The sequence below is a fragment of the Rhinichthys klamathensis genome, unplaced genomic scaffold (genome assembly GCF_029890125.1).
Source record: "Rhinichthys klamathensis goyatoka isolate OS25496 unplaced genomic scaffold, OSU_Roscu_1.1 h1tg000069l_1, whole genome shotgun sequence".
In the NCBI taxonomy this organism is placed as follows: domain Eukaryota; kingdom Metazoa; phylum Chordata; class Actinopteri; order Cypriniformes; family Leuciscidae; genus Rhinichthys; species Rhinichthys klamathensis.
This window is the reverse complement of record NW_026606612.1, coordinates 674,873-963,230: the sequence shown is the minus strand read 5'-3', so window position 1 is coordinate 963,230 and position 288,358 is coordinate 674,873. Positions and strand designations below refer to the sequence as shown.

General features: G+C 38.2%; 8 protein-coding genes across 14 annotated transcripts; 3 read left to right on the top strand and 5 right to left on the bottom strand.

The window, feature by feature from the left end:
- Nucleotides 1-5,525: 5,525 nt before the first annotated feature.
- Nucleotides 5,526-15,007, bottom strand: ddx39aa (DEAD (Asp-Glu-Ala-Asp) box polypeptide 39Aa). Its single transcript, XM_056250491.1, has 9 exons — nt 14,768-15,007; nt 10,235-10,362; nt 9,583-9,859; nt 9,369-9,487; nt 9,104-9,235; nt 8,900-9,009; nt 8,669-8,813; nt 8,380-8,527; nt 5,526-5,789 (listed from the first exon to the last, which is right to left on the bottom strand). Exons 1-9 carry the CDS (start codon nt 14,973-14,975, stop codon nt 5,773-5,775), a joined length of 1,284 nt encoding a protein of 427 aa, XP_056106466.1. The 5' UTR covers nt 14,976-15,007; the 3' UTR covers nt 5,526-5,772.
- A 2,005-nt stretch (nt 15,008-17,012) lies between these two features.
- On the top strand, nt 17,013-81,148 carry evi5l (ecotropic viral integration site 5 like). Of its 2 annotated transcripts, XM_056250490.1 has the most exons (24): nt 17,013-17,260; nt 41,015-41,391; nt 49,763-49,952; nt 50,082-50,306; nt 50,807-50,881; nt 50,982-51,107; nt 51,892-52,035; nt 52,508-52,597; nt 52,687-52,784; nt 52,929-52,989; nt 53,420-53,473; nt 53,932-53,964; nt 54,551-54,691; nt 58,443-58,559; nt 58,795-58,935; nt 59,232-59,399; nt 60,407-60,553; nt 61,093-61,188; nt 61,532-61,627; nt 67,250-67,456; nt 79,216-79,377; nt 79,670-79,789; nt 80,566-80,731; nt 80,927-81,148. In XM_056250490.1, exons 2-24 carry the CDS (start codon nt 41,150-41,152, stop codon nt 81,022-81,024), a joined length of 2,997 nt encoding a protein of 998 aa, XP_056106465.1. In that variant the 5' UTR covers nt 17,013-17,260; nt 41,015-41,149; the 3' UTR covers nt 81,025-81,148. The 2 variants fall into 2 exon arrangements, with proteins under 2 accessions (XP_056106465.1, XP_056106464.1); XM_056250489.1 differs by lacking the exons at nt 53,932-53,964; nt 79,216-79,377; nt 79,670-79,789; nt 80,566-80,731; nt 80,927-81,148 and having other exon boundaries at nt 17,015-17,260; nt 67,250-67,902.
- A 430-nt stretch (nt 81,149-81,578) lies between these two features.
- On the bottom strand, nt 81,579-86,388 carry LOC130084940 (zona pellucida sperm-binding protein 4). Its single transcript, XM_056250488.1, has 11 exons — nt 86,295-86,388; nt 85,994-86,130; nt 85,831-85,921; nt 84,148-84,273; nt 83,430-83,602; nt 82,772-82,869; nt 82,565-82,692; nt 82,233-82,413; nt 81,991-82,132; nt 81,823-81,892; nt 81,579-81,626 (listed from the first exon to the last, which is right to left on the bottom strand). The coding sequence occupies exons 1-11, from the start codon at nt 86,341-86,343 to the stop codon at nt 81,604-81,606; spliced, it is 1,218 nt and encodes a 405-aa protein (XP_056106463.1). The 5' UTR covers nt 86,344-86,388; the 3' UTR covers nt 81,579-81,603.
- Nucleotides 86,389-103,637: 17,249 nt separating this feature from the next.
- emp1 (epithelial membrane protein 1) lies at nt 103,638-107,134 on the top strand. 3 transcript variants are annotated; one of them, XM_056250427.1, is made up of 5 exons: nt 103,638-103,775; nt 105,196-105,316; nt 105,480-105,588; nt 105,933-106,073; nt 106,942-107,134. In XM_056250427.1, exons 2-5 carry the CDS (start codon nt 105,239-105,241, stop codon nt 107,100-107,102), a joined length of 489 nt encoding a protein of 162 aa, XP_056106402.1. In that variant the 5' UTR covers nt 103,638-103,775; nt 105,196-105,238; the 3' UTR covers nt 107,103-107,134. The 3 variants fall into 3 exon arrangements, with proteins under 3 accessions (XP_056106402.1, XP_056106403.1, XP_056106401.1); XM_056250428.1 differs by lacking the exon at nt 103,638-103,775 and adding an exon at nt 104,000-104,034; XM_056250426.1 differs by lacking the exon at nt 103,638-103,775 and adding an exon at nt 104,158-104,195.
- Nucleotides 107,135-108,373: 1,239 nt separating this feature from the next.
- f8a (coagulation factor VIII associated) lies at nt 108,374-113,730 on the bottom strand. The gene is made up of 12 exons (XM_056250487.1): nt 113,626-113,730; nt 113,230-113,276; nt 113,077-113,149; nt 112,561-112,720; nt 111,379-111,447; nt 111,134-111,254; nt 110,939-111,031; nt 109,554-109,618; nt 109,339-109,420; nt 109,204-109,250; nt 108,702-108,757; nt 108,374-108,593 (listed from the first exon to the last, which is right to left on the bottom strand). Exons 1-12 carry the CDS (start codon nt 113,682-113,684, stop codon nt 108,512-108,514), a joined length of 954 nt encoding a protein of 317 aa, XP_056106462.1. The 5' UTR covers nt 113,685-113,730; the 3' UTR covers nt 108,374-108,511.
- Nucleotides 113,731-115,383: 1,653 nt separating this feature from the next.
- Nucleotides 115,384-117,716, bottom strand: si:ch211-243a20.4 (uncharacterized). 2 transcript variants are annotated; one of them, XM_056250424.1, is made up of 6 exons: nt 117,520-117,716; nt 117,053-117,346; nt 116,561-116,682; nt 116,155-116,262; nt 115,946-116,041; nt 115,384-115,492 (listed from the first exon to the last, which is right to left on the bottom strand). In XM_056250424.1, the coding sequence occupies exons 1-6, from the start codon at nt 117,605-117,607 to the stop codon at nt 115,442-115,444; spliced, it is 759 nt and encodes a 252-aa protein (XP_056106399.1). In that variant the 5' UTR covers nt 117,608-117,716; the 3' UTR covers nt 115,384-115,441. The 2 variants fall into 2 exon arrangements, with proteins under 2 accessions (XP_056106399.1, XP_056106400.1); XM_056250425.1 differs by lacking the exon at nt 117,053-117,346 and having other exon boundaries at nt 117,520-117,715.
- A 2,164-nt stretch (nt 117,717-119,880) lies between these two features.
- On the top strand, nt 119,881-126,148 carry si:ch211-243a20.3 (uncharacterized protein LOC100151507 homolog). The gene is made up of 4 exons (XM_056250486.1): nt 119,881-119,985; nt 121,510-121,643; nt 122,097-122,226; nt 125,322-126,148. The coding sequence occupies exons 2-4, from the start codon at nt 121,523-121,525 to the stop codon at nt 125,644-125,646; spliced, it is 576 nt and encodes a 191-aa protein (XP_056106461.1). The 5' UTR covers nt 119,881-119,985; nt 121,510-121,522; the 3' UTR covers nt 125,647-126,148.
- Nucleotides 126,149-138,602: 12,454 nt separating this feature from the next.
- On the bottom strand, nt 138,603-270,832 carry grin2bb (glutamate receptor, ionotropic, N-methyl D-aspartate 2B, genome duplicate b). 3 transcript variants are annotated; one of them, XM_056250484.1, is made up of 16 exons: nt 270,302-270,832; nt 252,084-252,686; nt 209,535-209,678; nt 200,350-200,620; nt 200,065-200,257; nt 166,387-166,501; nt 165,919-166,127; nt 164,817-164,988; nt 156,905-157,058; nt 156,672-156,797; nt 150,934-151,163; nt 149,746-149,906; nt 148,002-148,189; nt 145,766-146,004; nt 140,532-141,750; nt 138,603-139,682 (listed from the first exon to the last, which is right to left on the bottom strand). In XM_056250484.1, the coding sequence occupies exons 1-16, from the start codon at nt 270,326-270,328 to the stop codon at nt 139,261-139,263; spliced, it is 4,473 nt and encodes a 1,490-aa protein (XP_056106459.1). In that variant the 5' UTR covers nt 270,329-270,832; the 3' UTR covers nt 138,603-139,260. The 3 variants fall into 3 exon arrangements, with proteins under 3 accessions (XP_056106459.1, XP_056106460.1, XP_056106458.1); XM_056250485.1 differs by having other exon boundaries at nt 141,342-141,750; XM_056250483.1 differs by having other exon boundaries at nt 138,603-141,750.
- Nucleotides 270,833-288,358: the final 17,526 nt, after the last annotated feature.

Genomic DNA, 288,358 nt, shown 5'->3' with positions numbered 1-288,358 from the left:
AATTAATAAATTTCTGTCCAAATATCACTTCTGTCACAAAATATGGAACCTTGAGACCTTTCTGACAATATGTGTTTTGTCAAGATTAGAAAAGGTTTTGATCATAAGGTTTTGGGCAAAGAAAAGAAAAATCCTGTTGCTCTTTATACCACACTTGACGGCGTGTTTCTTGAAACATAAAAGCCTAAAATGCCATTATATCCTCCTGAGACCCAGAAAAAAAAAGTTTTTTGAATTTAGTTTTTTTCCATGTCATCACACTGTTTAGAGCACAATAAACAAATAGGGAAAAAAAACAAATATATAAAATAATATTTTATTCATACGTTATGCTATGTCCTCTGTAGTGGACGCCAGGACTAAGTTGTTTAAAAAATAAAATGACATGAAATTATATGTATAGGCAAAAACAATGGGATTTTTTTTTCAATCACCAATACATTTTGGGGTTTCAGGATTTTTTCAACCAAAATTTGTATAAAGATTAGTCTCAACTATGTTATGAAAGAAATAATGGAATGAATTGATACACCATTTTACTTTTTGCAATATGTGGGTAAAATGGCCATAAGTTAATATTCCCATTCAATGCAATGTATCTATACACTGTATCTACACTCTAAACAAAAATGGTGCTAAATAGCACTAAAAGTGGTTCATTGGCTTGTAATCATAGGGAACCACTTTAAGTGCCATATAGCACTTATCTTTGTCAAATGGTGCTATGTAGAACCTTGAGAGGTGCCATAGAGCACCTTAACCACCGCAAAGAACCCCTGAAGAACCGCTGAAGAACCATTGTTTTTTAGAGTGTAATTTGCACATTAATGTGTGCTGGGAGCAACATTTAATGAAAGAATAAAGGGTAATAATTGGAGTAATAATTGGCAACATTTTAATAATAATATCTAATATTTCATAGGAATATTGATGTATAATTTATTTCCATATTCACTTGTTGTGTCTCCCAGAATGCCTGATAAACATGATTTTAGTCCTGATGTCCTCTACAGTGGCCACGTTTGAAATCAATGCCCTGTTCTGTAACAGAAAGTTTGTTTGTTTTTTAAACCCCTTAACATTTTCCTGAGATGTTGTTTTATGAAATACAATTTGAAAAGTAGTCCAATTTATATTATAATTACACTATATTATCATATTTCCATAAGAATGCTACATTTGATCACTAAATTAATGTCAGACATTTTTAAAGACCAAGGAGAAGTTGTTTTCATGGTGAAACCTCCAAACATTTGGTATCTCTGAAAAGTCCTGAATGTGCTCTTTACAGGACACCCAGGTTGTGTCATGTGACATGTATGATGTCAGAGAAATTCACTAAAATATAATGTCCACTACAGTGGACAAAAGTCTATTCTTGGGTCCCAGGAGGATATTACTATCTTTTGCTCCTTTTTTTGTTTGTTTTTAAATGCAGAAAGAATGTAATGTCTTTGGTTTTGTTACTTTTAGTTATTTGTGTTATTTATTTTAGTTTATTGTTAAAAAACACAAAAGCATAATTTCCTGTGTTAAAATGAAAACCTGAAATATTTAATGACATAGGCCCTACTTCAATAAATAAAGAAGATGCAATATACAAAAATAGTTTATTTTGATTGTGTTTTTAAATAAATGAGTATTATAGGTCATATTTCCCGATTTTCATAGTATGTGTATGAATTCCGGTACTTTTTCTTTTTTACCTTTAAGTGACATATATCAACCATTTGGTAGAGGCCGAAATTAAAAACATTATGGGATGTGTTGAAAAAAAATACATTGAGTGTGGTTACTAGCGACATAAGGAGATAAGAAATGCTACAACTTTTTCTTGGTGGGGCAGTTAAAGGGATAGACAAACAATGCAAGGTATTTGAGACGCATTTTCAAAAACTGAACTTTGTTTAAAGGGGTCATGAACGGCATTGTTTTGCTGGGGTGCACTTATAATAGTATGTTAGTATGAGTTACATCAAAAATTTTCATAATTTAGAAATAAAAGCCTAGCCTGGGAAAACCCAGACAACTTCCGGCAAATTTAGATTTGCTCTGAAAGTTAGTCTGGCAAAGAGCTCATTCAAGCCGGGCGGGCTTTACACGATGACGACAGCGCTGGGATTTTGAAGCGGATTTTGTAGCCTACATTACAAAGATGGATGCCGCCGTCGAACATCACTCGTTCGAATCAGCTATCGCGTCTGTTTTAAGCGATTTGAACGTTTCCTTTTTGTTAAAAACCGAGCAAAGAACAACACTCGGAGATGTTTCTCTGCCGCTCTGCATACGTCATCTCCTTCATCGCTCTGATTGGGTTTAGGTCTATCCGCGACGTCCGTTGGTGACGCCCCTCTGGAAATGATTTGTCTATGACGCTTTGCCAGACCATAACTCGGTTACAACTGAGAATGGTCTGGTTTTAACCAGGCTAATAAAAGGCATATTTCCTTCCCTGATTTTAGCCCTCTGATGTGAACCATAGATTTGACGCTGTTTGAAGGGGCGTGTCTGCTGTCAGACTTCAGTGCAAACGCCCATTGCTCTGATTGGCTAATATATTTGCATATGAAATAGTTAAGTATTACACGTGGAACTCTCTCGAAAACTCTTAGCACGTTTTTACTATTACAGCTCTCAAGGTTAACTGAAAAGTATTGATTATAGTATTATATTTAGATCTATGTCCTTATATTTAGATTGTGGCATTCATGTTGCAGTGAAGAGCATGGTAGCCGACCACAGACACGTATGTTTAGGGTCATGAATGCAGTGATCTCATCATTGCAACATGATTTCTGCACACTCATGAATGCTTTCATCATAACTAACAGTGCAAACACAATGTAAATAAGAGATTCGTTGATTATAACAGGAGTTTTGGTGAGAGTCCAGAACTCAGTCACTGATAAACTTGCGCTGTTTGATTGACAGCTCCAGGGATTGTAAAGGGTGTGTTTTTTTATCGCTTTCTATATATCATCACAGTTTAAATAACAAATTATTTTCATCCTACTAAGAGAAACAATGTGAGGTTGAGCGTTTATTCACTGGTTTGATTTACTGACACATAGACAAAGAAAGAACTTCTGACTGTACATCAATCATTACATATCAGAAATCACTGGTCACAGATCAGGCATTAGAATTAACACAGTTACTTACATGTTGTTGCATTATACTGTCGAGTCCATATTGCAAAAATCTGTTTGCAATGCCTGCTCCGAAATAGCGACGGATTTACCAGAGAATTCAGTGAAATATACAGAATAAAAATAAATAATGCTCAACTGTTGGAAATAAATACACTCCTAGTAAAGTTATTTTAGTCCTGTGATCCTGTATTGCTCTTCTCTCCTCGTCATCTCACTAACACGCCAGTGGGCTTTGCAAAGTTGCAATGATGAAGTAAGCATTGATTTTCTTCTTCAGAGGCAGTCTTTCACCTATCTATGATGTCATAGGCACATTCCACAACAAGTTGTTCTCCAGGCTTGGTTACAATAAAAGCTGTTTTTGTACTGAGTACCACTTGGAAGTATTCAGGTCTGAAACTTACAGGATATTCTTATAGTATGATGACCTCTTATATGTCAAAAGCTCAATGAAATTTTGATTTCTCAGTTCATGAGCCCTTTAACTTGACACAGTGTTCGAATATCTAAAAATATGGTGTATGTGGCAATGGCAGTGCCATGTTTAGTAATGATTTATATATATATATATATATATATATATATATATATATAAGCTACTTAAATGGCCTAATTTAACTATTAGGCCTGCCTGTGAAACCAGGCCTTTGTGTTTTATTGATGTTAACATGATTACAATTTTGCTTATGCCACCAAATATTTTAGTTTAGAGCTTTAATCTCTTTAATGCAATTAGTTATGACTACAGGTGTGCTTCACTTAAATAGATGACAAACACACACACAAAAAAAAACAGGATTGGACACCATTCAGTTATGTTTGTTGCAAAGATGAATATCTTCAGGAACTAATGTAGATTTATAACGCTTTCCAAGGTTCTTACATCCCTCCACTTTGTTAACCTGAGTCCCATTAATCATCACAAGGTTGCAAGTGCTTTCTTACTGAATTTGACCACCATCTCCAGTCAGTGAAGGGGAAGGGGAATATCTTAACACTTAAGTCATACCAGAATATTAATATGCTAAAAAAAAAAAGGCAGAATTAATTAGTATGCCACTTTGCCAATTCATGTATCAATAACCTCATTAATCTACTATGTGATGCATCTCACATTATGACTAATGTGGAAGCAAAAGGGCCACAATGAACAAACATGGTGTGAGTCATCAGAAAGTTTAAATAAATTATGTTACATGGTATAAACATGTCATGCCACACATAAAAGCCTTGTACCCCTTTATCCTGACCTTGAAGCACAGGCACTATTTATCCTGCCTCACAGCAGGATACAGGAGAACATTTATTTTTGCTGATATATTTTTTCATTGCTGTATAATTTAGGAATATCAACAGGATATCTTAGAATAACACTTGATATAACCATTTTGTGTAGCATACTGAAAAGCATCAAGAATGTGGGAGGCTCTACACAGTACATGTCCATTTATTCATTGACACCATCAGGAACTGGCATTAAAAAAAAAACAGGACTTTAGTTTACAGAAATTAGGGATTTTTTATTTATTTATGACAATAAAGAATTTAATCATATGTTCAGTCCCATTTCCAAACACTCATAAGAGTGAACCTGACTATTACTGTATTTATTTTCAAGTCATTTTACTAGTTTTGGAGAAAAGTAAAGGCAAACTCACCTTAAACATCAAAATGCCTTCTAGCACTTACACCATGTCCCATGTTCAAACACTCATAAAAAGGGTTCCTTCAAAGGTTTGCTCATTATTTCAATATATTCCTGTTCAGAGTGACCGACTATTACTGTATTTATTTTCATGTCATATTACTGTATAGTCTTGGAGAAAATGAAAGGTAAACTCACCCCCAAAATCGATTCTATCACTTACACCATGTCAGATATTCAAACATTCATAAAAAGTGTTTCTTCATAGGTTTGCTCATTCTTTCAATTGATTCCTGTCCATTACAGTTTAATGAACAAACAGCTACAAGCTATTTTTCTGTTGTGCTTTTAAAAACATTGTTCTGTTTGTTGGAGTGATTTAGAACGTCAATTGGCTCCTCAACATCTTCAGTGATATTGGGGTTGAACTAACTGGAATAAGGGGTTAATCTTGAGGTGTAGTTCTTCACTATTGGTGTAGTTTTTCACTATTGCTAACGAAACCCCTTATTCCAGTTAGTTCAACCCCAATATCACCGAAGATGTTGAGGAGCCAGTTGACATTCTAGATCACTCCAACAAACAGAACAATGTGTTTAAAAAGCACAACAGAAAAATAGCTTACTTGTAGCTGTCTGTCCATTAAACTGTAATGGAAGAAAGCATTAACAATAAAAAAAATTTACACTTCATTTTAAAATAATTTCAAATACCACCACACAGACAAATTATGTAGTATAAAATGTTTTTAATTCTCAAACCATCAAACAACCACAATTAACAGAAGTAAAAAAGGACTCCCCACCAATCCACTGGAACAATAAAATAAAATACACAAATGGAAGAGAGGCTTTAAGGGCATGATCATAGGAAAATAAAATGGCCGGTTCTCTCTTCCGCTGTCATAGACACTACACTGAGACACAGATACGGAGAGCTGGACTACCACCACCATCACTCCAGCACACATCTAGCTCATCTGGACTGCTCAACTAGAGAGAGAGAAAAAAAAAGAAAGAGGCATTAGGAGTAGGGATGTCAATTCACATAAATTCCCATAATCAATCATGGTTTATTGAACGGCCTTTTTCCATCTTAGAAACATTGCTAAATTACGTAACATGCTATCTGTTTCCGATGCAGAAAAGTTAGTTCATGCATTCATGACCTCGAGACTAGATAACTGTAATGCTTTATTAGCCGGTTGTCCTGCATCCTCAATAAACAAGCTACAGTTAGTGCAAAATGCAGCCGCTAGAGTTCTTACTAGGTCAAGAAAATATGATCATATAACACCAATTTTATCATCTCTACACTGGTTACCTATCAAGTTCCGTATCAATTACAAAGTACTATTACTGACCTATAAAGCCCTAATTGGTTTAGCTCCTGTGTATTTAATGGACCTTCTATCGCCCTACAATCCATCGCGTTCTTTAAGATCACTAAATTCGAGGCTTCTAGTCATTCCTAGGATATCTAAGTCCACTAAAGGAGGGAGGGCGTTCTCACATTTAGCTCCTAAACTCTGGAATAGCCTTCCTGATATTGTTCGAGGCTCCCAGTTTAAAACTAGATTAAAGACGCATCTTTTTAGCCAAGCATTTACATAATGCTTACCTTTTATTATACTGCTGAATCAGATCAAATGCATTTAATACTATAAAACTTGAAGAGACTGTAGGTTATCTGTATAGGTTGCATAGTATTTGCAGTCATTACGTTCCTGTGTATATTGCGTGAATGACGGGTGGTTGGGCAGATATTGTGTTGCGGTAGGTAGTATGCCATACGGAACCGTTGTCCACTGAAACTGCCTATTCACGCACCAGTGGGGCTCGACAGCCTTAGTCAACGGGTTGGCGCGTATGGTTGGGTTGCGGAGAGATTGTGAGATTGTGGTTAGGTCTCAGCAGCAGGAGGGACGTAGAGGTCAGTAAGCTGGGCTGAGTTGAGTGGGGGACGGAGGGGGGTGATTTTGGGACGCAAGAGTCACTGTCTTCATGTTTTGTCTTTTACGCCTGTGTTATGGAAATCATCATTATGAACAGCAGCTACGCTAATTATTTTCCCTTTGCTTTTCTGCTGTTATCTCGGGACGCGAGTCCCGAGAAAATGGCGTTCGTCAGCTCCAGTTTGTATCCAGCCTCTCACGGAGACTTCAGATGCTCCAATCACAAAGCCTATGAAGTGACGACTCAACACGGGCGATATGGACTCTCTATGGTGGACGGCACTGATCCTCAACAACTCGTCTTAAGACCGGCGTGCATACTTGGACTTCCAAAAATACTCTAAATGTTCCGATCCTATCTGACTTGTAATGCTGCCCGAATCATGCACTGTTCCTTCGTTGGCCAGAGGAGAACTGGCCCCCCGACTGAGTCTGGTTTCTCCCAAGGTTTTTTTCTCCATTCTGTCACCTGATGGAGTTTTGGTTCCTTGCTACTGTTGCCTTGGCTTTTGGCTTGCTTAGTTGGGGACATTTAACATTTAATATTCAATAATATTATTGATCTGCCTTACTTAAGGTGGACGTTGACGCAATTTCTTTTAGAAACAAACTTTGTTATATTGTTTTTGTTATATTGTTTTCATGTTATCACTGTGAAGCGCTTTGATACAATCTGTATTGTAAAAAGCGCTATATAAATAAAGGTGACTTGACTTTATATTAACAATTATTTGTTAACCTCTTAAATCAAAAGTGGGTGCGCAACCAAGTTATCACGTAACTTGTTTAACCAACACAAAATAGGTGTCGTTTTAAAGCTTAGAAGCTTGGCTTTACAGTGAATATAGGGAATATGACCATGACTATCACTTAACAAGTGCTTTTAAAATTTGCTGACATTAGAAGTGCTCCATTTACATAGCATGAAAAATAAAAATAACTGCTTTACATGAAAATTTGATCCGTAAAATCTTAGTTCCTAACAGATAAACCTGTCATATATTGTAGAAAATATTGTCGGATTGAACACAATATCTCTTCTCTTTGTGCTCTTTTGCGCATCTGGGATGCGCAAAAGCACTCGAGTCACTATGCATTGGAGCCTTTTATATTATGATAGTTTTGCACAAAAACATACACCAAATAAATGTATTTGTTCTATCATATCTATCATGTTTGTAGGCCAATTACAGACCTGCCAACCTTGAAATTATTTTTTGAGTAGCATCAGCTTGGGGAGGAGGGGCTTCCTATTTTTGGCATTATTTTTTAAGAATGCAAGACACACAAACACATGCCTATCTTCATAATTCTAGTTTTGACTTATAAAGTTTTAGGTTAGGCTACTCTGGGTTCGGGCCACATTCCGAGCTCGGAATATTTACAACGTATATATATATATATATATAAAACATTTAGCCTATTTTTTCTCATGTTTTCTCCATTTATAAGGAAGCAGTGTGTAGTTCGCAAGTTAATGAGGTATAGATCTCGCTTAAAAAAAAAAAAACCTAGTTTTGGATTAGCAGATACTCGAGGTATTATCAGGCCATCTCCATCTTAAATGCACAAAAAGGATCAACATAACTAGAACATTTAAATGCACATTTCTTGTGCCGATTTCTTACTGTAGGTGGAGATGTCGATTTCCTCAGGCAACTCAGCTACGTTGACTTCAAAACGGTCCTGCACATCATTCAGGATCTTTGCATCAGTCTCATCTGATACAAAGGTGACAGCCAATCCTTTTGTGCCAAACCTACCAGCACGAGCAACCTAAAAGATAGAATAAGTTTAACACTCTTAAGTTGTGCATGTTTCCAAGCCCAGCCCTAGTTTTAATCTTGAGGTTGGGCAGTTATTACACTTCTAGTATTGGTGAAAAGTAGAATGCCACCGCGCATGATGCATAAATACCCTGTGTAGGTATGTGTCTGAGTCCTCAGGCATGTCATAGTTGAAAACTATATTAACACGCTCAATATCCATCCCACGGCCAAACAGATTCGTAGCCACCAGGATCCGCCGTTGAAAATCTTTAAACTGTTGATACCGAGACAATCTGCAGGGGAGAGAATGACAAATGATATCAGAATTTGCATTTCTCACCCAACCATTGCAATATCATGGGATCAACAAGTGTCTTACCTTTCTTCCTGAGCCATTCCCCTGTGGATCGCAATGGCTGGAAAATTCTGTTCCACCAGCAGCTGAGACAGAGCCACACAGCGTTGAACTGACTTGACAAATATCACCACCTATATTACATCCAAAAAAAAAAAAAACGTTTGAGTTGACAAGGGCCCACTTTCAAAGCCAATGACTGTGAAAACGAGATGAAATGACAGTCACCTGGTTGAACTCAAGAACGTCAAGAAGGTCAAACAGTTTGCGGTTCTTCTCGCTGTCTTTCAGTTTGGCATAGTATTGCTGAAGACCATGCAGCGTAAGCTTAGTCTCGTCATCAACAAAGACCTCCATTGGCTGTAAGAAGAGAAGAACCTTTACATTTCAGAACACCTTGGATCAAACGGTATCCGATTAGTTTGAGGACCTGCACAACCCTAATTAAAATTGCAAATTAAAACATTAATAAGGAAAAGAGAAATTGACTCACGTCTTGCATGAATTTGCGACAGACCGGTCTGATCTCTTTGCTTAATGTGGCACTGAACATCATGCACTGCTTCTCGTGAGGTGTCAGTCTGAAGATATCCTGGACATCCCGTCTCATATCTAATACACAATCACACACAGTTAGACCTCTAGTAAATGGGAAAACATCCACCTCCATATAGCAGCCCATGAAATAAAAAAATAATAAAACGCACCCAGCTGCTCCAGCATCTTGTCACATTCATCCAAAACAAAGTGTTTGACATTTTTGAGGTTCAAGGTCTTGTTGCGAATGAGGGCAAGGATCCTCCCTGGTGTTCCCACCACAATGTGAGGGCAGCTCTTTTTCAACACGTCCTCATCGTTTTTTATGGACAAGCCGCCGAAGAAGACGGCACACTTAACGTTGGACATGTACTTGGAGAAGCGCTCGTACTCTTTACTGATTTGGAAGGCCAGTTCACGTGTGTGGCACATAACCAACACAGAAACCTGCAGGGAAGACAATGACAAAATGGCAGAGGGCAAAAATTTTTTACTTGGCTTCGCTATCCATAACTTCCACAAGAGCTGATACTAGTTATCCAAGATAACAGTCTGCAACGGGGTTGAAAACCACTGCATAGACACAGAAGAAGATAAATTATAGTCTACTGCTGGTTTTTCTTGCAAGTGGGAAGACTTAATACTAACCCTAAACATTTTTTCTGAGATCAATTGAGAAATAAATAATTTATTGGAAAAATGTTAGTCCGGCCAATCTTACACTAAGGCAAAAAGTTTAGCTTATCTTATGACAATGAGCACCAACATTCCTAGATAATTTATCTGTTTTTGATTGTAAGATGTAGTGCAAACAACACACACCTGCCCATCCACTGGCTCGATCTGTTGGAGTGTGGCAAGCACAAATACAGCAGTTTTTCCCATACCAGACTTTGCCTGGCACAGGATGTCCATGCCCAGGATGGCTTGTGGAATGCACTCATGCTGGACTAAGGAAAGAAGAAAAAATAAAAATACATTAAGAAAGGAAAAATAAAAAGCACTTCAAAAATGTCTAACGAATGTTAACAAATAAATAAAAAAGCAGCTTTAACAAAGATTATAAAGTAGGAGTCAGTTTAATATTTTTGAGTGACCTGAACAAGAATATTCTAAAACCTTTTCTAATAAAAGTTAACTTTTACATGGATGAAAACTTAGGTATCCAAATGTTGTCCCAACTTCAAATTGAGTCATTTGAACAAACAATTTTACATTGCACAATGTTGTACCAGTTCCCAGCATGCATTGCAGCTTGAAAAAAATTAGGTACGCCTGCCGTGAGAGGCATGACATAAATGACATGCTTGCAGCAGTGCCGTCTGAATTTCTGTAATGCTGAAGGTGAGGTACAATTCTTACATCTTTATTAAATAACTTGACAAATCAGTAATTAAAAAAAAAAACGTTCTGTGAGACGTAACTTCATAAACAGCGCGAGTGAACAGCGCCCTTTCAAAATGCACAAATGGCTTCACATCACGTCTTCACTACATGCGAGCTGCACAATTGACAGAATTGACACTTGCACAGTCGCATCATCAATAAATCTTTTTAAATCTTGCCAATTTAAACATTCAAGCGTTCAGCACTCGCGCACTCTTTGAGAGACAGTGCGGTCATGCACACTCAAAACATGCACACAAATTGGCCTCAAAAATAGCTTGCAAGCAGGGGGGCCGCCGCTAGCAGTTTTGGGCCCTATGAAAGAATATGAGGTTGGGCCCCCTTCCACACCCATTCCATTAATAAAATCGATCTCGCCTTTTCTCGCAGCACCCTTGCTCGCAAGTACCAAATTTAGTTATTTGTGTTGCTAATTGCAAGGAGTGCTCACCCAAAAATGAAAATTCTGTCATCATTTACTCACCCTCAAGTACTTACAAATCTATATAAATGTCTTTCTTCTGCTGAATACAAAAGACGACATTGAGGAATATGAGTAACCAAACAGTTGATGGGCCCCATTGACTTCCATAGTATGGAGAGAAAAAAAATACTATGGAAGTTAATGGGGTTAAACTGTTTGGTAGAGAATTTTCATTTTTGGGTGAACTATCCCTTTAAATGGTTAAACACACAAATGCATGTACAAAATTACAGTTTTGGCGAATATTCACGTAAACAGTCAGTTCTCTTAAGTGAATGTAACAAAATAAAAAATGCCACCGCCCTAATCAGTGCCATTGTTTTGTCTCAAGATGTTTGAACGAAGGTCTAATCCTGGCTTAACCTAAGCCCAGTCTGTAAAATCAGTCCAGAGATGCACTGATGTATCAGCCGATAATTGATCAAATTAAAACCATCGGCATATCAGCTATAGCATGAAAAAGGCATGTTAAAACATGATCAAAACACTAATCCATTTTAATGACAAAAGTTTAAATAAGTAAGCAATTGACCGGTATCAATGTGGGCCAATAACTGTTTGTTAAAGGGATACTCCACCGTTTTTTCATATTAAACTATGTTATTCTCTTATCTAAGACGAGTTGATGCATACCTCTCTCGTCTCAGTGCGTGCACTGAATCGCTCTGTCGGGCGGAGAACTTTGAGAGCAGTTAGCTTAGCCCCATTCATTGAATATGGGCCAAACAGAGATGAAGTTAGAAGCGACCAAACACATCCACGTTTTCTCTATTTAAATATAGTTACACGAGTAGTTACACGACCAAGTATGGTGACACTAAATAAAATGTGGCGCTTTTTATAAGCGGGTAAAATGGATAACTATAATGTATGGCGGAATAGCACTTATTGGGAGCACTTCGACTCGGCGCTGTAATATCTTCACTCGTGAAAAGTCCTCTCCCCCTCTCTGTCATTACCGTCAATAGAACCAACGTGACCTGCACGCCTGCAGCAGTAGTTTTTTGTGCAGAGTTGACGGAGGGAGAGGGATAGGGGGGAGAGGACTTTTCACGAGTGAAGATATTACAGCGCCGAGTCGAAGTGCTCCCAATAAGTGCTATTCCGCCATACATTATAGTTATCCATTTTACCCGCTTATAAAAAGCGCCACATTTTATTTAGTGTCACCATAGTTGGTCGTGTAACTACTCGTGTAACTATATTTAAAAAGAGAAAACGTGGATGTGTTTGGTCGCTTCTAACTTCATCTCTGTTTGGCCCATATGCAGGGACGTGCACAGGAATTTTGTGGGGCAGTTGCTCTGACCTGAAAAAAGGGCACTACCCCCAAAACTCACGGGCTATATGAAGGAATATATTCAGTTGAATTTTGCCCATACAAATTGCCTTATCTGATCGTGTGTATGTCCAAACGCAATGCATCATATTATGGTCTTGTTATTATTTATAAAGATTGCAAACGTCAAAGATGAGGTTTATGATATACAACTTTGTAAACAGTATACAAAATGTATTAACAATATGTTAAATGTCACCAAAATACACATGAGAAAAAGAGTTCCTCATATTATTGTTTTTTGTTTTTTAATTATTATTATTATTTTTTTTAAATAAATAATCTGGATTGAATTGACAGATGGGAAAAAACTCGCTTCTAATAAAAATAAAAAAAACGCTTAGATTTCGGAAAAAATACACAAAAAAATTTAACCTTTTGGCTTCCCGTATATTCAATTGTGCTTTTTGCTCATCTGGGCAACTACGCATGAGTTGTAGTATGATTGCGTAAAGGGAACAGGAATTCCGCTAAGGAACAGAATCGACTGCTACACCCAGTGCCGATCCTGACCTCCCTGGGGCCCTAAGCACAATTCTGCTAAGGGGCCCTCTACCTGACCTGTGATGTCGTGAGCTATGTAAACCATTTGCCATTGCCACAGTCACACCTGACACTTCAGCGCTCCCATACAATCCTCCCTCCTTTAAACAAAACAGTCAAAGAATAAGTACAACAATATAGAACAGAATGAGGTTCAAACACACAATATTTATTGAATAGAGTAGGCTATTTTCTATAGAATGTTAAGATAATAAGTGAATATTATTAAGTAAGTGAATATTAACATAAACATAAATAAGAAGAAAATAATAAATTATAACCCTGAGCTTTGCCTTTTGGGATTAACTTTGGTTCTTTCTACAGCCTGGGCATTTTCGGCATCAGTATGATTTTTTAATTTTTTATTATGCATGTTGAAGCAATTCTTGATTTATGGTTATTATTTACTGAGGGATGTGCATCCATTTTGACCAGTATGTCCAGCTAATCAACATTTTTAATTCAATATAGCCTATAAATCAATAGTCAATCAATGTCAAATTGTCAATACATTGCTTTCTATCTTGCATAATTAGTGCAGTTGTTTAGAGTTTTTAACTACACTGAGACTAGATAATCAGTGTCTTGTTTTATAATGTGTACTTTGATTGGGAGTGCCATCATCCACGTGCATGTATTGTACCGTATGTCTGGTCTCCACATATTTCTGCTTGAAAAATGCGAGTTTCATTTCGGCAACGCGCATATGAACGCACGATAACACACGCGACGCGGTTATGTTTTCCGAGCTGCAGTAAACAAACACCGTTGCACTTTGTCGTTTATCAAAATCAAACGTAATAAATAATTGTATTTTACTCTCACTTTTGTCAGCCACAAAGTGATGCAAGAGATGCACTGCCTGCCCAGCTAGGTTAGCAAGACCGAAAAACATCAAACTTTGCTGACATCAAACTTAGAGAGGAGAGAACACAAGTTTACTTGATTGTTGTTCCCGCAATTCACTCTCATGGTTTTTTCTTCTTCCTCTTTTCGTGACCAGAAGGATAGTTTCGCTTCATTTTGTCGTAGATGTTGTAGCTACACAGCTGACGGCGCGATATGACTATGACACGAGATGGAGGCGTGGCCTTAAGTAATTTGCAGCGTTTGCCCTTCATACTGACTCACTTTCGGTGCCCGAATGGAAGTGAATGAGGCTTTGGGATTTTTTTTTTTATCTAGGCCTACGTGAAATTCTGCATCCATTGTACGATTAAATTTTTTTCTCGGAAGGGCAACTTGAGTGAGAAGGGCAACTTGAGTGAGAAGGGCATATGGGCAGTTGCCCGGGCAACCTGAGCAACCCCCCTGTGCATGTCCCTGCCCATATGCAATGAATGGGGCTAAGCTAACTGCTCTCAAAGTTCTCCGCCCGACAGAGCGATTAAGTGCACGCACTGAGATGAGAGAAGTATGTATCAACTCGTCTTAGATAAGAGAATAACATAGTTTAATATGAAAAAACGGTGGAGTATCCCTCTAAGATCGTATCGGGCAAAAAAAAAAATCCTATCGGTGCATCCCTAGTAATACTTGTGAACTTTATGCAGTTATATGGCAGTGTACTCTAAAACCATTAAACTTTTACACAAATCCTCACCCTCAGAAGGATGCTCAAAGCCACAGTCGACGATCGCTCGGAGCAACTCTGGTTTCAGCAGGAAATCGCGGAAGCCAGAGCTGTGAATGGAGACGTACGAGCCTTTCACCTCCTTCTTGCCGGCTGGGACGACACTGTCCACGGCGGTCTGCGGCTCCTCGTCTTCCTCGTAGTCCAACAGCTCATTATCAACATCGTTTTCGGCCATGGTAACTTTGGGAACAACGAGAGGGAACGTAGAGATGTAAATAACACGGTTATGCCAACTATACAGATCAACACTTGCTCGAAAAAATGCTGCTCACAGTTTTTAAGAAGCCTAACGTTAAGCTAATGAATGGATATATTATGGCATAATCCTGCTCATCGAAACTATCACTTATATTGTTCTTTTTTCATCAGTTGTACCTACACAAGGTTAAAGCTGAAACGGTTAATCGTGATACAAGTTGCTATACACGTTTAACCTGCTCCAATTTAAGTTAGCTAACGTTAGCCGATTTACTGCCTGTCGCTCAGCGTGTAACGTTAGACAATAGAGCCGCCATTCGCGGTCGCACCTAAACCGATCTTCTCATCTAAACCAGCGACACAATCCAAATTTTTCAAAAGTATGTAGAATATCCATGACTATAATTTTTTTGATACATGGAAAGCCATGAAATACGAAACGGTTTAGACGCAAAAGGGTTTCGTGTTCGCGTTTAGGCTTTGAGCCTTGCAGGCTGCACCGCTAGAGAAACGCGAGGTAACTTTATCTACAGCTGTCCGTTTAGATAACTTACTTAGATTTGCTTTAAAACTTCTCTGTAAATAAGGTTGAATCCGGAAGTAAATTAGCATGAATTATCCCGCGTTTAACATTAAGGTTAGTAAATGTAAAAGAAAAAAACATAAATTACCTTTCGACGTCGGCTCTCAGGAATGGTGTGGTTAGGCCTTAAGTTTATAGCGCTTCCCGGATATAGAAACCGAGCTCTCCCATTGGCTGTATTCTACGTCAATGATAGTTGAGAAGAAGCGCATACGTGCGATTGGGTAACACAAATATGCGTCGGTGTTGTGGGCGGGTTCAAAAACCAGTCGCCGACTCGCCAGCCGTCATACTCTAAAATGGCCACACGATGTCACTATATGTATTCTGATTTTTGGCCTTCAATGACAAACGTTTATGGTATATAAACAGTGCGAACTAAAACTCGAAGACCTCATTAAAAAATTTATGTTATACCCTTAAAACGGTTTTGGCATTTAAAAACCGAAAAAAGACAACTTTATAAAAATAAAATAAAAATAGTTTTGTTTATACAACACTAAAGCCAGAGTAAACAAAGCTTTGTTGTCATAAATGTCAGATTTTCAATAGTATCAAGGCATTAAAATAGACAATACAGAAAATAAATGGCTGCCTAATTTGGAAACAAATAAAACATAAAACAATATAGTTATGGAATTAATTTATACATAAATTATGGATTATATAAATAAAAAAATAATTATTCAAATATAAATGCCTACTATCCCCCATGTAAATATTGACACTGACTGAACTCAGGTTAAATTTCCTTTGAATTCTCTGTCTGTGACATTCTGAAATTCTGAAACATTTTTATTTTATTTTTTATGAAAATGCAAAACATAAACATTTTCGCGAGTGATTTCACAATAGTGTACAACCATGTAGAATTCTCTATAGAACTAGATCTGTTCACTTAACAAAGAGAAGAGCGGATCATTAATAAACCTTCAAATATTACATTTACTAAATTTTTGGAAGTAAAAAGAATAGGCCTCTAGATTTATTTATTTTTATGCTATTTTGTATATGATTTATGTGACATTATAGTAGTTATTATCGTACAAAAATAACGTGGCTCATCTTTAGAAGATAATAAACCGGACAAAACTGTCTGAACAGTTACACCAATCAACACCGCAACATCACCTGCCCGCTACCCACTGTGGCTGAGGTTAAGAACAATAAAGGATTGGTGGGATTTGCTGTCAATCATGGCTATTCCAGTTTAGTCTATCCTCCTATTGGTCAAACGTTTGTCAATCGCATGAGATCCGCTGACGTTAGAACATTGCACTATGGTTCTTTTTGAACGAGACTGTGAAATAAACGGAAAACAAATGCGCATTATGGATTGGTTCTCATCGAGTATTCATTGTAATAAGATAGATTATGATTCCCAGCATTTTTATTAAATCACGGCAGAGGTAGTAGGCGGGACCTGGGCGGGGTTTTCTCTTGTAGGCGTCGACCGCAGCTCTCCTTGAGGAAGCTCGCCCTGACGACTCATATTTTCCTCTAGATGAGCATCCACATCCAATAAATCCAATATGGTGCCCTATTCATTTCCTGCCTTGCCGTAGTGGTCCAACGGCTTCGTACAAGAAAGGATTGCCGATATCTGCCGGTTTTGTGACCGATCATCTTTAATATGGCAAGATCGCCGGAGCAGCTTCAGTAATGAGACCGAAATTCAGGTGGGCATTGCTCTATGCATTTTCCATCAATGACAGTGTGTGGTGGCTGGTTTATTATGTGTGCACTCATCCATTGGTATACGAGCTTTATTTCAAAAAGGTTAATCGGGGTGATATGACATAGAGAGGTAGTCTAGGGAAAAGCGGGGAAATTCCAGCGCATCACACTCGTGCTCCCATCTCTGGACCAGCAGCGCTGGTTTGCCTGCCTGCCCATCTGCTAGTTGCCATGGGGGGAAAAAATCTTCATCCACACCCCTTATTATCGTACACGGAAGCAAATGTGATTGTGACCTAATTTAATAGCTAGTCATAAAAATACACATTGCGTTTAAGTAGCCTATTGTGCTTTGAATTCAGTGCAGCTATTCTCCATTGCAAAGGCGCTTGCATTTAATGTCAATAACGCTGCACAATCAGAACGGTCATATCACCAAAAATCCCTTCGCAATTGCAAATATAATGTGTTACTAATCCATTGCACACCTATAGAACTGGCATCCCCCCTAGTGGTGCATTTGCATGCGGTTTTGCTGAGTCCGGTCTACAGGCTTATTGTAGTTGCCTGTAACAGTCGTTGACCAGATCGGCTATGGCTGTTTTAAGCCTATCTTCTTGAAAGACCTGAAGAGCTTGTTATATTTTATATATAGCGATGTGAAGCGTAAACATGCATCATGGCTGTCATGCACATTTCATTTTTGTCATTGACATTTAGACATTTTGGTCAAACCAAAGGAAAATATGCCTTGGTGAGCTGTTATGTTCTCTTATTTTGGTTTGTCAGAGTTTAAGAGATTAATTGTCTAGCTCTTCCTAATGATTAAGGGCAGTCTGATTACATGTTTTGGTAGGGAGGAGGAGAGTTTACTTGTTTGAGTCGGTATTTAATGAATAGACTGTGATTGTGCTACCAGCGAAGGGAAAAAAAGGTTTTGGGGATCTCATCTCATGTTGTTTTTGTAATTTTCTTTTTAATTCATGATTATATAATTGTGAAAAATGTCATTGCAAATGGTTAAATTTGATTGCTTAACAAGTATTGGGATCATGTGACATCATATCATGCTTTATTTGAGTCATTAACAACGTCACTAAAATCTGTGTGAGCAAAATTTCTTAACCATTGTAACCATTACATTTTTTCAAGACCCAGGCCTGATAAGATAATAGTAACCTCATCATCTCAGTCCTCTTCATCAAGGCCGTAACTATGTCTTGATTTTGTTTTGGGTTGTGGAAGGTATAGGTCATATAAAACAGTAAAGCAACTAGAATTTATTGTTAAGGATTTTAAACTATTTGCAAATAATATTCACATATTCACTCTTAAACTTGTGCCTAATGTGATGAAAATGTCTCTGTTTATGTTTCTGGTCTCATCACATTCAATTATGAATTACACGAATCCCATGAATAATAGCCTACTATATTTGATTTAAAGAAAATTGAGTAGGGCAACAGGGCTATTTACCCCGGTGCGCCTTTAGTCCCATTGTACCCTATTACTCTCAGTTGTTACTCAACATTTCTGTCATAAAACAGTTGTCAAATTAAATGTTTAGCTACTTACATCTTACCTTGCACTCTTTCGCCTTTAAAACTAAAGTGTTGTGCTGCGATTCATTCTCGGCTAATCTGTGTGAAAACTAAAGCCAGCCTTCTTTGTTTAACTTTTGATTGATCGCCTCAAGCATTTTGACATTGACAAGCAATTTTAGACTGCTAAGGCAGACCACCCTAAATTTTACTTTTGAAACTGTTGTCATCCTAACAACAAACAAGGCAGTGTGTATGAAGTCTAGAATATCAAGTATTGGAGGGGATACTTGATTTGGCCATATCTAATTATTGCTCAGTGTCTATGGTGGTTACGGCCTTGCTCTTCAATATGTGGTAATCTAGGCATCCGACAGATTGTGTGAACTCTAAAGACATTAGAGAAGATTATGATTTGCTTGGGGTTCCAGCTTAACTCAGTCATGCTGCATCAGTACTCATTTGGTGAAACAGTTACTAGGACTCAGGTTATTGTAGAGATGGTACAGTAAAAAACAAAAACAAATGACTGCACTGGAAATTCATATAATCTCTCCGAGGGTTGACGTATTGGCTGGTTAGCATGGTCCAGTTAGCCACTGTTGTTGGTTGTTGTCAAACTTGTCATTGCTGTGTATTCTGAGGGAATAGGTTTTTTAGCAAGTAACATATAGCTACATTAACCGTTCGTTTACCCAGTCTGCTGGTGTTCTTGTGATGCAGTCAGCAGCATTGTTATGACATTATTGCCTTGCAGCTCCAGAGTAATTAGTTCTATAGCATTTACAATTTGGATGATTGGCACACAAATGTTCTGAATTTAGTGCCCATGAGCAAAAGACTGCAGATTTCAAATCGCATACTTCAACTGGGTCCTGTGCTGGTTTGGAAATGTTAACAGATTTTTCCATGTAACTTAAAACTCTTTGGATCTACTAATGTAAATAAACGGTGGACACATTTTTGTTCTAATGGCTGCACTTGACTCTGTGTTTCTTTGAAATGACATCATGATTTACATACAGTGCTTGATTGGTCATGTGAACTGTGAATGGTAAACTGATATGGTTACTGTTGTGATTTCATCAGGACAAACAAGCCGTTATGTAGTACACATGCCCTAGAGAGCCTGAGAGAAAGGCATTATCCGCCCTCTGCGACCTCTTTTACTCGCCGTATCTCTCTTTTCCTTTCTGTATTTGTGTTGAAGTGTTCTGGCACTGTCACACTTTCTCTTGGTTTACAGCTGCTGGCTAACTTCACGTCATCATTTCAAACAGCACACGAATGTGAAGGCTGGGCTTACCCTGCATGTATTTTGAAGGTTTTGAGTGTGTCTCTGACAGGGAGATGATGACTTCGCTTGAGAGCAGCTGGGGCTCATTGACCATGACGATCATAACGGGCCTGTACCTACGTTTTCCTGTTTCCATCCGCTGCTGCTGTTTGTTGGGTTTTACTTAGTCATACTAATTTGAATTCACTGCAGCTGCACAGCAGATGTCTTATTCTTTTTCTGCCATCTAAATTGTTTATTAACCTCATTTTATTTTCTGTGTCATTCAAAAGTTTTTGTTGTTGTTATGACTGTAGTTGTTGTCATTGTTATGGTAGATTTTATTTTGCCTGATTTAATTTTAATCAAAACCACTTTGGCCCCTGTAGGGCTGATTGATTGTGACAAATATCATAGTCACAGGTAACCACGATTATTTAACATTTGGGGTGGGAGAAAAAAAAAACAATTCTTGATGCATCGCGATTCTCTCTTCAACAATTCGTAATCACACTCGTATTATATTTACATTCACATTTATACATTTTGCAGCTGTTCTGTTATTTCCAAGGCACAAATGAGGAACTTTTTATTGTATTATATTATAAGTTATTGCCCCATCATAACCATTTATTGTCCGGCAAACGCCATATTACTAATTTTTTTGCAATTTAGCTAATAAGGCGGTTGTCATGTGAATTATGAAGTGCTAAAAGAACTTGGTGACTGGGGAGGAAGTTTTAAGTACACTCTGAGTGATCGGCTGATAATCACATTCTATGACTAAATTTGGCCGATCTCACGAACCAATCGCAATTTGATGACGTAAAACCATAAAAATTTGCCTCTGATGCCCATGTAAGCATTATGCAGACGAGGCTTTTGTGCCCCGTTCTACTTTGTAACTTCACAAAACATTAGTGAACCGTAGTAAATCGGCCATCTTTATTTAGACCAGGTTATCTTGAGCCCCCAAACAGCATAACATGATGCGTCTATCGTGATAAAATCCTCACGGAGTGACATGACATGCTGCTTGGCTGAAGCTATAGGACTTCCGGGATCCGATTGGCGTCACGATCATGACGCAGTGTTTTCCAATGTCATTTGAAAGTTCAACCAATTGAAACTGGATCTCGGGAATGATGGAATGATGTATAGAGACTATTCAGACACCGTTTTAAAGCTGAAGTACGCTTGCATTGGATCAATCTTACAGATCGACAGGTCTTGATTTACCGTGTACCCTAGAATGGGATTGCTCAGCTGAAACAACGCTGGAAGATCATCACTCATCAACCAGGATCATATTACTTATATTCTATGTTATTATACACTCACCTAAAGGATTATTAGGAACACCTGTTCAATTTCTCATTAATGCAATTATCTAATCAACCAATCACATGGCAGTTGCTTTAATGCATTTAGGGGTGTGGTCCTGGTCAAGACAATCTCCTGAACTCCAAACTGAATGTCAGAATGGGAAAGAAAGGTGATTTAAGCTATTTTGAGCGTGGCATGGTTGTTGGTGCCAGACGGGCCGGTCTGAGTATTTCACAATCTGCTCAGTTACTGGGATTTTCACGCACAACCATTTCTAGGGTTTACAAAGAATGGTGTGAAAAGGGAAAAACATCCAGTATGCGGCAGTCCTGTGGGCGAAAATGCCTTGTTGATGCTAGAGGTCAGAGGAGAATGGGCCGACTGATTCAAGCTGATAGAAGAGCAACTTTGACTGAAATAACCACTCGTTACTACCGAGGTATGCAGCAAAGCCTTTGTGAAGCCACAACACGCACAACCTTGAGGCGGATGGGCTACAACAGCAGAAGACCCCACCGGGTACCACTCATCTCCACTACAAATAGGAAAAAGAGGCTACAATTTGCAAGAGCTCACCAAAATTGGACAGTTGAAGACTGGAAAAATGTTGCCTGGTCTGATGAGTCTCGATTTCTGTTGAGACATTCAGATGGTAGAGTCAGAATTTGGCGTAAACAGAATGAGAACATGGATCTATCATGCCTTGTTACCACTGTGCAGGCTGGTGGTGGTGGTGTAATGCTGTGGGGGATGTTTTCTTGGCACACTTTAGGCCCCTTAGTGCCAATTGGGCATCGTTTAAATGCCACGGCCTACCTGAGCATTGTTTCTGACCATGTTCATCCCTTTATGGCTACCATGTACTCATCCTCTGATGGCTACTTCCAGCAGGATAAGGCACCATGTCACAAAGCTCGAATTATTTCAAGTTGGTTTCTTGAACATGACAATGGGTCTCATTCATGAAACACGAGCAGAACGAATTTTTGTGTAAATCGTGTGTAAAGTGGTTCTGGCGTAAATTTTCGGATTCATTAAAATGTTCGTATTTTCCAAATGTTAGTTGGTACACAAGAAATCTACACCTGCTCCCAGCCACGCGTAAATAGTGCGCTTAACACCCGAACGTTTTGCTCATTAATAAGGCTGCATTTTAATTCACCTTAATCGGGTAGCTACATATTCAACAAATATGTAGCTAGTGTTGTCACGGTACCAAAATTTCAGTATTCGGTACCAATACCAGTGAAAATCCACGGTTCTCGGTACCAATTTCGGTACCAAAGCCTAATTTAGATAAAATTTACATATATTAAAGTGTATATCACAGTTACAAAGATGGAAACTGTAGTATTAAAAACACTTTACAATAAGATTCTATTTGTTAGATAACATTAGATAAAATGACCTAACAATAAACCATAGTTATATACTGTAGCAATTATTCTCCTTGGGGTTAATTTAAAAATATACTAATACATTTTTTAAATCAAAAGTTTTATCTGTTAACATTATTTAATGCACAATGAATGAAGTAAACAAACATGAACAATCAAGTGTTTGTAATAAATAACTTTCACAAACATTAATTAATGTTGTAAAAATATATTACTTAATATTTACTTAATGTTAATTACATTACTTAATGTGTTAACATCAACACATTGAGTGAACACAATGTGTTGATGTTAACACATTAAGTAATGTTAATGAATGGTATTTTATTGTAGTGTTACCAAACTATACAGGAGATAAAACATGTTTTATTTGACTAAACTGTAGCCTACTTTTATTTAATCCAAAACTGCCAAAAATGTCACTCTTGCCTGTCTTCAAAACTTGAGAACCCTGTAGCTGATTTCTAATGCAAGGGCTAGAAATCAATTAATTCTTTGCTGATACTTCCTCGTCATCACGGAGAGGGCAGTTTGCACCGCTTTCTCCTTCTCTCCACAAGCGCTCTCTCTCGCGTGTCTCCGCTATGCAACCATAAACAGTGACGCGCCTGGAAAAACAAGCTCGCACGTCGCTTCTATTATGAGCGCGCTTCCCGCGCGCCTACATTTGAAATTTGCACGCGCAAAAAACGTGCTATGTGAACGTGTGAACGGCCCTTTATGGCAACGTGACATTAGCCTAATTCAACATATTTCCATATGTGGCTCTTTCCTCCTTTCTTGTCAACAAGTGGATTCAGAGCCAGCGCATTAGCAGCGCCGCCGGTCGCCATGTCTCAGTGTTTTTATGAAGAGGACGCAACTCTGCACCTTTCAGACAGCGCGCATCAAGAACCGGATTAACCCGGTACTCGGTACCTAGAAAAGCTGGTACCGTAACCGTTCATTTTTTTTAGTACCGACTTGGTACCGAAGTACCGAGTTTTTTGACAACACTATATGTAGCTATTATTCAACAAATATGTAGCTAATATTTGAAAAAATATTATATAGTAATTACATACGGTTTTTCTTATCATGAGAGCCAGTAATAGCATCTGCGGTGGTGGTCCTTCTCCAGTTTGAATACTATTTTTCCGAAGTGAACTAATTCGTTTTTTTTGCTCTCAAGCTTAATGTCGAACCATTTTCTTCTCACTTCTGGGAATGTTCGATTAATAGATAACAGATGAAACTCCATATGCTGCCAAGCTTCCTTTTTTTAGGACCCGATACGCCACTATGTAGGCTACGCTTGAAAATAAAATGTGGCGTTTTGAATGAACTTCTGATAATAAAACTTCAATTTCTGCATCTGAGAATTATTTTTTCATTCGCATTCATGTCATAATATGATGCCCATATATAGTTGTCAGTCGGATTTAATGGGCGGGATTTATGGTAATTGAGAATGAACGTGCACGCGCATCCCATTTACGACTGATTGGAATTCATTAACACACACACACATTTCACTATCACATCCGACGTTTACGAAGTATTTGTGAATCAGGCCATGCTTAAAAATATTCTTGTTTGCCGTAACCCGACCGACCCTGTCAAATTAGGACCGACCCAATTATTTATTTTTTTCCCCTTTTAGTCCGACCGACTTGCCGGTTGTAAACTTGCATTAAGACCGACCGATTTTTTTTTTACTCTTCAAACAACTAATACAAATGCAATAAAATAATATACATTTATTATAGTAAGTATTGTGAATATAAATTGCGTAGGCTACGTTCTTTCTTTTAAATAAAAACCCGTGGCGTCATCTATTATGATTATGTTTACACCATTGGTTTACGCATGTCACACTATGGCCTGTGCGTTCGCTTCGTTTCATTCACTGTCAATGGTTCGCGCTCGGTGATGATGGCTGCGGCGCGGCTGCTTGTGAAATACGTCTGTATGAGCCTACATTTAGTCGCTCATTATTCGAAATTCTTAATGGTCAAATAGGGAATCGATGTTAACGGCCTTTTCTCGGAGCCCGTCATGACATGCCCACCGCGAACGCGCGTCACACAGCAACTGCAGGCTCTGACAAACAAACACACATAAGTGTGGGAAGCCAAACACACCGAAAGGGGGACGAAACGGCGCGGTGTGTTACAGAGTTCGCGCTGCGCTGACTTGTAATCTGCGTGGCTCAATGGACCGAGACGCGCGAGCGCGACAGACTCGACAGCGCAGGAGAAGTGTTTGCTTGCGCCAGCCAATGGTCAGAGCGGCGCGAATTAATCTCACCAGCGCCGCGCTGACCAATAAAACAGCACATCCCATACCGAAATGTACTAAATTGCACAAAAGAAAATCGACCATTCCATAATATGTCAGGACTACTTAATCGGCCTATAGTTTCCTACAATGCGCCTAGCTATTTGACCACACTGATTTCCGTTAATAATAGCAGATGTTTATGGGTCAAATCTCTCACTCTCTCCCTGCAACTTTTTGTTACCCTCCTTTCCTGCCCCTAGACCAGAAAGGGGGCTTGTAACAGTATGGGTCAAATGTAAACGAATGGTGCCAAACGCGCTGTTTTATTGGTCGGCGCGGCGCTGGTGAGATTAGTCATTTTAATTTATTTGTTTCCCTCTGAAAATCCACTTTCATTGAAATCTAGTGGCTCCTTTTTTTCTTTTGATTCTGCCTATTTTTTCCCAAATGAATGCAGCTGGAATTAATGCAATAAATATGTTTTTTTTTTTTACAAAGATTTCAAATTGTTTGTGGTCTATAACCTGTATCAGAATGAGGTTCGCAATGGTGCGCCCGAAGGCATGGGGGTTGAAGACCCAGTCAGTGACGTCACGATATGCAAATTTGTTTAAATTCATACCGACCTAATCACCATGACCAAAATTATCCTTTTTTTTTACATTGAATCTTGAAAAAAAAATATATAGACCTACCTACCGACCCTTTTTTTTTTTTTTTTTGCTGTTACTGCAAACCAAAATATTTTTAAGGATGGCCTCAGGAGAAGAGTTTTCGGGAAGGTCTCTTTACGCGCAAATCACTCGCATATTTACTCGTATATTTACGAATGTTTCATGAATGAGACCCAATGAGTTCACTGTACTAAAATGGCCCCTACAGTCACCAGATCTGAACCCAATAGAGCATCTTTGGGATGTGGTGGAACGGGAGCTTCGTGCCCTGGATGTGCATCCCACAAATCTCCATCAACTGCAAGATGCTATCCTATCAATATGGGCCAACATTTCTAAAGAATGCTTTCAGCACCTTGTTGAATCAATGCCACGTAGAATTAAGGCAGTTCTGAAGGTGAAAGGGGGTCAAACACAGTATTAGTATGGTGTTCCTAATAATCCTTTAGGTGAGTGTAAATGTATATATTTATGCTTTATTGTTCACGGCACAGCTCGGCTCGCTTTAATTGGCTCGGTTTGCTTTTCCACTGCAGTGAGTACCGCTTCAAAGTGGGTGGTATTATAGACTGATCGTTATAGTTGCGCCGCCTACTGCCGTGACATCATCCGCTCCTCGGCTTCCAACGAGATGAACGTCTGCACCTCGTCTACTGACCACGATTCAGCCATTTCCTTTTTCAAGTTGCGTGTGACAGTCGTTTAAAGCAAGTCGTTTAAAAAAGTTGTGGGAACAAATTATACTGCGGTGGCTGTTGCTGCTAGCGGGTTTGGTGTCTTGTTTCGCAAATCCTATGACGCTGGTAGTGACAATTCTCTCTGACCAATCGGTGATCTGCAGTGTTTACACGTCACATTTTAGTATCGGTACCGAGGTGGTACTATTTAAGCAAGCTGTACCATGCATTGGAAAAGCACCAAAAAGTGAGCCGTACGAAGCCGCACCGAACCGTACCATGCAGTGGAAAAGTGCCATAAAACCCTCAGATCACTTGTTTGAAGAGGTTTTGGGCTTTTGTTAAAAAGGCTATAATGGTCCCAAATGCCATAACTTTTGTTTGCTTTGAGACATCAACACACAATTTTGCAGTTGACACGATTGTGAACAGGCAGTTGACATGATTGACAGATGCAGTTGTTGACATGATTGTCAACAAGCCCAAACATGTTTTTAAGACCTGTCATATACTGTTTACTATCTAATAGTCATCATGTCAAGCACGAATATGAATAATAACGAAATAAATCAATAAATTGCATCTTTTTTCTGGGGTTTTCTTAGCAGTTGTAACACTTAGCAGTTGTAACACATCAAAATCTATTTTCTTCCAAATTTGAAAAGATTTCTATCAAATGAATACCAAGTACTTGATGATACCTTTTATTTTTTTGTAGAGTTATAAGCCATTACTTTTCAGTATGCCACTTGAAATCGCATGAAATCATTAAAAAAATGCCTTCAGGGTTTAAGGGGTTAACAGTGACCATCGACAGAGAGCTTACATGTCACTTATAATAAGCTGAATGGGATGATTGGGATTGGTATCGGCCGATCATGATGACAAGCAATCGGTAGTTGGTATCGGCTGCAAAATTCCTGATCGGATCATCCCTATTTAGAAGTTACAGCATTTTATAGTACATTCAAAGGGATTATGATGTTCCAAACTTGGTTAATCTTCGAAACACAAATTAATATATTTTTAATGAACCCTGAGACTGTATTGCCAGATCCCACAAAACAAGCGGCCAGTTCTGACCAAAATGATCTCAAAACGTCACTTTATAAGAATACATTTCCTCAGTTTTCTCCTCTTCTACCATTATATTTAGTGTCTCAACATAACCTGAACATTGTGCTTTCTGCTTTTTGTATGATTATAAACTGCAATTGAATTTAGGGATATTGTACACCTGGCCTGTTGCTGGAAATGATACTTAATCAGGACTCCCTGAATAAGAATATTCTTGTTTATGATCTCTACTTAGTCTCGTATAGCCAGACCTTCAGACTGACGGCAGAAGGTCTGGACTTTCATTGGCCAAGGACCGCCCAAAAGCCTTTTGACTGACATGTAAAGCAACCAATCACAGTTAATTTTGTTCCGCGTCATATTTAGGGGCGTGGAAATGTAACGTCAATGTCCCTACAATAACAGACCGGTATTTAAAACTCTTAGACGTATTTTAAAGAGTCTATGACGCGATCTTTACATACTTCTCATACTTCCAGCGTTTAGTTGATCCTGATAAGCACTCATTGTCACAGTTGTAAACAACACGACGGCGTTCTTCTTCCATGAGGGGGTTTGGCGACACTGCATCTTTGTTTGACCATTAAAGAACGCAACACACGTCTCCCGGACATCCCGTAGAGTTCAACCTATCAGATCACGACTTCGAAACGCTCAAAGTGTTTCCAGTTAAGTGTGGCATATGCATCAGACGTTCATCCAGCGGTCCGTGGGCGTGACGTCTGAGGCTGAGACTAATCTCTACTTGGCATTAAAGTTCAGCTGCATATGTTTTCTCATTTTGAGAACTGATGAGCCAAGTTATCCCTCATGATCTTGCCTGGTAAGCCATTGTGTTTATGCAGTATCGTCCCTCCTTGGTTGCGTAAACCAGTTGAAAGATTTGTGTAACAAGAGATCATACATGTAATGCAATTATTCCTCTTATAATTGCAATGATCAAACATTTTATGCCTAGATTAACTGATCATATTGAAGATCATATTTATTATACTTGATAGTCCACCCTAAAAGACTGTGTCAGCCCTTCAGTCATGTCATGTAGTCTGTGAGTGACTCATTAGATGCCTTTGTGAAGGGCAGTTAATGGTGGAGAGGGTGTGTTCTTGTGCGTCTCTATGAGCTCAATGATCGTGGAATGTCACACAGGGCAGAGGAGCTCCAGAATGAAGCTAAAGCTATTGTGGGATGTTTGAGTCACACAGTCCACCACGCCTATAAGCCATGACACGTTTTGTTCTGCCATGTCTTTCTTTAGAGCTTTGTGTGTTTAGGTGTGTGTGCGTTACTTTTGTGATCCTCTTAACTTCATAAAGATCCCAGAATATTGCACTTTATAAAGAGTTTTATACTTTTGGAAATGTAGCCCTTTTGACAAGCATTTTTAAAATGCTGTCCACTCACATGTGAGATTACATGGCCTATTATTATTGGCTGCCATGTTGAGATGACCTGACGAAATCTGCTCAGCTATCTCATTATCAGACATGTTTCAATGGTAAGTTAATAATATGTGACAAATCATGTATTTCTGCTTCGGCAATGGTTTAAAAAAAGTTGTCGTTTAATTTATGCTTTATCCACACTGACACTGAAATAAAGTCTTTCCCTAGTATATTTATAGCATTTCCTTCAAGAGCATTATATCTTAAATGTTGAGATTATTGTGAAATATTACATGTAGGGACCCTCATTATGCTACCGTGTTAGTGTGGAGCTATTTTGAGCCTTGTTAGTGCGGTATTAACTTTATTTTTACTTACTCTATGCCCTATATACTAGCATTATAAGCTAATCAGTGGTTCGAGCTAAAACTGGGTACATTCGATTATCATGAAAACACATCCCAGAGAACGGTCGACTCAGTACCCATGTGTTATTAACCCTTAGGTTCATTTTGTGCCGGAATTGTCCTTTAATATTTTTGTCAAAACCTTAATATATTTTTGCAAGATTCTTTGATGAATAGAAAGCTCAAAATATTCAGGATTTATTTGAAATGTAATTGAAAAACAATCCTTATAGCCACTTTTAATAAATTTAATGCAACCTTGCTGATTAAAAGTTTTTTTTTTTAATCCCAAAAATTCGTACTGACCGCAAACCTTTGAATGGTAGTATATAAAATAATGTAAATATGAATTTTTTTCAGGACAGTAGCCACTGGAATGGCAAAAATAAGTTTTAGACACTGTGTGACAGACAGGGTGTCGATGAAGAATGTAGGTGATTGTACCGACAGAGAGATTGAGGTTTGGAGGTTTGGTTTGATAGTGTGTTTGGGAGAGGGGTGTGTGTGATTGACACTGTGCTAAGAGCTACAATAACCACACTTACGCTGCTCATCAGGAGAAAGCGACAGATGCAGCAAACACACAGTGGTGTTATTGTATTCAGTGATTAAGAAACACACACACACACACACAGATTTAGTTTTTCTATGCCATTACCAAGGCGACTAGGCCTTTGCATCTCTCTCATTGTTTCCTGTGGCCATTCTTTTTTTAACTTTCTCAGTGTAAATTTGTATGGTTCAAATACATTTTGAAAGGTCAAAGGCTGAACTGGAGACAATCTTAAATGTTTCAATGAGAATGAATCAGTGATATTTTAATGCTGTTTTGACAGCTTTCTTTAATATCTGAGAAAGATTGTCGTGGTCATCCTGAAATCCGCTGAGGTCCTCATAGCATTGACTTTGAATATGAAAGATGTTGTTGTGGCTTGCTGTAGATCTGCAGTGTGGTTGTGCTACATAGATGTTGCATTTTTCTCTTTAGGGGCCAGCTGCTGGAATTTAAAGGTGAAGGGTACAATTTCAAAAAAGGAAATGCAATTTGTCAACATTTGTTATTTTATCATCCGAAAAATGACTCAGCTTTAAAATGGAATGAGGAGCAGATGCTGAATACAAAAAATCACAATGATGATGATGATGATGGCAATAAACTCTTCTAATCTTGATTTATTTATCTTATTATCTTAATCGTATCTATCTAATTTTCAAATCATATTTTTTGACTGCCTCTGCATTCCTGCTGCCTTACACAGATATACTACTAGATTCAGGACATTGCTGTTGTGTTTGGTTGTGACTGCACTGCGTCGACTGGCCGGAGATGAGTGTGTGTTTGTGTGTTTTCTTGGGGGGGGGGGGGGGGTTTGGATTCATGCGCTTGTTAATGGTTCTTTTGATTGGGTTGCTCCTCTGATGTGAATACTGCCATTGTCCACAGTGCGTGTGTTTAGTTTGTTTAAAAAGGTTTCATCTTGGACTTTATTTATAGCTGTGGGTTATCTTTCTGTTTTCTATTTCATTCTTCATTATGGTAGAATGAGCTGTTTTTATGTTTGCGTATGGTAGAAGAAAATGCCTATTGCATGTTTTGGGCATTTACATTTGACATTTTATGCAACTGCAACACTCCATAATGGGAGTAAATCACTCGCATATAAGACAAAATTTCACATAAGGTGGCTAAAAAAATTCTTTTGGCAGGCACTTTTGTCCAAATTCAAGGCATTTTTTTTTTATCAGGATGTTGGTTTTCTAGGTATCAAACTATTGGAATAGTAGTGTCAGCCCACAGACTGCCTTGACAGTCGTTTAACGACTGTCTGATGCGTATTATACTCAAAACGGAAAGTACTTTTTCAGTCTGGCATGCTGATTGGCTGACTTCAAGGACAGGGTGTTTTTGTTTTTTTTTTATCAGTCCAGAAACAAAGTTGTGTTTACAAGGTATTGGTTTGATATGGGCACTGTTGAGAATAAAACAATCACTGTATATTCAAATGTTTGGAAGCTTAGAAATATTTCTTGAACACCAAATCAGCATATTAGAATGATTTCAAAAGGAGGATGTAACACTGTAACAATGTACGCACTACGCATGTAACAATAATGATGCTGAAAATTTAGCTTTGATATCTGAGAAACACATTACATTTTTAAATATATTCAAATAGAAAACACTTGTTTTAAATTGTAATAGCATTTCACAATATTACTGTTTTTTCTGCATTTTTATCAAAGAAATCCAGCCTTGATGAGACTTTCAAAAATATAAAAAAAATCTTACCTACCCCAAACTTGAAGAAAGGAAAGAAACTTGAGGGGTTTTTTTTTTAAAGGGGTCATCGGATGCAAAATTCACCTTTATATGATGTTTGCATATAAATGTGTCTTTGCAGTGTGCGGACACAAAAATGAAAAAAATCCATTCACTCCATTCAAGCATAAACACTCTCAATAATCAAGCCGTTTGGATTTTCTGACCAATATGATGTCATATTGCTCATGCTCCGCCCACGACCACTGACAGACTTTTACCCGTATTAGCATATTTCACCCTCGGCCATTTGTATACTGTCCACCAAGACAGGTTGCCAAGGCAGCACTTTACATGTCTTGTGCAAGGGGCTAATCCACCAGCCGGAAACTGAAGCCTCCCTGGGGGCCGCCATTGGCTAGCAAGCCTTCACCTGCTGTTAGCATTCCATTGACTCGAGTAAAGCGAATAACTTTACATCTGAGGCATTTAAAGACTCCATTTGTCCATTTTTTATTTCTAAAAAAACACGACAATGTATAAAAGGCTCCATTACCTTGTATCTTATGTTATGGCCCCGTAGAAGCAGTTTTTGTAAAAATAGGCTAATGATAGCATCATAACCACCACGCGACTCTCTGTCGCACAGTAGAGAAATTACCGTATAGACAGGAGGAGAAGCTCGCGGGCAATCGGGGGGACGTGGAGGCATAAAGTCAAGGGAGAAGCCCATAGAGAGTCATAGGGCCCTATTTTAACGATCTAAAACGCAAGTGTCAAGCGCAAAGCGCAAGTAACTTTGTGGGCGGATCCCGGCACTGTTGCTATTTAACCGGCGGGATAAATGAATCTAAAAGGGGTTGGTCTGAAGTAGCTTCATTATTCATAGGTGTGGTTTGGGCGTAACAGGAAACAATCCAATAAGAGCGTCATATCACATTCCCTGTAAGAGCATGATGAACGAGGTGCGCTTGTTCCATGGCGCAATACTATTATAACGGCGCATTTACCAGGCGAGCTTCAGAATCGGTTCACAGCCGAGGAGATCGATGTTCTCGTCAGGGCCGTAAAAGAAAGAGAAGTGACATTTGGGATGGGACAAACCCACCCAAATTAGCTTCGGTTAAACATGCATATAATATGCCTATTTTTCCCATCGTCATGGACACAACAATGATTTCCCTCGTGTTTTAATATTTTTCCTTATAATAATGTATCATTTGCAAAAAAGTAAAATGCATCTGTGTAGATGAGAGAATCATCTACAGTGTATGTGCGTTGTTCACACTCTGTATTATGCCCAAGCATGCGCGCTTAAAATTGCATCTGAATGTACGCGCAACACGCCACTGACTTTAGACTAGGTTTTTTCTGGTCAGTGGCGCAATTGTTTTCTGGAACTGCAAAATAGCACCAGGGATTGTTTGCGCCGGAACACGGCTCCTTTTTTGCGCTGAACCGCCCAGGGAGCGCAAGTTCATTCCCTAGTTTGCCGGCGTGCGTCTGTGGAGGGAAAAGTCCGCTTTGCACGGGTGCAAAATACGAATGATACATGCGTCGGTGTACAAAGTCAATTGCGCTGGGTGCAAGATAGGGCCCATAAAGTTGCTCCTGCTGCTAGCTCAATGAAAGCTCCTACTCACGCTCTCCGTCTTTGGACGAGTCGGAAGGGAATGATTCAGATTCCTCTTGGCACAGCTACTAGAAGACTTACAACTGTCAGACAGGTCGCTCACGTCACATATATGTCGTCAAGCTCAGTTTGAGCCTGCGCAGTGCGCTCAGCCATCAGGAAGTGAGTGCTTCTAATTGACTTCACTTTTCTCTGTTGAAGTCTATGGGGTCGCTGTGTCCATTTATTTTACTGTCTATGGTCTTGTGTCGACTTGCCCCATGGAAGAGAGGGGTGGGGTGAGCAGTTGCTCATTATCATTTAAAGAGACATGCACCGAAACGGGTCGCTGTGAACAGAGCTGTTTTTTAGGAGGTAAAAAGGGCGTTGTTTTACACAGCCATTGAGGAATTTTAACCAAAGTATGTTACAAACTTTACATGAAGACCCTAAAGAATCATACCAACTTGTGGAAAATGGGCATCCGATGACCCCTTTAAAGGGGTGGTTGATTATGATTTCACTTTTCTAACTTTAGTTAGTGTGTAATGTTGCTGTCTGAGCATAAACAACATCAGCAAAGTTACAACGCTCAAAGTTCAAAGCAAAGGGAGATATTTGCTTTTAAAGAAATAGTTTTTTAAGGACTACAACAAACGGCTGGTAGGGACTACATGACATTCCTCCCTGGTTAGTGACATCACTAACCCTAAAATTTACATAAACTCCGCCCCCGGGAACACGCAGTCCATGTTGAGAAGAGGAAGATTTGTTGTAGTAGAGCACATTTGTGAGTCTGCTCAAGCTGTCGCATCCGTCTTTTCACATGCAAAACAGTATGCAACACAAATGCAATAGCATGTCACTCTGTAGGCATCTTACAACAGTTCCCACACAAGCGATTTTATAGATTATCATGACATAATATGCTAATCAATGACTGGAAGATAGTTAACTCCACATCAGCAACATAAATTCATCAACTAACCATTCAGAAACGTCCTGTTGCATTCTACATGTTGTCACTTCTTCTTGAGTCTCTCCATCATTGTCTGACTCCTGTTTAAACATAAAAGGCAGAACAGTTTCTGACATTTTAGTACTTGTCTGCATGAGGTAATCGGAGCTGCTAACACACACACACACACACACACACACACAAGCTCCTGAAGCTTCGCCCTCTGTGCCGGTAGAAGCAGCTCATTCGCATTTAAAGGGACACACACGAAATGACGCGTTTTTACTGACCCTCAAAAAGGGACAATTTTAACATTTACATTTACATTTATTCATTTAGCAGACGCTTTTATCCAAAGCGACTTACAAATGAGAACAATAGAAGCAGTTAGACTAACAGTAGGACAACAATACGTAAGTGCTATAACCCCTCTCAGTTTAATCTTAGTGCAGTTTTTTTTTTTTTTTATAGAATAGAAGAGAAGAGAAAGTGTTAATTCTACTGAATCAAGTGCTGCCGAAAAAGATATGTCTTCAGCAGTTTCTTGAAAGTGGCTACTGACTCAGAAGCTCTGGTTGAGTTAGGCAGATCATTCCACCAACAGGGAACAGCCATGGTAAAGGTCCGAGAAAGAGATTTTGTGCCTCTTTGAGATGGTACCACAAGACGACATTCGCTAGCAGAGCGCAGGTTTCTGGATGGCACATAAGTCTGAAGTAATGAGTTTAGGTAAGATGGAGCAGTGTCAGTGGTTGTTCTGTAGGCAAACGTCAGTGCCTTGAATTTAATGCGAGCGGCAACTGGCAACCAGTGCAATTGTGTAAGGAGAGGAGTGACGTGTGCTCTCTTCGGCTCATTGAAGACTACTCTGGCTGCAGCATTCTGAATCAATTGTAGAGGTTTGACAGAGCAAGCTGGAAGACCAGCCAGGAGAGCATTACAATAGTCCAGTCTGGATAAAACAAGTGCTTGGACGAGGAGTTGTGTGGCATGCTCTGTAAGGAAGGGCCTGATCCTCCTAATGTTGTGCAAGGCAAATCTGCACAACATTAACATGCTGTATTTTTAGCTAAAACTTCACATTCACACTCTGGGGACAACAGAGACTTATTTTACATATTGTAAAAAAGGGGCATTATACCAGCCCTTTAAGGCTCGAAGTAGTAGGTTAATTAGATAATCCACGATAATGTCCATGTCTATGAAATAATCAGTATTTATAAAGTATATACACATTTCTGCTCTTTTTTCCACTGGTTTCTGTATAACCATTCCATGGAGACTTTCACAGCATTATTTAATTTTTTTCCATATCAGTATTCTGTAGGGATGCACCGATATGAACATTTTGGCTGATACCGATAACCGATAATTCTTTATATTTGGAAGCCGATAACTGATATATTGGCCGATAAATTTAAATCCAAATTTTTATATAATTTTTGAAAGCCTGATTTCAAAAACAAAAGTCTCACGATTAAAGCCATGTCCAAATCACACAATTATAATGATGTTCTCATTATAATTTTATGTAGTCTATATGACCGACTGTATCCAACCATATTTCAAGGAATTCAAAAACATCATGGAGAACAGTGCACATCTGAAGTGTCTCAGCTGAAGGAATACATTATTTATTGACTGTAATATATAGGCCAAATGTTCTTATCGGGCCGATTACAATAACATTATAAATAAAAAATCGTCCGATAACGATATGGCACATACAAACAAAATGAGCTGTTGTTTATATCGGTCAGACAGTCTCTTCCTGTCTAGTGGGCGGTTCTTGTCCAGAATACGATGCAGTGTAGACCAAACCTGTTACCGTTTAGTCAGATGTCTGACTATGTGAGGCTACAGGAATAGGGCTTGTTTCTGTTCCTAGCCCAAAACAGGCTTACAATACTCATTTCATTGTTCCCATGAGAGAACACAACACACTGCATTTATCTGTCTTTGGTAATGTATTTATAAACGCATGTATGTATTTCATGTCTGTATCATCCATCCATTCCTATTTTTTTACAAACCGCATACATTCTATAATCCAACCTGCATCCCCCCTCTCTCTCTCTCTTTCTCTTTCTTATAAAGTTTTGGCTGTGGCTTAGATGCTCTGTTTGTGTGTGGTTTGTTATAGGACGCAGACGCACAGATAGCTTATTGTTGTAATGCTATACAAAACATTTACACTGTACACATACACTACAGTCCCTACCACCTGACAGAAATCAGAGAAATAGGTGTCATGTAACAACTTGACTAGTTTTTGAGAGCCGTGCCACCAGAGCCACTAAGTTCTACAGATTGGGGAAGGGTATTTAAAATATTAATAATATTACATGTTTTGTCTCTGGGAAATGCACATTTGACATCAGCTAGTTAACAGTAGCAGTATGCGGACATTTATTTTCACTAACAAATACTGTAAATCTGTAAAAATGGCAACCAAATTTTTATAGAGTAAAAGTTAAATGTTCTGACTGAGTTAAGGCTGTACTCCAATTAAACTTAGCCATTTGTATTCCATAGTATCATACATACAGTATGTAGATCGTGATAACCACAGGTTAAACCATGCATGGCACGTCACTACCATGGTAAAAAAAATAACCATATGGTTTCTGTGGTATTTGTTATGAAAAACAGTCGTCTATAAACATAATTAATATGAATACCAATGCTCAAAAACTGCTAAATTATTTTTAAAAATTATTTAAAAAAATTAATTAAACAAACATTATTTCACCTTTAATACATTTGATACATGAGTACATTAATGATTTAATAAAATTATATGAATATCATCCCATGAAGATCTGCCGCAATTATACTGTGGTTACCGTTTTACTACAGTAAACATTGGTTATTTGTGGATTGAAAATACTTCTGACTGGATCGTTGTGGAACAATGTTTCTCCTGTTTTCCACATCATTGCTGTTGAGAATGTCAGCACAGTTTCCTCTGGCTTTAAACTAGATTAAGTCTCCTAAACATTTGTGGTTTGTATTAGGGATGGGCATTTTTGACAATTTTTCATTGAGTTTAGGCCACATTCTCGGGAGGTTGCATTTGTCGGCCGCATACATCATTTTAATACAAGACTTTTATTTTGAAAGACATGCGTGAAAACTGTTTAGTATTCTGTCAGACGCAGTTTAAGTAAATTGTGTGTGTTGTCCTGATTCAGTATCTGCTGTCAGATGAGATGTTGACATCTATTCAGATGGCTATATGTCAGTGTCATTATTCTAAAGTTACTTTGACAACGAAATACGAAATAAAAAGTCTCACCTCAGAAAAACAAACTTTATTGTGTATTTGTGAGAACCAACGATCTAAAAGGAAAAGCTGCATGTGGTGAAGCTAAAGAGTGAATGAACACCAGTAAACTGAGCCAGTTCTATAAAACATCCTAAATGAGATTAATCAGATGTCCTGCATACACAACATAAATGTAACCTTACAACTTGTATCTGCACAAAAATCACGTGCTAGCTAGGGAGGGATGCACGATATATTAGCCATCATATCGGTATCGGCCAGTATATGTTCATTTTTAATGTTATCGTTATCGGCCAGATAAGACAATTTGGCCGATATATTAAAGCCGATAAATAATAGATTATTTCCTTCAGCTGAGACACTTCAGATGGTTCACCATTATGTTTTTGAATTGCTTGAACTTTTAATTATGTTTTTAAACCATTATGTTTTTGAATTGCTTGAACTTTTAATAAGGAAAATACAGTTAAGTGCAACATGTCTGTCATATAGGCTACATAAAATTATGAGAACATCATTATAATTGTGTGCTTGGGAAAATGGTGAGACTTTTGTTTTTGTAATCAAAATTACATAAAAAAATTGGATTTAGATTTATCTGCCAATATATCGGTTATCGGCTTTCAAATATAAAGGGCCCTATCATACACCCGGCGCAATGTAGCACCAGGCAAGTGTTTTTTGCTAGTTTCAGCCTGACGCAGTTATCATTTTCACGTCCTGCGCCACGTTGTTTAAATAGCTAATGCATTTGCCCCCATTTGTGCACCCAGGCGTGCTGGTCTGAAAACGAGGTGTGTTCAGGCACATTGTTGGCGCGTCGCTATTTTGAGGCTACTCAAATAGATTGCGTTCTGTTATTTAAAGAACTCGTTAGTAATTTGCGCCTATAGGCGGGTGCACAGCGCGTGTACACTTTGTCTCGTAGATGGTCTGCTCCCGCGCTTTAATCTTGCGCACGAGCAGATCCGTTTCCTCGCTAGAGAAGCATTCAGTTTTTCCGCTTGCAAATTCCTCCATGTAAATTGCGAATTCACCATGGCGCGAGCGCAACTGGCTTTTAAAGGGAATGGGAGAGGAGACTCTGATTGGTTTATTGCACGTTACGCCCAAAACACACCCATTACTCATTAAGAGAATAGGGACAACCCTTTTAGACCATGCGCCGGGCACGCCGACCATTTTACCCATCGTTAAACTAGCAAAATTGGATTCGGACACGCCCTAAGTGCACTTGCGGCGTGCGCTTTAGACCATGCGCTTATATCGTTAAAATAGGGCCCAAAGAATTATTGGTTATCGGTAACGGGCAAAATGTTCATATCGGTGCATCCATAGTGATAGCTAGAAAGTGTTACTCCCATTGTTGATGCGCTCTTCCCGCTTTTCTATGATAGTGTTCTCATTATAATGTTATGTATGACAGATTGGTGCTGCACAACTTGCACTGAACTGTATTTTCATGATCAAAGTGATTCCAGGCATTACTGCACACTTTCAAATCAATAGTTTCACTTTATTTTGCCAATCTGGAAGGCATGCTGTCCTAACAGTAACCAATCAGACCAAAAGGCCGCAATAACCAAGCAGAAAGAAAAAGAAATTCACGGCGATAATCATTTTCATGATTGATCATTGCTGTCACATTAGAGTACTCGAGTACATCCCTAGTTTGTATCAATTTTGTACTAGTTTGTATTTCGAACGCTTCTCAGTGGATGGTCGCATGAACGAGATCGGTCCGTGAGCACTGCGATGTCTTTTGGGCCAAGCTGATAAATGGTCTATGTGGTGCGGTTCAAACAAGAATTACTGTTTCGTTCTACTTTTGTCACGTTTGTCCTTTAATGCTTAATCCTCATATGCAACAGAAATGGTGTTGCTTATTGGTTGTGGAACCAGTGCGACCTCTAACAAAATATAGTCCCACCCAGGGCCGGCGCTAGCTATAGGCAGAGTAGGCGATTGCCTAGGGCCTCGGGCTTTGAGGAGGGGCCTCCATAACCGTAACATCCCTAGTCCACCAGACGGGCAGAAATACTAGCCTCATTGTTCATTGGATATTGTTGAATTGTCACTCATCTGCAGTTAAACCAATTAATGTTTCCGTTTCAAAGCGGGTGCAGGCTTCTGAAAGTGTGTGTAACGGACGCATCCATCATGTGCTGCGAAGCAAAAGCCTAAATAGGCACGCAAAGAAGCACAGCTCGTAATGCAGGTGTGTGAGTTGTCGTCATCTATTTTGGAGTGATTGCAATGTATTCTAAATATAAACTTGTACTGTAGATCAGCGGCATTTCTGGAAAAATCATTCACCGCTTTATTAGGAGTTTAAAAGAGTGCGAGCGTCATTAACGTGCCCAAGACGCGACGCTTTGAATTTGCACGTACAATAAATAACATCGCATTGGGAGGTGACTAAAAAAGCTACAAAAGTAAAAGACAAGACGTTTGTATTCAAAGTTAAAAAGCCAACACACTACAAACTTTTTAAATGTTTTAAATAAGGATCTCATATCTATGGGTCTATATTCTAAATTCTGCTGCTGATTAGATTATACCCTGACATCATAGCACGCCAATAATATCAGTTTAGATTTTTTTTTCTAATCAGTAGCGATCGTGTCTTTCTCTTCCACTTGTTTTGTGTTCATCTCCTGAAGTGGTATTCTGGAACTGTGAATAAATTTAATAAAACACCTAAATAACAACAATAAAAATAGCATCTTCATTAAACAAAAACTAGATTACCTTAGATAAAGTTTGATTAATATGTACATACATTAGCCTACTGGTAAAAAGTCTGGACCCATTACTATTTTAAAAGTTTTTGTAAGAAGTTTCTTATTATGCTCTACAAGCCTGCATTTATTTGATCAAAAATACAGAAAAAAAAACAGGAATATTCAGCAAGGATGTGTTAAATATAAAAAGTGATAGTGAAGACTTTTTGAAAACAACTTTTTAATAATAAAAAAATCCTGAAAAAAAGTATCACAGGTTAAAAAAAAAAAATATTAAGCACCATTTCTAACATTTGATAATAAATCAGAATATTATAAAGTTTTCTGAAGGATCAAGTGACACTAAATTCAGCTTTGCATCACAGAAATATATTTTAAAGTATAAAATAGGAAAATATATAAATATTTAATTATATATATATTTTTCTGTATTTTTGATCAAATAAATCCAGGCTTGGTGAGCATAAGAGACTTCTTTCAAAAACATTAAAAATAGTAATGTGTCCAAACTTATGTACTGTGTAAGTAAAAATATGCTACATTTAAAATGAAATGCTGTATAAATTAAAAGGTTAGGAATCATATTTGTTTCAAGAGTTTTGTATTGGGGGTGGGGGGCCTCCAACATGAATATTGCCTAGGGCCTCCTAATGTCTAGAACCGGCCCTGGTCCCACCGGCAGGAAAAATGTTCACAAATGCGAACATTTAGTCGCAGTCTGAAGCTCTGTAGACAATTCTAGAGAACCTCTCATCATAATCACAGAGTGATTAATTGGTTAATCACGGCAGCCATAATCAAAATCTCAATCATTTTTTCAATTAATTAAGCAGCACTACAATATATAATCTTACTTATCTCATTTCCACAGATTATCCCAGGCCTGATATACACGTCTTCAAGGAGGCCTGTCTACGTCCACAGCGCCAATCTTGTAAGACCCCTGCAGCATCCTTCCACGTCCCCACATCACTGCTTAGCTTTTCTTGTCCTGGACTCCTCCATCATGTCAAGCCCTAGCAGCAGCCCAGAGAGAGAGGGAGGGATGGCAGGTTCTGTTCAACTGGAGGACCTCAACTCGCCTCCCGGACTGGAAACTGACCCTCGTTTTGTTGGCAGCCCAGTTCTCAGTCCAGACTCAAGTTCCCATGATGCTGCGCTCTCCGGCCCGGCAGCCTCCCCTGCTGACTCAGAGAACCTCAGTCCAGATGAGCTCGAGCTTCTGGCTAAACTGGAGGAACAGAACAGGTAGAACAAGAGCACCATACACGCAAACAGTTTTTAAAGTGACATCATTATTTACTCCCCTTCAAACTTACATGATTTTCTTTCTGCCTTGGAATGCAAAAGCTGAATTTTAAGGTCAATATTATCCTGGCTGCGCTTTGAATGAGAACCAGGCTATGTGCCAAAATGACAAAAATGCACCTTAAAAATAGTCCATACAACATGCTAAATTAGTCTCCCGAAGCCATGTGATAGCTTTGAGGAAAAGTCTTATTGACTTTTGTGATGCATCTATGGTACTTTTTTGTAATTTCTCATTCATTGAATATTTTGTGCCCAGGATTTTCTTAAAAAAGAAAATCTGATTTTGAGTTTCATGGAAGAAAGAAAGTTTTGTTCCAAACCTGTATAGAAACGACATGAGTCACAGAGGTAATTGCAAAGAGCAAGTGTCTACAATGTCAATTGAGTCAAAGAGCAACACACTATGTGCGTGCGTGTGCACATACTTGAAAGACATCACTCTGAAGGTACCAGAGCCTCTACAAAGGGAATGCTGTGCGTGCTTGAGACAGAAAGCTATGTGTGTGGTTTATCATTTGACCTGCGAATAGCATAGTGTGAAACTCGTAGCAGTCAGGCTTCTCTTCCTGTAACAGCTGATATGTAACAACCTTTCGCTATTAATCAGTTGTGGTGGTTGCCTGGCAATGACAATAGCAACAGTTACCTTGCTGAATGTGGAACTTTAATGATCTTTAATGAACCTTTTAGAAGGCAGCAACCGTTGTAGAAATTAGTAGGGACTTTAAAGGGTTTGTTCACCCAAAAAGTCTGTCATTAATCATTAATAATTATCTTTTTGATGAAATCTGAGAGCTTTCTGTCCTTCCATAGACGCAACTACCACTTTGACACTTCAAAAAGTTCATAAAGACATCATAAAACGAATCCATATGAATCATCGGTTTAGTCCAAAATTTTCTAAAGAGACTCGATCTCTTTATGATGAACAGATTGAATTTAGGCTTTTATTCACATATAAACATTCATCAAGGTACACATCAGTCATGGTAAACGGAAGCGCAAGCATGTTCGCTTGACGTGCGAGAAGCAATGAGGTTCATTCTCATGTTACGCAACACGTTTGAGCTTCTGCAAGAACCAATGAGGTTCATTCTCGTGTTATGCAGCACGTTTGAGCTTCTGCAAGAACCAATGAGGTTCATTCTTGTGTTACGCAGCACGTTTGAGCTTCTGCAAGAACCAATGAGGTTCATTCTTGTGTTACGCAGCACGTTTGAGCTTCTGCAAGAACCAATGAGGTTCATTCTCGTGTTATGCAGAACGTTTGAGCTTCTGCAAGAACCAATGAGGTTCATTCTCGTGTTATGCAGAACGTTTGAGCTTCTGCAAGAACCAATGAGGTTCATTCTCGTGTTATGCAGCACGTTTGAGCTTCTGCAAGAACCAATGAGGTTCATTCTCGTGTTATGCAGAACGTTTGAGCTTCTGCAAGAACCAATGAGGTTCATTCTCTTGTTACGCAACACGTTTGAGCTTCTGCAAGAACCAATGAGGTTCATTCTCGTGTTATGCAGAACGTTTGAGCTTCTGCAAGAACCAATGGGATTCATTCTCGTGTTACGCAACACGTTTGAGCTTCTGCAAGAACCAATGAGGTTCATTCTCATGTTACGCAACACGTTTGAGCTTCTGCAAGAACCAATGAGGTTCATTCTCGTGTTACGCAGCACGTTTGAGCTTCTGCAAGAACCAATGGGATTCATTCTCTTGTTACGCAACACGTTTGAGCTTCTGCAAGAACCAATGAGGTTCATTCTCATGTTACGCAACACGTTTGAGCTTCTGCAAGAACCAATGAGGTTCATTCTCGTGTTACGCAGCACGTTTGAGCTTCTGCAAGAACCAATGAGGTTCATTCTCGTGTTACGCAGAACGTTTGAGCTTCTGCAAGAACCAATGGGATTCATTCTCGTGTTACGCAACACGTTTGAGCTTCTGCAAGAACCAATGAGGTTCATTCTCATGTTACGCAACACGTTTGAGCTTCTGCAAGAACCAATGAGGTTCATTCTCGTGTTATGCAGAACGTTTGAGCTTCTGCAAGAACCAATGGGATTCATTCTCTTGTTACGCAACACGTTTGAGCTTCTGCAAGAACCAATGAGGTTCATTCTCATGTTACGCAACACGTTTGAGCTTCTGCAAGAACCAATGAGGTTCATTCTCGTGTTACGCAGCACGTTTGAGCTTCTGCAAGAACCAATGAGGTTCATTCTCGTGTTATGCAGCACGTTTGAGCTTCAGCAAGAACCAATGAGGTTTATTCTCGTGTTACGCAGCACGTTTGAGCTTCAGCAAGAACCAATGAGGTTCATTCTCGTGTTTTTCGCAACACGTTTGAGCTTCTGCAAGAACCAATGAGGTTCATTCTCTTGTTACGCAACACGTTTGAGCTTCTGCAAGAACCAATGAGGTTCATTCTCTTGTTACGCAACACGTTTGAGCTTCTGCAAGAACCAATGAGGTTCATTCTCGTGTTACGCAGCACGTTTGAGCTTCTGCAAGAACCAATGAGGTTCATTCTCGTGTTATGCAGCACGTTTGAGCTTCTGCAAGAACCAATGAGGTTCATTCTTGTGTTACGCAGCACGTTTGAGCTTCTGCAAGAACCAATGAGGTTCATTCTCGTGTTACGCAGAACGTTTGAGCTTCTGCAAGAACCAATGAGGTTCATTCTCGTGTTATGCAGAACGTTTGAGCTTCTGCAAGAACCAATGAGGTTCATTCTCGTGTTATGCAGAACGTTTGAGCTTCTGCAAGAACCAATGAGGTTCATTCTCGTGTTATGCAGCACGTTTGAGCTTCTGCAAGAACCAATGAGGTTCACTCTCTTGTTACGCAACACGTTTGAGCTTCTGCAAGAACCAATGAGATTCATTCTCGTGTTACGCAGCACGTTTGAGCTTCTGCAAGAACCAATGAGGTTCATTCTCATGTTATGCAGCACGTTTGAGCTTCAGCAAGAACCAATGAGGTTTATTCTCGTGTTACGCAGCACGTTTGAGCTTCAGCAAGAACCAATGAGGTTCATTCTCGTGTTTTTCGCAACACGTTTGAGCTTCTGCAAGAACCAATGAGGTTCATTCTCTTGTTAGGCAACACGTTTGAGCTTCTGCAAGAACCAATGAGGTTCATTCTCTTGTTACGCAACACGTTTGAGCTTCTGCAAGAACCAATGAGGTTCATTCTCGTGTTATGCAGCACGTTTGAGCTTCAGCAAGAACCAATGAGGTTTATTCTCGTGTTACGCAGCACGTTTGAGCTTCAGCAAGAACCAATGAGGTTCATTCTCGTGTTTTTCGCAACACGTTTGAGCTTCTGCAAGAACCAATGAGGTTCATTCTCTTGTTACGCAACACGTTTGAGCTTCTGCAAGAACCAATGAGGTTCATTCTCTTGTTACGCAACACGTTTGAGCTTCTGCAAGAACCAATGAGGTTCATTCTCGTGTTACGCAGCACGTTTGAGCTTCTGCAAGAACCAATGAGGTTCATTCTCGTGTTATGCAGCACGTTTGAGCTTCTGCAAGAACCAATGAGGTTCATTCTTGTGTTACGCAGCACGTTTGAGCTTCTGCAAGAACCAATGAGGTTCATTCTCGTGTTACGCAGAACGTTTGAGCTTCTGCAAGAACCAATGAGGTTCATTCTCGTGTTATGCAGAACGTTTGAGCTTCTGCAAGAACCAATGAGGTTCATTCTCGTGTTATGCAGAACGTTTGAGCTTCTGCAAGAACCAATGAGGTTCATTCTCGTGTTATGCAGCACGTTTGAGCTTCTGCAAGAACCAATGAGGTTCACTCTCTTGTTACGCAACACGTTTGAGCTTCTGCAAGAACCAATGAGATTCATTCTCGTGTTACGCAGCACGTTTGAGCTTCTGCAAGAACCAATGAGGTTCATTCTCATGTTACGCAACACGTTTGAGCTTCTGCAAGAACCAATGAGGTTCATTCTCGTGTTATGCAGCACGTTTGAGCTTCAGCAAGAACCAATGAGGTTCATTCTCGTGTTATGCAGAACGTTTGAGCTTCAGCAAGAACCAATGAGGTTCATTCTCGTGTTACGCAGCACGTTTGAGCTTCTGCAAGAACCAATGAGGTTCATTCTCGTGTTACGCACCACGTTTGAGCTTCAGCAAGAACCAATGAGGTTCATTCTCGTGTTTTTCGCAACACGTTTGAGCTTCTGCAAGAACCAATGAGGTTCATTCTCTTGTTACGCAACACGTTTGAGCTTCTGCAAGAACCAATGAGGTTCATTCTCGTGTTTTTCGCAACACGTTTGAGCTTCTGCAAGAACCAATGAGGTTCATTCTCTTGTTACGCAAACCGTTTGAGCTTCTGCAAGAACCAATGAGGTTCATTCTCGTGTTATGCAGAACGTTTGAGCTTCTGCAAGAACCAATGAGGTTCATTCTCGTGTTACGCAACACGTTTGAGCTTCTGCAAGAACCAATGAGGTTCTTTCTCGTGTTACGCAACACGTTTGAGCTTCTGCAAGAACCAATGAGGTTCATTCTCGTGTTACGCAACACGTTTGAGCTTCTGCAATAACCAATGAGGTTCATTCTCGTGTTACGCAGCACGTTTGAGCTTCAGCAAGAACCAATGAGGTTCATTCTCGTGTTACGCAGCACGTTTGAGCTTCTGCAAGAACCAATGAGGTTCATTCTCTTGTTACGCAACACGTTTGAGCTTCTGCAAGAACCAATGAGGTTCATTCTCTTGTTACGCAACACGTTTGAGCTTCTGCAAGAACCAATGAGGTTCATTCTCGTGTTACGCAACACGTTTGAGCTTCTGCAAGAACCAATGAGGTTCATTCTCGTGTTACGCAACACGTTTGAGCTTCTGCAAGAACCAATGAGGTTCATTCTCGTGTTACGCAACACGTTTGAGCTTCTGCAAGAACCAATGAGGTTCATTCTCGTGTTACGCAGCACGTTTGAGCTTCAGCAAGAACCAATTTGGTTCATTCTTGTGTTACGCAGCACGTTTGAGCTTCTGCAAGAACCAATTTGGTTCATTCTTGTGTTACGCAGCACGTTTGAGCTTCTGCAAGAACCAATGAGGTTCATTCTTGTGTTACGCAGCACGTTTGAGCTTCTGCAAGAACCAATTTGGTTCATTCTTGTGTTACGCAGCACGTTTGAGCTTCTGCAAGAACCAATTTGGTTCATTCTTGTGTTACGCAGCACGTTTGAGCTTCTGCAAGAACCAATTTGGTTCATTCTCGTGTTATGCAGCACGTTTGAGCTTCTGCAAGAACCAATGAGGTTCATTCTCGTCTTACGCAGCACGTTTTAGCTTCTGCAAGAACCAATTTGGTTCATTCTCGTGTTATGCAGCACGTTTGAGCTTCTGCAAGAACCAATGAGGTTCATTCTCGTGTTACGCAGCACGTTTGAGCTTCAGCAAGAACCAATTTGGTTCATTCTTGTGTTACGCAGCACGTTTGAGCTTCTGCAAGAACCAATGAGGTTCATTCTCGTGTTACGCAGCACGTTTGAGCTTCTGCAAGAACCAATTTGGTTCATTCTTGTGTTACGCAGCACGTTTGAGCTTCTGCAAGAACCAATTTGGTTCATTCTTGTGTTACGCAGCACGTTTGAGCTTCTGCAAGAACCAATGAGGTTCATTCTCGTGTTACGCAGCACGTTTGAGCTTCTGCAAGAACCAATTTGGTTCATTCTTGTGTTACGCAGCACGTTTGAGCTTCTGCAAGAACCAATGAGGTTCATTCTCGTGTTACGCAGCACGTTTGAGCTTCTGCAAGAACCAATTTGGTTCATTCTTGTGTTACGCAGCACGTTTGAGCTTCTGCAAGAACCAATTTGGTTCACTCTTGTGTTACGCAGCACGTTTGAGCTTCTGCAAGAACCAATTTGGTTCATTCTTGTGTTACGCAGCACGTTTGAGCTTCTGCAAGAACCAATTTGGTTCATTCTCGTGTTACGCAGCACGTTTGAGCTTCTGCAAGAACCAATGAGGTTCATTCTTGTGTTACGCAGCACGTTTGAGCTTCTGCAAGAACCAATTTGGTTCATTCTTGTGTTACGCAGCACGTTTGAGCTTCTGCAAGAACCAATTTGGTTCATTCTTGTGTTACGCAGCACGTTTGAGCTTCTGCAAGAACCAATTTGGTTCATTCTTGTGTTACGCAGCACGTTTGAGCTTCTGCAAGAACCAATTTGGTTCATTCTCGTGTTATGCAGCACGTTTGAGCTTCTGCAAGAACCAATGAGGTTCATTCTTGTGTTACGCAGCACGTTTGAGCTTCTGCAAGAACCAATTTGGTTCATTCTTGTGTTACGCAGCACGTTTGAGCTTCTGCAAGAACCAATTTGGTTCATTCTTGTGTTACGCAGCACGTTTGAGCTTCTGCAAGAACCAATGAGGTTCATTCTTGTGTTACGCAGCACGTTTGAGCTTCTGCAAGAACCAATTTGGTTCATTCTCGTGTTATGCAGCACGTTTGAGCTTCTGCAAGAACCAATGAGGTTCATTCTCGTGTTACGCAGCACGTTTGAGCTTTTGCAAGAACCAATGAGGTTCATTCTTGTGTTACGCAGCACGTTTGAGCTTCTGCAAGAACCAATTTGGTTCATTCTCGTGTTATGCAGCACGTTTGAGCTTCTGCAAGAACCAATTTGGTTCATTCTCGTGTTATGCAGCACGTTTGAGCTTCTGCAAGAACCAATGAGGTTCATTCTTGTGTTACGCAGCACGTTTGAGCTTTTGCAAGAACCAATGAGGTTCATTCTTGTGTTACGCAGCACGTTTGAGCTTCTGCAAGAACCAATTTGGTTCATTCTCGTGTTATGCAGCACGTTTGAGCTTCTGCAAGAACCAATGAGGTTCATTCTCGTGTTACGCAGCACGTTTGAGCTTCAGCAAGAACCAATGATCTTCATTCTCATGTTACGCAACACATTTGAGCTTCTGCAAGAACCAATGAGGTTCATTCTTGTGTTACGCAACACATTTGAGCTTTTGCAAGAACCAATGAGGTTCATTCTTGTGTTACGCAGCACGTTTGAGCTTCAGCATGAACCAATGATCTTCATTCTCATGTTACGCAGCACGTTTGAGCTTCAGCATGAACCAATGATCTTCATTCTCATGTTACGCAGCACGTTTGAGCTTCTGCAAGAACCAATGAGGTTCACTCTCGTGTTACGCAGCACGTTTGAGCTTCTGCAAGAACCAATGAGGTTCACTCTCGTGTTACGCAGCACGTTTGAGCTTCTGCAAGAACCAATGAGGTTCACTCTCGTGTTACGCAGCACGTTTGAGCTTTTGCAAGAACCAATGAGGTTCATTCTTGTGTTACGCAGCACGTTTAAGCTTCTGCAAGAACCAATTTGGTTCATTCTCGTGTTATGCAGCACGTATGAGCTTCTGCAAGAACCAATTTGGTTCATTCTCGTGTTATGCAGCACGTTTGAGCTTCTGCAAGAACCAATGAGGTTCATTCTTGTGTTATGCAGCACGTTTGAGCTTCTGCAAGAACCAATTTGGTTCATTCTCGTGTTATGCAGCACGTTTGAGCTTCTGCAAGAACCAATGAGGTTCATTCTCGTGTTACGCAGCACGTTTGAGCTTCAGCAAGAACCAATGATCTTCATTCTCATGTTACGCAACACATTTGAGCTTCTGCAAGAACCAATGAGGTTCATTCTTGTGTTACGCAACACATTTGAGCTTTTGCAAGAACCAATGAGGTTCATTCTTGTGTAACGCAGCACGTTTGAGCTTCAGCATGAACCAATGATCTTCATTCTCATGTTACGCAGCACGTTTGAGCTTCAGCATGAACCAATGATCTTCATTCTCATGTTACGCAGTGCGATTGAGCTTCTGCAAGAACCAATGAGGTTCACTCTCGTGTTACGCAGCACGTTTGAGCTTCTGTAAGAACCAATGAGGTTCACTCTCGTGTTACGCAGCACGTTTGAGCTTCTGCAAGAACCAATGAGGTTTGTTCTTGTGTTGCGCAACACGTTTGAGCTTCTGCATGAACCAATGAGGTTCACTCTCGTGTTACGCAGCACGTTTGAGCTTCTGCAAGAACCAATGAGGTTTGTTCTCGCACGTCAAGCAGGTTTGATTGAGCTTCTGTTTATGTTTTCTGATCAATGTTTATATGTGAATAAAAGCCTAAATTCAATCTGTTCATCATATAAAGCAATCGAGTCTCTTCAGAAAATGTGGACTTGCACATTAGTAGCATCCCAGATCTTTAACCCCTTGGCTGCACTACCATTTGTAGACCTTAATATCAGTGTATTGTACTGAATTCAGGTTGCTAGAAGCAGATTCCAAATCCATGCGCTCAATGAGTGGATCTCGGAGGAATAGTGGCTCCTCTCTGGTGTCAAGCTCATCTGCGTCCTCTAACCTGTCCCATCTGGAAGAAGACACTTGGATCCTGTGGGGACGCATCGTCAACGAGTGGGATGAGTGGAGACGAAAGAAGGACAAACTTCTGAAGGTGATTGATTAGTCCTTCTTTCATTAAGAATGTGAATGACCCACGTCATAGACGCTAGTTTCTGAGACTAAAGAATCTGAAACTTGTACATTGATCTCTTTTTCTGCCTCAACCTCCCTCTCTCTACAGGAGCTTATAAGGAAAGGCATTCCTCATCATTTCCGAGCAATCGTTTGGCAGTTGTTATGTAATGCCACTGACATGCCAGTGAAGAATCAGTATTCTGAACTCCTGAAGATGTCCTCGCCCTGTGAAAAACTCATACGCAGAGATATTGCCCGCACATATCCCGAACACGACTTCTTCAAAGGCCAGGACAGCTTGGGACAGGAAGTTCTCTTTAATGTTATGAAGGTGAGAAAGATGGAAAGGGTGATGAAAGAAGGAGAGAGCAGATCAGATGGAAGTGGAGACGTTGTAGAGCAAGGAAAAAGAGCAAGAGGTGGTTTATTAAACAAAATTTAAAATGAACAAAAAGTAATTTTCACACTGATTACAACAACAACAAAAAAAGTTAAAGGGGTAGTTCACCCAAAAATTTAAAGTGTCATAATTCACTGTCATTCCAAACCTGCACGACTTTCTTTCTTCTGTAGATACAAAAATAAGAAATTTAGCAGAATGTTGACGCTGTTCTTTTCAATACAGTAAAAATCCGTGGTGACCAGGGAATGTTAGGCTTCAAAAATTACAGAGCGCCACAAACAGATTTTGTATGGCTTCACATTCACTTTTGTTAAGATACGATTTTCATGAAGATTTTGAGATATGTGGAATAAAGAAAATCATACGGGTTTTTCATTAGGTTTTTTTTTTTTCAAACTATCACTTGTGTGTGTGTTTCTGTCTCACAGGCATATTCTCTGGTGGATCGTGAGGTTGGTTATTGTCAGGGCAGTGCCTTCATCGTAGGGTTGCTTCTTATGCAGGTTTGCTTCTGTGTTTTGCATATCATAATGAAGTCAAATAATGTAAAGAAATGTCTGTGAGCCAAACTTTGCATAGATCAAATTCATTGTGTGTTTGTAGATGCCGGAGGAGGAGGCTTTCTGTGTGTTTGTCAGACTAATGCAGGAGTACAGGCTCAGAGAGTTGTTTAAACCCAGCATGGCTGAGCTGGGTCTGTGCATCTACCAGTTTGAACACTTGCTACAGGTAAGGAAGAACACTTTCCAGATTTCAGGCTAATATATACATATAATATTGTGGGAGCATTATAGGAAAAAGACGTATCAGACAAAAATGAACTGTTGTATTAGAGGGGTCACGGGACTTCTACAACAGGTACACTACGGTTCAAAAGTTTGGGGTCAAAAATGTTTTTCAAAGAAGTCACTTATGCTCACCTGAGCTGCATTTATTTGATTAAACATACTGCAAAAACAGTAATATTGTGAAATATTATTGGAATTTGAAATAAGTGTTTTATATGTGAATATATTTTAAAATGTAATTTATTCATGTGATGGGAAATCTGAATTTTCAGTTGATCCAGTCTTCAGTATGATTCGATATGATATATTCTAATATGCTGATGCGACCCATCAATGTTCAAAACAGTTCATTAATGTTTTTGTGGAAACCGTGATACATTTTTTCAGCTTTACTTGGTAACTCTTGTAAGATTATAAATGTCTTGATTGTCACCAATATATGGGCCAATATATGATTGGCTTAAAAGGGGAACGTGGTTTAAATCTTATTTATAGTTGCAATTTTTCCAGTGAGGTGATTTCAAATCTCTCTTATTATATAGTATACTGCATGCCAAGATGTCTGGAGTAATGCCATGTTTGTCCACAAGGAGGCAACAGATATAGTACATAAACAGAGTCGAGACTAAGAATCAATTCAATTTCTTCTCATAAGTACGTTTGTCTAGTATCATTCACCAGACTTTTTTCTTGTATCTCTTCCATGTTTTCATCTCTGTGATCAGGAGCAGTTGCCAGAGCTGAACGTTCATTTCCGTTCTCAGAGTTTCCATACATCTATGTACGCCTCGTCCTGGTTCCTCACTCTCTTCCTCACCTTCCTGCCCCTGCCAATAGCTACACGTATCTTTGACATCTTTATGTATGAGGTATGGACACAAGACACTATGTGTGTGTGTGTGTGTGTGTGTGTGTGTGTGTGTGTGTGTGTGTGTGTGTGTGTGTGTGTGTGTCCATGCATGTTACTGACTTGGCTGTGTGCTTTATGAACACAATGTTCCTGGAAGTTAACAAAATCTGAAAAACTTACGTCTAGGGACCTTCTCAAAAGGAAAAATGGTTGTTGTAGGATTGCATTGTGTCTTAATCAGACTAAACGTGCAAAGAAAATGCTTTAGTATAACATAGTATTGTTAAAGTCAATAATATGGCAAGAGTAAAGTCAGTGATAGAACAGCAATATCATGTGCATGATATGTGTGCATGTTTTCAGGCTTTTTAAAGGAGTGAATGCATCTGGGGGGTTGTAAAAACCTATTCGAGACATGAAAATATCAGATATCGATATTTGTTACAGTTTTTAGTCTGTGATTGTATGAATACTGTGTGATGTTTTTTCAGGGTTTGGAGATCATATTCCGAGTTGGAATAGCGATATTGCAGTACAACCAGACAGACCTCATACAGCTAGACATGGAAGGAATGTCACAGGTTAGGAGAAGATCATCTCTGTTATGTACATCAATATGTTATACTTGGACAATACTTTAACTGATGTTCGTTTAATATTCTCACCACAGCACTTTCAGAAGGTGATTCCACATCAGTTTGATAGCTGCCCGGATAAACTTGTACTACGGGCCTATCAGGTCAAATACAATCCCAAAAGAATGAAAAAGTGAGTGATTTGAGAGTAAAAAGTAAATTGAGCTTCCACATTAAGTATGATTATTATATAGTCCATGATACTGAGATATTATTATGATGATAAAAACAAAGATTTGGTTCTTCTCTAGATTCGATTGTTGATTTTCATTCACAGATTAGAAAAAGAATACACCACCATTAAGAACAAAGAGATGGAAGAACAGATTGAAATTAAGGTTTGTAAACCTGAATTTGGTGCAAGTTTTTGAATAACATGTAGATTGCATTTGTATGCGCATGTTTTACCCAGTGATATTTTACTAACTTAATTAAGAATTACATTTTATTATACAATGAATGTATGACTTTACTTTTGTTTAGTTCCCCATCTGGGTTTGAATTATAAATAAAATATCCATAAAGAGTTCTCCATCATTTACTCATAAAATAAGTGCTCCACTGTGCTCAAATGTGATAATGCTGTTACACATATTTAATTAATAGCATGTGTTAACTACAATGTTGTTATTGTTAAATAAAACTATTCAACATATTTTTGGTAAAATAAAATATTAGGTAAAATGTTAACTATTTTTATATCATTTTATTTTATGTATTTGCTTTTTGAATAAAATACATTTTTAAAAATCCCTTTCATTTTAACAGAGACTACGCACAGAAAATAGACTACTGAAGCAGAGAATAGAGACACTGGAGAAAGTGAGATGGTTTCTATCTTCTAACTGATATGCATGAACCTAAAATAGCCCTGATTAGTTTGTGTTTGAGTAAACAGTGTATATATCTTTATTATGTGAGAGGCTCAGCTGTATTGTCTCCTTTTTGATGGTACATTTTTAAAGTCTTATCTCTCTTATTTTTCTCTGCTTTCCTCTGTTGAAATTTCTTCCCCACTATTTTCACCATAAACAAACTCATTTCGTTGTACTCACTTGTATACTTTTACGAACTTTCTCTACTTGTTTTTTCCTACGTAACTTTTTTTAAATGTTCCCTTTTCTTCTCTTCATGTGTGTCTGTCTATATCTAACGTCTTTTTTCTCATCCTCTGTTTCCTTCCGTTTTTCCTGTTCTTTCTCTCCCTATTTCCAACCTTATCTTTCCTCCCTCTGTATCCTTTCTTTCTTTTTTCTTCCTCCTCTCTTGTGGTGTTGTAGGAGAGTGCTGCATTAGCAGACAGGTTGATTCAGGTACAGTACTGTCAAGCCAGCTGCACACTAATCTCTCCTTCCTTTCCTCCTCTCATTGCTCAATCACATGCTTCTTCTCTTCAACCTTCCACGGTTCCTACTATAATGCACTCCTTTTCCTGCCCCTGCACTGTCACATCCACACTATTCTGAGAATGGGCCTGTTGCATGAAAAATGGTTATTTGTTTTTCTGTGTTTCCCATCACTGCCTTGACAGCACATTTGTCTGTATGACTGGAATAATGTCCCAGAAGTGCTCCAAGTGAAGGTTAACCCTGACACTCTATATCGGCAGTGTAGCCGTGCATGTGGGATGTGGAAGCATAGGTGTGCATCAGGGCTCCGTATTAGGTCTGGTGGCATTTTTCATATTTTATCATGTGATTCATTACATTTCAAAATTCAGTGGGATTCTTTTGATTCTTGAATTGATCCGATTTCTTCTTTGGTTTTATGACACAGAGGTATCATTGCATGTAGCCCCTCTCATTACCTTGACTGGAATGCCATACTTATCTTCCCTTAACCCTGAAGTATAGAGACACATCTCCAAAGAAGAGACTTACTCCATTTCTCTTCTCTCAGGGTCAGGTGACACGAGCCCAGGAGGCAGAGGAGAACTACGTTATCAAGCGTGAACTGGCTGTGGTTCGGCAGCAGTGTTATACAGCCAGTGAGAGTCTGGAAAAAGCTCAGGACACCATACGTGAACTTCAGCAACACAAGGTAACAGCAGATGCCTAGCTACAAGTTCAGTTACGGTTCTGAGCCTATTTTTGCTGCACTCAGCTGACCTCAGCAAGAAATATAGATAAAAATGCTACAAAAAACTTTTTATTCAAAGTCTTTTTAAAAATAGGCGTTTATGAAGCTACATAAAATGACTGGAGTGAATTGATCACCCATCATTTAAAAAAAAAAGATGTCTGCCACTGCTTGTGGAACTTGCACAAAACATGACAGACACACCAAGAGCACTTTCTATTCAGAAATTCTAATTGAATATAGATGATTTAGGCAGATTACATAAGTTTGCATTAACCATTTTAAAATGTATGTCCATTAATTAGGGGGGAAAAAGCAATGGAGTTACCCAATGTATAGCAACACAGCTCTGAAATGCTGTCTGTGTGAAAGCACTGCAACGCAGGCTTGTCAATCCAGTTATTCTTTCTCACTGCTTACACTTGCAGTGTGAAACAGACTTAATCACATCCATTGCCCGAAAACAACAAAAAGGTCTATTACTAAGTTTAGCTTCAGCCTTTTGAAGGTACCTACTATTGAATTAGAAAGATTCTCTCTTTTATACAGTGGCAGTGTGAGATCATGCTGTTTACCGGAAAACTGAACAAAGTCCCATGCCATATGAACAGGCTTTTAATATTTTTAAACCATCATTATGTTCGCTGTACACAAGGCTGCAGGCTATTCTTAGTCAAAAGATCTGCTTTCGCACAGCAGAATTACCCTGAACTGGGACACTGATAGTTCAGAGATTATATCCTGGTACGATTTATGAAAATGACTTCTTATTACTAAGTTGACTGTTTGAACCCATCATTACATTTTAAAAACTGTCGTCATCCTCACAAATTAGAAGAATGGATGCTAAAGCATCGCTTTCTAACGGGGAATTTCTGAAGTGTTTTTTTTTTTCATTTAAGTGTGAGTGAAAGGCATGTGTGAGAAGATGTCGGGGTGTGGTGTGTGTCATGTTGAGTGTGAGCCTGACATGTTTCACACTCAGAGCAACACTCTCTGGTCATATGTATTTTCCTGTGTTACACTCAGAATTGACCACCATCCCATAGCGGTGCTGATCTCAACAGAACTAGTGTACCATGTGCACCTACCAGCTAATCTTGTTGTTAACTTGTTGTTTATGAAATTAGCCAGTCTCTGGCTCTCTAGAACTCATACAAATGATGAATATTCATATTTATCACCAACAAGGAGTTCTGGAAGGGAAAAAAACTTCGACATCTTGGATTACCTTCTGATGGTCTCTTAAATCTTCTTCTAAAAATTCTTACATTTCACTGTAAACCATGTAATGTTGCAGTTGATAAAAGTTGCCGCCCAGTCGTTTTATTTACTTAAAGACATTTTTTCTTTAATTTGGCAAAAAAAAATCTGCATGCACTCACCCTCAAAATTCTCACACATTTCTTATTTTAGACCAGTTATTGAAATTTTTTTACAGAGATCTAAATTTCTTAATAGCTATAATAAAGAAAACACTACAGTTTAGATCTGACAGGGATTTAGTATGTTTAAGGGTGAGTTTTTAATGTTGCTTTTCGACCTAAATCTGATGAATCTGGTTTCATTACCTGGGGCTCGCTGTGGTTGACATGAAATGTTATTTGTGGTCTATGTTTCTCATCCTCTTTTAACACACACACACATATTCACCTATATCATTTCATTTTTAAATTCCAAGTATCAGCGTTCGGTGAAATGTCATTAGTGGATTCTGGATTTCTGGCAGCATTAGTATTCTCTTGTGAAAGGTTCATTTCTGCTGCGCTTTGCTGTCTGGAAAGGAAAACATTTGGTTTTTAGCTAAAAGTCCAGTCCTTCTACTAGTGCTTTATAAGTAAACCGAGGTAGAATGAGCGAGAGTTTATGCGATTGACACATCTGAGTAATACGGGTATGATGAAGTGACTGGAAGCCTGGAGGGAGGTAAGAAAAACAGAAGTAAAAGTCCGTGGGAACTAGTGTTCACACAAGTCTCCAGGGCAGGCCACAGCCCCCTCTGGTAGGCCACAGTATATGCACACAGGACAAGGCAGAAGCACACTCACATCAACACTGCCGCTACAGTGATCGATAATGCTACAAATTATCAAAAATTTCCAGAAGCATATCTGTTGCTCTGAGTAGACATTTACAGAATGACTGTTTGTTTTTCATACATAACCTTAAATTTCTTTTGAAATGCAAAAGAGGCTGAAATTGTTATTTTATGACATAATGGTCTAGAGGCCATGTGTTACAGTAAATGTAGGCACTAACACTTAGCCTCGATGTCTTATCACTTTAATAGAATGGTAACAACAGTTATATTAGTAAAATATAACACCAGTGTTTTTTGTTTTATTATTATTATATCAATTAGAATCTAAATTCTTCCACCGAGTATATAGTTCACTTTTTCAGTATCCTTGGATTCAAAAGAATTTTTCTCCATAGGGATTTAAAAAACTTTCTTCAATAAAAAGTTGATCCATAAATCAAACATCTGTGCACTGAAATCTGTGAACATTACAAAAGACTTTATACTTAATGTCTTACTGTATATGAGATAATGAACTATGTATCCCAAGATGTAACTGAATCAAAAAACGACTGCACGCTATTGACTTTGACGTAGGAGTGAACAAACACAACACATTACAAACAATAGGACGCACGATATAATAAGCAATCCTACATTTTTAAAGTACTGTACTATTTAAAAGTAGCATGCAAGTAAGAAATACCACAAAAAAAATAATAATAGATTTTAAAAGAAAAGAAAACACAACATTGTCATCACCGCAGGAAATATACTCTGATTCTTATTAAAGCTACAAAAGTTATTCAGTCAAGAGCAGTGAGTGATTTTCTGTCTTTTGTGGTTTAATGAAAAGGACGGCAGCACAGTTATAATAGGCCGCTGTCACTTTAAGCCCTAATGCACGGATCAAATGTATTTGACAAACGAGACAGGCATTTTGACATAATTGTGTGTGTATTTGGCCGTTCAAAAATTCATCGTCAAAGAGAACTGAACTGACATGCTGTGTGAGAAGCAGCTTTCTGTGGGAGCGCTTAAGACGCGAGTACCACATTGAGTTAATTTTTCGGGGCTTATTGTGCTTCATTTAACATCAAGCACATCCTGTGCTTTTTTATTCCTGCACGTTTCTTAGTCGCTCTAATGCGTCTATAAATTTAAGCAGGCTTGCGCAAATATATTTACATATACACGATTTAGCAAAAGCTTTACACGGTATTGCCACGATATCATCATATTGCCTAGCCCGATAAACTGCATTATATAAAAGTTTATCGCAAAATATTAAAATATATACAAATAAACATCATTTGTTATGCTACATGGGAGCAGGAGGGCACTGCTCAGCTCTTTTTGCGTGGTTCTTGTTTCTATGTTAACACTTTCTTCTGATTGATGGATCCAAGGAATATCTGTTTTCGGGAACTCTCCCAATGATGATCTCTCCTTTTTTTTTTATGTCAGAGCTGTCTTAAAAGGTTTATCGTTTTTTCTGTGCATAAAATGATTGGGATTTTTACTTCCTGAACCCTACTGTTGTGCTGTATAAAGAAATGCCCTTTTTGTACAGTTAACCCATTTTGTTGTGTTCAAAATCCTTATATCTGATATACTCTGATGTAATGGCAGCCATTATAACCTTCTCTGCACTCACCAGTGTTTCAATCCATTTTGTCTTTCTGTCTGTAGTATACAGAGGAGTTTGTGAGTGGGCTGCGAACTCAGTTGGAACAGTCTCGTCTACAGGAAGCAGAACTGCTCGGGGCTCTGAAAGAAATGCAGGACAAAGTGCTCGATCTGGAGAAGGTGTGTGCATGTGTGTTTGACTTTTTAGTCAGAATTTTCAAGTATGAATTGGAAAGATGCTTCTGCACCAGTGGTGATGATTAGATCATCAGTGGCGATGATACGGCTGATATGGCTGATGCACGCACAAATGATAAGTGAAATTATTTTGAATTGCATGAACAAATATACTGCTTTTTAGTACTAAATGGTGCTGATGTATAATACTTAATGGAATATTGTCTGCATATTGTAGAGGAACAACTCTCTGCCTGATGAGATTAATGTAGCTCAGCTGCAGGAGGAGCTGAAGCTGGTGAAACTGAGAGAGCAGGAGACCCTACGTTCCTTCAGAGAGATGCAAGAGGCCGTTACTGATCTCAACCACTGCTGGCAGGTGCAGAATCTACACAACCCTACTGAACTCTACACAACTTTACTGATCTTTACACAATTAAACTCTGTCCAAATCCTCTGAACTCTACAGAATTCAGATTTGTTTTTGTTTTGCACTGCATTGTCATTTTCATTTGTTGATTGTTTTGACATTCATAAAAAAGTATGAATTTCTGTTAATCAAGAATGAACTAATACAATTCTTTCCCGTTCTCCCCCATTTCCATTACTTGATTGGTTCTTCTACAGGTCCTCAAATCTAATTCTTTGCAAACCTTTTTTAAATTTTTATGACAGAATCATACGTCCCGTGGAGGAGGAGGAGGAGGCCATTGGAAAGAGTCTCCTAAGAAGAATGCGTTGAATGAGCTGCAGGATAAACTGATGAGTTTGAGACTGCGAGAGGCTCAGGGTCAGGCTGAACTCAAAGAGGTCAAACTTAAAAACCTGCAGCTGGAGAGCCAGGTTAGAACTACAATGCATTTCCATATCAGTGTTATTTTAGTATAATTTTAGTGTAAAAGTAATGTATTTTTATATTTGTTGTTAATATTTTGAATTATATAAATATACACACACACACACACACACACACATATATAAATATATATATATATATATATACAGTATATACACACACACACACACACATATACACACATATATATATATATATATATATATATATATATATATATATATATATATATATATATACACTACCGTTCAAAAGTTTGGGATCAGTGAGAATTTTATTTTTATTTTTTGGAGGAAAGAAATCAATACTTTTATTTATCAAGGACAGTAAAGACATTTATAATGTTACAAAAGATTCTATTTCAAACAAATGCTGTTCTTTTGAACTTCCTATTCATCAAAGAATCCTAAAAAAAATTAAAAAAAACTGTACAACTGACAGACCAACAACTGTTTCAACATTGATAATAATAATAAATGTTTCTTGAGCATCAAATCCTCATATTATACTGATTTGTGAAGGATCATTTGACACTGACACTGGTAATGCTGAAAATTCAGCTTTGATCACAGGAATAAATTACACTTTACTATATATTCACACAGAAAACAGCTGATTTACACTGGAATAATATTTAATACTATAACTGATTTTTGTTGTATTTTTAATCAAATAAGCGCAGCCATGGTTAGCAGAAGAGAATTCTTTTAAAAGTATTTAAAATCGTACCGACCCCAAACTTTTGAACGGTAGTGTATATATGGCAACCCAACCCACATAGGTCTGTGGACTACAGGACCAGCTCTATCTTCATACACAACTACCACTTACATACACAGTTAGTGAATTTATACATTGGTGGCCGGCACCAATTAGCACATACACACACATAATGGCCATTACACAAAATAAACAAATATGAAATCATCCAATATACCCATAGAAAAAAAAACCTCTTCAAACAACACCTTGCCTTTTCTCCTGGTCTCCATAGAACCAAATCAACTGTAAACTAGTTGGCAGACATGAGCAAGAGAGCGCCAGCCTGCAGGAGAGACTGCAGAATGCTCTTTCTCACAACAAAACACTACAAAGCCAGCTCAACGAAATGAAGAGAAAGCAGGCCGAGTTTGACTGCAAGGTACAATGCATTCACAGTCATACAATTCAGGAAGGACAGATTCAATGAGATGAACAGTAAATGGGATGCACAATAAATCAGTGCCATATCGGTTAATGCATAGCATGAGACATTTTTTTTTATTTCCTGTATTTTTATATTTAGATTACCTTCATCATCTAACGCTCACTTAAAGTACATTTTTAAAAACACTCTTAAGTGTCAAAATAAAATAAAAATCTCATGCTGTACTTTATCTTGCTGCAATGACTATATATTCACTAGCATTTACAATGATTAATCTTAGTTTTTAATGTTTTATTATTTATTTGTTTAGACAATAGTATATCATTTTAATACATGCCATGTATCCGTCATCAGCCATAACATAAAACAATTATGCCCTTATCAGTATTAGCCAGAATTTTAATATCAGTGCATCCCTAGCAAATAGACATAGCTAGACTACAACCAAAATTACATTTATAGATTAATGCATTTATTAGAATGTAGAATTTTATGTGTATAATGTAGAAATAATTTCGCTGTCTTCCCTTTAGAGCAAAGAAGAGGTGATGGCAGTGCGACTAAGAGAAGCTGACAGCATGGCCGCCATGGCTGAACTCCGGCAAAAGATAGCCGACCTAGAAATACAGGTGAGAAATACAGGCCTACATGTGTGCAATAACTGTCTACTTGACTTTTTAACAGAAGTTGTATTTCTCTTCTGTAAAACAGCTATGCTAGTTGGTATAATGCACAATTTGTTGTTGAATTTTGAGGAAATATTATTATTAACATCTCATTAAATAGTTTAATGCAAATATCAGGATTACATTGGCTATTGGTCTGTAGATAAAGCTCTCTCGATATTGATAAATATCGGTTGACCACTAAGTGTGTGTGTGTGTGTGTTACATATTGGTCTGTTTTCTGTGTATATATTGGTATATACAGAGTGTAATCAAGTGTAAATGTGTGTGTATGTATTGCCTACAGAAAGAGGAAGGACTGATCCAAGGTCAGCTGAATCACTCGGACTCCAAACAGTATATAACTCAACTGAGGCAGGAGATCGCTGAACTCAAGAACGAGGTGAGGTTTTCACAAACAAACACACCCATACATGCACTAGTATGCAAGTTAGGCTGATATCTGTAACAGTCTTTGCACTTGCGTCGTATTCTGTGATCAGAAAAAATGTCCGTAACATTTACAACCCACATTATTGTAGCTAAAAAGCACTTACTGTACCATGATCCCTACTACACAAACCTGGTTTCTCAAATTTTTATTTATTCCTATTAGTATGGCTCTTTTATATGGTTTAAAGTCACTTTGCCACCATTTTTCTTCTATAAGCGGTTACCTTTCTACCTCATTTTAGAGTGGTATTGTAGTGCTTTTCTTGGCACTTGGGACCTTCCCTAACCACAATAAAAACCACTCGAAAATCTTTTTCCCCATTCCCCCATATGGCCTCACACACACTTTGATGGTTTGATACTGTGGTGCTTTACCCACGCACCCAGTCACAACCCGGTCTCACGCACTTCATATGATGATCTTGCTCATTTGTAGAAAAACCTTTCGTGACAGGGGGGTGTGAGAGTGTGTTGACATTCTCTTTCTCTTGAATGTGTTTCCCTCCCTTTAACCTCTCTGTTCACGTATCACTCCGTCTTTCATCTCTCGTTTTCATCCCTCTTTTCGTTTTTGATTTCGTCATCGCCACTCACGTTTCCTCTCGCTCGATAGCTTTGCTTGTGTCAGTGTTTACATACAAATTTGAAGTGATTATGCTTCAGTTTCATGGTTACTGTAATCAATGAGTTGAGATGCATTGTGGGCGCTTTCAAAGGACGGATTTACATCAGCGTTTTACATGTGCTCATATTCAGCCATGAAATCAGGTCACCATATGGTCTGTTGTGCCAAAGATTTAGAATCATTTTTGATCAAAACAAATCAACCTGAAGAAACCCTGCAGTCTTATATAACACAATATAATTGCGAATTTTAGAGCGACTTTTTTTTCTTTTTTTTTACTAGTATAAAATAACTGGTAAATATTATAATCGGGGGTTTCGATACTGTCAAATGAATCTGTACTAACTAGCTCATTTATCCTTTGCCATAAAAAACTTTTCTGTGATATATTGTGTATTTATTAGGGCTGATTCAAATTTTACATGAAATGCCAAAGAATTAAAGGGTCATGAAACCCTAAACCAAATTTTCTGAGATTTTAACAGAGGTATGTGTGTTGAACAACATTGAAGACAATGTTAGCATCTGTTAGATTTAATAGTAGGGCGAAAATGGTTAAATTTTAGTTTTTTCTAGCTATTTTCGTCTTCCGGGTTTAAAATCTTCATCGCAGGCTGTGACGTGGCAGTGCACAGTGTAGTGCGTTGATGACTCATCGGTCTCTCATAATTATTAATGAGACTGAGTTTTTATATCCTATGAGAAGACACGCTCTCTTAATTATTCATGACACCACGTGGATCTTTCCACAGACATGTCAAACTGTGATATCCATAGACAGTAAAAGGGGTGATATCGCGTAGTAAAGGAGAGAGACCATCATGGGACGCAAGTGCCGCAAACATTTTACCCGAGAGAGCTTCGAGAATTGGACTTCGGCCTTGTCGATGACCAATGCAAGTTACGTCTTGCGAGTGATGCGGTACCAAATCCTGAGGACTTTTCTATCCCTTCAGAGTGTGTGTCTAAAATGTAACCCTGGTCATTTTACTTGCCTTTTGTTAAATAAGCGGTCGTTATGAACATTTTAGATATTTCGATAATATATCAATTGTATGCTTAATGCGGGAGACTTGTGAATGTGTAGTGTTGACGTACGGGCCGGGCGACACCGTGTGTGTGTGTGTACGTGCAGGCAGGCGAGCCTGCAAAATGATTCAGGGTCAGAGAGAGAAGCGGTAGGATGTGTGTTTGGACGAACGACTGAAAACTCTGAGATTATTGTTCATTATTGATCGTACATTGTACAGAGGTCAAAATTATTGTACAAATACGATAATTATCGTACATCTGGCAACACTGCTGGCTGATGACAGTTCCCCCTCTCCCCTGCCGTGCCACACCCACTCCCTCCCTTCTTCTCACAGCCATCCACGCCCATTTAAGTTGCATTTTTCAAAAAGATTATGAGCTAGACTTGAGCTGATAGAGGGGGGTTTCATGACCCTTTTATCACATTATTTGCAATTAATCGCACATCACTATTTAGACAGACAATTTAAATCATTCAAAAACATTCATTTATCTCATTTATGGTGGCTGACAAATGCATTGAATAGACATCGCAAAAGGTGGCAATATATATCATTGAATTGTTTTATTTACATGTCATTGAACATAAACCAGTCACTAGCCTGCAGTTCACAACCATCTATTTCTATTAAATTTGTCTGGTGTCAAGGTTGTCTATATTATATTTATTTTATTTGATTTTTTTAGCCTTTCAGCACTGAATGTGCTTTTCATTATCATTTACTTTTAAAAAAAAATCTCGGTGATGTCCTAATTCGGAAGTGCTGTGCACTGACTTTTGCTCTGTGGTTTTGGCTGAAACGAGATCAACCAGACAGAGGAAGTGAGAGGTGGGGCTTGTGTAGATGATTGTCTCAGGAAGCTTTTCCATTGGTTAACCACAGCCCCTCCCACTCCCACACTCACAAATTGCTAAAGAACTTATTGGGAAACCCATGACGTTTCAGATCTGAGATTTTAGCAGAATACCTGTTTAAGTCTCTCACGAATGTTAGGACAGACACACATACACACGCAATCACACTCACTTAGGCTCACTGACTCAGAAGGGAAGATCTGAAATGAGAGCGAAAAATTGTGGTCCATTTCTGTCACGCAAGAAAATCCACTCACTACGTGATTCACACACATCTATAGTCGCATATTCACCAAGGGCACATGTAGATTTAAGCAAACAAATGGTACCACTAAAGGTACATATCAAAACAAACATGCAAAAAGTCTTGAAGATCGATATGGAGGCAAATTAAAATAAATAAATAGATTTAAAAAAATACATTTAGATATATTTAAATATATAGGTAAATGGATAAAACCCCTAAATTAAAATTAAAATTAAACACATACATCTTGTAGTGCTTCTTTTCGTGCAAAACTGTATTATATCATTTGTTAATTGTGTTAAACATTTCAGTAAAAAGCCTCTTAATCAATTTGGTACACTTTATTTTAAGGCGAGTTACAGGTTACATGTACTTGCTATAGTAACAGTGAATTATGCATAATTACAAGTAACTAACCTTAACCCTTTAGTAAGTACATGTAATTAATTAATATTACTCAGTACTTATTTGTGTAAGTACACATTAACAACATCTCCAAATAAATCGTGACCATCAATTAAAAGCACACCACAGGGTGCTTTACAGAGAAATAACAGTGACGAACTGATCTTAATCACGTTGCATGTGTATACTTTGCTCTAACACCTCTCTGATAAGCAGAACTTAAATTCTCCATCAGCACACATTGAAGACTACTACTTGTTGCTATGGAAACATACCAACCTGTTGAAAAAAAATGCGGTAAATGTGGTGTTGTGTGCCTTTTAATGTCAATGTTTTTATTTTACAGATAAAGTTCTTTTTGATTCTCAAGAAAATAAACCACAAACTCATGTTATGAACATTTTTAGATTCAACCCTTTTTTAACAGGTCAAATGTGAGTCAGTGATTTATTTTACTGTGTCTATTTTAGCTAATGTTGTTCTTTTTTATGGTTATGAATCAATTGCATCACTTTCATAGTGTATGTTGTTTTTTGGATGCTTACCAGGCCTTTTAATTAGATATGTCAGCTATACTTCCTTGGTCAACCACCTTCACTACGTTCTCCATATGCTGGCACTGCTTCATTCCGATACTATTACAGTTTTTATTAATATTTTGAACGCGTTTTTTTATATATATTTTCCATTTTCATCAGTTTATTTATTTTGTTATGCACTTTTTGTAATTTTGTAAAAAAAAAAAAATATATATATATAATATATATATGTCTATGGTTTTATGAATGTTTGTTTTAGTTTTAGATATTTTAGCACATCGTGATGAAAATGAGAAATGTGAAATAAAATAAGTTTTTTATATATTTTATTTCAGTTAAATGGTTAAATTCTGTCATTAATTACTCACCCTCATGTCGTTCCAAATCCGTAAGACCTTCGTTCATCTTCGGAACACAAATGAAGATATTTTTGATGAAATCCGAGAGGTTTCACCAGAGTTTCTGAACCACCCAATATGCAGCAACATCATTTCAACTTTTAAGGCCCAGAAAGGTTATAAAGACATCGTTAAAATAGTCCATGTGACTACAGTGGTTCAACCTTAAAGACCCACTCCGATGAAAATAATGTTTTTCTAGGTGTTAACATGTTCTTGTGGCATTTTTCTGATGTTAGAGGACATATCTTGAGAAAAATAAGCTCAAAGTTGTATTTCTGAGTATTTCTACATTCAAATGGCTGTGAATCAGTAGCAGACGCTAAAATGCCGGCTAAAATAGACTGGAGTTGTGACGTAGTAACTCCACTGGGCGTCTCCACACGCGACGTCTTGGAGTGAAATAATGATCGGTGATCGGTGATAACTTTGATTAACTTCGGATAATAATAATTAACGTGTATATAATACTGTTGCCCCACCGGTATTGGGGGTGTAAGCTAGCGGGAGAGACAGAGCTCTCAGCAACGGGCAGGGGGAGGGGCGTCTCCGTGCCAACGGCTCCGCCCACAACGCAGAGGCGAATTGCTAATGAGCTACTGCCGCTCTGCTGAAGCGAAGTCCCAGAAAACGGCACAGGTTTTGTGATTTTGGCTAAAAATGGCATAATCATAATTTAAAGACCACTGGGAATGTTTAAAAATAGCTCAAAATATGATCGGAGTGGGACTTTAATGTTATGAAGTGACAAGAATACTTTTTGTGCGCAAAAAAACAAACAAAAATATCTATTCAACAATCTCTTCTCTTCCACATCATTCTCCTACGCTGTTGATGTAGTGTAAACAGTGCAGCGCTTCTGGGTTCTACGCCAGAACGCCGCCTTACTATTGGCCAGCTCCTGCGTCAGCATCACACGCATGTGTCATAGTGCTCACATGACCAGCGTCGGCCAATAGTAGAACCCGGAAGCGCTGCACTGTTTACACTACATCAACAGCGTAGGAGAATGATTTGGAAGAGAAGAGATTGTTGAATAAAGTTATTTTGGGGGGGGTTTGCGCACAAAACGTATTCTCAATGCTTTATAACTTTACATTTGAAACACTGTAGTCACATGGACTATTTTAACAATGTCTTTACTACCTTTCTGGGCCTTGAAAGTTGCGATGACGTTGCTACATATGGGTGGTTCAGAAACCTCTCGGATTTCATAAAAAAATATCTTAATTTGTGTTCTAAAGATAAACAAAGTTCTTACGGGTTTGGAACAACATGAGGGTGAGTAGTTAATGACAGAATTTTCATACGGTTTTAGTTTGTTTTACTCAACTATAATAACCCTGGCTAGACGGGCACCAATACAGCATAAACTACCTTGAAAACAGGTCTTTTCTGCAGGGCTGTGCATTTGTAAGAATATTTGCTGGAATATAGAACTTGTCAACCTCCTTCTCTTGAACATTTTAGATCAGGCAGCTGCGTGGACAGCGCTCCAAGTTCCAGAATACCAGTGGTGGCGCTTATCAGGACCTATGTTTGGAAAGCCCAGCATCTGCAGAAGGCGATTACCTCAGTTCAGACGAGGACCTTCTTCAGAGCCACCTGCCTGTGACCGCCCTGTATCCGCATCACTCGTCACCTCGTCTGGACAGTCAAGGCAGCACGGACAGCGATGGAGAGGAAAGGAACCCCATTCAAACCCCCTGCCAAGACCCTCTGCCTAACCAGCAGCAGCTTTACCCGGGCATGGTGTGTGCCGAAGGACTCGAGAACTGAGATTCCTTGAAATTGTGGGACAAGGAGAATTGAAAACTTTAGAAAAAGACATGATTAGACTGCACAAAATGCACACACATATAGCGTGAGAGAGAGATTATGTACATTCACCCAAAAGCTGTCAGAGGTAGGGCAGGAAACTGATGCATAGCGCAACACTCTCATAGTATATGTTTTCCTCACTCTAGCTGTGTCCGAAATCTGAAAAAACGCCGCCTTTACTGGCGGTATACAAAAGGAAGATGGCACCAAGGCATATCCCGATCCAATTGTTTGCCTTCCATCTGTTCGACTTGTTCGAATGTTGGCACAATCCTGTGCGTTCAGTTTGGCGGTTCGTGCTAAAATGACATCTGATAAAGCGATTTAGAAATACAAGATTTCATGTTTTGCATTGTACACAAAAATTGCATTGTATTCACACAAGTATTTCTTTGGTTTATGTCTAAACTTCACTTGAATTTGTTCTAGATCATTAGACGTGACGTTTGGTGTCTTGGAAGCTGGCCTGAAACTAGTTTCCTAAGGCGGTACGTTTATACAAATACATGGCAGCTGCCTTCGGTTTCGGACACAGCCTCTGTGTCTCTCTCTCTTATTCTTTCTCTTTGCCTTACTCTCTCTTTTACTGTCTTTTTGTCAGTGTGTCTGTTGCGCTACATGTAATTCTTAAACTTATTGGTAACGCTTCCTTTTACAGCCCTGTTACCCATGTACTTACTATGTACTTATTATAGTAACTATAATTACTGGGTAATAACTAGGTACTAACCCTGAACCTACCCCTAACCCATGTACTTACCTTATATTAGCCAGTACTTTCTAGGTAAGTACACTGTAAGTACACGTAAGTACTGTACTGTAAAAGGAAGCGTTACCAACTTATTGTATTCAAAGGACTGAATTTGGAGTTCTGTGTACCATATACCAACATATATACATGCGTATTCTCCTCTCAGAGTGCCAGAAAGTTCAGTCATTTTCGCCATTTTCTCCTATCAAAGAAAACAGTGTGGCTTTGAAACTACCTCTAAGGGTGCTTTCACGATGGCCTGGTCCGAACCCGAGTTTGATTGCTCCCCCCTCGTCACAACGCAGGAGAAGGCGGTAAAACACATAGCGTTGCTCACCTCACTTTTAGATTCTGGTTTTTGAACCTTTGGTTTTGTTTTCCAAGCGTCAGCACATAACAGCACTTGCGTCTATCTGCAGTGTATGTACTGCAAATGTTCTTAAGAGCACGGGAGTCCATTTCTGCTGAAGGCAAGCAGAAATGAGATATACATTCTCTCTGCTTGCAGTGCATCAGTCACACTTGTCAGGAAATTGAGTGAGAACACACACAAACACAAAAGGTGCATCACAATTCGCATACTTGTGCATTATTCTTTGCGTTTTGTAGTATTAAAAGTGCAAGTAGTGTGTTCACACTGAAAATTCCTAAAAGAAAAAGTACACTTTAAATACTCTGATGTGTGGAATGTTGGACACTTCATCCACTCATCTTTCACAGTTTTAATTAAATAGCGGAGGGGGAGGGGCTTTCAGACCGATGTTGAATGACAAAATAACCTTATAAAATTCTTGAGTTCATAGTACATAAGTACATAGTGTTTAAGTGCATAGTGTAGGGTTGGGTATCTTGAATTTGAACGATTCCGATTCTGTTTATTCATTCTGATTCTTATCGATTCCTAATTTCGATTCCAATAAGGTAAAAAACTTGGAAATCATTCACATTTATTTTAAGTCTTAATGCAAAACAATTAATTGTAGCTGAATACCATCAACAAAAATCATCCAGCTAAAGAACACTTACATAAGGAACTTTTGCCTAACTAATATACATTTCAACTAATATAAATTTCTCAGACAAATAAACACTCAGTAATTAATAAGGGTGTCGACCGACATTAAGTCACAATTTCGAACTTCGAATTAAAAAATGGAATCGTCGATGCTGCTGCCGATGCCTCCCCTGATTTGTACGTTCATGGGCGTTCCTCAAGTTTACCGCTATGGGCGTGGTTTTTGTAGTAGGACTTCTAGAACAAATGGGAACTGTGAGAGACTTCCCCCAGTCTCCATGTGCTCTACTTCTATTAGATAGTCGCGTCGCGTTCAACGGATTAATTTGCATAAAGATGGGCATCGCCAACTTTTTGACGCTCAGCATTTTTTCAAATGCAGCGCCACCTTCCCGGGATGCTTTGTGGGCGTGTTAAAGTCACTTGACGTCACCCATAGGAATAAAGTGGAGTGCGGCGTGACAGAAGTGTCGCACGGACAAGTGGATCCGCACCGTTAGCTACAGCCAGTCAAAAGATAGCATGGCAACTGCAGATGCAGGAGAACCATCGACAGAACTTGAACCCCCTCCTCTTTCATTTAAGTTGCCGGTGTGGAAGTATTTTGAATTGATCTTTATGTTTGAGATAAGTTGACAACGTTCGCGCTTCAAAAAAGCCACAGTTTGCAAGCTCTGCTATGTACCATATTCTTCCACTGGCAGCACGACTAACATGGCAGGGCATCTCCGCAGGCAAAACAAATTACATAGATTTATCTGTTAAACCAACAACTGTTTGTTTTGTTGTGAACTTGAATGTCATCTTCTGTGAAGAAGACTGCAGTTACAAAAGAGAAACTAGATGGCAGGTTATTTTGCTTAAGTTTCCAATTGACTGAAGATATAAGTTATTGTTACATTATGTTGTTAATAAATGTGTTAAATTTGACAATGTAGTGTGGTACATTGCGAACAAAGGTCAGATATTATATTGCATAAAAGTCGAGTCTAAAAAATGACACAGCAACCTGTGCTTTAAAAATAAAAAATCGAAACGAACCGTGACCTTAGAATCGAAAATTTCATTGAATCGAGGATTTGGAGAATCGTGACACCCCTAGTAATTAAAAAAGAACAAATAAACAAATTACATTACAAATATAGTTACAAAAGTTATTCAGTCAAGAACAGCAATTGAATTTTTATCTTTGTCTTTTGTTGTTTGATTAACGTTATTATGGAGATAAGCAGCAGGAATATTAGGCTGCTGTCACTTTAAAAGCCCCACGGATCCTATATAATGTTATACGTTTACTTTGTCAACTGTTTACGTTCAATTAAGACATAACCGACTGTGTTTATCCAAATATTTTGACATATTTTATATTATTCATATTGACATATGTGTGCGCAGCACATAAAAAAGTTCATGAATCTTCTTGCGCTTGAATGGTTTAAAATCACATTAAAATCACTCAATTTTATAACAAGTATTACTTAAGTATTTAGTTAGGATTAAGTAAGTACCTTAAGTAAGGATTTTTGATTCCCAACCTTAGCATTGTGTATAGTGCATCATTTGGGACGCAACTACAGGTTTATAGAATCAAATGTCAGCAGTGAACCGTATCCCAGACCTCCCTGTTTTAGGGGGACTTGGGTACGGTTCGCGGATGCTCACCCGAGTTCAGAAAACAACGTTCACATCATCCAGACAAACCAAACTCTTACGTCAATCGAACCCGGGTGCGCACAAAAAGTGCTAGTGTGAAAGCACCCTAATATAACCAGACGTTCCCTTTGAGCATACCAAATTCACCAATACAACAGCAATCTGGCTTGAAATGAGGTGGCAGAGAGAAAAATTAAGCAGGAACACACACCTTCCAGTACACTGAAAGTTTGGATTAGCAACATCCTATCAAATCTTTGGCTTTGGAAATCATAGGATTGTCACGCTCAGTCGGTGCCTAACGTAGGGACCATCTCTCTCTTTGTCTACTGTTTCTTTAGAGGCTTGCAGCAGAAATGGTGCTGGACATTCTTCATTTTTCTGTATTGTTCTTCTGAAGAGGATGTGCACCTCTTATGTTTTTCTCAAAACGCAACAGACACTACAATCACTTTAATGAGAGGTAAAGGCTGAAGGAGAATAAGAATGAACAAAGTCGTATTATATAATGTAATAGGGATGTTAATAGTTACATACATAGATGAATATTACCGTAGCTCATCCATGTATTTGTGTGTGTTTTATACAAAAACAAAGAACGGTGATCAAAATTTTGGATGGAAAAAAAATCCATTGCAAAAGAAAACTATTGTGTGTCAACATTGCCAAATGTTTATTTTGTATGTTATTTATGTTTATTTCTTGTTTTTTTTTTTTATATAATGTACATGTACTTCATGCATACAGAGGCCAAAATATTTAATTCATACTATTCTTCTGTGCCAATCCTGAAAAACAGCTTGAGGCTGAAACTACAGGGTCTCCAGAAAAGAGATTAGTTAAAAAAAAAGGGTAAAGAAAAGAAAAACAACTGCTGCTATGACATTTCTAGTTATTTTATTATTATTTTTAAATATGTTCACAAGGATAACCCCTCTCCCATGTAGAGTAGATCTATATGTCCAAGATATACTGTGAACTTATTATTGACTTGATGCTCATCCGCAATGAGTTGCCTAGACTTGTATTCGAAACTTGATTTGCATTTCACAAATCTGCGTTTAACCACCAGTTATGGTCAGTTACTGATCCTGACTTTTACCAGTTAACATGAGATTCTGTGCTGATTCTAAAGCAACTTCCTGAAGCGTTTGTGATGACTTGCTCATTGAAGAGTCTTTTTGACTTGTAGAGCTACTGCTTGCTTGCATTTGATTGAACTACAGAAGGTTTACAAACAAACGTAACTACTAAACTAAATGACAGTTGATACGAAATAATGTGAGATTTTGTATATATGCGTATATTGATAACACTTTTCTTCCTTTTAAGCGAGTTTGGTCTCTTTAATTCTACTACCCACTCTTTCGTAACCTGTCTAAGACTTCCATCTGTCTCAGTACTGTCTACGATGTCGTGTTTGTCTGACCACACTTGGTGCATCAGTGTCATTGCCTTTCCCCACTACTGCCTCATTCTGCTAAAGCTCACTGATCATTGCATTAATCAGACATTTTAGGTGTTTACATGACTTTCTGAGAGCAAAACACTTCCGTCCCTCTGCTCAGACGAGACATTTGCACCCTTTATTGACAAAAAACAGTGAGAAGCTGCTCTCAGTCATATCTCTGACATTGATGCATTACAAGGCATTTTTACAGTATGTGCTGAATCTGAATGGGAGGCCGTTTAAGTGTTCATAAAGCATATCTACTTTTGAGTGGTCAGCTCTCAAGAGAATCTGGGGTTGCTGTTTTAACTTCTCAGTGTTGTATTGACTGACACTTGTCTTTTGTTTTCTGCCAAATTGTTTATGAATTGAATTGATAGTGTGGAGTGGCTGTTTTTCCTTTCATCAAACCTGTCGTAACCCTTTTACTTTATGTTCTTGCTGAAAGACAAAAGAAAATAGACTGAGAAATAACAGTGCAAATTAGGCCAGTCATAAAATAAAAGTCTGTATGCATAAAATATTGTTTCATTTTGCAGGACAAATTAAAACTAAACTTAACACCTCTAGCATCAACTCCTACTAGGTTTTTACTCTGATTTAGCACATCCTTCCTGTTCCGCAATGACTTCTGTAAGATTTAAAACCATCCACAAAACTGGTTTCAGAACTGTGTAACGCTTATAAACCGGTGTTCTTTACAAGAAAAGCAGCAAGTAAAGGAAGTTGCCGTGCGCCTTTCGTTCGCTGGTCTTCAAAGCGAAACCTCAGAGGGTCCCAGTAGACGAAGAACTTATTCAAGCAGTCATTTTACAAACATTTGTTCTGCTTTGGGACTGTTGGATTTCAAACAGTCGAAGGAAACTGTCCTCACAACTTGATTTCAACACGCAACGGTTTTGTGGTGTGCGTTTTAGCTTCTGAAAATTTGCTAATAGGAAATCAGAAATGTCTGTTTTGAAATTAACTTGAGAGAATTTGGTAACCATTGTTGTTGTTAATCGAGTCGATTTAGTTTTAAAGTCATTTTTACAGTAAAGTCATATATACAGTATGGTCAAACACATTTCTGTGGCTAAATTATTTTGTCATCGGAATGAAAAATGTTATGGTGATGATAATGATGTGGTATCATAAGTCAGTTTTCCTTGCATAAGGTCCTTCACATATCTCAGAAACACTGTATCACTGTTCCAGTTGAAGCTGAATACCTTTATATACTGTTATTTGCAGCATCTTTCATGAGTTTTATCTCTCACCATTTTTGTTTTTTGCTTGTTTTTAAGGTTGTCATGTCAACAATGTTCATAATGAAACTCGGATTTGTTTCCTAACTACAACAACACTGCATAAATGCGCCCTTTTATGCATGCAAACCGCTGTTCAAAACAACACTTTTCATGTATTGTTTAATGCCTTCTATATCAGGATATGTTTTAAATGGTAGTATACTAAATCATTCCAACGAGACCTGTTTCTTTTTGTCCTCCTCTTTTTAAGATGAGAAGAAAGTGTGGTGTACACTGCCTTATTTATTTTTATTTATTTGATTTATTTTTGTATATAGGTCATGTAATGTCATCAGTGTTACAAGCATACAAAAAATACGCATACTGTGCATTGTATGTTTTCAAATGTAGTATGACTGTGCTATTTCAAACACAGTGTGCATTAAAACAGCAACCCTAAAAGCAGAGGTCAAAACATCATCCTCATCACATTATGCCACATTAAATACATGGCCAGCGAGGGCATGAAGTCATAAAGCAGAGGCTGATCTGACAACATCTCCTTTATAGTGCTCCAATAGCTGCCTTACCTCCTTTCACCAGTCTGTAAATGTCCAATTGTCTCCCTGTTACATCCATCAATTTACATCCTCTCTCTCCTACAATTTTACTGATGTGTTATTAAGAATGACAGTACTAAAGATTATAATAAATGGCAATGTTATCAAATGATGATCCAGTGTTCTGTATTTGATGATAAATAAAATGTATTTAAAAAAAAAAAAAGAATAAACATTTACATTCGCAAAGTTCACATTTTGGTATTGTGTAGGTATTATTTTGCATTAATGATGTTAAAACAATTTCATTATTTACTCCCCATTGTAATCATTGGTGGTCAAAACTGCTGAAGACAATATGCAAAACTTCTTTTAATGTAGGCTACTATATTTTGTTTCAATAATAGTCTTTATTTTTTTGTGTTTTGAGGGGATTTCATGATACTAGACAATATTCACCTCTGAATTATGCAACATTTATGTCTATAAAAAATAATAAAAATATTAGAAAAAAAAAATCCATCTAAAATGACTGATCAACACAATCTCATGGCAATTCGTAACTATTTTACGTTTTGGCGAATTGGTGGCTCATTCAAATGTTTTCATACAATCTGTTTAAACCCCAGTGACGGATGTGTTAAGGGGTGGACCATCATACTTACTTTTGTATGATTCACATCATTGGAATTCATACAAAATCAGGTTCACTGTAAAAAAAAATATCCACATAATTCAACTCAAAACCTTCAGTTACTGCCTTAACAGTTTAAGGATAATCAAATTGGCTGTACAAGTCATTTCACATATGACTTTGGAGCCCATTGACATGTGAGGGTCAGTAAATGAGGACAGTATGCTAATTTTGAGTGTCCCATCCATTTAAGGCTCCACATGGATTAGGGCTGCACGATATTAGAAGAAATCGACATTGCCATATTTAGTTTTTCTTATATATATATTGCAATATGAAAACAGTTTCAACATGCATTGCTCTATTTAGAAAGAATTAATAATTCTAGAATGATTGGGGTGATTTTTTAGGGGAGTGAATCTGCATAGAAAATCATAAACAAATTAGCATTAGATAAATACAATATAACAAAGATACAAATGAAATAAACAGTGATTTAGCCTACGTTTTTTATTCAAATCTATTAGGGTACAGAAATTGAATAATCAAATGTAAAATAGCCCTGCGTAGTCTTCACTGTATAAATTAAATATAATTAATACACAAAAGTGATTCTCTCTTTGTATTTTGTTGTTTGATTAACATTAATGACAGATATATTAGGCTGCTGTCACTTTAAGAACTAATGCCCTGATCCAATATAATGATACGCATATGTTTTCTTTCGTTCATGTAAGCCTTAAGTGACTGTGTTTACGAGGATTCTTACAGAGACTGGCATTTTGACATAATTTTGCCCCATGTGTCCATTCAAGCACAAATCGATGAGAAAGAGAATGGAATTCGGTGTTTGCATTCTCCGTGTGCGCGCAGAAAACAGTGCGCGAGTTCCGAATTCCGTTCTCTTTTTTTCGTCTTTGTGCGCTCAAATGGTTTCAAATTGCTTGAATGTTTAAACTGACAGGACCTAAAACACGAGCAAATGATAAATCCCCACTCTATGATGGTTAAGCACATATCGTGCAGCCCTAGCATGGATTTAGCATCATGCGAAAGTAATTATTTGTGGTTAGAAATTCAGCTGGTCACGTGTGTACATCATTTATATTTTAAAAGTACACTCTAAAAAGTAATTCAGGATACCTGTTACCGCAACTTGCAGCCAAATTCTAATTTATTGATTTAATTAAACCTTTTAAGTTGCAAACATTATTTTGTTGAGTTCAGTTGACGTAATAATGTTGATCATTACATTAACTTAATATTGTCTATAATTTAAACTCAAATTTATTTGTTGATTGGATCTTTTTTAAATTAAGTTGTAACTTAAATGAAATTGTCTTGAAAACTTGTAAGTTTGAAAATGAATTTGGGTAGTGCATTTCTGGTGCAGCGTGCTTTTCATAGGACTGGATAAGGAGAATACATGTTGAAAATAAGTGTTATTGTATGTGTTTTTAGTGGAGGGAAACACCTGTTAGTCTTTAATGATGTTATGTTTGATATTTAGTTTTAGTAATGTTGAAGTTTGTGTGGTTACCTGCATGTTCTGAAGAGACTTCATGAAGGTAAACACATTGACTCTATAAGCAATGACTGGGTTAATGTCATTAACAAGTAATATCTTATTTGTTCATTAAATATACATACTAAATAAGATCTGTGGATTTTAACTGAAATAGATCAGATTAATTGGTTCCAGGACTCCAACTCAAGTTGTTGGAGCAACTTAATATCTTTGAGTTGTCAACTTAAAAAAAAATATAAAAAAAAAAACTTTTTTTGCAGTTTTATTTTATTTTATTTTTTTTATTGAGTCATCGTTATTTAGAGTGATCAATTTCTTTACGTGGAAAACATTTTTAAAACTCATCTGGCTCAACCAATAAACCTATAGTCTAACCAAACTATGAGAGTTTCTTCCTATTCTCCACACTATAGTGAAAATGTCACGTTGGTTGGCCTAAATGCATCAGGACTTAATGTCAGTTATCTATATGGTTTCAAGGCATGGGCAAAAAAAGCAAAGACTTGTTGCACCTCACACAACCACATTCTCCACGGTTCGTCAGTATTTCTACAGTCTCATCATTTTTCCCTCTCTTCCTCTCTTCTTCATCCATCTGCATGGGGGTCTGAAACTGTTTGCTGCCTAGCAGGGGCAAAAGCAAATTTGAGTTAGAATGATGTGTCATAATCACACCTTCAAAACCATATCGCACTGTTAGGCCTATTTATGGTTTAGATTAGCAATGAATGACTATTGCAGAATTTTTGCAACTCAAGAGTGATTTTTATTAGTCACATCCATGCACAGCTTAACAAAATAAGTGCTTTTCAGATGTATGCAACAGAACGTGTTTTCTTTTTGATGAGACCACCCTGATTTATTTTGCTGGTAGTTTTCCTTCGCACTGCAGAGGCAGTTAGTTAGTATCAGTGGGGTTTGTAGAGCTCGAGGCAGAGCGCGCGGCGGAAACTGACGCGACTGTGGTCGGCCAGTGCTGTGAACGCGCGTTACCTCGCGAAGTTTCAGTTTTGCTGCGCTTTAAGGAACGCGCACCTGTCCTCAGTGATTTATTACTGCTGGTGACAGAGACACATACGACGCCGTAGGTCGGCCTAATCTCTTTGAAATAAATACAGTTAGCCTAGATAAAACTGAGAATTATACCTCATTTAATGTGCATTTTATTATAGAAACACCTCGAAAAAACTATTGGCTGGCTCTGGGCGCATCTACTGGTAAGTCCTGACAATTTATTTAAGATAAGTTGAAGTTTAAGATAAGTTCGTATGGCACCAATGGCAGTAAACCGGCGGATATTTTTGAAAATAGCAACATTTTTTATTTGAAATTAGGTTCAGGTTTTATGTTATGTTAGCCTTTACAAAATCGTGTCATTACATTTTGATTATAAACCGCATGTCCACATTAATACTTTAAGTAGCCTACTTAAAACATATATTAATCTTAAAAAATAAATTTGAAACAATATAGGCCTGCTACGGTTCTCTGGAAGGGTTCCGTGGGGTTTTTGCAGATATGTATGTCAACATTTTTAAAATGTATAGGCAATGTAGCCTAATTGCCTATCAATATTTTCAACCTGAAGATTATTTTTCCATATTCACTATGAGTTACAAGGTTACAAAAGGTCTGTTGATGTTTAAAATTAATAATTTAAAGTAGGCTAATCACAGATTTTTCTCTCCCATTAGTACCTTGCAATACCAGAAACACAAAATGGCTTCTACCTGGCTTTAATACATTTGTGATATGTTTAATCAACAGTAAGATGTCAGCAAAAGATTTTCTATCTGTGGTGATTCAATAGATAAAAAAATAACTTTGAAACCACAGTAGGCTAGTCTTTATTCATTCATTCATTCATTGAAGTAATGGATAGATTTGCTTTTTATTTTTCAAATATTTCAAATATTTAAATAATTTTAAATATTTGTTTTAGGTTTTGGAGGCTGCTTTTGGCCCAGTAGGCCTACTCAAGAATCAGTGAGTAATTAAAAAAAAAAAAAAAAAAAAAAAAAAAAATTACCAACCTCATGATGTCGAAGGATATACCTAACATGACCAAGACCAAAGTGATTCATAACAATTATCATCACTGTTTAAATTCAACTTACAGTTTGAGCATTTAATAAACTCTAAGGCAATATGATGAGGTAACATGCTCACCTTCAATTCATATATTAAATTTTACTTATTATGCTGTTAAATATATATTTTAGGGGGGAAAGGTTTAATTTTCCATAAATTTGTTCAATCAAAATTTGCTTTGTTAGCGCACAATATTCAATCCTCATTTAAATCAATTTCATCATGTCCCTGTATATTTTCCTCTCTCCATTTTTAGCCCTGCACGACAGTCTTCCCTGTCACTGGTTCTAGCTCTCTCTCTGTTCATCATGCCTCGTTCGTTTCTGGTGAAGAAGAGCAGGAAGGGAGGCTTTCGTTCTTCTCTTCCCATAGCTGACGTGCCCTATCTAGGCCTGGTGGGCTGGTCTGTCCCCGTAAAAGTCACTACACTGCCAGAGGAACCAGGCCAAGAGATACAACCATATTCTCCAATCATGCAGCAATATAGCACACTCAAGAGTCCCGATAATGACTGGAAAACAGGTATTGATCAACAAGATTTATTGAGGGAGTGAGGGGGGGGGGGTCCTTTTTTTTGTTTTTGCAAAAGCTTAAAAAACGCACATACCTATGCTTTTGTAGCAAAGCCAATACAGCACTAAATGTGTGTTGATATTATCAGATCGTCTTGTGTGATTAATACTGGTTCTTCATTGGTTTCTGCAGATCCAGCAGGTTTCCGGTACGGCCCTCCTCCTTCTCCAGTGCCCTGGTTACCTGTCAACTGTAGAGACATAGCAGACAAGCAAGGGCTCAACAGCAGAGACTGTTCTCTGACGAGTCCTCGGAGGGATCTGGCCCACAAACACTGCAGCTTATGTGGCAAGGTAGAACATTTTGCGTCAAAAGTAAATAATAATAATAGTAATCATTAGACAAGGTTATGTTCTTATGTAACACAAATGAAACACTGAAGCAATTTGTGTTTCAAATCCACTGTGTGATCAGGGGTCACTTGACCAGCTCCTCCAGTCCATAAATAATACATGACAAAACATTTTCCTTGAGTAGTACTTAAGAAGACTATATTTTGGCCTCAAGGCTTTCCAGTGACAGGGGAAAGAGCTTTTCACTTCCTGAGGCGTCTTTTAACAGGTCTGTTTTGAACTTTTCCATTAGGTTTACTCATCTCTTGCTCGCCTGGAGTCTCACGTGTACAGATCGCATGGTAGTCATCATCATGGACGCTCTCTGGTATTCCATGACAGCAAAGACCCAGTTATGGCATGCAGGGTAAAGGTACGAACATTAGTTTGCAATGATTTCTGTGTATTCACAATCAAAAGTTAAAGGTCTCCCTCTGGTGCTGAGTAGTGTAACTGCAGCCTTTGTTAGGTGGAATTCTTGAACTTTATTTCTCTTATTTGTCGACTAAAAAACTATGTTAGTATAAAGTATGTAGTTTAGTAGGCCTATACCTTTTTGTTTCTGTACATGCGAGTACACAATAAGCAATTACTTTTCAGAATAAAGTTACTTTTAAAACAAATGATATATTATAGTTATTACATACACTACCAGTCGAAAGTTTGTAATAATTACAATTTTTAACGTCTCTTATGCTCACCAAGGCTGAATTTATGTGAAGATTAAATATAGTAAAGCAGCACTATTGTAAAGTATTATTACAATTTTAAAAAGTTTTCTATTTTAATATATTTTAAAATGTCATTTATTCCTCAGACGAAGCTGAATTTTCAGCATCATTACTCTAGTTTTCAGTCACATGATCCTTCAGAAATCATTCTAAGATTCTAACATTCTACTGTGTGTGTGTATGTATATATAAAATATATATATATTTATATATATATATTCTATTCACTGCTTAAGCAGTTATTTTTTATCAAAAAAACATACGTACTAATATATATATATACATATACACACACACACATTTTCTATGTATGTATATATATATATATATATATATATATATATATATAAATAAACTGCTTAAGCAGTCATATCATTTAGTTATATTGTCAAAGTGCATGTAATGGTTTGCATTTCAGGAACGAACATTTGAGTGTAAGGAATGTGGGAAGGTGTTCAAACGCTCATCCACTCTGTCCACCCATCTCCTGATCCACTCGGATACACGGCCATATCCCTGCCAGTACTGTGGCAAGAGATTCCACCAGAAATCCGACATGAAGAAACACACCTTCATACACACCGGTGAGACTCAAGTTGAATTGAAACATTATATAGAATCCAGATTGCAGTGGTTTTCTAATGTTCTGACAATGGACAACTTTTGCGTTTTTCCCCCCCATTTAATCTATACAAATGTATAATGTATTCACAGTATATTGAGTGCATGCTTTGATTGATCCACATTTTAAACTATGGTTTACTTTGTGTTTGGTTCAGGAGAAAAGCCCCATGTGTGTAAAGTGTGTGGTAAAGCCTTCAGTCAGAGCTCCAACCTGATCACACACAGCAGAAAACACTACAGACCCTTCAGCTGAACACACACTTTTTCCTTCAGGAGGACCCACGTGGCTACTGAACCACAACCTTTGTGAATGTACATATATTAGCTTTACAAAACACAAAAAGTATTATAAATTATCAAGTGCATATTCTCTTCTATATGTTAAAACCAAGTCATTTCTTAAGCCACCATTGAGTGAAAGTGTCATAGCTGGACACCAGTAATAAAACAATGAATGCGAGGAAAAATAGTGCACAATTAAATGCAATGTTGACTTGTATCCAGTGATACAGAAATTAGTCAAACAGCTGATGGCCACAGGTTCATTTGAGTCACTGCAGAACATGTGTTTATAGCTATTTGTTTCACAATATATGTTATGTTGAACTTGTGTATAAATCCATTAGCAATAATTCAAAACCGTCAGTATTTTCACAGCTTTATCTTCTAAAATCTATATTTAGTTGCCATACAAGTAAAACTTCAGCATAACAAGAAAATGACAGTTTCAAAGCTTTATTGCTTTACAATTGTTAATGAGACAATGTGTACATCTGTCAAACAAAAAGAATGGTGGTTTACAAGTTGGGCTTTATCCAGCTCATAAGTCTTCTCAGACCTTCACATTAGAGGGATCTGGAGAGATAAAGTGCTTTAGGTAAATGAAATGCAACCAGCGAAATGAACAAATCACTAAAACAGGAGAGCGGGAAAACTGAGCTTCTCTTGTCAAGAGCTCTAGAGACTTTATAGTAGACCTATTCATGGCCAGAGATATAAATTATAGCCATAAATGCATACGGGGGAAGACGGCACAATGGCTGACACTCACCTGCAAAGCAGCCCTCGACACACAGATCATCTGAGGGCAGACAAACCTCCGTTGAACACATAAAATAAATCTGTGACGAGCCAAACAGAGACGTTTCAAAAGTTGATTAAAAGGGTCTGTGCATATAAGACATCTATTCTCCTAAACCCTTTTAGAGCTGCTCTATACCTCTTCATCTGCCTGCAGGTTGGCATCTTCAGACAGGAACTGGAATGTAGTGATCGTGAATCGTCTAACATGATTGGTCAGGGCCTCTGCAGGTGTAGCAGGAGGCTCGTGGGTTGGGGTCTGGTCAAGAAAATTTGGGCACCTAAAAAAAGGTATATAATTAATCAGGTTGCTGGACCAGATAGTTCAATAGATAGATGATTTTCTAGGGAGAAAAAAAAAAAGAAACATCTCTCTTGTACCCGTCATAAATAATGATCCAGGCTGATTTTGCAGAGCGCGGGTATGCCACACAGTAATGCACCAGCAGTATAGCTGTGGGGTCTGGAGGGTTTAGCAGACGCACTTCAAGGTAAAGGGGTTTCCCCAGCAGCATACGCAGGGGCTGGTGGTATTGTGGGTAAAAGCTGTTGTAGAGCTCATCTGAATGAAAAGAGGCTGCAGTTGATGCACAAACCACTTTTTTGTTGCAAAAGTATTTCATGTGCGCATCAGTTTCCTAAACATAGAAACAGAATACACTTCCAGAAAATTATTTATAAGATGATTCAGCAAGGTTTTGTGGTGAACAAACCTTCTGCGATCCTGAGCTGAACTCCAAACACCCCCTGAGCTTTGATAGAAGGTCCAAGGGAGGGGCTTTTCACCAGGTAACCCACACTTACCACAGATCCGGATAAATACCGACACTCAACCAGTAGCCTGGGTCGACAGGGAACATGAGGTCTCAGCATGTTGCTCAGTTCTTTGAGTACTGGAGGGATTATATTTTCATACGTACCTTACAGGCGAATCTCTAGTGATGGTGCCGTAATTCAGACTGATGGGCTGCACTCTATTCAGGATCTCGACCATGTAGATGACCGTTTTACCCACCTCCTACAGACATTGAGTTAGACTTGCATGTACACACACTCTCAGGGTGTGTTCACACTTAGCAGATTTGGTTGGGTTAAACCGAACTCTTCGGCGATTGCTCTGGTAGTGTGGTTCGGTTCATTTGAATAAATGTGAACACTGCTATCCGAACCCTGATGCACTCCAAATGAACTCTAGTGCAGTTCGACTGACATATGAACGCAACACGGACCAAAAACATCCAAACATACCAAAAACAGGACATTATGTCACAAGATGCGACCCTAAAAAGAGAAACAGAATACCTGGTTGACTCCTTTACACATTTTATAAGCTCTTTGTGAGTTCTCAGAATTGCGAGTAATGCAATGTGAGATGTAAACTCTCAATTGTGAAAAAAAAAAAAAAAAAGTATTGTTCTTGTTTTGAATCTTTAGGTTCTGTGTTAAACATGACAGTGAGAACGCCAAGCGAACCAGGACTAAATGTAGTTCATTCTCTTTTGGTCCGGAACAAAACAGAAAATTATACAAGTGTTAACACACCCTCAGATACATACCTACTGCAACTAATCTACTCACATATCTGTGCACCCCACATTCATCCAGCGGGATCTTGAAGAGGGCCAAGTCAGCTGTAACTTTGTAGGGTGTGCAAGAGCTGTTGCCAGCCGTGACGAGGGTGGCTGGGGAAAAGGGCGGATCCGCGGCAGATGAGTGAACCGAGAAAACAAAATGTCGATCCATTGTACATTCTGATTGGGATACACACAAAATTGCACAGGTGTTAAGTACCATGTTTCTCTTCCAGAAAATGTTCCTGTTTGATTCTAAGAAATAATTATTTCCAACAAAAAAAAAAAAAAAACATGTTATAAAATATGGATGTCAGTTTAACATTGTAACAAAAAAAGGTTAAAATAACAATGTAAGCAATTATCTAGCCCATATATTTACTTCTAAAGCCACATTTGTATAATTGTAAATCATTTCTCATCACCATAGTCATGAATGTCATGATGAAATGTTGGTTTTGTGCAGTTTTTACTTTAAAAAAAAAAAAAAAAAAAAAAAAAAAAGCAGCTGCTTTTCAAAATATTTACAGATTATTATTTTATATATATATATATATATATATATATATATATATATATATATATATATATATATACACACACACACACAATTGCAAGCATATTTATGTAATTACTTTGAGACTGGTAAATACTACACACCAAGAACCAATTTTGAATTACTGTTTATTATTCCGTTTGAACTTAATAATGTGTGTCCAGCTCACCGTCCATGGGGTAATAACACGACTGGGTGTCTTCACAATAACAGCAGCCTCTGTCATGGCACTCTGATGATGATATAGCCACAGATCCACAGACCAGCCGCTGCTCAGGTGCGACATTACATGATTCTACACAACAAATGTGAAATTTAACTTTTTTTCTTTTTTTTTTTAGAACGTCACTATGTTTGAATCCATTCATAAGCAGTGTTAGGGGTAATGCAGTACAAGTAGCGTGAGTTACAGGGGTTGGCAACTTATTAAAAAACAAACAAGCAAGCCCAGCCTAGTGTAGTGTAGTGTAGTGTAGTGTAGTGTAGCCAGACCGAAGGCAGAAGGTCTGGAGTCCTTGGCAGCTTTAAAGTGCCCCTATTATGCTATTTTAAAGGTTCCTAATTTTGTTTTGGAGCCTCCTACAACAGGATTACATGCATCAAAGATGCAGAAACACTTTCATTATCTCATAATATACATTGCACATCACCACATTGTTCAATGATTCTTGAACGACTCGGATGATTCAGTCTTTCTAAATCCCTCCTTAATATAAAAGTGATATTTATTAAAAGGTAATAGTGGCCCACAGCTGCTTAGCAGAACTATTTCAGTAAGACAGTAATAACGTGAGTTAGACGGTTAGTCGGAGACCTACACAATATAAAACTACATATTTTGAACACTCGGTGGAAAATATATACACATCAATAATTATTCATAATTACAGGTTGTGATTCTGAGGAGCAAGCTGGTCCAAATAAACTGGGTACTGTTTTGTGAATCCTGTGTTAAACTCCGAGATTTGAGAAGCAGTCGTCAGTAAAATTACGTGTTTGTTTGTGGGCGGGTCAAGTTGTTCACAGGCAACGTACAACATAGGCAGGCATTATGCAAATGTATTATCTAGTGATGTCGAACCGTAACGCAGTGGGATTCGAATTACAGACGACTCGTTTAGCGGTTCAGAGTCTAATCTTTCTTTTGGAAGACGATAACAATTTATCGTACACTTTTGACTTTACAACTTTATAGAACATTTACATTCACAAACAGCTATATTACATAGGCTACTGCATGAGAGGGAATATTCGAAAAACCATAATGGGGCACTTATTTTGGCCCAAGACCCCCAGAGGCCGTCTGACTGACTTGTAAAGCAACCAATCGCAGTTCACTTTGTTCAGCGTCAAGTTTAGGGGAGTGGAAATGTAAAGTCGATGTCTCTACAATAACAGACCGGTGTGAAAACTCTTTAACGAATTTAATACCATGTCTATACATTAACGAGTCTATACCATGAACTTTACATACTTTTGTTTTGACAGAACAGCGTTTAATTTATCCTGATAAGCACTCGTTGTCTCAGTTGTAAACATGGCAGCTTTCTTCTTCTGCGAGGGGATTTGTTGTCACGACAGCTTTGTTTTCAGGCACCGTTAAAGAACACAACACACACATCTCCTGGACATCCTGTAGAATTCAGCAAATCAGATGACGACTTTGAAACTCCAGAAGCGTTTCTAATTTTGTGTGCCTTATGTATCAGACGTTCAGCCATTGATTGGCGGGTGTGACGTCTGAGGCTGAGACTAAGCCCAGTCCAGATGAGAAAAAGTGTCGCAAAAGTAACAGTGCATTACTTTTAAAAGTAACTTTCCCCAACACTGTCTAGAAAGATTCATACTGTACCTTGACTGAAAGAAGCCTGACATGACAGCAAGGACTCAGCTGTGCGCCCATTCGGTGTTTGATATTTTAATATAATTCGGTACTGTCCATCCTGATTAAAAGAAACAAATATTCATGAAGTCAAAGTCATTCAATCTGCAAAACACTGAATGACATCACCGACCTTATGAGTCATGTGACATGAAGAGTAAGGCAGGATCACGTTGATGGCACCATCTTTATCCCTTCTTACAGAATACCCACAATGACTTGGAGCCTCCAAAATAGGAGCAGCTTCTGTTATGATCCCACTGGAAGCATCTATAAAAGAAAATGACATATTTTAAAAACCTTTTATATAAAACCTTTTTAAAATATAAACAAATTTACATAAATCACATGACGTCAAACAAACTATAATTGCCCCATTTTCATGGGAATTGATAAAACGCAGATTTTTTCGCCTGAACCGACCTCAAACTCACCTTGTACAATGAGGCCAGATGTTGGTCCAGGTGGCAGTTTTACACTCATATGTTGGCTAGAACACGCCACCTGAAATTTAGGTGGTGGTTGAGCGGTTGTGTGTACCGTTGTAAAGTGAGGTACTGTAGGTCGAGTGCCTCTATCTCCAACATGGTGACACTGAAGCTGTAGGGTACGGAATCGCAGTTGAGGGGAATCCCAGAACCTGACATATAGAGAGATCACTGTAGGGGACTGGAGAGGTAAAAAGGAGAGGAAAGGAAAGGAGAAAGAGTGAAAAAGTGTCACATATGATACCTGACAAACACAGGACAATGTGCAGAAAGTAACCTAACAACCCTAAACATGTAATTAAAAAAAGAAAATCATTTAAAAGTGTACATAAAAAAAAAAATGTATACATTACATACAATATACATTTCATTATGCAGCAGTTTTTGTTTGGAAAAGGGGTGAACTGTCTCATTACCAAGACTGGCTGCTTATTAACATTCTTCTAAGCATTCTACAAAAACAGGAAAATGTTTGTTATGTATTAACCTTTTTTTTTATGAAGGGACCATGCACAATTTAACATAAAATTTCCATTTCATGTATTGTACCGGATTTAGCCAAAGGCTAATTTATTATTAATCATACCCATTGTGTCTGTAAACTATACAAACAATATATATTGACTTCCAAAGTCACTTTTTGTAATTAGTTTAGCTCATTGCCATATTTCATTAATTTGATTACATTTTGACTAGAGAAAAAAAGCATTTCAATATATTTGCTGAAATCTTTACCTAAATTTGCTTACAATTACTGTTACTTTTATATGAGATTTGTGAAAAATATACAAGTTTGAATTAAAGTTTATTATGGTATTACACAGGAATGTGGTGAATCTCAGCACTGAGGGCTCACCTTTTTGTGTGTGTGGCAGGAAGGTAGTGGTGAAGAGAGCTTAACACTGCCACCTCCAGAGTGGAGTTTGTAGTTACAGGCTGCTGGGACAGATGCGATGGAGATCCAGGTGTTCGTCTTTACATCTTCAAAAATTACCACCACAGAAAAGAGCAAAAACACACAAAGTTTTCATATATTTTAAATGTGCATCAAAGCAGTTTATATTCAGGCATGTACAATAAAAAAAGTCATAATGCCGCTCACCTTTGACTTTAATGGAGTCCATTCTAGTTGAGGGAAAAGTTGCCATTAATTTGTTCTTCGTGCAAAAAAGTGATGGAGACATTTTGGGGGGTTCTGCAGGTGGAGGCGGAGGAAAGACAGGGATCTGGGGGAACAGGGGCTCTTGTACAAATGGCTTGTGTGTGGGTCGAGGACTTGAAGTCCATGGCATTGGCTGGATGGACGGTTGCGAAGCAGTGGTCACGGCTGGCTGAGGATGGTACAGGATGGGGGGCTTAGAACAGAATGACACAGGATAAGGGGGACAGGATATAGGGTACGGTGCATAGTGTGGAGGGGGCATCACTGGGTATTGGGGTTCCATCTCTTCATGTGTTTGTGGAACTTGATCCACAGGTAGAGCCAGATATTGTTGAATGAAAGGTTTAGGAGGATTATCAACAGGAGGTGCTGGATGATAAATGTGAGCATGCGGTTTCTGGTGCTGATAAATACTGTGTCTCTGATGGACGGGACGCCTGTCATGATGAGAGGTATGAGGGTGTTTGTCAGGATGAAACAGTGGTACTGCAGGTTGTTTATAAGGAAGGTGAGGGATCACACCAGGTTTAGATGAATCTGGTTTAGGTGTTGCAAGCTGCTGTGTGGAACCAGGAACTGCTGGGAAAGTAGGAACATGTGGGATAAAAGACACCTGCTCCTGATTGGGCTGCAGTGGTTCATGGAATGGATGAGGATGGAGGTAGGGAGGAAACCGAGACAGGTGGTAAGGGAATGGACAAGAAAGAGTAAACTGCTTTCCATCCCAGAGGATGACAAGGATGTTCTCTCCATCCTACAGAAAAACAAGTGAAACTTCTTGATCTGAAACATGGCTGATATTTTCTCAAAGCAAGCAGTGACTTTTTAATCAAGGATCTTGTGACATTAAGTGGTTCTTTAGCGATTCGCTTAGATATGAAAAGCTTGTTTCCCCAATGTAATAAAATATATATATATATATATATCTTTTCTTCCCCTCAAAATTGTGCAAAATTCAGAGTTACAAGTTAACTAGGATTTGCAAGGGGCGAAAAAAGTCAGATAAAAAGCTGCAATTTTCCGCAATTGCTAGTTTATATCTCACAAAAAACAACAACTCAGAATTGGAATACAAACTCAGAGTTTATATCTCGAGATCCATGGTGGAAACAAGCTTCCATAGAAAACCAAAGGATGTTGAAAGCTTTGAGGTGAAAACCATGAACTGTGGTAGAACATCCAGTAGTTGGCAAGGATAGGTACTCCTACTACAATGTAAGCATTGCTATCAATTTCAGTGATTTTTTCTGAACGATACCACGGTAAACATGTATCACTCATCCCCACGTACCATTATATTCCTAAGTGAACTTTTACACAGTCTAGAGTCACTTTTTTGATATTTTTCATACTATTAAGGATAGACAAAATAAAAATCTATATAAAATCAATCAATCATCAACAAGTACAGTTTACAAAATTGTGTAAAAGATTCACAAATGTGGTCATTTTAAGTGTAAGATACTCAAATTACCTTAATTTCTCTTAAAACGTTTCTGTTTCTTACCATCACGGTCACACATTCAGAACTGAAAGTGGCATGAAGTAGAATGACCTCAGGAGGAGACTGTATGCGATATGCACACGTCTCAGATAGGAGAGGCAGTACGTCCCCATTCACTTAACACACGGGGGAAAAAATGCATGAAGAATGTCAAACCTCAACAACAAAAAAAGGATTCAATTGTGAAAAAAGTATCGATAACAGTTTTTTGCAAGCTTCTAATTTGGATAGACGTGAGAACAATGCATTCAATCATTTGTGCAATAAAAGGAGGTTAAAACCATAAGCTTAATTAAAGGTGAGGCTTTTGCTCCAGTGACAGCCAGAACAAAAAACAGCACGATCTCAAATGTGTGCGTGTAACACTCTTACCTTTCACCCTGTGTTTCTCAGCAGCTTCCTGGGTGCCTTCTATTGCAATGACCATACCAAATTGAGAGCACAAGAAAGAAGGAGTTGGTTTTGAGATCACAGGTGCCATAGGACAGGATATCTTTACGGGACTGCCCCACCACTGCAGTGATAGAACATAATTGCCATTCTGAAAAGGGGAAAGACTGATTAAAAGGTGGAATCTGGGCAAAAATGTATTGATTAAACAGCAAGCAAACTGTTACGTCAGAAATATGTCAAAACAGTGGGATAAAATCAAATCGTCAGCAAAGATTTTGTACATTCTGGACTAGTAATGTCATCAAGAACTTTGTAAAGTTTGTCATGCACAAACCAATATAGCTACTACTTTTTTCTTGTTATTTCTCTTTGCATGCTTGGTAAATACAAACTAAGGAACTAAAGTATAAGGTGACATATTTGGCACCTCTTGTGTGATGTAGCACCCATTGTATGGGGCAGTTAGGACCAGATCTTTCCATGTGACCCTTACAGAATATCCGCAATATGCAGGCACCTGGAATAAAGGCAGTGGGGCTGCATTCACTGTGAATGAAGCACACCAGATAATTGTCTGTAGGACCAGCAGGTTAAAATGTTAAGCAAAAAGTGATCCAGTGTTTACACTGAACCTAAACATGAATAACAGAGTCACTTTATTCTCACCTCTATCTACAAAGATGTGCGTGTATTCTCTTCCAGCGGCTGTTAAGGTCATTACCTCTTCTGAGCAGTGAACCGTGTGTAATGCCAGCCACATAGGCCTATCTGTGGATTGGGAGCTAGACCCACGTCGAGAAATTTTCCTAGAGATTCCTGGTCCCCCAAATGCTGTCCATAAAACACAAAAACGTGTAACATGGTTCTTGAAGGAATGGCGTATTTATGTAACCATTTTAAAAACACACTAATGGTAGGCTATATTCATGCCTAGAAAAATGAAAACACACATGGTGCGTCACCTTGAAATCCAGCCTCGATTTCAAAAGCTTTTTTGTGGAAACTTCTGAGTGGAGTTTTTTCATTGTTCAAGTGCATAGATGCGCTGTCGTTTGATCGCGATTCATACATGTACTTACTCGACTGTAGAGGTATCGTTTCATTCGTATGACTATAGGAAGAATCAACTGAGACGTCAAGTTTTGAACTCGCGCGTCTACCGCGTTTTAAATTTGGATTTGTTAGGTTCAATTCCAACGCACCGCTTTCGTCCGCAAAATTGTTAAAAATCTTGAAACTGTATTCTTCTGAATAAACTTCCCGCCCAGACGTAGCGCTAAAAGTACGACAATTGAGAAGAAGTGCTATTGTTGATAATATAAAGACTGTAATTAAGGTTTTAAGTTCGCAAGACATCGCCAGTTTGTTTCGCCTCACATGCGCACCCAAGCTCGCACGGGCAAACGGCGAGTCCAATCAACAAATTAATCTAGACCACCTGTAACTTTGGAATGCTACGAAACCTGGTGAATGGTGAATTGTGGCACGTATGCTCTGTCCAAAAACCCCTTGCGGTCCTTGCACTTGTCTACATGTCTACTTATACATGACGTATTTCCTGTATTTGGCAAGTGTTCAAGGCTAAAGACTGCAAGTGTGTGTAGAACTTTTGATTACCCGATGGGACACAATAGTCTTGCAAAAAATGTGTTTACTGCGCTTCTTTTTTTTTTAAATTATTATTATTTTCAATACTTAATATACTTATTTAAAATAAACTTATACATTTCTGTTCAGTCACTTAACTAACAGAAGACACAATTTTAAAGAGTTGCAAATGTTGTAGAAAATACCCTAGGCTACTCATCTTTGCACCAATAAAATGTGCAACTGCACTTTGGCATTTTAAAGATATGGGACAGTCTTGCGCACTTACTTCCTGTGTGTGTAGGCCTACGTGCTCTCAAGTGGCCAAGACTGCAAGTGTGGGTATTTGGACAGGGCATTACTATGTGAAAAAAATCATGGACACTTGTACTCCTCTTGTAGTTATACTACGCTTGACCGCCATAAATGAATATACGAAGAAGAAAAATAGGCTACAAAAATACAGAGAATCTTTAGGAGGAACAAACCACAAATCAGCCCTGAAACAAACAAAGAAAGAAGAGGTTCCTACACTCTAAACTAAAGCATAAAGAGTGCAACATAGTACACACACACGCACACACAAACTGGTATGGATGTAACAATATGGCGAAATTGTGCCAGAAGATTCAAGTTAAAGAGGTTAAGAGGTACAATCAGACAAATTATGGGTAACAAAATGCTTTCTCTGTGTTCAGGTTTGAGTGTAATAATAATGAAAAAACTGACAATAAATAAACATATATTTTTTTTAAATCTCAACTTTGACAACATAGTCTTTGATAATGTCTAAATATATATCCAACTTGGACTTACACACCATTTCAGTCGTATCCAACAGTGATTCTATGGCCATCTGAGAGACTGTTCATGAATTTCCTTGGGAACCAAGATCAAGTATAGGTTTCTGCAGGACAGTATTAGGAGTTACCAGATCAGTGGGCGAGGCCATAACGTTTTCGACCACGTTACCTGATTTTCCCACGTCACAGTGAAGATAGGGTTTATGGGTGGGGTCGTGTGAAGGGCATCATGATTTATAAACACCCACCAGTTTGAAAACACCTACAAATTTAGAAACACTCACTTTTGTTCTGTAGAGACTGCAGTCAGTCACTTTTTTGGGTTAAAAATTATCCCAAATAAATTTTTGAACAAGTACATAACCAGCCAGTGTTCAAAACTATCTGCTTTCCTTAGCTCTATTCAAAACGGTAAGCTTGTAATAATGTTTTTAATTCCAGTGGTATCATTACGTCACATCTGTACACATAAAGAAGGAGTCTCGGCTAGTAGGCTGTTGCGTGTGAGGATGTTGGAGGGTGGAGATGTATAGCCTTTTCTCACAGCACTTGATATAATTAAACTTATCAATTTGATGGCGGATCCAGAAAGGTTTAAACGACAATCACCAGTGACAACTGGAGATTCAACCGTTGTAAAATGCAAAAGACTTCTGAGTGGCTACAGAAAAAAAGAGACTGCAACCGGGCCCATGCGAAAACAAGGATAAATATCGGAAGGGCATTAAATGTAGTCACGCAATGCTGATTTTGTTAACATTAACAATTTGGGAACAAAGTATTGCACGGTTTGACGTGATATGATAAGCGATCGTTAGATTTAATCAGCGTGATTTACTGCAATGCTTTTTTCCCCGTAGTTAGTCAGAACAAAAGTGGATGTTACTTACTTGTTCAGATGACATTTTCCAGTGAAAATTCTTATGTTGCTCATACTTCCAAAAAGTAGAATCTGAGATTCCGAATGACAGTATCCACACCGGCGCGGTGACTGACAGCCACACATTCTCCTCAAAACATTGGATTTATCCGCGCTGTGCCGTGCCGAGGCACAACCCACATAAAGTTGATAATTCCGCGAATAACTGCAATTGCAGATTTCGAACAGAGATGGCGACAAAGATGAAAAACTACGGACTGCAGCTTTAATGATTTTTTCAGGGTAGGTTGCCAGGTCTTTTCCCAACCCTCCCCATTACATGACTCACACACACACACACACCTATAGACAATTTAGTGGAATTGTGGGGGAAACCAGAGTAGATAAGGGGAGAATCTTCAAACTCCACACAGAAAGGACTGCTGGCTCAGCCGGGGACCTTCTTGCTGTGGGGCGACAGTGCTACCTAGTGAGCCACTGTCCCGCACCATATATCCAAATTCGAAACCCAATAAAAGTAATTATGTCTGAAAACATTGTTCTCAGCAACTATACAGCCCTGTATATATTTAGCTATTCAACTGTATTACAGAAAATTTTCTTTCTTAACACCAGATGACACCAATCTACCTCAAAAAGGATCAACCATCCCCATGTCAACATATTACTGTGAACTTATGCAAATACTATACTCACTTTGTCACTATTGTTCTATAGATTATGGAATTGTATAAGACTTTAAAAAAACTAATTAATTTATAAGACTAATTAAAAGGCAAAAATTTCTTCATAGTTAAGTATCATTGCTTAAAAATGTTGGAAATCAAAGCAAGTGTGCTATTTGTAGGAAGCCATTTTGTTGACAATTAAAACAAACCTTTTTATGATGAACATTTGATTTTTTGCTGTTCTTAAAGTCAGTGGTAAAACGAGTCAACAAAAAAAAAAACATTCTTGTAGCATCTACTACTCTTAAGAGTATACAATTCATACAAAAACTATGCATTGTAAGTCCAACACATTCAATTAATAAAAAAAATGAGTCAAGTAGTTTACAAAATATTTATTACATTATCAGTAGAACAGAATCAAGTCACTTCAACACCACCATACCAATAAATTCTCAGAAAAGAGTTTAAGACATCTTTACAAATACATAACATTGTACACCATTCCAGTCCACATTTTAATTGAGCGCTTCAGCAGTTAAGGACTGTAGAAATAGGAGTGTGATGCCTTTTTGGGCGGTTGCACTTCCTGGGAGGTGGATCTGAAGTGTGGAGACCCAAAAATGTCCTTCTCTAGACTTGCCGGTCTGTAGAACTGGTACGGTGGCAGGGTGGCATCCGGAGGCTTCTGACTGCTTGGTTCACTTGGGCTTTCAGAGTAGACATGGGGAATCTGCATGCCCCTTACTGAAGGGCCCTGACTGTAAGGAAGTTGTGCAACCTGTGCACCTTCCTTTACAGAAAAAAAACGAGGCATAGGTTGTGTTAAGGATATAATAGGACGATTGCCTGTAAACGTTGGGGCCTGTGGACTGGGAACTGGAGCCATGGATCGTGGCTGGAAAAATCCCATGGGACTAGAACCAAATTTTTTTTTTCGGGAAACATCAGCTGAAAGCTGAATGGGCTGGTATTGTGAATGACTTGAGATTTCTATGCCAGATGTATCGTCAAAAGACCTCTGATAAAGATGTAGAGACTGATCTCCACCAGTCAGATACTCGAGATACTCTGGTGTACGGGTTGAAGCTAGCACCAATGGTTTTGACTCTTGAGACAGCCTTTTTACAGGAAGGTGACTGGTTGACCAAGGCTGTTGGACTGGCTTCTGGATACGTTTTGGACGGATGGGTCCATCATCTTGCAGAGCAGGGGAAGAGGGATAAAGACTGGCAGGGGATAGGGGAGTTGTGGTGGAACCCTGATGGCCATAACTTCCTTGGTAAAAGTGTGGGTGGTGTTGAGAAGGCTGGAAATGTTGAGCTGGCTGGAAAAGTTGACTACCAGAATGATGGGGGTTAGAAGCCACAGCACTGGTCAGTGGCTTTTTTGAGTAAACATTCATGGGAGGAACAGCAGGATTAGCAGGTGCAAGCCAAGTAATGTCAGGCTTTTGATAACTGGGTATTTGATACCGTAAAGGTTGAGCAGGATTTGGAACAGGAGGCAGAAACCTCTCTGGGTGAACCGGTGGTTGTTGATTGTAAGAGCATATGAAATACCCAGGTGGAAGATACTGTGCTAAACTGTCAAGAGAAGGATTTACTTGAAGCGGATCAGGGCTAGGAAAGTTGTAGTTCTGAGCTGACCCAAAAGGCTGATACAGGGAAGTACTAGGGACAGGAACCCTTGACAACTGATATTTCGGAGCAGAGGAAGGCTTAGATTGAGGAGATGAAACCGGTCTTTCGAACCTATAAGGATAGTCAATGTAGTAAGGTTGAGAGTTAGGAGCCTTTGTGACTCCAGCAGCGAGATCCTGTTCCATCTGCTCACGATGGGGATGGCGATGTTCGATTTCCGGTTCAGTAGTCAATTCAGGAGTTAGTTCAGTAGTCGGTTCAGTAGTCGGTTCAGTAGCTGGTTCAGTAGTCGGTTCAGTAGTCGGTTCAGTAGTCGGTTTAAAAGTTGGTTGAGGAATCAGTTTAGGAGTCGAAACCACATGTTTACTTGTCATAGGATCACTGAAAGGCACCGGCTGTTTTTGTATTGGAAGTGAAAATGGGAAGTTTACAGACAGATTAAAAGAGCCAGGTAAAGATGGTAATTTAGGCAGCCAACGACCCCTTGGGTGTAGATAGGGTGATCCAGCTAAATTTCTTTGCGGTTGCTCAACTGGAAATGCTTGCACCTGCTTCACAATCTGACTAGGAAATACAGTTGGTGGCTTGTGGTATACACGGAGTTGCTTTTGTGGCAGTGGTTGGGTTGTCTTAGAAAGCCCAGGGTCTTTGACTGGAAACACTGGTATTGGCTCATATGGACAAGACAGTGGCATCATCTTGCCTTTTGATTTCAAAACCAGAATGAAGTGACCATCCTGAAATCACATTTAAACCAAACATCAGAAATAATCTCCAAATCTGTAAAATATTGCCAAAAACCCACAGCAACTCACCCTGAAGTTAACACCGCAGCTCCTATATGGAACAGAAAAGGTGAGCTGTCCCTGGTTAGACCGCTCTCGGTGCCAACATTCAGTGGCCACATAAAGCAGAGGTGCCCATTCCCCATTTACTGTGGAAACAGGTGAAATTAACACATGAGAAAGTCCACAAGTGCAAGTCAGCACTGAATTTGCTTTCATTCCCATTACTCAATACTTACATGAAACTGACAATTCATCTGCTCTCCCATCATCAACAATAGACATTTCCATGGCATTGTTCTTACAGACAACGGAGGGAGGGGTCACACTTCCAGGACATGACAGAACCTGCTCTGTCCCATACCAGCTCAGAGACAATACATATTCAGTTTCCTGGAATGTTTTTGAACAAAATTAATAAAGTAAATTGTTATAAAGATAATCTTATTGAGGCCCACAAGTTGAGATTAGATGACCAGCCAAACACCACTCACTTTACCCCCAGTAAACCCTGTTATTGGACTCTAGCTCACAAACGAGGCTAATCATGAAACCATTTGTTTGCTACATCCATAGTGATAGATGTTCAAGGGATCCTGACATAAATCGTGGAAGTAGGCCCAAGTTACTTTTGAGGTCTGGTACAAATATGAAATACTAAAATACATAGCCTACAATCCCATATGTATCCATGATTAATAATTAAAAGATTGCGATCTTAATTCGAACACATTTTATTTGAATTACAATGATTCTGCTATGTTTATTAAACATTTGATCAAACCGGAAAATTTAAACCTGCTTTCACGCTGCAGCTGAGCCAGAGTGAGCAGCGGTCATGAAAGCTATAAGTTTGAAAGGCCCACTGAATAACCTTGAAACGCTCAGCATTTTTCAATGTGTTGACCTAATTTCCACAGAAAACGGAAGACAGGGCGGGACACAAACAGCTCCTCCCCTTTCAAAAAAATAGCTAATAGCTATTAGTTTATATCACAGTTTGCCCAGAGCCATTGAGCTTGGTTAAGCCGCAGTTTCCCCCTAATCTCTAACCGTTTCTCCTCCTAATCTCGTCCATGTCGCTTCAAAATATGGCATTATGTGCAGAATTCAAATGTGTCCATTACGTTTTGTATACGTTTAACTTAATTCGCCCCGATGGAAAGCATATTTACACAGTCTGAATAATTTCTTATCCCTTATATAGTGCACTGTGCCATTCACCATGTAGAAAATATTAAATGTGTGAACAAGTGACCGATTTTAGCAGCAGCTTCAGCGTCCATTTATAATGTGACAGGTAAAATGTATCTGGTCTATTACTGAATAACCCATTAAAAAAAAAAAAAAAAAAAGACTAAGCTAACAGATCTTATTGAATAAGTAACACTTTTACAGTGACTGAAATGAAAAACCAAATAGACGCTTGCCTCTCGTTTCATATAACATGAATCATAGCTGAATAGCAGGTGGACATCTGTGCGTGACGTCTTGATGGCAACACCACAAAAAGCTGCTAACTGGTCCAAGCGGAGCAGGTCTCCAAGCGCTATCGGAAGAAAACATAGCTGCAGTTTAAATATAGGACTAGTTTAGTTCATTTATAAAGCACATTTTAAAACAACAGTGCAAAGTTGAAACCAAAGTGCTGTACAATAAATGTAAACATACATAACCAAAAAAAAAAAAGGACAAATTAAAATTGTATACCTTCAAACAGAATTAAAACAAAGAATAAAAATGGGTCTTCAAAGAGGATTTAAACAGAAATAGAAGGGGAAGATCTCATGTGGAGGGGAAGACTATTCCAGAGCAACCACAGCAAAAGCCAGGTCACCTTAAGTTTTAAAATGTGAACGAGGGACTGAGAGGAGAAATTGTCTAAAAGACTGAAGATATCGAGAGGTAGTATGCAGAGATTAAAAATACACTGGGGAGTATGACCATGTAAATCTTTAAAAAACAAAGAGCAGAAACTTAAATTCAACACGGAACTTGAACTAGCCAGTGTAGAGAGAGACGAGAAATGGCTCACGTTTTCAAGTGCCAGGCAAATCTGGCTGCCTCATTTTTCACCAATTGCAACCATTCCAGAGCTGATTTAGTAAAACCCAGATAGAATGAATCCGTTATATCATTATTTAACTGTAAAAAATTAAAGTCCATCCAGCATTTAATGTCTTGAAAACATGCAAACGGATTAGAGACAGAACCGTTTTTTTAACAGGAAAGTAAAGCTGAGTGTCATCAGCATAGATATAAGATAAGTTCGGTTTCTGAATATGACCGAGTGGAAGCATACATAAGGCAAAAAGAGGAAGACCCAGGATAGAGTTCTGCTGAACACCATAGGAGATTTAAGCACGAGATGAGAATCAGTTCCCCAAATTAACAGAAAAACTTAAGGTAAGATGCAAACCAATTGATGCAAACCAAATGATCTATTGTTTCAAACGTTGCACTTAAATCAAGCAAGACTAAAATACAGCAAGAACCGGCAAGAGGAAGTAAAATATCACTGCAACCTTCAACAAGGCAGATTCAGTACTATTAATATTTTTTGACACATTTCAGTCTGCTTTTAGAGAACTTCAAAGTACTCAGGTAAGATGAAATCTAAGAATAGACAACTTTTACCAAACCTTTTGAAATGAAAGATAATTTAGAAATGGGCCTTTAGTTATTCAGATCATGCTAATCAAGATGGTGCTTTAACAACGGATGGACTATTGCAGGAGTGCCTAATCCTGTTCCTGGCGACATATAGGCCTACCAAGCTGCAGAGTTCTGCTGCAGTTGTGTTTGATTAGGGTTGGAGCTGAACTTTCCAGGAAGATAGATCTCCAGGAACAGGATTGGGCACCCCTGGACTATACCATGTTTAAAAGCAATTTGCTAGGTAGCTATTGATAATACCAGTAACAACTGGACTTAACGCTGGAATAACTGCTTAAAAAAAATAACAGAAGGCAGAACATCAGAGGGACAGAATGAGGGCTTCATATAAGGGTGTTTCTGCAACTACGGGCACTTTTGACTATCCCAATTTAAAAAAAATTCAACCTCTATGAATTTCAATTTTAACCATCACAGTCTGTAATACATAAAAATGTACACAAAATAGAATGTAGTCGTTAAGATTTTAATCTTGAACGTTTATTTTTTATGTTTTTCGGGTCATCTTCTTAAAAAGTGTCCTTACCGCAACTTTACAATAATGTTCATTTTATACATTTTTCTTTAGTAATTTCTATAAAATTATATATTTAAATAGCTTTTTCAAATTTGATACAGTTTTGTAAATACTGATATAATAAAATAATATACAAAATAGGGAATTTCATGTTTTTTTTCAATGCCATGTAAAAAATGTACAGTAACCTTAGATGTCAATTGTTTCCATACACACAAGATGACATATCTAACTTTTTATGACAGATGTTGCAATTTGAATGTGTTAATCATCTCAGCTTAAGAGTAAAAAATTTTTGCAAATGAAAATGTGAAAAAAATGAAAATAGAGCAGTGCTGCGGTAATGACATCTTGTGTCGGTAAGGACACAATGTTAAACTGCCACGAAATCAAAAACAGGCTACTGTAAAAAAAAACAAAAAAAACAAAAAAAACAAAAGCATGCTACAGAAAACAAAAGGTATTGCATGTGTAAAAGATAGTAGCAGTTTTGCAGTAAATAACTCTTTTAATTAACACTTTCTTTTAACTGCTTCAAAAATATTGTCTCCTAAAGTTGATGATTCATGTTTATAAATATTCTAATATATGCTTCAGTAATAATAATAATATAAGGAATATTAGTAATTTAATATACAGTAAACCTTAAATTTGTCTCTACCGCAACACCTAAATTTGCTGCGGTAAAGACATGTTGCGGAAATGACATTTTTGCTAATATTTTAGCTAATTGGCAGCTAGAAAGGCCTACCACATTAGTTTTGACTCTTAGCATCTTAATATACAAGAATTCAACAGTAATATACATTTATTTTTAAAATGTAGCTCAAAATACACAATTATTAAGCTGAATGGTAAGGACGCACAAATACTAGAGCAGAAAAGATGATGTTTACCTTATTTTTTTGGTATCTTGTGAGTGAGGTAGTGTGGTGGCCCAGTCTGTCAGCAATGTGCTCAAGTGATAATTTCTGTTTCCATAGAAACTAGACTTGTTTGGGTTCGATAAAACTTCATAAAAGTTTTTTTTCATTGTTGCGGTGAGGACTCAAAAGTGTGGGTTTTTTTAACATTTAGTTAAAAAAAAATCATAAAAATGATCAGTAAATAATACAAAGAATTTTAAGGTGCTGTAAATGAATCTGTATATTAAACAATTCCATTTGAAATAATGTCAAATTGTAATTAAATTAGCTTATTTTATGTATCTCAACATTGAGATCACAGGTGTGGGACATTAACAAAAATGGTGTTTTGAGCTATAAATGCTTCATAATATTATATTTAATCACATTAATCAGTAATTATATTTTTTGTCAAGGTGTGTAATGGCACTGTGGATATATTTATGAAACATCAAATGACAAATTTGAACAAAAAAATGTCACTGCTGGGACTTAAAAGTGCCCATAGTTGCAGAAACACCCATAAACAATATCAGAGCTGTGATGGTGACAGGTTGAAAAAGGGAAAGAGCTCCGATAAAAAGCCGATTCTAGAGTATAAAAATGTTGAATGTTGTATATTAGACAATACACTCAACTTTATGTATAAAATGTTTTAAAAACAGTTTACTCAAATCAGTGGAGATCTCTAATGAGGCACTAGGAGTGGGATTTAAAAAACAAAGAAAAAAAAACACTAATTGTAGCCTACTAAAAAGTAGCTGCGGCCTATGCATTTTAGTGCAATTAGCGAATCATTTCAACTTCCTTAACAGCGCCCGAAAAAGACATTCTCTGAAAATTTCGTATGATATCTGAAGTCGCTGACTAATGTTGGCTGGCCTAGATTAGTTTATTATTAATGGCTAGAGATAAAATACGTTCTAAATTTCCATAAATTATTATTCGCTGACACAAAAATCACTTGCAATTTAGTGGTTTAAGTGAAATTAACAGTAGGCTAAGTTAGAGGATATTCTGTTTACACTTACGTCCACGAATTCGGAGATTGACGACATCGGCTTGCTTTAGAAAAACTTTAAAGACCAGGTCGTCGCATTCAAACTGCGGTTTAATTTGTCGTGTCTGTTTTAATGGATTCAGTCCTCCGTCTCCAACAGATTTCACACTTCTTCGCTGTTTTGAGTTTAGCCAACACTTGAAGAAATCGCCACCTGAAATCTCGTCGTGGCCATTAGGCACGTCCCTCTTGGCAAATTCGTTACAAAAAACAGGCTGAAAATCGAATAATAAGATGCAAAGTATTGAAAGATGACCGCACGCATTCATTTCGGATAGTTGAATCTCCCGCTCTTAGTGATACAATTACTTTTCATCAATTTTGAGGTTTAACTCATCTTATGCTCGCACAAACAGCCTGCGAGCTATAGCTTGTAAAATATGGTAACTCTCGAGCCTGAGAACTACTAATTAAAAGTGTTGCGCTGGGAACCGACGCCTTTGAGCTGTAGCCTACGCTGAACCACAGCTGAAGCTAATTGTCTAAATGGCATTAAACAATTTTCTAATATGGAGAACTGCAGCCTACAGGTAATACAGTAATTCAACTTAAAAGGTTAAACTAATATATTATATAGACTCATTAAATGCAAAGTGAGATATTTCAAGCCTTTATTTGTTATAATTTTGATTATGGCTTACTCGAATTGAGGGGGGAGGGGGGGTACCCCATAAGGTATTAGGGACCCGGATATATTATGATTATCATCAATGTTGAAAACACGTAGGCCTACCTTTTTTTTTACTTTGATGAATAGAAAGTTCAAAAGAACTACATTTATCTGAAATAGAAATAGACACTTTTTGTAGCATTATAGGCCTAAACTACTTATACCATTCAAAAGCTTGCGGTTAGTAAGAATATATTTTAAAAAAATGTTGGGAAAGAAATTAATACTTTTATTCAGTGAGGTTGCATTAAATGTGATCAAAAATTACAGTAAAGACATTTATAATGAAACAAAAGATTCTATTTCAAATAATTGCTGTTCTTTTGAACTTTCTCTTCATCAAAGAATCCTGAAAAATAAAATGTATGACGGTTTCCACACAAATATGAACTGTTTCCAACATAATCATAAATGTTTGTTGATCATCAAATCATCATATTGATTTCTGTTATTGACATCGTAATGATTTCTGAAGGATCATGATGTGACACTGAAGACTGGAGTAATGATGCTGAAAAACTTTTGAGAATCTCCTGAACATGCCTATGAACTATTCCAAATACTGTATCCTGTTTGCCCAGTTGTCCTGCACTCTTTGAGTAAAGTTAAACAGTATCATTACAGCCTGATAGTATTTTTCCATCCTTTTGCTACTGTTTAAGTAAAAAAAAAGTTTTGAAGATAGATATCCTTTTGAAGTTACTGACTGCTCCTTTATCACTGCTTTCTGAAACATTATGAAATAATTATTCCTGTGCCACTGTTGAATCTGACAGTGATACCATCCAGTGAGTCTGGAAGCCATCTGATTATTTTCTACGGTTTTTGAGACATTTTAATGTATTTTGAAGTCACATGCTTCAAGGGCCTTATGTAGTGCCCTGGTATATTATTTGCCATATTGCCATTTTGGGTCTATAGCTATATATATATATATATATATATATATAGGCATATATATATATATTATTCTTTATCAACCGTTTTTAATAAAAAGTATATATGCATATTATGATCAAATTTATTGTATATTTTGTATAAATTGTATATTGCGAGACTACCCAACTAAACAACCCCCCATGGTGACAAAAAATTATGGTGACATTTTTTTTATGGGGGGTAAATGCCCTCATAAGACTTGATTCAATTCGAAAATGCCCCCACAAGACTTGATTAAATGCCACCATAAGACTTGATTCAATTCGAGCACTGCAGCCATGAAAATGTTTTCACAATATTCTAATTTTGAATTTGGGGTTTTCATAAGCTGTAATCATCAAAATTATAACAAATAAAGGCTTGAAATATCTCACTTTGCCTGTAATGAGTCTTTATAATATATTAGTTTCACATTTTAAGTTGAATTACTGAAATAAATGACCTTTTGCACGATATTCTAATTTTTCGAGTTTCACCTGTATTCAACGGTTGTTTATGTGGTACGATCAGAGTTATTAATGACTCTCCTCTTTTTCTTTCTGAAAATGTTTGAAGCTAAACAAGTGTTAGAGATGACGTGATAAAACCATTAAACACAGCATAATTCATGAAATATAGACGATTTGTTTTTTCTATTTTTTTTTACATTTGCAATTATAAATATTTATAAATGTAAATATAAATATAATTTAGAAATATAAATATAATAGTTTTTTATAAAAACACTCGACGCGGCATTTAGCCTATATATGAACAATACGAACATATAACCATTATGATTAATTTTCACACAAAAAGTTGGAAAAAATTCACACACAAAAAAAAAATTCACAAACAAAAAAAAAATGTTGGAAAGAAAATGGACAACGCACGGAGAAAAAACAGTGACAACTAGCCCTGGTCTCTCCGTTCAATCCGCAGTAGGTGTCGCTCCAAACCTACTTTAGATGAGTCATCAACCTCTGCAAAGTACCTGCGCATCACTTTCTGCCTGCGCTACTTTATCATGATTGGAGAGATGGGTTTTGACTGGCGCTTGGTTCGCCCTATTGTTGGGTAGCCATGTGCTGCGTTTGGCTTTGGCCCGTGCAATGAATCCCTTTCAACCTTGCAGTTATGTGTGCAACACCGGGCGAGTGTGGAGTCTGCGGTCACCGTGCATCTCCAGAAGAGCTGAGTTAGGATGCTGCGGCATGCGGATAGATCGCTGTAGCTATAGCACATCACAGCTTTAGGTAATAGGATGACGACCGCGCAAACTCTTGCAAAGAATTATTGAGCATGCGGCAAAAGTGCAATTTCCAGTGCTTTTAAGGAGGCGTCTAAACATTGAGCTGCTCGGCATTTGAATAAAATATTTTGGTGGCTGTTTTGACACTCAGAGAAACTAACGTTTGTGTGTCTATTACTACACATCGTGCATGAATTTCCCGTGAGCGACAATACAGTTCTAGGATTTCGCAATCTGGAGGTGGGATACGTAAGGACTTAAAAGTAAGTCCTTGGGATGGGTGGGGTCCTCTATGCAGCAAAAGAGTGCGGGAGGGGGGCGAGACAGCGGACGAGGTGCGGGGAAGTGCGGATCCTCGGATGGTGGGTCATCAGATATAGGCTAAGAAAAGCAAGAAATAAATTGAGAGCTTAAAATACCCAAGGTAACGTTTTATTATCTGTGCCGTGGCTGTAGAATTGAGGTTGTTAAGTTAGTATTTATGAAGGCAATTAGGCATCTGAGAATTAGAATCGACATTAACACAAAGGGAAATCTGTTTAGATTATTTAGAATTCGGATGAAGCTGCATCCGAAAGTATGACGTTACACGAATTCATTCTCTGTCGCACATCTGTAATTCGCGGGAGCTTTCGCATCAGGAACAATCAGGATTCTATTGTACATTCGTCTAATGTATGTAGGCTATTGTAGATTTGCTAGCATGTGACAATAAATAACAGATTGTTATGCATTGTTGATCGCATTGACGTTATTTTGACGTGTGTAAAATGAATGCATTGGCATGAGGTCTGCTCTGAACTGTTATAGTTTATAATTTAATGTGATTTAACACAATATTTTATCGTAACTTTCTTGTTGTTTGTCTGAACAGCATGCATCACATGACATCTCAGTTCATATTTAAGATTTAAGAAAACCTTCTACTTATGACATCTATTGTAGTCTACAGTCGTTGGAGATGTGTGCATGTAATCTTGGTGGAAACAAAGCTAGTATCCCAAAAGGAGAGGTAACCCTATAATAACAAAACAATGGCTATCTGTCGCTTTGGATCATGCAGCTTTAATGTAGTGATGTCATAGGCCACGGCTGCTTGTTATCAGCATATTGGGACATTCTACCTTACTTAAATGCAAACACACATGGCTTTAATTATTATTAGCACACAAGTAATAGTACTGTGTGAATGAACAGCATATATTCATTTTGAAAAGATGTCATCAAACCCCTCTTCCATTCAACACCAGTGCATAGGACACAGTTAAACACTTGGCATACATTCTTACAACTTTTTCATTTCAAAACGTGGCTATTCTCATTCAGTCATCATAAGATAGATGCTAAATCGCACAGGACCTTTCGATGTGGAGTATTTCTTAAACACAAGATGTCATGTCTTATAATATTTCCCTCCCTTTCAGAGGGATATTGTTCCACCCTGTTTCCTCCTCTCATCCTCTGAATATGTTGAAGGCCCTGGCTGGAATCTGTTTGCTTCATCTGACTACAATATTCTTCCTCTTTTGGGCAACTATAGATGATGTAAGTTAATAGTATTCCTCTTTTATGTGGATATGTAATGAAATGTAAATATGTGTGCATTGTAAGTGTTTGTATTGTCACTGTAGTAGTCAATCCTTTTCAATTGTTAACTATATTGTTATTTGCTTGTAGCCAATGGTAGTTTTTTATTTTGTTTTCCCAGGCATGGTGGTTCACAAGGACCCTTTACACAGACCTGTGGGGCAGATGGGTGATGGAGAACAATGATGATGTCTGGGTGTACATGGATATACCGACCTCATACAGGAAAGGTAAGACAAATAATTTTAGCAGTAGGTATTTTTTAGGCATCTGTGTATTTTCGCTGGTGGCCCCTCTTTTACACTTTTAAAAATAAAGGTTCAAAAAGGGAGTTTGCGTCATTTCCATAGAATGACCATTTTGGGTTTCTTTCAACGAGCCTTTTTTTTTGTGTGAAAAACATTTTAATCATCTAAAGAACTCTTTTACCAATATAAAGTACATTTTGTGCAACGGAGAAGTTCCTGGATGGTTAATTTTCTTCATGGAGCCATGATTCCAATAAAAAACCTTGATTTTTAAGAGTGTTCAGACTGGGACACTCACGTGACGTCCCTTCTATCCCTCCTTCTAGACTATCTGCAGGCGGTTCAGGCGTTTGCAGTGCTGTCCTGCCTGTTTGCTGTGTTCTCTCTGTGCGTATTCATATTCCAACTCTTTACTCTGGGTAAAGGAAAGCGGTTCACCATCTCCGGAGTTGTACAGCTCATCTCATGTAAGTCCCTGCTTCTGAAAATCTGCAACACAATCTCATGGCAATTCGTAACAATTTTTCGTAAAATCTCTTTACGCCCGAGTGACGGGTATATTTAGGGGTGGAGTTAGGCTGGACCTTCATGCTTACTTTTTTCTAAGAATTGTACGAATTCATACAAAATCGCCACCTCATAACATAGTTACATTTTCCTGTGAAATCAGGTTGAAATCTGAGGTTAAATTGAGGCGTCATTGAGATGTGTTTGTGTGTTTATAAGTGATTGACCAATATGGATTTTTTGATGGCTGATGCTGACATCTTAGAGAGTAGGGTATAAAGAGGATATATTTTATATATCTCACTTTAATTTAAACAACACATGTATAACAGTTGCTGCAATACAATTTATATTTATTTTAAGTATTTACTAAATTAGAAATAATTGGAAAATATATCAATATGCAAAAAATTTAAATTGAAAAAAAAACTAAATCTGTAAAAAAAAAAACAAGAATTATACTTGTAGATGACTAAATTATACTTTCTATGACTAATAGAAAGGTAAACGCTATAATACTTTATGTATATACTGTTTGCTTTCTTTCTTTAACAGTTCTGTCTAATATTCTGCCAATTTGTTTAGACAAAACTGTTAAACAAAGACAGTAAAGGAATAAAGATAGAGAATAAGTTCAAAATAAAAGTCCCAGCACTGTCAAAATAACAGTTCGCTTCTGACACTTATCGGACAAACAGACAAACTTACCGGCCAATGCTGATATTTAAAACAAATGCCGAATATTGACCACTAGTGTGGATTGTTGTCTCAAAGTTTGTACATGTATAAAAAAACACACACATTTATATGTTTCTCTTGCACCTCTAGGTTTCTGCATAATGGTGGCTCTGTCAGTCTACACCGATCACTTCCACAGAGGTGAGAAGGACGGCTGGTATGGCTGGTCCTACATCATGGCCTGGTTTGGATGGCTGCTGACCCTCTTCACGGGAATTATGTACATCGTCCTGCGCAAGAGAGTGGATTAAACTTTAGCCCTCGCTCTCAGTGCTAATGTACAGCCTCGGATATTCCTTTCTTTTGTCATGCTAACTTTAATGTGGACTTTGACTAATTGTACTACTTCAAAGTGTAGGTGCAGTACCTGAAAATGAATGAGTTTTCCTGAATACAGGCCTATGATGGAAATGTAGAATCATAGCATCAGCAGTTCATTTAAACGTTTGAGCAAGTTTAAAATAGGTGAAAGCCTTGACTCGGCATTTTTATTTTGAGTAATGCTATAGATTGGTTTGATTGGTCATCTTCCTACTTCCACAAAGCACTGAGGGCTGTTAGAGGGTCTGAACAAACTTTATTGCAGGGGTTAGTGTGTAAAGACGGTAAAGATGAAGTAAATACAGTATATACAAGAATGAATTGTACAAAATGTATTTATAATATGTATAAAGAAAAAAACTAAGTTGTACATATAAAGTACATACAGAAAAACGTTATAAAAGTAGTTTTAAACACCATTCGCACTTTAAGAACTAGCTTTGTCTTAAACATGTTTATTTAATTTCATATTTTCTTTCAATTTATGTTGTTGATGGCAATAGCACAGGATAGTCTCTACTGTAGGTCAAGATAAGGGTCAAATCTTTGTTACTGCTATACATTATGGTGCTGCTCAGTTTGTGATCATTCACTTGGTCACGTAGACTTTTTGTAATTTGATTGTACAAACACTCTGCCATCATATTTCCTGAACTATTTCTGTGTGGTTTTCTTGATAATGACATCATGGGTCCTGTTGCTATGCCAAGTATTTTGATTTGCATGATGAATGATTGTTCACGTGGTCAGATGATCACCCTGTATGATTCTAATTCTAGAGCACAGAATATTCCAAAAGAACTTTAAGAATGCTTTTCTTTTTTAAAAATGTCAAAATGTACTATTTTTATGGGAGTAATTATTCAATATCCTCTCAAGGAAGAAGTTCCTTGTCTGAGTTATCCAGTTTCTGCTTTGCTTGGTTTCAGTCAGTTATAGAAGTATTTTTTATTTTGCAGATTGGATTTTATTTTTTCATTGCAAAGCCAAACAGTGTAAACCAGGGAGGACATTAATTTTAGTAAATCACACAAATAAAAACCTTGCCAGAAGATTCTTTCTTTTAATTCTTATTATTTACAACATCAATATTTTACAACTTTAAGCATTTTTTTTTAAACACAATATCATACCATTATCTGAAAATGGAGGATAAGAAGCATGTTTGTATAAGAGACATTGAAACCTGATGTCAATTGAGAAATGATAAATTTCTCACATGTGATTGTACAGTTCTACTAGGTCCAGTGACCTTCTACAGTCCTCATGCAAAATGCACCAGGCACTGGCATAGGAATGTTCCAATAAGAAGTGTTTTGTGGGGGTGTATGGCGCCGAATCATATGCCCTGACCGGAGGGTGTAATTCGCTCCTGGACCACTAAGTGGAGGAGATGATTCTGTTCTGCCGAAAGGAGAGGCCTGTTGTGAGACAAGAGCAAGGTGATTCAAAATGGTTATCTAATTGCAAAGGCTTAAATATAATATGGATAAATGCCTAGTATGAGGTGGGAAATACAGAAAGCTTACCATAGTTCTGTCTGAAGAGCTTTGAGAGATTCTGTATCCTTTTCCTGACATGCCATCTGTAAACAGGCCAGTAAAAGATGCATTTATTTGGTCAAAAATACAGAACAAACAGTAATATTGTGAAATATTATTAGAAATGTTCTCTATTTTAAAATGTAACATGTTCCTGTGATGGCAAAGCCTAATTTTCAGCATCATTACTCCAGTCTTCAGTGTCACATGATCCTTCAGAAATCATTCTAATATGCTGAATTGGTACCGAATAAAACTATTCCTTTAAAAAAAAATTCCTGACACAAAACTTTTGAATGGTAGTATATGTTGCATATGTAGTAAGTATATTTATTCCTTATTTAATGCCATACCACTACTTTGTTTTACATATTTCACAATCTGAAAACTTGCATCCAGATTTTGAATGCAGATTAAATGTGGTCTCAGAGTGTTGGACACTGTATGTTTTAACAACCTAATTTTACATAAATCGATTTTAAATACATACCACAACTGACTGTAGGAGAAGGAACACATTTTCTGGAAGGAAGTTCACTAGAGGACAGACAGTGACAACAGTTTATACAGAATAGCAACCAAATAAAACACTGTACCTGGTTCTCTATTATTTAGAAAGTTTTACCCTGACTATGTGAGTCAAAGGATTCCCAGGCGTATCGCTCTAGTGTCTGAGCGTGTTCGGGTAGCAGCTTTTGAGGGGGAGGCTAAAACACACACACAAACATATTATATAGTATGCTTATTGGGATAGTAAATAAACCCACTAATGGTATAGGTCTGGTTTATTAATATTTTGTCCAAAGTGTGAGGTGAGCTTATTTAAAATATTTACTTTACCTCAAGCAGCATTAACAGCAATACCCTGGAGATTTCACACTTTGCTATGATATCCATAAATGCACCTGGAATTAAGACAAACACAACTGAAGAATGAATTACATTTAGTATTTACAGCAAATTTCATTTCCTTGCCATTATTATTAGCTGATGTCCACACAAAATTAAAAGGACTGCTGACTCAGTAAAACAGATTCTTGACAAGCATGAATATTAGTCACAAAACATAATATGACTGCTGGTTATAAATATGTGATCAGAAAACCCAAATAAACAGCAAATCTGCTGAAAGTCCCTAAAATTTGGCCACCAAACCTGATACTAGGCCTGTCATGATCATGAATATGTGCTATCATTTCGAATTTTTCAAATATTTTTGAATATTACCTTTCATGCAGTGTTTGTGAAGTTAAAAAGGTCTGAAAAGTTTTAAAATTAAAGTGCATGACAAATAAAGTTATTGTCTCCTAAAAGAAAGAATAGAATCCGAACTGCTGAAACGCATGGTCAGCAATTCCATCTCACTTCCTGTTACCGACATAACAAATTTGCATAATGCCTGTCTATGGTATTCATTGGCTGCCTGCAAATGACATCTACTTTGACCCTCAGACACTTTAGTTGTAGCTGAGACTGGAAGAGTATGGTTCATGGTGTCGACATGTCGAGAAGACGCTGTTTTTAGCGCTGCGAATCCACTTTGCATTCATTTCAAATGGATGAGGACTCGTGCTGGAATTGATACGGAAAAACCGACGCCAGTGCTAAGGAAGAATCCGGAGCTGAATTTCAGATATGGTAAGTGGCGTTTCATTTCCGTCATACGCTGTAAGCGGTAGACCAATCACAACAGACTGGCCCATCTGACCAATCGGAGCAGAGTAGCTGGCGGAAAGAAGGGGTTTAGAGAGACTGAATCATCAAACAAACCATTTTCAGACTCTTTGAGAAATGAGGTGATGATGTGCAATGGATAATTTGAGAAAATGAAAGCGTTTTTTGACCTTGGATGCATGTGAACCTATTGTAGTAGACCTCCAAAACAACACTAGAAACCTTTAAAATAGCATAATAGGGGCACTTTAATTCTGATTAGGTCATGTGACTTACAGTATAAGCCTAATACGTTATGTTTTTACTCTGAATTGTGTATAATATAATAATACAAATCATTTAAAACAGTGTTTTTTTTTAATTTTTTGGCAAAATGTGATTGAAATTTAAACTGCAAAATGATTGCGGTTATCTCATTATTGCGATTAGATCGAATAACCCCGATTAGATGATGAATCAATTGTCTTAACAGGCTTACCTCACACAGCTAGATTTCAAAACTAAGATTGATTGTATTTATTGAATGTAGTGAAAGTGCATTATATTCATACCGACAGGGGTGTTGGTGCCGGGGAGCTGTAGTCCTCTCTCCTGACACATGTGCTGCATCTCTGAGAGCACAGCAAGAGCACCATCATAATCACCTGCCGATCAAACATCACATCACTGCTCTGACAACCACAGAACCACATCTGACACTCAACGCATGAAATGAATCAGGAAAGCGCTCCTCTCTTTGAACTCACGGGTCAGTATTTTGCAGGAGGCCATTTCCCACAGTGATAGCAGGGCTTCAATTGGAGTCTGAATCTGCAGTTCTGCGGCTCTCTGGAAATGAACTATCGCCTCCCCCGGTCTATTCATCTCCTACACACAAATATATAAACAGGACCACATCATGCCGAGGCACTGTGGAAGAAGGTCAATATGCGTTTTAAATTCATTTATTAAGAGAAAGCCTCCCCATGAATTACAATGATTAATGTCTCACCTTCAGAGCATTGCCAAGCTCCAGTGAGAGACTGGCCGCCATAACAGGCTGATTCATCTCAATATAGACCTAAACAATATATAAGTACATATTTGCAGTATAACATCTAAATAAACACAAAATCTGCATGTGATTGGAAGATTTTAGGCTTTTTACTATATTGGTCCAGCAGTACTCTTCAAATCTATTTTTAAGAGCATTTTAACATGAAACATGTGAAATAGCAGCTAGCAGCAAGCGAAAATTAGCTGAAACCGTTTCATTTTGGGGTGACCTATCACTGTAATAACAAATGTTGCTTTGCTTTATAGTGGTTTAGCTGTTCACCCTTGAAATAAAATACATGTTAACTGAAACAAAATAAACTGTAAAAAAACCTGAGTACGTTTACACGACAAAATTGTACTAAAAACGGAAACGGTTTTCCTTTGCGTTTTACAGACGTCAACGTTATCAAAACGATCCCAGTTCACACGGCTCCGCCAAAACAACTAAAATCACTGTATTCTGCTGACAGGCCAGTAGTTGGCGATGTCACTTTGTAAAGAAACACTCTGCGCCTATAGACTGAACACGTAATACGCATGAGCATGACGTTTTCACATTTTCTCGTTTTTGTGTGTAGTTTACACAGAGACGATAACGGTATCTTTTCAAAAAAATGCACTTTGAAACCCATTTTCAATAGTTTGTGTTTTCAGGCCCCCAAAACGCCGTTGTCATGTAAATGAACAGCCAAAATGCATAAAATGTTTTTCATTTTTAGTTGAAACCGTTGTCATGTAAACGCCACCTTGTTTTATTTCAGCTAGTTGCCAAGGAAACATTTAAATTTAGTTTCACTTTGATGTACTAAAATAATCAAAACTGAAATAAAAATGTAGAAAAACTATAGACATGATATTAAAAGATTTGTTTTTTTTTTTAATAAAACAAAAGCTATAATAGTACCTCAACGACAGTAAAATAAAACTATGCCAGGCTAAGCTAAGCAGGAGCAACATTGTTTTATTTATTGAAAACATAAAAAGACACTTTCAATGTAAATTATTATTTTTGATTCTATTTAAAACTGCATATTCAAATCTGAGCCCAACTTTCCGCAATTGAATAACCTTTGTTTATATATGCTTATCTCAATGAGTTTGAGTAACTAGTAATACATTTGATTGAGATAAATACCTTAATGGCAAAACTATAGCAGTTCATTGCTGCCTGCATATTCTCATCGAAACCGGGAGCCATCAGCGCTTTAGTTTCCTGTTCCGAGGCCAGAAAGAGTCGGGCTGCATCAGTCAGAGCCAGGGCTTCTCCTGGAGCATTGAACAGAGTCTGCTCACAGCTATGAAGACAGAAACACACATTTTAGCATGTTCTCTAGACTAGAGCAAGAGCTTTCGATCTTTTAGCCACCAAGGACCCCAAATATGATCAGCCTCATGCGAGGGACCCCAATTCTACAATTTAAAAAAACAAAAACAGCAACAAAAAAAAAATTATGTATAAAGACCCAATTTAGACAATAAAAATTAGATTAATTGTGTCAAATATTATTTGGAAATCTATAGTACTGTACTGTTAGATGTATTCGTTTTTTTTTTTTAGTTAAATCAACATTGTGATTCATTTAAATCATTTTACTATTGTTATTTTATCCATGTGTATTCTTTGATATTTAATTTATTGTAGATCATTTACCGGGCCATGGCGAGATTACAGAAGGCAGCATACTGAGGACAGTCCTGTTGTTTCAGCTCTTTGGCCAGCTGACCTGAGGAAAGATGTCATACAATGATAAACAGTGACTAGCAATGCTACACGATCTGAGCAGTCTTCTGATACAGTACTCACCAAACTGTTCACTTGCTTCAGCAACATTAGGCTTCCGTAGAAAACGTCTGTGATTTGAAGGAGAAGAGCGAAATATTAAAACGCCACAAAATAAGATTAAATTGATAGGCTGGACATCCGACTAGCCACTCTGCAGGAAGAATTGTTCGTTATGCGAAGAAGCTGGCGTGAAAATTAACACCTAAAAGATGTGATCATCAGCTGTTTATACATAAAATCGTACATTAATGGGCTTATTTAATTTCGTATCTCTTTTAAGTTAGTTAGCAACGTGCTAGTGTGGGTTGTGTAGTGCTGTCATGACATTCTTTGGTCACGCTCAATATTGTATACAACATTGATTTTCTACTAAGGATAACATTGAAAATAATATTTTATTAGTAATATAAATCTTACTTTTTCAGTTTATTTGACACTGCCCGGTAGCGCATCAGAAAATCTCCCTCGGCTGCCATTGTTGACACTTAAGAAGGAGGGGCAAACACACAGGAAGTTCCAATTCGAGTGTTCCCATTGGTTGCACACATATGAAGCTGTCTTTTGATTGGTTTTCACACTTCACAGGCAACAGAAAATCGGTTTTATGCAGGAGGTGACATAGACATAATAAATACATAGACGCCCTATTGGCCGCTTTGGAACGTTGCTGCGATACGTCAACGGGTCCGCCATTTTGCGGAGGGCAAGACTGCGCTGTGAACAAATGTAAGTAAACGGGGAGCTGCGTTTTTTCTGGATAAAAACAAACTGTTTTTACTTTTATCAACCGATTTCAGTGGTTTGTATGTGGTGTACAAAAAGTTCCATCTCTAGTTATTTAAAATCTCGATAGTTAGACTTGAAAAATATTTTATTTTTTTTATAAAGAATGGTCAATTAAGCTCAGGCTTGTCATGTATCTGGCTTTTTATTCTTGGATAAGAATGGTGAAGACCCCCATACTGAGATATAATTTAAGTTTTCTTATTGTGGAAAAAGCATTTTCTGTGATTGACCAGATTTTAGCAGTAACAAAGATAACTGATGGATCCTTTATAATAATACGTTTTGGTACAACTACAGTGCAATGCAAATAGTAAATATAACATAAAGTGAGAAGTAATAGTAAATAGTTTAGTCAATAAAATAAACAAATAGTATACAGCAAATAAAATAGTAATGATTAGTATAATTATATAATATCATAAGTACAATAATACAATCAAAAAAATATTGATAATAGCATAGTTTATTAATAATACTATAATAATAGCAATAGAATAAGAAATATCAATTACAGAATATACACAATAAAAAATAAGTTAAATAGTGACTTTAATATTTAACTCTTTTTGTTAAATTTCAGTTTTATTGATCAGTATAACAGAAGTAGCTTCAGTCAAACATACAGCAGGATACAACGTTAAAATAGCCTAAATATAAAGTTATGAAACTTCACTTTGCCCTCAGCCAAAACGATTTACCAGGGAACCATTTATAGATTAATGAGACCAAAGATCGCCCGTTAGATATACACAAGACGAATTATATCTCATGTTTAACCACTAGACTACAGACATCCGAGTCTGCGGCAAAACTTAAAAAACACTGGCCGAGGGACGGCTGTTCCAGGCGGGGTAGACGAGCGCTGAGCGCATCTTACAACTCCGAAAACTTCAGATCAAATTTTTAAATAGGCGCTATCTTTATAAACAAACCACATATTTGAGCTTTAAACAACTACATTGTCGACTGAAAAACTATTTAAACTACATTTCGTGACACAATAACAGTAGTATTTTTAAATGTATCCTCTGAATACTATTACTAATTAAATCATGACAAAATACAACCAAAAACAAACGTTCAGTCTTGCTTGTGAAAGGTAATTCCTCGAAAGCTGTTTTCAATTGTGTGGCGATGTGTACAGCCCCAAACAGCGCACAAAACAGGCATTTTTCTCAATTCCCGGTATGAGAGGTATGGGAAAGTTGCCATCCCCAACATGGCGGCGCCGTTGACGTACGCTCCAGCGGCCAATAGGGCGGCTATGTATTTATTATGTCTATGGGAGGTGAGGCGAGAGGTTTGGGGGGAAACGACACATATTGACACAGCTTTCAGTTGTTTTGATCTTTCATTTATTTTATGTTACACAAAATATGATACAAAATATATTTATTTGACACTAAGTACATTCTAGCTAGTAAAATTAATTCATTCATTGATTCCTTCACAGGTTTTCATAAACAGAATCAAATACTTCTTCTTGGGCTTCGCAGTGCTGAAAGAGAACACAGCAATAGAAAATGTTGGTATTCTAAAACAATACTCAAATTCTAATTATGACAAATTTTCTTTTTGATTAAGGGTGACATGACATCTGGTTTAATTCCCGTATATTGCTAATAACCAATAGGGTTCAGAAAGTTATATTTGATTTAAAATAGTGGATCAACTATCTAGAGAGACTGTTTTTGTTACAAACACACAAAGGTATATTGTTGGTGATAATATGTGCTTTGTGGTTTAATCGTGTGTCTGAGTTTGTAAGTATTAGTAGTTTTTTTTATGTTTTACCATAAATGCAAAGTGTATGTCATGAAGTACCTTCACTGCATGATTCATTAAATTTACAACCATATTATTTAATGTAGACATGTAATATAATTAATAATAATTTAACATATTTTTACAGGTCATGGAATGTTGTACAATTTTCCCCTATTAAACAAACCTTTTTATCTGAATTTTTCTCCCTTGTGTTTTCTTCATGCATCATAATCTCTGGATTCAGAGAATCATAAATGGAGCTTGATCTGTGTTGTAGCGCCTGTTGGAAGGGAGTATAAAGTGATGCATAAAGCCCTTATTAAGCCTAAAATTCTTACTAAAACCATTTCCCAATAAATTCCAAATATTGAGACAAAGAAAAAGAAATCTCACTGTGTAGAGTGATGCAGATGCAGGATCCTCATCCAACATCACATCGTTGCTATCCTCGGGTCTCTGCTCTGCTACTACATTTTTGTCATCTCTACAAGGCGGTTGATCCTAAAAAAAAAAAGAGGCAAAACTAGATCTGAAACTAACAGTAACGCATGTGGTTTTCTGGATTGTACACGTCTGCCCTTTTCTGCTCATAACAGCACTATCTTGCAATCAAAGCAATTCTGGAATTACACATCTTGCATAATAAAACAAAGATCATCTTTTCTGAACTGACGGACAGAATACTGTTTAGTTAACATTCCATATCTATAACCCCTCAAAGTATTGAATAAAGTATACACAATTTGAGAATCAGTTGAATTTTTACAGTATGTGCTATATATGTGTGGCCAAGTGTTACCTTGTAGCTCTTTAATATGTAAAGTGAGCCGGCAACACTGAAGATGAGAAGAATTCCCGAGAAAGCCATCATTGTGATGATGTCATCTTCTAACTCCTCATTTGGCTCCTCATAACCTTTATCTTGAGAACGGAGAGTTAGGGTGGGACATGGGAGGGAAGCAACAAAGGGGAAATAGAGAGTTTTTCTTTTGCTGAAAGTGACAGTTTCAGTCTAGTATGTCACATGGCTGAACTCTCAGGCTTCCTTTGCTGTCATCATTTTTTTATGAATCCATGATCCTCTTTATTCATCAGTCAAGCCTATTGGCTCACAAGCCACAAATGTATCAAATGAAAGGTTTTGAAGTAAAAACCACTATCAAGATTCATACATATTTTAATGCTGTTTAAGTTGTGCCTGAGAGATTAGCAAAAGGCACCAATGCATTTCATTCATAGCGCACATAAAATGTAAGCCCAATCCTGGATGATCAATGATCTGCAGACTCACCTCTCACATGAACCACCCAATGCACTTCCAAAATTTGCCCATGCTTTACTAATGCATTACGAAAGTAGTAATTGCCAGAACTGGAGCTGTTGTGCATTTTGATTTGTGCTTTCACCGACACGCTTTTGTCAGAAAAATCACTTTTAAGATTTGTACTCCAAATTTGCCTGTTCTGAGTGAAGCATAAAAGGCTCGAGCTGTAGTTTGCTGGAATTGCCACTGACAGGTGGAAGTCAAGAACGTCTCCTGCTAGTGCCACTCTGGTTCTGTTCAACATAGAGATGTTAAATTTGGCTGGAGGGACAGAGGAAATATCATGGTGTTATTGAACCATCTGTGCTCTCATGATATGTTCATTAACTTTCTAATTCGTCTTGAGAGAGTGTGGGTGAGAAATCCAGCAATACAATAACGAAAATGAAATGAAACACACACTGCAATGACACATAAATAATGGTCAACTATACCTTGGGTTTCCTGCCAACAGCACAGTATTACGATCCAACACAGCACAGCATACATCTTTATATGTGCAAAATGTACATGTCTTTTCATTTTAAAAACAAAAACAAAATAATCCACCTTTTCTTTCTTTGTGTTGTTTCATCAAAGCTCAGATATCACCATCCAGCACAAAGTTTCCAAAAGAAGTGGCAAAAAAACAACAACAAAAAACAACCGTAACAACACAGGATGTTAAGCCATATTAGCCTACATCAGAGTGGAAGTTCATAAACATCGTGAAGTACAAGCTCATGCAATCCTCAGTAAACACTTCCTCTCTCACACCACAAGCTCTCTTTCTTAATTTTGTCCTTTAACAGAACTGCTGTTCTTTGGTTGGTATATTAAAAACGTAATAATACTTAAATCTGAATATAAACAGTTTTTTAAACAAAGTTTCAACACTAAAATCTAGTTTCTTTACAAAGCGTGTGGGAAAAATTCAGTTCAGGTCTTTAAAAAAATGTCACAAAAAATGCTTAATTATAGCCTATGTTTATATGCAGAAACAATAGGCGTTTTAAACTTTTTACTATGCTACTTTGCTAATTCGAATTCGGGAATAATTTGGTTTAAAAATAGTGCACCTTGTCTTTGACCACCAGGTGGCAGCAGAAGAGCACGTGATACTTTGCGAGAGAGCGCCTGGACTCGCATCAAATAAAGAGGACTTCCAAAATCATCAAAAAAATTAATTACATAATGATTACATCACTGTCACTGAAATACACATAATAAGCGCCAGGACAGATAAATCAAAAACAGCAGTAGTGAATCGTCAAATAAAGTTTTCCCACCGTTTAGTATAACTTTAAAGTATATATTAGGAAGAAAACTATATATATAATAGCCTATCTGATTTAAAATAGATAACAGGCAGACGATAATGTCTATAAGTGACGTAAAAAGCCAACAACATAAAACTAAATTTAAGCCATCAAGACTGCACAAGCACCTCAAATACTCCATGATAAAAATAAAAAGACTGAGATAGAGAGATAAATGAGGAGCAAGGAGAAGAAAAGAGCAAGGAATTCAGTTAGAGGTGACAAATTGCCTTATTTAATGAGAAACAGGTGCATGTGTGCCTTGTGACTGCTGAGCTGAAGTAAAGGAATAGCCTACTCACAAACTCGTATAAGCCAGGCAAAAACTGACCACACATACCAGAGGGAGAGGCCAGGGAAAGCAAAAAAAAGAGCACAACAAATATAACATCTGGATACCAGGGAATCAAAATATTTCATGTCCCATAATCTTTTTCATTGTTTCTTTCTGGAGTCATTATGAGAGTCAAACATATGTAAAGGCATTAAATGTTCATTCCAGTCTACATTCGAGAAATAAAAAAAGGAAGTTGATTTTGAATTATAAATGTGTATATCTATCCTGCTGCAATTCCTGGATATAAATAACAACCACACAAGTTTTTATCTTGATTTTGAGGTTGGTAACAATTGTTTTAGGACTTAAAATAGTCGTCTTGTATTGAATTCAAAAGTACAATCAAGGTAAATGGTATTACCTTTGGCACATATTTTTATTACAAGTCTGGACATTTTTTTATCCAGGTTTAAAAGACATGTATTGAAGTGGCAGACAAAAAATCGCCAACTGTAACCATGGAAATAATACAGTGAGAAGTGAAGAGTGAATTATGAATGCCGTGTTTTTAATAAAAGGGCATTCCAACTGAAAGCCACATGCATTTTTTGCTCAGCAATGTTAAAGAGCCTTGATTGAATAAAAGAAATCATGTGAAACCATAACTGATTTATGAGACTGACTTCACTGCTAACCTGCTAGAGTCTCTCTCTCTCTGTGTAGATTTGTCTATTCTTGTGAGAAAATGTCCTCACACATATAATCAAACATGTTAAAAACTGACAGATGAGGACATCTGAAGTGGTTATCACTATTTAAAATGCACATAAATCAGCTAAATCGTGCTTTGCTTTAAAATGTCAATAGGTTTCAGTAAGGGTTTGGTTTAGAGGTTGTAGCATTATTATTATAATGTCAATGAAAGATCCTCACTATTTACTATATAAGGTGTGTGTGTGTGTGTGTCACTATAAGTGAAAAAAGGGCAAATGATCAGATGGAGAAAACAAAATAAATCTACAGAAAAGGTGCACATCTGGAAAGGGTGATATTTTGGGAAGGAGTGAGAAGGCAGAGGCCAACAGATGGACGTGGGGGAAAGAGAAAATAGAAAGAAAAAAAGAAGGGAGGGGATAAGATAGAGGAGAGAGAGAGAGAGTTGTACACAAGTTCTTATGCAGGGCAGAAATAAGTTTAAGTGTGTCTGACTGTCAATAGACTTCAATAGCATTCAGAAAGAAGAAGTGGACAGGACAGTGATATTACAGCAGAGGAGAGGAGGACAACAAAAGAGAAAGGAAAGCCACATCTCGTTCCCTGAAAAAGTAAGTAACTTTAAGTGGAATTAAAACCAGTGTTCTATAATATTGCACTTAAAGTGGTATCTGTGTCCTGCAGTTTTACTATTCTGCTATTTCGCCTCTCTCTGCTGGATATATCCTTCATATCTTGCAATTGGGTCAGTCTAGAACTCATAAAGCATCAAAAATCTATTTTACAGCAAGTGTATGTCAATGTTCATCAATGTTCAGGATGTATTTATGTCTGTTGTAAGTGTTTGCTTGATATCCATGTTGTATGTCAGCTCCTTCTCTCTGAATTTGAGAGACTGCATGATTTTTGGAAGAAAAAAAAAAGGGTGAAATGGGTAAAAACTGACAGAAGTGTCCTGATCGAACATTAATCCTGTGATTTTCGGATTCTTGAGCACATCCAGATCTCTGCTACGCCACGATGTCATGGAGCCATTTTAAGAAATGCCTCTTTTCTGACTCACTCTACAAAGTCAATTACTATCTCCAAGTTCAATATTATGTAAAGCTCTCTCTCCCTTCTGGACTCCCTCTCACTCCAGTTTCTCTTTGCTTTACTGCAGCGTTTCTCTGCAATGTGATTGTTTTAGTCTAATGATCATGTTGATTGTGAGTTCTCACAGTTATCTTACCTCAGAGAGCTCTCTATGCCTCAGTCATTGAGACTTGTGGCTCAATGCAGCACAAAGGAGATTTTCTTTCAAATAAAACTAATTGAGTTTGCTATCAGTTAGGCCAGTCACAAGACAATCAGCCCGTCATCCATCTCGCCTCTGTGTTCCTGAATGAACTAGTCATTCATTTAAATAGCCTGGAAATACCCAACGCTTGAGTGATTCTTTGGAGGTGAAGGGCAAGAGGCCACGGAAATAAAGCATGAAACTAATAGAATAAAGTCAATGTTACTTTTTCAATCAACGGTCAAAGAAAGGAAGTTCTTGACATATAGAATATTTGGAAAGTGAGTTTGAGTTTGTTTACTTTATTTAATTTTCAAAATATGATGTAGGCCGTACTGTAGAAGCAATCCAAATGGATGTAACATTTTGTTATAAAAGCAATAATTTTGGTAAATAAAAAATAGCTACAAATTTAAAATAGTTTTATTAATTAAATATTATTTCAACAGATAAAGTGAAAATTATTACTTTGTTGTGTGATTTTAATAGTTGGATACAGAAAAGGTAATGTAAAAATAAATAAATAAATACATTTGTGCCTCGAATAATTTAATATTAAATTCTAATAAAAAAACTCAAAAGGACAAAAAAAAAAGAGCCCAAATTGTCCTGAGGAGAAATTGACAACGAATACAACGAATAATTGTATAAAAATACAGGCCTCTGCACTATTTTCCACAGAATCATTGGACCCTAAAACACTTCTGGCTGTTTGTCCTGGAAAAAACAAAGTGCTTTCCCGTGTGCCAGATGTATTGGCAGGGTAAAGGTTTAAATCTCTTGCCTTACACTGGGAGCTTTCTTAGTACTTGTTTAAATTTTTGCTATTTCTCCTTGCCTCTCCTTTACATCTCAGACACTTCTTCACCATGACTGTTCCCACGGCAAAGAAGATACTGATGGTGCCTATGGTGGCCGTGGCGTTTTTGGCTTCATGCTTTGGGATGAGCAACGAAGTGGATTATGGGAATTGGAACTACAGGGAAGGAGGTAGAACAGATCAATAATATGTATTGGTTTCATATATAGAATGTGTTCAACTTAGTTGAGACTACTTATTAGTGGTTAAATTCTGAGGGTATCTGCTTAAATTTGTGTTTAATTCTGAGGTAATATTCTGTGATGCGTCCATTCCACAAACAATCAAATCATTGTGTTGGTCTATGTTGGTCAGTCTGGACAGTTTCATGGAGCTATTATCTAATATTCAATTGAAGTCACATTGCTGACCACCACCAGTGTACACCAAATAACTCACACCCTTATCTGTCAGCCTAGCTAAAACACAAACAGACATCTCCTAATTCCACCCTTTAAAGTTAAAGCCCTGTAGTCCAGTGAAAGAAACCTGATTAAACCCATTCTGAAGTATCAGACAGCCTCTTGTCATGTGGTCGCCGGCCTTATTAAAGACTAACCTCGTTGTCTTTGCCCTCACGGCAGCGGAGAACGTGAACGTGGCTAACATACGCAGCGTGACTCGAGTGTTGGACGCCTGGGGCAAACGCATATTCAAAGATATCAAGACCCTCTTACACTCACAACCCAATGCCCTTCTGCCAGACTACTCCAGGTAACACATTGTACTTCCTGATACCTGTACAAATTCATTGCAAAGAGACTTGAAGTACAAAGCAATTAGTGTTAACCAACCACCAATATGTTATAACATGCATTTATTACAACACTTACCTGTAACAAGTAGCTAGGCCTAGCTCTCTTTGCTATGTTCACTAAAGCTTTCTTGTTTTGCCCACTTTCACTTAAAGTTTTTTTTGCACATGAAAGCTGCTTGTTGGACGGTTTTATATAAACAAAAAAAATGCAGCGTCCTTTGGGGTTTGTTATCCTGAAGTCGGCAGTTTAACAGACTCACTCCCTTTGCCCTGAGGAGATTGTTTTCATGAAGCTTATTCTAAGCTACAAGCTTTGCAACAGCACTTAAAATGGCAGGAAAAGGTTTTTCAGGCACACATGCTGTCTGAATGACTGTATTGCATGTACATGAGATAATGATTCTTGTAATTCAGACTGAGACTGTTAAAGGAAGCTGATCTCTTTTATTTGATCAACTGTAGCGTATCCGACTAGTGCCAATTAGCAGATCAAGCTAATAATACACAAAGCATGTGAAGCTAGACATCAAGCGCCAATAACAAACACCTAAACTACTTAACTAGCTAAAAAATTAATACTAACAATTTAAATCCAGATGAAAAAGGTTTACGAGACATTTACCGCCAATTAAATGCTGAAGCTAAAGAAGGGCTTTGGAGACTCTGAATTTTTTCTGGTGAAAAAAAGAGTATACTTTATTGTATTTGAAATATATTCCCTTTTTCAATAGTACATTGCACAAAAATGGTCCTATCTTGAAATATATTAAAAGTATATTAGCATCATGCTTTTACCTATTTTCACAATACAACGTTTAACACACTTTAAAATAATTGTACTTTATATTTTCTAAACATACATTTTAGAAAAAATATACTTGAAGTGAAAATTCAGTTTATTTTTTAAAAGTGTATTTATTTGCACTTTATTAAACATATATTTTAGGTATATTTTAACTGGAAATGATTGAAAGTATACTTTCAAAATATATTGTAGTATACAATAGTATTTTGTACAAAGTATAGCTAAGTATTATTCGTCTATTAATGTGCATTTGTTATTAAAGACAAAGTGTGCAATTTATAGTAGTCGGTGCCGATAGCCTCGTGGGCAAGTGTGCCGACATGTGCTTCGAGAGACCCAAGTTCGAGTCCCGGTTCGTGGACCTTTCCAGATCCCGTCCCCCCTCTCTCTCTCTCTCCCACCTCACTTCCTGTCTAGCTACTGTCCTATCCTAATAACAGGCACACACACAAAAAAAAAAAATATATATATATACACTTTAGTGTGTTAGCACAAATTAGTCTGGCAGCAAGTATACTTAGCATATTTTTTTTCACCAGGGCATGCTTGCTATAACTTGCTATTACTAGCCGCTCCGAAAATTGCCTACCCTACCTTTAATCCTTAAATGCATGAATGTTTCGCCAATCATTATTACATATTGGGGCCAAGCAACCCGGATCAATATACATGGATGGATCTGTCACGATAATATAAAACTCTCCTGTCCTGATATCAGAGTAACAATTACAGAACAATAAAATAAAGCATATTTCGATACCTTTTGGAGCTTGGAAGGGATCAGTTTGGGCAGATGTTTTATACCATCACCACTGTCCTCCTCAGAGGTCATTTCCCAGTGCATTCACCATCTGGCTCATATTCACCATCTCAAACATATTCTCAATCAAGCAATCAGACTTATCAGACACTGCACTTATTCAGTCATAAAAGATTCAAGTATTATTGTGCAGAAAAAAATATACTTACACTGTTAAACACCTCGGGTCGTTAGCGACCCTACACAATTTTTTCAAAAAAATGAATGGGAAACCAGGAATTCTTTTATAATTGTATTATTATTATACATTGTTTATAATGAATTGATTGAGGAATACTACGAATATTCGATGTCTAACTTTTTTAAAAAAATGAACGAGGAGGAGGGTAGTGAATGACGTCCCGGGTCACAAAAGACCCGAAATAGGCTATGCGTTTAAGGTTAACTTGACACAGCGTTTAAAAAAGCGGTGCTCGTGAGAAAAACAGTGCGGTTGAAAAGCATCAGGACGCAGCACAACGAATAAATGGGCCTATACGTATCACATAAAAAAATGTAAAAGCGTAAAGGAACACGATGACTGGATGGCAGGATTTTGGATGCATTTGAGGATAAGTAGCCTATCCCTTACAAAAATTAACCATGGTTTTACTACAACAACAAAAAAAAACTACACTAACTATAGTTTAACCATGCTATTTGTAGTAAAACTGTGGTTATACAAATGGTAATCAATCCACCTAAAACATGGTTACTACACTTGTAGGCTACTATAATAAAACCATGGTTAATTTTCGTAAGGGATGGCAGACGCCAGAAGAGAGATTACTTCGCATTAGTCTAACTGTGAAAATGCTATAGACCAGATGAGCTACCGAGCAAAAAGGCTGTTTTCATTTTGTTGTTGTTCGTGAAGCGGCAGGATCGGACAGTTGTCATAATGTGGTGTACAAAGGACTCGTCATCCTCTGGCACTGAGCGTTTTAACACACCTGGAGGCAGTAGCGCTGTGACCTTTCGAGATTTTGTGAGGCAGGTCTTGGCTAGAAGGACCAGAAGCTCAGCCTTGTCATTTTAAACTACGTCCTGTTAATGTATGTTATTTGACTTACTGACCACACATATAGTGCACTAAAATTTATGTGAAATCTCCTTTATCACATCAATAATGCATAATTGACACAACCTTACCATATTAACACTCTTATTCCTAGGTCTCACTTGGTACATTGATTCAGAGTTGAGTGTTTAAAGTGTAGGGCTTATATGAAATATGAAAATATGAATTACGTCCTTACATGAAAGAATAATTTGTTTCATGCCATTTAAATATATTTTTTTAAATTGCTGTATAAATCTGCCAAACCCTTACGGAAGAAGCACAGAAGAGCGATTATACACTATTTTTCTCTCTCGTACAGATGTGGCACACAAACACACTCACTCTCACACATTCCAGTCCCGTCTCACACTTTTCTTTCTCACAGGGTTCGTCCTCTCTCGGAGTCCCTAAATGATCTCTTCAGAGAAGTCTCCCACTTACAGAGGCGCATCACAGATCTTAACAATCGCCTAGCAACCCTGGAACCCTTCCTCCGTCATCATGGTTACCGAGAGGAGGGTGAGGAGGGAGGGGACGGCAAGGAACTGGCTCCTCAGAGTGTGAAAGGAATGGGACAGAGTCAAACAAAGTATTCACGACGGTACATGGTTCGAGTAGTCCGTCCTATGAACCGGGTGGTGAGAACCAGACGAGTGAAAGTGTTCAAAAATGAAAACGGAAGGGTCAAAGCGAGCGAAAGTGAGAGGTAGAGGGAGGTAAAAGATTATAATCAAACATTAATGTTATTCAGGAAATATCCTTTATATTGGGAATAGAACAATTCACATATTAGACATGTTAGTATACAAGCGTGCATCCATCATCTTTTGTCTGTACTCCTTCATGTTCAGCTCTCGAAGGTGAGATTAAAGTTCCTTGGCAAAAAAACAAATGTTGGGAATGTGGATTGTGGAAAACTTTCCCAGTAGGATAATGAAAAAACAAAAAGAAACATTGAGAGTAAAAACAGACACGCTTTTTCCAAACAAAGCTATAGCTATACAATCAGCTATTATTTTCTGTGGGGAATCTTTATGGAAGCTTTGGTATTTTGTGTGACAGGAATAAAATCAGGTGAATAAATGTTCATACTTTAAAATATAATTCTGTCTGGTTTTTTTTTTTCATGATTGATTACTCGTGTTTAACTGTACTCAAATATTAAAGGGGACCTAATATGCAAAATTCACTTTTATATTGTTTTTGAACATATTTATGTGTCTGCAGTGTGTACACAACAACCCAATTGTGGTAAAAATCCATCCATTTGTTATTTTCCCCATAAATCTGAAACAGCTGCGTTTACATGGTTCAATCGGAATGAAATCAATCCGATTGATAAATCCGAACGCGGTGTTTACATGAACGATAAATAAAGTAATCGGGTTGATGTGCGCATTTAGGCTATATGTCACAAGATTCAAATCGGAATTGATTTTTTGACATGCGCACACTAGGCTACTGCACGAATATGCCGCTGTTCGCGGATAACTATTCTCCTCTATTGGTTCTTTATTTTTTTTAAAACAGCAGACTTAAAGGGTTAATTCGCCCATTTAAGACATGAAGTTGTATGCAATCCTTACCAGCACTATAGTGCATACACACTGACCCACTCTGTTGTCACCTCCCTGGTCAGAGTTCTGGCCGCTGGAAGTTTTTCAAGAAAGTACTCCCGGTTAGTTTCCGGGGCCTCAAAACTGTGCGTTTTTACGTGAAAAAATTATTTGCGTTTCAAAGCTTGATTAATTTACCACACAAAAAACACGCCGGTCAAAAATTCATACCTCAGTTTTAATCGGCACTATTTTCTTTCCATTTCTATCAATCCGCGCTGCTGTCAACGTCAACAGTGCGCACGTTCCGATCAGCTGTTGATAGCGCGACTCGCTGACAACATGTCTGACTGCGAAACTTCTGATGATGAAACCAATTTTAGCACAATGCCAGACGGATCAGATGATGAAAGTAATTTTAGCACAACGACAATGTTATTGATTGCAACACCAAACCTCAATTGTATGTGTGTTCAATCAAATAGTTTTCTCAGCAAATTGTACCAATATCCCTATACTGTTTTTATATTAGACATCTTTTCACGTGTTTTATAATGGAGTCTAACGTTAAACATCAGCTTGTTTACCGTACAGTTTAGACATGGGATCATAAAGTTAGTAAATAGAGCTTACCCGTGGTACTGGTACAGCAAAACTCTTTAATTTTCCTTTTCCTCCTTGGTTGTAATCGTCTTCGCTGAAGTGAGCACTACACACACGAAAATCCTTTATTCCGGACTGGATATTTTAGCTCCCGCAGAGTAGCCAATGGCAACCAGCCAAAGCTGTCTCATAGTTATATTCGAAACAGGAAAACGATGGAATCTGAACTTTGATCCCGGTACATCGTTGTGGTCACAGCCTGGGAATTTACAAGTTCGCACCATTGTTAATCTAATACTTTTTACGTCGTTGTCAATCGATTGTGTAAACACTATGGAACAGCTGATCGGAACGTGCGCACTGTTGACGTTGACAGCAGCGCGGATTGATAGAAATGGAAAGAAAATAGTGCCGATTAAAACTGAGGTATGAATTTTGACCGGCGTGTTTTTTGTGTGGTAAATTAATCAAGCTTTGAAACGCAAATAATTTTTTCACGTAAAAACGCACAGTTTTGAGGCCCCGGAAAATAACCGGGAGTACTTCATTGAAAAACTTCCAGCGGCCAGAACTCTGACCAGGGAGGTGACTACAGAGTGGGTCAGTGTGTATGCACTACAGTGCTGGTAAGGATTGCATACAACTTCATGTCTTAAATGGGCGAACTAACCCTTTAATATTTATCCGTCTCTGGTCATGATTTGGAGACGATGAGCTTGAACCGTTTTGCCGTGCTGCTTATATTGATCACGCAGTAAAACCCTGCGCCCAAAACCAGTCGTCCATGGATGATAATCTGAAACAAGCACTGGTGGGACGTTGTCCTGCTTCACTTCAAAATTCAAATGAGAATTTTTTAATAACGGAACACTCATTTATATTCACTTTATTCAACAGGAAGAACAGCTCGTTCCGTGCGTCATACGTCATTACGCTATTTCAACGTCATTGCACATGCGCAGTCCTTTTAGTTTCGGTTTTCAATCCGATCAAGTGTTTATATGTTCTCTCGATCGGATTACAAAAGGAGTAAACCACCCCTTTCAATCGGATCGAGCTCAATCGGATCGATTAAGGTGTTTACATGAAGGTTTTTTAGTCCGATTGAGCCGTCAATCCGATTATAAGGGTCCATGTAAACGTCTCAAAATGAGCCGTTCAGGAATGTGCTCCAATGTGCTGTCACATGCTCAGGCCCGGCCCACAACTGCTGAATCTGCCTTATTAGCATAAACCCTGCCTTGAGTGAGCTGTACATGAATTATGTCCGCCATGTTTATCTCCTCGCCAGAGCATTTAAAGTCCCTGTGAACCGGAAGTTGCAACCGACTTTATTTCAGTGTTGTGATGTATTTCCGAGAGAAACGGAATACTAAATTATAAAAAGAGAGGGCGTGGCTTGTTTTTTCCAACTGGAACCTAATTGGATCTAGAAAAGTAGGCGTTTCATTCAGGCAGTTGGAGGGGCGTGGTTAAGGACGTTAAGCCGTAAATAAGTTAACAGAAGACATAGTCTGTCCTGAGGCTATTGAACTTCCCGACATGTCATCTTGCCTCATCATAGATGGACAGGCACTGGTGGTTGCACTAGGAAAGCCAGACAAAGCAGTAACATTTGGAGATTTGGCTGACACATTTGTCAGAGCAGTATTGAAAGCAGGATGTTCCTATAAACGGATAGACGTTGTGTTTGACAGATACAGAGAAGAGACCATCAAGGGTGCTACCAGGACACGACGCACAAAAGCAGCTCAACCGATCAGAAGACTTGTTGAGGGTCGTGATGTGCATCTTCCGAAAAACTGGACCAACTTCCTGTCCCTCCCTGACAACAAAGCTGATCTTGCCAATCTATTCTCTGAAGTAGGTGGTCCAACGACTGAGCAAGATAGGCAATTTGGCGGCCATTTTGATATGCAAATTAGAAGGTCAAAAATCTTACAATTTCGCTTGGGTACCAGTTTTTTTGGATTCAGCACCCTTGAAATATGTAAAGTAGGCCGGTTCCCAACTTGTACCCATAAATGCTCCTCACTTTCACTTTTTGGGTACATCCCATCTAGACTAGAAGCCCAATCCGTCAAACTGACATCGTTGCAGAGGGGAGGAGCATTTTCAGATTTTGATTAAAGATTACGAAGCCAATTTTTTTTTGGTGTGTGGATTGACTTGCACGGATGAATTGTTCACCACAAAACTAACAATTTGCACTAATAAAGTAAATATGGTCAATTTTGTTTTCATGTGTACTTTAAAGGTACCATAGAATGCATTGATACAATATTTTGAATTGTTCTCTGATATCTACATAGAAGGTATGTGGCTTAGGTAAGGGCAAAAATTCTCCAGATACGGTTTTACATGTCCATTTACAACCCTAGGATTTGTCCCTAGAATGAAATGGGCTGTTATTACCTTATTTGGAAGGGTCGTGACTCATGAATAATAATGTTGAGCTCTGCTCTGATTGGCTGTTTCACAGATTTGTACAGGAGCTGTGATGTACTCTGAAATACAAATGTGCAAAAGAATCATCAGTTCTCAAACTAATTTTCTTTTAACAAACTGACTAGATGCATTGTCAAATGAGTCAAGTGGTGGAGAATGTCACGTTAGCTAGAAGGAGCAAGTGAGCTATCTGTAATCAACCAAACTAACCTAGTTAGCTCCTGAGTTACGTGTTGTTGATGAAATAGTTCAATTATAATACTACCCGACAAAAGGGATTGACATAGATGTATCTTGTAGATTTATATGATAACACAGGCCGGAAATAATATTAACCTCCGTGTAAATAGGTCGTCATACTATTTAGTTATCTATGCTCCTTCCTTACTTGGAGCTTGCTAGTTAGCTAAGGTTAACGTCAAGGGCGTAGATTTGGTTTGAACATTGGGGGGGTTGAAGTTTGGGTATGCCTCCTGATATTGTGATCATGGTATAAATAATGGGGGGGTCGTAATGCATAGATTTAAATATTGGGGGGGGTTATATCCCCCCCATCCCCCCCACAAATTACGCCCCTGGTTAACGTTACTAGCATCTTGCGTTCCATCTCGACAACACAGGGTAAATTATCGTTAATGTTGTTAGCTCACTAAGAAACTTTTGATTTAAACAGAAATGGCTTCAACAGTCAAGAAGTGGATAAAATCACTAACGTTACTTACTGCTTGCGGTAGGGGTTGTAATGGCAATATAGTTGGAATTGCCCCCTTCTTCAGTATCAAACGCTGAGCGAAGCCTGCTTGATATTGTCCCAGGTTAGAAAAACTGCCAGTGGTGAAATGGGCAGAGAAAACTAACAACTTTGAATTAAAATGGTGCGGTATCCTGTTATAGATAAAACATCAACCGTGCCTGTTGACAGATGTTCTGTGGGACGGGAATGAAAAGTGCTCACATCTCCTGCACAGCCTTAGCCTGGGACAACCCAGACAACTTCCGGCAAATTTAGATTTGCTCTGAAAGTTATGCTGCGTTCCAGGCAGGTTTTTGAGCACGTAAATCACGACTTCAAACCACGACTCACGACTTTGTAGCATTCCAGGCCAGTCACGCCAAACTACCTGAGCGCAATATACATACTTATTTTTTCAGACACATAACATTGTAATACATAATCGTGTGTGTATATACATACTTATTGTTTCAGACACATAACATTGTAATACATAAACTTGTGTGTATTATTATCATTATTATTATATTATTATTAATTTGACTGCAGCGTTATTTTGTCCTAAAGTGTATTCTCACTGTGTACCGCCTGCAGAAACACTGCATCCGTAGGGGCTGCCATTGTTGTTTTGTATGGTTTTGCGGGCTATGTGACGTCAGAACTCGTAACTGGGAGTACATCGATCTAGTACAAGTTCACGGGTGGGAAGTCACGGGTTTGACTGCCGTTCCAGTGCACTTTCACGGGTATAAGGTTGGAAAAACACGGGTTACAGGTTGCCTGGAACGCGGCATTAGTCTGGCAAAGAGCTCATTGAAACCCATTTCCAGTCCGCAGAAATCACGGCACCAATCAGAAACGTTGGGGCGGGCTTTACACGATGACGATAGCACAGCGACGGTGAAGCAGATTTTGTACATTTACAAAGATGGATGCCGCCGTGGAACTATGTGTGACGGTTATAGTTGAACACCGTCATTAGAACTCTATAACCGCCAAAACCATGTTATTAAAATATATTTTTCACAAACATTTATCATAGAGAATGTTTAAATACTAATATCAGCTTACAAGGGAAACGGAGGCGGAGTTAGAGGTGCGATCGGAGGCTGCTACTGCTGGAGATGATTCGGGAGAGGTCTGCCCCCCTTTACCGGTCAGAGCGCGCGCTGACACGGAGTAAAGCCTTTTTTAACTCGACTCGTCCGCACGAGCGCGAAGGTGCGCGGGGCAAAAATGACGCGTTCGGTGCGCAAGACTGGCAAGACCCCATTTCGCTTGGCTGTGTGCACAGGTTTTTTGTAACAGCCCACGCGGCGCAGCATCCGAGGATGAACGACTTCAAGCCGAATCTGCCCGAGCCGTACGTCTCACAGCACCGGCACCCAGTTTGCGCGTCTAAATTGTAAAGTTTTTCTTTATTACGGTTTTGTTTACGGTGTGTGATTTATTTAATGGAAAGCACATTCACTTCCAGTTGTCTTGCTGTTAATTTTAAATAAACGTAGAGCAAGTAATCAGTGTCAGCAAGTTGTTCTATAACAGACGAACCAACGTCGCTCTGCATACGTCATCTTCTTCATCGCTCTGATTGGTTTTAGGTCTATCCAATTGCGCCCAGATGCATTTGAGCTACGTCCGTTGGTGACGCCCCTTTGGAAATGATTTGTCTATGAAGCTTTGCCAGACCCTAACTCAGTTACAACTGAGAATGGTCTGGTTTTAACCAGGCTAGCACAGCCTGGAACATTACATTTATATCCATGATCTGCCATTTTTGCTATTGTCCTTGCTTGCTTCTTCTGATGATTCGGCTGTGCAGGTCCACGCTAATACTGCCTGGCCTAGAACATGGGCTGGTATATGCAAATTTGGGGGGCGTAAATATTAATGATCCCGACTGCAACGTCACAGTCGGTGTTATGTTGGGATTTTCAGTGGTCTTTTGCACGCACGAGATTTACATATGAAGGAGGAAACAATGGTGTTTGAGGCTCACGGTATGTCAGTTTCATGTACAGAACTCTACTATGCCAAGGTAAATACAGATGTCTTTACTTGCTGTTTATGTTCACAGACATAACCAACTGTGTTTATGTGAACCTATGTGAAACAAATACATGTTTGGAATAGCTTGAGGGTGTGTAAATTATGACAAAAATTTGGGGTAAACTGTCCCATGACGCAATAAGTACGTGAAAGAGAAATTAGTTTAATACTCACCAGACACACCATCTGTCAGCCAGCTTTCTGTGCCTGCTTCGGTTGTGTGTGCTCAGAAAATCAAATATCTGAAGTTTAGACTTATATGGCTTTAAAATGCATGCAAATAAAAAACTTACATGATGATGAAGGACTGCAATGTCATATGAGCGTGGCCGTGTAATAAGTGATAGATGATAGTCAAAACCAAAATGTTTTGTTCGTTTTTGGTAGTATCTGGACCAAAGCACGCTGTTGGCTGTCCCCTAGGGATGCCTCATTTGCATTTAAAGATACATGCATGAAAATAGTATGCTCAAAAATGGGCATTTACAACATGCTATAATTATCCGTGGGGTATTTTGAGCTGAAACTCCACAGACACATTCTGGGGACACCTGAGACTTATTACATCTTGTAAAAAGGGGCATAATAGGTCTAAATACAGGGGTTGATAGACAATTTTCATTGTTGAATATCTCACATCTCTTTGTTAATGTTGCAAACTATAATAAGTTGCAAATAATATCTTTAGTACTTGAGTAAAACAACAGACCCATTCCTGATTTTTTTCATTTAGAAAATAATGATTTGTGCAATTTAGGGTTGGATGGCACAGTGCTTAATTGGGAAGAAAGAACAATATAAGATGTCTACAGCTGAAACTAGTTTTTAAGATTAGTACGATTAATTTATGGTAGGCCTATATGATTAATTTGAACTAGTTTTACCTTGTTGTTTAAAAAAAAAAAAAAAAACATAGGCTATTATGCGGGCACTGTTATATGCATGTGTTTCTGCATGTATAAAGAGGTAAGTGCAGCATTGTACTGTATAATTCAATTATTCTCATATTACAATCCATGTTCCAACCACCCCATTCACATGCTTTTCACAAATGATGTCAGCCAGGTGGCCTCATTTATCACAGGCTCCCAAATCTTATATTAAATATGGTTCCCATCTATTTATGAAAGCATCCTATTATAAACCACACATTACCCCTGCATATAAAATACATCATTACTAAATATCACTCACTCACATATGCACAAAATAAAGAACAGACGTATGCAGCATTACTGAAACGAATCACTAATGACATTAATTCCCTCAAACAATATTTATCTGCATTGAGGAACACAGCTTACTTTAACCCAACACATAGAACAGATCGTGGGCTGATAGGATCATAGTGGTATCTTAACAGCTGAAAATACAAACCATTGCGCGCCACTACCCCCTTCTGATGTGCGCAAGATTAATCTGGAGTGTTTTGTAACTCCGGCCACATGGTGGCAGTGTTGTGACGGGTTAGTTCACCGCGTGCATGTTTGACAGGAGTTAGTGTCTGGTCTGAAGTCAGTTGGTCTGTCTGTGTCCGCTTTTTTTTTTTTTTTTTGCCAGCACAGCACAGGACTTAAAAGCGTTTACCAAGATCACGTCAGACCTCCAGTGTGTAGTATGTGGGTCTGCTTGCGTGTATTTCTGTGCTGGTGAGGACGTCTAACAGAATATTGGTACGTATGAACGCAAATACGTGTACGTCTGTACAGATTTTTTGCTTTGGGAAAACTTTTAGCACCTCTACGTAAACGATTGACTCCCTGTTATCTGACCTTCTCTAAATTAATGTGAAGGGTTAGACTTGCCACGCCTTAATAACTATTCTGAATCTCTCCATTCACGAACTCCTCTGTGACCGTTCGTTAAAGTCACCATGTATCTAAATCTACAATTCTTTTTTTATCATGGATTATTGTAGTGTTAATGCTTTATCCTTGCAAGTCATTTTTAAATTCATGTGCCCTCGTAATCTTTAATCAAAATAACTTCCCTGACATCTCTTCTCTGATGACGTGTTTACTGGCGCGAGGGCGGGACAACCTGTCACTCACATGACATCACAACAATGGCAAACCAATCAATACCAGATGGACAAAATCAAGTCCTGCCCTACATTTGTTCTTGTTCTATAAGCCGTTTAATTCAAATATATGTCACAATAGAAAAAAAAGATTGTAATTTCTGTTTCATGTCAGCTTTAAACTAATGCCTTATTAATTAATTTCTGAATATAGTCTCCATTCACGCCTCCCTCTATCCGTGACTCTTCCTTAAACTTCCCTGCTTGCGTTTATCTTTTTCTCCCTGTCGCCATGGACACGTGTGGGTGTTGCATATCATCTCTACTTGCTGTTTCTGTGTTATATGTTGTAGCAACCAAACCAAGTCACAGTATACTACACAGATCTTTCTTCTTTTCTCTCTCTCCCTCTCTCTCTTTCTTTCTCTAAAGGTCCAGTTGCTAGGTAACAGTTAATTGTCAAGAAATAGTTACATGTGTTGCAATGTATTCTGTGATTGGCTGCTTGAAGAAAACGTGTAAGTGAAAGAGAGAGAGAGAAAAGGGAATGAAAAAGACTGGGGGAGTAAGACAGGAATAGAAAGAGTAGGTTTGTGAAATATTGAATCGCAAATGGTTTTAAAAATAAAAAGCTATTACTTTAAAAATAAACAGCATGTATGACATTCTCATGATTAAAAACAGCTCTTGCACACAGGAATCAATAATCAGAATGATATGTTTGACATGACTCGATAGGTACAGAAAAGAGCGATAAGTACTTTGCTTGCAATTTGTTCATGATGCAGTGAATCAGACGTATCCAGGGCAACACCAGTGGATAATAAGCTCTCTTTCACGTTTCATGTACATTATGTCACAAATCAAACCTAAGCTTGTGTAGAGCACATAAGAAACGAAGGAAAATTTGTCCCACAATTTTAATATTAACAACATGAAAACCAAATGAGATTCATATTTGGAACATGATGATGACACTGGGGGGGAAAAAAAGGGAGTGTCACCATTTCCTCTCAGATTCTCGCAGCTGGAAATGTATGGAAAAAGACAGAAGGACTATAAAGCTTGAGATCTCTCCCTTTTATTTTGTTTTTAGTCAACACTGTTTTGTACAAAGAGACAGAAGAATATATCTTAGCACTTTTCACACTGTGTCTGTATTCTCAATAGCTTAAGTATTGTGAAATGTCTCATTAAATTATTATTGTAGCCATAACACATGTAATCTCTCTCTATACAAAAACAGAAAAAAGAAACCATTTTTTGTCATATTTACAGAATCTGTACAATTGTGATCCATAAGTAAGATTTAAAATAAGTGGTTAAAATACAAGAAAGACAGAATTAAAGACAACGGTGTAAATTTGTGTCTTAAATTCTGGTTCTCGGATGCTATTAGAATGGCACTGTGCTCCTGGTCCAGTGGTCTAATAACTTTTTCCCCATGTGGCTATAAAAAATCTTCCAGACAAAAATGTATCTCAAACTTTAATATTTTAAATATTTGTCTTCATATATTAAAAGGCTATGGAAAGGGGACATAATTATTTACAGCAGACATAATAGATAACCATTGCACTGTGCTCTGTTTTCTTCTCTCTCTCTCACACACACACACACACACACGCACACACACAAACACCTGTGCGCACACATGCCCACTCTCACACAGAGGTAATCAAGCATATGATTTCAGATACACGTACAATCATATGTGACGTACCTTACTGGGGAGGGCTCTAAAATGACAAACCAATAAAATAGAGTCAAACTACTGAAGTCTTATTCTACCAGTCATCAAGAAAATTTAAATGAGAATAGGTAAAATGAGAATGATTGAGAAGAGAAATAAAACACTGTAACGACACAGAACATTGGCTACTGTTCCTCCTGTCCTCTTCCGCCCATCTCCATTGTTTATTTTGCGTCTCACACTAAACCTGTATTTATCAAATGATATTAGCATGCTTTTACAAGGCCACATCTTTAAAATCGAAATGAAATATAAAATCGGAAAGCTTTTCAGGAAGAGCAAAGGCAAATGTCCCTGACACTCGCACACACAATCACACAAAACTTCCTCTACATACTGTGGTATACTACTAAAAACTATAGGCTTGACTCTCCAGTACAAACACAGAGATTGACAGGAAATGCAATGGTCAAAGTCTGTCAACACATCTCTTGCTCTTAAAAAATGCCACACTGTTATGAGATATCTTATGAGATATCTTTAAAGGATTTACTAAATAAAAGAAAAAAGTAGACCAAGCATAAAAAAAATCTTAAGGGTACTTTAAAAAAAAAAAGGTAACATGCAAAGAAAGGTATCGTGAGAGCAAGTGAGAAAATATTGTGCGACAAAAAAATGGCAAAATTAGCTTTGGACACAAAAATGGTCATCTCCTTACCTAATAGCAATGTTCTGACAAAATCTAGCATTATCACCAAGATTTGGGTTTGCCTGATAATTTCCCTAACGAGGTATTATTCCATACATATCCATTTTTCAAAGATCTTATCAGTTCATTAGAATCAGCACATCTATTGAATCACCCTGAACCTGTATGATGCACAGTTTATCAACATATTGCAAGAACAAGAGCAGGCATGATATCTAAATAGACATAAATGTATGAAAGATATGGCAATAAATAAGTAAAAGACATGCATGCTCATCTTAAACACAAACTCTCACAAAAAAGACAACCGAGTCAAATAAGAATGGCAAAAGTTAAGATAAAAATTCACAAATTGATAGCTATACATCAAAACCAAATATTATAAATATTGTGCTTAAAGTGGAGATCTGTTTGGCTAACAGTTCATTCACAAAGAAAATGTATACACAAAATTTGCAATAAACACAACTAACTTCAAGTAAAGGATTTTTAGTGTGGGCCAAAAGTAAAAAAAAGACAATGTGATCAGACTGCCCTGTCATGAGTTCATTTGTGGTTTCGAAAATGATGAAAAAAAGTTAATAAATGCTTGCAACGAACCTCACGTTTATCCAATTAAATGAGTTCACTTGTTTATTGATTTATGTAATTAGGCAATTTAGCTAAATGATATGTTTGTTTTTGCCTGTGCCCATCCAAAATTCCTGAGATATACCTCTACTTCATAAGTGGGTATTAAAACTGCAAATTAACTTTAAATGGTTAGGGTACTTTAAATAACTGGAGTCATCCCTACCATTATCATGTATTAAGTTGTTAAAAAAAGGTCTAAAGCGAATATAACGAAAATATCTAGAAAATTTCACTTCTGCTATACAGGTGCAGTAAAGGATTGTATTAGCCTGGACAGCGATAGGGAGGATATAGAAAAATTCTTTATGTTTATCCATACCAATGAGTTTTAACTGATACATTTTGCAGCAAAGTTGGATTGTTAACCTTCACTCAAATTCTTAAAATATCTAACAAATATGGTAAAACATAAATCTGTAGAGTTACATCCTTTCTGTCTATTCACTGTACAAAGTGGGGAAAAAAAATGAATATTTACATAACAAAATGCAAGCATTTGCTGAGAATCTTGCAAAACCCTACATACTGTGCACTGGTGTCTCCCTAAGGAAAGTACAGATAAGCATATCCAATACTAACTGCATTCTAGGAGGAAACAAATCCATGACACAGTTGTTATTTTACTGCGTGATCAAAGACTTCCTAAGAAATGGGGGACAGTGGAGAAAAAAAAATTCAGTTGATTTTTGTTTCTATATTGTAGATAACATCATACAACTGCAGCTCAACTCTCAGGGAGGATACTATGCACTGTACAATGTTGTGCAAACCTCAAATATCCTACGTTCCTATTATTAGAACTTGTCAGAATGATAATTTAACTGGTTTTCTTTAGAACCAAGTTCTCGATATTAATATTATGAACACATTCAGGCTACTTTACGTCTCCTCACTGCTGGATATTCCATATCAGTGCTTATATCATTAAAAGGAAGGTTCCAGAATAATATGAATCATCCCATGACAAATCTGTGTGCAGTGACCAGAAAGTTACCATGGCAATATGACCTGTAAATCTGGTATTCTGTAAGTCTTGGTAAGGCACATAACGTGCTGTGTATTAAACCAATATTTTTCTATCAAACGGAACATTATAAAATAAGGTGAAAAGAATACATTTCCTTCACAATGATATCTCAAGTACAGCTGAAGTACTTTGCGAATCATGCCTTGTACACACATTTTACAGCACTCCATACTGGTAAAATAAACTTGAATAACCAATAATAAAGAACCTTTATGGAATCCACATTTGTCTACAACTCAATTAACAATCAAATTAGGTCAATTGACAAATCAAATAAGCCTCCCGCAAAGTGGTTTGTTAACCAAGAACTGAAACTACAGTACAAATATATAACAGCATAAAACATCCAGAAACCAAGCCCAAATGGAACATCATAAACATTGTAATAATATATAATAATATTATTATCAAGAACATTATCAATACAATTATTGTAAGTTTTACCCTGTTGTTTAAAAAGATTAACTGATTTCCATCCACAATTGTACAAAGGATTGTACACGGTTGTCTCCATCTGGATCGGCCACTATTTTGATGTTAGGAGCAGAGAAATAGTGGAATATACAAAAAAAACCATGAGAATAAAAGAGAGGAATAAACAGGTTTTCCCCTTAATCTCAACTTTTCAACAGTGGGAAGGTCCCCTCTCTATTTACATACGTACGCTTGGCAGCACATGATCCGCGTAACTTAATGAAAGCATGAGTCAGTTCCTTATACACGGTTTCCTCTTCTTCTTTTTGTGGGCATGAAGGTACTAATTACACACTGTCTTTTCAGTTGTCTCTCATTCATCATTCCACATGTCCGTTGGCTTCTTTTCCATATTTCTATCTGCTTCTGACTCCCATCTTCAGACATCAGACTCTATACTGGAAAGCTTCTCATAAACATGTCCGTTGCTCGATCCATTAAACGGTCTCTGTCCTTGACCCATTCCTAACCCATCCCTTGCTGACAGCAGCTTGTTGTTGCTAGGTCCTCCACCGTGGTGGTTGCCAAGAGGCCCGCCCAGACATAGCTCCTTGGGGAAGCGAGGGGCCACATTGGACAGCACCCCAGAAGTTGCGGAAGCAGGCAAATAGGAAGTCACCCCCATGGAGCCCCGGAAGTCAGCCCGATTGTTGTTGAGGAGCTGTTGCTGCTGCTGCTGTTGTGGCGTCTGTTGCTGCTGCGGCTGTGTCTGCTGCTTTTTGATGTAGTATGATTTGGCGCCGTGTAATAGACACTGGTCGTCGCCGAAGGTTGGGATGAATGGGTTCTGGTTCACCTTATCTGGGTAGAGAGATTTAGACAAGGAGTAAGTCCCGACCCCTCGGGTACCGCCCACACCTCCTCCCATCATGCCTCTATCCCTGTCCCTCATGTCTCTCTCACCCACGGAGCGACGGTGCAACCCACCTTCACCCCCACGAAATAAGCTAAATGATGAACCCCCACCCTTCCCTCTGTCCCCAAAATATGTTGTCTCCCGCTCCCCTCCCGCATACTGCTCAAACATCTGGGCGTAGGGGCTTGCGCCCTCCATGTAGCGGTCTTTGTCTTTTAGGCTCACGCTTCGGGGTGGAGGAAGCATTGACGCTCCACCACTGCCTCCAAACCCACCCATCCTGCCCGCCCCTTCCTTCTGCAGCTCTACAAACGTGTCATAAGAGTGCTGCCTGCGCAAAACCTTACCACCTGGGCCAAATTTCCGCCTCTGTACCTGGGTTTGGGCCCCTGTGCCTCCCCCTCCCTTTCCGCTCTCCAGAGGGTGCTTGCCCCCAATTTGATCCAAGAGGAGGTGGTTGTCCTCACTGATGTCATATAAGTTGCCCGGTTTCTTGCACGAATCACACCGCTTGCAGGAGGCGGAACTAGGGCGACTTGAGATTTGTCCACTCCCACCACTGGATCCCCCAACTCCCCCAGCAGCTGGATAGGCCCCGGCCCCGCCTCCCCCATGCATGCAAACTGGCTTGCTTCCTCCACTTCCAACCCCTCCACTGTGGCAATTGCGACATTCCCAATCCCCTCCAGCCAACCCTCCCACCCCTCCGATGCCCTTTTCCCAGCATGCATGGCCCTGTTGCCCAGGTGATCCTCCTCCCATTCCACCCTTACATTCTGTCTTCTTAGATTTACCTTTCAGGAAATCTTCAATGGGAACCAAACTAGTGCACGCTCCCCCAGCACCACCGCTACTAACTACTCCACCGCAACCACCTCCGCCCAGTCCCACTCCTCCACCCATTCCTGGAGCATCACTTAAATCCAAATGTTCCCATGGAGATGCCCCTTCCTTGGCTCGAAACTGATCCACATAGAAGTCCCTCAAATTATCTTTGTCTCTGAACAGATAGGAGGTGCCGTTACCACCTCTCTGGCTCTTGCGCTCCACGGGTGGGGTGGCTGAGCGGTGTGCTTGTGTTGCTGGATGATGGTGGTGATGATGGATAGTGTGGTGGGGGCGTCTCCTGAATCCAAGCTCAATCTCATCCTGCTCACGGCGAGACTTGGCAGAAGCGGGTCTCTTTTTTAGGCTGTCCCTGTACTGCTTGCGCCGTTTGCCGTGCCCTTCGAGGTTCCCGTAGGTCACGGTGTGAGTGGAAATATCAGACACGTCGGATCGAATGTTTCCATCATCCCCTCCCGATCCCACCCCACCTCCCCCACAGTACCTGTCATGTCCTGCTATAAAACCTGAACTGGATGCCCCACCCTTGAAGGAGAACTTTCCGTATAGATCAGGCAGGCCAGACTTGAAGCTTGACTGGGTTGGGTGACCTGCAATCAGGTCAAACTTTTCCCTGTTCCGATGTGTCAGCGACTGCCGTGGCTGGGTGGTGAAGATGGGCGCTACCCCTCCCCCTAAGCTGTCACAATCGTACCCACCCTCCAATGAACTGGCACTCCCTAAGCTACGAGGTCGGTTAGGCAGGGGACCCGACATACCGAGAGCCAGTTCGGATCCCGTGCCCCCATGGTGGTGTAGGTAATGATCCTGGTACAGGTTGCTGTCCTTCAGGTGCAAGTTCCCAAAAGTCCTCTCCACCTCGCTTACATAGTCGCTGAACATGTTGTCCTCTGGCAGGTACGGTGGAGGCTTGCAGTCTGTGTGGCCTACTAGGCTGCGCCGGTGTTCACTGATGTCATAAACGGCTGACTCACGATGGCTGTAGTCCAATGCGCTGAGGGGTGAACCATTGACCCCAGGCACAGAGGTCATGTTTTTGGCAGTACGCAACAAACGAAGAATGTTGGAGTGGGTGTTGTTCATGTTCATGTTCATAGTGGCTGATGGTGAGTCAAGGGCTGATTTGTTCTCTTCAATCTGAACACCATGGATGCAACTGTAGATGCCCTGTTGGACAGATAGAAATGAGGGAAAGCAAAAACAAAGGAAAAGAGAAGAAGAAACAAACAATGTGGGATTAGATTTGTTTAATGAAAAGTTTAATTAGCAGCAAACATGTTCACAATTCTGATGCAAAGTTCAAGTCAAACCTTTCAAGGCTACGTCTAAGTCAAGTCCTTGTAGTTTCTATAGTTTTTAAGTATTTATGTTTTCAAATTAGTTTTGTAATTACTGTTCTGACAGTCATCTTTTTGCTGTAGTTTAGTTTTATAAAGCCTTCTGGAGGAAAAATAATTATTATACATTTTAAAAACTTATTTCAGGGATTTTATTTTATCACGTTATGTTTAAAATGAACAGTTTATCCATCACTGTCTTGAGATTATAAATACAAGAAGAGAAAAGGGAAAATGAGGGAGTCATAAAGAATTGAAAGGAGAGAGAGAAAAACAGAATGGAATTAGTTCAAGAAAGAGAAACAGCAGGGGCGAAAGAGGTTGTGATTGATGATGACATGGTGACAGGGTTGCGGTAACTGTGGTTTTGACTGTCTATCAATGTCTTCAATCAATGTGATTAAAATTCAGCTGACACCACTGTGTCTACTCATCTGTGTCTCTCCTTCATCACTGCCACGACAAATTAATTACACAATATTCTAATAAACCTCTCCAGCTCATTCACCATGATGCAGATTTACTGCATTTTAATCCATTTATCTGTGTAGTTTTGGCTGTATTTTATCAAACTCATTTCTTAATGGCAAATGTGTTATTGTGAGACTGGATGGGAGTCAAAATACTTCATTATCTTTTATACTGTTATATTCAGACTAATAAATGTTGAGATGCACTATACTGGAATGTCTTATGGGCCCGCCGGCGGGCCCATTTGCCATTGCATGTTTAAAACAATAATATCTTAGTAAAAACCTAAAGTAATATTGCCAAACTATATATCATTTGAAAGCTTAAAATCTCTAGTTTTCATATTTGGTGGCTGTTATCTAAAATATATTACAGAGGAGCAGAAATTTATCAATTTGCAACAAGAATATTTCATATTCATTAGGAGTATTTAGGCCTTTATTTTGAAATAACAATAAACATGAAAAATCATGAAAGATTGGTAGAAACCTCAGTTTGTTTTCATGCCATGAGTTCAAAAGATAACACCAATTCCATTTTATGAGAAAAAAAGGTCTGAAAATGTTTTAAATATAAAGAAAAATGTATGGATTCTCGATTTGTAATGCGGCTGCGAGCTATAACGCTATAACGTAGTCTTTATGCATTTATTAGAGGTTTAATTCAAATCAAATACTGCCAAACCACCCCTACTACTTCTGAATAGGATGTCTACTTCATAAATTGTATGAAAATTATGGAAATACATGGTTCAGATCACTCAAAACATATGAAAATGGAGGCGCCCTTCTATGGGCAGTAATGGAGTCTGGTGTTCACCTAGTGAAAAAGTTGGGTACTGCGCCCGAATAAAATCTTACTGAAAGCTCATTTTTTGAGATATCAACCTAAAATTTGGAATACAACTTGTTCAGATATTTGACTTTATTTTTCTTGCAGTTTTAGAGTAAAATAAATTTTGTAATATATATATTTTATATAAAATATTAATCATTATATTTTTACATTACACAATTTCATAAACTCAAACTTATATAACTTTTTTTCTGTTTCATTTTTTACAATTTCTGGACTTCTACAATAATCTGGAAAATGTCTTCTTTAAAACAAGACCAGCCATAGGTCTATATTCCAAAGCATTCCTGAATTACAACCATTTAAGTTTGGATAGTGATTTTTATGTCTATGCAAAAAAAAGGGGGGTGCCAGTTAACAGGTTAAAAGTATTTATATATATATATATATATATATATTTAAACCATATAAAACCTTTTCATAACAAATAATACATGAAACACATGTGGAACAAATAGAATTCTCCTCAAAACATTTCAAAGGCTAAAGGTTACTCTTCTACTGGCGATCTGTCCCTCCAGTGAGGCAACATGTCAGAAATGTTTCCTGTCTCGCTCTTAGTCACGCTTGGTGTCTATCCACCACTCTTGTGTATTTTTTCCCTCTTCTCTTTATGTTCCTCTTATCTCCACTACCTTCTGTCTTTTTTTAAACTCAGGTCATCCTTCCCAGTGTGACTCTTATTCTCATTCATCTCCTGACCCTTCAATCCGATTGGCTTGGAACATATTCTCTATTCAGTGTTATCTCATTTCTTTTTCTCTTTCCGTCTTTCTCTTGAGAGGTTCCATTCTCTCCCATTTTGTCTTTTGCTTTTTTCCCTCTATTCATTTTAGATTCTTCTTACCCCCACCACAGCAACACACGCATCTACATCTCAAAGGGAAATATATCTAGTAAGAAAATCAGTTTCCTGTGTCTGTACTTGTATCTGAGGAAACTGGTCATGCAAACTGCCCTGTTGGCTAACAAACCAATATAGTAATAGTTTTTCCGGTTAGCCTCAATAATTTGTGAACTCAGGTAAAGCCAGGTTTATCTTTGAGCCACTTGCCAATTTGGTCAGATTAACTGATATTTACTCCCTCTTTGTTCATCCCAGACATTATGTGGGTCATGGCACCACTCCAAATTGCTTGAGGCATGATTTGATGTCCGAATGTCTAGAATGAGAGACTGCTGCTTTGGCCTGTTAGCTCAAGATCAAGGTTTTGATTTATAAATACTGCATATGCACAAAATGGGCACTGAACGTGTTTGCCCTTTACCCCACACACATCAGAATGAAACGAAACAGAATGTACCCTTTTTGCATAATATACCACATTTATCACAATTATACAAATTCAGTACAAAACTCAATAAATGTACAAAATATATATAAAAAAAAAAAAAACTGAAATCAAATGTAATCATCATCCAAAAGTTTCAGTCTTGAGATCTAATGCTTCTAATGTAAAGGAAATGCTTACACTTTTCACTTTTTCTTTTTACACAGCAAAATCATTTTCTTAATCAGTGTATTTGTGTTGTTTCCAGTAAAAATCCTTAAAGTCCTTAAAACACTAAAATTCACTCAAAAGCCAAAAAGAGCCAATTGCATAAAGTTAAGTTTGTGCTTTAAGGTATTAAAATCATTAAAACTTACATTCAAGAAACATTTATTGAAAACACATCTTAATATTTCTCAGGAAAATTTCTCGTTTTAAAGTTGGCATGAAATGGAAATTCACCCTATTTTCTAAATGCATGTAATAGATCTTACCGTGCATATGTAAAAAATAAAATAAAAATTAATATAATCTTTTTTTCTTTTTTTTTGACCAATCAAAATGTCGTGAAAATGACGAGACTTCATGATGCGTTCACGCCCTGTCATAATTATCATAGGCTTGAGATGACTACACGTGACGTTCTATTCAGAGCTGTTCACGTCCTCGGACCTGGAATTATGCTTTTCTATGGTGACACTATCAATGGCTTAACGAATCTGCAGCGGTCAGCTGGTACAGCATTCACGTGGTACAAATAGGAGCTCTCAGAACAGTCCCATCTTACAAGCTGAAATTACGAGCTCTAAAAGGAAGTGAACGTTTTTTTACAAGTTGAAACCTTAAATTACGGTAATTTCAACATGGTGTGAAGGCACCTTCTTCGCCCCTTGCATGCTTGCGTTCATCTGCCTCCACTTTTGAATGTAACGCCCACATCTCAAAACCCAATCAACAACCAAGATGCATAGAAGTCCGTCCCCCCCAAAAAAAAATCTGCTACACTTGGATGTACATCACAATATGGGGGAAAAAAATCTTTTTGTACTTCCATTTCTTCGCAACTTTAAGGATAGGAAAGATATTTTTACTGGGCAGCAAGACAAAGACACCAAATTAAGAAAGCGTCTCCAAAGCTTTTTGAACTAATTGAACTCAATAGGCTGTTGGCTCCAGAATAATAGTCGGGTCAACCCTTGTGGTTGTTTGCCTGCAGATCAAAAGTTCAGAAGTAAACCTGCTACTCACCCTGCTGATGGAGAAGGTGGCGCCGGGCTTGCCCGAGCACACACCCATGAAGCAGAATCGCAGTTGCCAGTAGAAGAGGTGCTCTGCGATGAATGTGATAAGGGACAGGGCCATTGCAGCTCCCAGCATATAGAACACACCTGCCATGTTGTCTACATCCAGCTGACTGCTCATCACCTCATTTTTCTCATTGTGGCAGATGCCAGTCAGCCACAGGGCCTCAAGTTCCTCCATCTCACCTAAAAAAAAAAAAAAATGAAAAAGATTACTAATTTCAAAATGTTGGTGTTAGAAAAAGAGAGTGACTGTTTATGAATCGTTGAATTTTTACTTTCTGCCTCTCCCGCAGTGTGTTTTGTGTGTTTGTGGGCTTTGAGAGCTCTTGAGCTGTTAGCAGACGTGTCTGTTCACTTTGTCTATCCGTGACGATTTCAGCAGTGCATTTACTTAGAGCCCCCACAAAACTGTGCACTGTAAACAAATTACGGCCCCTGCGAAGTGTAACATTTGTCATGACGGATTAATCCAAACTCATACGCACTGAAGCTCTCTTCTCATTAATGATTGCTTATGGGAGTCACTTGAGATTTGGTTTCCAGCTCTAATAAGGGCCCCGAGGGGCCTGACAGCCCGCATAGGAGGGACAAGATCAAACTCCAAAACACCATTTGGTGTCCTGCAGGTCAGTCTTTAGGGGCAAATTCAGATATAGCCTACACAAATATAATCAAAAAACACACATGCAAAAGATTCCATCCATTCAGTGGCTGCTTTTCTATTACACACTGAGAACTTTACTTGGTGACTTAAGCCTTCAAATCCGTCAAATACCTATGTGAGGGCGAATGTGCGAGCGGGTGTTTGCATGCTGTGCCGGTGCATTCATGTGTACCTACATGTATATGCCACACAGTTGATGCCTTCCCAGTGTACTTTTGAGATAACACAAGGACCCCCTTGACACTTGCAAATAGGACTCTATTCCTACTCCTGGATCATATGCTGGCTTATATAACAACATGTGACACACCCAAACGCACATTTACCTTGACTGCTTGTCAATATGCATATGAATGCTCACTGTGCCACTAATCTATTCTAATGCGTCCCGCTTGTGTGACATACCCATGTAGACATGTGGAATCACTAAGTATGGGATATATATTATATAAATGTATCTAGATGCCAATCTGATTTTGCATGACTGTGCCCATATATCTATAAGCTCTCGTTACAATATATCCTAAATGTCAGAAATTACTAACACTGTTTATGCATGTATGGGGTGCATAAGGGCATGTTCTGCATGTGTCTTTGGATGTGTTCCAAACAGCCTGTCATCTCAGATGCTGTTTGGGTAAGAGAGGATGATTTCCAGAAATGGCCTCTGGATCTGGATTACTAGGGGGTTCTAAAGGAAAGCTCTATCATGTGGAGATCTATTGATGTTACAGTACAACTATTACAGTTACTTGGTAGGTACACTACATTAGTACACTATTTATAATTTAGAGAGTACAGTAATTCAATATTAACTTTATTATGCTTTAACAGAATGCGAATCTCACACAAAGGAGGCTCTGAGAAACAGGCTGCCATATTTTCACACATCTAATACCATTTTGTGTGGCATACTTGTTGGCATACTAACAGACAGTGTAGGCACTTGTCATTTGCTGCCAGGTATTCTTCAAAACTGTTTGCCTTGAGGGCACATTGAGAACCATTTAAAGGAGAAGTGAATGAAGTAAACATATCAAGCTGTGAATTCTCTACACATTCATGCCACTTTTATGAACAGCATTTCAGTGCAAAAACCTGTCTTATTCACTAACCGCCCACAACCCATTTTAACCAGGCACTTTTTGCTATCTGTTATATACATCCCATCGTGCAAATTGTGCTTTGTAGAATTTTGGGGTGTGTTTGTGGGGTTGCCAGATTTGCATACTTTTTTAGTTAATCAGATGATAAAACAACTCAATACAATACAGATTCATTCTTAGTGAATTTCCCCTGAACATTTTGCTTTAATCTTAAAAATATTTGTGCAGATTACAGGGTTCCTACACATTTTCAATTTCAAAATTCCATTATTTTCCAGACCTGGAAATTACTCAGATCAAATTCCATAATTTTCCATACTGTGTAGGAACCCTGAGATTAAGACTGACTTGTTTATCACAATCATCCAATGCAATGACAAATTGGAAGAAAAAAGGAAGACAAAATTTACCATCTCCAAAAAGCATCAGAATGGCGAGGTCCACTGCCCTCTTCCAGCCTGAGTCTTTCTGAATGGCAATGCCATACCCTGTAGTGGCAAAGATATAACCACTGCCAATGGTCACCAGTTTACAGCCCTCATCGCGTCCGGCCATGTAGTTCAAGACCGCTGCATCGTAGATAAATGCATCCAATTTACTACAGAGCAAGAGAGAGAAGAGTAATACGTTAGAATGTCAATAATTCCTTGTCAAAACCAGTGTTATTTTCAGTATTATTGATACAATATTATAGTTTTAATGAGATTTTTTCTGTTTTAATTTTTAATTACATTTTTAGTAATTTATATATCTATATAGTTTTTATTAAGTTCCAGTTTATTTAGTTTGTTATTTTAATACTTAAACTAAAAGAAAGTGAAAAATGTTGCCTTTATTTTATTTTATTTGAAGTAATTAAAATGTTTGTTATTTTAATATAGTTTTAATTAACGATAATAACCCTGTGTTAAACGCATCTGAGTTACTTTCCAGTTTTTTTCCTGGTCAGCAACAAATAAGCAGCTACAAAGTATTTGTAAAAAAAAAACTTACTGTCTTGACTTACTGCAAGGATATGCCTGTAGTTTTAAATAAAATGGTAACACTTAACTATAAGGTCCCATTAGTTTTACACAAAAATGAATAATAGTTTTAAAATGTTTAAAATGAAGTATTCTCACATGGTATGAAGGCTACTAATGAACACTATTTATGTCCCTTTACAAAAAGTGCGTTGTGCCAAGTTGAAGTCACATGACCAGCTAAAACTATATACTTTATCCTGTTAACTGTTATTATAAGTCCAAGATGACTGTCATATCTGCCAGCACAACATAAACAAAAATTACTGAGTGGTTCTTTAAAATGTCCACAGTTAGTACTGATAAATTAAAGGATTTCAGAAACCAGTTTCATGTTGAAATGTTCTTCTACCAATCTGCATCTCCAAACAAAGTCCCTCCAGGATGCCTCATTTTGACGCTATCAGTCCAGAGTTCATCAACCCACTCACACACTGTACTTATACTGCTGTCCTACAATCTTTTAACTCATTCCCCGCCATTGACTGAAATTTCTATCATTTGTGAGACAACGCTTCCCTGCCATTGATGGAAATTTCAGCTTTCAGTGTTTTTACTGTTATACACTATAGGGGGCGCTGTTTGGCATCTTCTGAAAGAGTACTGAATCTCCTGATCAAAACACAGGTCAAGAAGATGCAAAAACAAGCAATATCATATGTATGCATATGTAAAATAACGCGATTATCAACATTAAACAGCACAGGAATCAAAACTGCCGTATGTTACTGAATGAAATGTCCGAACAAGACGTAGTCATTGAAAATGTTTTGATTTTCTCAGCTTTTAGCTCAAATTTTTGCTTTTTTAATGAAACTTACCCACATTCAAGTGTTGATAAAAAAAGGAATGCATGAGGCTAGAATAAATGGTTTCTTTTTTTGTTTAAAAGCTGAGGGTCTTTTCTTTCTTTTGATATATTCAGATATTCATACAACAAAACATTCTGGGGGCCATGAAACTTTTGCGAAAATGATCAAAAATGCTGGCAGTGGCTGGCAACTTTTTTCAAAAACGCTGGCGGTGAAAGAGTTAATCTCCCTGTGTTCCCATCATTTTCGCCCTTTATATTCTTTTCATGCAGATATCATAATCTCTCTCTCTAATAATTTTTCTCTTTTTTCATTCTCACCCCGTCTTCAGGCTGTGGAGCGCCTCGTTTACGTTTTTCTGGTGGAAGCTGGTCATATAGCTGTGCATCTCCTTGTAGTTATTCCTTATGTTTCTCTCTGTGCTGCCATTGGGCACAGTACCGAACCGGAACGGAGGGGAAAAGTCATTCGGATGTTGAAACTTGATAAGAGAGAGAAAAAAAAATATATATATAACTCAGCAGGGTCCACATTGTCAATGAACACTCAAGGGACAAAGTGTGAGGAGAGGTGTCACTTCAAAAAACCTTAAAGACAGATCTCTTTTCTCCACCATTCATAATAGAACTATTTCCTGTGTAAACACATGGACTATGTTCTCTAGACACTCAAAGCTTTGCCAGACATAAAAAGTAAAGCATGACTTAGAGTAAAAAACAAAATCTCACCACATCAATTATTAAACGGGCTACAGCACCCTCTCAGAGTCAAATCTTGTTTTCTGTTTCATAGCGGCTGGCTAATTCACATTAGCCCACTTTTTTCCACGCAAAGACGACAGAAAAACAAAAACAAATTATCACTAAACCAGTCAGCATGTGGTTGCCCACATATGTCATCAGTCATTTGAGGATCATAAACAGTAGTATTAGTGTTTCATATGCAAAACCGTGCAGAGTAAGCATGCATGGATTCACTTATTCACAGTTAATTAAAAACATAAAATGGCAAAAGTTTTTTCAAATTTCCAAACATGTTTCACCTTCAGCCACAGATACTCCCGCCCCAAACCCGTGTCACTGGTTAAACCATTAATTGATCTAATTGATCATGTCAGATCACGCAAAGAAAGCAATGTTTTTAAAGTGCCAGAGCCACAGAAAACCCACAAATGCCCTACAGCTGTCTCTGCACATTAAACAAAAGAGCATGTAACAAATTACACAGTGCACCTTAAATATTGCATCATTTATTGGCTAGTCTTGGCAAATTAACCTTAGCTGTTTAACACCAAGGATGAAGTAGAGTCTGGTGTATCAAGTCAAATCACGTTCAGTTCAAGGCAGTCGTCGGAGAAAAAAACCTCCAGCTTATTATGTCCTTAGATCTAATTTTTTTGACAGAAGGATAAATGAGATCAACGAGAACTACATTTTTAATAACAGCTTTCAGATGCCCATAGTTCACTTTTGCAAATGCTGCTGAATTTGACCAATAAACACTGTTACCTTTTTATCACTCAGGCCAGTCACCTGGTCCACATATTCCTCTTGAATCATAAACGCGGCCAGGTTGGCAGTGTAGCTGGCCAGGAAAATCACAGCGAAGAAGGCCCAGACCGATACCATGATCTTGCTAGTAGTGCCTTTGGGGTTCTGCACGGGCACAGAGTTATTGAAGACCAAACCCCAAAGTAGCCAAATAGCTTTTCCAATGGTGAAGGAGGGACCGCCAGGCTCTGATTGTGTGTAAAGAGGTGAAGAATTTGAAATAGGGAGTTATTACGTTATCATTTAATAGGAATCAGAGAGGAGTAAAAGGGCAGATGAAAAAAAAATGGTAATAAATAGACTTGAATTAACTATTCAGTTTTGATTTCAAATCAAAAGAATCAATATATTGAGAGAAGCAATACATTGCCGAGCATGAAACCAGCTAATACAAAATGAAAAGATAGACGTAATGGGCAAAACTAAAAGAAATATAATTTTAATAAATGTATATTATAATATAGAGAGAAATAAATACATTTATATATATTTAAATATATATATATATAATATATTAAACAGAATTTGTAGATATTGTAAAAAATACTGCAATAAGTATATTTAAATGCATTTTTAGATGGGTAGAAAATTAAGACATAAAACTACATACAGTATCTCACAAAAGTGAGTATACCCAGTGGCGGTCTTAACATAGAGGCATAGGTAGGCGGCTGCTTGGGACCCCCTACCAGCGGTCGTAGTAGGGGGGCCCCCCAACCTACCTCAAAAAATATATATATAAAAGAAAAGAAAAAGCCCCTTATCATCATGAACGCTTCAAAAGCATAGTAAATGTTATTAATATGCTTAAGAAATACGTTGAAATGTTGAAGTAGTAGTTAAAATGTCCCGTTCATGTTTATCTGTCCCTACACATAACACCCCCTCCTTTCGCAATAAAATGGACTAGTCCGAAATTGTGCACGGCGCGAAACCGCGAAAGATAAACATGACAGGAGAACTGGGAAGTACACAACGAAGCAAGACGAGTCTAAACGCGAAAATGAAACGAAGTTACCCAAGCGGCTCAAATAAAAGAAAAAAAGACAAAAGACGCCGATATTGAGAGTGAGGAGTCACGTGCCGATTTGGGTTGATTTGGGCGGGGTCTGAGCCGGTCGGCCATGATGGCAGGAGACGCTATCGGTTGCCAGGGGCAACGCCTTCAGAACTTCACAGAGGCGCGACTAAACATTATTTGTTTACATTATACATTTTAGCGATACGCCGCAGTTTCTTTGGAAGATATGGAGAAGGAAGAGAAATGAAAGGGGTTATATCGGGAGAGACTAAATAACAATGCTAGCCAGCTTTATTTAGAGAAAAAACTTGTCAATAAACTGACAGCAGCAACAGCAAAGCATGATTTCAAAAGCAACACATTTCAGCACAGTTCGCCTTTTATTTAACACAAACGAATTAAATTAATACTCTGTTATTCAACTAGAGTTGTTTAATTTGTTATAGATATATCTGTACCGCGAAATGTTTTAAAAAGACACTTTTTTAATGACGTACGACTCGCATTGACAGGGGAATGTCCGATATGTCCGCTTAACGTTGCACGTCAGGTGCAAATGCACGGATATCTGATTCATATCAGATTTATTTCCACATATGAATGAGGCCTGAAACATGACTGAACTCTCGCAGTTTAACGTTACAGGTTTGGGGGTTTCTGTCTTGCACCCGCAGCCGCAGCAGAATTGTTCATAAGCTTCTAATGACTTAAAGCTTCTGAACTCTTGCATTGTGTATGCAAGAGTGCATGCAGTAACGTTAGGCACTGATACCATAAACCAGGTAATTGACTATGTCAGGGTATGTGAAAGGTGGTAGTGCTTTGGGTCTTTCGTCCATTCTGTAGCAGGTCGTACGGGTCCATGTTGTTGATGTCAAGTAGTTTCTCTAAATAACGCTGCTTGGTGTTGTTATTTAGTCTCTCCCGATAGAGCCCCTTTCCTTTCGCTTCCCCCTTCTTCATTTATTCCCAAGAAACGGTGCCTTATCGCAAAAATGCAAACAAATATCAAGCTGCTCTCTCTCTCTGTCGCTATTTCTCTCGGTCTCACTGTCGAAGTAACCATGACAACGGATAGCGTATCCTGCCAAGATGGCGACGCCTTCCCACAATGCAACGCGGAGTGAGACGCGTGACGTCACATTCTCATTCTCAATAGGCCTATTTGGCAACGCTGCCAAAAATGACAAACCTTTTTATGCCTACTGTTAGGGACATGCCGCAGCCGCTACAGCAGCAGCTGTGAAGTGACGCTAGTTGAGGATAACATCCTGTTAGACTGAACGGGCAAAAGTAAATATTACATTTATTATGGGTTTATCTGATGATTGTTTTAAGTTCACGTAAATTAAAAGTTGTTATATATTTTTTGAAGCCTAACAAAATGTAAATTTGTTGGCTTTCAATTACACTGTAATGTTGGATGGCTGGCTATAATTAATGTTTAAAATTAGGGGAAAAAATCTTTTCTATCCAGACATCAATAGCTGTATTAGTATCAGTGATACTGACCTTCATTCATAAAAAAGATGCCATTAAACAAGTATTTAAAATATACTGTCTTTATGTTGTCTCTACATTCATTTGTAGATTAACTGTGAAATTATTACATTATAAAATATATAAACTAATACAAACCTATAAAAATGTTTGTTTGTAGAATGTTTGAAATGTCAATCTCATTTGCAATGCCAATAGGCTTTATGCACAGCTTCACTACTTCCTGAACTTCAGCCAGCCCTTTGTTTCCTGTCTGTCATTATTGGACAAACTGATTAATCCAGGTGTGCCTGGCCTCAGTAACAATAATCAGGCACACCTGCATTAATCAGTTTGTCCAATAATGACAGACAGGAAACAAAGGGCTGGCTGAAGTTCAGGAAGTAGTGAAGCTGTGCATAAAGCCAATTGCAACCTCATTCACTCATACAAAGTCAATGGGCTCTATGCACGGTGGTATTTCCGGTGAAGGTCTAAGGATGCTGGATTACTTCCGCCGATCGTAGAGTCCAATGCTATGCCGAGAATTTATATTGTTTTTTATACTCTATTGCTATACTAAAGAAATGTTAGTCACAAAAACAGACAAAACAGACACCCCTCATTTTGTTTATGCTTCTGTGTTTATTATATTAAATAAACATAACTATATATAAAATTACATCTAAATGTATTAAAGTTTCGTTTCAAAGACGAGAGGACAGTTAATTTTGAAGACTCTGCCATAATCCCGTTTTCCTCGGTTTTCCTCCGCTTTAAATCTCCCCAACCGGAAACGCACGAGCATCCTTGCGTCAAACGCGGAAGTTATGCGTGCATATAGCCCATTATTCATCTTGGCAATATTTGCTAAAATGGCTGTTTGTGGGGGTTTACCCTAACTACTTGTCTTGCTGGTTATATTGATATTGATTTGATCTTAAAAAAAGAATAAACAGTGCTGGGTTTCCTGGCATTTTGGCAAAGACAGGTGTTATCTGAAACCTTATTCTCTGTTGGGGAAGGCTTTTTTTTCTCCTCTCCAACCTTTACTTCCCCGTAGATTAGCTTTTCCTACCATTTAGTTGGTAAAAAAAAAACTACGTTCTCATAAAGATGGGATGGGGGGCCCCATACGTACCTTCGCTTTGGGCCCCCAATTTGCTAAATCCGCCACTGAGTATACCCCTCACATTTTAACAAACATTTTAGTATCTACTCAAGGGACAATACTATAGAAATGAAACTTGGATATATTTTAGAGCAGTCATTGTGCTGCTTGTATAGCAGTATGTATTTACTGTCCTCTGAAAATAACTCAACATACAGCCATTATTGTCAAAATAGCTGGCAACAAAAGTGAGTACACCCTAAGTGATAATAGCTGTACGTCGTTTAACCATGCAGAGCCACATGTCCTATTCATCATGTTCATGTTTTTGTCTGCTTGACAGGACCATACAAATGGTTGTATCTTGTATTAGAGCAGTTCAAATTTGTGCTTTGAGTACTGACCACTAGATGTTCAACATGGCACCTCATGGCAAAGAACTCTAATGATTTGAGAATTAGAATTGTTGCTCTCCACAAAGATGGCCTAGGCTATAAGAAGATTGGTAACACCCTGAAACTGAGTTACTGTACAGGCCAGGGTCATACAGAGGTTTTCCAAGACTGGTTCCACTCGGAACAGGCCTCGCAAGGGTCAATCCAAGAAGTTGAGTCCTCGTGCAGTGCATCAGGTGCAGAAGCTGGCTTCAAAAAACAGACGCATGAGTACTGCCAGCATTGCTTTAGAGGTTGCAGAAGCGGAAGGTCAGCTTGTTAGTGCTCACACTGCAACAAGTCGGTCTGCATGGCCGTCGTCCCAGAAGGAAGTCTCTTCTGAAGCTAGCTGAAAGCAACCTGTCCAAGAGCATGAATTACTGAAACCATGTCCTGTGGTCTGATGAGACTAAGATAAACTTGTTTGACTCAGATGGTGTCCAGAATGTGTGGCGATGCCCTGATAAGGAGTACCAAGAACATTGTGTCTTGCCTACAGTCGAGCATGGTGGTGGTAGCATCATGGTCTGGGGCTGCATTAGTGCTGCTGGCACTGGGGAGCTGCGCTTCATTGAGGAAAACATGGATTCCAACATGTACTGCGACATTCTAAAGCAGAACATGATGCCCTCCCTTTAGAAACTGGGCTGAACGGCATGATAACGACCCCAAACACACCGCCAAGATGACAACTGCCTTGCTGAGGACAGACTGATCTCATGAAATGGCGTATGTATGACACACCAATTCGTATTTCCATTTTTGGCGTGCTATCAACACGCATAATCGCTTTTCAGCGTGTTTATCAACGCCGTTGACTTAACGTTACATTACTGTATATATATAAATATATGACCTACCCCAACCCCGTCCCTAAACCTACCTGTCACTGGGGTTAATACCATTTATGAGTCTTCCCCTACGGCGTGTACATACACGCGGAATCACACGCGGAATCACACGGACATTTAACGGTGTAGACATACACGCAAAAGATGACTGTTCGTTTCGGCGTGCACATACACGCGGATAGCTCAAAATGCGTATAGATAACACGCCACTTGACTTGAAAGTGGCGTGTATGTTTGCGCAAAGTCATGATGTCATGTTGCTGAGGAAGCTGAAGTGATGGAGTGGCCAAGTATGTCTCCAGACCTGAACCCTATTGAGCACCTGTGGGGCGTCCTCAAGCGGAAGGTGGAGAAGCGCCATGTGTCTAACATCCAGCAGCTCTGTGATGCCATTATGGAGGAGTGGAAGAGGATCCCAGCAACAACCTGTGCAGCTCTGGTGAACTCCATGCCTAGGAGGATTAAGGCAGTGCTAGATAACAATGGTGCTCACACAAAATATTGACACTTTGGACACAGTTTTGACATGTTCACTTAGGGTGTACTCACTTTTGTTGCCAGCTATTTTGACAATAATGGCTGTATGTTGAGTTATTTTCAGAGGACAGTAAATATATACTGCTATACAAGCAGCACAATGACTGCTCTAAAATATTCACTTATATAGTATTGTCCCTTGAGAAGATATACTAAAATGCTTGCTGAAATGTGAGGGGTGTACTCACTTTTGTAAGATACTGTGTACAAATTTTATATGGGTGTTAGGTATAAGGGTGATAGATTTATATTTGCAAGCACACCTCGTCCATCTGCCAAGCAGCGATTATAGCCAACAGGACTGAAGTACTCAAAGACGAAGACAGCCACGGCTGAAACTATCAACAGCATAACGAACATCATTACCCAGACATCAGCGCTGAAGGGCTCTGAGAGCAACAAAAAAAAGAGAAGGGAAGACAAATTATTAATGAGGAGTCTACTTGAATGTGGAATTTTATCTTGAATCACCTTACAGTGTGTTTTTAGTACTTACCTAAAAAGGCAGAAGGAGACACTGTGCCATTGCTACGAGAGACCATGACACTAATTCCTGTCTCTATGAAGGGCACAGAGAAGTCAATGACCTCCGACCTCTCTTCATTTATGGTCAGGGACCCCACTGCCATGTGGGCATTCTTAAGCACCACCTAGACGTGAAGAAACGGGACAGTTATGCCCATCTTGTACTAGTCTAGGCATGCCACAACAGAGGAGGGAAAGTAACAGTGTGGAAAGAAAAAGGTGAAAGAAAGTTAAAATGGGAATTAGTGAATGAGAAAACCATGAAGAAGAAAAAAACGACTGCGAGACCAAGGGAAGCAGAAATCAGGTTACTTCCTACACTGGGTCGCAGTAGCTTTTAATAGCCGTTTCTCTTTCTTTTCAACCTTCCCTAATCACCACTTTCCCAAACCCATCACTTGTCCAGGTATATTTAGAGTTACATATAAGATGCCTCTGGTGATTTAGGAAAATGGGACAAAACAGAGTTAATAAGGTGATTGTACGCAACAGAAAGGCTCTGTTTACATCAGGACTACTCAAGGGGCCACAAAGCCAGATCCCTTTAGCCTCCAGGGCCACACTCCTAATTTTTATAGTGTCTCTGTTATATTAATGAGGCTACTGAGTATTACACACTTACACAGCCACATCAAATCTAAATGGCTTCCATTATAATCAATGAGGCTGTACTGTAAGTGCTCGTCTGTGGCACGGTTTGCAGAGTGGACTATAGATTTCCACTTGGTATCAGATTTTTTAAATTGCACTGTGGGTTTACCATGGTATATAGCAGAATCTCATAAAACATGCGGGCGCAAAAATGCCCTGCGGGCTGCATGTTGAGTAGTGCTATTCCATATCCTATTTTCTTTGTCTTTTCAAAATATGAGACTATATTTTGCATATTTGTTTGAGTTTGTGTTGCGTTATAGCATCCATCTCTGAACATGAACATGTCTTGGAGCATCAGATCTTGTAAAGACATTAAGTAAACATAAAGCAAGCTACTAAAAGTCTGCGACTCCAAATGTGGTGCAGTTCTGAGAGTATTCATATGACTAGGACCGAAAGGGAACTGCATAACATTCATTCCAACTGTGGATTTACATATGATCCGGTAACTCATATTATTTCTCATCTGAATTAATGCACCAGCTGTATTTTCCCTTGGGCTTGTGCAAACTCACTCGCTCACATTTTCTCTCTTTTTCATCTGTTCTTGGCATGAGAGATACTGTTCATTTTTTTGAAAATAATACATAATCAGAAATCCATAGATGCTCCAGAGCCATGTCCAAGTGGTTAATGCACATTATCTTTATATCAAGCGATGAAAATGTCTTTTCATGGTTTAAGTTAAAGTAAACAAACAAAAATACTAAATTACTAAAATAACAAAAACCGATAGACATTAAAATAAACAACTAAAAATGACAGAAACACACAACAAAATGACTACAATTTTAACTAAAATGAAAACAGAAAATATAAAAATAAATTATTAACAAAACTATACTAGTATATCAACAATCCTAAAATAACACTGGAGCCATGGCGCCCATTCAAGCAATGCGAGTTTGAGTTTGGCTCGCAACATTTCCTGATCCAGTTTCCCCCTTTTTAATTACAAAATTTACAGTTAACAACATTTCTCAAACTGTTTTGAGCAAAATATTTTTAATTTAGCAATAAGCAGACAGTGTGACAAAACGAATCGGTTACCTAACGTAACCTCGGTTCTCTCTAGAAGAGGGAACGAGTATTGCGTAAGCTAGCTTACGCTGCGGGAAAGATTCATCTTTGCTGAGATATTGAAGCCAAAAATTATTTCATAATTTGTATCCATACACAACGCAGTTCCTCTGCGGCAGACCTAGAGCAGGCTAGCTAGCAGCTCATTGGTTCGCTCAGAGAGAACTGCTTAAGCCTATGGGAGAGCGGGGCTGAACCCGCTTCCAATGAGAGGCGCCCGCGCGCTCATTGCGTCATGGCCCGCCAGAATGGGCGTGGCTATGGTGTATATAACAGTCTCTCCCAGGCTTATATGTTGATTTATTTCAGCGTGAAGCGAAACGCTAGTAGCGCAAGCACGGCCGGGAACGCAATACTCGTTCCCTCTTCTAGAGAGAACCGAGGTTACGTTAGGTAACCGATTCGTTCTCTTACGAGAGGTTCTCTCGTATTGCGTAAGCTAGCTTACGCTGCGGGAACACCTGGTCAACGCCGTGCGCGCTATGAATCCACTCATGAATCCCAGGGTGATACCGGGGGATTTTTAACGTGGAGTGAATGTATTATGAGGCCGGCAGAGCGGGCACATGAAGTGTATACATAAGCATGTAAGAGGCCGGCAGAGCGGGCACATGAAGTGTATAAGCATTTAAGGAGAGCACAAGGGGCGAACCGGTTGTGTGAGGGACTCCCAGTAATGCAGCTTCTTAGGGAGCTGGTCGTTTAGACAGCTAGTAATTTTGCCTGCAAGGCGGGAACTTCCAAGTTGTAAAACCTGACAAAAGTGGACGGGGAGGCCCATCCCGCGGCCACACAGATGTCATGAATGGAAATTCCACAGGACCATGCCCACGATGAGGCCATGCCTCTAGTGGAGTGCGCCCTGATGCCCAGAGGGCAGGGCAGGCATTTAGATGCGTAAGCAGAGGCGATAGCGTCCACTATCCATCTAGACAGTGTCTGTTTAGAGGCGGCCAGACCTTTGGTGCGCCCCCCAAACGACACGAAAAGCTGCTCAGCGCGTCTGAACGCGGCAGCGCGCGTAGTGTACAATCTCAGAGCCCGCACCGGGCAGAGGAGATTGGCGTCGCGCTCACTATCGGATGAAGGCAGAGCCGATAGGGAAATAATCTGAGCCCTGAACGGGGTACCAATCGCCTTCGGGACATAGCCATGTCTAGGTTTGAGAATGACAACAGAATCATTCGGACCAAACTCGAGACACGCGGCGCTGGATGAGAGCGCGTGAAGATCCCCCACGCGTTTTAATGAGGACAGAGCCGTCAGAAAAACGGTTTTGAGCGAGAGGTATTTTAGGTCCACAGACTCGAGCGGTTCGAACGGGGGTGCTTTCATAGCTTCGAGAACTATAGAAAGATCCCAGATAGGAACCGAAGGGGGGCGCGGAGGGTTCATCCTCTTAGCTCCCCTGAGGAAGCGGATGACTAACTCGTCTTTGCCCAGGGACTGAGCGCGTCGGGGTTCAGAGAACGCCGCGACGGCTGCCACGTAAACCTTGAGAGTGGAGGGGGACCTGCCCTTGTCCAGCATCTCTTGAAGGAAAACAAGCAAAGACGGCACCTCGCATGACCGTGGGTCCAGATGTTTGTCGGTGCACCATTTTGAGAACACAGACCATTTAGACGCATAGAGCCTTCTCGTGGAAGGTGCTCTAGCCTGTATGATAGTGTTTCTTACTCCTTCTGGCAAATCAACGAATAGTCGTTGATCACCCATGCATGTAGCGCCCAGCGCCGTGGATGGGGGTGCCAGATCGTGCCGCGAGCCTGAGAGAGGAGATCTGCTCTGACTGGGATGGGCCACGGGGCTGTCTGCGACAGCTGAGTGAGCTCCGGAACCCAATTCTGACTCTCCCAACGCGGGGCTATGAGGAGCACCGAGTGGCGTGTGTCCCTGATCCTCTGAATTACCTGTGGTAGCAGAGCGATCGGAGGGAATGCATAGAGCGGGCGGCGAGGCCATTCCTGGGCTAGCGCGTCCTCGCTCCTTGAGAAAAATATTGGGCAGTGAGCGTTCTCTTCTGACGCGAAGAGGTCCACTTCTGCTCTGCCGAATAGCCGCCACAGTATTTGGACCGTTTGTGTGTTCAGGGACCATTCTCCTGAGGAGATGAGGTTCCTGGACAGTATGTCTGGGCCGTCGTTCAGATGGCCCGGCACATGCGTCGCTCTGAGCGAGAGCAGGCGGCTCTGAGACCAAACTAAAATGCGGTGTGTCAGTAGGAAGAGATTCCTGGACCTGACACCGCCCTGACGGTTGAGATAGGAGACCACAGCCATGTTGTCCGAACGGATCAGGACGTGGTGTCCCCGAATGAGCGGGAGGAAGCGCGAAAGCTCGTTCTCGACCGCAAGCATTTCCAGACAGTTTATGTGTAAGGGGCTTTCCTGTGTCGACCAATGGCCGAAGGCCGGTGAGCCCTCGCAGACTGCACCCCAACCCGTGTTGGATGCATCTGTCGAGATGACTTTTCGGCGAGAAAAGGTCCCCATCGTGACGCCTTGTCGGAACCATTCTGCTACTGTCCATGGCTGCAGCGCCGTGAGACATGTCTGCGTAACTCTGATCAGCTGGCGGCCCGTGTTCCACGCGCGGTGGGGTACACGGCTGTTTAACCAAAGCCGAAGCGGACGCATGTGCAGAAGGCCCAGCTGAAGCACAGCGGAGGCTGAGGCCATGTAACCCAGCATCCTCTGAAACGTTTTCAGAGGTGAGCGGGTGCCCATCTGAAACGAGGCGGCCAGTCGCTGTACACTGCGCGCGCGCTGTGTAGACAGGCGAGCCGTCATCGTGACCGAGTTCAAATCTATTCCTAGAAAGGAAATCGATTGACTGGGTTGAAGGGAGCTCTTTGTCCAGTTGACAGAGAGGCCCAGCGTTTTCAGATGGTCGAGGAGAACTGCGCGGTGCGACAGAAGCTCCGTCTGTGATTGGGCCAAAATCAGCCAGTCGTCCAGATAATTCTATATGCGCAGCCCCTGGCTCCGCAGGGGGGCGAGCGCCGTATCCATGCACTTCGTAAATGTGCGGGGCGCCAGAGATAAGCCGAACGGGAGAACGGCGTATTGATAAACATGACCCTCGAAGGCCAAACGTAAGAATGGCCTGTGACGGGGATTTATCTGGATCTGAAAATAGGCGTCTTTCAGGTCTAGAGAGATGAACCAGTCCCCCTGACGCACCTGCGCGAGGAGTTTCCTGGTAGTGAGCATCTTGAACGGTCTCTTCATGAGCACTTTGTTCAAAGACCTGAGATCTAAAATCGGTCTGAGGCCGCCGTCTTTCTTGGGAACCAGAAAATAACGGCCGTAAAACCCCGACTCGGTCATAGATGGTGGGACTCTCTCTATGGCGCCCTTTTGCAACAGCGTCGCAATTTCTGAGCGGAGCGTGCCGGCGGCCAGCGGGCTGACAGTAGATTCGAGCCGCGCGCGCGCACGAGGCGGGCGGTGGCGAAACTGTAGCAGATAGCCGTTCTTTATAATGCTTAGCACCCACGGGGAAATGCCTGGAATGGCTTCCCATGCTTTGGAGCATGCGGCTAGTGGCCGAATGGCTATATTGCCCTGATTGCTGCACATAGCGGGCTGGACACAGTGTGTGGGCGCGCTTTGAATGTGTGTGGCAACGGGATTTGCACTCAGAGAGGACTCTATGGGCCGTGAAACAGAGCGAGCAGAGAGGGGACACGCGCACGAGCTCGTGGGCGTGTTTATGTTCTCTGATATTAGAGCGGGCTGTGCCCGTTTCATGTGATGGGGCTCTGATAGAGACACGGGGTATGTTATGCTTGTGTGTATGGGTGAGCACATGATTGTGGGCACGTTTTCTACACAACTGGCAAATTTTCTCTTTTTGAGATTTCTCTGGGTAGCCGTAAAAACGGCTTTTTGTCGCTCGCAAGCGGGCTGGGACACCGGCTTGTTTGTGGCGGTCAACAATACAGCAGTCGGCGAAATAACGGGGACTGGCAGAGGGCGAAGCTTTGACGGCGGTCCGGCCGCAGCGGGAGAGCACCGTCGTTTTCTTGACTTTGCTAGGCAGACTTCTGATGATCAGGCTTCAGCGTGATCTTAGGTCGCGGGCCTCGTGGGGGCGGCGGTCTGCGGCGGCTGTCAGAGCGAGAGCGAGGGCGGCCGCCCTGTCTGCGCTGGGCTGTTTGAGTCTGCGGAGGGGGGAGCTGTGGTGGAGCTCTGGCAGGAGGCTCGTGAGAGCGGCCCGCGGAAGAGCTAGCGCGGCGGGGCAGAAACAAATTCATCGCCTGAGTAGCTTTCTGGACCTCAGAAAAGCGATCGACGATTCCCGTGACAGCAGATCCAAAAAGGCCCGTCGGGGAGAGGGGCGCGTTAAGAAACGCGGCGCGCTCAGAATCTCCCATGTCGGCGAGCGTGAGCCATAAGTGTCTCTCGGCAATACAAAGGCTGGCCATGCATCTCCCCAGAGCTTGTGCGGCGGCTTTAGTGGCGCGAAGGGCGAGGTCCGTAGCACTTCTCAGATCCGTGACAGCGGGGGAGGGGTTTCTACCGCCTTCGGCCCACTCACGGAGAATATCGCTCTGTAATACTTGGAGGACAGACATTGAATGTAGCGCTGCGGCGGCCTGACCGGCGGCGGCGTAGGCGCGAGCATGAAAGCTCGAGGTCGCTCTGCAAGCTTTCGAAGGAAGCGTGGGGGAAGAGCGCCATCTAACAGAGGGCGGGCAGAGGTGTGCGGCGACCAAGTCCTCGACGGGCGGCATGGCTAAGTAGCCTTTCTCGGCGGCTCTGTCCACCGAGCGCAGCGAGGCGGATATATCAGAGCGGTTTCTAGCCGAGAGCGGGGCATTCCAGGACTTCGTCAGCTCTGCGTGAAGTTCAGGCAGGAATGGAGCGGCCCGGTTGCACGCGGGGGTCGAGCGCCGATGAAAAAAGCTGCCGTCCATCCGGTTCGGGGCCTGCTCGGGTGGAGGAGACCACTCGAGACCGAGGCGTTCGACGGCCTGTGCGAGGAGGCGCATTAGTTCCTCCTCTATCCCGGCGCGGATCCCCGCCGATTCTCTCGTGGATCCGAGAGATGACCATTCTTCACTGTCAGAAGCGAGCAGTGAACAGGAGTCCTTCTCCTCCGCGGCGTCATCGGAAGCGACAGAGCGGCCACTCGGCGGCAACTGTATGTCCGGCAGGGGCGGGGAGGGAGAGCGGGAAGCGGGAGGCGGCGGCGGCGGCCCGCATTGTTCCGCTGGGGGCTCCGGCGGCCTCTGGGAGCGGCGTTTTTTCTTACGCGGCGAAGAGGAAGGCGGCGCGGGAGCGGATTTTGCTGCCAGAAGTCGTGCCCGCAGGGACGACAACGGCAGGCTCTCACAGAAGTCGCATCCTCCATCCGCGAGGGCGAGTTCTGCGTGCTCGAGTCCCAGGCAGAGAGCGCAGATGACATGGCGGTCTCCGTCCTCGAGACGAGCGCGGCAAGAGCCGCAGGAAAAACCAGACATCTTTAAAAAGACGCTCGGCTCTTTTAGATATAATAGAGAAGGATACAGTCGTCGGATGGCGCTAGCTTGCAGGGCGGCTGAAGGTGGCGAAGACGGCCGGCTTCTTCAGGGTCCGGGAGCTCGCTAGAGTGATGCCTTTTCGACGGCGACGGCTTTTCTCAGGACAGCAGAAGCGTGCAGCTTGCTGAAGATGAAATGAATCAACATATAAGCCTGGGAGAGACTGTTATATACACCATAGCCACGGCCATTCTGGCGGGCCATGACGCAATGAGCGCGCGGGCGCCTCTCATTGGAAGCGGGTTCAGCCCCGCTCTCCCATAGGCTTAAGCAGTTCTCTCTGAGCGAACCAATGAGCTGCTAGCTAGCCTGCTCTAGGTCTGCCGCAGAGGAACTGCGTTGTGTATGGATACAAATTATGAAATAATTTTTGGCTTTAATATCTCAGCAAAGATGAATCTTTCCCGCAGCGTAAGCTAGCTTACGCAATACGAGAGAACCTCTCGTAAGAGAACCAAAGCAACAGTTTCGATATCCAGTAGTATTCGATCTCCTCTCATCTATCATATGCAGTCTGGTAGAATAGGTAGAAAAATGATCCAGCAAGCTCTGGGATGATAAACAACTCTAGGTGTTTGATAAGAACCAGTCGTTTTCTTACTAAAAGCATTTTGAAACTTACCTCTCCAACCATGCCATTCCATGTGCCGTTGATCTTTTTGCCATGCTTCCCATTGGTCACCAGGTAGAGATCGTAGGTGAATTTTACAGACTTTGCAATCTTTTTGAGGATGTCTATACAGAAGCCCTTGCAACAGCGTTTAATGTAGATCCCTGAATCTTTTGTCTGATTTCTAGGGATAGGAAAAACAGGAAGAAAAAGGTGAGAAGATTAATGTTAGCGCAGGAAGTTATTTTTCTACAAAGTGAAGACGATCAACAAATTTTGCTTCAGCTGTTTATAAATTCCTTGATCAAAATACCACCTTATAATAAATCTGCATCAGAAGAAATCAATCAATGAGTTAACAACACTTTAAAATGATTAATGACCACTGCACTTACTATTGCTTTGACTACAAGGCGACTTAAATTTGTCAAAATCCACATTAATCTTGGATCATTTCTCACAATAAATGGGTTTTAGCAGGAAATTATTACAAAAATGCTAAATGAATTTAACAGCAATTAAACATTTTATAATCAATATTTCAAAGACACGAGATACCAGTTTTATTCCATCAATAAATCAGTGTTTCAAAGTGACTGTACAATACCATAAACACCACACGTTCTTACTATATGATATACTCAAGTCCTGACAGTGACAGAGCACTTTAAATGTGAAAACTGAATGAAGTATCTATACTTAGTGCTCTTATGAGACTATCTGCATTTTGACAGGCAAGATTAATGACTGATCTCATATTGATCTCATACAAAGACTAATTTTAGTTTAAAGATATTTTACCTATATTATGTAGCTTTATCCATCTTGACACGGTTAAAATCATCTTTACAAGTGAAACATTCTTAGTGTTTTATCTCTTGGTATTTGGATTTTTTTTTTAAATCCTAAAGCCTTCTGTTTACTTCCAGGTTTAAATTACATTTTGACTCTCATATTTTCATTGTAGTCCCATATTTTTGCGCCCCACAATATTCATCTGTGATTTAATCAAAGTTTTCAAATATCTGCTGTGAAATCTGAGACGAATCTGAACTTTGAACCGAAACTGCAGCACATTTCCTGAATATCTGTACTGTTCCTATGCGATTCTCACTGGAGTTTGAGCTGTTTTCTGCACGGCACTGTATTCCTCATGCAGGTGCCACTGAGGGGGTCGACATCCTCCACAATAACAAATGGAGCCTCCTCCAGCGTAACAATGGACAGGTGGTCATCCTCTCGCTCCCCAGCATCCGAGTACAGCTCGAACCGAGGCCACACGTGGTACTTCATTGTCAGAGACCCGTTCTCCCATTTACCGACCTGTGAAAGTACAAAGAGGGCAAGATGAGAGCTAAAGCTGGGAGAAGGATAACAAGTGACATAATGAGAGGGTGCTGAGGTTGAAGTGGCTGAGATTGGATTAGTTTAGTGCAGGCTAAATTTGAGGAGGGCAGAAATCTTGAATTAAGATGAAGAGAGATAAAGAGTAAATGGAGGTTGATAATTACATCAGGGAACTGTGCAGTCATGAGTTAAGAGAAATCAAGAGAGAAAAGGAGAAATGAGGAGAGATACCCACCCTGTCATACTGCCTCTCCTTATCTAACAGTATAATAACCAACTTTGGGTGCATCTGAAAACCGTCCTCACTAAAGGAGAGGTTGCGCCCTTCAAATGTCACATTCATGAGATACCTGATGAGAAAACAAAGGGAAAATATCAGAACAGGCGCATTTGATGGTTATTAACACAAATGCACCTTCCTTTCTTGTTCAGCACAAACATTTTCAGAACAAGTCAAAGCAATCTACAGGGTCCCTCAATGTCAGCATCTTTCCAGTTTACCTATAGTGTATGGGTTTCTGTATACTATCCACATACCTGTATGTCCACACACATTTATAATGCAGGGAAGCAGGTTTGTTGCTAGAGGCTATAGCAAATAATATTCACAATGGCAAATATGAATCTGGCAGCCTCCTGGTCACAAAACCATTATTATGACTTTAAATCCACTCAGTTGGAGAATCTTGAGGACCTGCTATGGCTTTCACCTTAACAAAATACTAAAGTCATGAACCCAATATAATAGTAAGTTAATAATCCAGGGGAAACCATTTATTAGAAGTGAGTAATATTACATGCCAGATTTTTTCTAATACCTGATATCTTAGCCTTCAAGTAAGCCATCCAAGAATGCATTAATAGTAGCTCATTTTTTGGAAGTAGCACATTTAAACCAGTTTATAATGCCATTATTTGCCATCTTAAAATAGTATCCACGCAAATAGGAAGCCAAACTGTGTATGAGACAGCAAACATTACATGGTGAACAGTTTCATCCAAATGTCAACCTTTTTTTCCAAAAGCAGCATGCTTGACCCCTATCACTTAGGAATTAAATCTTGTCACGCAACCTTACTACCCAGAGTGTCTTGACACTGCACAGATCTGCCTATAGCCTTTGCCATGGTCAACCACAAATTGTTCATTTCAGTGCTGACAGAATTGGCTAATTTACTGGTTTATTAACTACTTTAATAACAGATCATACTAAGTTTCTGCCCTTCAACCTTGGAGTCCCTCATGGCTCAGTATTTGGTCCTTTAATATTGTTTTATCTACATCAGCACCTGCACTTGCACTGCCATCTAATCACCAGAATTAGCCAAATAACATCTTCAAGTTCATACAGAATGCTTTCGTCCGAGTTGTAATTAACCTCTTTCGTGTCACTAACCTACTCCACAGACACATTTGGGCAGCGCTTAATGGACTGTCTGAGTCTAGTGACTCGTCTTTACTGACCTCATCTAGCACTTAGACATCTGTACTGCATAAACAATGTTTTAGCATTCTTATAATGTGTTGTTCTTCTTGCTGCCCTTGAGATCAAACTTAGCACTTGACTTCTTAATATTCTCGGCCACAGTTTCAGCATTTGCCACTTACGTGATATAGGAGTTCATAATAAGAAGAAAAAGAACTAAAGGTTTATAATACATAAATATAAACACATGTACAATAATAAAAAAAGAATATACAACAAATGAAATCAAAACCCATCACATTATACAATATTCATTAGGGGAAAATATGGCTAGTTAACTTTTTTCGAAGATGAAAATAAAACAAAGATTACTGGAGTACATTTACAAGAAATTACTATTTAGGTCTAAATACTTTTAATCTTTACACATTTAATTCAATGTGTTATTTGCTGATTCTTTGTAATTATTTGTGACATTTTCTAGCCATTTCCAATTAAAATTGTAAATCCTACACCAAATTCTTTTCCGCATACTACCACACAAATGTGTCTTTTCTCAAGCAGAATTTTTGGTATATCTGTATACTTAAAGTGAATTGTAGTTATTTTGATTAACTATATATAATCTATAACTTTAATATTTTTACATTACCTTTTATGCTATTTCATGAAATGTTTCATAATCAATATTAAATGAACTGAATCTGTTTTTCCTGGGCAATAACAGTGGAAATGTTTGATAACTCTAAGTTATGTGCCTTTAAGTGATGTGCCTGTACATAAACTGACTTTCATAAAAATAAACCTACAGAGAAATATTGTTTGAAAACTAGCCCTACAGATAAATAAGAAACGGTGCTTTTTCCATTTATTTTCCCTTTTCCATCAATTCACCCTACTGTGTCAAACACACAACATAAAAATCCCCACACTAATAAAAGACATCAGCAGTAAAACATCACGAAAATGAATCACATGGGCAAGTTGTAAGTCGTTTCCCTTTTCTGCCATCAGGGTGTAAAATGTATGACGTAGAAGAACTGACCCAATTTAGAGAGTGACAGTAAATCAGTCCGTAGTCAGGTGCGTGTGTGTGTGTGTGTTTGTGCCCTTGAGCAGCGATATGCGCACAGATTTTCATCATAACATGAGTATCATGTATGTGTGTCAACAAGTTTTGTGTCAGAGCCAGTGAAAACTCTCTGCTGCACTCCTCGCTCTCTTGCCTCCATCTGTGGGCTGTCGTCGCCATGACAACAATCGGCCTCATGAAAACGACTCACCACACAGGAAATAAATATCTGCTCTAAACAAGAGAACATGAAAGAGAAATATACAAATAGAGAGAGGCTAGAGAGAAGAATGACCAAACAAGTAGTGAGTATGTCTCATTAATGTACAATACAATGGAGTAAAGATTGTGAAGCAATGTTGTACGAAAGCTAACAACACAAAAAATGGGCTCCTGTGAGGAGGTCTATAACATCTGGACAAAGCTAACCGTTAGCATTGCCATTCATCTCAATGGCAGTTGCTCGTCTGAGGCTCACAGGAGGCTTTGGAAGTAAAGTAGCAACCATGGGTCCTGGGGAGGCGCAGGACAATGACAATGTTGAGTCCAAATCAGACTTTTAATCAAATACTTGCGATTTAGACTATGTTTTGTTTGCAAAAATGGATTTAGTCAGAAAACATAGTGGTCGTCAATGGAAAAATATGTTATTTGCCCACTGATCGGTGTAGTTACAGCATCCACCAGCAGGTATATTTGTTAAAACAACAAGACTTAAAATGTATTTTAGACATTTAAACTAAAATAGTTAAGTGCACATCTGATCCGTTTAACCTACAATCTCACAGACGTGCACCATCAGTTCCCAAATGGGTGTGTTAGGGCGGACAGTTTTGATTCCTGACAGAAAGTACGAACAACCCCAAACTGCCAACAGATAGAATGAAAGTGAGAGGATCTGTGTGAAAGAGAGAGAGAGGGAGAGAGAGAGACCCACCAGCATAAAAAATGTGTTACCATGGTGCCCACAACCATAGCAATCTCCAAGCAATCTGCTGTGTTGCCATGGGAACAGTAATCTCGCCCGAGAGAGTGAGGGAGAATGAGAGGAAGAGACATGGAGAGAGAGGTAGCGTCTTTTGTACTTACAGCGAGACGCATGATGCAGCAGAGACCCATTTATCTGTCGCTATAAATACAAACAGATCAATATCGACAAGACAGACAACCAGATTTATCGTATACGACATTTTTCAGTTCTAGCATTGATCAGCCATTAGAAAACTCATCTTCAGATTTACCGTACACCCATACATTTAAAAGCGCAATCATTCAAGGGTCTATGAATGACTTGATCTTAGATTCAAGGGTTTCCTCTCATGTTTAATTTTGGCCCTGACATAACATACTCCTGGCTTGACACTTCGTCATTTCGTGATACTTGTCGTGAGGCTGTGAAATCGCCTCTCAGGTCAACAGGGTACAGCTTTAACAACCATCGAAAACTTGAGGGAGTGTGAGGACTGTATGTGATTTTTTCATTAATGTCTTGTTTGGAGCAGGGGCAATTTCTCAGAGGAGCAAGGGTTGTTATTGTTAACTAAAAGTAAAACATTTATTTAATTAAAAGAAAAGAAAATATAAATGTTACATGAAAAACTTAAACTTAAAGCTGCAGTCCGGCGTTTTTCCTCTTTGTCGCCATCTTAGTTCGAAATCTGCAATTGCAGTCATTCGCAGAATTATCAACTTTACGCGAGTTGTAGTTCAACACCCTCGACACGGCACAGCGCGGATGAACACAGTGTTTGAGGAGAGGGTGCAGCTGTCAGTCACCGCGCCGGTGTGGATATTGCATTCAGAGTCACAGATTCTACTTTTTGGAAGTATGACCAACATAAGAATTTTCACCGGAAAATGTCATCTGAACAAGTAAGAAACATCCACCTTTGTTCTGGTTCTGACATTGCAGTAAATCGCGCTGATTAAATCTAGCAATCGCTTATAAGTTATCATATCACGCAAAACCGCGCAAATTATACTTTGTTCTCAAATTATTAATGTTAACAACGTCAGCATTGCGTGACTACATGTCCTTCCGATAAGTATCCTTGTTTTCGCATTGGGTCCGGTTGCAGTCTCTCTTTTTCTGTAGCCACTCCGAAGTCTGAACGAAGTGTTTTGCATTTTACAGCGGGTGAATCTGTTATCACTGGTGATTGTTGTTTGAACCTTTCTGGATCCGCCATCAAATTGATGTTTAATTATATTAAGTGCTGTGAGAAAAGGCTAAATCTCCACCTCCAGCATCCTCACACGCAATATAGCTTATACTAGCCGAGACTCCTTCTTTATGTGTACAGATGTGACGTAATGACGCAAAGACATGCTCGAATCTCCCGCGGAAATCCACCAGTACCACTGAAATTAAAAACCGTATTACAAGCTTACCGCTTTGAATCAAGTTAAGGCAAGCAGATAGTTTTGAACACTGGCTGGTTATGTATTTTCTCAAATATGTATTTTGGATAATTTTTAACCCAAACGGACTGCAGCTTTAAAGGGGCTAAATGTAGAGTTCAAAGACCCTTGTTGTTAGCGACACCTGTGGCCCTTAAGTGAACTGCAGCTCTATAAACTCACGGCAAAGTTATTTTTCGTTCTTTGCTTAGAAGTAAAAAAAAAAAAAATTGGAAATAAACACCTTTGCAGTGATATACTGTTAACGAACATCCCGACGTTGCTGAGAGCTACGTTTAGATGAATATGTAAATATCTGCTGTGCGCTTTCCTCTCAATAACAAAATATACACACAGCAATGACAGCGGTGAGAAAACAGCAGTTCAGAAAGCATCTGCGATTCACCGGCATCATGACGACAGATGAGTTCATTAAAAAAACACTGTTATGATAGTTTAATTATAAAGTATATTTGAGACTATAGACTAAAGGCCCGTTCACACCAAGAACGATAACTATAAAGATAACTATATTAGCATCCACACCAGCAGACGGTATCGTTCAGGTTATTCTAAACTTGTGCTTGTCTGTCACTTTAAATGTTCGAGCTTGTTACAGCAGGGTGGATTCTGATTGGCTGTCGATGTTTTTATCATACATTAGCTGGCTAGCCTGGGTTTCCCCATACTGCCTTGCCGCAGCTCGATTTTATTCACGCTGCTAGGTAGTCTGGATACCATGGACCAAATTTTCGCCTCATTTAGGGAACCAATCACAGAACGGGGAGGGAGCAGCAAGACGATGACGACGTCTATGTGACACACAGAAGCAGTTTGTTTATACCTATGGATCCAACATGGCAGCAGACGTGAAGTTACCTTTCGATGCAGCCTTACGGCCGTTTCACATCGCAAGCGTGAGCGGCACTTGAGCAGCGCGTCAGCGTAACTACATCGTCACTGCAGACGCACGAGAGTATTCACACTGGAAGCGTACAGTGTCACAGCAGCAGCTCCAAAGCTACATATATAAGCGAGCAATTCTTTACAAAGACAACTATACATTTGTTTTTAGAAGTTGGTCATTTATAACATTGATAGTCTTGAAAGTTTGTAATGGGGAGGTGTACAACATTCGCATATAAATGTTAAACAACAAAACAACCCAGAAAATGGCTCCAATCTATTAGTTTCACTCATACTTTCGATATGTTTACAAGACTGCAACTCCGCGGATAAAAAACAAAACACACAAATAAACCACACACTCGGGTTTGATTTGGGTTGTGCTAGCCTATGTAGCTGTCTGTGTGTTAAATAAACTAAAAGTTTATATATAATATTTTCTGGCTAGTTTACTTTAGTTTTTTTTAAATATAATACACAACTTTCACCCAAACTGAATAAATAAAAACAAATTTTTATTTTCGTTATAGCTGTGGTGTGAACTCTGCTATTCTTTAATATTGAGAATGATTTTTAGAGCTATATCTTTATCGTTTGCTTTATTTCTGCAATGTTTTAAATGACCAGTGCTGCATCTATTGGGTTCAACTGGACAGGCTACTACGAAAAACATTAAAATGCAACAACAATTCTTATCAGCACATCTCGTGCGCCACTGTCACAAAACTGCCTGACACACACCTAAAATGCGAATGCACCATTATTGCATTTTTTATTTTAAATTCGACGAATATTCGGAATTCTAATTTTAATTTGACATCACTAATGAATAATATAATATTATAGAAATAATACTAAAATAAGTAAGGTGCCACTCATTTTTACAAAGTAACACTGTCCAACAAAGACAATCACAGAAGGAGGCAGTGTCTCTTTAGCTCCCCTGAGCCCACGGGTGTCTTGCACCTATTGTTTTTGATGGGGCACCAGTGGCGGTCCCGGCTCACTTGGTGCCCTAGGCAAGATAAGGCATGACCAAAGAAAAAACTGCTTTAACAACTTAATAATTCTTTACATAAAAAGCTCAGGGGTAGTGGTACAGTTTCCGTTTAGTATGTAGGTGGACCCAGGTTCAAATTTGATTTTGAATTCAGCAGGGGAAAAAAAGATCACACCCGAATATGAGCCAAATTTGTTATAAGGAAAATAGTTATAATTTTTTTTTTTTTTTTACAAAAAAGGTCATATGAGTTACATAAAGGCAAATGATCTGTGGAAGGTGCAACGTGATTGGACGGAAGAAATATGAATGCATATTGCACAACGCCTGGCAATGGGATAACGCCTGCCTATCATGTTTGCAAACGGTTCACAAATTGGCCTGGCAGGGTCAAACTGTTGGAAATGGACAAACTAATTAAAAAGTAAACAAATAACCAACTCAGAGATCCCCACTTCTGCTCACATCTGAATCGAAATGAACTTGAAATGACTTTAAATGATCTGTGACTGAGACGTTTTTTAGCGAGCATCTCCGTGTCGGCAACCTTCATGACACCAACTGTGTGTACAGAGGATTAGCTGACTAATGGTCTGAAAATAATCAGACTATTAATAACAACAAATGCATGACACATAAAATATGCTTTTTACTTTAGTGTATTTTTTTTAAACTCCCCTGTAGCCAATCATTTTATCCCTTAAAACTCATCTTTGATCACCAAAATGACATATTTAAATGTTTTTTTCCTTGAAAAAAAATGTCTTTATGCCTTAAAATAGCTTGAATGCAACTCTACACCCTTGCCTCATTTAGTATATGCGGTTCTATGAATATGCAAATTAGCCCCGCCTCCACTCAATCACACCAGCTCAGAGATCCACTCGTTGGCGATCACACGTTGATGTGATTGGTTACAGTTTGTGACGTCAGAAACGCCAGTGATTTCAAACTGCGTTTTGAGACTATCTTTGGTTCACTACAGTTTTAAGGAGAAAATACTCAGCAATGGTCTTGACTTATGAATTTGAACATGGTTTGTCTTAAAGCAGATTAAAAACACCACATAGACAAACAACATTAAAAGCTGGATTTTCACCTCATAAGGGGACTTTAAGTAATATAAAAAGTGTTTAAATACATTTAATGAGACTTTGATATGACTTGGTTTTAATAAACATAATATTTATTCAAGGACAGTTCCCTCAAAAATGAATTATGACAATATGTTAATTTGGAGGGGGACTGTCCCTTTAATATAAACATACAAAAATATTATAGTATGATACTAGTTGCTTGTTAAATGCGCACACCATTTACCTGACATTATCAACATGGAAACCATGAAAAAATCAAATGAAGCATGAATTTAACTTAAAATCCTAAAAAGGCTTTGCATTCTCTTACTTTTTTTTTTTTAGAAGACCACTAGAGGGAGGAAGGCTTCTGGAGGTAATTACAGTCTTTGCCCACCAGCACTGGATTATTTTAATGCATCATCAACACGAGGGCGACAAAAATCTGCTGAGGATTTATAGCGCAAGAGGTATTATAACATCACAATATTAGTTAACCTAAACAGGATTTCGGATTAGCCGAACACTGATGGAATCATACTTCAGTCACCCATATTCACAGCCACCCACAGTGCATTATATGAAAGTGGATGTGGGCTGTGGAAGTGTGTATAGGTTTTTCTAGAAGTCTGTGTGTTTATGTATGCATTTTTAATTAAAGCAAGTTACAGGCTCCTGGGTGAACCAGAGATTAATTACCTTTACTTACACAGGACACCATGTAATGATCAAACCCCTTCCCCAGGGAAGCCTGTGGGCCTTGTAACACCACGATACACCACCACCACTCTAATGGAGCTAAAACACACACTAATACATACACACTTTCTCTTTGTGTCAAGGCACACAAACACACCTTTGGGAATTGAGCTGTGAGTAAGCTTAAAAAGCCAAATATTTTGTAAAGGCAGACTGTTCATCGTGTATTTTGTATTCTATAAGCAAACAATAAATGGAGACCGAAACAAAGTGTGGCGGAGCAGAAACGGAGAGATAGATGGAGAAGTGCAAGACCGGAGGGAAACCGCATGGGTTCACCAGCAAAAAGTGTACAACTGATATCTTGACCTACTTCTGAAGAGTTATTGTCAGCGTCTTTTAGCATTGCCCAAAAGCATAATAAAAACATCCACAACCATCTTATTAAACTTTCTGGGCGTCAGGTCTGCTGGCCGCAGCAGCCTGAGGGGCTACAATTAAGTCAAGTGGAGAATAAAACCCTGGCAGCTTCACAAGCCTTCACAAGAGACAAGGAGGGAAAACACAAAATATGCACACAAACCAAAAAACAGACAGAAATAATCCATTTATAATTGTATACATTTTAATACTACGTCATTTTCAAAACCAGTGAAAAATTATACAGTAAAAACATGTTAATTGGTTGGTTAACAGTAAGTTCTCTTACAACTGTATATATGTTGAAAAACTGTAATAGATCTACTGGAACAGAGATGTGCAATTATTTTCAGGGAAATGCACAGCTAAAGTAGTTCCAGGTCTTGACCGCATTACAGTTCCATATCACTTCGCCAAATGATTTCAGTTATTTTAAAGGTCTTTACAGCCTACAGAACCAAAACCAACAACGACACTGACCAAGCAAATACATATAGTAAACAATAGGATAAAAATAACCAATTATTTCCAATTTTTTTTTGCTACAAAATTACGTTTTATAATGTATTATGCATATTAGTTATTATGAAAAAGCACATATCTCTTTCTCGCGCTCTCTCTCTCCCACTTAAACGCTCACACATACAGTACGGACACACTCGTGAACGTGTTCAGTGCTACTCTGAAGGTTTTATCAGTAAAATAGTTTAGCAACTTAAAAGCTACATGCCGTTTCTCACTAGCGAGCGTAGTTTCGCTATTAGTAGACGCTGGTGCATCTATGAATAATTTAATAACTTTCAACCTCATTACCACAACTTGGTTATCATTTCTGAAATGTATCAAAACAAAAAAATTGATCAAAGGTCTAAAAATCATTGAAAACTGAAAACCTGTTAACTGAAAATACATTTAGTTTAAGCAGAAATACCAACGTACAACTAATCCAATTTAAAGTAATACACAGAACACACTTAACCCAACATATACTGATTAAAATGGGATTATCAGAATCAAACAAATGCGAACACTGCAATCTCAATACACAAGATGATTACTTTCATGCCATCTGGTCTTGCCCCCCAGTTACCAAATTTTGGAAAGATATTACAGGAAAATGATCTGTTTACCTTAAACGTAATATCCCGGCAAACCCGTCATTGTGTGTTTTAGGACATTACAAATATTCCCAGGGAAAGCAAGAACTGATAAGAATGTAAAATGTGTACCTTGAAATGCAATGTAGGTCGCTTTGGATAAAAGCGTCTGCTAAAAAATGCTTTTTTTTTTTTTTTTAAACAAACCCTCCACTGGAACATACACTCACCTAAAGGATTATTAGGAACACCATACTAATACTGTGTTTGACCCCCTTTCGCCTTCAGAACTGCCTTAATTCTACGTGGCATTGATTCAACAAGGTGCTGAAAGCATTCTTTAGAAATGTTGGCCCATATTGATAGGATAGCATCTTGCAGTTGATGGAGATTTGTGGGATGCACATCCAGGGCACGAAGCTCCCGTTCCACCACATCCCAAAGATGCTCTATTGGGTTGAGATCTGGTGACTGTGGGGGCCATTTTAGTACAGTGAACTCATTGTCATGTTCAAGAAACCAATTTGAAATGATTCGAGCTTTGTGACATGGTACATTATCCTGCTGGAAGTAGCCATCAGAGGATGGGTACATGGTGGCCATAAAGGGATGGACATGGTCAGAAACAATGCTCAGGTAGGCCGTGGCATTTAAACGATGCCCAATTGGCACTAAGGGGCCTAAAGTGTGCCAAGAAAACATCCCGCACACCATTACACCACCACCACCAGCCTGCACAGTGGTAACAAGGCATGATGGATCCATGTTCTCATTCTGTTTACGCCAAATTCTGACTCTACCATCTGAATGTCTCAACAGAAATCGAGACTCATCAGACCAGGCAACATTTTTCCAGTCTTCAACTGTCCAATTTTGGTGAGCTCTTGCAAATTGTAGCCTCTTTTTCCTATTTGTAGTGGAGATGAGTGGTACCCGTTGGGGTCTTCTGCTGTTGTAGCCCATCCGCCTCAAGGTTGTGCGTGTTGTGGCTTCACAAATGCTTTGCTGCATACCTCGGTTGTAACGAGTGGTTATTTCAGTCAAAGTTGCTCTTCTATCAGCTTGAATCAGTCGGCCCATTCTCCTCTGACCTCTAGCGCCAACAAGGCATTTTCGCCCACAGGACTGCCGCATACTGGATGTTTTTCCCTTTTCACACCATTCTTTGTAAACCCTAGAAATGGTTGTGCGTGAAAATCCCAGTAACTGAGCAGATTGTGAAATACTCAGACCGGTCCGTCTGGCACCAACAACCATGCCACGCTCAAAATTGCTTAAATCACCTTTCTTTCCCATTCTGACATTCAGTTTGGAGTTCAGGAGATTGTCTTGACCAGGACCACACCCCTAAATGCATTGAAGCAACTGCCATGTGATTGGTTGATTAGATAATTGCATTAATGAGAAATTGAACAGGTGTTCCTAATAATCCTTTAGGTGAGTGTACATCACCCTTACTTCTGTCTCTAGTTATCACCAAGAAAATCATTTTGATCAATTGGAAGAATAAAAATAAAATCAGTATTACACAATGGCAACAGCTATTAATAGACCATATTCAGACAGCTATCCTCAAACACAAAATAACTAAATTTAAACAAATATTTGGCACCATTACAGAATCCCTAAACATTAGTGTGCCCTGAGAGGTGAATTAATGCCTCACCAATTACCTATATTACGTAAAACACACATATCATGCATGCATCGATGCTATTGAATACTCTCAGAATATACTTACATTTGCATTTATTCATTTAGCTGACGCTTTTATCCAAAGCGACTTACAATTGCTATACATGTCAGAGGTCGCACGCCTCTGGAGCAACTAGCGGTTAAGCGTCTTGCTCAGGGACACATTGGTGTCTCACAGTGGATTTCGAACCCGGGTCTCTCACACCAAAGGCATGTGTCTTATCCACTGCGCCATTACCACCCCATGTGGTTGTATAACCTGTAGTACAGGTTATACTTATAACGTGTACTAATATATCAGGAAATGTAAAGGATAAAGACACCTGATATATTCGTGGTATTGTTTTGCATTTTACTAGTTAATATATTATGTATGTGTAAGGCATGTACGTATTTGCCTAAGACATTTTATAAGGTGTTCAAGCACGAAGTGCTGAAAACCTATTGTATTTGTACTGATTTTTAGGTGTTCAAGCACGAAGTGCTGAAAACCTATTGTATTTGTACTGATTTTTATTATTATTATTATTATTATTATTATTATTATTCTTCTGCCGTAAAACGCATCGTGCAGAACAAACCGTAAGTGCTGGAGCTCTGAAACTTTGTCAGATGGTAGTACAAAAATCGAGGAGAGCCTCAGAAAGTATGACCCCGATTGGCCTATAGGTGGCGCTACAGCAATCAATTGCGCGAAACTGCTCATAACTCCTAAACCGTATGTCGTAGACTCAAGTGTCTTATATCATTGGAAAGCTGGAGGCCTGAAGAACAAAACGTATATCTCCGATTTCATTTCCGGTATGCAAATTTTTCCGCCATTTTGAATTTTGTCAAAAACCTACTTTTGCGAACTAGTCCCTGGTTTTTCGCCCGATCAAAACCAGACAAATGCATACATGTTCTCTGGAGTCTGAATATCAATAATCATTGAAAAAAAGTTGAATTTTCGATTCACGGTCGCTAGGGGGAGTAAAATGATCGTTGTGGGAGGAGCCTATTTTACTAATATGGCTATAACTCGAGAAGTAAATGAGATATCTTCACCAATCTTGGAACACATGTGTATGAGTTCAATCTGAGGTCACAGTAAAAAAATCGCGTCCACCTAACACTAGGTGGCGCTATAACACACAAAAAACCTAAATCGGGCTATGACCACCTGACCGTTAGTCCGATTGACTTAAAAATTGGTATGCAGTGTCTTGGTCCAAGGTGCCATGTATGGGTATGAGGAAATTGGCGTAATTTAAAAAACATGGCCGCCATCGGCCAATGAATTTGAGCACCTATTACACGAAGTTAACGGAGGCCAATCGGAACGAAACTCGACGGACATGTTTGACTCATGGCCCAAGAGGTCTGTAAGAGTTTTGAAAGAAATTGGCCACTAGTTGGCGCTAACGAGTTTTACGGCTCTGTAATCACGTGGTGTTGCACACATCCCGAAAATATGCATATCATTTGATAGATCTCCTCAGGATGAACAACTTTCCCTCTAGAACCATTGCTGTCAATCAAATCGTTCATTAAATATTCACGAATATGTTAAAAACCTACTTTTGCGAACTAGTCCCTGGATTTTTGCCCGATTGGAACCAGACCAGTCTAGGACAATTCTCTGGACTCTCTAGATCAATAATCATTGAAAAAAAGTTGAACTTTTGCATTTTTCGTATGGCTATAACAGGGTCATTTAGAAAAGGGGCGTGTAAAATACACACAAAAGCCTATAAATCATAAATAAAAACTCAGAACTAAACAAAAATTGGTGAGCATATGTGTCATAACATGGTGAAGAAGCATGCAAAGTTTCATGGAGATCGGACCATAGTTGGCGCTATAACTGTCAAAAAGCTTTAAAACCATACATTTCCTATGGCAAATTGCCTGTATTGGCTGTAAATGCTGATCTCTTAAATGAATGCTCAGATCTTCTTTAAAAAAGGTCAAGAACATGTGTAATATCACTCTGTACGGCGTTGAAAAATTTCAGACAAATCAGACAAAATTTGCCTCTATAATTAATTGTCACAGGAAGCCTCAAAACGAAAGTAAAACATTGGGCCACGCCCCCCCAAGCACGAATTCACTCATAACTCGAAAACGGAAAGTCTCTGCCCGCTCAAATTTTGATGGTAAGGTCCTCTCGGGGATCTTTATCCAAATCTTTCGTCGCGGGGCTCGGGAGCGCCCCCCCCCCCCCCGCGGATCGCTAATCTGTGAGAACCCCAACTTGAAACGGCTGTAACTCTTGATCCACACCATCTAGATCCTTGTGGAAGAGCTTGTTGGAAAGGGCTCGTCCTCAGCTAGCTTCGATTCGAGTTTGGTGCGATTTGGCCTGGGCATTCCCGAGATATAAGCCCACAAAGATATGCATTTAAACGGACATTACTCCCGACAGCAATCACTCAGCAACACGGGGATGGTCTTATTCAAGAGGGCTCCTCTAACCCTATCTAAGTTCTGAGTTTCAGATTTTTTCACTTTCTCGTTCCCGAGATATAAGTAAAAAAAAAAACGAATTTCGTGTCATTCATTTCAACCGTTTATGTAGGCTGTAAAACCGCTGTTGTCCACTAGAGGGAGCAACAGCATTAGATATTTTTTATCTTTTTTAACCAGTTTTCAGCAATGGCTAACAAACAAATGCTTATAATATAATATTAAATAATGATTTATTAGAAAGTTTAATATTTTTACATCACAAATAAATATCTGAAATGCTTAAGGACCACAAAAAGAGATTTTCACAATATCATAACCCACAATTGTGTGTGTGTGTGTGTTTGTGTGTGTGTGTAAGCATGCATAATGGTATTCACATTGAAAGACTGGTTTGCTTTAGTGCACAATACTCAGGGTTTCTGCAGGGTTTAGTCAGTCAAATTTAAGACCTTTTAAGACCTTTTTATGACCAATATTATTTAAATTTATGACCTACTCGAATTACGAAAAATAACTTCCTTTCAAAAGTCTTTTTTTATTGACTTTCATTAAAAGTAATAAGTTTAATTATTTAAAGGTTCCATTTTCTTAAGAGTAACAAACTGAAGGCTCCCTTTTCCTAAGTATCAATAACACAGGAACAACACAACACTTATCACGATAATATCAGTCAATATCGATAATTATGACGATAAATGTCAATTCTTTATTTCTTTGAACTTTGAAGGCAGATTTTTGTTCCTAACTGAAAGTTGTAGAAACCAGAGCGTTAATTGTGGTTTTAAACTACTCTTTATTGTCAAAACATATCATGACAAACACTTGCCAAACAGGTGAACATTTCACAAATCTGAGGTAGAACATTCAAACATTTGTATTTTTTCCTTAACAAAAATAATATCTTTATTTCAAAATTAATTTCTTAGTTTCTGCATGTGCTAATGGGGGATATTGTTTCAAGTCTTGAAACAGGTTTGTGTTGCCTGACTTTGATGGCACGTATCTTTATGAAATGTATGAAAAACAGTAGGCTATAGCCTAAATACATAAATACTGTAATTATATTCCATTAGTCCTTTAATACATTGTCTACATTAATAATATAATACAATTCAATATGTATCCCACATTTCATGGTGCAGTTAATATTACTAGGCTAACGTTACAGTAAAACCATGGTAAAGGATGTAAATGTGTAGATGGAAAAGCTTTCTGACTGTATAGTTGCGCACAGTGTTTCTCCTGTTCGTCAGCGCTGTTTCATCTGCCTTTAAACTGGTTTAAATCACTGAGACATTTGTGTTCTTCGCTGAATTCAAGTGCTTCTCACTGGATCTCGTGATCGAGACTGATCAAAGTTAACCATAGACAGTAAAAGAACGCGTCTGCTCTAGTGAGCTTGATCGCGCTACGCTGCCGTTTGGACTTTGAGCCGAGCGGATAAACGCTCCGTGAGGCGCGCGCGGTTCAAATGAGTTTCGTTCCGCTTTTGGCGCATAAACATGATCTAACATTTATCGAACTCTTAATATCGTTTTATAGAGAAAACATTATATCGCGATAATGAATGAATGAGCATATCAATTTAAGATGTGGCTAAATGTAATTTATGACCTTGTATGGAAAAGCCGGACGTTTTTATGACTTTTTATTGCCTAAAATTCTTATTATTAAATTTAAGACGTTTTATGACTTTTTATGACCCCGCGGAAACCCTGATACTGATTAAACCAAGTAGTTCAAAATAAAAGTGGTACTATAGCAATAAGTGGTCTTCTACTACCCTCTGCTGGACATTATACTTATTAATAGTCTTTTCACATGTGCTTTTGCATTCATATATTCAGACACTAAAAAATAACCTTATGTGACAATTACTATAATAACACAATCATATTTTGTCTTTCAATTCACTTTACTGTTCTGAAGCTTCACATAATTGCTAACAACGTGGTAAATCATAGTAAATCATGCTACAATCCTGCTGAATCATTCTAGAATGTGGTATATCATGATAAATTATTGTGTAACATTCGGTCACAACAAGGTAACATCAAGGTAAACTAAGACAAACCATGGTAAACTGACTATTGTAGTACATTGAGAAATATGAATCCTGAAGGACAATTGCAGTAAACATTTCTTTTTTCCATCACATAGTTCAAATATCTGTATCTACAACAGAATGTGTGTGTTTAGTCCTAGGTTTCTGAATAAATGCTGAATAATCTGATTAATAGCTTGCAAAGACATTAAATGCTTATAGACCATTAAAATATATTTATATAATGACTTTGTGTGTATGTGTGTGTGTGTGTGTGTGTGTGATCAAATGTCTACATATGAGTGTAAAAGCACCTGTGAAAACACTTTATTAATAAGTAGAATGGCCAGCAGAGGGCAGTAGAAGACCACTTATTGTCTCACTCTCATTTTGACACACTTGATTTTCAACAGTAAATCAAAGCACTAAAGCAAACCAGTTTTTCCATGTTAACTATTATAACACAATCATTTTTTGTCAGAGTTTATCACTTCATTTTTATTGGCCCTTCACATCAATGCAGCAATGTGGTAAATCATGGTAAATCACGATAGAAACATGGTAAATCATAGTAAAAAATACTATTACATGGTGGATCATGGCAAATCATGCTAGCAATGTGATGAATCATGGTAAATCATGCTACAATCCTGGTAAATCATTCTAGAATGTGGTATATCATGGTAAATCATCCTATAACATGGGAAATCATGGTAAACTGTGGTAAATCATGCTAGATTCATGGTAAATCATACTGGAACATGGTAGATCATGAAAAATCACACTAAATTTGGTATATCATGGTAAATCATGCTAAAACATGGTCTATTCCATCTATGATGTCAATGTTTAAATGCTTGCTACATAAAACTTAATGTCTTTTGATGTTTTTGTGCTTAACGGCCTTAAAGGCCTTAACTGCTTGAACACCGCTAAATGCTGCTAGCAGCTTTAATTATTAGGTGTTCAAGCACGAAGTGCTGAAAACCTATTGTATTTGTACTGATTTTTATTATTATTATTATTATTATTATTATTATTATTATTCTGCCGTAAAACGCATCGTGCAGAACAAACCGTAAGTGCTGGAGCTCTGAAACTTTGTCAGATGGTAGTACAAAAATCGAGGAGAGCCTCAGAAAGTATGACCCCGATTGGCCTATAGGTGGCGCTACAGCAATCAATTGCGCGAAACTGCTCATAACTCCTAAACCGTATGTCGTAGACTCAAGTGTCTTATATCATTGGAAAGCTGGAGGCCTGAAGAACAAAACGTATATCTCCGATTTCATTTCCGGTATGCAAATTTTTCCGCCATTTTGAATTTTGTCAAAAACCTACTTTTGCGAACTAGTCCCTGGTTTTTCGCCCGATCAAAACCAGACAAATGCATACATGTTCTCTGGAGTCTGAATATCAATAATCATTGAAAAAAAGTTGAATTTTCGATTCACGGTTGCTAGGGGGAGTAAAATGATCGTTGTGGGAGGAGCCTATTTTACTAAAATGGCTATAACTCGAGAAGTAAATGAGATATCTTCACCAATCTTGGAACACATGTGTATGAGTTCAATCTGAGGTCACAGTAAAAAAATCGCGTCGACCTAACACTAGGTGGCGCTATAGCACACAAAAAACCTAAATGGGGCTATGACCACCTGACCGTTAGTCAGATTGACTTAAAAATTGGTATGCAGTGTCTTGGTCCAAGGTGCCATGTATGTGTATGAGGAAATTGGCGTAACTCAAAAAACATGGCCGCCATCGGCCAATGAATTTGAGCACCTATTAGACGAGGTTAACGGAGGCCAATCGGAACGAAACTCGATGGGCATGTTTGCCTCATGGCCCAAGAGGTCTGTAAGAGTTTTGAAAGAAATTGGCCACTAGTTGGCGCTAACAAGTTTTACGGCTCTGTAATCAGGTGGTGTTGCACACATCCCCAAAATATGCATATCATTTGATAGATCTCCTCAGGCTGAACAACTTTGCCTCTAGAACCATTGCTGTCAATCAAATCGTTCATTAAATATTCACGAATATGTTAAAAACCTACTTTTGCGAACTAGTCCCTGGTTTTTCGCCCGATCAAAACCAGACCAGTCTAGGACAATTCTCTGGACTCTCTAGATCAATAATTATCAAAAAAAAGTTGAACTTTGCCCTTTGGTTCACTGTAACAGGGTCATTTAGAAAAGGGGCGTGTCAAAATACACTCAAAAGCCTATAAATCATAAAAGAAAACTCAGAACTTGACAAAAATTGATGAGCATATGTGTCATACCATGGTGAGGAAGCATGCGAAGTTTCATGGAGATCGGACCATAGGTGGCGCTATAACTGTTAAAAAGCTTTAAAACCATATATTTCCTATGGTAAATTGCCTGTATTGGCTGTAAATGGTCTTTTCCATCTATGATCGTAAAATTTTCATATCTTAATGTTTAAAACCAGTGCAGTACAATTATCTGGACTCTCTAGATCAATAATTATCAGAAAAGGTGTAATTTCTTCATTTGAATGGCTGTAATAGTGTAAATTGGATGGCTATAACATTTTGGATGGCTATAACAGCCAATAAGTGGTATTTTACTGCCCCCTGCTGTCATTTCATCATACTACTCCCTAAAATTGTTATATATAATTGAAATTTAGACTTTATTAAATCATTATTTTAACATTTACAATCACATTTTGTCCAAATTCATCTATTGCTCTGTACTCTCTAGAACAATAATTATCAGAAAATGTATAACTTGTAATGTATAACATTTTGATGACTATAATAGGGTCACTTCAATATGTAGCCTTGACCGAAAGCCAATATCTTTTCAATGAATGCTCATAGCTTCTTAAAAAAAGGTCAAGCATGGCTAACAGCCAATAAGTGATATTTTACTGCCCCCTGCTGTCATTTTCATCATACTACTCCCTAATATTGTTAGAGTTCATATTTAGACTTTCTAAAATCATTATTTTAACATTTACTATCACATTTTGTAAAAATGCATCTATTGGAGTATTATGGACTGCATTTATTTATTTTATTTATTACTCTTTACAATTGTGTCACAGGAAGGCTGAAAACGAAAGTTTTTATTTATACAACTGTTTATAGTCTGTAATACCACTGTTGTCCAATAGATGGAGCAGCAGTATTATACAAATGCTGAAGGAGTATTGTTCATTCTTAGTTAATGCTAACTAATGTAGTTAACATTAACTAAGAATGAACAATACTCCTTCAGCATTTGTTAATCTTTGTTAATGTTAATTTCAACATTTACAAATACTTTATTTAAATCTTGTTAACATTAGTTAATGCACTGTGAACTAACATGAACTAACAATGAACAGCTGGATTTGTATTAACTAACGTTAACAAAGATGAACAAAAACAGTAACAAATGTATTGCTCATGGTTAGTTAATGTTAATTAATACATTAATGTTTAATAAATTAACCTTATTGTAAAGTGTTACCGACATTTTTAATCTTTTTTTTAATCAGCTTTCAGCATTGGCTAACAAACAAATGCTTAAAGCTATTTTTTTATTAAAAAAATACCAAAGTGGTATTTTACTGCCCCTTGCAGTCATTTCATCATACTACTCCCTAATATTGTTTTATAATCCATATTTAGAATTTCTAAAATCATTATTTCAACATTTACAATCACATTTTGTCCAAATTCATCTATTGGAGTATTATGGACTGCATTTATTTATTTTATTTATTACTATTTACAATTGTGTCACAGGAAGGCTGAAAACGAAAGTATAACGTTGGGCCACGCCCCCCAAGGACAAATTCACTCATAACTCGAAAACAGAAAGTCGCTGCACGCTCAAATTTTGATGGTAAGGTTCTCTCGGGGTTCTTGATCCAAATCTATCGTCGCGGGGCTCGGGAACGCCCCCAATCTTTAGATAATTTTTTCATTATCTCGTTCCCGAGATATAAGTGAAAACCAAATTTCCATTCATTTATTTCAACTGTATATAGTCTGTAATACCACTGTTATCCAATAGATGGAGCAGCAGCATTATACAAATGCTGAAGGAGTATTGTTCATTCTTAGTTAATGTTAACTAATGTAGTTAACATTAACTAAGAATGAACAATACTCCTTCAGCATTTGTTAATCTTTGTTAATGTTAATTTCAACATTTACAAATACTTTATTAAAATCTTGTTAACATTAGTTAATGCACTGTGAACTAACCTGAACCAAAGAGTATAGAAGAACAAGAGGCGAAACTCCGATGCTTTTCTGGTAACAGCCACTAGGTGGCGCGGCCGCCATTTTGGGGTGAAAATTCCAACTGGAGTTACTGGGCAACAGCACAGATAACAGTTTTTTAGGTAGTTTTTCTTGCATTTTTATGCAACTTTACACATTTACTACTATTATTAGTTACCAACTCCACTAGGCCTGAAATATATTTTGTACGTTTTAATCCCCTGGATCGTGCTACAAACATGATGATCTTAACATGATGCATTGGTGTGTCCGTTATCTGTGTTTTTTTGTTTACATAGGCTTGCTTTAACGGTCATTAATATAAAATAGTACTGCAAAAAAACAGTTTACTGTAAAGCTATTCTATTGCTGTTATATATTTATTGTCCAACATTTACATTTTAGTACAATTACATTTATTTGCTGAATTCATTTATTTCATTGAACTTATTTTTGTATGTAAGGTTATGTGTACCTCCTGGGAAACGGTCTAACGTTATAACTTTATGAACTTACATCACTTTATTCTTCTTACCTGTCAAACTTAATGTAGAGATTAATATAATTAATTAAATCCTTGAACTTCCCTGTCTCAAGTTATGTGGGGGAAAAGCCTAGTAGCAACTTCTTTTTAATGGATATAACGTTAACTGTTGTGAATTAAAATAATCACCTAATTATTTCAACCTAAAAATGACCTCTGCACTGGACTAAATATATGTATAATATATGACTGCCGAGTCGCTTTCACCCCAAAATGGCGGACGCGTAGGGCTGCTGCTGGGCGCTGGTGTTGCAATGGAACGTTCTATTGGCTTTCACTTCTTGTCAATATACGTTCTTTGCCTGAACTAACAATGAACAGCTGGATTTGTATTAACTAACGTTAACACTAGAAGTGCCAGAATTCCATAACTACTAGAACTGCCACAAGCGGTCATTTTGACCGTTAGATTGCAAACTCTATATCTTTAATGATAAATACCCAATTGAGAGATTAATGCATTTGTTGTATTAGGATATCTTTTAAAAACAAAACAACACCAAACTGTACATTTTAAAAAGTTTAATTATACATTTATAAATAATAATATCAGTAGCCCGTAATTATCGCATAGGGCCTATTCACAACAGAGCTATATTTCCATATCCCTTCAACATAACTCAGAACAAGATAATAACAACTAAAAGTATCTTATTTAGATATTCTTTTGACAGTGAGAGAGACAATGTCATGGTTTATGAATTCGCTGTCTCCTTTCTCGTCTTGTTGTGTGTGTGTGTGCGTGGTCGCTGATCAATGCAGCTTATCAGCACGTGCGCTCTGATCAAGGCGCCAGCTGCAACTGATCAGCGATTCGACCCTTTTCAGTGTTACTGTTCTCGCCTAGTCTTTGGGTGTTTCTCAAAACCAAGAATGCAAAGAACGGACTTGTGTTCTTGGGGAGAACGCTCTTGCTAGTTGTTCTTGGAAGAATGAACTCACAAGCTAACGAGCACACAGAACGCTGCTGACAGTTTGAGACGATGTGTTCTTGCTGGTATTGCGCAATAATACCCCCGCACAGACACCGTCTGCAGTACCCAAACATAACGAGAATTATTGACGATAACAGCCAGGCTGCAATGGTCTCTTGGCTGTGGGGAAAAACGAGTCTGTGAGCAAACTGGCCGGTTGGCTCGATAGCTGACGTTACACCCGCAGGCGCTTATGGAGATTCTCACTTCCGAAAACGTTTGAGCACATTTTCGATTAGCCATACATTTTCGTAAAAATGCCAATATTTGAAATCTACACAGTTGATTTCTCGCATCAAATGTTCTCAGAAGTGAATTTAGTGATGAAATAGTGTACGTAATTGTAGAAAAACGAAATACTGTATTGACCTGCCTCTCCTTCCTCGAATGCCGAATTGAATGCTGGGATATTTCTGCCGTCAAGTCAACACAAGTTACCAACCGATGCATCCTTGGTAAAATGGGCGTGTCAAGAACACATCCGGGATTTTTAACTGTTCTTGCCAAAATGCAAACTTGTGTATTGGGACAGTACTTGGGCCACAAAAGATGACGTTTCACAAGAACACAAGGACACAAGTACAGACAAGAACACAGATTGAGAAAGGCCCTTTGTCAGATCGTTGTGGATTTTTCCTGCGTGTTTGTTCCCTGCCTGTATACGTTTTCCGTGTGTCATCCCGTGTTCAACACTCCTGGTTCAGCACTCACTCCAGCGTCCCTGTGCTGCCAAGGGCTTCATACCGGACATTTGCACACCTTAACTCTCCCAGCATCTGACCAGCTCTCAATAAACATATCTGTCATTTTGCAATTGAATCTTCTGATTATTTCCTAATAGACAAAGGTCAACCGCGAGAAATGTAACAAAAGAATACCGCGAAATTCAGTGCGGTCAATATGACCGTCTATGGCCGAAATAGGTAAATATGTTCATTTGTTTGTTTGCCTTATGTGTAATTTATATTAAAAACATTTTAAATGAAAATACAGACACTTTTAGGAAAAGTCAGGTACCAGCAGGAGATTTTTTTTTTTTTCAACAAAGTTATTGCAGATATAAAATTCAAAACGGTCAAAATGACCGTCGTGGCCGTTCTAGTGTTAACAAAGATGAACAAAAACAGGAACAAATGTATTGCTCATGGTTAGTTCATGTTAATTAATACATTAACTAATGTTTAATAAATGAACCTTATTGTAAAGTGTTACCGACATTTTTAATCTTTTTTATCAGCTTTCAGCATTGGCTAACAAACAAACGCTTAAAGCAATTTTTTTATTAGTTTTAATATAGTTTTATATTATTACATCACAAAGAAATATGTGAAATGCATGCTTATACACCATTAAAAGAGATTTTCACAATAACATATCCCATGTGTGTGTGTGTGTGTGTGTGTGTAAGCATATGTCTACATATGAATGCAAAAGCACTTGTGAAAACACTTTATTAATAAGTACAGTGGCCAGCAGAGGGCAGTAGAAGACCACTTATTGGCTCACTTTCATTTTGACACACTTGATTTTCACCAGTAAATCACAGCACTAAAGCAAACCAGTTTTTCCATGTTAACTATTATAACACAATCATTTTTTGTCAGAGTTTATCACTTCATTTTTATTGGCCCTTCACATCAATGCAGCAATGTGGTAAATCATGGTAAATCACGATAGAAACATGGTAAATCATAGTAAAAAATACTATTACATGGTGGATCATGGCAAATCATGCTAGCAATGTGATGAATCATGGTAAATCATGCTACAATCCTGGTAAATCATTCTAGAATGTGGTATATCATGGTAAATCATCCTATAACATGGTAAATGATGGTAAACTGTGGTAAATCATGCTAGATTCATGATAAATCATACTGGAACATGGTAGATCATGAAAAATCACACTAAATTTGGTATATCATGGTAAATCATGCTAAAACATGGTCTATTCCATCTATGATGTCAATGGTTAAATGCTTGCTACATAAAACTTAATGTCTTTTGATGCTTTTGTGCTTAACGGCCTTAAAGGCCGTAACTGCTTGAACACCGCTAAATGCTGCTAGCAGCTTTAATTATTATTATTATTATTATTATTATTATTATTCTTCTGCCGTAAAACGCATCGTGCAGAACAAACCGTAAGTGCTGGAGCTCTGAAACTTTGTCAGAGGGTAGTACAAAAATCGAGGAGAGCCTCAGAAAGTATGACCCCGATTGGCCTATAGGTGGCGCTACAGCAATCAATTGCGCGAAACTGCTCATAACTCCTAAACCGTATGTCGTAGACTCAAGTGTCTTATATCATTGGAAAGCTGGAGGCCTGAAGAACAAAACGTATATCTCCGATTTCATTTCCGGTATGCAAATTTTTCCGCCATTTTGAATTTTGTCAAAAACCTACTTTTGCGAACTAGTCCCTGGTTTTTCGCCCGATCAAAACCAGACAAATGCATACATGTTCTCTGGAGTCTGAATATCAATAATCATTGAAAAAAAGTTGAATTTTCGATTCACGGTCGCTAGGGGGAGTAAAATGATCGTTGTGGGAGGAGCCTATTTTACTAATATGGCTATAACTCGAGAAGTAAATGAGATATCTTCACCAATCTTGGAACACATGTGTATGAGTTCAATCTGAGGTCACAGTAAAAAAATCGCGTCGACCTAACACTAGGTGGCGCTATAACACACAAAAAACCTAAATCGGGCTATGACCACCTGACCGTTAGTCCGATTGACTTAAAAATTGGTATGCAGTGTCTTGGTCCAAGGTGCCATGTATGTGTATGAGGAAATTGGCGTAACTCAAAAAACATGGCCGCCATCGGCCAATGAATTTGAGCACCTATTACACGAGGTTAACGGAGGCCAATCGGAACGAAACTCGACGGACATGTTTGACTCATGGCCCAAGAGGTCTGTAAGAGTTTTGAAAGAAATTGGCCACTAGTTGGCGCTAACGAGTTTTACGGCTCTGTAATCACGTGGTGTTGCACACATCCCGAAAATATGCATATCATTTGATAGATCTCCTCAGGATGAACAACTTTCCCTCTAGAACCATTGCTGTCAATCAAATCGTTCATTAAATATTCACGAATATGTTAAAAACCTACTTTTGCGAACTAGTCCCTGGATTTTTGCCCGATTGGAACCAGACCAGTCTAGGACAATTCTCTGGACTCTCTAGATCAATAATCATTGAAAAAAAGTTGAACTTTTGCATTTTTCGTATGGCTATAACAGGGTCATTTAGAAAAGGGGCGTGTCAAATACACACAAAAGCCTATAAATCATAAATAAAAACTCAGAACTAAACAAAAATTGGTGAGCATATGTGTCATAACATGGTGAAGAAGCATGCAAAGTTTCATGGAGATCGGACCATAGTTGGCGCTATAACTGTCAAAAAGCTTTAAAACCATACATTTCCTATGGCAAATTGCCTGTATTGGCTGTAAATGCTGATCTCTTAAATGAATGCTCAGATCTTCTTTAAAAAAGGTCAAGAACATGTGTAATATCACTCTGTACGGCATTGAAAAATTTCAGACAAATCAGACAAAATTTGCCTCTATAATTAATTGTCACAGGAAGCCTCAAAACGAAAGTAAAACATTGGGCCACGCCCCCCCAAGCACGAATTCACTCATAACTCGAAAACGGAAAGTCTCTGCCCGCTGAAATTTTGATGGTAAGGTCCTCTCGGGGATCTTGATCCAAATCTTTCGTCGCGGGGCTCGGGAGCGCCCCCCCGCGGATCGCTAATCTGTGAGAACCCCAACTTGAAACGGCTGTAACTCTTGATCCAGACCATCTAGATCCTTGTGGAAGAGCTTGTTGGAAAGGGCTCGTCCTCATCTAGCTTCGATTCGAGTTTGGTGCGATTTGGCCTGGGCATTCCCGAGATATAAGCCCACAAAGATATGCATTTAAACGGACATTACTCCCGACAGCAATCACTCAGCAACACGGGAATGGTCTTGTTCAAGAGGGCTCCTCTAACCCTATCTAAGTTCTGAGTTTCAGATTTTTTCACTTTCTCGTTCCCGAGATATAAGTAAAAAAAAAAACGAATTTCCTGTCATTCATTTCAACCGTTTATGTAGGCTGTAAAACCGCTGTTGTCCACTAGAGGGAGCAACAGCATTAGATATTTTTAATCTTTTTTAACCAGTTTTCAGCAATGGCTAACAAACAAATGCTTATAATATAATATTAAATAATGATTTATTAGAAAGTTTAATATTTTTACATCACAAATAAATATCTGAAATGCTTAAGGACCACAAAAAGAGATTTTCACAATATCATAACCCACAATTGTGTGTTTGTGTGTGTGTGTAAGCATGCATAATGGTATTCACATTGAAAGACTGGTTTGCTTTAGTGCACAATACTCAGGGTTTCTGCAGGGTTTAGTCAGTCAAATTTAAGACCTTTTAAGACCTTTTTATGACCAATATTATTTAAATTTATGACCTACTCGAATTACGAAAAATAACTTCCTTTCAAAAGTCTTTTTTTATTGACTTTCATTAAAAGTAATAAGTTTAATTATTTAAAGGTTCCATTTTCTTAAGAGTAACAAACTGAAGGCTCCCTTTTCCTAAGTATCAATAACACAGGAACAACACAACACTTATCACGATAATATCAGTCAATATCGATAATTATGACGATAAATGTCAATTCTTTATTTCTTTGAACTTTGAAGGCAGATTTTTGTTCCTAACTGAAAGTTGTAGAAACCAGAGCGTTAATTGTGGTTTTAAACTACTCTTTATTGTCAAAACATATCATGACAAACACTTGCCAAACAGGTGAACATTTCACAAATCTGAGGTAGAACATTCAAACATTTGTATTTTTTCCTTAACAAAAATAATATCTTTATTTCAAAATTAATTTCTTAGTTTCTGCATGTGCTAATGGGGGATATTGTTTCAAGTCTTGAAACAGGTTTGTGTTGCCTGGCTTTGATGGCACGTATCTTTATGAAATGTATGAAAAACAGTAGGCTATAGCCTAAATACATAAATACTGTAATTATATTCCATTAGTCCTTTAATACATTGTCTACATTAATAATATAATACAATTCAATATGTATCCCACATTTCATGGTGCAGTTAATATTACTAGGCTAACGTTACAGTAAAACCATGGTAAAGGATGTAAATGTGTAGATGGAAAAGCTTTCTGACTGTATAGTTGCGCACAGTGTTTCTCCTGTTCGTCAGCGCTGTTTCATCTGCCTTTAAACTGGTTTAAATCACTGAGACATTTGTGTTCTTCGCTGAATTCAAGTGCTTCTCACTGGATCTCGTGATCGAGACTGATCAAAGTTAACCATAGACAGTAAAAGAACGTGTCTGCTCTAGTGAGCTTGATCGCGCTACGCTGCCGTTTGGACTTTGAGCCGAGCGGATAAACGCTCCGTGAGGCGCGCGCGGTTCAAATGAGTTTCGTTCCGCTTTTGGCGCATAAACATGATCTAACATTTATCGAACTCTTGATATCGTTTTATAGAGAAAACATTATATCGCGATAATGAATGAATGAGCATATCAATTTAAGATGTGGCTAAATGTAATTTATGACCTTGTATGGAAAAGCCGGACGTTTTTATGACTTTTTATGACCCCGCGGAAACCCTGATACTGATTAAACCAAGTAGTTCAAAATAAAAGTGGTACTATAGCAATAAGTGGTCTTCTACTACCCTCTGCTGGACATTATACTTATTAATAGTCTTTTCACATGTGCTTTTGCATTCATATATTCAGACACTAAAAAATAACCTTATGTGACAATTACTATAATAACACAATCATATTTTGTCTTTCAATTCACTTTACTGTTCTGAAGCTTCACATAATTGCTAACAACGTGGTAAATCATAGTAAATCATGCTACAATCCTGCTGAATCATTCTAGAATGTGGTATATCATGATAAATTATTGTGTAACATTCGGTCACAACAAGGTAACATCAAGGTAAACTAAGACAAACCATGGTAAACTGACTATTGTAGTACATTGAGAAATATGAATCCTGAAGGACAATTGCAGTAAACATTTCTTTTTTCCATCACATAGTTCAAATATCTGTATCTACAACAGAATGTGTGTGTGTAGTCCTAGGTTTCTGAATAAATGCTGAATAATCTGATTAATAGCTTGCAAAGACATTAAATGCTTATAGACCATTAAAATATATTTATATAATGACTTTGTGTGTATGTGTGTGTGTGTGTGTGTGATCAAATGTCTACATATGAGTGTAAAAGCACCTGTGAAAACACTTTATTAATAAGTAGAATGGCCAGCAGAGGGCAGTAGAAGACCACTTATTGTCTCACTCTCATTTTGACACACTTGATTTTCAACAGTAAATCAAAGCACTAAAGCAAACCAGTTTTTCCATGTTAACTATTATAACACAATCATTTTTTGTCAGAGTTTATCACTTCATTTTTATTGGCCCTTCACATCAATGCAGCAATGTGGTAAATCATGGTAAATCACGATAGAAACATGGTAAATCATAGTAAAAAATACTATTACATGGTGGATCATGGCAAATCATGCTAGCAATGTGATGAATCATGGTAAATCATGCTACAATCCTGGTAAATCATTCTAGAATGTGGTATATCATGGTAAATCATCCTATAACATGGGAAATCATGGTAAACTGTGGTAAATCATGCTAGATTCATGGTAAATCATACTGGAACATGGTAGATCATGAAAAATCACACTAAATTTGGTATATCATGGTAAATCATGCTAAAACATGGTCTATTCCATCTATGATGTCAATGTTTAAATGCTTGCTACATAAAACTTAATGTCTTTTGATGCTTTTGTGCTTAACGGCCTTAAAGGCCTTAACTGCTTGAACACCGCTAAATGCTGCTAGCAGCTTTAATTATTATTATTATTGTTATGATATTTCTATTATTAGGTATATGGGTATATAACTATGAAGGTGTATGGTGTGTGTGTGTGTGTGAGTGTGTATATATGTATGTATGGGTTTGTAGGTGCATATATATGTAAATATATGTATGTATTCCGCAATTACTTTGAATTACCTTTAACTGTTGCTATATGATTTGTGTGAAGGGCTTTAAAGGCATGAACTACACATATATCTAGCATATAAGTACCGTTATCTTTTTTTTTCCTCCCCTTTCTTTTCTATAAACCCATCATTGATGCCACTACCACAACTATATCACAATCATAATTACATATTTAGAATTTCTTTTTCTATTTTCTTTTCCTTTCTTCCTCCTTTCTATTCTTCTTTTTCTCATTGCATTCTCATTGCATTGCATATATTGCATTCTCATGCATTCTTTTCTTGTTTGTCGTCAACAAGCTTGTCTGATACTAACTTTTTCAACATCTATATTTGTTTTTGCTGTTATTTTCTTTATGTACTTATCTGTATTGCATTGGGGGGAAAAAACTGAAAACATTTTTTGAAAATAAATAAAAATAAAACACTGAGTTTTTAAAAAAGTGTGAAAGTGTGAAATTGGAAGAGGAATAATGCTAAAGGGTTTTAGAGCATCATTAAGGTAATGATATTTTATCTGGCCATATTCCAAATATCTATAAACATGTGGAAACTGTCTTTCAAATAGGTTTCAGAACAAAAGAGCAAGTAAATTGATTAAATCGTTAAAATTCTAGCATGATCTGAATGAAATCAATTTTTCGCAAGAACAACCCACACAATGTCCTTGCGATCAATCTGAGATATGTAGCCTCATTTAACCCCACTCTCAACCTTTATAGGGTACATGTATTACATCTAACCTTCTACAGCCATGCCTAAACCTTCAGCTGACCTTCAGAGGAACCCCTTGAGGCTGTTTCAGGCCCTTAACCATCACAGAACATGACCCATCCAGCTGAAAAGCCCTCCATCATCGCTGACAGATCCACCGCAGAGCATGGTGGGTGTTCCAGAATGATAATATAGAATCTTGGAATGCCATTTAAATCGTCTCCATCATGGTGGAAACGGATCATTAGAGTCCTCGAGGGGTTACAGGGTCCGGTGGTTCTCATTCAGCCCACCTCATAAGGCTGTCATTCAAAAGCTTCTTGTGTGTGCGTGTGCACGCAAATGTGAGATCCTAAGTGTGCACTGCAGGGTGATCGAGAAGAACCTGCACTCCCAGAGGTCTCTAAACTAAACTATTTTCTCTGGTTTGTACTTACGGCTACTTTTCTTCCTACTATTCTTATGCTCTCCAGCATTCATAAGACATTAAAGTGTGTCCTTATCTTCTCATCAGACAATTCAAAAATCCACTTCAGCGACTCTAAAGGCTACAGATCTGCCTAATTACACAAATGCAACCATCTTGTTCTAGCAGATACCATGTCCGCTGGGTAATTGTTGTAAACTCACCATTCACAAATAACATAAAAGTGTCCTGCCCCCCCCCACACACACACTTAATTACTTGTTCCTCTCATCTAAACCAACAAAGCTTTCCGCAACAACACAGATATGTCTTCATAACATGCTCTCCAGGCTACAGATTGTTCCAGAAACATTATAAATGTTTAATTTAACATTTAAATCAAACCTTAAGTGGTGTTTTTTTTAATGATCAATGGTGCATTTGTACGTAATTTGCATATTAAATGCACGCACAATGTGTTATCGACTGGTCCGTGTCCGAGCTATGCGCTGGACTTAAGTGCTCCTTTACATACATGCTTTAGAAGACAGCTTCCAAAAATTAGCATTGAAAAGGGTATTTAAAAGTGTTTTCAGAGACGGCAGAATCAAGCGGTCAGAGGATCGTTGAATTTTTCACTGCTAGCCACCCCTGCAACACTTTACACAGACAACAGTTTAACAAGAGTTTAGCAAGAAAGGAAAGAGTCTTCGGCCAAGAACTAGTGAGACTGAAGTAAACAAAGTAACCGCGATTTATGAAGTAAAGGGGAAAAATGGAATAACTGTAACGCTCAATAATACTGTAAATAACTTTTTTTTTTAAACACTACCGTTCAAAAGTTAAAAACATTTTATGATGCCTTTTATGATAATCAAGGCTGCATTTATTTGATCAAAAATACAGAAAAAGTGTAATATTGTAAAATATTATTACAATATGTGTTTTCTGTTGTAATATATTTTCAAATGTAATTTATTCCTGTGATGGTGAAGCTGAATTTTCAGCATCATTACTCCAGTCTTCAGTGTCACATGATCCTTCAGAAATCATTCTAATATGATGATTTGTGCTTAAGTAACTTTTCTTATCATTATCAATGTTGAAAACAGCTGCTTAATATTTTTTGTGAAATGTCTTTCATCATTTATTTACCTTCATGTTGTTCCAAACACGTATGAATTTTCAGTTTTCTGTACAATAACACAAAAGATATTTAATCTATTTTTGTGTTCCATCGTACAGGTTGGGAACAACATGATGGTGGGTAAATCATGACTAAACATTTGAAGTGAACTATCCCTTTAAGTAAAAATTTTAATATCGTTATTGTATTAAAAATAAAGGCCTGATTAAGTATCAATATGTTATAAAAAAAACCTGCAATGGTACTGTATACACAGCTATAGACACTCTAGACCAGCGGTAAGGTGAGTCCGTCGTCTGTTCTGCTGAAACTGGCACATGAAGAATCCACAGAGGAATCTCGGCATGCGTGTGCCACAACTGTTCATATCAAAGTGTGGATGAGAGGTAGATTTGAATCTGTTACTGTTGCTTTTCACCCATGTCTCTTTGGGATTTAAAGTTTGTTATATTAAAAGACGTAAAGAGAGAGCGAGAGAGGCTTCCGCTGTTGTTCCATTTGGCTTCCTAATCCTGCTCTGCCTCGAGCATTCAATTAACTCCTCACCAGCAGATCAAATGACTGGCTAAAAGAGAGTGTGACCGAGCCTAAACGCTAATTAATACTTAGGAATCAATGCCCCTCAATACTAAATGTCAAATAACAGTACAAAAGAGAACAGAGGAGCTCAGATGAAAAGCTCACTTTTCTATTACGATGGATATTTATGTTTCTAAGATGAAAAACAGAGCCGGCCGGTACAGACACGTGGGCGCGGGCTGAATGTCAGAGGAGACATAATGGGGAAAGAAAAGTGAAAGGTGCTCTGTGCCAGACACTTCAGCGAGCAGCTACAGCAGACCCACATTAACAATAATGTGCATTCTATTCCTCTCGCTTTTTCACTTTTGTTGTCCATTCGTCACTCTCACTCGTTCTTTTTCTCCGGGTGTTACAGGTACGGTACAGCTACAATAGAGTGCTGTTCAATCTAGGACTCGCTTTATTAGGATCCGTCTCGGCTGATCCAATCACAGGTGAAAAGGATTGTCAATTACCGCTTGGTAGTAACATGTGTTTCAAATGCGTCTCCTGTGGCCATTTGTGATTCTATTTCAAGGGAAGGGTTTCTAAACCTGAAGGGTTTATGTTACTGTAAGGGATGTGAATAGATAAAAAATCGATTTAAAAGTGATAAATTAATGCCAAATAATTTTATTTTTTGCGAATGAATATTTTTCTGTGATTAATCCTGATTAGGTAATTAATTATATCTAAAATTCACATTTGTAATCACAAATATAATTTACACACTGAATCCACAAATTATTGTAGAATCAATAAAAAAGGAAATATTTTTGCATTATATTTTCAAAGTGAAATTTAAGTAGGGTAAATTAGGAAAGTAAGATGATTAAATATGAAATATTATACATTTATATTTATATTAGGCCTATTGTATTTAATCTTTTTAAAGGCCTGCATCAGCAATATTAATATCAATTAATATCAATTGCTATTGAATGTATTTTATAATGAACCTTTCAAAGTGCCTTGTTATTTATATCAAAAGCTTGAATATACCAATTTGGTACTCAGGAAACATTCTTGTTATTATTAACGTTGTAAAGAGTGCTGGTTAATATTTTTGTGGAAACTGTGGGTTTTTTTTTTTCAGGATTCTTGGATGAATAGATGTTGCAAAAGAATAGCATTTATTTGAACTAGAAATATTTTGTAACATTATAAATGTGTTTAGTGTCACTTTTGATCAATTTACTGTGTCTTTGCTGAATAAAAGTATTAATTTCTTTTACAAAAAAATCTTACCAACCCCAAACTTTTGAACAGTAGCGTACATCAAATCACCAATTAAATCAGAGGGGGGAAATGGTCTCATGAAAATAGCACCCATTATAGATCAAAATGCCTTTTTCAATCACGAAACTTTAAAGGTATCTAACACCAACCACTGTGTGTGTGTGTGTGTGTGTGTGTGTGTGTGTGTCTGTGTACCTACTTAACTATATTTTGGGGACAAATGTGTACCCAGAAGTGACCAAAACCTGACAAAATCTCCAAAAACCTCTCTTTAGGGACATCCTCATTTGTAAATCTGGTATAAAAATAAATTAAGTTATTATTTTTTATTTTTTTATATGTAAAAATGCAGAAAGTTTTGTGTGATGGGTAGGTTTAGGTGTAGGGTTAGTGTAAGGGGATAGAATAAACAGTTTGTACAGTATAAAAACCATTACGTCTTTGGAATGTCCCCATTCAGATAGCTAAGTAACACACACACGTGTGTGTGTGTGTGTGTGTGTGTGTGTGTGTGTGTGTGTGTGTTTGTGCACCTGTTTAGGGCTGTTCACCCTTTTCAAAAACACTCCATTAGTTGAGAAACCCTCCTGAGCAGGTGTTGTAAATGTGTGTGTGCCTCCAAGAGAGCCTGTGTACGTGTAAGATTGCAGACCCCAGATGTCAGTGTTTGAACCCTGGCACCCCGCTAAGCCTGACTCACCTCAGCACCTCGTTGGGGTTTCCTGACTTGCTGCCTTTCTTGTCAGGTGTGCCGTGGCATCCAGACTTAAGCAGCGTGTGAGGACCCCGATCCAGCATCATTGTGGAGGTTGCCATGGCGATTATGGCTACAGCATCACGCACCCGAGCCTCCAGCCCGTAGTCCCACTCATCGTAGGAAACAGAGATCAAACCTGCAAATAAAGGAAGCGTTTGAAACAATCATCTGAAATATTACAATAGTTCAACCTTTTTTCAATTCAAACCTTCATCCTTCCCTTCTTACCTGTTGGAAAGACGTTGGGTACATTATCTGCATCCCCTGTCACCAGAGATGGTACAATCCAGGTGTAACCGTAACCAGTGAGGCCGACAGAATGTGCCACCTCGAAAATGGTTGTGGCTTCTTCTTTAGTGCAGTACAGTAGTATAACAGGACTTTGGAGCTTCTTCATCTGGTTCTGGATCTTTGAGTCGCCATCGTCGACTGACATGTCCAACAGCAGCACTTCTTCCAGCTCCCAGCCAACAAAACTGTTCTCAACGGTACTCCGGATCTGGAAGGTAGCAAAAAAAGACAGAGAAAGATGAAAAAAAAAATGGCATGTCCTGTAACACCCTCCTGCTGTCTCCAGATCTCCCAAAACTGTTCACTTTTGTTCTTTAGATATATTAAGAGGAGAGATAGTTAAAAGAGAAAATCGGCAAAAAGACAAAGAGGGAGTGAAAGTAAAAGCAAATATTTGTATTTAAAGGAATAATGAAAACACTAATCATAAAAAAATTCCCATCATGCACTTCTTCCAGATACCGGCCTAGCACATGTTTCTCTTTTTTGATCTCTATTATTTGTAAAGACGCAAACCTAACTCACGTTTGAAAATGCACAAACTACTCTGAGGAGACAGAGAGAAATTAAACTGCATTTCCTCATAACAAATTGTTCAAACACAAGTCCACAGAGATGCTTTTCATTCGAATCAACCGCAGTCAGAACTAGAAGATGAAATTATTGTACCCACAATTCTGATGATGCATATTTCTGTATCGCCCAATATTTGAAGCCAATTTGACAGACTTGCAAATTGCCCTGACAGTCTCATTACACACATTATGCAGTCAAGTGTATAGTGTGAGCATCCAGTACCACAGAGGTGGAAATATCCGTATAAATGTTATATTATGTATACTATTTTAAGAAATATAATAACAGTTTAAAAAAAGAAGAAGAAGATAACTTTCATTTATTTTATTTTAAGTTTTTGGTCTAATATTTTTTTATTATTATTTAATTTCAGAATTAATTAAATTGCCAAATTTTTACCATTTTTAATATATTTTAATATTTTATAGTTTTGGTTTTAGTTAACAAAAACAACACTTGTTCATATTATAGATGGACCGATATTAAAATTCTGGTCAGCACTGATAAGTGGATAAATCATTTTTATCTGAAAAGGTCAATATTAAAATTCTAAACAATTTAGTCCAAATAAAATCAACTAAAACTTCACAGATTTTTTCAAAACACAACAAGTGAATTTTTGGTACAAAAACACCAAAGGTAATGTAGAAGTAAAACCAGGAGAAATAAATATCCAGTATCGACCATTAACGATTCTGATAACTGATACATTACGAATTCTGAATTTCCAAACCGAGGTATTTCCATGGTCATTAACAAAGCGCAAAGTAAGAGAAGATAATAGTGCAGGTACTGCGGCACCCCGGGATATTGCAGAAGATGAAGGGCCACAAATAGGAGGCACTAGAAAACAGATGTCAGTGTGACTGAAGAGGAGAGTACCAGCATTGGACACAGTTCGTTCAAGCATTTGGAATCACCTGAACCATTGTTCTTCCCCCAACAGACAACACAAAAACCTGGCACTGGTCTCACTGGAAGAAGAACAAAAACCTGCCTGCTATACACCTGCAAGTGCATCAAGAGCCTGCTGCATGAGCCTCCTCAATAAGCGGAGCATCCTCTGGACTTCTCCTGGGCTCTGCTTGCATTGCCCTGAGGACGGTTGCTCCTGATTTGGGGAATGACTGAGAGTACAGTAAAAATCAAAGAACACAATCCTGACCGTTGCACTGTGTATTTAAGAACTCTATCCACACCACTGTGTGCCAGATATAAATTTAGGAGTTCTATGACAACAGATGGCTGTAATTTGAAGACGTTGCTTTCCAGTTGAGGATGTTCAGCAGTGTATATATAAAAAACATTTACACATTACTAAAGCAGTGTTATTTTAGTATTATTTATATACCAATATAGATAGTTTTTATTAAAATTGTTAATTAGCTTGTATTTTAATATTTTCATCTTTCGCGTTCATTTTGGTTAAATGTTTTAGAAAGTTTTTTTTTTAGTTATTCTTAGAGCTGTGAAAATTAACACGTTAACGCATGCAATTAATGATTTTTTTTTCAGTTTGGCGTTTAACGCAATTAACGCAGCATCCATTTTTTTCTGTCATCCATTGGCTGCACTACCGTATATGATCACGCTATAATTCATTCAAGTGCTATTAAACCATTCAAGCGTGAAAAAAATAACTCAAATCTGTACTGGCACACTGTCTGTGAAGCGGCTTTCTGTGAAAACACCCGAAAGCGCACAGAATCCTGCTTTAGACAGCACGGCAGCGACGCTTGAACGGACAAAAACACACAAAATTATGTCAAATTCCTCAAAATGATGTCTTAAATGAGTTGAAAAGTGTTAAATGAACATAAAGAGTTGTGAGAAAATAGGATGTGTGTCAGATCCGTGTCATGTACATCAGGTCTTAAAGTGACAGCAGCCTAATAATCCTGCTGCTGTGTGTGTCATTAATGTTAATCAAATCAATCACTGCTCTTGACAATCACTTTTGTAGCTTTAATAAGGATTAACCTATATTCAAATGATAATTTATGCAGTGAAGACTGTGCAGTGTTTAACTGCATTGAATAGATACAGAAATTATTCAAGAAGCTATTCAATTTCTATATATGAACTTGTTAGACCTAGCTGAAAATCTTAAACCACTGTTTACAATGTTACATGGGTCAAATACAATGAAAACAATCACTTTTTTGTGCATTTTAACAGGGCAGGTAAAAATCTGAACTGGTCTGACTGGGCCAGTAGAAAAAGAATTCAGAGTTGAGCGCTGAAATATTAACTCCTTCCCGTTATTGAAGGAAATTTCCGCCTTTCCGTGTTTTCACTGTTATACAGTGGGGCGCACTATTACGGAACTTCTAAAAGAGTACTGAATCTCCTGAAAAACACAGGAGAAGAAGAAGCAGAAACAAGCAATATCATGGCTGCGTCTGAAAACGTAGGCAGCTGACTTGTTGCCTCGCTGCCCTATCAGGCGATGACTTTGCAGGCAGCGTTTGCGCACGAAGATACCTCACGAAACTGATTTCTAAGGCAGAGGCAGCGTATGAGTTTAATGATCTACAGCAAAATATAGCAAGCTTCGACGAAAACTAAGTGAATATTTAATGACTGCAATTGTAATTTCATGACATCATAAGTGGAAAAAGTTGATCAAAAATGTACATTTACACACAAACTGACGACCAGCCGACACTTTCAGACGCCATTTTTATCTTTCTAGCTCAAATGTCACAGAATGGAAAGCACAGGATTGTGGGATGTCAAAGGCAGCGAACGATAGATCTATGCTCCCTTTTATCAAATTAAGGTATCTCTGGAGACAGGAAGTGAAACTAACATTGAACTCGGACGTGCCTTGATGCCTTCCGACCAGTGTTGGGGAAAGTTACTTTTAAAAGTAATGTATTACAATATTGCGTTACTCCCCAAAAAAGTAACGAATTGCGTTACTTATTCACTTTTTATGAAAAGTAATGCGTTACGTTACTTTTGCGTTACTTTTTCTCACCTGGGCTGGGCTTACTTGTTTGTTTTTTAATAACAACAAAACAAATTCTATTTTTGGCAAATGTTAAGGCCTTTTCACACCAAAAGTGAAATAATAAGCCCCAAGCTGAAGAAAATGCATATGTACTCCTGTACAGTAGAGGGCGCCGCTTAAATAAACCTTTCAGCTGCTGCTGTTCTGGATTAAAGAACAATAGGACACAGGAGAAGGAAGTTCAACACTCTTATTTCTAAATCTAATCTAAAGTCCTTTTTGCTGAATTAGATCATTGAAGGTCAGCAGCAAAGACATTGGTTAATAAAGTGAGATTAAATACATAAAGTATATTTGTGTAATTTAATATAGTTATTTATAAAAGTTTTGCGTACAATTCTGAGATTGCATTTTACTGTTTTTATTTATTTTTGAGGAATACTGAATTTTTTCGTGAGATGAGTAAATGCATGTTCACATTTAGGCCGTGTGTCCACCAAAGTTTTTTTCCACGCGCCTGGCGTATGTTTTCAATTGTTTTCAATGGGAGCGCCGTGTTTTTTAAACGCCATGAGCGTAACAAGGCGCTGAGCGTTTTTTTTAAGCTGGACTGCCGAGCGGCCGGCGTTTTTTTACTGCTCGCCGAGAGTTGAAAAATGTTCAACTTTGGATAAAACGCAGCGCTCATCACTGTCACTTTTTACCCAGCCGTCCAATCACAGTGGAGGAGGGGCGGGACTAATACCACACCCAGAGGCGGACAGAGTACAGAGCTTTGTTACTTGAGTAAAAGTACAGATACCCCTTGCTAAATTTTACTCAAGTACAAGTAAAAGTACTACATTCAGATGTCTACTTAAGTAAAAGTACTAAAGTACTTGTTTTTAAAAGTACTTGAGTATCAAGAGTACAAGAGTAAATTTTCTAAATATTGCATTACTAATCTACTGCCACAGTGCTTACATTTATGCACAGAAACGTCCTACATGGAGTTATGAAAAATGTTAATGTTAATACATTGGAGAATGTAAAAGGAATTGAAAGTAAAATCAAGTCATTTTCATCTTTTTACCATGTTGCTTTATTTAATTTAATTTAATTTTTGGGGGGTCCCATCTTAAATGCGGGGACAACACACACACACACACACCACATGTAAGGGTGGCGCTGCCAATAAAGCACCTAAAAGCTGTCACAAAGAACCGGCAAAAGGAATGATTATGAATATGTAAAATATAGCAAGGAGATATTTTACTTGTTTATTAATAAACACTTGTTAATAAACAAGTGTTTTCTTTGTCAGTGTCGGCTAAGATGAAGTTGACAATGCTGACTCGCGATCTTCAGTAGTGAACGCGCCAGAGAGAAATGCACATTTCATACGGATTACATAAGCAGAGAGCAGTCTGTACTCTGTTTTCTTTCGTTTTGAATTTTTCTGTTTAAAAGTAGACATGTCTGTGAGAGGCAAGTAGGCTACCTTATACACTGAGTTTCGGTTCATTTATGAGACGAGATCCAGTTCACGTGCCGGCGCCTCCATTTCTTATCTATCGTCTGCTATTTACTTCTTATTTATTAAACCCAGGCAATTGGTTGATGAAACATTGATTAAAATTAAGATACAATTAATGCAAAACGAAATTCAGGTTAAAGAAAGGTTTTGTGTTTTCTGTTTGATGTCTCTGTGAAAGTTTTAAAGCATTTTTTATGCCGCTTTCAGAGCGCTCACGTCCGTAACGGAGAACACGTCCATAACATTGTTTTTTCCTCATAAATGCAAACCCGAAAAATAAAATAAAACAAAATTAATATTTTATGTACTGTGGAGACTAAGCGCCAACCCTTCTTCATTCGCTGGGTAGTAGCCTACTTTGGTTTGCGCAGTGTAATTCACATAATCAGTAAAAATATATTTTGCCTCCTAAAGTTTTTTTTTTAAGAAATCAGAAATCCCTTGTGGCTACGGCTCTGCCACATCTGTGTTAAACACACCACATACTCAAGAACATCAAACCAAATGCTTGGCTTACATTAATGTGTAATATAAAATCTGACCATGGAGTTGACTTTGGCGGAAAGCTGAAAGTGATTGCTGATAGGCTGTCCCAATCAGTGGCGCCTGCACAATCCAATCACATTTGAGAGGGAAACAACAAATTGAGGGTGTCCGAGATTTTTCTTTTTTTTTACTTTTTTTTTTTTTTACTCGGGTATTCACGGTTATGGATAGAAATGTATTGGAGTAAAGAGTACAATATTTGCCTCTCAAATGTACTTGAGTAAAGTCATGAGTACTCCCCAAAAATGATACTCGAGTAAAGTACAGATCCCTCAAAATTGTACTTAAGTACTGTACTCAAGTAAATGTACTCCGTTACTGTCCGGCTCTGACCACACCGACCAACTGTCACAACATTCTTTCTGTACAACGACATCAACCAGCAGAGCTAACCGAACAAAATGGATGAAAAATAAATTTTTAGTATGAAACAAATTATCTGCGAAATCAGTTACAAGTAAACTGTGCTGCGGATATTCTGTATCATAGCAACGAAACGTCTCAACGGAAAAAACGCTGTGCTGTCAGAACGCTCTCAAGCGCCCACAACTAGGCGTTTTCAGCAGAGCGTCTAGCATTTTCAGCTGGCTAAAAACGCTTTGGTGGACACACGGCCTTAGTCTAGAACTAAAATAAGCATAATGTTTACACACACACCTCCTCACTTTATTTCTCTCAACATGGGGACAGGAGAGCTGTCAGTCAATACATGTGAAAAATTAACTAGCGTTACTTGTTTGAAAAAGTAACTGAGATATTTTGTTGTAAATTGAAAAAGTAATACGTTACTTTACTAGTTACTTGAAAAAGTAATCTGATTACGTAACTCAAGTTGTAATGAGTTTCCCCCAACACTGCTTCCGACCTTGGAATGCAGCCTCCGAAGGCAGCATTTATGAGATTCGGACGCAGCCCATTAACAATATAAGCAGATGCATACCGGTATGTAAAATAGTGCAATTATCATTCAACATTAAACAGCATATAAATCAAACCTGCCTAATGTTACTAAATGAAATGTCAACCCAGGACAAGCAATAGGACTTTGAAGCTTTGGGGGTGTTGATGAACTCGATCTACTCCATTTCCATCTATGTTTTGATCATCGGTCTGAATCCGATCTGGATGTAGTCTTTGACAAAATGTGATTTTCTCAGTTTTTTTGCTCAAAATGTTTGTTTGTTTTTATATTCATATTTATGTAATATTTAAGTGATGATAAAAAAAGAAAGGCATGAGGCTAGAAAAAAACTTGTTTGTTCTGTTTTTTTCTTTTGGTATATTGCATGTTCAGATATTCATACAACAAAATGAACTATATATTAAACACCAATACTTAAAATTATTTTCATAAACAAAACAAGTTAAAGGCACAGCTAAATGTGACATTTATTACAATGGGTTTATGTGGAGATTGTTTTAAGTTCACTTAAATTAAAAGTTGTTATATATTTTTAAAACCCATTAAATGTTAAAAGATTTTTCAATTATAAAAAAAAATAATTCAGCTTTCAATTATTCTGTGATGTTCAATGGCTATAATCCATGTAATGGAGACATCACTATGGGTATCAGTGATACTGGCCTTCATTCATAGTGCTTAGTAAAAAGATGCAATTAAACAAATATTTATAATATACTCTCTTCATGTTGTTTCTACATTATTTTGAAGATTCAATGTGAAAGTTTTACAACAAAAATGAATTAAAAACTTTAATGTTAGATGCGAAATATCACAATTATTTAGTTTTTTTTTAATCGATTGACGGCACTAGTTATTTTATTCTATTTATTTCAGCTTTATTTCAATTAACAAAATGTTTTGAATAGTTTTTGTTAACAACAATAACCTCTACTCTAAAGAGGCTAGCATGAATTAAAAGGGTCAACGCTACTATTATAGGGCTTATACACAAGTCTAAAGGCATAAATTGTGTGAGAGTGAATGAACAGAAAGATGGTTACAGGCAAAACTCCACTAGTCATCATTTACTCACCCTCATTTCATTCTAAACACGTATGACTTTCTACTTAGCATGCAGCCTTTTTCTGCTGTCACATGGCGTGAGAATGATATAAGAGTCAGTAAATGATGACGAAACGATGTTAATTTTTGAGTGAACTATGCCTTTAAATCAGAAATGATAAAACAAAATTGGAGAGGAGTTCCTGTAGGAGCAACGTATACTGAAGATAGGGGAGAGGACGGGTACATTAGTTTTGACAGGAGCCCCAGCGTACAGAAGACAGAGGAGAGGAAGAGAGCATTAGTTGAGACAGGAGCATTGGCAAACTCCTGATGATGAAAGAGGCTCGAGCTGCAGCGACTGGCTCCCCAGCGGGAGTCACAACGCCGGGATTAGGGTGTGAACCCAACCAGCTAGAGTCTCCAGAATTACGGGCAGTGAAGCAAACACCATTCGGTCTGGGGTTTCACAAGATCCCAATCTCATTTAGCTCTGGATAGGCGACTGTTTATACAACCTGATGATGCATTTCAATGATTTGATAAACAAGACTAGGTTCTGCTGAATGTAATGTTTGGTGGGATTATGAACGTGCTTTAATCAGAAATACAATTGACCACTCAAAACACACTAGAAATCTCCTATAGCGACCCCTGGTATCCACCCAGGACACCCTTGCAACCACATGGCAATATGTTAAAAACCCAGCAGAACACCTTAGAAACCACATAGCAATGCTTTTCTGCACCACAATTTCCTTTAGAAATTAAATCTAGAGAAACACTGTGTTAAAATGTCAGTTAAAACATAACAAAAAATATAAATAAATGTGATAATAATAATAAAATAATATGAATAATAATAATAATGACAACATACATACCCACTACTGTTTAAAGCTTTGGGGTCGATACTTTTTTCTTATTATTTTTTTATAACATTGTTATCTTTTTTAAAGAAATTAATTATTTTATTCAGCAAGAATGCATTAAATTGACCAAAAGTGACAGTAAAGGTAATGATTCAAAAGATTTATATTTCAAATAAATACTTTATATTCATCAAAGAATAAAATGAAAAAAAAAGATGTAAGCAGCACAACAGTTTTCAATATTATTCTTGAGCAGCAAATCAGCATATCAGAATGATTTCTGAAGGATCATGTGACACTGAAGACTGTAGTAATGATGCTGAAAATTCAGCTTTGTATCACAGGAATAAATTAAAATTTTAAAGTATATTAAAATAGAAAACAGTTATTTTAAATTGTAATAATATTTCACAATTTTACTGTATTTTTGATCAAATACATGCAGCCTTGGTGAGCCACAGGGACTTTCCAAAAATCTTTCCAACCCCAAACTTGTATGTACAGTATATATATATATGTGTGTGTGTGTGTGTGTGTGTTCAATGAGTTACTGCAGTCTTCTAAGCTTTATATGAAATGACACCTGAACTGAACTGACATCACAACACATTGTTTTATTTTCAAGATGACTTGAATCAAGCACATAGATAGGCTTGGATGAAGACTGAAAAATTGTGAAAAATGTCTCACCCGATTTACAAAGTCCTGGTATCCAGGATAGTAGGTGGTGACGATGGAGAATATGTACCAGTCATATTCCTCCATTATGTTAAGCATGACAGAGGCTTGCTGCTCTATAGAGGGACCAAACTGGAAGAACATGGAATGGTCATCCTGCAAGAAATAAAGAAACAAATGCATGAGAAAACAGAAGAATCACATCATAACATGGCATCAGTAGGCTATAGTTACACAAGAATTTAACCAAGCTCAAATTCCTGTTGTATTCTTCTTGCCTCCGATCCATTACAAGCACTAACCGACAAATGAAAAGGTAGGTTTATTAGTTGGGGACACTAATATTCAGCAATATTACTGATTTGACTGCATAGAAACTATAATGACACTTGAACTGAGCTGGATGATGACATCACTGTTTTCTGCAGAGCTGCTTTATAGCTCAATTGAACTCAACTGATTTCATAATTGATGAACTTTACACGGTTATTGAACTAAATCAACACTGAACTGACTTCAACTGAATAATGACACTATTGTCTTTTTTATAGCAGAATTGTATTCTGTTTGCATAATTTATCATTATTTTCCTGTTTATCACTGTAAAGCTTCTTTGAAACAGTCTGTATTGTATAAAGAGCTATTTAAATATAGGCGACTTGACATGACTATCTTTTTTCACTACAGTAACCTGCTAAGGTTTGGATAAAGGAAACAAGAATCAGGTTGAAGAAAGTAATGCTGAGAAAGGCGGTATAGAAATATGAACCGACCCCAGCAGCACCGCAGTTCGCCAGATCTAACATCTGCTGCATCAAAGCATGTGAACGAGACACATTTTTGCTCCCTTAATATCTAAATGACCCCTTCACTGAAACAAATATGCTCCATCCCAGGCAGTTTAAATGTCCAAATGTCTGTGGAACATTGGCGAGAAATGATTTGTATAAATGCATTCCAAATTCTTATAATAAGCATGCCAATGAACTCTTCACATCTAATATGCATACGTGTGTGTGTGTGTGTGTGTGTGTAAGCTGTCAGTGGCAAATAAGCCAAAACGTTTTAAAGCTATACACACATGTATGACAGTGCACATGAATGCATGCACATTGATGTATTGGTCTGTACAGGCCTGTAAATTATTGTTCTGTGTGTGTATTCATGTATGAAGTCGGTCGTGGGCGTTTGCCATGTTAGTCATGCCGCTTGGCGAAATCTCACAGTCTCTCTCTCTTTCAGGTCTCCATTCTCTACTCAACATCAAAGCCACTCCCCTGGGGTCTGAGATGGACTGACCCATTACCTTGATTCTGCTTTAATGAGGTAACAACACTGATGGGGCTGTGGGGAGGGGGGGGGGGGGGGGGGTTGGGTTGTTAATCTTACAGTTGTAGTTTAATGTTTTAATGTTGTTTATATATTCTTGTTTTGTAGAGTTAACTAAATGTTTAATATTTGCTTGATTTGCCTGCAATGTGTATGTGTGTCTCTGCTCCTTTCAGTTTGTGACTTCTATTCATTTACGTGCCCCTAATATTAATTTCCTGTCTTAATTCCACCTCTTCTCATTTGGAGTTGATCCCATCAGGAGAGGTGGGTCTCCAATCACGGGGTCGTTTTAGTTTTTAGCTTTAACAAATTAACACTTTTATTCGGTAAAGACATTTATAATATTACAAAACAATTATATTTCAAATAAACGCTGTGCTTTTGAACTTTCTTTTACAGTTTCCACAAAAAGAATAGAAGTAGAAGTATAATTTCTTGAGTAGCAAATCTCAAGGATGAAGGATCATGCGACACTGAAGACTGGAGTAATGATGCTGAAAATTCAGCATCACAGGAATAAATTAATGTTTTACTTCTGTTTTTGTCAAATTTAATGTTCATTTCACAACACTAAAAAAACGATATCTAATTAAGGGAAAAAAAATAAATCTCTTTTCTCTTTTATTTATTTAATACTGTATATATATATATATATATATATATATATATATATAACCCTGTTACTATTATATTTTTAATTAGAGTTTTTTAGTAAAAAAAAAAAAAAGTCCTTGGAACAATATTCCAGTATTACATTTGCTTTCTAAGAACAATTTTCAACTGTACATTTGACACACACAGACACACAAATGTATGATATATAGGCTACCATGTGTCAGATTTGTTTCGCGGATCATTCCTCCCTAATCCGGCGCTCTACACTTCTGCTCCTCACCCCCTCCCTGTCATCAATCTCCCTTGCTCCGCTCTTCCTCTTCATCCATTCTCAGTCTATTCATCTCAAAATGAGCAATCACAGACACATGCACTCCACATGCAAGTGAATTAGCAGACTCCCGTTCCTCTGTTTAGCACAATGGTGGCGGACCTAGTCATCCACAATACTCAATACGCCCCTGCGCAAGCAGCAGGGAACTAATCCAGACCTTACATTACTCTCCTCTCACTACTTTCCTGCCTTCCTCCTCAATAATGAAGACTAGTGTCCTGCAGAGGCAGTTTACAAGCAAAGTATCTTCAATATTCGAATGAGAGGCAGTGACATAAAATAAGTTCCCCGCTAACTCTTGACTGCTGGGAGGGGATAACAGCTGAGCTCCTGCCATACACGATACCTCACCAGAACAGCATGTCATTGAGAGAGAGGAAGGAATGAAAAATCAGATGCGTTTAGGAGAGCATGCAACTAAATTCAAGTGATTCATCAGTTGATCTACCATGATGGATTAGATTGATTGGAAATAAGAGGCAACTGGTAGCCAGAAAGTCAAAGAAAAGCGAGTCCACGGCATGCTCTTAGAAAAGAAATGTTAAAAAGCCTTGATTTTAAACTCTGGTTCTGATTACTCTTATGATTTAGATTCCTTAATGGTTTAAATAACAGTTCTTTTAATACTCCTAATGAATGTCTTTGTGCAAAAGACATTGGCATTAACTATATATTAAACACCAATACTTACAATTATTTGCATAAAATTCCACTGACAAACTACAGTGCAAAGAACCAGTCTGTAACCCCAGTTAGTGTTAGGGCCCTATATCATACACCCGGCACAATGCAGCACCAGGTGCGACGCAAGTGTTTTTTGCTAGTTTCAGCCTGACGCAGTTATCATTTCCACGTTGTTTAAATAGCTAATGCATTTGCGCCCATTTGTGCGCCCATGGGCGTGCTGGTCTGAAAACGAGGTGTGTTCAGGCACGTTGTTGGCGCGTTGCTATTGTGAGGCAACTGAAATAGACTGCGCCATTGACCAACTGAGTTACTGAAACCTGGTCTAAAGTCAATTTAAAGAGCGCATTAGTAATATGCGCATATAGGCGGGTGCACAACACGCGTACACTTTGCAGCACACAAACATTTTTAAATATGAAAAATTAAAGGATTAAAATGTAATTATTATTAAAATAATCGCACACAAGCAATTAGGTTTCCTCTGGAGACGCGTTTAGTCTTTCCGCTTGCAATTTCCGCCATGTAAATAGCGAATACACCATGGCGTGAGCACAACTGGCTTTTAAAGGGAATGGGAGATTAGACTCTGATTGGTTTATTGCACGTTACGCCCAAAACACACCCATCACTCATTAAGAGAATTGAGACAACCCTTTTAGACGACGCCATTTTCCTGTCGTTAAACTAGCAAAAGTGGATTCGGACATGCCTTAAGTGCACTTGCGCCGTGCGCTTTAGACCATGCGCTTAGATTGTTAAAATAGATTTTGTTCATGCACAATTACAACTTTACCACTCGTAACAAGAATTTCACTTTCACTATCATTCTGGTATGACGCACCATTAGAAACCTGCAGTCTATGCTTGCCATGACACATTCTGAGGAAAGCTCTTTTTCCAGAAATATATTAAATTAAAATTCAGTTTTGTATCAGAAGAAGTATCTTGGACAATCATTTTTCTCTATTCAATACTAATTGAAACTCAACCAGAGAGCTCCTTCTGTGATTTTCTTCAACAATAGAAAGAGGCCCTTGCAGCAAGTAGTGCTCCAAAAATCTATTTCTATTTCTTTACACGGACTCAGAGATAGGCCTGAATAATAAAAAAATTAGATGAGAAAAAGAACAGACACAGAGAATGAATGTAGAAAGAAAGAAATGAAAAGGAGGAGAGAAAGACAGCGAGATAAAATAAGAGTCGAGTCCAGGATTCTTAATTTGACTTTACTGTAACTTCTGGAGAAAGTTGATGCACCATTACTTCCGTCGCTAAAGACAGATCCTCTCCTCTACAACTGTATTGACAAGATAGTTTAGATTCACCCCTTCAGAACACCAGTGGCATTAACAGCTCGTGCTGAGCCTCAGAGACTCGCTCTCCAGAAGGTCACTCGCAGCATTAACAGCCTCTACTGCTGCTGGCTTGTTAAGCCTGGCAGCAATCACGGAGCTGTCCGACTTATAGACTACAGAGAAATAGAGAGCGCAACCTTGATCGTAGAAGATAAAACATTTATCGAAATTAAAGCTAACAGATACACTTAAGATCAAAGCGAGTAGTAAGAAAAAGAAATTGCACGGAGTAATCGAAAAGAGCTGCCTGAATTATGTACAAACCACTCGACAAAATACAATTTGAGTAACTGAAGACTAAATGTGAACCCTTATATATAATAGATGGATACTTTATGTTACAATAGATAGATGGATACAGTAGATAGAACAATAGATTGATCGACCGACAGACAGACAGACAGACAGACAGACAGATAGATATATAGACAGACAGAAACAGACAGATAGATAGATAGATAGATAGATAGATAGATAGATAGATAGATAGATAGATAGATAGACAGATAGACAGATAGACAGATAGATAGACAGACAGACAGACAGACAGACAGACAGACAGACAGACAGACAGACAGATAGATAGATAGATAGATAGATAGATAGATAGATAGATAGATAGATAGATAGATAGATAGATAGATAGATAGATAGATAGATAGATAGATAGATAGATAGATAGACAAAAAAGACAGATGATAGATAGACTGACAGATGTGGATAGATAGATAGATGGATAGATGGATAGATGGATAGATGGATAGATGGATAGATGGATAGATGGATAGATAGATAGATAGATGATAGATAGACTGACAGATATGGATAGATAGATAGATAGATAGATAGATAGATAGATAGATAGATAGATAGATAGATAGATAGATAGATAGATAGATAGATAGATAGATAGATAGATAGATAGATAGATAGATAGATAGATAGATAGATAGATAGATAGATAGATAGATAGATAGATGGATAGATGGATGGATGGATGGATGGATGGATGGATGATAGAGATAGATAATAGATGATAGATAGATAGATAGATAGATAGATAGATAGATAGATAGATAGATAGATAGATAGATAGATAGATAGATAGATAGATGTTAGCACTGTAATACAGTAATGAGCACAGCTTGAGTTCCACACTGTAGAAAGGGATGTGATGACTCACAAGTCACGCAAGGGTTTTAACAGAGAAAAACGGAAAAGAGGAGAGAGAGGAGGAGAGAGGGGAAGCACGAGACACAGAGGGAGAGAAATGACAATAAAAGAGAGTCTTTTCTCATAACAACCTGAGCCATCAAAGGATTAGAGCGGTGGTGGGCAGTCACAATTCACCTCTTTCAATCTTCTACTTCTGTTGTGAGTCTTTCACATAATATGCCTGATGTTTTAATAGAGTGAGTGAATTATGCTGGATCTGTGACATCAACTGAGCATTTCTTTAATATCAGTCAGTTGAGGGCGTCTAGAACCAACAGATGGTTTGTGCCTGTTTTTGTTATAAAACCAATAGCAAAAACTTCGGCGAAAACACATATACACAAAGTCCATTCTGTTGCAGAAGTAACACCATTCTCACTCTTTCTGTATCTTATTTCTTATTTAAAAACACCTTACTTCCCCAGGTGATATCCACTATAAACAATCAATAGGCTCCACTGCATGTCCAGCTGTTCATTTAGCACACGAGTTCCCATGCTGCTATAGCTCCAACACAAATACACAACATACTGCATTATAATCTTTGGGTTGTGCTGTGTTTCTTTTTCGTTCTTATCTTATTGTACAACACTATTTGTAATTTATTGCTTTTATACTTATACCTGGCACACTATTTTATCCTGTATTATGATCCTGTACCCCATATTCGCACCCAAATCTCTCTGCCTGGGTCATTCTACAATACATGTGTCATTTGTCTAAAAGAATAATAATAATAATAATAATAATAACTTTATCAATGAATAGAACATTTATTACTGTATGTTTACTGTATATTTAATAGCATTTATTACTGTATGTGCAAATACATACTTTTTATTGACATTTTTAAATATATATGTATATATAATAAACAAAAAAAATGTTTTACTACTTTGGTGGCAAGAATCACAACCTTGGTCACAACATTTGTAATGTCCAACTAAAGTGTTAAACTGTTACCTTTTTGAAGGTATACTGTAATTATTTCCCAATAATACAATTTTAATTTAGCATTAGATGACAGAATACAGTTAACCTTAATAAAGTTCATCTTAAATCCCTTTTTCGTAAGCAAAAAAGGCACCAGTTTCACAGAACCACCCATTCACTCTTGCTTTAGCCGCTCTGTTTCTCCTCTAATCTTCACAGAAATAATTATTTTCATGTTATTCTGGACCGTCAACACATTGTGCTTGATCATCATATCTTTTTTAAGGGCCTCCCTCCCTCAATCTCTAATCAAACACACACTGAATTAATTACATGTCACATATGACGCATAATTAACGTGAAACAACCTTAATTCCCATTATACGGCTCCCTCCCTTCGGCGCTCTTAAATCTAATTTTTTTAAAAAGCCTGTCTTTGATTGAAACACAGGGCTATTTCCGTCCAGCAGAGATAATTCCTATTTTTCTTCCTGTGCATCTCCTCTCTCTTTTTCATTCACTCTCTTCTTTCTTCCTGTGGCCTCGAATTTCGAGGGTAAAGCGAGAAGGGATTCAGCCATAGGTGTGAGTGACGTCTAGACACCTTGTCTCAATAGTGCCGTGAGCCCACGATGCATCTGCGTTAATCAACATCATGGAGCTAAACAGTACCGTAAAAAGCACTAAAACTCCCCTCGCATTCAGCTCTTACACCCTGAGTGGATATTGATAATACACTAATGTATGTGGCACTTCTCTCCTGAGCAGAGTACTGTAGCCCACAAGACGAATCATTGTGTAAGCTGTTGAATGTAAAGCCTTTTGATGGAGATTACGCTCTGTCAAAGCGACAGTAAATAGTGCTTTAAAAAGCTAGTCACGTACGTACTGATATGTAAGGAAGTAGAGCTGAAACAACTTATTGGTAAAATCGATACTTTAGAGTTCACAGAGAACCGCGTTCAGTGACATCACTTGGCAGTAATAAACTATTTCCATGGAAATAGTAGAAAACAGGCAGTGTATGAAACAGTATATTTATACCTACAGTATAATAGAATCTCATTAATACTAAAACAAAACTGATCGAGAGTTTAAAATTTTGCTATCTTGCTATGCATGATTATAGGGCTGGCTATTGTTTTTCTATTCATCGGTATCAGTCAACATTGGATATACACTCACCTAAAGGATTATTAGGAACACCATTTCTCATTAATGCAATTATCTAATCAACCAATCACATGGCAGTTGCTTCAATGCATTTAGGGGTGTGGTCCTGGTCAAGACAATCTCCTGAACTCCAAACTGAATGTCAGAATGGGAAAGAAAAGTGATTTAAGCAATTTTGAGCGTGGCATGGTTGTTGGTGCCAGACAGACCGGTCTGAGTATTTCACAATCTGCTCAGTTACTGGGATTTTCACGCACAACCATTTCTAGGGTTTACAAAGAATGGTGTGAAAAGGGAAAAACATCCAGTATGCTGCAGTCCTGTGGGCGAAAATGCCTTGTTGATGCAAGAGGTCAGAGGAGAATGGGCCGACTGATTCAAGCTGATAGAAGAGCAACTTTGACTGAAATAAATACTCGTTATAACCGAGGTATCCAGCAAAGCATTTGTGAAGCCACAACACGCACAACCTTGAGGCGGATGGGCTACAACAGCAGAAGACCCCACCGGGTACCACTCATCTCCACTACAAATAGGAAAAAGAGGCTACAATTTGCAAGAGCTCACCAAAATTGGACAGTTGAAGACTGGAAAAATGTTGCCTGGTCTGATGAGTCTCGATTTCTGTTGAGACATTCAGATGGTAGAGTCAGAATTTGGCGTAAACAGAATGAGAACATGGATCCATCATGCCTTGTTACCACTGTGCAGGCTGGTGGTGGTGGTGTAATGGTGTGGGGGATGTTTTCTTGCACACTTTAGGCCCCTTAGTGCCAATTTGGCATTGTTTAAATGCCACGGCCTACCTGAGCATTGTTTCTGACCATGTCCATCCCTTTATGGCCACCATGTACCCATCCTCTGATGGCTACTTCCAGCAGGATAATGCACCATGTCACAAACCTCGAATCATTTCAAATTGGTTTCTTGAACATGACAATGAGTTCACTGTACTAAAATGGCCCCCACAGTCACCATATCTCAACCCAATAGAGCATCTTTGGGATGTGGTGGAACGGGAGCTTCGTGCCCTGGATGTGCATCCCACAAATCTCCATCAACTGCAAGATGCTATCCTATTAATATGGGCCAACATTTCTAAAGAATGCTTTCAGCACCTTGTTGAATCAATGCCACGTAGGCAGATCAATTAAGACAGTTCTGAAGGCGAAAGGGGGTCAAACACAGTATTAGTATGGTGTTCCTAATAATCCTTTAGGTGAGTGTATGCATGATTATTTACTCTATTTTTGAATTTAGAGTAAATTCTAAAATTTACCTTTGCTATCATGTAAAACCCACTTAAAGTTAATCTTTAAAATAAATAATAATTTAATAATAATGTTACATGTATGTATCCTTTCCAAAAATCAAAATGAATATACGTTTTATCCTGAACATTATTCAAACTGCCAATAAATTCACTTAATTCATGCATTTAAAACAATTGAATTTTTTATATGAAATAGTATAAAATTACATATTTTAAATGTAATATATATAATACTATATATTTTAAGTATAAACTAAATATATTATAATACATACATATATGCCAATATATATACAGTATATACAGTATATATATATATATATATATATATATATATATATATATATATATATGCTGCACGATTCTGGATAAATTGAGAATCACAATCTTTTTGTTTAAAATTGAGATCACGATTCTCCCACGATTCTAAATAGACAACTAAACAAAATAACGTAATTCACTACAGATTATGATAGAATTTTAATTTCTGCCGTCTAGCTAAAAAATATGTAATTTTATGTAATATTTTTTTTTTTTTTCAAAAATCTGTTTGAATTAATGATTCAATGACTCACTCATAAAGACTTCACTTATTCCATTACTGGATGAATCAATATCTCTTGAATGAATGATTCAATGACAAATACTTTTTTTTTAAAGTCACTTGCCGTCACCTACTGATTTAAAGGGGTCATATAATGCCATTTTCATACAAGTTAATTTGATTCTTTAGGGTCTAAATGAAAAGTATGTAATATACTTTAATTAAAAAAATTAATTATTAAATTAAATTATTGTAAGAAAACACTCATTTTACCTGGTCAAAAACAGCTCTGTTTTCAGCACGCCGTTTCAGTGCATATGCCTTTAAATGATAATGAGCTTATCTCACCCCGCCTCTCTGTTCTGCGGGCGTTTTGACATAACGCACGTGGAGTGTTGCCTTGACAACAGTTGAGGGTATATTTTGGAGAAAGAATGGCAGCGGGAGTCTCTGAGGACACATCTGTGCAATCGTATCAGTTTGAACCGGAGTCGGACCCGGAACAAGATGACGGCCGCAAAGAAGTTCGACAATTAAGGCTCGAACAGGACGTTTCTGAATGGTTGGTTAACGTAATGTCACTTTGATCTATCTTTGTATGTACTGGCAGGGTAGAGTAACTTAGTGAGATGTACGAACGCTGTGTGTTTACTGATGTATATGTACTCAATTTGTAATAACACAATAACCATAACGCGTTGTTCATTATAAACGTGGGAATTATGAATTATATTGAGAACGTCGTACATAGAAAACATGCCGTAATGTACCCTGAGTGTAAACCTTAGCCGCATTCATCATGAAGCGTGCAAGCGATTTGCAAAGATTAATATAAAGGTTAATAAAACTTTACACTCACTTCTTCTGGAGGTGCAGCAGGGACATGAATAGTTGGTACCGATTCTTTTTTCAGGAGCAGCTTCTTAGCAAAACCAGCTTATACTGATCCTTGTTTATAAAGCAGTCTGCTGAGAAATGATTCGCGAATCGCGCAAACATGAAAGCATTGACGTTGCTCGTGGGGAATATTCCCTTCGAAAACAAAACTCAGCCACTGCGTCTTCAGCGGTTCGGATTTAGGAACATCAAAATGACTGCTGTGTTCGTTATTACACCCAAGAACAGAACACCACAATCGCTTGGACGCCATTCTGCTCCAGCGTATCAACAATAGCGGACTATGATGACAGCTCGCTCAGGGCGGGTCTGTGTTGAAACGCTGCTGTCAATCAACAATCGTGGGAGGGGCGTCCGACCGTGTGACGACGGCTCGATTTGAGGCAGGGAAAAACATAAGGAGATTAAAACAAAAACACTGGATAGATTTTTATCAATATATGATGGATGTTTACAAGCACTGCCAACACACATTTCAGTATAATCAACTTGAAAAAGTGCATGTACCATTATATGACCCCTTTAACAATGTAATAGATCTTTATTTAAAGAGTCAAGCTACTTTCAAAAGGAGATTTGCTCTATTTTGATATCTACCATAGAAATAAGTGCTTATATCTGAACTATTAAACTTTTATCCCAGTACTTGAATTATTGAAACAGAAATAATGATACTGTGTGGTTGAAAAGACATTGAAATTTCATACATGACAAGTGCTCTCTCTGGATCAGCAGTGAATCGAGATCGCGATCTTTAATGATTAATAGTGCAGCAGCTCTAATATATATAAATGATAAATAAGAAATAATTGACAGAGTAATATATATATATATATATATATATATATTCATTCAATCACTTTTTATTTGTTAACACAGGTCTTTGTATCAGCATAATAACATAAACGCCACTCAAGCATGCAAACTGTTGTCTAGTTAATAACTTAGAAAGATAACACACATGTATTAGCCATAGGCAATGGCCTAAGTTTCTATGTCAGAAACACAATGACCTCATTTTCTTCCCCCTTTTTGCTCTTTTTCAAGTTTTTCCTGCCTCAAGGCCCCTCTGAGGGAAATGAGAGCAAAGACTTTCACCCCCTCGTCACTTCTCTGATCCCTCATTCTTGCTGTTTTTCTTCCAGAGAAAATGAGACGTGCTACCAGGCTCATTAATTGTTGAAACTTTCTCTTCCATTATCAGTCTTGGCTGCATCGTGTCTTATTTGCCTTGTCACCAGCGCTGTCAGTCTGTCTCTCTGTTGTCTATTACCTCTTCCCTCTGCCTTTTAACCTGGACTTTATCTTCTCTTTCCTCTCCTTTGCTTTACTCCGTTATGTCTCTTTCTTCAGGAAAGTCAATAACACGTGTTCCTCCATCATATCTCTACCTTATTCCAAACCCCTCATCATTTCTGTCTCTCCCCGAACAAAACCAATTGTTCTGAAGGGACACCTAAGCGATTTTCCTCCTCTGTGTCTGAGAGGAAGGGAGGAACTTTTGACACCGGTTCCATGAATGATGCAAACACTGTCATTTACAACGGCTACCATATGTACTACAACTCCCTCGCCCACATACACATATGTAATTATTTATTATGCCATGTATTTTGGGTTGAAACTGACTTAAAGAGAGTAAAGAAACATTAAGATATCAATCATAAATGAATACACGCTGCTCAGATGCTATTTTGCAGGTTATTTTGTACTATTTGTGTAGTATTTAGAGTTTGTGACGACGGAGTTGATGCTGATTTTTGCGCAGGAAGCTTTGATGAAGACAAATATCAGGATGTGGGTAATTATATTAATGATGATAATGGTGATGTTATTAATTATCACAGTGAAAATGATGAAACATTGGATACATCGCACAGTCAGTGTTTGAGATTGACGTTAAAGGGATAGTTCACCTTGAAATTAATTTTTGGTATGTTTTAGCTTACCTCAAGGGCATCCAAGATGTAGGTGTCTTTGTTTCCGCAGTAGTATCAATTTTGATATTTTTAGGTCAAATCGTTCTTGTCTGTCAGTCATATAATGCAGGTCTATGGTCACCACCTCAAAGAGCATGCACAGAGAAGTCCAAATTAAACATGATTTAATGACTTGTAAATGTAAGTACACATTGATGGCCTAAGACACGAAACGAGCGGTTTGTGTGAGAAAACGAACAGTATTATATCGTTTTTACCTCTTGTAAACACAGCCACGTCCAAGTGATCTGATGGCGCTTCGGTCTTTTCCGGCAAGCGCCGGAAAGCGCCGGAAGTGATCTCTCGCGCGTGTACGTCACTCATTGTTTACACAGAACAGAGATTGTAGGTAATACGGCTAATTAAAATAGTACTAATTTGCTCTTATCCGGGATGTTTAAACCGTCGTAAAAGAAAACAATTAAAAAAAATAAAAAATAAAACAATTGTATGAGTGACGTACACGCGCGAGAGATCACTTCCGGCGCTTTCCGGCGCTTGCCGGAAAAGACCGAAGCGCCATCAGATCACTTGGACGTGGCTGTGTTTACAAGAGGTAAAAACTATATAAATACTGTTCGTTTTCTCACACAAACCGCTCGTTTCGTGTCTTAGGCAATCAATGTGTACTTACATTTACGAGTCATTAAATCATGTTTAATTTGGACTTCTCTGTGCATGCTCTTTGAGGTGGTGACCATAGACCTGCATTATATGACTGACAAGAACGGTTTGACCTAAAAATATCAAAATTGAAACTACTGCGGAAACAAAGATACCTACATCTTGGATGCCCTTGAGGTAAGCTAAAACATACCAAAAATGAATTCCAAAGTGAACTATCCCTTTAACATATTTACTAGCAAGTATAACTCTCAAATTGACCTGTTCATGCAATATCTCACAGGAGCGGAACAACAACAAAAATGCCTATATGAACAATTAACCAAAGTCAATCTTTTGTATTTTTGCCTAAAGTAAACGACTTTTATAACTCTGGGAAATCTTTTCACGATTGACAAGACATTAAGACTTTTTAAGAAATTTTGTCAACTGTGGCCAAAAGTTACCATGTTTTATTTTTACTTTATTTGATGTATACATTTTTGATGATTGATAATTCATTTTCCTCAATTTGCTGATTTTATGCACACTCTCGTTCAAACATTTGAGGTCAGTAAGATTTTTTTTAAAGGCTTTAATACTTTTATTCAGCAAGGATGCATTAAATTGATCAAAAGTGACCGTAAATACTATTCTATTCATCAAAGAATCCTGAAGAAAAATGTGCCCCGTATATGTATATACGTATATGTAATCTAAAGGCCATTAATAACAGAAATGATGTGCCCCTTTTATTTTGTTGATTCTGGCTCAAAAAGAACATGACCCTGTCCTAAGACAAAACTAGTACGAATAAAGTCAGTACGAAGACAAGACATAAGAGAAAACTTAGTCGAGACCAGATGTTTTTGCAGCACGTTCTGTCTCCCTCGCTTTAATTGTACCTCCCAAAATACCAGTGTGACGTTTATGGAGTTTAACATCTATAGTTTTAAAAGCCGGCTGCCCTCCGTGTCTAAATGAAGTGTAAGGTCTCAGCCCCGTTTGCTGAGAGCATCTGCAGCGGGCCAAGAGGAGTCACTCCTGCTGAATTTAATGAGACTTCCTGCATCTCATAAAGAGGCAGCAGTTATGCTTCTCTTGGCTCACTAAGTAGGCTTGGCATGGCGCAAAAAGAGAATACATCGCCTTTCCTTCATTAAAAAAAAATCCCAATCTCTTTAATTCTCTCTCCCCATGGCCAATTTTCAACTATTTAATCTTTTACTCTAAATTTATGTTTAATATTCCTAAATTACCACCCTTTTTTCCCGTATTAAAACCCAAGACTTTGTTGTCTGCTATAATTATCGGTCGCTCTAATACCTCAAGCGCGATAATGAACTCCCAATATTTGCGCAACTAACAATTCTAATATGCCAAGGTCTTTTCAGGCCTTGAGTTTCACTAATAATGTGGGCAGCAGGATATGAAGTATGAATAATTGAAACCCAAATCTCTTCATTCATGTCGGTAACACTAATATACGGACAAATCCCACACTGCCCGGGTTCAAATACTCCATTACTGATTTGTATGCATTTTCGCTGAGACATCCGGTTTGGATTAAGCAACCCGGTTCTGAACCAAAAATAATTTGATGGTTTGTATAAAGTGATAATCGCTACCCTTGAATTCCCATTCTGGTTTTACCCTCAGGTGACGACCGATTAAATCAAAGCATTGTATTTCTTTGCTATATAAGATCATTTCATCGGTAAAAACAGAACAAAACATGCACAATGGCCATGAGGATCTGTTATCACCAGCTTATACAGAGTCTAAGCGCACGCTCCCGCGCTAAAACAACCCTTGGGCTAGTGTTCCTGACCTCTGCCTTTGAACACATGCGAGCGTGCTTATGCAAATCGCTACGGTTATTCAAGCTCCACCACAAGCAAAGCGTGTCTCAGCCACGTTCTGTGCCTCGTCCTCACACAAAATGCATGATGCATTTGCATAAAGCAGCCAAACATTACAAAAACATTACGGGCAAGCACATAAACACATTAAAGAAGTGCATTCAAACCTATATTCTACACAGCACAGCTTCCTAGATGTATAAATATATGCAGAGTGTCATTTTAGATACACTAATAGCACAGAAACCTACAGTCACTTGTAGACACACTAACACAAAGACATTTGTGACCTGAAGGAACAAACTCACACACACACACACAATAAAAATGAAAACAGACATGACTCACCTCATCAGAGAAACACTCACCCCATACACATGCAAAAACACACACACACACACACACACACACACACACACACACACACACACACACACACACACACACACACACACACAGTTGTGCTCCCTTACTTTGACATAGATGTATGAGGCTCAGTCAGACTGAAATAGACTGTAATAACAGGGGGGACTAAAAACACTTCATCTTCCAAAGACACGCACAAACACACACTTCGACTCTAAACACTTCATCATTCTAAGACACACACCACATGCTCTAAACATTTCATATTAAAAAGACCTGCGGAAATACGCAAACTCACACAACAGCTGCAAAAAAACACTGTATCATCCGAAGCAACGGCCAACAACGCTGAACATCTGAATGCTACAGATAATGAATGTCACATGCACGTGCGTGCGGTCTGAGCTTTAAACATCATCAGCATGTGATACCAACAGTTTTCAGCAGCCAAGTTTAAAGGAATGAAAGGGTAAGGGAAAAAATTCACAATTTCGATTCACTACTGTTTCTTTTATGTTCTCTCTTTTTTATCTTTTATCCTTTTTTCATCCAATGAATTCGTAATCAAAACAGATCAATCCTCGCTCTCTAAAATTAGGCTTAATGCATATTCTAATCACAAAGAGCTCTTTACACATCTCCAGCATACTCAAGCTGCTCAAATCAATGTCCTCACTCTGGTTTTTTCAAGCCAATGAATTGCCATTCAAAGCCTGTTTTACTTCCGTAATGTGATGTATTTCCGAGTAAAACTCACTGAAACTGATTGGATCTTAAGAAGTGGGCATAACAAAATGGAGCCAGGCCAAATGCAAGGTCTAAAACAATGCCCAATTTGATTACACTATTTCGATATTCCACTTTAGACATTTTACTAACTATATACGTAACTTTGCAACTACACTACCAGTCATTAAAGTATTAGACTGTTAGGTTAGGTTTTGGGTTAGGCATAGTAGAACAAGTTGACATGTAGTTGCAAAGTTACTTCTAGTCAGTAGAAAGCCTGTTTGGGGAGCATTGTGGGAACTGAGAGCGAATCAGACCGCAATGACTCCTTCAAACTGACCAAGAAGCAGGTTTCATAGAGAGTCCAAATCAACAACCCAGGAGCATAAATAAGAGACCTGTCAATTGGGCGCCATCCGCAGTTTAACAAGACAGATTTGTTCGGAGATGGCACATCTTAAGTCTCATGAGGAAAATCATGAGTTAACAAAGGTTGTTTGATCCCCAAGACAGAGACTTAAAACAGACCTTCTTTTAAGACCTCTGAGTGACCTCTGGAACACAGGACTAAAATCTTCTTTAAAACCACAGGGATTGTCTTTACATCAGGGGTCTCAAACTCGCGGCCCGCGGGCCATTTGCGGCCCGCGGGGTGATATTTTGTGGCCCCCTACTTGACATTAAAGTGTAATGTTAGTGCGGCCCGTCGTTGCGTGTGCCGCGTTTTAAATGGGCTACCATACGGTGGGTTTGTTGTCAATAGTTGCCATAGACAACCGCTAAGTACAAACATACTGCGCGCCTGGAAAAAATTAGCGCGTCGCTTCAATTATGAGCGCGCTTGCCGCGCACGCGCACCTACATTTGAAATAACGAACTTGAGCTCGCAAAATATGTGAGCGCGATATGTGAACTGCCCCTTGTCGAGCTACCACCAATCAGGCCGCGAGCTACTGGTAGCTCGCGAGCGACGTGTTGGAGAGAGACCCTGCTTTAAAACAATGTGAGAATAATCATTTTGAGCTTGTAATATGTGTCTAACAGGTTGATAAGAAGGTTTGCTTTGATTTGTGCAGTCAGTAATTTGCCTGAGACACTATACATGTGTAGAAAGAATTCAATAAGACGGGCAGACATGACTGCAAATATTTGTATTTCAAAAGCAATAATTGTTTTTCTAAGTACATAATAAAAGGAAATGTGCCTTCCAAAAAAAAACATTCAATATCATTAATGTGTTGTATAAAGAAAATAAAAAGGACATAAGCAAATATAAATATTACAAATATGTGTTATAGACAAAGAAAGTTTGTAAAATGAACTTCAACTGTCAGAAGGACAGCTCATGAAGAACCAATCATGTACAGAAAGGAATGTTCAAATTCAGAGGAACAGTTCAGAAGAAACGTTAATAATAAAGATTGAGAAGATTGGATCAGTTGTGCTCCTTTTTTGGAATACTTGAATACTATTTTTTGTGGAATACTTGATGCGGCCCAGCCTGACCCAGACTCTACCTCCAGCGGCCCCCAGTTAAGTTGAGTTTGAGACCCCTGCTTTACATCAAAATGCATCAGATCATTCCAAAACAATGCTAGACGGACGAATCAAACATCGCTCAGCATAATTCTATATATCATGTCTGCAGCCTATATTTCTTGAAATATGGTATGAATCAAATCTGTGTAAAATGTATTGTACTCTCATTATAAAATGAATGTCTAAATCATACCATGCTAGAGCGGGAAAGTTAAGAGACCATATGACTAATCAGATAACTTCATTTGTGTGAGGGGAAGAGAAACAGTCACACCCTGAGCCAAAGATGATACCCAATTGGTCAGAACTCCTCTAAAGGGTTGGTCAAATATCTAAGTTTAAAAACTCAGGACACGAACAAAGCATTAGATCTGATCAGATGAAAATGGGTTACGGTTGGTTTAAGGAGGCATAAGGTTATGGGTAAGATGGGCTAAGACTAAGGTCGACCCTGAAACACCATCATGAAGAAACAAACCAACGGATCTTGCCTCACTTATTTTTCTTTTCTTTCTTTCCTTAGTTCCTTTTCTTTTCCGTCGAGAGTCTCGCTTTCTAAGTTAAGATTTTGTGCTTCAGTGAACAACTCTATAGGCTTTGCCCGCCTCAAACTTTAACTTCAAACTGCAGAGACTCCGCTTCCATTCGTCCGCCAACACACCGACGTGATTGGCTTCCCAATCACGACCTCCACCGAGCGAACCTGGGAAATCCCCTTTCAGCAAGGACGCCACAGAAGGGAATCCCCATCAAAGACAAACAACAAAAGCAAATGGCACCTCCAGATCCTAGCCGAACTGGTGCATTGATATAAAATGTTTTAACCAAAATGTATATATTAGAAACTTGGGATTTCATAATTTCACTCTCTTAAAACTCATTTCTTCCTCACGTTCTTTCTTTCGGCAACCCTGTGTGTTAGATATTAGTTTTATGTGTTAGAATAATCAATAAGGTCTTGTTAGTATTTAATGAGAAGTCTGCTTACGAATTTAATGTCTTAAACTGATCTTGTTACCGTGCTAATAAATAGTGTTTTCACTATAGTTTGGATATTTATACGCGCTACAGAGTTGATAGTTACGGCCCGTTCAATTGAGGGCTGGACGATTCATTTTTCGGCTGTAAAATAAGTGACTCTTTCAAAATTCCCTATAAAATTAATTAATAATTCCCTTTGAGATAAACTGACCTGTTTCTCTTACAGCATCAAAAAGAGTTAGCAGATATTAAGCAGACAGTCTATTAATACTCTACTAATACTCTAATGAATGGTAGTTGACATTTAGGTGCAAAGTTACTTTTAGTTAGTAAAATGTTTAAAGTGGACCATCAAAATCAAGTGTTACCCTTAAATTTGCTGTTATTAACATTATCCAATAGCCAATGTGGCCTAAGTGATTAAAGGCAGCATGAAATTAACATGTTTTAAACTAAATTACTAGTTAATTAACATCATTTGTGGAATAATGTTGATTACCACAAACTTCTTCCCATACTTTAAATAAAAATAGATCTGGGTTACAGTGAGACACTTACACTTGAATTTAATGAGGGCAATCTGTAAATGTTCAAATACTCTGTTTTAAAAAAAAGTATAGCCACAAGAAGTGTTTGAAACAAATTGCATACTCAACTTTTCTGTCTAAAATTAAATTATACCAGTTGTTGCATGACAACCTAATGCCTAAAACCCTAAACGTACTGTAAAAATGAGAAAACCTTTACAGCACAAATAATACACAAGTTTTAACCAACGAACTATAAAAGCTTCACCTCTCTGCTTTTACATCCTCTAAAACTTTGCCCCATTTACTTACATTTCAGTGCCTGACCATAATCTTTTTGCTTTTATAAAGAAAACAGTGATGAAAATTATTTTGTTGATAATCAACATTATGTGCCCAAACGCTGTCAATTGTGCTTAACTTGTATTAAATCTGTAATGTTCCTTTAAGAAAGTAAATAGGGTATTTTTTGATTTTATGTTGACTTTAAACCTTTGGCAGCATAATGATAGATGATCGTCTCTTTAAAAACGCATGCTGCTTGTCTGCACCAATACGTCAAGCTAGTCAATTGTAGCTGAACACATAGACCGCAAATGACGGAGACAGCAGGAAAAGGATGGATAGAGTAAGTGAAAGAGAAGACATACAAAAAAGGCAAGAGAAAGTGGAGAGGAAAGGGGGACAGTATGGAGTTTATAATTTTCATACCCTTCAACCCCGTATGGTAATTAAATTCACAGCTCTTTTCAGTTAATAGAGCTCATTAGTAACACAGAGGATAAAGGCAATTAGTCACTTATTGACACATGTAAGCCTTGTGAAAGAGCCAAAATACACACACACACACACACACCATAAGTTCTTTGCTGAAAGCTCAACGCTTGATCTTTATCAAAAGCACCAGGGTGTGGAGTGTGCATGTGTGCAAGGTGCATTAGTATGTATTGAGGGTCTTTAAACTGCCTAAATAATCTCAAGGTAGAGAAGGAAGAGATAAAGAGGAGAGAACATTGGAAAGGCTATAAAAACAAAATAGAGGAAAAATACAGAAAACGTATAGTACGTAAGTGGTAAGGTAAATGTAGTGGATATTGATGTGTGTAAACTATTTTACACAAATGGAAAATTGATTGTTCAGTCTTACTTATCGATGAGTCCTGAGATGTATTAGATGTAGAGGTAACTTTTACATGGACATCCAAAATAATTAGGAATACATTTGTGAATTCTATCAATATGTCCTTTTTTATCTGCATTTATGGCAATACATTTGTTTTAGGTTGTAATTAAACCAATTTAATCCCAGTTTAATGTGAAAAACACAACTATGATTCCCCTCAAAAAGTGTAAACACTGTGATGAGCTTTCCAACCACACAGACATAGCAATATCGGCTCGACCAATGGCTTGACTTTGTGGAAGAACTACCCATTTATTCAGCCAATGACAGATCAATATGCAGCCGTAAATCTGTCACTTCTCTTCCGTACCATTTTTCTTCCTTCTACACTACAAATAGTGATAAAACCCGTTAAAAATTAGTTTGTTTAACCTAATGTACTCATGTTGATTGGGTGATATTAAATCATATTTCTGACTTATCCTGTTTGTTTATAAATTACCACATATCACTTTTTTCATTTCTTTGGTTACCCATCATTTTTTTTGCAATTTCATTTGTTGACACTAGGGGCACAGAAATGATACGTTTAACTTTTATTTTTGTGGAAACTGTGATACATTTTTTTCCAGGATTCCTTGATGAATAAAAAGTTCAAAAGAACAAATCTGAAATAGAGATCTTTTGCAATATTCTAAAAGGATTTCTTCAAAATAGAAATCTTTTGTAACATCATACAAGGCTTCATGTTCAAATTAATTCATCCTTGCTGAATAAAAGTATAAATTTCTATCAAAAAATCTCATTTTTGAATGGTAGTGTACCTTATTTTTTGTCAAAACGTGAACAACAGCAACATAACACATTGACATAAATGCATTCCCCTTTAACATAAATTGTTCCCCTCATTCATAATTATTGACACTTTTTTCAATCAATTATTACATTTTTAAGAACGAATCAAATAGTTTCTTCAGCTAACAACAGCATCTTCATTGTTTACATCGTAAGCTTTTTTATAGAGTTCCGAGTACACTGCTTTTGGGAAGACATCCATGTGAACCCACAATATTGTATTTACTAGGTGTTGTTATGTGCACGCAAAAATGAACGACAGCTCTGGAGAACAGCCTGTTCTTTTGTGATCTTTGGTGTTTTCTAGTGAAGGCGATGCTTTCATTAAGCTTCATTAGAGTAATGAATACAGGCTTTATAAAGCGCTGTGCCTGAATATGGAAAAATGCCTCCAATTTATATGGAGAGTGTGTGAGTCAGAATGCTTTTTTCTATAATGAGTGTGTTACATGAGGAAGTGTGTGTGTGTGTGTGCCCAGTGAGAGTCAAGTACCGTGTAAAATGAATGTCATTCAGTTCATAACCCTTACACTGTATTTGTGGACTGTTTTACATTCCCAGTCTCTCCCTTTCTTTTCTTTCATCTCAAGCATCCCCGTCTCTTCTTCCCCTTCCCATTTATTCATCTGCCAGCTCATCCCTCCTTCTTCACCATATACTTTTTCTCTACCATTGCCTCTTTCTCTGTCTGCCGTTCTCAGTCTCTCCATGGCATGCAGCCCTGCACTTAGTATTTCACACAAATTTTCCTCCAGTTCTCCTCCTCGTTTCATCTCGCTTCCGTCATTCCCTTCCTTGTCACTTACTCGTTATTCCTCCCCCTCATTCTTTACCTTTCTCACTCCACCCTCTTACATGCAAATTTCCTCTCAAACTCTCTCTCTCACACACTATAGTACACATTAGCTACAACATTAAACCTGTTATAGCTCATTTGTAGTGGCTACTCATTAAGAACAGAATTACAGATTGATTTTAAGGATCTTTTATCGGTTTTAAAGCACTGAATTATTTGGCACCCTCACGCAATTCGGACTGATGGCCAAAAAAATGCTCCAAATCATTGTTTAAGGTCTTCAAATGCTGAGCAATACTGTTACTCTCTGCAAACCAGAGATCATCAGGAGAAGCCGCGTTCATTTCGCTGCATCCATTTTGTTTAGATTATAGATCTAGAAGTGTCTACCAATGGAAATAAGACAGACTAAGCATTTATACTTACTTAAAATTAAAAATTCAATAAAAAGACAAAAGATATTTGTCTTTTTAATGTCCTTTTCATTATTATTGATGCTCCCTGACTCTCCAATAATTTTTTATTAATGTGACAGCTTTATTGTTTTCCTATTTTTATTTTTAATTCAATACACTGAAAAAGAATCGGTGTAGGATTTACTTGAAAAAAGCTAAAAAATGCCCTCAGAAATTGCTAGTAAATAAATTTCATTAATTACCAACGAGACAGCGAGTAACACATCGAATTAAACGTTACATTTTGAAGTATAAATATAATCCAAAAATATGTTTTATTTACAGTGACAAATATGTTTTACACACAAGTGTACACTCAGAAAATCTTTAAAATAACTATTATTAGTAATAGTACATTTACTCAACTCGCCCATCGGTGTATGAATGAGTGATTGAATGGGTGAATGTGAGGCAAATTGTAAAGCGCTTTGGTGGCCATTGGGTCTGTGAAAGCGCTATATAAATGCAGTCCATTTACCATTTACCATTCAACTAAGAGACGCTTTTATCCAGTGACTCACAAGTGAGAAATATAACAAGCAATTTATCTTGTTATTAATTAATTTAACACTTTTGTTTTCTTTTACCGCAATCACTTTCTTACTTTGTTTTCTTTTACCGCAATCACTTTCTTACTTAATTTTGATATAAAAATCATTTATTATTATTATACTAGTAGTAGCAGTGGTAGTAGTATGTTGTTAATTCAGACTTCAGCAAAACTGTCTGAGCTGCATTACTTAATGCCTGCAGCATTTACCACAGCATAACCAATCTCTCTCCCTCTTTCACTAACCCTCTTCTTACAGCTGTTATCCTCTGCTACTCTCCTTATCTCTGCACTTCACTTTCTTTCTTTTTTTTTTTGAGGGAGATAATTATTTCTTTAACTTTCGCTTCAAGGAAGTCCATCTCCATCCTTCCTCACACTCTCTCTCTCTCTCTCTCTCTCTCTCTCTCTCTCTCTCTCCGTTTATCTCTCTGCACTATATTTTTTGCTTGAATTTGAATATCTTTCCGCTCTGACACTTCCTGACTAGGGACAGCTGCACTGTCAGTAACAGTAACAGGAGAGAGAGAGAGAGAGAGAGAGGGAGAGAGAGGGAGAGGGAGAGGGAGAGAGAGAGAGAGAGAGAGAGAAGGGTGTGTATATGGAGAGATTTCTAATTCAAAGAGACATGCAGTGTTTCCGTGGCAACGTGGTTTCCATCGTTACGTTCTAGCTAAAGATGCCATTAGAGTGAAAAAATACTCCCCACACACTCACAGAAACAAGCACAATCTGAAACATATATATGCAAAATCACATTCAAATGCTAACAGACAAATACACATACAAACCCAAACATGGAGCAATTCAAAATTGTACATTTTTGAAGAAATCAGTGGTTTTTGCCAATGCAAATCTCACCGCCAGAGTGCCAGGGTTTTATGGCTTGCTGCCAGGGACTAGCTATGGGATTTCTAGTGTTCAGGATAGGTGCTTACTGGCTCAAGTTAAACAAGCCCAATGACATTCTGGTCAACTAAGTTTAGATTCAAATGTAACATAAGTTAAAAGAATAATTTGCTCAAAATGTAAAACTCTGTCATGATTTACTCACCCTGTCTCATACTGTTTTTTTTTTTTTTTTACTGTTTTTTTTTTTTTACTCATACTGCTGTCAGCAACACACGTGTGCAAAATATCAGCAGTATGTAAAGACTGTGTGTGAATCTATCGTTGTGCAAATTTCTGTCATCATTTACTCCTCCTCATGTATATCCAAATCTGTATGTATTTTAAAATGTTGTTTTGGACCCCATTTACTTTCATTTTATGGACAAAAACATCCTTCAAAATATCGTTTGTGTTTCACAGGAGAAAGAAATGCATACGGATTTGGATATACATGAGGATGAGTAAATGATGACAGAAATTTGCACAACGATAGATTCACACACGGTCTGTATATACTGCTGATATTTTGCACACGTGTGTTGCTGACAGCAGTATAGACATTACATATTTATAGGGAGTTTTTTAATGCTGTGCTGGTATAACTGCATGCATGACCTTAGCATTAGGTTGACCCAAGCAATGTATCTTTGCATTCATTTAGTGTTTTATGCATGCATGAATGTGATTCAGAAGGAACAGCGCTCGTATTAAAACAACAGCTGAGATACGGTCATGCCACTGTCCCTCAGCCAACAACACAACGGCAAGTTCCCTCGCCTAACATCCTTATGTGTGTGAGTCTGCGTGATGGGTCTTTACAACTGCGCTATCAATCACACTTCAACAACCAGTAAAAAGTAGTATGAGACACTAGATCTTGGCTTGAAAACGTTGATAATTCTGACTCTGAAATCTGATTGTATGAGACAACTTTCTAATACCTGTGTCTGCATTTATATAAATAACTGTTTTCTAGTTTAATATATTTTTTAAATGTGTTCCTTATTCTTGATTTTATTGTTATTTATTCCTGTGGTGACAAAGCTGTATTTTCAGCATCATTACTCCAGTCTTCAGTGTCACACGATCCTTCAGAAATCATTCTGAGACCGGTATGATGATTTGCTGCTCAAGAAATATTTCCTCTTATTATTAGTATTATCAATGTTGAAAACAGTTGTGCTGCCTCAATTTAATGTCTCCTTCCTGAATAAAAGTAATTTCTTTTAGAAAAAAAAAATGTAATGACCCCAAACTTTTGAACAGTAGTGTATATAAATAAGAATGTCTAAAATGTAATATATAATAACTTGAATTACCAAATTCCGAACTCAAAAGAACTCTTTTAATCATATTGCCATTTTATACAGGCAAACTGCTTCATGCTGAGCCTAATTACAGCCATTAACTGTGGTAAAAATCATTGTAATGCACAGCATCTCATGGAATTTTGCTTATACCGGCTCTTTGCATTCGTGTGTGTGATGAACAGGAGTGTGTTTTGGGCTTGATTTATTCTTGTTAAGTGTGTTGTATTGGCTGCACTGAATTGTACGTTCTAAACACTGGTCAGTGTGGATTTGTGTGTGTGTGTGTGTGTGTGTGTGTGTGTGTGTGTGTGTGTGTGTGTGTGTGTGTGTGTGTGTGTGTGTGTGTGTGTTAGTCTCTGGTGGTGAAAGTGAAGTGTTATTCTGTCAGTGCCAGACTGCATGAACATGTGTGTAAGTGTGTGTGTGAGTGTAAGATGAGAGAACTGTCTGTCCAATTAAGCAGCTGCCTCTCTCTCACCCTGAACAAAAGAGCATGGAGCTAAACGGTGACACACACACACACACACGCTTTGACAGAAGCACTTTGATCTTACGGTGCCCTAGCAAACACAAACAAACAGAGTCAGACACTGACAGGACCTTTCAAAACCAAAGTCACCCAAACGCAATACCACATACACACAACTAGGTTTGTGTAAAGTATCTGGTGTGATTGTCACAATGACATAGATCACACTCACAACCTGATATGATCTTTATATGGCAGAAAGGTAAAACAGTCATACACACACATGCGCACACAGACCTTGTGATCTTTGGCATGCCTGGTGTCTTCATATTTCCCCCCTTTGATCTATCAGACACTCTCACACTTGGACTCCTGTGATCTCTGAGGAGAGCCTTACACACACACACACACACGCACAAAGGACGGCACACTGTAGCACTTCCAAGTGACTTCAAGAAGCTCCAAATGATGAAAAAGAGGAAGAGTTAGAGACCAAGAAAGAGAGAGAGGTTCTGCATTATCTATGCATCCATGGTGCATTTGTATAATAAGGGTGACTAAAGAATTCCAGGAGCCTGTCAACTACAAAGGACCAGAGGTGAGAATAAATGAGGAAAAACAGCAGAATGAAGAGAAGAGACAATTGGAACAAGAAAAGTGGAGAATAGACAAGACGACAAGGCAAGAAACAAGAAGAGACAAGATGAGAAGAAATGAGGAATGAGACAAAATGAGAAGAGAAATGAGACGTTATGAGATGAAAAATGAGACATGATGAGAAGAGAAGAGACAACAAGAGATGAGAAGAGACAAGATGAGAAGAGAAACAAGAGAAGAGACGAGAAGAGAAATGAGACGCGATGAGACATGACGACAAGAGATGAGACGAGAAGAAATGAGGAATAAGACAAGATGAGAAGAGAAACAAGAAGAGATGAGAAGAGAAGAGAAATGAGACGGCAAGAAAAGAAACAAAAAAGATGAGAAGAGACAAGAGACGAGGAATGAGATGAGATGAGAAGAGAAACGAGAGAAGAGACAAGAAGAGAAATGAGACGTGATGAGACGAGAACAGACAAACAAAAAGCAAAGAGAAGATTTGAAACAAGACAAAAAAAATTGGAGAAGAGATTAGGCAAATGGAGAGGCTGAAGAGAAGAAAAGAAAAGAAAAATTAGACAAAACAATATGAGAAGCAAGGAGTCAAGATGAGACAATACAAGAAACGTAGAAAAGAGCCAAGACGAGCAGAGAAGAGAAAAGATACTAGGCTAAATGAGACGAAATGAGAAGAGAAACAAGGATAAGAATCACAACGAGATGAAACGAGACAAGTGGAGAAAAGACAAGATGAGACAAGAACAGAGCTGAGACAGGCAAGATAAGACTAGGAGAGAAGAATAAAGATGAAACAAGATAAGAAGAGTGGACAAGAGACAAGACAATATGTAGAGAAGAGAACAGAAGAGAGAAGGCGAGACAAGGAGAAAAAAGAAGAGCAGAGTCGAGACGGTTCAAGAGAGGCAAAGAGACAAGAAATGTTCAGACAAGTGAAAAAGAGAACAGAAGAGACAAGGTGAGACAATGAGAGACGAGTCAAAACAATACAAGAAGAGAGGTAAAGAGACAAGTGAAGAAGAGAACAGAAAAGACGAGGTGAGACAATGAGGGAAAAGAATGGCAGAGTCATATCGATACAACAAGAGAGGTAAAGAGATGAGATGTTGAGGCAAGAGAAGAGAACAGAAGAGATATTTAACCAAGAGACGAGATTGAGAAGTAGAGCAAAGAGATGAGACAAGTGATGAGCAGAGGACGAGAGAAGAGCAGAGAAGACTAGACTAAAGCGATATAAGAACAGACAAGTCAGAGAACAATTCAATGTAAAAGTGGCTGAACAGTTTTGAATCAGACCCGTTTCTCTTGTCCTTATACCTTCTCTGCCTTTGAGAAAGGTTTTTGTTCCCCAAGTCATTCACAAATGCTGCGACAAGAGTCACAGAAGGAGAGAAACAGATGAATTAAGAAACAGAAAATGGTTCAGGAGAGAGACAGCATGAGCTCTGTGCTCAGCATCTGAGTGCAGCGCAGGCTTTATCTCCATAAAACTGATCGGCAGAACACTATAGCCTAGCAAACCCCAGAGTGTGTGCTTGTTTGTCTGTGTATCTGTGTCCCCGCGCAAGTCTAACACCACCAGCCCGTCTGAGGATTAGACCCAAACTCCCTAGCAACGGTCCGAACGTGCACACCGACACTCGCCTCTAATACAGCTGACTCCACGGGGGGAGAGTGAAGGGATGAACAAGTAACCCGTTCATCAATTTTGGCCTTCACCTCTCAGCGCTCACAAGCTCCTTATTGCTCCCCACTGCAACAGCTGGGAAACAATGATGATGGTTTAATACCAGGGGCTTATGGACAGGATCTAATCAACAGCCTAATCACAGAAAACAATAGCGCCGTCTCTATCTCCCCAACGCAGAATGTGAATTCGGGCTGAAAGACAATGCATTTCACTGGCTGCACAGCGCAGAAAAGTGACTTTATTAGCCTATGTTGGAGACACGACAAAAGTATTTGTGTATGCAATTTAAATTGTTGCTATGAAGAGGCATTGCAGAGGAACAATTCCAACTTCTTTGGGTTCAAGTTAAGCTGTATTCACAGCATTCATGGCATATGTCAATAACGACAGAAAATAATGACTCGCCCCTTGAAACAAGCAAAAATTGAGGTTACAGTGAGGCAATTACTGTGGACGTATAAGACACATGGCAGTAAACTAAATGCACCGTTTCAAAAGTATGTGTAAACAGAGTATTTTATTTTAGTCTTGTGTAATATCCAATCTTTCAACTTTGTTTTCATGACAGGTAAAACAGGTAAATATAATAATTTTTAGAATAATCTCAAGGTTACTAGATAGAGAGGTGACATAGGGCCAGATTTACTAACAGCTTGAGCCTCTTTTGGCGTTAAAAAACTACTATCAGGATTTACTAAAGACGCGCAGTGAAAAATTTGCACTGAAAAGGTGTGGACACAGTTATGTTTGCAGCTGACCTTATATGCATTTGTAGGAGTTTCCCTATCAGACGCAAAATGTATGGTAGGAGAGTATTTAAATGAATAACGCAAGGTGATTTACTAAGGTTTGCACTAGTCAATTTACTGGTATTTGCACCATTATTTACCGTCCAAAAAAAGACTGTCTTAAACCAGACACTAAAGGCCTGTTCACACCGGGACGAATTTCGCGCGCGTTATTCGCAGACGTTTAACGCCTCGTGACTAAACAAAGGGCGCCTATGCGAGTGTGCACACCGACGCGTAAAACGCCACGCATAAAAGTGTCATTTTTTAAAAAACGCCTGGGGTTCGTTTTTTTGGTTTGACGCGCCGCGTCAAAAACTATCCGACCAATGAGATTGGCGCTTTTGCTCACGTGTCTGGAGCTTCTGAAGTTACAGTAAAACACAACTTGGGGGCGCTCAAACACAAAACGGTCTTGCCGAGCACACATACGTAATGGCGAAGAAGATATACAGCGTCTACACTCTGCCGGGAAGAAATAAGACGAGGAAGATGCAAGGTAGATGAATGTAGAGCTGCTGGTCTTGTTGGTGTCTTTATAAAGAGACACCAACGACAATAAAGAACTATATGACAAACGCGACAAACTTGCTCTCTTCTTCTGAGTGACAAGCGAGTGTCAGAAGCGTAGTTGCGCAGCGCCACTTTGTGGACCGGGGTATTTCTGTTTTACATTAAGCGCCATCTAATGTCAGGGAATGAATTTGCATGTTCACTCGGCTCATCGTCAGCGAAAATCGCTTGGGTGTGAACACAAAAAACGCGTTGAAAAACGCTGACGAATAACGCGAGCCGATATTCGTCCCGGTGTGAACAGGCCTTAAGGCTGCGTTCACACTGCAGGGGCTTAATGCTCAATTCCGATTTTTTGAAAAAATTCGATTCTTTTGCAAGGCCGTTCACATTTCCAATTAAATGCGACCTATTGTGATCTCCTGTGTGAACGTGAAATGACCCAGAAGTGACCCGCATGCGCAGAAGAGTACTCAACGGTCAATTCCCGCCTATTTCAACGCAGAATTATGACGTTTGTCTCATATCAATGACGTGCGGGTCGGATACATGTGACCTGGCCGTTCAGATTGAAGTCGCATTTCAAAAGATCGGATACATATCGGATTTGGACCACATACCCAAGTGGCTTGGGTCGCATTTGAAAAGATCGGATCTGTGTCGTTCAGACTGTCATGAAAAGATCAGATACAGGTCGCATAGGGGCAAAAAAATCGAAATTGGGTCGTTTCAGCCTGCAGTGTGAACGTAGCTATTTGCGCTGCTCTTGGTAGATTGTGTTGGTCATTATGGAAATGATCCGGCTGCGTCTGTTCTTTAATGTGTGTGTCGTCAGTGGATCACCTGCAGAACTTTCCACTCCCATCAGCGCTGTTTTGGAATTTAGCTCTCATGCTAATTTCCCCTGTTTAGTAAATCTGCATGGTCCATAATCTGTAAAACACTGTTTATATGGAACAAACTCCAATTACAGGAATTATATCCATAATGCATATCCATAGTTTATCCACCTAGAAAGATTATGCCGATTAATATGGTTTTACATTTTTTTACTTAAAGGCCCCCTGTGGTTTTGGTGGTGTGGTGTTTTTAATTTAACATGGTTTGTGTAACATTAGCAACACAGTATTATCTGTTTGATAGTCAAGCAAAAAGCTAATCATATTAATTACCGTTATGTGTCTGACCAACCCGATCTCACGGCAATTCATACAAATTTTACGAGGTGGCTAATTCATACAAATTCATACGACCTCACTTGTACGATTTCTGCTAAATCGTACATATTTTACGACTTGCCAAATTCGTATGAATTCGTACGAATGGCCTACCCCTGACCCCGCCCCTAAACCTACCCACCCCTGGGGTTTAGACAAATCGTACCAATTCGTACGAGTGAGGTTGTACAAATTTGTACGAATTAGCCACCTTTTACTCACTCGTACGAATTGGTCGTGAGATAGCGTTGGTCTGACGTTGTAAAGAGTGATACCATTGTGCAGCGTTTACCTCAGTAAGTTGGCCGAGTGAATCTCTGAGCTGGTGTGAGTGAGTGGAGGCGGGGATAATTAGCATATTCATGGATCCGCGTATACTAAACAAGACAATGGTATAGAGTTGCATTCAAGCTATTTTAAGGCATGAAGAATTTTTTTCACAGGAAAAAATGTTAAGGGATAAAATTATTTACTACAGGGGAGCTTTAATATTTCATGTAAGTGCCTTGAAAATATAGCTTCACATGTTTGCCTTTTAACCCTCCAGATTACATATTGTATTGTATTTGTATGTAATAATGCTTTTTGTTGTTAATAATAATAATTTTACAATTTTAAAAAATCTGATTTTTTCCCCTCAAAATTATTCTCTGTGGAAATCAACATTTCACCACAAGTGCTGCCTTGTACTTGTATTCAACCAAGCCACACTGAGGCTTAAAACTAATATTTAACTTTTATTATGTACCACACTGTACAATTTCCTCCACTTCTCCCATGTCTGCCCTCCCATCTGAGCAGAGAGCTTTGAAGAGTGTGTGTTTAATGGTCTCTTAGCCTGAGCGCAACCTTTGATTCATGCTTTGGCCTTTCAATAACTCACAACCTGTGTTCCAATTCTCAGGGTCCCTATGCTGTTCTTACTGCTCCCTACACACTGAGCCGTTCACTTCATTCAAAAGAAACATGGCTCATTTGGCACAAACACTGGAATCCACAGGTTAGAGGTTTTATGCATGACAAAAACTCATGTAGATAAATATAATACTATAAATATAAAGATTAATGGTCATACTTTCATATTATACATACATATAATACCGTATACGTAAAAAAACATGATTAGATATTTCAATTAATATAACATTAATACATTTATCATGTTCTATTCTATATATATATAAAATATGTATAATTATATACACTACCATTCAAAAGTTTAAGGTCAGTACTATGTAAAAAAATATATATATAATAATACTTTTATTCAGCAAGGGTGCATTAGATTGATGAAAAGTGACAGTAAACACATTGATGTTACAAAAGATTTCTATTTCAAATAAACACTGTTCTTTTGAACTTTCGGTAACACTTTACTTGAAGGGGTGTGCATAAGACTAACATGACACCTTCATAATCATGACATGACACATGTTATGAATATGAAGGAAGTTTTATGCATGTTTGTGACAACTGTCATTAAGTGTCATTCGCTCAATTATGACATTTTTAATGCAAATATGATATTGTTTGAGATGTCTTTGTTATGACACCTTGACATAAACCAATACATCATAACCTGTCAGTGTCTTTGTCATGACAACTTGACATTACTAAGACAACACAGCCTGTTATAAACATGACATAGCAGATTAATTATCAAACTTAAGAAACCACTTAGCTTTATTGGTTAACATTACATTAAACTGTCAGGTGGTTGGTTTTGACATTGGCTGTCATGAAGCCATTATAACTGTTTAATGACAAATTCAATTTGTACCACTGTAGTTGAGGTCACGAAAAATATTCATGACACAGTTATAATGGCCTTATGACAGCCAATGTCAAAACCAACCACATGACAGTTTAACTTAATTTAATGTCAAGTTGTCATGACAAAGACACTGACAGGTTATGATGTTATGGTTTATGCCAAGGTGTCATAACAAAGACATCTTAAACAATGTCATATTTGCATTCAAAATGTAATTATTGAGCGAAAGACACTTAATGACAGTTGTCATAAACATGCATAAACCCTACTTCATATTCATGACATATGTCATGTCATGGTTATGAAGGTGTCATGTCAGTCTTATGTACACCCCTTCAAGTAAAGTGTTACCGAACTTTCTTTTTATCAAAAAATCCTGAAAAAAATGTATCAAGGTTTCCATATAAATATTAAGCAGCAAAACTGTTTTCAACATTGATAATAATGAGAAATGTTTCTTTCATATCAGAATGATTTCTGAAGGATCATGTGACAGAAGACTGGAGTAATGTTGCTAAAAATTCAGCTTTGATTCACAGGAATAAATTGCATTTTAATATATATTGAAATAGAAAACAGTTATTTTAAATTTTAAAATATTTAATAATAATCTTGCAGTTTTTAACTGTATGTTTGATCAAATTAATGCAGCCTTGGTAAGCATAAGAGACTTCTTTCAAAAACATAAAAATGTCTAAACTTAATCAGTTTAGTTTGTCATACTCAAATCCCTAAATTAAGTTTTAAATGATTGGGAAATAAGGGTTAATAAGGGCATCCAAAAACCTTTTTTAACTCATGAACAGAAACCAAACCTGAGGTGAATAAAAACTATTTCAGTGCCCAAACTTCATGTATAAGCGGGTTACACCATGAATGGGGGGTGAATTTCCCTGCCCACTTCCAATGAAATGATATATCGATGCACACTTGTTCCCTATACCGACTACATTTATATACAGAGCAATTGAAACGTTCTAAATCTCCTCTTCTGCCTTTTCCTGACTCCCTCGTTTTCTTTCTCCCTCTCGCTTTCCTTCTACATATATATAGAAATGTATGTAGCAGCGGTTGCCATGCCAACGCATGCAGCCCACAGAGTGTGTTTGGGGTTGGGTAGAGAAAGACAGAAAGAGAGAGTGGAAGAGAGAGAGAGGGTGTAAAAGTAATTATTAAGAAAAAGACAGGGTTGAAAACACTCTTCAATCCCCTCTATTTAACCACCACCTCCTGTGGCATGTCACACATCTCTCTCGTCCGTTCACATGCACAATGCGTTCACTCCCCCATCCGTGCTCGGGAATCGCAGTAGCTCTTTTATATTCTCTCTTTCTCGTTCAGTTTGTCCTATACACATATTTGTTTGCCCCTCTGTGATCATTGCTTAATGCTAAATTTCTCCAAAAGTCACGTTTCATCTCTTTCAATGTTTTTTTGTGTTTTTCGAATGCCTCGATTTAGATGTAAGCGTGTTGTAACTGCATGTTGAGTGCCTTCCTCTTCCTCTGTTTCACACCCACGTGTTTCATTTTAAAACAGTCCCCTCTTCCTTTCCTCTATCTCTCTCTCTCCCACCCTAGTCTTTTTCTACCTCCCTCTCCAGCTGTCATATTCATCCTTCCTTCTCTCCATCCATTCTTGCTTTTTTTTTCCGAGTAGCATTCACTCGTTTCGGTGTTTTCTTGCATTCAGACTTAGAAATGCTCCACGTCTGAGGCAACATTGAAAATCCGGGATTCAAAAACCAATTTAAACCTTGAAATAAATGAAAAGGTTTATGTTTTTGTAAACCAATGAAACATTGAGACACGCAATAGAGAACAGCTGAGAATCTGAATGGTCAGATGTTCTTTGGATCGATATTAAATCACGCTGAAAAACATGATCATCAGGTTTTGCTCAAAACTGCGGAATAAATTCAGCTTGAGTGCTGCTGTCATTAAAAGAAAAAGGAAACAAGAAATACTAAGAATAAAATTTAAATTCATGGTTTATTTTTTAGTTCACCTTTTCACTTAAATTAGCATAACAATAATATAATTTTAATTTGCAATAAAAAGTTATTATATACACTACCATTCAAAAATGTGGGGCAAGGCTGCATTGAATATATCAAAAGTGACAGTAAAAAAGACTTTCACACATAAATTTTTGACATAAATGCTGTTCCTTTGAACTTTCTATTCTACAAATAATCCTGAAAAAAAATTCCATACAAATTTTAAGTGGCGCAAAATGTTTTCAGAATTATTAAGAAATGTTTCTTGAGCATCAAATCAGCGTTTCAGAATTATTTCTGAAGGATCATGTGACACTGAAGACTGGAGTAATGATGCTGAAAATTGGGAATAAATTACATTTTAAAATGTATTCAAATAGAAAACAATTATTTAAAATTGTAATAATGTTTAACAATATTACTGTTTTACTGTATTTTTATCAAATAAATGCAGCCTTGGTGAGAATAAGAGACTTCTTGCAAATTAAAAAAATCGTACTTTTGAATAGTATAGTGTATATATATATATATGAAAAATAAAACATTTATATATAAAAATATTTTCTCTATAATGTTTTTATTTATTATTATTTATAATGTTTAAGTGGAATTCAATTATATTTTATTCTAGGTTTACAAGATGAGTCAGTGTCACTGGATGTGATGTAGACGTGCACTATAGTGCTTTCCTACATTAGCAGTGTGTGATCATAACTACTGTATTCATGAGATCGTGTGACACCAGCGAGAAACAGCACTGAAACATGGGTCACAACACAAGTTTTCGCTTGCAAGGTGCAAATGCAAAAGTGTTGCATGGCTTCCCCTGCGATGCTGACAGCAACAGGCTTTCAATCAAAAACACTTCTTTTTTTTCAGCAGAGTGTCTAGATTTTTGGAGACGTGGACTGGAGGATCATTTGAAAAAAGGCACTGATAATATCAGCCTGACATTGATACGTCAGCTTTCAAAACACTATCCATTAGTGAGGCCACCAGTGGAAATATTCCCATTTTGCACCACACCATTTAGTCCAACTATAACAATACAAACGGCAGAGAGGAACGATATCCTTGGAATCACTTTCAGTAGGATTTTTTTTTCCAGCTGATGAACGATAAAAACAAATGACAGCCAATCAGAATCCATCCTGCTTTAAAGAGCTCGAGCATTTAAAGCGGCAGACGACAAAACTGCAGCGCAGATAAACAGAAAGATGTCGTCCGCTGGTGTGGACGCTAATATATAGCCTAGTTATTGTTATAGTTAACTTTATAGGTATCATTCTTGGTGTGAACGGGCCTTTAGTATTTGGTTTGTCCCCATTTAGTGTTAATGACTGCAGCACTCAAGAGGAATTCACATGCCAATGTCATAACAAGTTTGCTTAATTGATTAGTGACTGAGAAATATTGTAGAATCTAAAATATATTTTTGATTGATTTTATGTCATAATGTTAAAATTATATTTAAAGATTAAAAAAAACTTTATGTTAGAGAAAAGTTAGATTTTATAGTAATTATTTTATATATTTCCGTTTGGATTAAACTAAAATTATTAGGTTAGATTGTTTCCTAGTTTTTCAATGAAGAAAATTCTGAAGCCTGCTGTGTTGTAAATCAGTGTTGCAGAATAACAGACTCTAAAGTGACCACATATGCAAAAAAATGAAGTCACGCGGATTCACAACAGTTTCAACTGATTAAATAAAACATTTGAAAAAAATGAAATGGACAGATGTGGCATACTAAAACATAGCAGACACAAATGACTGAAAATGCAAATGCAGAAGAGAATGCACTGCTCTCTCTGAGTGTGAGTGTGAGTGTGAGTGTGTGTGTGTGTGTGTGTGTGTGTGTGTGTGTGTGTGTGTGTGTGTGTGTGTGTGTGTGTGTGTGTGTGTGTGTGTGTGTGTGTGTGTGTGTGTGTGTGTGTGTGTGTGTGTGTGTGTGAGCAAATGTGTTGGATGAACCGGCCAAGCAGGTGCATCTAAACTCTCCCTGCTATACCTAACATGCACATCTAATGCTTCCATGTGCCAGTGAGAGAGGCTGAATTTGCATGTGTTCCCATTAAGCATGAAATTAGCAGTGCGACTGCGCTCGTTAAGTATCCCAGCGCTCCTATGACTCCCCATTAACACTCGCACATGGAACAGATAAGCCAGCACAATGCTTGCCTAGAGTTAGTATGGTGGACGGAGTCCAACGTCACGGGGTAAAGTCACAGAATTAGAAACAAGTCTTAATAATGCTTATAATGGCTTATGTGCGTATACTAGATGATTTTATCGTTTTTTCCCCCCATTTCTGCCTCTATATAATACAAATCTATATATCTCCATCAACTCCACTGCTCTTGGGAACGAAGAAGAGTCATAAAAGAAAGATAACGGTGCGATTATGTAGGCTATGTGTGGTTGGAAAGGCATCAAGCATGGTAAAATGTTTCCGCTAATTCAATTAGCCCCTTATCGAGCTCCTCAGTGGCTTACGAGAGGATGTGGCATGTTTTAACAGCCCTTCACCAACACTAAAAAGAGCTCCTCTCCTTGTAACACCCTGCAGATATGGCAAAAAATAGATCTAGAACAAAGAGATTGCTGACAGACGAGTTGAACATTCCCAATGCGTTTAAAACGGATCTATGTACATCTAAAATTAATGGGAGACATTAAAATCACACAATTAAAAAAGTAAGTTATTGTATTTTGCAAGTCTTAACCACGAGGTTCATGTCTACTTTAGCACCAATGACCCATGATCATGGGGGAAATCAAGCATTTGGCAGTTCATTCTGAATCAGTCTCTGGTTGATTTATTCCAGTGTTTTGGATCACAATCACAATGCATATCTAAACCGACAATTAAATAACAATTTTAAAAAGTCATAATCAAAATATAAGAACACGTCCTGTGCGGACGGCTGTTTAGTCAACCTCGGACAGACTGAACTGGAATTCAACTGCAAAACGGTAGATTGTGAACTGTAAAGATTGTGGACTGTATCAGTGTTATTTTTTATAGAATATTATAGTATTTATTCATATTTTGAATAGCTTTTATTTTTATATGTACTTTTTTCTATTTAAGTTTAATTTAGTCATTTTGTTATATGCTTGTGTCACTTTCATTAGTTTTTTTTATATATTTAGCTTCAATTTCTTTCTTTTTTTTAGATTAGATTCAACTGCAACTACTGGTCACTGCATAGAGTCCAGGACAAAACCAATAAAATACAAAAGCATCTAATCAAAAGTGCAAACAGTAATACAAGTATAAATATACATATATGTAAACTATTATAGAATATATTTTAAGGTGCATTTAGGATGGAGAAGGTACGCCAATAAGTGCAAATAAGTAACTGTATACGGAAGATGCTCTAATCATTTTTGTAATTTTAGTACTTCGACTTATTTTTAGTTGGTTTCCAATGCAAATATTATTTTATTATTGAAATATTAATCGATTCCAACATAAAATTATAATATATATGTGTATATATATATTATTATATTTACATATATATTTGTGTGTATATGTATTTATATACACACATACATGTACACACACACACATTATATATATAAATACAATAATATATAGACACACATATATTATATAGACACACACTTTTATTTTAGAGTCGATTAATCATGATTGATCGCCTTGACAGCACAATTTTTTTTTATTAAGCTTAAGTTTTTATAATTTGTTTCAGCTTTATTTCATTTAAACATTTTTCAAATATTTTTTACATTTTAATTTTAGTTAATAATAACAACACTGGACAGTAGACCTGTGAAGTATATTCAATGATATGAAATAAAAAACCTCTAAAGCCACTTTTGTCTATTATGCTTTCATCTGCCACAATAAAGTAATTACTAAGAATTTTCTTCGTATTGATATATATGTTTAATTGAGAATAATTGATTTGTTTATATTTTTAGTCTCCAGCCTGACAATATATTTCATATTCTCAGTCAGTCCCTAAAATTCATCCAGTGAAAAAGTATCACGTCCACCGTTCACATTTCAATCTTCAGTTCATATCAAGCATGATTCTCTGTAACGAGATCTTGACACATCAACCATCTGCAGCCGTCAACATCAAAGAAGCACCAATCGGGAAAACTGATCTGAGCTGAACTTCTCCTTGGAAATAAACTGCAGTCTGTGTTTGGATAAATAGTGTCTCTCTTGAGAAATATAATGGAAACCTGTTCCATTAAAGCAAAGGCTGTTCAGGATGGGGGTCACTGATTTACAACCAGGTTGGTTTCAGCAGTAACGGCTGCCCCCGTTAAACACCCCGAGATACCCTGGGTGTGCGGAGTTTGCGAAAACTGTTTAAAAATAAGCCTCCTTGGGACGGCCGTGATTATGCATGTAGCTGCAAAAAGCTTGAGAATGTTGTGTTAAAGTCTAGGTGATATTCGTCTTCACGTTGTATTTAACAATGCGAGGTGTCTGCAGTTATCGTCCCCATCCGTTTCTCCTTTTTTTCTCCAAGATGACAAAATAAATGTACTTGACTCCCTGTTTTTTACTGTGTGGCATTTACAAAAAGTCCCTCTGACATTTCCTTCTCTTTCTGCACTTTTCTCCCTCCCTCCGTCTCATCTTTTTTTTTTTTTATTACCTTCTTTCTTATTGGCCAGAGAGAGAAAAAAAACATTGTCTTTTGAAAAACAAATCTGCATAGCTTTTATTTTCCCTCTAATTTTCTTCTGCCTCTTTGGAACACAGTCCTCTTAATGAAGCACATTGCGGGTAGTTCACGACAGCACTGACAGTACACAACAACACTATGCGTTCTGTCGCATCTCTTTCCAGCACTTCAGACCTCCACTGACTTAACAGCAGGCACAAGTCTGCTACAACTCTGACCTTGGCGGAAAAGAAAGAGAAAGAGAGGAACATGTGGATGTATGTGTATAGACAGACATGCATGAGAGGAATCAAAGATATTGAGGGGGGGAAAGAAGGCAGTGTGGCTCTGTTCCAAACCCGAGTGAGTCTACTGTCTACACAGGCAGCTACTCTCCAAGCATCCTAATTAAACGTTCTCTGGAATGATCTACACAACTTACTGCCACTCATGTGAAGCACGCAATGTGTCTTTAAAGGGATACTCCACTTTCTTTGGAAATAGGCTCATTTTACAACTCCCCCAGAGTTAAACTGTTGAGTTTTACCGTTTTTGAATCCATTCAGCCGATCTCCGGTTCTGGTGGTACAACTTTTAGCATAGCTTAGCATACATCATTGAAGTGGACAAGACCATTAGCATTTCAAAAAAAAAAAAAAAAAAAAGGACCAAAGAGTTTCGATATTTTTCCTATTTAAAACTTGACTCTTCTGTAGTTACATCGTGCACTAAGACCGACGGAAAATGTAAAGTTGCGATTTTCTAGGCTGATAGGAACTATACTCTCATTCCTGCGTAATAATCAAGAAACTTTACTGCCGTACCATGAGTGCAGCAGGCGTAATGATATGAAGCAGCGCCTGAAAATAGTTCCGTTGTGTTGACGGAAGGTAGCCTATTTTCAGGCGCTGCGTCATATCATTACGTCATGTAAAATGAGCCTATTTTCAAAAAAAGTGGAGTATCCCTTTAAGGTTAGTTATCTAAACATTGTGGTTTAAAGTCACCATGAAATCAAATTTGGCCATTCTTGTTTTTTTTCTATGGAATATTTGAGGATTAATTATAAATGATTTATCCATGCACATCATTTTTATTTATTTTTAATTCACGATAACTTCCCTTCTCACTTGCAGCTCCCCGGCTAAGACAAATTTTGCAACGTTTTGCTAACGTTCCCATGAAGTTATGAAAACGCTATTTCTGAATTCAATTTTTAAACTTCAAAACGTTTTTTTCTTGGTCATGCTAACGTTAAGGGAACATTACTTTTAAATGTTCTCTGAACAAGAAGAAACATTTAAAATAGGTTAGACAAATGTCCAACTAAAAAGTTTCAGAAAAAAACGTTCCATGAAGGATCTATAAATAAAGATTTTTTGCTAATGTTTTAAGAACATTATTAAAGACCAGATAACATTGAAATGTTATTAATCCGTGTTTTAATCCGTCTCTTTTGTCCACTTTCGACCACTTTTGTAATCATTTCTTTTGTGGGAAGGGTAAATGTATGGGCTTTTTCAGATCTTTTGATCTAATGGACGAAATAAGCTTGAAGTAATTTACATACGAATGCGCCCGGAGACGACGGAAAAACATACAGAGACGAGCATTAAAGGGGTCATATAATGCCATTTTTGTACAAGCTAGTATGATTCTTTAGGGTCTAAATTAAAAGTTTGTAATATACTTTAATTAAAAATTCTCATTAGTATTGTAAGAAAACACTTATTTTACTTGGTTAAAAACAGCTCTGTTTTCAGCACGCCGTTTCAGTGCATATGACTTTAAATGATAATGAGCTTTGCTCACCCCGCCTCTCTGTTCTGTGCGTACACCGTTTGTAACACAATAACCATAACGCGTTGTTCAGTATAAACGTGGGATTATGAATTATATTGAGAACGTCATACATAGAAAACATGACGTAATGTACCCTAAGTGTAAACCTTAGACGCATTCATTGTGAAGCGTGCAGCTAGCGATTTGCAAAGATTAATATAAATATTAATATAAAGTTTAATAAAACGTTACACTCACTTCAGTTGTTCTAGAGGTTCAGCAGGAACACGAATAGCTGGTACCGATCCTTTTTTCATGAGCAGCTTCTTAGCAAAACCAGCTCATTCTGACCCTCGTTTATAAAGCAGTCTGGTGAGAAATGATTCGCGCAAACATGAGAGCATTGACGTTGCTCGTGGGGAATATTCCCTTCGAAAACAAACTCAGCCACTGCGTCTTCAGCAGTTCGGATTTAGGAACATCAAAATGACTGCTGTGTTCGTTATTACACCCAAGAACAGAACACCACAATCGCTTAGACGCCATTCTGCTCATAGACAGTGCTCCAGCATATCAACAATGATACGCCGGTCCGCGCAGACTATGATTGACAGCTCCCTCACGAGCGAGGGCGGGTCTGTGTTGAAACGATGCTGTCAATCAACAATCGTGGGAGGGGCTTCCGAGCGTGTGACGTCACAAAATCGAACGGCTCAATTTGAGGCAGGGGAAAACATATAAGGAGATTAAAACAAAAACACTGGATTTATCATTTTATGATGGTTGTGTACAGGCACTGCCAACACACATTTCAGTACAATCAACTTGTAAAAGTGCATGTACCATTATATGACCCCTTTAAGCTTTCGTTTCTGCTCTGACACCCACAAGACCAGCCGAACGCTGTGAGTGTGTGTTAGAAATCAGGAATGGTGAGAGAACATTGTGCGTTTTTTATCTTCAAACCAAACTTGGTTATTCAGCCGACAAAGTTTAAATCCCGTCTGTCTAGCGCGCTTCCCATAATGTTTATGCCTTAGGTCAGTAGGCGGAGAGAAGGCTCTTTTGCGGCTGTTCGAACGCATTCGACCACATGAGCGTTTACACCACGAAAGCAATCCAGTCTAATGTGTTGTCGACTACCTCTAGAAGTGGACAAGCTCACAATGTTTTGGACCCCGTTTACACCTGTATTTAGCGTCGTCTACTTGTGATCCGATCGACCAAAACGCACCTTAATACCAGGTCTAAACAGGGTTTAAAAGAACATTTGTTTATAACATTGAGAGAACATGATCTCTCTTCTCTGATGAGATTTTTCGGCCCGAGGGGGGACAACGTGTCACTAATATGAGATCACAGCAGTAGCAAACCACAAAGATCCAGTCAATTCCTGGTGGACAAAATGAAGCCCCGCCCTATACTATTTTATTGTTCGAGAAGCGGTTTCATACGGTACAACAGAGAAAAAAATTCCATTTCATATTTAATTAAAAGACAAATATAGTTCCTATCTACATGAATGGTGAAAGACTTAAATTCAAAACTGACATATATACGTGTATATCATTCAAATATATTGAAAAGATTGATAAAATTCCCTCTAATAAATACATATTAGCAGACATGGATTAACAAGGATTTATATAATTTATCAATCTTTGTTAATGTTAGTTAATTGTTCAATGTTCAAATTTGTTGGATCACCGTGCATACATGATGTTAACAGATATCATTTCTGATTTTTAATATTAGTAAATGTTGAGATTTACATTAACTAAGATTAATAAAAGTATTGTTCATAGTTGGCTCATGTTAACTAATGTAGTTAACTAATGGAACCTTTAAAAGTGTCAAATAAATGTGCTAATATTAAGAAATAAAAAAATTTACATTAGGATTTATAATCAGCAAATCTTTAAACTCTGCAAACCATCTTGGAACAAGCTTCACTTGCTTGATCACAATGCATTCTGGGATTGCTTTATCCACTAAAAATGCTTGTGATGTGTTTTAGAATCTGTCGAAAATGAAGTTTCTTATAAAGGCAGCAAAATGTATCCTCATCTGAACAACCTTTGCACCTAAAATGCCCTAAAATGTGTAGGTAGCAGTAACGTCTGTCATACCTTGGCGGCCATGATCATGGAAGAGCCTCCGCGGATGCCCAGGATGGGGATGTGCGTCTGAGCCGAGATGAAGTCCAATATCTGGGCGATGGCCTCCTGGTCGGTATCGTCCCCAAACACCACGCCCTGGAGCCAGTTCCGTGACATTAGAGCACAGATGCGGTTTATGATACTCTTGGGGTCTGTTTCGTTCATTGTGACCAGCTCGACTTTGGGAGAGAGAGGCACGTGTAGGAAGTCCTCTTTCTCCAGACCTTCAGAGAGAGACACCTCGCTGGAGTTTCCCACAAGGATCACTGCGATGCTAAGGCCTTGAGCAAACTTTGGTGGCAAGGGAGGACCCACTGGATTGACTCCTGGTGGAGGATAATGAGGAGGGCTGATGATCGATTGGCCTCGCTCTCCGCCGGGCGTCCCGATCCCGCCTCCACGGCGAGACTCGCAGGTGGGGAAGAAGAAGAGAGAGAGGAGAAGCAGCGAGAGGGAGAGGGTCGGTTTGGAAGAGGAAGCGAGGGAGACCAAAGACAGGACGCGACGGTCGGAGAAAGGGGAAGAGGAGAGGTGGAGGCTGACAAGCATGGCGGAGGAGTGAAGATACAGTCCCTGCAGACAGAGAAAAAGACAACTTTAGTTTGGGAGATGAATTCGCATCAAATCTACATGATCTGAACTTGACTCTGGCTGGTGAAAGTTGAGTCAAGTAAAGCTGACGAGAGACCTGTCGTTTTAAAAAGAGCATGTGACCTCATTTCAAGGGTCTGTCCTCTTCATTATTGACGTATGTTGGACAGAAATCACAGAAACTGGCAGTCTTGAGAAATGAGGTCATTTGCAGCAGTAAACACTTATGTTTATCTAACTAAGGACATGCAAAAGACTTAGAAAGTTTTTACAATTAGAGCTACAATGTAACTTTTTTCTTCAAAATTAACAACTTAATAATGAGAGAGTACATCATTAAACCATCTCGCCCTAAATCACTACGGTAAGCCTATAATCATTTATATTTTACAGAGGTCAGGATGGATTTTGCCATTTTTATAAAAATACAGTTTTTACCTTTAATAATAACATCCCAAGTGGAGGTTTTGTCAGATCTGAGGACAATTTTCTCCCCAAATTATTATTTGACGCTTTTTATACTGGGGATTTGCCATTGACATCAGTTGTTTTTATCCTGAGCTAACTAATGCTATTTTCTGTCATTTATGGGGACATTTGGTTCCTACAGTGTAGACAAAGCCTGGCCAACACATTCATGCACTTCAAAAATGAGCTGAAAGAGTTCAAATAACCTAGATTGTGAAACACAGTGAGAGAAAAAATTAACTGTGTGTGTACAGAGAGAGAGATAAATAGGGTGAGTAATGTGTGCACAATGAATACCAAATGCAATCAGATGAATAAGATACAAGATGATTTATCAGCAAACAGCATATTCTCTCACACACAAACAAATACACACACAGTAACTGACATTGGCCAGTTATCTTTCTGTGATGTTTTTGAGGAACACTTATTGTTATTTAGAGACATTTTCATTAGCAGAGGTGTGAAACAAGTTAGTTATTAGGGAATACGTTTCTGTCTGTTTGTTAAAGGTGCAGTAAGCGATTTCTGAAAGTGGATCGGACAGAGCAGCACAACACACTTGTACCCAATCAGCAGCAGGGGGGGTATACACTCATGATGGTAGAGGAGAGCGAGTGAGCAAGAGAGAGATTTGAAGAAAGACTGTAGAAAGAGAGATGGCTGAGAGACATTACAAAAGAGAAAAGGTCAGAGGACTATCACTGTAAAAAAAAAAGGGGTTATGAACAGGCAAGAGCTTTTTTAGGACCCGTGTTAATAATATTAGCATTGTTTCTGCTCCATACGTGAGTATTGAGTAACATTGGTTTTGCTGTGTTTCACAGAAACAACAACACATGCTGTTGTTGTAATGTTAGCTATAATAACTGGGCAGTTTTTGAGTGTCATTGGCTGTGTCCGAAATCTCCACTCAAACCACTACTCCCTAACCCCTATGTAGGGGGTAGGGAGTAAAGCACTATATAGTGACTCACCAGCATAATAGAAACACCACTTTCGGACACTACTCGGTCGTCTCTCGGCGCCGTTGATTAAACGCGCCATCATCTGTCAGCTGGTGCCGAGCCAGCTCTGGGCTAAATAGTTTTTTTTTTTTATAAATACATTACATTATATTGAGCTTATTTCTCCAAAATTGTAAAATTAAAAGTCATTTCTGGCCGTTTCTGTTATAATTCGTTACTCCACACATGATTATAACTTATAAACATAAATAAAATTAATACACATATTTCATTTATTTTCATTTTCGCGCCACACCGTTTTCTCTTGCCTGTCAACATTAGGGAAAAAAAAAACAGATCTACGTTATCAAATATCTTGCTCATAATACTCTTAATAAAACAGCTTTTAGACTCTGTGGAGATGCCACTCAATATTTATCTTTTTTGTTTGTTTGTTCTCTTGATTCAGAAGATTTTGCGGATTAGCAAAAGAAACAGGATTTCTAGACACAGAAAACGACGTGCTGTTCTTGCTACGCTAGCGAGACGTCGTCAAATTGTAAGTTAAAGATGAAGATGATGCTGATAGGTCTTTTACGATCAGCGCAATGTATGATGGTAGGGCCTGGGTTAGTGACCATCGGTTGTACACTACTTTTCAAAATGCATTCTGGGATACATTGAGTGGACTATATAGGGTATAATACTCATCACTATACATTCGGACAGCACTACAAAATGGCGAGCTCACTATATAGTGAGTAGTGGGAGATTTCGGGCACAGCAATTGTTTGTCTGGAGCTTCTGTGCTGCTGACGATTAACAATGAACTCTTGATTGTATTCTTGTGTACTGTATGTTTATTTTTTGTTCTTCCTTGTCATTTGTTCGTCATCTTCACTTTGTTCATTTTTTTCAGAAGCATTATTTTGCTTTGCTTCAGCTATGATAAAGTTCTCATCCACACTTGCATTGAGTGTTTGTGCATTTTCGGGGGGGGGGGGGGGGGGGGGGGGGGGCAATGAAGGAAGGGGTGTGTTTGTTTGGGTTCATTTCAAATATCAACATTGTTTCTCATAAATCGCTTACTGCACCTAATGATGGAATTTCTGAAACATACTAAAAAACACAAAATTGTTTGATTAGTGCAGTTTCATATCTTGACATTTTTCATTGAAACGGGAATTTGCGCAGACATACACTACCGTTCAGAAATCTGAGGTCAGTAAAACTAATACTTTTATACAGCAAGTATGCATTGATCAAAAGTAACAGTAAAGACATTTATAATGTTGCAAAAGATTTCTATATCAAATAAATGTTGTTTGTTTGAACTTTTATTTTAAAAAAAATGGTTTTCACAAAAAACGATTACACAAAACAATGATTTTGAACATTGATAATAATAAGAAATGTTTCTTGACCAGCAGATCAGCATATCAGAATATGATTTCTGAAGGATCATGTGACACTGAAGACTGGAGTAATGATGCTGAAAATTCAGCTTTGACATCACAGGATTAAATTACATGTTGAAATATATTCAAATAGAAAACTCTTCATTTAAATTGTAATAATATTTCACAATATGCATATTTGATTACATAAATGCAGTCTTGGTGAACAGACTTCTTCCATTTTGCGTGTAAAAAGTATCTTTTTTTTTTGCAAGCGACATTAAAATCATGTATTTCCTTATATTACAGTAGATATTTAACCAGTAGCAGCCTATTTTTGGAGCATAACAGACTAAATGACATGCCAACTAACAGCCACATAACTCATTTCAAGGGTCTTTAAAGAACAGGTAAAGAAAAACATGGTGGGTGAAGAGGAGGACAAAAGGATGAAAGGACAACATAAGGGAACCATTGCTCGGAAAGAAAGCAAACACGCTTGAAAAAGGAAGACTGCTTTTACAAGGCTAATTATTGGAGGTTTGTCAGTGCTAATTGCAGGTACACATGCTAATTGTGAATTAGCTCTCTCTGCTGCAGAAGAGAGAAGAGACGGAGGAGGACAAAGTGTGGGAGGAAGAAAGAGAAAGAAAGAAAGAAAAAGAGAGAGCGAGAACTCAGTAGAGGGGGAATGGAAAAGTATGGAGATGAGCTGCAAAAAGAAATTGAACAAAAAAACGGAAAAGAGAAAATTAGAAGACTAAACGAATAAAGCAGAGACAGAACGAGAGTAGTGGCGAAAAGAGAAAACGTTCTAATGATCAGCTCGTTAAGAGGAGGTAAGCAAAGTGAAGCACACAGATCGGAAGGATGAGCACTAGATAGGGAGATAGAAAACTAGGAGAACAGCAGCTGAGTGAACAAGAGAGCAAGGAGAGACTAAGATGCTCTATTTGGCTCTGCCTCTCATTTTAACAGCACTTGGTTTCCATAGCAACTATTCAAATGAACCTTCCTCCACACACACACACACACACACAAACAGAGACTGCTATATACAGACACAGTTATATAGATTTTGTCTTAAAGTCCATAGTAACACCTATTCACAGCCTACTGAAAAAGGCATTTTAGAGACACATTGTGTACATACATGAAACCACCATCTCTTGCAATAATACTAAAAATAAATAAATGAAATAAAACACACACACACACCTCCCACACATTTTCTCCTAAGGAGCTCAAGGCTCAATGTCAGCTCCAGGAAGGTTTTTTTTTTTTTTTTTTTTTTTAAATGCATGTTACAGAACCGTCTGAAATGCTGATTGACAGCTGGGATATCAGATACACACCAGTGATATGTAGCAGACTTCTGAAAGTGCTCTCAGGTGGCTTTAAGTCCAGTGTAAATCCATGTTCCAGTTTCATTTGATGTTTACACAGTTTCTGGGTTAAAAGCATGAGGAACATCATTTATACGATCAAAAAACTAATATTATATTATTAGTATATTAGCATACTATTTTTTAAAACCACGTCACATCAAATGTAAAAACACGTTTTCAATTGGAAATAAAACTAAAATTAAAAAATTGATCAAGCCATTGAATTTTGATTCTAATTAACTACATGATACGCCGATTAATTAATCTTATTAATCAAAAAAAATGCTCACACATCAGTTTTGGCTGAGAAATTACCCCCAAAAGATCATTTAAAGTCATTAATGTGTTAAATGAGAAAAGCATCAAAAAGACATTACCAAGAGTTTTTTTTTTACTTGATTCAACACTTAAGCTACAACGGCCACGTTTTTTTTTTTCACAAGCTGCATCTGAATTAGTATTTAGATATATTTACAGTCCGTTTAGCAGTTCAGAGGTGGCCTGATTGCATTTACACTTCAATTACAATTGCATAAATAATGAAATGGGATTAATAGGTTTTAAATGGGTTTCTTAATAATATGGAAATATGAAATTGTTTTGTTAATGAAATGATACTCTCAAAAAGAAACCAAAACTGCCAGTAGGTGGCGGTAAATGTCTTAACGAGTAAGTCGTTGAGTATCTTATTCATTCAATTAGTTCAACAGGTCGATTCATTCAGGAATTAAGTAAATGGCTCCACTTATGAATGGGCCACTGAATCAATACTTCACCTCATTGATTTGCTAAAAACGCGAAGTCATTCAGAAACGAAACACCGCTGTCTGTTGCTCGGAGACACACAACAGTTTTGCACAATAGTGGCTTTATAGGTCATATTTTCGTAGGCAAAATTGAGCAAAAACAGTCAATATTGTGTCTAAATCATAACACAATATTAACTTCGTATTTATTGAACTGTTGTATAAAATCAATATCACATTTGCACTGGTGCTATTTGGGACAAAAACAGCATTCATGTGATATTGCTTAAGGGGGGATAGTGAAATTGAAAATTGTATCACCTTTTACTCATCCTCATGTTGTTCCAAACCAGTATGAGTTTATTTCTTCTGCTGAACACAAAATAATTATTTTGAAAAATATGGTTAACCAAACAGTTGATGGACCCCATTGACTTCCATAGTATTGTTTGGTTTGTGACATTCTTCAAAATATCTTCTTTTGTGTTCAACAGAAGAAAGAAATTCCTACAGGTTTGGAACAACTTGAGGGTGAGTAAAGGATGCCACAATTTTCATTTTTGGGTCAACTATCCCTTTACATATGATATAAATAATTCAATATGAGACAAAAACTCATACAGGGGCATTTTTGCCCCAATATCTTGAAGTTTAGGAGCTTTCTAACTGCATAGTCATTAAATGCGTTATTTTTTTCTTTACTGTACTACTACTGATAGCCAGTCACACTGGCATGAAGGCACGGCTTTTCACTGGTGTTTTTTCTTAATGTTAAACCCAAAGAGCTCAAGGCAGGTTTTGATCTCATTCTGAACCATTGTTGACTAATGTAGCTGTTGAATTAGAAATGTACACATCATTTCAGTTGTTATATATTCAATAAATACATCATCTATTGTAATATTTGTTTTGTTTTATTTTTGCACACTCAAACTGCATCTATGCTTGTTGTCACTGTATATGGGTGTTTATTGTGAAGAATTCCAGTGTCGCTCAACATTTGCTGGATGGCCACCACTAACGCTTAAGTTTAACTGACACAGACGACAAAAAATGTTACATATACACGCACATTCCCCGTGGTGCTGTATAATATCCATGCATCTGCCTGCTCTGATAGATTGCTCTCTCTTGATTTTCTGCGAGACAGTTGTGCGCGGCCTAAGGCCTGATTGACAATTGGCTTAAGACGAGAGAAAGGGCCCCAAGGGCCTCAGATTGGCTACAATGGTCAGAAAGCTTCCAACAAGCCTGGGCAAGTGTGTTGGTGTCAGCTAAAATGCCACTTAGAATGACTTATTGATCTTAAAAGCAGTCGATGATCAAAACTAGAAGCAAACCAACATGATTACCGCAATCCAGAACAAACCAAGCAAGACTTACAAGTAAAACCGACACGAGTAAACAGAGCGAACACAAGGAAGGCTAGCCGACAACATGTGCGACAGGTGATTCAAAGGTATCCTGACATTGTGCACGTTTTAGAGGGCGAGAGAGGATGTGAAATGATAAATACAAGTGTGTACATTTGAGCCCTGTAACGCATCTCTGTTTCTTTCATTGCTTTGGGAAACAGATAAGGCGTCGACGCAGTCCTCCATCTCAGTTCTTCCTGGCGAAGTAATAAATTATGTATTCGACAAAATGTTTGTACAAAAGCCCATCACAGACTCCCTCCCATCTCATACGAGCTCTGTTTCAGAGCGGGGTGGGAAAGCTTTGATAACAACCAGAAACTGAATTAACATTCATTGATGCAGTTATACAGAATGAATCCCAATAAACCCGAGACAGTTGATTCAATTTCCGGAACACACAAAAATGTTATTTAATTCAGCATAAAGAGATGACAGAGGTTTGTAACATATCGTGTAACAGAAGAAGCGCACGCACACATGCACGCGCACTCACACACAGATCACACTTAAAGTGAGAGATTAGGCTGTCTAGTAATCCAGTGCAACACTATGGAGGTATGCGGCCTGCCTTCTTACGTCAAATCTCTGGGTACATGCAACACACATATATACCGAAACAGGCAAATAACACTATCAGAGGGAAACAACTTGATATTTACCTCTAACTAAGCTCATTTCATACTTAGACATTTAGCCAGCATTTCTGTCTTGGCTTCCGTGCAAGCATACGTTCCCAAATACACACCTCGCACACACTCCAGTCTCTAAGGTGTATCTGTCATATGGCACTGTGAGCGCGATTCCATTAAGCAGTGTTTATGAACTCCTGCCTCTGAGCTGTAACCTTTACTGAAGTCCTCTCTCCTCATAATGACGCCTAAATAACAGCCAGCAGCGGTTTGCTCTGATTGCAACTGAGGCATAGATGCCAAAATCAAGCTTCCCAGTATTAAATCAGATTTTTGTGAGAATTTTTCGATTTTTCAGGGTACGTTTATACACACTACAGCGGTAAATTCCCTGTCATATTTGACCATCTACTATTCTAGGTGATCGTACAACCTCTAAATATCTGTGTACAAGATTTTTACAAAAAAAATTTTTTTTTTTTTTTAAATTACATTCACTTCTGGGTTATAATTTGATTTGCATTAGGTTAATGAATATTATGTGACAACGGCTGGCGTCATCTGAATCAGCAGATTTCTCAGTTTAATTTGATGTACATTCCCATTCAAAACTTTGGGGTCAGTATTTTTTTTAAGAAATTGATACTTATTCAGCAAGGATGCATTACATTTATCAAAGGTAGAAAAGCCTTGTAAATGGTTATAAAAAGCTATTTCAATTCAAATAAATGCTGTTCTATTCATCAAAAAAAAAAAAAAATCCTGGTAAAAATGCCTCCCCGTTTCCACAAAGATATTAAGCAGCACAACTGTTTTCAACATTTATATTAATAAAAAATGTTTCTTGAGCACCAAAACAGCATATTAGAATGATTTCTGAAGGAAATGAACATTTTACTTTAGCCACCATAGGAATAAGTTACTTTTTAAAATATTGTAAAATAGAAAACAGTTACTTTAAATTGAAATAATATTTCACAATATTACTGTAATTACTGTATTTCATTTTTTATCAAATAAATGCAGCCTTGGTGAGCATAAGAGACTTCTTTCAAAAACATTAAAAATCGTACCCACCTTAACGATAGTGTACAACATTTATTCAACCTTTGACCTAAATATTAAAGGGTTAGTTCACCCCAAAATGAAAATTCTGTCAGTAATTACTCGCCCTCATGTTGTTCCAACCCCGTAAGACTTTCGTTCATCTTCGGAACACAAATTAAGATATTTTTGATTAAATCTGAGAGCTGGATCACTCCTCCATAGGCTTCTATCTTGCCGGATCGGATCTCGGATCGAAACTTGCCGGCCGAGAAAAGTTAAAGACATCGTTCAAATAGTCCGAGTGACTACAGTGGCTCAATCTTAAGTTTATCAAGCGACAAGAATACTTTTTGTGCGCAAAAACAAACAAAAATAACGACTTTATTCAACTTTTGAACTTTTGAAATCTCGAGGCCCAGAGAGAAGGAAATGAAAAGTTGAATAAAGTCGTTATTTTTGTTTGTTTTTGCGCACAAAAAGTATTCTCGTCGCTTGATAAACTTAAGATTGAGCCACTGTAGTCACTCGGACTATTTGAACGATGTCTTTAACTTTTCTCGGCCGGCAAGCTTCGATCCCTTAAGAAGCCTATGGAGGAGTGATCCAGCTCTCAGATTTAATCAAAAATACCTTCATTTGTGGTCCGAAGATGAACGAAAGTCTTACTGCGTTGGAACAACATGAGGGAGAGTAATTACTGACAGAATTTTCATTTTGGGGTGAACTAACCCTTTATAAAACCTAGAAAATAGCCCATTAGCTCATTTTTTATGTGTTCAATAATATTTTAACCTTTTTTAATTTAAAAATAACGCACAAAATCTAAACGATGTATGTTTTGTAATGGTGCTACAATCCACTCCACCTATTGTTGTACCACAGTTATGAAATTACACAGTTGTCGATTTTAAAACAACTTTAAATGATAGCAGATAAATTCAGGTAAATATGAGATACGTTTGAGTTAGAAAGTGTTCTCCCCCATGTCATGAAAACATGCAGCACTACAAACACAATGCTACTAGCAGATGCACACAGAGACGCACAAAAACACCCAAATGAACAGACATGTTCACACACACACACACACACACACACACACGCATGCATACATACATACACACGCATACATACATGCTTACATATACACACATAAATGCATACATACACACATACATGCACACATACATGCATACATACATACACACATACATGCATACATACATACACACACATACATGCATACATACATACACACACATACATGCATACATACATACACACACATACATGCATACATACATACACACACATACATGCATACATACATACACACACATACATGCATACATACATACACACACATACATGCATACATACATACACACATACATGCATACATACATACACACACATACATGCATACATACATACACACACATACATGCATACATACATACACACACATACATGCATACATACATACACACACATACATGCATACATACATACACACACATACATGCATACATACATACACACACATACATGCATACATACATACACACACATACATGCATACATACATACACACACATACATACATACACACACATACATGCATACATACATACACACACATACATGCATACATACATACACACACATACATGCATACATACATACACACACATACATGCATACATACATACACACACATACATGCATACATACATACACACACAGGATGTGTGAGATTCTACGTGGAAAGTTTTCTTGGCCAGCAGATGCGGAAGAAAAGCAGCACTACTAGTGTACGCCAAATACTGTAAATGTTATGAATGGCTGCAACTATAACATCTGTATCAGACCGTACACACTCTGACAGACACGAGCGCAGTGATGAGCAGGTTTTCGGGTGAGAGATCACTTCCTCCCCTGAGGGCTTGGTGATGGCCTGCTTCTGTTTTGACCAATCACACGCGAGCATTGGCTCACCCCCCCTGCCCATTGGTCATGGGTAATTAATTACCAAGCTGTTCCTTGTTTAGGCCAAATGAATATCAGCACATGGTTACCATGAAACAATGAGCCCCATCCCAAATCACTCAATCGTCCACTCCTCGGTGCTTTGTAACACACCATGTAGCGTTCGCTAATGGACACCAAAGGGAGGAGGAAGTAGTTTGAGATTCGAACATGAGCTGTGATGTGGTGTAGTACATCGTTTACTAGGGCACAGATCGTGTTTTAAATCACTTGGACTTCCACTACCGGTATTCAACCACTATGAGCAGGTCACTTTTTCCTAGTCCAAAACATCATTTGCAAAGGTCAAATATATTCAGGCCACAGATGCTCAATCAACATTTTCTGTTATTAACAGTTCGTTGAGTTGGCATGATTCCTCTTTATTCAATGCCTGATTAGAAAGCCTCCAAATGATTAGAATCTTACAAAATCACTATAGCCTATGTTTTATGTCCATTCATGTCTTTATATAATGCTGCATATAACCTTATATAACTGAAGCTGAAGAGTGTGAAATTAAACATTTCTTGCTCTTTGTATTTTTTTATGATCAGAAAACTAGCTTTGCATACCGCTAGGCGATTAGCCTGCTAGCTTATACATTTGCTACATTTTGTACATGTTTTTGATTAATCAGGCATTACAAATTACTACTGCCTGAGGTTCTAGGTAGACTCAACTGAAAAACCTGACCGATACATACACTTTGTATATATATATTTTTATTACATTTATATAATGTGAATGTTTGCAATCTTTCCAGATCTTTCCTATATCCTGAGACCTGACATGAATGGCAGAATAAGGCCAGTGAAGAATAAGTCAATTTCACACTTTTAAAAGGCCACCACATGCAAAAAAAAATTTGTAAAATGCGATTTATATGACATTTGGGGAAAAAAATCATTCACAAAGCACGTCTACTTTTGAACGGCCGTCAATTTGTGCCCCAAGATGGCACAGTTACGGCATCTACCAGCAGGGGTTACCTGGAACATACTAACCAGATAAACCTTGACCCCTTGGCATAAAGATCATTATTAGCTATTAATGCATGTTTGATTGAGTTTTATATTAAAATCTAGAGGACGGTGAATCTCCAGGAATAGGAATGAGCATCCCTGCAGTAAAAGCAGACAGCAAGAAAATGTAGACCAAACGTTTCTTAGGTGACAGCTAATCTGATATATCCAGTATTTCACACTTCAAAAAAAAAAAAAATAACAGCACAGCAAAATATGGTATTGAACTGCAGTGTTTGGTATAATGATATTTTGACTGTTGTCTGCCGTACAGATCCGCTTACTCGCAACTTTCTCGCCCATATCCTCCATTCCAAAGAAGCAGAATGTCATTAAACGACATAATGAATGACATAATGAAATTACACCATTAAATATGCATATCACTCATCTCAGAGACTTATGACACTGTGCATGACTGGACAAGAGCTCATTAAGTCACTGTAACTCTATCCGTAATGAAGTCATGCGCTGTGATTAAGGCTAAGCTTTAACCAGCATAGTGTACGAGGGACGAGAGCCAAATACACTCCTGTGGTGATGGAGGTGTGAATTACAACAGGTGCACATTGATAAACTGGCAATTCATCCCCATGAGGGGGAGGGGGGTCAAAACACACACACACATGCACACTCAGCTGTAACTTGCCTGTTAGCAAACTGACCTGTGCCATAAGGTATTCCTTTTGACCTGATTACACAGATGAACTCTGTGATAAATGCACCCATTACACATACACACAAATACACACAATGGAACCAAATCCCCTTAATTTGTTACTCAATACTGTTAAAGCCGATGCGAAAAGACCAGTGCAGGATAATGACCTCCGTGTCATGTCAATCCATCTCTCCTGCTGCCACTTTTTTTACACACAAACGTTTGTGCACTTCAGCAGACAACAGTTTGAACTCTGTACCCTGCTTTTACTTTTCAGTTTTATCTGACAGTTTACTGCTCTACACAAAGGAAAACGAAAAAATGAAAACACACTTTCAATTTTATTCAGTTTAGCAGTGAGTTAAGAGCTCTTTTTCTTTATATGTCTGTTTTTTTCTGCCATTTACTTGAGGTTCTGACAAAATATTAACTGCTGCAGTCTATTTAAAATGTTTAAAAAATCGGTTTGAATGAATGATTAAATGACTCACACATAAATACTTGTTTCATTACTGGATGAATCAGCGTTTTTGAACACATTTTTGGAATAAATGATTCAATGACAGATGGAGTTTTTAGACATTTGTCGCACCTACTGGCGTGACGATGTAATTGATAAAAAATGTATATTTGTTTATATCCGATCTATAAACTTTTATCCCAGTACTTCTGTGATAATTTGAATATTTGTATCATAGAAATGAATGATACTGTGTGCTTGAAAAGATTGTTTGTGACACTGTTTCATATCATGACAACTGCTTTCTCTGGCTCAGCGACAGCGCAAACAAAGATTTGATTTTTCGATGTGTTAGTACTTGTCAAGCGTTTAATAGACACAGCCGAATCGCTGTCCTTGAAGAAAAAGATTATGCGAGTGTTTGAATCGAGATCATGCAGCTATAATGCCTATTACACCTACTTTCTTTGCAAAGTTTGTCGTATTTCAAATTTGAAATCAAACAAAAATCAAATAAGAATCCTGTAAACAAAAAAAAGATCCTACTAGAATATAAGTTATCCTAATGGTAAATGTTGTCCTATTAAGACAAGTGAAATCATATTGGAATCAAATTAGGATTCTTCCAAATTATTGTAGAAATCGGATTTAAGATTTATTTAAAACATAATAATAAAATAAAATGTATTAATAAAGTATTATTCATAATTATCATTTATATTATAATAAACAGTTTTAAAAAAGCACCAATGTCTAGGCTTTATAACACACTGTTCTGTTTCTCTGACTAAAGTACACAACATAGCTCTATATTCACTCATTCACAACAAAGCTACAAAACAAATGAGCACCAACAAACCCACACTACACATTTCCCTAACTTGTTTCATCATCCATCCCTGAGAGGCTTTTATTGACTATCATCTTTGTTGTTTGAAAACTAACATTTATAAGTCAAATTTCCCCAGTTTTCAGGATGATAGATTAAGGCTTGTTGTTTGCTCAGTCGGTACACAGAGACACAAGTTCAATGTAGAGTGGTACATTGTCAGACAATTTGTATACACAAGCAAGGTGTCTACCGCCTAAGTATCATTATTTCTGAAACAACGGCTGACACAAAATCAGATTTGCACCATCTCTGTGTAGCAGTTATTATCATTGAAAGTCTAGAATGCCCTCGTGTCCCTATGTTCCGTTGCCATGCCAACAGAGGCTCCGTTACCACACCAACAGAATCTCTGAGTGATGCTTCACTCTGAAAGACATTCCACACTGTCCTCATCCCTCTGGTCCCTGTCAATCAGTGTCAAGCTTGATTGACAGCTGCTTCGACCCCACTGACGTGGGTAAAAAACGCTGTCACCTCACGTTAATCATCAGCGGCACATCTTAAGAGGGCGATACATCATCAGACGTTTTCAGATCGACTAACGACTTTCCTGTTTTCCCAGGATTGAGTCTAACGGCTATCAGGAGCGCCTGTAGAGCAGCTTGAGAAAAGAGAGCAAGAGAGTAAAAAGGCAGCTCGACCTCTCCGTCTGTTTCTCACCCTATTTTCTTACCCTCCATCTCTTTCTCAGTATTTATCGCTCTTACTCTCTCTTTCATTAACCCACTTAGCTGCAATGTCTGACCCAGACCACAGGCACATTACTCAAACTGGATCGAAGGCAGCACGACCAAGTGCAATTTGGGCGAATGCCTGCATGAAAACAAGACAATGGCAAGCTGAGTACCAGAAACGCACACATTCATTGAGACAACGGAAAATTAGAGCCCTGGAAGAAGAAATAGACATGTTGTTTAGGCTTTCGAGTAAGTGGGAGAAGATGGTAAAATGGCGATGAGAGAGAAAGCGAAAGAGAGCATATCAACTATTCAAGCTATTCAGAATACTTTATTACCATACTATTTTTAATATTGTTGCAGCTCATCGTTTGTAGGCTATTAGGGCTGGGACTGGGTATTCACACAAATTTCACAATTCAATTAGATTCAATTAGAGAAATTCACAAGCTTGCGATTCATTCAATTTTGATTTAATTTGATTCGATATCGATTCGTTTGGATGTACTGCACATGAGGTACGTTACATGGCAAATTTTCTCAAGGGAAAAAATAGCTCTCAAATGCTGTAAACTAGGAACCCTGTCAATAAATCATGAAAACGTTTCAATTTTCATGATGGATTTATTCAAACATGCATGAAATTTTAAAGAACATAAATGTAAAAATATGAAATAGTGCATATATTTAGCAAAATATTCCTCTCTATAGTTCATTTTTCTAGCAAACTATCGAGCTCTGTAATGTAATGTAGCATTACATAGTCATAGCATTTACGAAGCATTACGAAGTCACACTGTTTACAAACTGTTTCATTGACGTCTTTTCTTGGTTGAAACACTTTTTGAGCGATTAATGAGACATGATGTGGATTTCAGTAAGTTGTACTGTCTCTTTAAACATCTTCTGATGTTTATTTCGTGCTATAGCAGTGCGATCTGCCACGCCATATTGAAGAGCCCCAAAATGGTATTTATTGAATTTCGTAATAAACTTGACACAATTTTAAACGTGAAAGTTTGTTTCATATAAAAAGTAACAAAGCACAAACCCTAATGCGATTTATTGAATCAGAGGCGCAGTGGCGCACTACAAATATTTTTTCATTCATCAACTGAAAACATCATAGACTAAAAGAACGATTCTTGGGATTTAAGAATAGATATCATCGGTTCATCAAAATGAGAAGTGATAAATGAACGTAATGATTTTTTACTCTTTTATGACTCATTATTAAAGGGATAGTTCACCCAAAAATGAAAATGAAGTCATTAATTACTTCTTCTTCTCAGTTCAGAACGTCAGTTCTCGCGCATGCGTCCTGGAAATCTCTTGAACTCTCGTCTCAGGCCCACAAGGAAGCAATGGAATAGTCGAATAAAGTCGTTATTTTTGTATTTTTTCCGCACAAAAAGTATTCTCGTCGCTTGATAAACTTATAGTGGAGCCACTGTAGGCACATGAAATATTTAAACATTTTCTTCCATGACCTTCTGGGCCGTCAAGTTTCATTCCCTTAGGCAGCCTATGGGGGAGTGATCCACCTCTCAGGCTATGTTTACACGGAAACGATCTAAAGAGAAAACGCAAAAGTTATCACTTTTTTTCTCCGTTTAGACGAGCGTTATGGTTGGGAAATCCGCGTGCATATGGTGACGCAAAAGTGTGTGAAATTCGATGTCGTATGCACCCCAGGCGGCTAGGTGGCAATGTGAAGCACTGCCACACAACAACACCAATATCTTAGAATATTTTGTACAACTGCTGAAAAGACTCTTGTATGTTTTTCAGAGCTGCCAGGGCAATTTGAAGGTCCGACGTATGGAAATAATCTGACATGTTGGTTGTTATTTTCCTGTACTGGCGCATGCGTGTGACGTAAACGCGTACGCGACGAGAGCCACCGTGAGCAGATTTGCGTTTTTACCGTTTAGACGGGAACGCGACGGTGGAGCGTTTTTAAGATTTCCACTCTGGAGGGTGGTTTCACTTTTTTGCGTTTTTAAGTCCCCAAAACGCCGTTGCCGTGTAAACGAAAGGCACATCCGATAAAATATTTTTACGTTTTCACCCGGAATCGTTCTCGTGTAAACGGGGCCTCAGATTTAATCAAAAATATCTTAATTTGTGTTCCGAAGATGAACGAAGGTCTTACGGGGTTGGTACAGCATGAGGGTGAGTAATTAATGACTTCATTTTAACTATCCCTTTAAGTGAACTACCTAATTTTGTAACATTTTTCACAAATCTGATTTTGACAAAACAATAAATCAAGGTATCCAAGGACTGGTTGGATAGCATGGTTCATTTAGGCCCTGCTGGTAGATGTCCTAACTAACTACACCATTCGGTGGGCAAAAAAAAGCATCTTTCTTCATTGATAGTCATTCAATGATGGTGAAGACTACATTTATTTGATCAAAAAATACAGTAAAAACAGTAATAATATGAAATATTATTGCAATTTAAAATATCAGTTTTCTATTAATATATTATTCATTCCTGTGATGTCAAAGCTGAATTTTCAGCATCATTACTCCAATCTTCTTCGGTATGACATGAATCTTTCAGAAATCATTATAATATGATGATTTGCTGCTTCAAAACATTTATTATCATATCAATGTTGAAAACAAGTTGTGCTCCTTAATATATTTTATAATATATTTTTTCAGGATTATTTGATTAATAAAAAATCTTCAAATGATCAGATTTTATTTGAAATAGACATTTTTAACAATGTCCATTTCTAAAAGTCTTTACTGACACTTTGAAAAAAAAAAACATAAACAATGCATCCTTTAATGCACACACAGACCAGCAGCCACTGAATACTGAGACCCACACAGCATTTGATCACTGAATTTACAGAAATCTTTTCACTTTGAGGAAACACAAGTGCAACATTGCACATCTAATCAACTCCTGGCAAACACGTTCATTATTATTTGAATTATCACTCAGTGTGTCCTTCAAAACACATTCAAATGTACAAATTCACATAATTTCATATTTACATGCAATGCATGGATTCCCCAACTTTTTTGTCAGCTGAACCAGAAGTACCCCTGAGAATGTTAGGTCAATAATAAAATTGGTTACACTTTAGTTTAGGGTCCAATTCTCACTATTAACAAGTTGCTTATTAGCATGCTTATTACTAGGATATTGGCTGTTTATTAGTACTTATAAAGCACATATTAATGCCTTATTCTGCATGACCATATTCTACATCCTTTAATCCCACCAATACCTAAACTTAACAACTACCATACTAACTATAAATAAGCAGTAATTATGAGCTTACTGAGGCAAAAGTCATAGTCAATAGTGAAAATTGGACCCTAATTTAAAGTGTGGCCATAAAATTAAATCAATAATAAAATTAAGTTCATACCTCTGATGACATGCAGATAAACAAATGAAATATTTCATCTTTTTAAGAAGTGTTTTATTTTGATACACTCACGAACCCTCTGCAGTTCCATCATGAACCCTGGGAAACCCTGACATATTGTACTTAGAATAGATTTTCTTTCTCTTTTTATTTTTATATCAATAAGGTACAAGATTATTTTATTCACATCAATGTAATAAACGAGTTAGGTTAAAAGTAATCAAAAAGTAGTCACCTTAAATGTATAATGTAATGGATCATGTTACTAACTACTTTTTTTTTCATGTAATTTAGTATCATTGACCGACTACAATTTGAAAGTAATCTTCCCAGCACTGGTTGTTAGCTAGTATTCCATTATGAACATAGCCAGAGATAGCGTGGATAAACATTAGACAAGAAAGGTTTATCCCTTACCTTGAACATTGCCAGCCCAACTCCCATTCTCTCTCCTCAACTCCTGCATGATGATGTGAGCTGGGTCTTGTCTCTTCCTCTCATAGCCCTGGATGGAGGAGTGACTGACCGTTGAAGTAGTTTGAGGGATTGGTAAGAAAAAGTAGGACTGGTGTAGAGACCGTGGATGAAAGTGTTGGTCACTACTGTAAATCCAGGCAGGATGACTGAGCACAGGCAATTGTATATCAAATCAAAACTATTAAGAAAAGTCACTCAAGAAAAGTAAGAATGATGCCTGGCTCACAAAAGAAGACAAAATCAAAGACAAGTAAAACTTTAAATGCTTGAGCTATGCGAACGATGTTCAGTCACTCAAGAAAAGTTAAAAGTCTTATATCAAACCTAAGAAATGTACGTAAAATTTGAAATGAACCAGGACAAAGTCAGGCCTACAAAATGTGATATAAAATGAAAAAGGTGAAAAGAAGAAGATCAAATGTTTTTAAAAGTTCATTTTCATCTGTGAACAAGTCCACAAGCTCTGGAGTTGCTTGACGCCCAGCAGTGTCCAGTAGTGAGAGGGCCGGAGAAGCGACGTCTGGTCTTAAATTCTCATTGGTTCAAGTATCCATGAACGTCCTTCGCTGGGTCCTTCTCATGACACTATTGGAAGGGAAAAGAAGAGAACAGTATCTTAAGCACAGGTTGTCTGGCTAATAATGTTGAATAAAGATCAAACTTGATGATGATTTTGGAAAACTGAGTGACATTTTTCTTTTTTTTCCCCTTTTGTTATTTCTTTCAATTGATCTAATATACAGTGCTCAATACTTATTGGTTAACTGATATGTAAAAATATGTCAACTTCGAGCCATAGAAAGGACAGGCATGTTTCACAAACACACACAGTAACACACTTACAAATGTATACAAATACTTATGTGTGACATTTTTACCGTGTTACTTACCAGTCTAACTGTCCTGTGGCATTTCATCATTATTATTTGGGTAATGTTTACAAAAATGTGATACACAAGACAAGAGGGCGAGTGCAAGCATTCAAAAACGTAAGACAAGATGGTCGCCTTCCACTGATTTGTCCATTTCGCCCAATAATAGGCAAGTGAGATGCTTTTTTTTTTTTCTTTTTGATTGTTTGTTTTTCAAACAGTCCATACATAAGAAAAAAATGTGAGGGAGATGATGAATTTGAGATGTCTAAAGGAAAATTTCTAGCTGAAACTGAACTTTAATTGAGATTTCAAACTTGTCACTGAGAGGAAAACATAAGCATAGAAATAAAATATCAACATGAATGGAAAAAGGAGATGTTCAGATTTCCTTCCATCTTGAGTTGTGACACAACGTCACTTCTTGGATCACCCTCCCTTTCTCAGATTCATTTCAAATGAAATAAAAACCAAGAAAAAATAAAATACAACCCTGTTTGACTCCTGTTTGTAATATTTAGAGGTAAATATAGAATATATTACAAACAACAAAATCGAGAATATCAATCAGTCAATCAAAAAAAAAGCAGTTCTGAATTAAAATGTATAAAATGAAGTGCAAAATGATCATTCAAGGAGGATGGGGTATAAATAACTTACAGTGGGGAGTGAAAAGTTTCATCCTCTATTGAGAAGATTACAGTCATACAGCGGTCATGCACGACACCTAAAAACAGGGACCCTAAATGAATAGAGAAAATCAAGAGGTGGTGATAAGAAAAGAAGTGGAGGTGACAGCCTGTCCAAAAGGTGTTCGATGAACGGATAAAATGAGAGAAAAAGATGGCGAGTGACAGCAGAAAATTAAACACTCAATAAAACGAAGGAGTGACCATAACAGCGCAAATGGACTCGAGCTCACAGGCAGGTGAAACTGGGGGGAACGACTGCTGTACTGAACCCTAATCGATCTTTTGAGCAAATGCCAATTTATTGTTCACAATTCCGGTTTCATGTTTCAACAGCTCATCAGGAGGCTGTCGACAACTCAAATCACAAGTTCAAAATGTGTCCAAGAAGCACAAATTAAGCAGTCACGCCAACCTCACCCATCTCTGTCAAAGAATGGAAGCAGAACCTCATCTCAGAAATGTGTCTGCAATGATTTCTCAAAGAAAACAGAAGACACTGATGCTTGCACTGGACACTGGAGATGAATGGAGGATGTTTTAGACCGGGTAGCCCAAGACCAGATGTGTGTGAGTGTTTTAAGTGTGTGTATGTGTGAGAGTGTGTGTTACAAAAGAAAGAATGGCAGGAAACAAATGTCTTTCTTTCTGTTCATAAGTGAGAGTGGAAGATGGACAGAGTTGGAGAGGAGTAAAAAATGGGCGTGGAGAAGTGATATTTAATTTTTGACACCTGGCTGTCCATTAGTTTAATGCATGTGTGTATGTGTGTGTCGATGTGTGTTTTATGTACATGTAAAAAAAGAACACACAAGTACACACACACAGACAAACAGACCGGACAGACACTAAACGAGCCGTTAAACCTACCTAGAAGAATATTAAAGCATCCAGGGAAAAAAAGAGTGAAACGTGAGGGTAGATGGTGGAGGACAAAAGAACTGTTTAAAAAAGAGAGAAAGAAAAAGAAGAATTAAAAAAACTGATAAGGAGATGTGGAGATGGTTTTTTGAGTCTCTTTCGCAATTCTAACCAACTTTCATTCAGGGAGCGTCACACTTTTGAGATGAAGGGAGGGATGGAAGGAAGAGGGGATGATGGAAAGGAGGGACAGGTGAAGGAACGAAGGGGGACATAAATAGTCAAAAATTTGTGAAAGAGTTAAAAAAAAACTTGCCCCTTCTTTCTCTTCTCGCCTGTCTCGTCATAAATAGACAAAATTATACACCATATAGATGGAGAAATAGATCAGGAGGCAAATGATGGAGAGAGCGAACAAATGAAAAGATGATGTGCCCCCCAGCACCACGATGAGAAAGAAGAAGAAAACAAAACGAAAGAAAAAAACAAATACTCCAGTGGCTTCCGTTTTCCTTCCTTTCTTTTAAACAGGAAAGGCAGTCAGTTTGTTCCTGCTGTCCAGTTGTTGCTTTAGTTCATCTTTTTCTTTCTCTTTCCCTCTTTTTTCCTCTCCCTTTCTTTTGGCTTCTGAAGGAGTCCTCTGTTTGCAGTAAGTAATAGCCCTTTTCCACAGACAGCGACTGAGGCAGAACAGTAGGAAGAGGTGTAACGGTTGCGATGTCTGCCCAAGAATTCCACACAACGAGACTGCGCTCTCTTTCTCTCGCTCTCTCTCTCTCTCTCTCTCTCTCTCTCTCTCTCTCTCTCTCTCTCTCTCTCTCTCTCTCTCTCTCTCTCTCTCTCCTCCCTTACGGACAGAACACTGTTGAGTAGGAGTGAGGCAGAGGAAGCAGAATGAGAGGGGTCCCTCTACTGGATTACTGCAAAACTGAGAGAGAGGGAGAAAAAGAGGAAAAGCTAAGAATGTCTTCTCAATTCCAGTTCAAAGTAATAGAAATTAGTAGTAAAATTATTCAGTATAAATAAACAAAACATTTATTAAATACACAACATGGGGTATTTTGCAAAGCATGACATTAGATGATACTAATAATCATAATGATGGTACCAATAAAAGTTTGAAACAAATTTACTAATTATATATGCACTACAGTTCAAAAGTTTGAGGTTGGTAAGATTTTTGTATTGTTTTTAATGTCTCTTCTCACCAAGACTGCATTTATTTGATCAAAAACACAGTAAAACAGTAATATTGAGAAATAACGGTTTTCTATTGTAATGCATTTTAAAATGTAATTCATTCCTGTAATCAAAGCTGAATTTTCAGCATCATTACTCCAGTCTTCAGTGTCACATGATACTTCAGAAATCATTTGGATATGCTGATTTGCTGTTCAAGAAACATTTCTTATTATTATCATCCATGTAGGTAATATTTATGTTGAAAAGGTGATCATTTTTTTTCAGGATTCTTTGATGACCAGAGCGTTTAAATGAACCGCATTTATTTGAAATAGAAATCTTATGGAACATTACAAACATCTTTACTGTCATTTTTGATCAATTGAATGCATCCTTGCTGAATGAAAGTCAAATATATATATATATATATATATATATATATATATATACTATATATTATGTTTTAGTACACTAAATTAATTTTTGTTGGGTTGGACCTGGGTTGAAAAGCACCACATTTCAGCTCTAATTCTTATCAAAATCTTCACCAAACATAGAAACACATGATATGTATTCTACATATCAGTTAGGAAATAAGCTAAATTAGTCTAACTTATGTCATTATTATTGTTTTGTTCCAAAGAGAAATTAAATCTCTTTGTTGTGTGACTTTGTTGAATTTCCTTGAATTGCAATTCAATCAAATTCCTCTTTAACATCCGGTAATCAAATTAAAATTCCAACATGAGCCAATTCCTCATTCTAGATATGGCCCAGTCCTACTTAGGCACTGATTCTGTACCGGTGCACTACCACTCCATCTGTCATCGGTCTAGGTTTCTGTGTACATGTGGATGTCTGGTTCTCAGATGTCTGCTCTCTCAAGGGCTCACTCTCACTTTCTCTGGTTTCTTGGCTTGAACTACTGATCACTGTGCTTTTGATCCTCAGTTTCTTGGCACCTGTCTTCCACTCCTTTTTAAAACTCACACAGTCTGTCTGCCTGTTGCTCTCTCCCTCTGTTGATCATTTTGAAATAGACAAAAATAAAAGGAGAGTTAAAGAAGGGCCATGGAAATGGCGCAGTTTGGGCTTTCAATTTTTTAAAGATTTTTCTATATTTTCTATTGAAAAGGCTACTACTAAACTTGTTACCACCTCAGGCCCAAAGTATCAGGGTTGTAACTGAGATAAATAGATATTGGAGCACTATCTGGGGTGCACATCAATAAAAAAACACCAATCATAAATACTAGCCATAAAACACTACATAAAAAGCTATCAACCCTGTTTGGAATTCATGTAGCCTACCAACAATTTGAATAGAAAACTGAATCAATATTGGCAGTATCATTGCCATTATTTACAATAGGGACTGCAGAGACATGTCCCCACCAGTGTTGTCATGGATCATTTAAGCCAAACCGGTTTCACCATTTACCCCTATCTTTTAAGATAATAGAAACATACTCATGTTAAAGGTACACTATGTAACATTTGGCCCTCCTGTGGTAAAAAAAAATTGCATGCATTTTGGGGAAGAACATTGTTTTGGTTGTGCTTCGGCTGTGCGGATGAATATGACTCTTCACAATACTTTTCAATAAACTCTGAGAGCTACAAATGTCAATTTATCTGTTCAATAAAATACCTTACTCACCTGTCGAATAATAAAAACGGCATCTTTGCATCGCTCAAAATTGAAAATCCCTCAGTTCTCGCCAGAGTTTCCGCTAGAAAAAAATGGTGCCGGTCACGTTTTACGGACATTTTGATGATATGCCGGTCAAATATCGCCTCTTAATTAGTCAAGTTGAGGAAAACTGGAGGCAGGCTATGTAACTTAAAAAATGACATAATCAGGCCGTATAGAATGCAACATGTTTATTAGCCTAACTTTCAAATAGACGGAAAAAAACATGAACGTCCGTTTGGCATCAATCAACACCAATTGTTTTTTACTGTGGTTTCACACACATTCACTTTTTGAAACATTGAGGCACGGATGTACCCAATACAAATGAATAAAACATCTCCAGTTAACTAGCAGATCATTCTTTTAGTTTGCTATTAAATAAGAGATCTAGCACTAAAATTTTGAAATCAAGCTGAGCGCTCGTGTCCGCTGCTATCAGTTGCATGGACGACGCGCTGCGCGAGTTGCGCAATCTTTACTCGGACGCGCGTTTCAATCTATCGCCGTTGCGGAGACTCTCTATTCATTCCGGTGAAATCACAAAATAAAATGCACACAAAAAAAAAAAAATTCAAACTGATAAACATAGGCTATTCAGTTTTGATGAGAGAAAAAAAAACCTGTAGCCTACGAGTGCGCGGATTAGAACCACTGATCTATATAATGAGATGTTCCTGATTCACCATCGTCTGTCGAACCAGATTGGCTGACCCGTACACGCTCACTCAATGGATGGATGATCTGACAGGATTAACGTTAACGCTACGACTTCTACACCTATCCCATAGAGAAACCGAGCGTAAAGAAAAACTGAGGGCATATAAATCTTTAGATGCCTATAACCATGTGCTGAGTGGTCATGTACAAGACTTGTGTGGTGCGATCCGCAGTTCTGCCTAGCCAGCGCCAAGAAGACGACAATGTAAAGAGTGACATTACGGTGAAATTTTAATGATGTGAATATTTTCTATAAATAAAAATTCCAGATACAGCATATTCATTTTTCATTGATTCTTGCACCCAACAACACAACAAGATGACATTTAATAATAATAATAATAATTTAAGCTCCTTATTATGTAGCCGAATCTGTGCTGGTTTGTATTAGCCGCCTCCAGTTGTCCGTTTGTTTTGCCTCCAGCTAGCGCCGTGACGTAACTGTGACGTCGACGCAAAAGGGGTCTATACTTCTGCATAATGTGTCTCTTTTTACAACAAAAAATGTGAATTCTGCCGGTATTCAGACAGTCTCGTGTATACAGATACAGATTCGGGTTACGGGCTACAATAGGCTACGTAGGCGAAATTTGTTTGACATTCAAATAATCGAAATAATAATTCTAATCGTAAACACAGCCATGTTGAAGCCTGCAGTATTGTTTTTCATTGATGTTATGGCAGTCCACTCTGCTTATTGTTTTTCGAGAATGTTACACTCCTGTTTGTGCACGAAACTTCACGCCAATAAATCATCAGAAATATTGCTGACTTGACCTCTTTACGTTCGTCCTAATGCCTGTTAGTTGTCCGTGGATTTGCCTATATTTGGCAAAAATGGAAACGTCTTTAGACATGGAAAATCGATTTTACAATCGATTCAATGAACACTTATGTCTCAAAAATCGATCAGGATTTTTTCACAAAAGTGACAGCCCTAGTCTGGCCTCTGAAAAAAGCTTTTAAGGCTAGCCTGCCTGGGCCTGGCCATATTTGAAACGTCTCACTCAATCGTTCGTTGTTTAGGTCTTTATTACAGCCGTTTTAGGCGTGCGCTTTATTTGAAATGCAGCATGCGATTAATAACTTTCAAACGGTAGAGCCTGTTCCTTTATAACATAGCCAAAGGTCAGTGTATTTTTGCTTTATACATTTTAGGCTTATTCTCAAATTCATATTGTGTTGGGGGGCGGGATTATTACGCAATTTTAATCGGACAATTTGACCGGAGAGATATAATTTTGTCGGACATTTCATTTTTTTCCCGGCCAATGTCCGGTAATTACCGGACAACGGAAACCCTGGTTCTCGCCATTTACGTAAAGCCAAGCCAATGTTGATTCTTGGTTTATTACGAGCTCTGTCGCATTCTCTTTTTGTAAAAGTTTGTCAATTATCATCATATCACAGCACATTAGGGGTGGAACGGTACATGTATTCGTATTGAACCGAAACGGTACGGGCGTCACGGTTTGGTGCACGAATTTACAAGGAGAATACACGGTATAAAAATAAATAACTCGCGTGCAAATTAATTAATGTAATGTGGAACTACTGTTAGATGCGTGGGTTCTTTAGGGACACATAATCTGTAACCCCGGCTTTGCTCTGAACGCGCGTTCACTTCAAACGTTGTCTTTTATACCTATACGCGCGTCCTATTCGCTTTGGACTAGCGTCGAACTAGACGTGAATTTGACGCTCTATTCGCGTTTGGTGTGACCGCATATTGAACAGGCTGCGATGTCAAGATTGCAATGCTGGAGTGTGTGTGTGTGTGTGTGTGTGTGCAGAGGCGCGGGCGCGATCAAACTGTGTGTGTGTGTGTGTGTGTGTGAGAGAGAAAGAGAGAGAGAGAGAGAGAGAGAGGCGCGGGCGTGATCGAACAGTGGAAACATAAAAAAACATACTCCGTCATTTTGTTCATACAGATCATTAAACCTGCAAAGTGTTTACTTATATTTGTGTACACTCGCAATAAAACACACCATTGTGCTTTTGTCACACTGTAAACTCTTGTCAAACTGTAACCTACAACTGTCACCCAACCAAAATATCACACACAAAGTTTTAAAAGCAAAAAATATTTATCCAACCCCATTTCAAAACAGTCTGTGTTCCATCTTTTGGACATTCATCATATTGCATTGGTTTTCATTTCTTCTCCTCGGAGCACTAATCTGTTTATTTTTAAGTCACACATTCTACATTGATTAAAAAAGAAAATCGAATGTGTTTTTAATGGTAGTATTATTTTATACAGAAATCAATAATTTATAATTCAGATGAGAGTAATGTTACATTATTTAATAATGTTAATTAAAATTAAGGAAAACAAAAATATTGATCTGAAATATAGCAAATTAATTTTAAATTCATTCAGGTACAATTACCAAACATATCGCAAGGTCTTTTTGTCTTTTTATTTTCCCTCCATTGTACCGAAATCGTACCGAACCATGATGTCTGAACCGAAGTATGAACTGAACCGTGACTTATGTGTACCGTTCCACCCCTACAGCACATTATTCACAATCAACAGTGAGTGCGTTTACATGCACGTTCTTAACCCGATAATGCTTAATAAGCCGACAACGTGGTAATGTAAACGCGTTAAACCACTTTCCTGTATCGCAGTAAGGTCATAAACAGGTTAAGATTAAACCGATCGACAGAGCTAGATTTTTGCCCATTACCCTGATTTCTCCCGGCATGTAAACACCTAACCCTGTGTTCTGTCGGCTAAATGAAGTGCGCATGTGTGATATGTGACAGAAATATCAACTTTTTCTTGACCCAAGAAATATAAAAAATGTGTTCTCATTTCTTGCAACCAAAGGACAAGTTGTACATTTGTAGAAACTTCAAATACAAGAGAATGAGTATGTGGGAGTTTCCCACTGACATTTTGAAATACTCTGGGGTTTTAAATGCTTGATTTAACATCACAACACACATAATAAAAAGAGTGAAATACATCGGTGCTTACGTTTTGACGTCACTACCGGGCAATAACCTGTTTTTTTAATCTTGTAAACGCGGTTGCTGGGTTATTGATTTGCATGTAAACCAGTAAATCGGGTTATTTAAAAAAAACTGATTTTTGGTAGTTATCAGCGTATTGGTGTGATCCTGTTCTCTCACATCACCCTTCCTTCTCATGGGAAATACACAAGTCACATTGGTAAGCAACAGTCATCAATTTCTTATCACTCCCATCGCTCAATGTCAAATAACCCACTCAATTAATGGTCATATCTCTCTCTTCCCCATCTGTTTGGCAACATGGCGACTATATGCGCCAACTTTGCTGTCAACCTCATACATAATACAGCTTCTAACTTAGCTGAACTAACACAGTTTCCCTAATCAAAATGTACAATGGTAGTGTCCAAAAAACTGTTATACTTCCATATGCCTCTGCTTTTGTTTTTGCGGTCCATCCCAAAAGAGAAAATATGCTTGTTTCTCTGTTCTGAAGGGGGTAGTAAGTTCACAAATAGGCTTCTGAATATTTTGTTACTTGTGTCTTTGTTCTTATCTCTTTTTTTTTTGTCTGTGTGTGTAAATACATTTTTAATTTTATTTTGTGTAGATTTAAAAATGCAGGAGAATACAAAATCTAAGACCAAATGTTTGATCTTTTGACATTTAAAGGTACACTTTGGCTGAATCCGAAATCGAATTCTGCTCACCTGTTGACCACATTGCTTTAACAACATTTTACATTCATTAGTTCTCACCATCTCTGAAAAGGCAAGCCAATCTTGATTTTTGTTTTATTAGAGCCGGAGCAACTTTTCTCTATTTACGGATGTGACGAGAAACGCACAGGCGACTGACGTATGCAATTTCCCGCGAAAACCACCAGACAGGTCTGGTTTTCATTAAAGCATTAAAGGGTTAGTTCACCCAAAAATTAAAATTCTGTCAGTAATTACTCACCCTCATGTTGTTCCAACCCCGTAAGACTTTTGTTTATCTTCGGAACACAAATTAAGATATTTTTGATTAAATCTGAGAGCTGTCTCACTCCTCCATAGGCTTCTAAGGGATTGAAACTTGCCAGCCCAGAAAAGTTTTTAAAGACATCGTAAAAATAGTCCAAGTCTTAAGTTTATCAAATTATCAAGCGACGAGAATACTTTTTGTGCGCAAAAAAAGAAGAAGACTTTATTCAACTATTCATTTCCTTCTCTGTGGGCCTCGAGTGATTTCACGTAGTGTAACTGCGCAGCGCTTCTGTGTTGTACGTCACACGTAGGCTCACTATTGGCCGACGCTGGTCATGTGTGTGATGCGTGAGACGTACAACACAGAAGCGCTGCGCAGTTACACTATGTGAACTAACTCGAGGCCCACAGAGAAGAAATTAATTGTTGAATAAAGTCGTATTTTTTTTCTTTTTTTTTCGCACAAAAAATATTCTAGTCGCTTCAATTTCAAGTTTCAATCCCTTAGAAGGCTATGGAGGACTGATTCAGCTCTCAGATTTAATCAAAAATATCTTAATTTGTGTTCCGAAGATAAACGAAAGTCTTACGGGGTTGGAACAACATGAGGGTGAGTAATTACTGACAGAATTTTCATTTTTGGGTGAACTATCCCTTTAAAAACCCAAGTATTTCAAAAAGTCAGTGGGAAACTCCCACATACTCATTCTCCTCTTGTATTTGAAGTTCCTAGAAATGTACAATTTGTCCTTTGGCTGCACGAAATGAGAATACATTTTTTATATTTCTTGGGTCAAGAAAAAGTTTATATTTCACCTCCTCTACCACGAAACACTCACTGAGGCTGGATGTGCTTAAATCTTCCGTATGAGGACGCTTTCCTGTCTGCGGTTTAACCCTCTGGGGTTGTTCGGCCCAAATGGACCCGAATCATTCAAATAAAAAAATGTTAAAAATCACAGCTTCTTCGGAATGGTCCGAAATTTGGTGACTTTGTTGGTATTTGGTATGTGAACACCCAAAAAAATTGGGGACAGGATGTGAACAGTCTAAGTGGTTGTAAAAAAAATAGTCACACTCAGGACCTTCGGGTCCAAATGGACCCCCATAGGAAATGAATGGGAAATTGGCAAAAATGTGAAAAAACAGAGTTTTTTGGGGCGTACAATCTACAAATCAGCCACAATCCATAAAAAAAGCACACAACAGTGAAGGGGAGAATCTATAAAACATCAAGAGTGCAAAACAGACACATCCACACACACACACAAACACACACACACTTTTATACACATACACACTCATAAATTCAGATTACTGTACATAAATCTGTTTTGAATTTTTAAAAATCACAGCTTAATCGGAATGTTACGAAACTAGGTGACTTTTATGGTATTAGGTATGTGAACACACAAAACAAATGGGGACAGGATCTGAATAGTCTAAGTGGTTGTAAAAAAAATAGTCAAACTCAGGACCTTCGGGTTCAAATGGACCCCCATAGGAAATGAATGTGAAATTGTCAAAAATTTGAAAACACAGATTATTCAATATGAAAACACAGACTATTCAAATAGAATAGTCTATTTGAATAGTCTAAGTGGTTGTAAAACAAATAAAAAAAATACTCACACTTAGGACCTTCGGGTCCAAATGACCCCCATTGGAAATGAATGGGAAATTGTCAAAAATATGAAAACAGTTTTTTTGTGCATACAATATACAAATTAGCCAGAATGCAGAAAAAATGACTCAACGGTGAAGGGGTGAATCTCTAAAACATCAAGAGTGCAAAACAGACACACACACACACACACACACACACACACACTGTATTATATATTTATAATAATCTGTATAATAAAGTAAAACTGGCACTTCAAATTACCATTTAAACCAACCAAACAAACAAAAAACAAGACAAAAATAGTCTTTGAGAATCTGTTATTATATTTTAAAAATCAACAACCTGAAAAAAAATTGGTATATATTTGCAAAAATCACTAGAATCCCCAAGCCTTTCTACAGAGAGCTGTAAATCCACTAGTGGTAAAAATGTGCTATTGCGTGATAAAAATGCTCAGTGTGTCCACCAGATGGCATCTATATTTTTTTTTTTAATTGCTTTCATGAGGCCTAGGCTTCACTCTAAAATGTAATACAGCTTTGATAAAAAATGTTTTTTAAATAATAATAAATAAAAAAAATCTATTATGTTCAATGGGAAAAGATGGGTCATAATTATTGCATAAATATTAATTATAAATCATAAAATATCTCAAAACACCAAAAAAAGAAAAGAAAAAAAAATTATAGAAAACAAGTTAAAAAAATTGTTTATGATTTTCTTTGTTAAAATATGAATCCTGCCCTTTGGGTCCATTTGGACCTGAACACCCCAAGTGTGACTGTTAAACGAACAACCCCAGAGGGTTAACGCGTTTACATTACCACACACGTTGGCTTATTAAGCGTTATCGGGTTGAGAACGTGCATGTAAACACTGTTGATTGTGAAGTGAATAATGTGCTGTGATATGATGATAAAATTATTATAATAAATGTTGTTCATTTTGAACATAACGAACCATTAATACATATGTTTTATATAAATAAATTATATTACTCAAAGATTGATCTGAATTGCTTAATTAGAGCATTTCTTAGGATTTTTTTGTAGCCATCTGCATGAACTCCACGAGCTTTTGTAAAATCTGTTAATCATGTTGTTGAGAATGATCCAGAGAGAATCTTTGGCTTCCGTGGAAGAAAAAATGTCGACTGTGTACAAAAGATATCACATGGTCATCATGTTACAAATTTGGTGTGACAGCGACCTAGAGCATATTTATAACATATTCTTTTCATTTTACATAATACCTTTTCTGTTTCACAATTTCACATTATCACAAGTTACAGGATTTAAATATTCTCAATTTTAAAGAAGATTTGATCGAATAAGTTTGGCTAAACGATAGTTAATGTTTGGAGTAACGTAACTGATGTGGCCAGAAGGGAAAAAACTTTATAGAAACAATTATTTGTCGCCGGTATGGTCTAAAAGTGATTTTGAACTTACCGCTGTTTATTGTGCAGAAATTCGCGGTGCTCGCGCGCTTCAGGATCATGTAGTTTAGCAGAGATTGGATGAAATCAGTCGGTCTCATTGTGTGGATTTGGGCTCTGAATCTAATGACGTATTTCTGTTCTTCGCGGTTCTTCTTGCCAAATTGCCAATCACAATTCAGATTTAGATTTAGCGGCAATACATATTCTGAGGCTGCTTCAAATTCAACTTAAATGATACGTTAATTGCTTCAACGAAATAGTTCAAAACATTAAAAACGTAATTTCACTTTAATAATAATAAATAATTGTTTCATGACCCCTTTTAGGGTGCTTACAAAATACTCTCTGATATAAAGGGATTTAAATGTTTGTCAGTTATCAGTGTGGGAATGCAACTTTGCTAAGATGTATTAATAGACCTACAGTTTTTCTATTAGCAAGAGATCATGCGTCTGCGCTGCATTTCCTACTACAGAAATTGTTCATCTTTGACCGCCCCCTTGTGGCCAATGTAGGGAAAACAAAGGTGAAATCTGCATAGTGCAAATGGCAGGTTCAAACTTCATTTGTATAATGAATGCAGACTTGTACACTTGAATTTCAATTCACTTTCATTCTATTTGCATAGCACTTTTCAGATTTCATTTTGTAAGGGTGCTTCACAAAGTATAGTGGCAGATGAGGAATAGGGAATAGGCCTAGCGCTAACTCTAACTCTTCTGGTAGGCAAATAATAAAAAGTTTTCCAAAACAAGGCAACTAGGTAGCTGCTAGCTACAGGGGTATAAACACGTACTGGTGCTCATTTGATACATGAGAGGTAAATATTGTCAAGCTTTCTGAAAGGACACAAAAAGAGCAAAAATGCTCAACTTAACTTTATACAACAGCTCGAGCCGCTGCATGGGCTCCGAACCAACTTTGGGCAATAGGCAGAGGGAAAGTCAAACAGGTCAAATCCAGATCAGTCGGCAAATAATATTCAGTCGTGAAGGGGCAGACAGGGGGCAAACTTGATCCAACAAGGGGCAAACGAAAACCGTATCAGAGGAATCCAAGCGCACGGTCAAGATCAGGCTGACAGTCAGAACGGCAAGACAGTCCCAGCAGGCACTGAGGGAGAGACTCCAGAACCAGATGGTCAAATCCAGGAGAGCTGTCCGAGTCAAGTGAGTTCTGGAAGGGCAAACAGGCAACTGGACAGAAGAGAAAAACGTCAGACAAAGAAACTAAACTAAATGGGATCCCAAACTTAACAAAATAACGACAAAAGAGGCTTGAAACACAAAACACACTGGGCAGAAAACAGAGGGAAACGAATTGATATTAGAAATCAAGAGACAACGAGAAACGGGAGGAGAAACGGCCGCGCTGATTAGAGCGCGATCACACGGGGAAGAGACGGAAACAAAACAAGAGAAAGGAAAACTAAAGGATCGATCCGAGTTCTGACAAACATCTGGGAGGTATGCCAGAAAGCAGGTAATGCAACATACCCGGGTAAGATTACTCAGAGTAAGCGGATAACCTCAACTTTCCAAAAACAGGTAACTTTCCGGGTAAGTAGCCATAGCAATTTTCTTTATTTCTATTTCTATACGCGGACACTGTAAATACAAACGGCTCATGAATTAATAATTCCTCAAGAAAACACATTTGCAGGGTCAGCGCCAGGACATACGGAACGAGGGGGCTTCGATGTGTCACTGGGGGGGCCTACCTCTCCCACCCTCAAAAATAATAATAATAACAATACACACACTTTTAATTAAAAAACAACAACCCCATCATGCCACCATACCCGACGCGACGATACAGAGCCACTCAACATAATATTATTTCGGCATAATAGGCCTATCTGTTATTTCGACATCGTATCTCGTTATTTCGACATAACAACTGCTGGGACATTCTAATCTGCATAAACCAAGCGTTCTTATAATGGTTTTCCTGGGAGGAAAATGCTTTATGTGTAGGCTAATTAAACGCGTTGCGTCAATATTCTTGGCTTATGATCTGATTTTTTTGCACATAGTAGGCCTACAGCACTTTATTATGATTTTAGTATCATAATGATTAATAAATGCATGCACAATATCCGTGAACTTGATAAATGTTGCAGATATGTGTTACTATAGCCTACACAAAAAAATGCCTTTCAACTTACGAGTGCAAAATTCAGAATTAAATTAATGTGCAGGAATTCGTACAAATAGGCCTACTATACGTGTTGTAGCCATTAAATAAGCGCATTTAGTTTTATATTTGTTACAATATTATTTATATATATTTTATTATATTTTATTTTATGGAATATTTTTCCATTTTTGTTGATTATGAAAAGTTAACAGCATGAGTAAGATAGAATGTATATATCGGGAGACATTGAGTGGGTCAGAAATGATTTTGACCCACTCAATGTAAGAGGCAATGTACGTTTTGTTTTGTAGAGAGCCTTTCTTTAAAGTGAATTTCGTTTTGTATAAATTGTATCTTAATTTTAATACATTTTTCATCAACCAATTGCCTGGATAGCAAATATAGCAGACAATATAATCATGACATGGAGGCGCCTGCGCGATCACTTGCATTGCACATGAACTGGAGCGCATCTCATCATAAATTAACCAAAACTCAGCATATGCCTCACAGATGAGAAATATATAAAGCTTGAAGTGTCTTTAAACGAAACAATTCAAAACTAAAAGAAATAGCCTAGGTTACTCCCTGGTTATGTAATCCAATATGTGAATAGGCGCGTTCACGGAGATGGTGATCGTCAACCTCATCTTGCAGCTGACACAGAAAAAAAAATATTTTATTAATAAATATCACCTGTCACCGGATTTGCAAGCATCTTGCTTTATGCACGCACACATATTATGTCGAAATAAGGAGATATTATGTTGAAATAACATTATTAATAATAAATCTTTAAGAATATTTGATTGAATGCTGAATGTTGTGCTTGTTCAATTTAGTAAAATGAAAACTTTAATTGTGAAAATTAAAATAATTGAATATTAAATATTGAGTGGCCAAGTTTTGCTCATTTATTAATAGTATAAATATATAATATATAATTGCGCAGCTCCCCTTGTCAATGATCTAGCACCCCCTCAGCAACTGCGTTAAAAATTCTCTGGCGCCACCCCTGACTGGCTATATAATCAATCATATTAGTAACAAAGACAAAAAAGCAAAAACACATCCCTTTAGAAAAGCTGCAGTCGACGAGTGGAAGTGTTAAACTTTCTCAGAACGAGGTCTTTTCATTCGTTGCGTATTTTCTTCAGCTGCTAGTGACGTAATTTAGTTAATCGCCTGTCGCAAATGCAAAGTTGCAAAGCTGATTTAATCAAGGTAAAACTAAATTAATTTACAAAATAGTTTTTTCTATATAGGCCTCTATATATAAATGTGTAGTTAAGTTAATTATATGTCATAAGAGGGCACAGTGGTAGTGTGCCTGTTGCTGAGTCTCAGCGGCTGAAATCGCTTTCCGAGGCAGGGTGATGTGCTGACCAGAGGTGAGGGGGCACAGTGACCGAGGTGGCCGGGCCAGGCCCCCTGGGGCCCCATCGTGGCGCCGACCCTGCACATTTGCCGTGGCATTTGTGCCGTAGTTTAACCTCATTTAGCCTACCCATTTGCCCAAACTAATTTAAAGGCTATTTCAACAGCTGTGAATGATGAATTCAGACTCAAAATTAATTCAGTTCATCTATTTTGAAAAACACACAAAAATTAATAATGAATTGGAGCAATTGCAGCAAAACATAAATGAAAGCGTAAGACGTTGCTGAGCATTATTAACCGATATGCTATGCTAGCGTTACATAGCAGACATTTCAGATGATTAATAAGGAAAGATACCAAATTAGGAGACATAAATATTTTAAAAAGTATGTAAAGTAGACTGTGGGCAACTTAAACAATGTGACGTAGTTAAAGAACATTTGTGATATAGGGTAGAGTGGGGGAAAACGCCCCCCTTAAGGAAAATGTGACATTACTGTGAAACAAAACATAAATGTGAATTGCCATCCCAGTTTTGAGTGACTATGGCAGGAGAATATTACTAAATATTAAAATTGCTCAACCTGCATAATTATATATATTTTTTGACTGAAAATATTTTTGTACAAAGGGGGCGTTTTGCCCCAGCGGTGGGGTAAAACGCCCCCCAAGGTGGGGTAAAACGCCCCCTTTCTTACCAACCAGTTTGCTTCATAGATCAACAGCAAAATAAACATAGTTTTTAATCTCTAAAAGTAAAAGGCAAGTAATGCAACAACATGTACACTCACCGGCCACTTTATTAGGTACACCTGTCCAACTGCTCGTTAACACTTAATTTCTAAGCAGCCAATCACATGGCGGCGGCAACTCAGTGCATTTAGGCATGTAGACATGGTCAAGACAATCTCCTGCAGTTCAAACCGAGCATCAGTATGGGGAAGAAAGGTGATTTGAGTGACTTTGAACGTGGCATGATTGTTGGTGCCAGAAGGGCTGGTCTGAGTATTTCAGAAACTGCTAATCTACTGGGATTTTCACGCACAACCATCTCTAGGGTTTACAGAGAATGGTCCGAAAAAGAAAAAACATCCAGTGAGCGGCAGTTCTGTGGGCGGAAATGCCTTGTTGATGCCAGAGGTCAGAGGAGAATGGCCAGACTGGTTCGAGCTGATAGAAGGGCAACAGTGACTGAAATAACCACTCGTTACAACCGAGGTATGCAGCAAAGCATTTGTGAAGCCACAACACGCACAACCTTGAGGCGGATGGGCTACAACAGCAGAAGACTCCACCGGGTACCACTCATCTCCACTACAAATAGGAAAAAGAGGCTACAATTTGCAAGAGCTCACCAAAATTGAACAGTTGAAGACTGGAAAAATGTTGCCTGGTCTGATGAGTCTCGATTTCTGTTGAGACATTCAGATGTTAGAGTCA

What these genes read in the sequence shown, in the direction of transcription:
- ddx39aa (XM_056250491.1), bottom strand. Translation starts at nt 14,975, where the DNA reads ATGGCCGAAAACGATGTTGATAATGAGCTGTTGGACTACGAGGAAGAC. An exon ending in GTCGCAAATTCATGCAAGAC is followed by an intron (nt 9,236 to 9,368) that starts GTGAGTCAATTT and finishes CTCTTCTTACAG; the next exon opens with CCAATGGAGGTCTTTGTTGA. An exon ending in GGAATGGCTCAGGAAGAAAG is followed by an intron (nt 8,814 to 8,899) that starts GTAAGACACTTG and finishes TCTCCCCTGCAG; the next exon opens with ATTGTCTCGGTATCAACAGT.
- evi5l (XM_056250490.1), top strand. Translation starts at nt 41,150, where the DNA reads ATGTCAAGCCCTAGCAGCAGCCCAGAGAGAGAGGGAGGGATGGCAGGT. An exon ending in ACCTGCAGCTGGAGAGCCAG is followed by an intron (nt 59,400 to 60,406) that starts GTTAGAACTACA and finishes TGGTCTCCATAG; the next exon opens with AACCAAATCAACTGTAAACT. An exon ending in TCGCTGAACTCAAGAACGAG is followed by an intron (nt 61,628 to 67,249) that starts GTGAGGTTTTCA and finishes TGAACATTTTAG; the next exon opens with ATCAGGCAGCTGCGTGGACA.
- LOC130084940 (XM_056250488.1), bottom strand. Translation starts at nt 86,343, where the DNA reads ATGAGTGTAAAACTGCCACCTGGACCAACATCTGGCCTCATTGTACAA. An exon ending in TCAGGCTTCTTTCAGTCAAG is followed by an intron (nt 84,274 to 85,830) that starts GTACAGTATGAA and finishes TTTGTTGTGTAG; the next exon opens with AATCATGTAATGTCGCACCT. An exon ending in ACCTGCAGGCAGATGAAGAG is followed by an intron (nt 81,893 to 81,990) that starts GTATAGAGCAGC and finishes GGCTCGTCACAG; the next exon opens with ATTTATTTTATGTGTTCAAC.
- emp1 (XM_056250427.1), top strand. Translation starts at nt 105,239, where the DNA reads ATGTTGAAGGCCCTGGCTGGAATCTGTTTGCTTCATCTGACTACAATA. An exon ending in ACCGACCTCATACAGGAAAG is followed by an intron (nt 105,589 to 105,932) that starts GTAAGACAAATA and finishes CCCTCCTTCTAG; the next exon opens with ACTATCTGCAGGCGGTTCAG. An exon ending in AGTTGTACAGCTCATCTCAT is followed by an intron (nt 106,074 to 106,941) that starts GTAAGTCCCTGC and finishes TTGCACCTCTAG; the next exon opens with GTTTCTGCATAATGGTGGCT.
- f8a (XM_056250487.1), bottom strand. Translation starts at nt 113,684, where the DNA reads ATGGCAGCCGAGGGAGATTTTCTGATGCGCTACCGGGCAGTGTCAAAT. An exon ending in TGTAATCTCGCCATGGCCCG is followed by an intron (nt 112,721 to 113,076) that starts GTAAATGATCTA and finishes CTGTCTTCATAG; the next exon opens with CTGTGAGCAGACTCTGTTCA. An exon ending in GCTCTTCAGACAGAACTATG is followed by an intron (nt 108,594 to 108,701) that starts GTAAGCTTTCTG and finishes GTCTCACAACAG; the next exon opens with GCCTCTCCTTTCGGCAGAAC.
- si:ch211-243a20.4 (XM_056250424.1), bottom strand. Translation starts at nt 117,607, where the DNA reads ATGAAAAGACATGTACATTTTGCACATATAAAGATGTATGCTGTGCTG. An exon ending in CTGTTGGCAGGAAACCCAAG is followed by an intron (nt 117,347 to 117,519) that starts GTATAGTTGACC and finishes CTGTCCCTCCAG; the next exon opens with CCAAATTTAACATCTCTATG. An exon ending in CATCTGCATCACTCTACACA is followed by an intron (nt 116,042 to 116,154) that starts GTGAGATTTCTT and finishes CCCTTCCAACAG; the next exon opens with GCGCTACAACACAGATCAAG.
- si:ch211-243a20.3 (XM_056250486.1), top strand. Translation starts at nt 121,523, where the DNA reads ATGACTGTTCCCACGGCAAAGAAGATACTGATGGTGCCTATGGTGGCC. An exon ending in TTGGAACTACAGGGAAGGAG is followed by an intron (nt 121,644 to 122,096) that starts GTAGAACAGATC and finishes CCCTCACGGCAG; the next exon opens with CGGAGAACGTGAACGTGGCT. An exon ending in CTTCTGCCAGACTACTCCAG is followed by an intron (nt 122,227 to 125,321) that starts GTAACACATTGT and finishes TCTTTCTCACAG; the next exon opens with GGTTCGTCCTCTCTCGGAGT.
- grin2bb (XM_056250483.1), bottom strand. Translation starts at nt 270,328, where the DNA reads ATGGGAGTTGGGCTGGCAATGTTCAAG. An exon ending in ACCAGGACTTTGTAAATCGG is followed by an intron (nt 200,621 to 209,534) that starts GTGAGACATTTT and finishes GCTACCTTCCAG; the next exon opens with ATCCGGAGTACCGTTGAGAA. An exon ending in TCTGATGCTTTTTGGAGATG is followed by an intron (nt 146,005 to 148,001) that starts GTAAATTTTGTC and finishes TTTTTTTTTTAG; the next exon opens with GTGAGATGGAGGAACTTGAG.